Source organism: Melopsittacus undulatus, chromosome 8 (assembly GCF_012275295.1).
Source record: "Melopsittacus undulatus isolate bMelUnd1 chromosome 8, bMelUnd1.mat.Z, whole genome shotgun sequence".
Lineage (NCBI taxonomy): Eukaryota > Metazoa > Chordata > Aves > Psittaciformes > Psittaculidae > Melopsittacus > Melopsittacus undulatus.
Window position 1 is genome coordinate 15,198,046 of NC_047534.1, and position 220,067 is coordinate 15,418,112.

Consider the following 220,067-nt stretch of genomic DNA (forward strand, 5'->3'; position numbering starts at 1 on the left):
AGTGCTAAGTATTCTGTCTTCTCTGAGTATTAGTGAGAAAGTGCATGTCTACTGGCTAGGATGAAAAGCTGTGGGGTTTGGAAGTAGATTAAGCTTATCTATATGCTAAAACTGAGTAAAAGTTGAGCCTCTCCCTCCCCTGAAGTGCCTTTCATTAGTCAACATTGTTTGAAATATATCTCTGTAAGATATACAAACTCTTGTACTTCAAATAAGTAATAAAATAACTGTGAGGAAGGTTTCTTTCTAAGCTGACTATTCTGGAATTGTTTATTCTTCTGTGACAGGCAATTCTGGTTTCCTTGAGCCCAGACTAAATGTACCCTGCTTGGTGTTCAGTGGAAGTTCTTTTCTTGATATTACCTAAATCAAATCAAGATTCACATTAGTCTCATTAATTCAAATGCTGAACAGTTAAGAATATAAAATGTGGTTTGGGTTTTCTACATTTCACTAGTTTAGACATCCTTCTTGGCAATTAGTTGAGTGAAAAGAAACAAAAAAGGAAAGCATGAAATTGTTGGTAAAAGCATTGTGAAAGAGCAGCCTGCTTTCATACGAATGAGGAGTCTGTGTTGCTTGGGTAGGGGGATGAGTATGTGTGTGTGCATACTCTACAACTGATGGAGGAAATTTTGGATCCCTAAGAATAATGTTGGTGTTAATTACAGAGATAGCTGGCTGCCATTCATACAGGGGAACTGCTGCTATAAATACTGAACTGGATATTTTAAAGCAGAACTATATAAAGGTAGTTTGGCGTCTAGATACACTTACTGCACCACAGAGGTTTCAGTCCTGGCTGGATGAACCTTGAATTTCAGAACCAGCTGCTAATTTTACTTCAGTCTGGCTATCGCAGTATCAGAGTGATCCTTTCCAAACTCACCTAGGAGAGATCTCTGGTCCCTTTCTAATTGCCTCCATCACTGCCCCAGTGGCTTTTTTCCTTGGTGTTGAAGTCACATTCTCTGTTTCTCCAGTTTGTTGTTCTCATGTCTCCAAGCCCATGAAGAAGCATAGTAACACTGCACAGGGAAAATCATAGAATACTTAGGGTTGGAAAGGACCTTAAGATCATCTAGTTCCAACCCCCCTGCCATGGGCAGGGACACCTCACACTAAACCATATCACCCAAGGCTTCATCCAACCTGACCTTGAACACTGCCAGGGATGGAGCATTCACAACTTCCTTGGGCAACCCATTCCAGTGCCTCACCACCCTCACAGTAAAGAATTTCTTCCTTATATCCAATTTAAACCTCTGCTGTTTAAGTTTCAACCCGTTACCCCTTGTCCTATTACTACAGTCCCTCACCAGCAACCCTTCAAATACTGGAAGGCTGCTATGAGGTCTCCACGGAGCCTTCTCTTCTCCAGACTGAACAGCCCCAACTCTCTCAGCCTGTCTTCATACGGGCACTGAACTGTGCTGTGGGTTTTGGAGCTGAGCTTATTGCTTGTACATGCAGCTAGAGTCCTGAGGCAGTTATATATTCATATAATATGGGAAACAGATGCTGGCTATAAAAAGAGAACAAGAGAGTTCATAAGCTTTGGGGAGCAAAACATAAATTCATAATCCCGAAAGACCTCCAGTGCATCTGTGTTACTATTTTAATGGTATCTTTACCCTCTGCTTTTATGGTTTCCCATTCTTACAGGCATTTTTTACCACTTCTCTTTGTTTTCAATGCCTGTTTAGATTGTGTCCTGCATGGTTTACAAGACTACAAATCTGCATTTGCTGCTGCAGGTTTTGATGCCCCTACTGATGCTCCCACAATCCCATCTATTCAAACCACATGCAGATGCTGAACTTCTGCTGAAGTAATTCAAAGATGGTGAAATCAGTTTCTGATGAATTTCATTCATGGGCATAATCAGCACAAGAGGAGATTGTTATGGTTGGGGTGACTCAAATATTCCCTTGCCTTTGGGTTTTTGGTCTACAGAAATGGATTAAAATTAATTCTTAATATGGTCAAACTTACCCAAATCTCAGTTGTGTTTCCTTGAATGTAGAAATACTCAATGGTCCAAGCTAAAGCTTTTCATCCAGATGGACAATAGTATTTCTTTCACAATGCACTGAGACACTTTGAGATGTCTTGGTTGGATTTTTAACACTTGAACTTCCAGAGCCCGGACCTGAGTAAACTACTATTAATACTAAGCCTTGAGAAAATATCTTTTGTGGACACTCCTTCCGCATGATATGCTGACCTCCGTATTCCAACTGCGATTGTAATCTATGTTAATTGACAGATCCTTCTTAACAGCTGCTGTCAAATCTCAAAATCATAAACCACCCAAACTCTTATGATGATGGATATTAGGGTCTTTCAGTATCTAATAACTCCTATAGCCAACAAATAGAAACTAGTGAATGTGCATATCTTGCTCCACTGTACGAATAGATTCTATATAGATTTTATTATTCTCTTATGTCCTTGGCTATTTATGTAAAATATGTCTGCAAAGATCTAGGCAAGAAATGGCTAATATGAATGTTAATTTCTCTGTTTTCTAAGCAGTGAGAAATTAGCCAGACTTCTGTTCCTCCCCTGTCCCTGGAGGAAGGATAGGTCCTGATAGGTGGCCCAACAGTCTACTTCTGAATGCAGATATTAATTCCCCTTTTGCCAAGAAAAGGAAAGCAAAAAAACCCCAACCTACCCACCATAATTGCTTTTGTGGAAAAAGAATTGGATTTTTTCCTTCAGACATTCTCCCTCTCCAGATTTATTGCCAACCTCAGCCAATTTTACATGTGAACTCAACAAGTTGTGCTCAGAATAGATTAACTTCACCATATACCAGCTCCAGCAGAATTTCTAGGAATCAGGAGAATAAACTCACAATTTCTGACAAAAGATAGAAGTCCTTTAGATGTAGAATTTTTGGCATCTATTGTTAAAGTGGTAAATTAGAAACATCATCCGATGATATTAATGAAGCATTCTCTAATTTTAGAAAGATCTATATTAGTTAGATAAAGACCTCACCACACATGCTTTAAATTAATTAAGAAGAAATATTACATTATGTAAAATCAGTGCAGCTTAGCATGCAGGCCTTGATATCCCCTATCAGTAAATTAGGTAATTGAGAATATGAAAGTGGGAAGAGTGCCCAGCCTGAAGGATTTCCTTCTAGAGTTCTGGAGACATCTGACTGAATTGCTCTTGTTGGAAGCTTTGAGGTCTGTGGTGACTCACTTTTTAAGGGTAGCTTTGTCTGCTGCCACTGTGAGAAGTCTTGTTATCAGTTGTCTTAAATTGAAAAGAAATGCCATGCTATATTTCAAGTGCAGATCTATTTCAGTTCATAATAATGTCAAAATACTGTCAAAGTGTCTGATAATGAGTCTAGTGGAAGCATTAGACTTAGTCACATACGCTAATTGAATTGAGCCTTCCAAGGTGACCTTCAAAACCCTCTTGAATTTGACACGCAATGACCTCAAACCACATGATATTCTAATGCAAGTTTACTCACAAAAAACACCTTTTAGTAAGGTGGCTGGAGCTATTTGTATATGTAAACAATTTAAATTTGTAGATCTCTTTAGTTCTTTGCTCTCCTGTTTGGCTTTTTCTTATTCCATGATTTGGAGCATGGCCTGAGTAACCTCTCAGTTTCTGCAGCAGTACCAGAACTGTCCATGATTTTCTCAGTTTGCTTCTAAACAGAAAGATCTATATATTCCTGATATTACAGCCCATCCAACATAAATCAATGTAGCCTTGAGGTGATTGCTATTTTAGTATGTATTTAAACTGAAGTTCCATAATTAGATTTCTCTAATCACCAGTTAAAAAATTCAGATTAGTTGGGTGATAACTTGTCAAGAAAAAGTAGCTATAATTCTTCAAGTGTCAAGTGTTGGGGCTTTTTCCCTCAAGAACTTTTATAGACAAACAGTACTACCAAGAAATACCAATAAACTGCTGACTCTGAATTTGAATACTGTGCCTCTCACATGATTTCCAATATAAAGAGGTTTACATCTCCTCTCCCTGAGTCTATAGGGATGAGTTAAAATACTAACAGGGAGTATGGATTTTCCAGTTAGTACATTTCTAGTGTTCCTATGGTGCTGTGACTTTACACATGGCAAAGTGAAGCACTTACAGACAAGGTCCTGCACATCCTGAGAGGTTTGCTTGGCTTCAGAGGTCTGCCAAAGACTCATAATTTCTGGATACATTAAAAATGCTCCAGTAGCTTCTCAAGTCCATGCTTACAGTACATGCTTTAGACAGGAGGAAATCTTTTGTGAGTTTAGATTTTTTTTGCTAAAAGTTTGGCAGAAGCTTCATCAGAGCCCTTAGTAAGTTTTCCAGTTATAGTAGTATACAAACACAGTAACAATAGTACTATGTCTGTAATCTTAGGAGGTTTATCAGGAATTTTGTTCTTTGCTGAGCAAAGTGAACATATTGTTCTGCAGTATATGCTGATTCTTTAATATGATGCATATGATACAAGGAATTTGGAGTGAGACTTCTTACAAGTGCATGTAGTGATAGGAACAGGAAGGATGGTTTTAACTGACAATTAGTAAATTTAGGTTGGATATAAGTTCTTCCCTGTGAGGGTGGTGAGGAGCTGGCACAGATTGCTCAGAGAAGCTGTGGCTGCCCCATCCCTGGCAGTGTTCAAGGCCAGGCTGGACGAGGCTTGGAGCAACCTGCTCTAGTGGAAGGTGTCCCTGTGCATGGCAGGGGGTTGGAACTGGATGAGCTTTAAGGTCCCTTCCAACCCAAACCATTCTATGATTCTATAACATGCTGTGGCTGTAGAAGGATGCAAATAGGACTTCATTTTAGACTTGATTTCTGCATCCAAAATGCTGCTAGTGGCAGTTGGGCTAAGATCTCCAAGAAGATATTTTTATCAAGATGGAAAAGTAGATTTGCACCCAGCATAGAGTGGTGAGCTTTAGACCTCATCTTTGCTGCTAAAAACAGCTTATTTTTGAAGAAATTAAAACCAAAGACATTAAAAGCTCACTTCTAGATACATTTGTGTTACAAAGTTTGAATTAGCTGAAAGGATGCCCCGTAAGTCCATCCATCTTCCTCCCTTCATTCTGGCTTGTTATTCCTGTTATATTTTATTCCTGCTTTCCTAGTGTCCTGTTTTCCCCAGCACAGTCATTGACCACTGGGCCACAGACTGGGAAGCCCAGGGCAGGCTTGTGCACTGTGCCTGTGGAGTAATGCCGAGGATCCCTGCACTGAGGCCTTCCAGGTAAAACAGCTTGCCCGCTTCAAGCACTGGAGAAGCCCCCATGTTCTCACTTCTTGCTTGCTCATGGGCCATAGTAAAAATAGCTCACTACTGAGAAGTGTGCAGTGTGGTATTCCAGCAGTAAGGTTTGTAGTGTTCTACACCTTTCTTCCTGTGTTTCTGTATGAAACTAAAGGAAAAGCTTAGTCCAACACACACGCAAGAGAATACATTTACTCTCAGTGGCTGCATTTTACCATCAAAGTCGGTAGTGTTTCCTGAAATTGGTTTCTGATCCCCCTGAAAGACTGTGGGGTTTTCTTTTCTTTTTTTTTCTTTTTTTTTTCAAAAAAAGGTTAGTTTCAGGGAAACTGAACAACATACATGGAAACTAAATATCAACTGTGCAAATTCAATGTGGTATCAAAAGTTTAATGCATGTGATCTGCCTCCAGTTCCCTGAATTCCAGTGAATTCCCAGTTTCCACTAGCAGGTGGCAGGCATATCTGAGTGTGGTTATTTTCTGTTCATTTTTTGCCAACATGTGGTTGTGGTGGTGGTAGAAGGGGTGTGACCTGGGGGGCAGAGGGAAACACTGGACTTCAGTGTGGGGAGGTAAACTCATTAGTGTTTACGGTGCTGTGCTCACCGAGTTGTTTCAGATCACATATGAATCCTTTTCATGTGACAGACGCACTGCATGAAATACCAAGAATGGTACATCCTGCAAAGCTGTGGTAAACAGATCATCTCTTGTGATTCATTCAGCATCCTTTCTATGCTCTGCATCTAATGATCTTTCAAACGTGTACTTGAAAGGCATGAATAAAGCTGAATCTGCTTTAAAAGAATGAGCCACAAACAGTGTTTTGTGCAGCAAAAAACCTGAAAAGTGATCTGGAGTGTTCAAAGCTGCCAACATGGATTGCTGAAGCAAGAATTAGCATCCTTGCAATTGCTGCTGGATGGAACTGGATGTATTTACTGGCTATTTAGAAAAAGCTTTAAGAACCTTCCCTCTATTTCATTCACACCTTACCTTGAGACACAGTGTCACTGACAGCTTCCCAGAAGTCCTGTGGGTGATTCTAATTTGCATAAAGTTTTCTGTGTACTTGTATATGCAGAGAGAAATGAGTCCAACTGAAGTATTGTCTTCTCTTGATGTCTCTTCCCTTATCTCCTCTCAGCCTCCTTTTCCAGGGCTGGGAAAATATGATGGCATGTTTGTGCAGGAAGAAGCACATTGGGAAGGTCTGTGTTGTGGCATTTACTGGGTTTACTGTGCCCAGGAGCACTCCATGAATGGAGCAAGTCCTCATCACTGGGGACACAGCAGCCATTTCTCTCTGCAAATGGAATTTTCGTGCAGTCATGGGGCTGTGCAGAAGCCCCATCACTGTTCCAGAGAATCCTTACCCTATTTCCTCTTCTGTTCTCCTAAGCAGCAGTGTGCACTTCAGTACAGCACATACCACAGCCTTCCTCCTGTCTTGCACACTGCCATGCACATTGCACTGATGTTACGTGGTTTACAAAGCCCAGAACTGAAAAACTGAGCAATATCAGGTTTACATTAGCACATGTAACTTGAAATCTGCCCACTCCCACATTTGTGCACTGAGTGACACAGGAGTGCTGGTGCATGATCTTAACTCTTACACAAAACTAGGGCAGAAATCGCAGGAAAAGATAAGGAATGCTCTGCCTGAATTTTTAGGGCTGGAAATTGCAATTACAATTTTTAACACAGTTTTCTGTAGATAATTCTGTATTTTGCAAAGGAGGAAAGTATAAAAAGAAACTTTGTTATCATTATGGAATGGGTTTTTTTTATACAAACATTATTGTTTTAATTAAGTTAATTGGCAGAAAGATAATGTGCTGTATGTGGGAGAGCAGTACCTGTGTCCAGGTGCTGAATGTAGAGCTCACTGAGTTGAGGCAGGATAGGCTGATAGAACTGTGGTTTTCCACACCTTTTCTGCATCTCTGAGCTCCTGCCTTACTTAAGACTAATGATGAGACATCAGAATTTCCCAGATTTTGAAGACAAGTGCTTTTGTGCTACTGTAAGTGTACATATTTGTATATTTTTTTTTTGTAAGGTGTACAGTGGTGGCATGCTAGTTTCTAAACAGATACAGTACAGCAACATAAAGCATGCATGCAGATTCAGGTATGTCACAGATCAGAGTGGATGGAGAAAAGGTACTTTTGTACTGGAGGTGGAAGGATAGATGGAACAGTATTTCTTCGATCTAAAGTGAAGATATAGACACCTTGTGAAAAGCCATCGCTAAACATATGTGGCCTTTTGGAAAGTGTCTCTGTGCAAATGCATCCACAACATCTACAGTGATAAAAATCATCTACTGAGCTGAGTCGAGTGGCATAGTTGAAGTGGAGCTGTAAATAAAAACGTAGGCGGTTTCCTGCTAAAACTCCCCTGCATGTCCAAGAACCTGCTGTGACTCAGCCGCCACAGTCACTGGGAACTCAGCTCAGACACCCTTTACTACTTGGGTATTTTTACTTCTATTTTTGCACTTAGCAAGAGAGCTCCATTCATCTCTGGGGGAACCAGACTGACCATATGAGCCATCATTTTTTGTTGTCTCAAGGTAATGATCTCATAGTAGACCAACAAGACTGGATTTCTTGTTAAACTGTCTGATTATCAGTGATCCATGCCTGTTAAACAGTCTGCTTGGATCTTAGTTAGACCTTCATGTGAAAGTTTTTGAGACTTACATTAACATACTTTAACTGGGCTCTCACCTGCATCTCTTGGTGGCCTAAAAATTGACTTTTCCTTGTTTTCATTTTGTGTGCAAGAAGATTCAGGAGTGACTAGGGAGTTTATTTTAAAGAGTGTACATGTGAATATGCAATTCTGTATTTGCTTATAGTTTTCTACATTTTCTACTGTACTACTGTTCCTTCAAAGAATTAGCATTTTTGCAAAGATGAACTGAGCTTGAAGAAACTATGGTTTTGTTAAAATAACAGAAATAGAAATCATAGAATCAATCTCAGAATGGTTTGGGTTGGAAGGAACCTTAAAGCTCATCCAATTCAACCCCCCTGCCACACTCAGGGACACCTTCCACTAGAGCATGTTGCTCCAAGCCTCATCTAACCTGGCCTTGACCACTGCCAGGGATGGGGCAGCCACAGCTTCTCTGGGCATCCTGTGCCAGCGCCTCAGCACCTGCATACGAAGAAATGTTAGTATGTCTAGTGGTTTTTGGTCAGCAGCATCTAGAGTCTTACCTGCCCTAGAATATGTTATGTTCAAAGCTGTCAGATGTCATCTTACTCCACTGGGCTAATAATTTTGGTACATTATTATTGTTATTACAATAATGTGTTCCCTAGTCCATTTTGAACCTGCCTCTCCATGTGAAAAGTTCTGTGCCCACATGGCTTTGAACTTGGCATTGTTAGTTAATAAAGCAGATTTGGGAGATTTGCAGTTTCCCGTGAGCTGTGGTACAATGGGCTATTCTTTATCCTATGTGACATTTATTCTGTTGCTCCTTTCTTTCCTCTTTCCTCATCTTGTGTGTCTCATCTCTTCCAGTTCACAGTCCTTTTGCTTATTTTTTCCAACTGCTTGTGCTCCCTTTGTGCTAGTCCTTGCTAACTCCTTATTGGCTTCTTCTATTATATTGCTGGCGTTTGTCTGCACCTGACCTTTCTCTGTGTGAAGAAATCCCAATGTCCCAGGTTTAAAATTTACTCTGCTCTTTGCTTTTTTTTGCCTGATAATTTCTAAATGCTTCCTGTAATTTCTGTTGAATACCTCTTTTAGTTTCAAGATGCTCTCTATCATTTGCATTCTTTCTCTCTCTGATATTAAGTATCCTTTGTACAGATTTTATTCTGAGAATTAAAGTCTATCTTCTCCTCCAGAGTTTTCAGTTTAGCATCTGAAAGTTATCTGGGGTTTCTTGTTAGTGAACTTCCTTTCCGGGAAGTTCAGCCTCCTTCTATTTTGACTCAGGTCATAACATCAAAGTAGAAGCTTTTTTTTTTTTTTCTTGCAAATTCCCATAACTGCCCACCTTTCTTCTCTTTTCTCTTCCTCAATCCTCTCCAGTGCTACATAGGGCAGTTCTATGTGGTGCATCAGCTTTATGAAAGCTGACACCAAGTTGCTTTGCTTTAGGCCAGTCCTGGTCTTTTGCTGCTCTTACAGCTGTGAATGCTGGAAGATTTGTTAGGCTTTGAAATCCTCCATTTGAAAAGCAGGAGGCAGAGTTTTTACAAGTGCACCCGAGGAGGGGATACCCAAGCAGCTGGTGCCAGGAAGGAGCTCAGATTATTGCAGAAGCCAAAGGAACCCAGTGGCTGGCACTGGGGGACCTGACACTAGGAAGTGAGCTAAAAGGCAGGGACAGTGCAGGGGGTATACCTAAGTGTTATGAGACAGCAGCTCTGGTGTGATTCCAAGCAGGCAGAAAGGGAAGGTCTAGATAGGATATGTAGCCCAGGGTTGTTGGGTCACAGAAGGGATGCTCTAGTGTGGAAGGCTGGATGGTTTTATTTTGTGAGCAGAAAGGCAGTTCTATAGAGAAGGCAGAGGTTTGGAAATGGGTTTGGAGAAGTGGGGTAAAGAATGTGGAGGACTCCAGGTCCCAGGAGTGGAGGAACTGGGAGCGATGGGTGGAAGTGTTGCAGGTGTGCTATGGATAAGGGGAATCAAAGGCAGGAGGGGCTGGGGATCACCATCTAGCAGAGCTGGTGCACTGGGATCTTGGTTTGGGGACTGAGAACACACAGTGACCTGCCACATCCCTCTCCTCCCAGTGGACTGCTGTAACCCTCCCAGCCCATCTTCTCTATCAGAAATTTGATGGCATATAGTATGCCAGTACAGTTCCAGGGAGAAGGCTTAATTTTAGATGTTAACTTTTAGGTCTGGTACCCACACTAAATGATAGTTTTATTTCACTAGATGTCTGGAATTCTCCTCCTCCTCCTCACCCACGTTTTTAGAAGCATATTAGTACTTCAGGAAAATGACTGGGCTACGTGGGAGGTGACTCCTGTATGCCACGGGCAGGGAGCAGCTGCTGAGATCTGGCCTTCTGAGAAGAGCTCACCAGACTGACCAACAATGCAGGCTAAGAGCACCTACCAGCATCCCTGCAAGGAGACACTGCTGCATGTCTAACAGCACAACCCTGCTCATGTCAGCCAGGGAAAGTGTTACAGCCTCATTGGTCATGGTGAGTCATTTGCACCTTCTGCTTCATCTGGCATGAACTTCATTTTAAGTTACTCTGAAGCAACATTATTTTCAATATCTCCTTCACCAGAAGCTGGAGCCACAGAGGTGAAAATAATTACATTTACCAGAACCTGCCATTAAAATTGGCAGCTAGTTTTATTTCTCACTAGAAATAAAAAATCAGATTTTGAACAGGACCGAAAAGTGCCATTCAAGTACTCACATTAGTAAAACACTATTCATCAAAACTAATAAACGAATATAATTTCCAGGTATTCAAATGCATCTACCTGCACTTTTCTTCTACGTGAACAAATTGAGCAAGGAAACAGTATCTGGGGGACAAATTCAATTAACCATGTAAAACAGGAATTTACCAGAAGACTAGCCAGCCAGTTTTGATTTCAAGAGAAATTTGTGTCATTCTTTTGTCTTAAAGTAACACAGTGTGCAACTTAACACTGAGCATTAGCTTTAAATGTGCTTCTGTACACCACCACCTTGGATTACATCCATGGGTTTGGTCTCACCCATATTGTGAGTTTGCCAGTGGCTCTTGTGGCCATCCAGATTGAATGATTTAATTTAATAATTAGATAACTGTGCTGTAAACTCCTTGACCAGTCAGATGAATGTCCTGCCTTCAAATACACACCTTTGTGGTGCCTTGGAAAACTTTCCACCAGGAGTTTACCTCAGTGTCTTCCCTGTTTTTTTCTTGTACATGTATTACAGGGACAGGTTTAATAGGAACTTGGACTCAGCTATTCAAAGGAATTAGGAGCAAAAGCTTCTTCACTTGCACACTGTGCTTGTAAGGTATAACTGCAAGAGCTTTCTGCCAAAACAGAAAAGCCACACTCAGAAATAAGGGAAACAATGCTAGCCAGGACAACACTCAGTTTGAATCGTATCTATTTATATTTCTATCTTCTGTTTGTAGGAAGTTCTGGTTTTATCTATAATACTATGCAAGTTCCTATAAAAGTAATTTTAATTGTAATATTACTCAATTTCCAAAGAAACCGTTTGGGTTTGTGTTTAGAAAACTTAACTGCCAAGCCCCCTCTGCTGGACGGCAAAATCGTGGTTTCATCCCTGCATGTGAAGACTTCTCGTAAAAGCATTCCAACATACTGCTCAAGTAATTACAGGCTCAGAGTTCTCAACATCATTCTATCTTTCTGTTATTGTTATTTGTCACGAGCTGATCTTTAGAAAAGAGTCAGCATGATCACTGCAAATGTGAGAGTGTCAATCTATTGAAAATTCTTCCTGTCATTGAAAATTCTTCCTTGTGAGCTGTTCAAAAATTGGTCTTTGAAGAATGGCAGTACTTTAAAAATGGCTAGCAAGCCAAGAGAGCGTTGCTGGGGCAGCTGATAGTGCATAGAAGACCTCTTCAGTATGTGGACAAGTGAGCTTTGTGTCCCTGCTCAGCAAGAGGGCAGGCAAAGGTTGGTTCCTTGTTTTCTGGAAGGTGTCTTGACTACTAAGTAGAGGTCTCTCCTTTTTGAAAATGAAGGAGGAGTATTTGTTAGCCAAGAGAGGCTTGGAGATTAACAGCTAGAGCACTCACCTGTGAGTGGGAAACACTGGATTCTGGTGCCTTCTCTGAGTGCAGTTACATATTGTACGCTAAGCAATTATTAGACAAAGTACATAAGTGGTATGTGAAGCTGACCCAGAATTCTGTGGCCCAACCTCAAGGCTTAAAGGCAAGTCCTGTTCTTTTTGTAAGTGAATGGCTCTTCAGTGCCTCTCTGTGAACTGGAGCAAGTTCATGAGAAGACCAGAGAATGTTTCCTTCTATAAGCTTATGGTGAGATCATCTTTTCAAAATGAGCTTGACAAGCATGTCCTTGAGTTCCTTTATGCCAGGAGGGAAACTGAGCCTGAATTTCTCTCATTTAAACCTGAAATGCCCACATTCCCACAAATACCCTCACTGCTAAACTGTTGGAGAAAATTGATGAGATTGAAAAGGTGATGGTACCCCTTTAAAGAAAATGTCTCTAATGAAGTCCCTGAAGGGCTGAGAACTATTTCAAAGCCCTATTATTTAATTTATCTTAAAAAAAATAGGGACAGTTTTCCCATAAAACTCCAACTCTTGCAAAACTGAGAAAAGGAAAAACATACTGAATTCGTGTTTTCTGTTAAAAAATAATTTTTAATGTAATTATATTTCAGATGAAAATGTGAACTAATTAAAGTTTCCTAGAATATACTGTAATATAGCATGTACCCTGATGAGGTTAAATGAGTATTCCCCATGTTTGGAATGGGTTTTGCGCATGCAACATTTTGTGACTGTGCAACATTTCCTGTCTGCTTTGCTGAAAAAATGCCTCCCACGTTTAAGTAATCTGTTGCTTTAGAATTGAAGCACAATAGAGTTCCCTTTCCTTCTGAATTAGAAGGTTTTAATGCGGGGCCTGTGCACACTGAAGGAAAAAGAAAGGAAAGAGTAAGTACTTAAGTCCCAAGCAGTGGGTAATCAGAGACAGCTCTGCAACCAGGGGAGCACTCCTTCCTCCTGAGGCATTTGGCCAAATTAGATAAATCTCAGAATTTTCTAGATCTGCAATCTAGACGTCTCATCCCACCTTCACAGGAATCTTGTGCTTCTATGATTAGAGCTAACCTGCTTCCACAGAGGTAAAACAGTAGCCAGCCAAGCTGTAGCCAGGGAAGGGGGAAGAGAGGCAGAAGCTCCTTTCTCCCTGAGTGGGACGGAAGACCAGGGCTGACCCAGGGTACAACTTGCCACTTTTCAGAAGCCTTTTTGTTCAAATCCTGTTCATTTCTTACCTTTTGAAATGCACAGTCTGCCCATTTATGCAGAGCTGCAACACAAAGATACAACTTCAGAGCTATTAAATTGAGGTGCTATATAGTCAGGCTTTTACAGATAATGTGTGAATGAAAACCAGTGAAATGAAAGCAGTAATGGAAACTTGTTCTTCAGTATGTGCCTGCATGAGAAATAGCTACCAGGAAAGATAAAAGCATTGCTCCTAAATGTTCTGCCTGTAACTTTACTGGTGAAACAACAAAGCAACAGTACACTCTTTCCTACTCACATACCAGGAATTTCATGAGGCTTAATGCAAGATCACAGACCAGAAACTGCAGTTAGAGATCATTGCAAAACTGCAAACTGCTTTGAACTCAAGAACAGAAACTTAAACTTTCCCCACAGTTTAGGAGGGAGAACTTCATGGCAGTGCTGCTTTTATGACAAGTACTCTTTACAAACGTTATCAGTTTGCACTACTCCACAGCTGTGTGAGAAAGATTCCTGAAGTACTGGTGGAAGAAGCTCTATTGTTGTAGAGCTGGGAAATGCAACCTTTAGAATAAATGTATCTATCTATCTTACAGATCAGAGGATGACTGAAAAAGTTTATCTAAGTACTTTCAGTTGTGTTTCTTTGTCTGGAATTTCTGCTCTCCCCAGCCAATCATGTGTGCAGCCATTATCCAAAGTAGTACATTTATAAGAAACAGAAGGGAAAGTAGCCAGAAGCAAAAGGCACATTCACTGAATACTGCCAGCTTTGAGTAAATGGTGGCACTATTTAAATGAGCACTCCTGTAACTGAATTTTCGAGATTTTCTTAATAAGGACTGTTCCTCCCAGCCTTTATTTTGCAAGTCCATTTACAACCATTACTCAGGCTGATACAAAAGAATGTTTAAAGTCTGTAGCATGTCTCAGAAGGCACTGTGTACCATTAGAACAGGACCTAAGTCAGAAGAATCAGTAGCGTGATACCAAGCAGTGCTGGTTTTATAGGTATATACTGTAATTTAATGGGGCCAGCCACAGTATTTCATGAGCTCTATCCACATTATATATGCTGAATCTAACCTATATACCTGAATGTTTAATTTTACCAGGAACTGAGCAGTGACTGGGGCCAACCCGGCTGCATTTGAAAAACATCTGCCATAAGTTATTAATTCCTTCATCCTTGCCATCACCCAGATATTCACCCAAGTACTTGATTTAGCAGAAATGAGTATAAAAGGGGTTGCATCAAATGCCAGTGTGAACACAATACTGAGTGCTTCAGCCCTGTTTGCTCTACTGGTGATTGTTGAAGGCTCTTGTGGTCTGAAGTGGACTGAAACACTGTTGAGTTCCCAGCAATGAAAGAGCCAGAGGTACCAGAATGCAAATAAATCAGTGGTCTGTGTCAGACAATAGGTTCAGCTATTCAATTCTCACTCTGCCTTAAAATCTATGAAAACAATGAAAATGAAAATACTTTACCCACATCCGTTAGGAGTATTTGTTAGTAATCACACTATTCTCTTTTAAGAATTTAGATTAAGTAGTCAGACTAGAGATCTGTAGATGAGAAAAGGGAACTGCTTTATGCCTTTCACTTTCGCTGCAGTTTCTCATAAATGAAGCTGTAACCAGCAACTAAGCTGGAGTACTCTGATGAACTTTACCTTGTAAATTGAGGTTGCATGCCATTAGCAGAGCAACATGTCTTCAAATGCTCCTGTACAAAATCTGAACCTATTTGATTATAAGTGCTTGATGTTTGGAATGTCCGAACTCTAAAATTAGTGTAGGCAAACATTGCACATGTCATACTAGCTCTGCACAGCCACTTCATGCTCTGTGACATTTGCATGAATCTTAGACACTTTCTACACTGAACTGATGTCTCCTACTCAGCTCTTAAAGTATTGACAGTTTCTATTTTGAATAAATGGGCTCTGTTGGCTTTTGCAGTAGAGTGCACTACAGCGAGTCTGGTTTTGTGGGCTTGTCAGGTTTTGAAAATACAGCACACTGCTTTTGCATGTATCATTTATTGCTGCTTTTCATGATAAGCTGAAAGCTTGCTAAAACTTTTGGCTTTAATATTTTCGAATCTCCAAAGAGTTGCTTTTTGGTTGTATTTGAAGAACAAGTTGTTGTTTGGTTTGGAGGGCTGCCCTATATAGAGCAACATTTAGAAACAACCATTGTGTTCTACAATTACTTTTTAGCCATATATATATATTTTTTAATATCACTCAATAATTTTTTAAATTTATTCAGATAAATAAATATTTGTATAGTTGCCTCATTGCAGTCTCCATCACAACCACTAGTGGGTCCTTTTCACAGTTTCTTTGTATGTTCTTCTGGTTCATTTTGTTTTCCTGTTTTAGTTCCTAACAAAAAGGTCTGGAGTCTCACTGGAAGGAGCTGATGCAAAAGTTTTAGCACCAGTAGGTTTACTTGCCTTAGCAGAAACTAAGTACTTGTGGGTCAGTTGTCAGTGATGGTTATTCAACACTTCAGATGTCAGCAATAAAAGTCTGATCTTCATTCCAGAAAGTTCATATTTAACCCTGCATGGGGTCAGATGGGCTTAGTGGAAAGAGATGGGTCTTAATTAGAGAGTTTCAATATAGTGTTTAATATAGGGTTCTGTGCAGACTACAAACTAGAACCTGTGATTAAAATCACTTAAGTCAAGAGGTGGAGGCAGTTTGTGACATTTCAGTGTCAAATTATATTTTAAAATGTGACATTTCCATATGAGTTGTAGAGGTCTTTCTAAGCTGGATTTATGAGATGTCTCCCAGTTGACTCATGCAATCTTGTGTCTTGATTTTTTAACAAAGAAGCCTAAGAATGTGAAAATGTATTTCAGCAATTATACATTGAATGTCCTGATTTAGGAAGAATTCCATGATTTTACTTACCATTTTATACCCTCTCTTAGACCTGTTAAGAGATTAAACAGGCCTTGTATAGCTCATAGACTTATGTGACTTTCATCCAAAATTGACATTATTGTACATGCCAACATCTGTTCATTCCTATCGATTGCTGGGGGAGCAAGTTGCTATTTGTAGGTGGTATAGCAATAAATGTCATGTCTGGGCTTGTAACTACTGCCAGTTTTGAACCTTGCTCTACCAAATGCATGTAATAATGTAAGAGATTGAAAACCAAACTTATTTAGGCCCAAGTCCCTCTAAGTACATAATAGCATGTGAGTGCTATTATTGAGCAGCTTTAAACAAAAGTTTCACTGCTGCTGATTTCCTCTTCATATGTTTTTTTGCATTTTCAGTCATTCAGCTGTTTGTTCTGACTTCATGCTCCACCTCCCTGCTGCAGAGCAGCACAAGGCCTGTGTTCCTTTGGCTACAATTTTAGCTCATGCTTTCTGAAATACCAAGGCCAGTGCCTTCCCTCTCAGCACTTAGCAGCATTCTTCCCATTTAAGACCATTTCTGCTTTTCATCCCAGTATTACTGCCAGCACCAGGTGAGTGTGGAGATCAGTTTTTCAGCATCCCAGAAAATAAATGCAGCCATTTTACATGGAGATTCTTTGACCTCTGAGCAAAATTTAGCTAAGGACAGCCACCACATCTGTGTCTCTGGTGATGCTCCATGGGATTACAAGTAAAAAAGCATCAGTTAAAACATGGGGAATAGTGAGAAATATTCACTTTTCACATGAGTTTTCAGTTGCTAGAAAACAGCTGACTGGTCTGCTTGGCTGTGTGCCCTGCAGCTGCAACCAAACTGCTATCAAATGTCTGTCTGCTGGAGACTCTACAGAACACTCCCTCACACAGCGAGGTGTGTGCTGAGTGTGAGATTGGTACAAAATTCTCAAGTCCTTGTATGGAAGCTTTGAACTGCTTTCAATCCTGTTCTAACCTTTTATTAATTTCAAATTACCTTGACTGGTAGTGATGTAGCTGTGATGGTTTCAGTTTAAACAAGATAAGGCAGGTAGAGAAGGATGATCTCTTTGATCAGACCTAAAAAAGATCTTGCCTTCTTGAAATTTTGACTATTAGTAAAAGTCTCTCCCTTCTAAGCAGCAGAAATTCTTTCATAAATCTTCAAACAGGCCTTGAATATTGCAGAACCCTGCCAGTGGATTCTCTGCAGCAGCTGGAACATCTCAGCCTTACTGGCCTCTATTTATATTTCTAATGTTTGATTTCAAGTTTCAAAAAATAAAATGCCAGCCTTCTGGTTACTTTTCTTTAGGAAAATTAGTCTGCTGTCACTCCACTGGACAAACTGGATGCTGACAGTGCTGATCAGAGCTATATTTATGCAAAGCCAGCAGCTGTCAAGGGAGGATACTGTAATCCGTATTCCTCTACACTGGTTATAGGGTCTCTCCAGTCCTGTTAAGTTTCTCCTAAACATCCAGTTCTTTTATGAAGTGAAATGAAGTCAGAAAGGCTGAATGACTGAAGTCTCCTAGCTACTGGCTTCACTTCAGTCAGGACAAAGATATAGTGCTTTGGATGACATTCATACTTCCTGTTTAAAAGATGTTATGTTTTTCTTGAACAGGAGTTTGAATAAGCTCATCTGGAAGCCAGCTGTACATCCTATTTCCAGAGCAGCAAGCAATACCAGTAAAGACTATGATTATCCTTTTTGTTTTTTTCTGTCATCATGTGATAGTCCTATTCCATAGAATGCTGATCTTTTTTCTGGTTACTTGCCAGCATAGTTATAGCATGGAAAGAAATAAACAGGTGACACCCACTTCTGTACAATGTGCCTAGAGCTCTCTAAGTATTCTTTGTAAAGGAGATGAGTCAGCTAAGCTGGAGAGCACTGCTGTTTTCACAGCCTGTAGGTTACTGTCAGTAGGGACGTGTGGTGAGTGACAGGAACTGGTTAAGTTTGCGTGATGGTGAGAGCAATGAAATAATTTCTCATGTTAGGGCTGGCTGTACAAGCTGTTTCCACTGAGGAAGTGCCTGAGCCAGATGATGTTTTTCCTCTCTTTTTCCAAGAGATACTGGGTGCAACTGGCATCTCTGGCAGCTGCAGGAAGATTCTGACTGTAATCCTCTACTGACTCCCCTGAGCATATGCTAACATGTAACGTATAGCACCTGTATTAGGTTCTCATAAAAGAAGAGCGCGAGAGGGTGCTTGTGAAGGCTTTACTTGATAGCATTTACCACATTCATCTTATTTTAGAGTGAGTCATCTGCAGTTTTGGCAGGATGACACTACAGGAGAGGCCAGATTCTTGTTGTTAGTAGTCATATTATGATGGCTGTCACTCACATTTATCTGCCTTGTCCAAGTTACTTCTAAAGCTTACCTGCTAACTAAAGCTTTGGCAGGTTGCACCTAGAGTTTTCCTATTTCAGCAGTTGACTTGCCTGGCTCCAGGTCTTTTGAAATTGCTGCTCAAACATAATTTAGTATCCATATGCCAGACTGATCAGTCCCAAGGCATAAATTACAAGCAGGTGAAGTTCAGGTTAGGGATGCAAATATGACCAACTTCTGACCCATTAATTTTATCCCATTGATGCATTAATTTCAAACCATTAATTAAATTCAATGATTATAAGGTAGACTAAACAAAAAGATAAACGAAGGATGAGGATGGTTTTCCAGACTTCATCCAGCATGTCAACTTAGAATCATAGAATAGTTAAGAGTTAGAAAGGACCTTAAGATCATATAGTTCCAATCCCCCTGCCATGGGCAGGGACACCTCACACTAAACTATGTCATCCACGGCTCTGTCCAACCTGGCCTTGAACACCATCAGGGATGGAGCATTCACAAACTCCCTGAGCAATCCATTCCAGTGCCTCACCACCCTCACAGTAAAGAATTTCTTCCTTATATCTAACCTGAACTTCCCCTATTTAAGTTTTTACCCATTACCACTTGTAGAGATAGCACTACAGACCCTGATGAAGAGTCCCTCCCCAGCACCCTGTAGGCCCCCTTCAGATACTGGAAGGCTGCTAAAAAAATAAAATAAATAAAAACATGTCCACATTGCATCTATTATGCAGTACAAAACACCAGGAAACAAGTGAATTGTATATTCCTGTGATTGCTTCGTGTAGTTCTGTGTTCAATACAAGAAAATAAGCATAAACTAGGGTGGTCTCCCAGAGGTGAAACTTAAAGTTCTTCTCTGTGCTAAAATTAGTCCTTGAGTGAAGTTTCATATGAATACCAGGGAAAGGAAGACCGTTTGTCTCAGATCCCTCTTCTTACTTATGGAGTTTTTACAAAGTATTGTCTTCTTCTTCCTGTCATGCTTAGCTCCTTAGCTGCTTCCTCTTACTGAAGGAGGAAATAAAAGACACAATCATATCACTTTGCAGTTTACTCTGTGACTGTGGGCAGCCAGTGTCTGCAGCAGATACTAACACAGAGCAGCAGGTTGCAGCAGGTGAGGAGCTGCCCCATCCCACTCAAGTCCCTTAGCTTCTGGGCTACCACAAACAAGATTTTCTATAGGATGTGTTTTATGGGCATCTGTGGGCCATTCTGACATTGCCATTATGATCCATGTATTTATCAGCTACACACTTTGTGACTTTTCTTCCATTCATCTGTGGAGCTTCCAGGTACCCTTGTTTCTAAAGCAAGTATGTAGAAAACATTAAAATTATTTTAACTATAAATATCGATTGGATTCCAATTCTTAAAAAAAAACAAACAAACAAAAAAACCCCAAAAAACAAAAACCCAAACTCAAACAAAAAAAAAAACCCACCAAAACCAACAACCAACTTTTTTTGAAACCCAGTTAGTGACTTCTCAGTACTAGGAAAGAGAAACTGAGAAATAAAACTGAAGAAGGGGGCCTACAAGGATGCTGGAGAGGGACTTTTCATCAGGGACTGTAGTGATAGGACAAGGGGCAACAGGTTCGAACTAAAACAGCAGAAGTTCAGGATACATAAAAGGAAGGAATTCTTTACTGTGAGGGTGGTGAGGCACTGGAACAGGATGTCCAAAGAAGTGGTAAATGCTCCATCCCTGGCAGTGTTTATGGCCAGGCTGGATAGAGCCTTGGGCAAGATGGTCTAGTGTGAGGCATCCCTGCACAGGTCAAAGGCTGGAACTAGATGATCTTGGGGTCTCTTCCAACCCAAACCATTCTGTGATTCTATAAGAACCTTTTCTGTAAACACTGACCAATGGACTGGGAGGGTGATCTTTTTTAAAACTCTTCAGGGTAGAATGAAAGATTGTAAAATATCAGAATTTCTGGCCAAGAGAGAGAAGAATTTTTCTGCTTGTGTATCAGCCTTTTACCAAAACTAGAGAGGGGGGCAGCGAATTGGTTCCATTTTAAGTAGTAATGTCAGTGAGAGGGTGAAACGGTCTGAGTTGGAAAGAAAATTTCAAGTTGCTGATTCTTTGAAAATCTCTGTTCATGGGTCAGATTTCTAAGTTCTCTTGACACCATACCAGCAAAACAGTGCCAGAGTAATTGAGGAAGATCTGGCTTCTGCTGCAGTCTGGACACAGTCTGGACTGTGTGTAGTCTGACCTTTTTTACCTGTACTGTGACAGCATCTCGTGCATGTCAGTGTGAGGAATAATGTCCTTGAAGACTGCTTTGAAGAAAGGCACATATTGTAGCAGCGGGCAGAAGAAGATTCCTTCTTTTTAATCTATGCAAACCAAAACTCTGTCTCACCCAGCATGCTCTCAGAAAATGTGCTCAAGTTTAATCCAGTGTGATTTACAGCCTGCCAGCCACCTACTCATTGCCTTTTCTGAGTGCTGAGGTTCCTCTGCTATCCTTAAATCAGGATGAACGCTGTGGGATCATCTCCAGAAAACAGTCTGCTGAGGCATCAGACATTTTCCTTGCAGTTGCACAATGTGTCTCTATGCTGAGCTGAGCCAGTTCTTTGATAAGACCTTTGCGGATAATTCAGTATAACTTCACATTTTACTAAAAGATAAGGATTTTCTGGTTTAGGAACACAAATCCGTTTCTTGGTGCAGATCACCAGTGCTTTTGCTCTTCTTATAACAGTTTCTTCAAGGAAAATCTTTTAAAAGGGACGTTTTAGCCTCTCCTGGAGATTACACCCTTGTAGGGGTCCTGCCTTCATCTGTACATTTAATGGCTTAATAATCATTAGACCCTCCTATTATACAGTAACAAATAGGAATACAATACTTTTATCAATATTTGGCACAATTAATTTTTTTTTATGTGAAACTAAATATTGATGCTGTCAAGTGACTACAGCTTAGGGGCATAAATTACAAATACTCCCGCGAGCCTTGCTCAAATTTGCATTCATATACAGTAACCATCTAATGTCTTTCTATTCCTGTAAGCCATATGATTTGATTGCCAGATTACATGATTCTGTATTGTGCTTAGATGTTTTTACTGTTATTACCAATACTATCCTTTATTCTTACTGTAAATGGTAACAAAGTTAACTGCTTCCTTACCCTATAAAAGGAATAAAGTCCTATTTACAGAATGTCTCTAAAAAGAAAATATCTCTGTAAAAAAGATATACTGAATAAATAATTCATAACATGATGGGTAACTAAAAAAAAAAAGGCCTTTCAATGTATTTTGCTACTCAAAACACAACCGGAGATTTAAAATAAAGTAACTGACTATTTTAATGGAGAACAAAGTCTGCTTTAAAGAACTATTGCAGGGGAGTCAAGTCTCTGTGCATTTTTACCCATTTTGCACTTTTGTAGGTAACAACTTGTGAAACTGAGGAATCTGTCCCCTTGATTTTCCTAATTGGTTTCTTTTTCTTCGTTCTGCCCTCCTGTTCTTTCATTAGCTTATTTCTTGGCCTATTTTCTAAATGAAATGTCAATCCACCCACCCAAAGGAAACCGTAACATTTCAAGGATTTCAGATTACAGCAAAGCCCGTCTGCAATTTAAACAGCAAATAAATTCTTAAAGGCCTTGGAATTAGTCTCCCAGCTTAAAGCTTTCATTAAAAACTTAAAATTTTCACTGCATTATGCTTCAGATAATATACAATAAAAATATATCCTGAAAGCATCCCTGAGGAAATCAACATGTGCATTTTCTTTTTCCCCATGAAACTGGAGGATCTTCATCAATTGAACAGTAAATGTGAAGTCATCATTTCTTGCTAGGCACTGAAGAAATGCTGCATGAAACCACCTGGGAGGGCTCGGACAGCCTGTGTGGAGGTGCAGGCCGGTAACCGTGTGTCCCTCTGGCCCCTGCTGCAGGCGGCCTGGCCTCACACAGGTGGTGTTGGGACGCAGCAGAAGTTCTGCTCAAACCAAACCGCTGGGTCAGCTGTTCGCTGTTTTTTTGCGGAGTCCATCTCGGGCTGATCTGAGGTGAAATGATTTAGGTGGGGCTCTTGCTACGTCCCCCGGTGGAAGGGGCTGCTGGCCGCGGGCAAGCCCTGGAGCAGCCGTGGGCTTGTCGGGAGGAGGCGAAGCCCCTGGGAGCGGACTGCCTTGACCGCAGTTTGGACCGAACGCAGCACACCCCGACAAGTACTTTATTTCCCATACAAGCCTTTTATTTGTTTCTAACGCACAAGTGCTGGCTGCTCGTGTCCAGTGTTGAAGGAGGGGTGCTCGTGCTCTCTCTGCCCTCATCGGCGACTGGTTTACCGCACCCGTGCAGCTGCGGGCCAGGAGCACCATCTCGATCACAGCGCCGCTCCTCTGAATGCCGCCCTCTGTGTGGCGGTGAAACGCGGGGTGCAGCTCAGCCCCCACGTAAGCGGGACCTTACCCCCATCTTTATGTCTAAGTTCTGGGGCCGGTCTCGCCTCCCCACCGGAGGCCAGGCCCCCCCCTCGCTCCCCTCCGCCGCCGGTGCCCCGCTCGCCAACCTCCCGCCGGCCGTTACGGCGCCGACGTCGTCTGCCGCTGGGGCGGGGCGTGCGCCGCTTCCCGCCTTTCACGTCTCCTCCCTCAGCGGCCGCGAGCGGCAGCGTCCTCCCGGTGCACAGCATGGCCGGCGGTGCCCCGGGCCCGCCGGTGAAGGTGCTGGCCGCCCAGCTGCGGGGCGCGGTGCGGGGTGCCGGTGGGACGTGGCAGTTGGTGCGGGCGGAGGCGGGCCGCGCACCGCTGTGCCTGCGGAACGTGTGGATGCAGGGCACCGTGCTGGAGGTGGAGCGCGGCGGCGGCCGCGGCGGCTCGGCCCGGCTGCATGATGACAGCGGCCCCTTCACCGTGCTCGGGGTGGAGGAGGTGCCCAAGGGGCGGCCCTGCCTCAGCGCAGGTACCGGGAGGCGGGCGCGGTACACAGCCCCTGCGGGGCTCTTTCCCTTGCATCTTGGGCCATCACTTGCGGCTTTCCTGGCTCGTGTGCACGGGGGTGCAGCTGCTCCCCTTGTCCGAAAGCGGGAGGCTTGCAGGCAGCGGGTGTGTGTCGAATACGTGCCTGGGCACGCAAAGCAAGCGCAGCTACACAGGCATCATTTCACATACACCGGCCTTCCTACAAGAGGCATCCTGAAAAAGCTGTGCTGCTATGGCAGTCAGAAGCAGCAGCGTGCGCTGCCGCAGGGGAGCATGTTTGTGTCTGTCAGTACAAAGACGTGGCCTTCCCCTACGAGTTCCAGTAAAGATCGGGCCTGTTTTCAGTTCTTCACAGTTAAAGCCAAAGGTCAAAGTGGGATGTTGCAGAGAGGAGCTGCAAGTGTAGGAGCAAGGATAGTATTCATTTGTTTGTTTATTTACTTTTTTCTTCACCAGCACTGCTAATTCAAGTGAACAAGTGCTGGACAGCAGCATTGCAGGAGTTGTGGTACAAAACAGTCTTGTCGCTTAATGTTCAGTCTTCTGAATTGCCCTCTCTCGTGGAAGGAGGAATTTTGACTCTTAGTGGATGTGAAAATCTAGCAAAATACTGTAAAACAGCTGTACAGATCATGAAGCCTTTTTCAGAATTCAGAAGCAATCTTAGTTCCTTGAGTTTTCTTGCAAGCTTTCATTCAAACTGTTTAACTACTTGGTTTAAAATACTTAGCTTTCTGAATTAAAATAGAGACTAATTAGATTTCACACTTTCTTGGGTTTTTAGGGAAGTACGTAATGGTGATGGGTGTGGTGCGGTCCTGCAGTCCTGAGCCTGTGCTTCGAGCAATAAAGATGACAGATCTTTCTGAAAACCCAGTGCACAAGGATATGTGGAGCCTCGAAGTGGAAGATTTGCACAGAGTCATCCCTTAGATATTTTTTCTTCTGCCAAAAATAACTGGAAATGTACTTTTTTATTATTCCCCCCCCCCATCTGCTGCAGAGCATTGAGCCATTCTGTGTATTTGCAGCTTCAAACAAGCACCAGTCACTCTCCTGGAGTAAACCAAGGTGAGAAGTCAGGCTCAGAGTTAAGTGGAGGGATCAGTCATATCTGATAATAATCACAGTGTACATCTCTTTCACAGTCTCTTTTTATACCAACAGCTTTGAGAAACACTTGATGTACTAAGATGCCTGTGCTATTAAAATTACTACATTTCTACATATATTAGTTGCTGTTTCTAGGCCCATGTTTAGATAGCCGTTCCTGTAGTGGTGTATTCTTGGCAGCAAGGGCTGAACAGAACTCGTGTTGCCAGGTGAATTCAATACATGGAATGAAGGCAAAATGCATTTCAGTCTGTTGAGGTTGGGGTTGGAAAGAGCATCTTCACCTGTTTTCTCTTTCAGTAATAACCATAGCAGCAAACTCTTTCTAAGACAGATGTCTCTTTCTAACTGTAAAAGCAGAGTCTTGTACTTAAACACCTCTCTGGTTTCTGTGTTTCTGAAAGTGGCACAGTGATAACCCCTGTGTTCCAGCGAAGTGAGAATAGCTGAAAAGACGTGATGCAGGATTCCTTGGAATAGGTTCTCTGGCTTCAAGATGCAAATACTTTTACTACCTCATGAAACAAGCTTGCTACGCCTAAGTGTATTTTTCTCTTTAGAGATTTCCTTTCTTGTTCCAAGCTATGCTATTTTTAGTTGTTTACATCATTCTTACATATATTTAAATCTTTCTTTCCTCCTGTAGAGAAAAACCTCAAACTCAAACAAACCAAACCCCATATAAATGATGAAATCTGATAAAGAAAAACCTTTCAAAATCAAGAGTTGTTGCTACTCTTTTATCTTCCCTCTTGTCTATAGAGAATTTGAGTCCTAAAGATAGCATTCCATTATCCATGTGATACAGCTTCGTAGTTTGGGACTCTATTGTCCAGCAGTAGTTACGTTAATTAGGAATGCATACAGGAAGGGAAGATGTGCTCTAATTGTACTCTGAACATTTGAAGATGAGAATCCAGTGGGAGCAACTAAATTTCAAAACTGGGGGATTATGTTTTCAAAGTGCACGGAAATGAAATGCTGTTTTCAGTAGATCTTTAAATGAGACCTTTACAGATGAAGGGCTGGCTTTCAGAGTGCAATCCCAGTCTTGAGATCAGTATTCCAAAGCAGGCCACATTAGAGGCACTCACATAATGGACATCTTGTGCTCCAAGACCTTGCTGACAAAATGCCAAAACATACATACATACATAATTTTGGCAGTCTGGGTTTATTTATTGTTTTTAATGCTGGGAAAAAAACACAACAAAACCAAGCAACAAACAAAACACTTGTGGAATGTTGTAGCCTTGCAGGAATGATCCACATGGTCAGGATATTGGCTGGCAACTTTTTACCTAGCAATAGATACTTTTCCATTTGCCAGGAACCTGAAGCTCATTGCATGTAAATTCACCTTGCCATGCTTTCTAACTAGGCAGTGAAACCCTGAAAATAAAGAGCTGAAAGGTCTGCTGCATCCTTGCTGGTGTCAATAAATCTGTGGCAAAATTAAATATGGCTTGTAGCCCTGTTGGTGAATGCAGAGTATAGTGGTTGTCATGAGTAAAACTACTGTCAATCCATCTGGCAGTGATGCATATTCACTGCATGCATCCAAAAACTTGCTTTTCTGTATAAGTGGGTTGTATGTACAGCAGGCTGGAATGGATCTGTAAAGGATTTTTTTGCATCTTTCACCACTCTGCCATTCAGAAGCTCATGAGTCCAAAGCACCTGGGGTTTCTTTGCTTGCCAACAGTCAGTACCAAACACAATAAGATCTAGATCCCTTCACTGCTTGACTTATGGTGTTTTGGTATCTTGTCTGGATCTGTACTGTGCACTTTACCTCCCTAAACACATGAACTGGCTCTACTCCGCCTGGCAAGTTTTTCATGTTTCATCAGCACAAAGCTATACGTGTTCGCTTGACAGTTAATGGGAAGGAGAAATGTTGTTGAACTGAAGTACTACTTCAGAAAGGCCTGCAATTACATTAGTGAATATAAAGGGTTGACATTAGTTTAAAAGTTTTAAAGGGTTTTAAAGCCAACACTGGATGCTTTTGTGACAGTTCTCAGTAAAAGTGCTTTCCTAGGAATTCAAAGCAAAAGGCAGTCTTAAGAAAGTCGAATGCTGAGTTTCTAAACAAAAGACTTCTAGTGATTGCTCATGAGTGGCTGATGCTTCTTATGGCTGTTGGTAGCTTCAAGTACCACCCAAGACTGAGTGCCTCATCTCTGGGTTTCCAGAGTTTGGCACTGTAGTGCTCTATTGAGCAGTGTGAATTCTCCCTTTTCCACATCTTAACTGCAGCAGGTGGAGTGTGTTTGTGGGTATTAGTATGAGGACTTACACTGTCTTCCCCTGTAAGTCCCAGTGAGGATCAGTTACAGCCTGTTAGTCCTGCTCTGTATAACAGTGCTTTGCCCAGACTTCTGTTGCTGGTATAATGCACTGTTCATGGTTGATGTGGTAGGTGTGTGTCAGGGATCACATTTAGAACCCCAGGGCACAAAGGGCTGTGGTTTCTGTTGCCTGAAGTGCTGGCTCTATTGCTGCTCAGTGTGCACCAACCTGCACCCCATGCTGACAAGTCTGCTGCTGCCCTTCATGGGCATCAGGTGTGGGTTGGAGGGCCAGTGTGAGTGCTTGCCTTGCTCATCAGTATCTGTACACAAACCATGCAGTTGCATGACCTGGGAACAGCTCAGAGACATCTATCAATGTGCTGAACACCATGGCTGTAGCTCAGTATGTTCACTGGTGGTTAAATGGCTTCTCTGTATGCAGCTTCTAGGGGATCCCTTATCTACACCTACCCCAGTGTTGCAGTCAACAGCTAATACAGTTTAAACACTTTCTTTTCTGTATTGCTGTATCCCTGACTGCACTGCCCTTAGTTGAAAAGTAAAGCTCTTCTAGATCTTTTGCTCTACTTGTTGACATTGTATTTTGTTCCTGTAGCTGTCATCTCAGTATTTTTTCAAAGGTGTTTGGTGTGCTCAGCATGCATTAAGTGACTGGGGAAAAGATGATGAGGTTTTTAATTAACTGGTGTAAATACTTTTTAACTTTCAGAAATACTGCATACAATTTTGGCTTCATTATAAAACATCTCTCTAAGTAAGCAGTTATAAAATCGTTACACAGGAGGGCCTCATTTCCACCATGTTTTTACAGCAGCATCTCCTACCTCTTGTAGGAATTCTTCCTGATCTGTGTTAGAATCATGTTTTACTTGCATTTGTGTAAAACTAGTGTCATTGTTGAGGAAGCAAGTGCAGTTGAAAGCAGCACACAAAGGGTACCTGAGGGCATCTGCTACTTTGTCTATGTGAACTACGGGAGGTGTTTAAACCCAGCTGGTTGCAACTCTGTAGAACAGTACAACTTGCTCTGAATAATCAGTAAAAACAAATTCCAGCATAAAAATAAGCAAGTCAAAAGTTTATTAACAATTATTTCAATGGTTGCATATTATGCAAAATTGCCTGAAGGATTCTGAAGCATTACAATTTACTAAGGAATAATTGTGTTTCTGGTATTGTGTGGAGAAAATGTAATGCTTTTTTTTATCAACAGGACCTACACTATAGAAAGTAATTTAACAGGTAAAACATTTTCACACATCGATCAGTAGCACCTTAACACTACTCTGTAGACAGGATAGGTATTGTTCACCCCTTCCAACATGTAAACTAGTTTCTGAGAAGGGGGTTAGTTCACAAGACACAAAGGGAGACTGTGAAGCTGATGAACAGATACCAAGAAGGCTGGTTCTCATTTAACAATGTACATGGTAATAAGGGAAAAATCAACCAGAACAGAAATGAGAAAATGATTTAAAACTTTCAGTTATTTAACCATCTTACTTCTTGCTTAGCCTTCTTGGGTGCTGGGGCACTTCCCTGGAAAAAGGGCACTTCCTCCAGAATTTACTGGGTAGCTCAGTTACAGTTCTGGAGAAAAAGGAAGTCAGCATCTCTGCCCAGCTCAAAGCTTACATGCTGCCTTCACAGAGGAGCCCACTTGTACCAGTCTTCACTGGCAGAGACCTTTTGTCATCTTTACACATATTCCTGCTGCGGTTCAAGGCTTGTCAAGAAACACCTTTGCCACTGAATGGGAGGTTTATTTTTTTATTCAAGTAACTGATAATCTTATGTCCAATTTCTTTCCATCACTGTACTGAAATCATTCCTCTTACCCCAGGTGTTTCTGGGTGAAAAGCTTTATTTCTAGACTATATATGATTCATTACACTCATAGTGCTAACACAAATTCATTCCCACTTTTACTGGTCTCCCTGCTATTGCTTCTAGCTTGTCTACCTTAATCAGTTGTTTTATTTTGGGTGCTAAAAGGGTTCTTAAATCTTCAGGGCTGGTATCTGCCATTCAGAAGTGGCTCAAGCTGAAATGAAAAGGAGATGAAATCCAGTTAAAGAGTTAGTGGTTACTTGAAAGATGGAAAGAAACAAGTGACATGTAATACAAGCTGTTACTATGCTGAATTACAAGAAATCTATGAAGGGGGAAAAAAGCATCAAATATATTCATGACACTATAAAGAAGCTGTGGGGCAAAGTACCTTAGCAGTTTAGATACTGGTTTAGCTACACTAAACTGAAATAAAGATGTATGGTTCTTTATGTTTGATGATAAATTCACCTTTAGGAGGAAAAGAGCAACATTACTGCTAAGGTTTATGGGCTTTGGCTAGTTCAGCTAAGCAGATCCTTGACAAGAAATGCAATGGTAGCTGTTTGTGTCCAAAATGTTCTCTTCTGCTCTCCTGACCTTGGCCAGCTGTCAGTTACAATGCATAACCGGCCTGGCCATTGCAAATGCTTCCACAGTATCAGACCTAATGCTCCGCTGCTGCAGTCTGTGCTGTGGCACTTCCTTCTCTTTACTGTGTTTACATATTTGAAGACTTAAATCATGTCCTTCTTCAGCCCTTCATTTTGCTCCCACAGAGAGACCTCTGGACTTCTATCAACTATTTTACAACTAAATCATGGTGTTCAAAACTGGACACATAAAACAAGCTAAATAGAGAAGAAGTATTTCTTTGGTATGTTTATGCATGTGTACATCCCCAGTGCACACTGCTTGTTTAATAGTATGTTCTTCTTGTTATCTGAGCTTGTTATTACTGCAGTTTCAATCCCTTTTCTCAGAAAACCAGAGGACTTCAAGTCTTTTGGCTACTGAGCCATTCTAAACCTCTGGTTCCAATTGAATATTCAGGCTCAGATTTAACAGAATTTATATTTCAATTTCTGTGTTGAAGAGTTTATATAAACAACTGGAGCTAAAACCACTTATTGCCTATAAGATACCACCCAGAAATTTTATGGTCACCTACTGCTTACACACTGGCTGACCTGAATACATAAGGCAGATAAGGACAAGTGGAATTACTACTGCATAGGTAAGTCTATGCCTGTGAGACACTAATGAACATACTGGCTGTTCTTATTCTAGGTTTTTATTTTATGGCTAACACAATAATCTACAACTATGGGATAGTTGTTCCTATATTTACTGGGTAACAATTCAACAAATACTTGTAAATATATATATATTTTTTAAGCATATCACAACTGTTTGTAGTCAAGGAACTCTTTTGAGGTAGTAGTGAGTTTACAAAGGCAAATGAGTAACATTTTATTGCATATATTAAAAACTCCACCCTGTCTCTCATAATAAGCCACACCAGGAGATGCAGCATGGAAGTTAGTGTTTCCTTTCAACCAAAAGTATAACTCCTATTCTGCATGTTTCAGTTATTAGAGTAAACGTTTCCATTGCAGTCCTGCAAAAATGTGATTACATCTGAAGTTATTACTTGGGCAGGTGAATCAGTAATTAGTATGACAGTAATATGTAAGTGTGTTTCCTTTCATGTGCTCATTCACTGAAAAAATACAAGCATGTAGCAAATTTCAGAGAAGCTCTGTCCTTTTTTTTGATCTAAACTAAGGAGTAACAGAATGCAGATGAATAAAAAAGTAAGTTTCAACTGTCTCAAGACAGCAAGATGTGAATAGCCTGTATCACTTAAGGGGTACAAGTTATCATAGTTTAGTTATCATTATTTATATAGCAATTTGTAGTCAGTAAGTAGCAGAATTCAAAGAAGGTAGTGTATGCAGAATAGCCAGTGCAGAAAGCACTTAATAAAAAAAAAGTGTAGGCAAGATGTAGAGTGCAAATTAGTGACTATATGTAATACATGAAACACCCAACACACGTCCATCCTGAAGCCATAAGGTGTCTCACACAGGTTACTGTGGTGCTCTAGCAAAGACAGGGGTTTGTCCCTTGGGGACTGACACTCCACAGCAGCCAAGCTGGACTGGAGTACAGTAACACATACTGGAAATGGCAACTATCCAGCTGCAGTGTGTAGCAGCTGTGGTATCTCTGAGGAAAATTAGGGGAATAAATTTTACTACTAGTGGGTATGTTGGGGCTGGAGACTTACACAGGACTTTTCTTTACACAAGAAGAATAATTGTCTTAAAATGCTGTACTTCCCAAGTAATACGGGTGCATTCAGCAGCACACATTTCCTTTAGAGAGTAAGTTTCCTAGTCTGGTTTCTGCAACAATGTAAGGATCCATAACTAACTCAGACAGTAACACCAGAAATGGGCAAGGTTAGTAATGGCAAAAATTTCAAGCCAGTACTAATGCTCTTTTCAGCCTTCTGTGTATTTTCAGATTCCTGGAAGATGTTACCCAGGTGACAGCTGCATTAAATACAAGTACTGATAATCTTGAAATCCTAGGTTAAGTTTAAAAGGTAGATCAATTTCATTGAAAAGTACAAAACCAGGTCACTGGTTCAGGGTCTCTATATAATATGTATTATTGTTAATGGGGATCCAAATGCATTATTCAGACAGAAAATTGAAACAAAAACAGTATCTGAGCAGTGGAACACCTGGGGACAGTCACACCATACTCTGCCAGTGTCCTGCCTCCTGCATGGAGTGAGGAGGCAATAAGCAAGGCAGTGGGAGCAAGCATTGATGGCTGTGGTGCACTTCTGAGAGAGCAGTGAGAAGGAGGAGGTAAAGAAGAAGCAAGAGGAATAATTCCAGGAATAGGTTCATTTTTGCTTGAACCCACAGTCAGATTCACTGATGGCTTTTTTCCTCTCATGTGCTCTTGAATAACAGACGTGTAAGTATTGGAGCAATGCAGACAGCATGTTCTGGATGAAAGGAAATGAAACTTACCACTGAGGAGGAATTTCTACAGGGACAAAGTTTTGGTTGCACAAGTGAACAAAAGCTGCTGCTAAACTGCAGGCAGCCTTCACCTCATGTGATCCACAGGAGTCATAAGTGCACATGCTGTAGAATGGTGCAGGGTCCACCTTTAACACAAAGCAGTTGTTAGAGGAAGTGCTGTGCAGGACATACACGCATCTCTTCTGGAGATGGTACTCTGGCCACACACCTCCAGGGAAACTGAAATGGAAGTTTGATTTGTGTCATCCCTCCCCCTACTCTGATAGGGACTATCGCAAACTTTTAGTCCCTTCCCAATATCAAGTGGTTGACCTGTACTGCCAAATCCAGACCTGTATACTAGAGCACTGCAAAGCCATGCCACTACCTCATGGATGTCAATGTATGTTATGGTGTGTTTCTGTCTGAACTGTTCTGATTATTTCTAAAAGTTATCTGTAACTAAATTCCTGTATCCTTGCAACAATTACGTGTACCCCTTGGAAGTGTGGCATCTGGTGTGCGGGTAGTCTTTGATGGCCGGAGTTATACTTACAACTTTGAAGCAGTTCCGAAGAAGGGAATGTGGTTCCTCAAAAAACACTTTACAGACTTTTTGCTTATTTGGACATGGCTCCGCTTTCTTCTGTACAAGCCTGCAAGTGTTCACCTAGAGAAACGGAATCACTCAAGTTGTTTGGTTGGTTGGTTTTTAAACATCGGTGTGCTGTGATTTCTTCACATTTCCAATGGGAGATGGTTTGGAGGAAGACAGGGGCAGCTCAGTTCTCTGGTTAACATTTACTGTTCATTAACATTGAGAAGTAACCTTGCACTCTTGCTAAACAAAACGGTCTCAAATATTACATACTATGGACACTAGTTCATTTTCTGTTGATTTTGTTATTCACTGAAGGATTTTGGTGTGGCTGCTGACACAGTTATTTGACCAGTTGTCTTTTATTATGTATGGCAGGTCAGAGTTGTGCTTTTACTAGACTTTTTGTTGAATGAAAAAATTATCAGGTGCTTGCTGGATTATTCACAGGTAGTAACAAGGTAGCTTAAAACCCACTCCCAAACCAAACCCAAATGGGACTTCCCTACAATTACAAGCATTTTTGGACAATAAAAATGTGAATGCATTTTTATAGTATGTGATTCAGATAAGGCCCCTTAGCACACTACTCAACAGCTGATGATACCAAATATTAACAGAACTAGTCATGAACAGCATTTGCTTACATTTCTTAGGTTTTATTTTGACTGAACACTGGGTTTAGTACTCTGTATGGATCAGCAACTTACTGTTTGTTTTTAATCAGTAATTTCCCAGCAAATCTTATTTTAGAAGTTTTTTCAGCAGGTGTGAACTAAAGTAATTTTAGTTACTAAGAAAAATTAACTACCAGTTTAATCTCTCAGATAACTCTCATCCTGCAGGAGTCAGACACTTGCAGTCTCCTTATTAACCTCACTTTGTACAGTGGCTGCTCTGGTAGCACTGGTGTTAACATGCAAGGTCAGCAGGTGCAAAAGGCATGTTACAAAGCCCCTGGGAGTGAGCTGACAGTCTGCTCAGAGCTGGGTGCTGGGTGGCTCCAGCAGTGTGGGGTGACTGCTGCTATTCCAGGCTTTCATGCCTAGCCAAATGTAACTTGACTGTTTCACTTTCTGTATTGTGTATAGTTGTGCTAAAGCTTCTGGTCAGGATGGGTTTTTGCAAGCTCCATTTTACCAGCACAGCTGAATACACTGCCCATTTGGACTGGATATTTCCACAGTGTCATCTCATCCTCCTGCTTCAGAAAAGTTCCTGAGACTTTGCAGGAACTCCTGACTTGGCACGTTTGTATTTCTGGCCATTGCTTTGATGCTGTATGACAGCAGTATAGTATTGGCAAGTCAGTCCATTTAGGGTTTTTTTCTGAGCAGGATATGACTACAGACAGCCCAGAGGTCAGCCAGAGACATCTGCAAATCCTTCTGGGCAGTACACAGAAACGTCCAAATCAATAGTGTGAGCACAGCCATTATACCACTTAGAAAAGGACATACGTGACTTCCCAGCTTGTTTATGACAGTGTCTTATGTGTTGCTATTAATTGATTATTGGGTTTAGTTCAGTGTCTCTGGTAGTTTTGCATTAGATGGTTGCATTTTCATTAATATATTAAAGTTAATATTTGTAGCAATTAAGAAAATTATGCCAGGTCTGTCATGTCATGATTCCACCCCATCATTAACAAACTCATGAGCAGTATCTCAGCATGGAAAAGTACATACACTTGAAGCAAAACTCTTCTTTACAGTAAAGTCCTAACAGAAAGCTGAAAACAGTAGTTTCTGCACCCAGAGCCCAGACATCTGGTGAGAGATGGTACAGGGAAGTGCCACAGAATTGTAGTAGTAATAAGATGCTCGTTTTGGTTTTGGGTTTTGTTTTTGTTTTTTTTTGTAATACATTCTAAAAATGAGGCTTGAAGGATTTAGAGGATCCTGTCAATGTGGCCTGAGAGCACACAAAGGCTACTTTGTTAGGTCAGTGGTATTCACAAATGGCCATGCACACCTGAATATCAGTGTCTTCTAGTAACAGAAACAGCTTCTATTTTTACCTTACTACTTAAACCAAAAATGCTCAGTGCCCATCTACAAGGAATCTGTGCACTGTTTTTGCAACTATGTGCAATTGTTACCCTGGTTAAACTCAGGAAAACGAATTACACACAGTATGCTGCTGTTTTCACTATCTAGCTTTTGTTCATCTAAGCAAAACTAGCATGTGGGTTGTTGGCATTTGTGCTCCAGCTCTGCTGGTAAGCTGCAGTGGGAGCAGCCCTTCCCTCATTACCTGCCAGCTCTGTGTGAACTCCTGCACATTGTCAGTGATGGAACCATTAGGAAGGATCCATTCATTTCCAGCTTCATTGTCATTGGTACCAAAAAGCCCAGCTGAGATGCCTGGAATGAAATTGGAGTCAATCAGTAGTTGTCACAAGAAGATGTAGGAACAATTTAGAAGCTGTCCCAGGGATCTGATTATTCTGCAGTAGAGCTTAGCTGTAATGCGGAGCATGCCCAGGCATCCCTTATGGATTTTGCTCCAACTGCACTGCCATCTTGTTTGTTAGCTCATATTTTGCTTCTTATGACCAGATCAAGGCATCGTATGCATTCTCTGCTAATCTCAGGGGTCTGAATTCTAGAATAGTGTGAGGCAATGGGATAGAAATGTATTCCAAGTATACTGAAAACCCTGGAAGCTTTCAAACCTCCCTTTTTCATGCTCTTGCAGGTTTGATTCTCAGACAGGGCCTGGGCCTGCGCTGGCTGCATTCCAACTTCCCCCTAGTTCTGTCTGCTTTAGTGCACCAAAATAACAGAATCCTCCATAAGCAATTTCTGTTCTTAGTGGCATGATACATACTGTGCTTTACTTGGCAATAACTGGGAATGCTTAGGGCCATTTCCAGGGTATGTATACACAAGGAGGTGGAAAAAGAAGTGAAAGACAACCCATGTGCTGGTACTACAGGTGGTTATGTTCAGAGGGAGAGAAAAAATGACTAACAGCTGGCAAAGCTCTGGGTTTGATACTCACCATGATGCCAGCCAGCCAGAGTGACAGTGCAGAGATCATACTGGAAGTCACAAGAGACAGAAACTCCTTTCTGATTGGACACTTCTATTTTGTTGGTTTCTCTCCTTGAATTAATGGTATTCTTTTCAAGGGACTGATCCAGTGCTTGGCAGTTCTCTTCCATAAAGGAGAAGTTGTACATCTTGGATACCTGTTTCAACACAAAAACACAATTTCCAGTTCATCACAGGGCAGGGTCAGTGCCTGCCAAGCTCAGCCTGGTTTTGCAGATGGGGTGGGGTCAGCTTTGCTCAGCCCAGAGCTGGGGAATAAGAATGGGGTTGAGTTAAACTTTTCAAGAGTAGGAAAGCACAACTCCTGCCAGGTACACTGAAGTCAGGGGCCCAGCCTGCTCTCCAGCCCTTTGTAACACACTGAAGTAAGAAGAAAGCTAAAAAGTTCAGTGACCCTCTCGTATTTAAGTGCCCAGAAAGCAAAGAGGCAACCCAGGAGTTAAAACTGGTTTTGTCTGGGGGAATTATTTCCTGATTAAAAGCGGTTGCTATCTAGCACTTACATCTGCCAGCTGTTCAGATCTGTGTCTTGAGCATTAATATTTTGAAAACTTTTTTTTTGTTGGTTGGTTTATGATAATTTCTGGACTAGAATGCTTGACTTCCCCCTCCTACCTTCAGTCTTGGGGAGATGTTGATCACGGTCTTGTTCATCTCCACATACAGGGATCTTGAGTTACTAGTTTCCTCATTTAGTATTACAGTGAAAGTATTGTGAACAAAATCCTTGGCAAGAAGTACACTGCACTTTGATGCCAAATCATAAATTTTGCCATCAAAAGTCATAAGATGCTTGGTCCCCATTAACATAGCATGATCTAGAGAACGACATTTCAGAAGCAGCATCAATGAGTTTTCCACAGAACAGTAAGTACTGCGCTACTACCTGCATACTCCAATACAAAGAGCTTCTGGCTGGCCACCACTTAAGATAATTTCTCAAGCTATGATTACATTTTCATTAGTTACAAGTTACTCTGCAACAAAAATTTCTCCTGAAAGGAACCAATCTAATAACTTCTTTTTCATTCTGGATCCACCCAAGTGTCCTAAAACTTTGAGAAACATGAATTAGGATTCAAAGCTCATCTTGATCTACAGTCATATTACTTGATAGCTGTATCTGTGAGTCTGTCCCTGTTCCTCTCCCCATACCCATTATACATTCCTATGCAGAAAACAGCAAGAATATTTTAACTGTCTCAAAACAAGTACCCAACCAGAGCATCAGAGTAGCAGCCCAGGAAACCCTGGCTGATATATCACTCAGACAATGTGGTAACTAGGACCTATTTTCAGTGCCCTCCATTGAGTCTGCCTGCTGGAAGGAAGCCAATAAGAAGTGGCTCTTTCTGGAAAAGCCATTATCTGAGGGACAGCTGAGACTGTTAATGCAGTCTTTCAGCATTTAGCAATGCTTTTTCAGGTAATGCTATCTCTGAAGTTTTGGTAGCGCTGTTTTCCATATTAGGGTCAACAGAAGTGATGTCAAGTCCGGACAAAGCCTCCGTGGCAAGACCCAGGGCCAGCTGGTATGGCAGGCACTGAACGATAATGTCAGCTCACAAGAGGATATTGATAAGGCCGATAAATGCCACCTGCTGACTGCTGGTCTCAAGAGGAAGAAGTGTAAAGAGTTGCAAAATTAGCATGAATATTAAGTAAAGGAGTGTTTACCGCATGTCAGCTTTACCCAGAGTTGCTGTTACAATTACTGGTTTACAAGAAAGTCTATAAATCAAGTTCATAGGAAAATTAATAATTAGCAGCCATATCTATGTAAACTGCTATTCCAAATATGTTTTGTAGGATATGGAACTACATGGACATAGATTCAATTACAAACCAAAGCAGCACTTTGAAAGGGCTTACATTCAAAGGGACTCTCCAGCATCCTCCGTTTGAATCTATAATACTCTGCAACTATGTTGACATTGTAGAGATCTCGGAGAGGCCTCATTAGCTTTTCTTCAATGAGATAATGAGTGATATTTCCCAGATCCAGGGATCCTACTTTAGGAAGTACTGGCAGTTTTATTGCCACTGAACAGTTCCTGCAGAAAACAAACAAAACAGTGTATGCTCTTAGCTGCTAAGCTGATGAAATGCAGTTGCTTTATTATTAGAAATGTGGAAGTGAGATATTCGTAAGAACTGCAGTCTGGTTAGAATGGCAAAACCAAAGATACATCGTGCCAGATAAGGCAGTTATCATAGCTACTGCCATTCTGTTTACTGCCAAGTCACTTCTTCTGAAGTACAGCCCATCCTGGTAGCCAACAAAAAAATCATTATGCTGTGATGCCACGTGCCCAAAGAAGAGTCAGATAGTCCCCAGCCCCCAGCATACACGCTGCTATGAAGACCACCTGTGCACACAGCCATTTACAATGGTACCCAGCAGCAGAGATCCTGCAAAACCACCACTTACCTGGCTGAGAAACTGTACAGGTTGAGTAAGGGCTTCCGGATCTTGCTCACAGCTCTAGAAAACATGGCCTCTGCCCACCTGAGCATCTGCTGTGTAGTCTATTGGAGAGCCAGAAAGGGGGATTACAAAACCAGCTTCAGGGTAGGGTCAGTACCAGATAATGAGTTTTAAATCAGTGGTCAGTGAAATAGCACTTTAGCCTCTCTTGCATTTGTCACCTGCCTGGCATCTTGTTATTTAGAGGCTAATATCCAGAGGACAGATACTAGTCATTACTGCAACAAATAATGGGCAGAAATAAAAAAATCCTAAAATAACATTATTTAACGTATACCAATACTTCACTAAGTTAATGTGCTTCAGTAGTGGGTTGGTATTTTTGTTAATATAAATATAATCCTTCATGCTCTTCAACTAGACAAGCCCAAACCTTTTTGTAAATTACTTGTTGGAATCACAATCCCTTCCTTCTATGGCAGAACAGCAAAAGCTACATGCATGAAAGATTGCCAGTGCTGTGATTTCAACCAAAACTAGTACAACACCCTCTCCTCTAGCTGGAAAAGTACTGTTTTTCAAAGCTGGACAAGTATTTCAGGATCAAGCACAAGTCTGTTATGTAGCAAGATAACCACACTATTAGCATAGGAGGTTCCACGTTAACATCAGGAAGAACTTCTTTACTGTAAGAGTGACAGAGCACTGGAACAGGTTGCCCAGGGAGGTTGTGGAGTCTCCTGCGTTGGAGATATTCAAGGCCTGCCTGGACAAGTTCCTGGGTGATGTACTCTAGGTTACCCTGCTCTTGCAGGAGGGTTGGACTAGATGATCTTTCGAGGTCCCTTCCAACCCTCAGGATTCTGTGATTCTGTGATTCTGTGATTATATTTCAGGAATAAGCACAAGTCTGTTATGTAGCATGATAACCACACTATTTCTATAAATAAAAACATGTAACTATTTTTGTATATTCAAAATTCAAAGCTGAAACTTGAATTTGTAGGCCTTGTCTTTCAAGCCATTAAAAATGGAGAATGTCTTGTACCAACCATGTCCAAGCCCGCTTTCACAGCCTTCAGTGCCACCTGAATTGGTTTCATTAGCCACACATCTTTTACTATCTTGGGTAAAAAAGCCTGGATTTTCTTCATGTACTCCTCTGTCTTCTCTTGCCAAACTTCATCCAGTGGTTTCAGGGTTACATCGTAGTAGGCATCCTTCAAAGTTGCTAGTGGGTCTGTAGCAAACGCATGAGATGAAGCATTACTTAGTATGTTACAAAGTAGCTATTTGTTTCAGAGTGTGTTTGTTTCCCCACAGCTTCCGCATAGTGAAAGAGGGACACAGCAGAAAGGCACAGACAGTTTGGGTTTCATGGCAAGCACATTTCACAGCTGTGTGTGTGGACACAGTGTTAAAAAAACCCTGAAACGTGCATTCAGCTGTAACCCTGATCCACTCGTACGCCCTACAAATACACAGCTGCTTTCCAAAATTAATGTAACGCATACTTTGCAATATGCCACCATCAGAATCATACAGATCAACTGCATCTGCTGGAGGAAAAACTGAACAGTTTGGTCACAACTGATTCCACATATGGTGTATCAGTTAAACCTCACTTTGGAGTGGGAAGCATCTAGAGGTAAGTGGAGTGAGGTTTTATTCTTGGGAGAACTGGGGGTCCTCTCTGCCCATTACAGCTGACTGTATTTCTTCATAGTGAGAAGTGTCGGGCTATAGACCAGCCCAACAGTGAATTAGCGGCTGCTGGATAGACTTAGAAAAAAACAGTTCAGGTGAAATCAGATTAATACAAGCATCCAAAACTGAAGGATGGATATGACCAGCCCTTTAGGAGAAAATGCTTGCAGGGAACTGTTAGCAGAAAGGCTTCAGATTAGGAATAGGGGCTCTGTTCTCATTTGACTGACCCAGACTCCTGTGTCCAAGAGAATGCTTTTTCAATTATTTCATTACAACAGTGCTCACAGTGAACTTACTTACAGCTTATTGCATCAAGGCTCCCACTCTGTAAACTAAAAGCCAAGCCTGGCACTTTTTGTTACATTAAAATAGAAACATTTGTACTGTTCAGCATCTTTTACACTCGCACTTGTTTTGCCCTGCACTGACATTGTCCTTATTCTCCTTGCTTTGCATGGTTTTGCTTACTTTGCAATTCATTCTGCATTTGCTGGACAATGTCTTGAATTTTATCCAGGTAAAGTGGGAGTTTACTTCTCAGTATATGCCCAATTCCACTTTGTTTCCACACCTGGGCGACAGCGCTACCCACACTGTGGAGTAATCCCGCTACCTTTTGCAAGGCTATGGAGGGCCAGAAGGCTGCTTCCGACAGAAAATCAACTTGCTGCACCTAAGAAAGAAGAAATACCACATTACATTGTGATCACAAGCAAAGTTTTGACTCCATTCCAAGGCAATTCTGAAGCACATGGTAGTGGCACAGAGATACAGGATCTTCAGCATGAAAAACACTTTTAGTCTATGTGTGAAATGCACAGGAAGAACCATTTAAATGTTTGAGCAAAACAAAACAACTGCAGATGGTATAATTTTTAATAATAATGCAGGGACATTTCATGGTGCTTTCCCAGATGATGTACAGACACTTACTGAGCTCCTGAATCTCCACATATATCCCTCAAACTTCTTTATCTTCTCCACCAGTTTGGCTTTCAGAAGGCTCCCAATTTCATTAAGTTTGTACTGTGAAAATATGAATAAACACCTTGAATTTATGATTTAGAATTACTTATGCTGAGTCCAAATCAAAGTTTGTACTAGTTTAAATGTCAGCAAAGATCCACAGTGGCCTTCCATTTCTCAGGGGAAACAGCTTCTGGTTACAATGGATTAGAAATCAGAACGGAAGAGTGTAAGGATGAAAAGCCAATAAGCCTCTTCCAAGCAGAGTATGTGAAACCCTATTAGGAGTAAAAGCACATTCAGGAATTGTAATCTTAGTTTTGTAACCCACCTGCTGAAGGGGCCTCTAAGGATGCTGGGAGGTACTCTTCATTAGGGACTGTAGTGATAGGACAAGGGGTAACAGGTTAAAACCTAAACAGGGGAAGTTTTGACTGGATATAATGAACAAGTTCTTTACTGTGAGGGTGGTGAGGCACTGGAATGGGTTGCCCAGGGAGGCTGTGAATGCTCCATCCCTGGCAGTGTTCAAGGCCAGGCTGGACAGAGCCTTGGGTGGCATGGTTTCGTGTGAGGTGTCCCTGCCCATGGCAGAGGGGTTGGAAGTGGATGATCTTAAGGTCCTTTCCAACCTAACTATTCTATTGTTAGAAAAAGGGTGAAATTTTATGTTAAAAATAATTATATTTGAATGTTTGAAAATCAATTGTAGGCCTTTGATTTTGCTGTTCCGTACCTTAGTTAATCGTTTTGTACCTCAGTTATAACTTTGCTGTTCTGTACCTTAGTTGTAACTTAGGCATGGGTGGATTTAAGAAAGTATTGTAAAACCTTATCCAAGCAGAACATGCAGGCTGACCAGAGGCAGCCAAATGAAAACAAGAGAATGCTGGCATCCACATAATGGTTGGGGCCTGTCCAAAGAACAGACAGGTCAAAAAGGACAAAGCGAGGAAGACTTCTTACTTCATCTGAGGAAGACTCCTTACTTCATCAGGACGACCACCAGAGGGGGGCTACGCAAGCGCAGAAGAGGCTGATGTCGTAATAGACTGATGAGGCAATCCCTGATGCATATGTATCAGTCAAGGTAGCAATTTAGGTTTAATATGCATTGATTGCGAAACTTTTGATGTATAAATTGCGAGCGCAATGTGATGGGGTCGAAGCCAGATTTGGGTGAGTGCCCCTGGTTTCCCAGCGCTGCAATAAAGCACCTCATATAACCATTCTGGTGGTTATGTGTACATTCTTACGCTATGTCATGGGTTCAGCCGTAGCAGTCATTTTTCTCCTTCTTGTAGCTGGTGCAGTGCTGTGTTTTGACTTCTGGGCTGGGAGTGGTTGCTTGGTGGTGGGCATGTTTTGGGGGTGTTTTTGTTCAGGGCTTTTTCTGAGCATGTGCTCCAGCCAGGTGGAGGAGGGGAGGCCAGGAGGAAGGAGAGACAGGACACCTGACCCAGGCTAGCCAAAGAGGTATTCCATACCATAGCACGTGATGCCCAGGATGCATACTGGGGGAGAGAGAGCTGGAGGGGGGGAGCTCTGGAGGAAAATGGAGGAGGGAGCACGCGGTGCTCGGCCGGGCAGGATGGAGTGAGTTATGGGTCAGTGGCTGGTGGGATGTTGTATTTTTTTCGCTTGTTATTGGCTGTATCATTATCACTGTGTTATGCCTTAGCTATTAAACCGTTCTTGTCTCAATCCGTGGGGGCTACATTCTTTGGATTTTCCTTCCTAACTCTCCGGGAGTTGGGGGACTTGGTTTAAACCACGACACGCTAACACTATGATTCTATGCTGCGCAGCCCTGGCACATTACTACTGCTCTTGCTTTACTTACTTACCCTCTTCTAAGGATAGATACACCCTTTAGGAGAGGGTCTCATATTTTCTCTGCTTTCTAGGTATGGCTGAGCTTTTTAATTCTCACCATGGTATGTTTTCACGCCAAAGTGAAAAATGTTACTATGAGATTAAAAATCACATAATTCCCCAATTTTCCTGGTTACTCACCAAAACTTACACCTGAAATCTACCTGGATGATGCTCCAACAAAGTGAAAGATGAAACAATATTCCGGACAAACCACACTGCAGTTAACTGCCATTGAAGGGTCTCACCTCAGCCTTAAGAACTGGATCCCCACAACCATGAGCCAGAAAACTCAGGCTTCCATTAACAGCTGATAGAGTCATCTGTCCCATGTTTTCTTGCCTTTCACCATTAATGTTGAGATAGGTATTAACAGTAGCCATCTGTTGCCCATCGGTACAAGCGCTGACTTCCATTCCTTCTTCTAAATCCCCTTAGAGAATGAAAAGCAAGAGCTTAATTTACAGGAACAACACTGACAGATACTGTTTCAAAGGCAGCTTTTTAATTAATTAGGTGATCAATCAGTGTCTGAGAGTGTTATGTGTTTATGAAAAAAAACAAACAAGAGGAGATAAACAGGAAAAATTGTCAGCATTGAATTTTTCTCTTCTGTGGGGTTTGTGAATGATTTACAAATACAGATTTGTCACTCCAAATAAAGCACTGGATAAATATAATCTAAATAAATACAAACAGTTCTCTCAGTCACAGTGATTTACAGGCTTTTTTCTACTTCGGTCTTATGCCATCCCTTGTTGATGATGTTTCAGAATAGCTCAGACTATAAATGAAAGTGTGTCAGTCACTTATCCACCCATCACACACAGAAGTTCTTTCTGCCCAAGTACTGATGAGCACAAACAGAAGTGGTTGGCAAAGCACACACAAAATCTGGGTTGGGAGGGTTGACTTGAATAATTTCTACAAAATTTTTACTTCAGTGATTCACAGACTAATAGTGTTAATCTCAAATGCATCACAGCACTTACAAGTGAGGCCATAAACCTGAGATAAATTCTACTGCAGAAGTGGAGAAGGGCAAGTCCATACTGAAACTAGGACTGGGATTATCAGCAACAGGAGTTCAAGACAACTGTCATACCACCATATTGACTGGTTTGCACAGAGATCTAATGTACTTGAAAGGTGGATAAGTCACAACAGAAAGCACGTGCAGTAGATCTCACTTTACTCATTTACACTTAGGCACAGTCTGAGCCAATAGCCCTGTTTCCTCTCTGTTGTCAGTCAAAACTGGGTGCTGCTGACAGAATCAGCTGCAGAGGGTGACTGCACACACCCTGTTGCATGCCTCTGGAGGTGCCTTCCTTTGTCCTTTAATTGAAACTGGAATGCAATAATTATCTTAAACGATACACAACTGTAAGATGGCTAAATCAAGAAGAAATTAATCCTATATTTGATGACCATCAATTACAATCCTTCCCTGGCTAACAGTCATAAAAATGTTTCCCAAACTGACCCTTGTATAACTACTCTGAAGCTTCAGCTTTTCAATATCTGATAGAACACAGATTGAATTGTCACGAAACTGATTGAGCTTGATGCTAGAGACATGGCCTTTCTTCCTGCTTCTTCACATTAGTGAGAGCTGTGAATCAGAGAATATCTCAAGTTGAAACAGACCCATAAGGATCAAGAGCAACTACCTGCCTAAAACTAAATCTTATGACTACAAGTATCATCCATGCAGGTACGTACCTTTCAAATACCCCACGTAGCACTGGAAACATTCCTTTCCTTTAGAAGCAGCTATTTTTACTTTCTCTTTCTGATCAACAATCCCCTCCACCAGGATTTGGCTCTGCACAGATGAGGAAGTAGCAGTTCCTGTCAGGCCTAGCCAAGTATCTTCAAAGGCTCTTAACTGTAGTCATAAAGGAAAAACATGTATTCAAAGCCACCACACAGAATTAATGCATGTTCAGGGATGATGCTCAAATGTCAATGCTGCCCACAGAAGGGTAAGTGGTGAGGGAAATATTTCCCAACAGGAAACAAACAGGAGTTATACTCTTAAGTGAGGCACAAGTACTAGGATGATGGGCTCAAGAGCTGAATGACCAGATTCCACAAGACTTGTGGACAATATTTTAATGGTACAATGAAACATACTGTAATAGTTAACTCCCTAACGTGGGCCATTTAATCTAAAACAGAGAATACAGAAAGCCCAAGCAGAGCAGCTTATACTTGTTTCATCTCCTGTCTAAACAGATAGGGAAAAACAACTGAGTATTTGTCTTAGTCTGCTACTGATTAAATCACCATTTTGTTAAGGGATGGTCTATTGTCTCAGTTAATTATGACTAACTGCCTACATTCCTTCTTATGAAGAGTTGGGATGTGGCTGACCACATTACTCTTCTGCTTCACTCTGCTGCCATCATCAGCTTCTCCACCTTATTCCCTACACAGCAAATTGAAGGCAAATACAAAATAGAGGGGAGAGAAAAAGGAGATTTGCCTCAGAATGAGCATCATATTAGTTGTTCTGTGCCTTTCTTAAGGCCAGTTCTTTTTTCTGGCAAATGATGCTTAGTGCCTTACCAAATGAGTCAGTCATGCTGTAGTAACATACAGCCTCTTAAAACTTTTATATACCTTATATACTACAGTTGATAACACTTACTGTATTTGTCACTGAGCTCTGCAGATAATTAATGCTGGTGCTTTCCCTTCTCTCTTGATCATACTGCATGCACATTGCATAATTGATCCTTTGACAATAGAACTAAGGAAACCAGGAGTATTTTATGTTGCCTGTACTTGTCTGCTGTTTTATAGTCACTGCCTACACCTGATCACTTTGGAAGCTAGATGGCAGTAGGCCTTTAAAAAACAAAACTCAAATCCCAGTGGCACTGTACTAAAATAAAAACTCACTTCAATTTCCAAAGAATAGTTCTTCACATCAGCTGTACTCCGATTTTTTAAGGATATTCCAATCAACCCCTCATCTCTGCCATGATCAGCAAGGTGCAACCTGCTCTCTGACTGCAAAATGATGTCATCTTTGTTGAGCTGGTGTTTTCCAGAGAAAACAATTACCTAGGTACAAACAAAAAAGTGTTAAAGCTTACTTCTTCCAACGAAATGGGCTCTGCATAGAGTAGTAAGAAGCTGCACAATGTCAGCATTCTCATAAAATTAAACAGTGTAGTGATGAACAAGATTTGTCCTTTCAGAAACCAGCACATCCTCCTCATGGCATTGTCTTACTTCAATACCCCTTCAGTTTCTGTGGTGTAACAAAACCTGGTCAGTGATTACAGCCTAGGACAAGATGAACAGCTATAACTATCTTTAATTAAAACAAGTTTATTGGGTGGTTTTTTTTTTTGTTTTATGCTTCTCAGCTACTCTATCTGGCATTTTGCTGCATGCCTTTGAAGGGGAGGATCCATAAGAACACAGAGGCTTTTGTCGTGAAATGCATACACATATTTGGCATTATAAACAGGCTCTAACAGAGTTCTGGAAAAAGCTTTCACTGGCATCAAAATCTGTCTGCTGATTCCTGCTGCTAACAGGCTGTGACCTTCTCTTATTTATAGTGAATGAGGAAACAACTGGGATGCATTTCAGCATCTGGGAACTGCAAAGAGACCACATTCATTACAAAGTCCAAGTTTTGTGTTTGCTGTGATTATTTCTCACAACTCTGGGGTTCAATGTGCACCTAAGGAAGATCATGGGTGTGTCTTTGGTTTATGTGTGCAATATAAAAATAAATGACAACTACAGGGTTACAATAAGGTTCAAAAAATCCATCACTGCCAGCAGAGCAGCCATAAAAAACAGTAACCTTTTACCTTCAGGGGAAGTAAAGCACTTTTACTCTGCTCTAGTTTTCTATTTTAGAGCAAGTTTTGATATTCTTCAGAAACATGAAATTAAAAGACCTTTGAGAGAGGAAGGAGAAAGAAAGAACATAGAGGAAGTGGGAATATTTACAGTGGGAGCTGTAACAGGACCTAAAGAATATACTACAGTGGCAATCAGAACCTTTCTGCCTCAGCCCATCAAAAGATACTTTCTATTTGTGGCTTGTTAAATTACAGAAGTATGGCAATTTTCATGTAAAGTTACAGGTGAGGAAAATGGAGTCTCCAAATGAGTAATTACATTTAAAGTGAAGTATGTTCAGTAAGTTTACGTGAGACTTACATGTGGAAGGTCACAGAATTCAAAGCACATATCATAGTCCAGGCTAGACAAGTAGTTTGTTTCCACTTTACCCAGAATCTTCTGTTTGGTGCATGAGGTCAGGAATATATTCTCCAAAACAGCTTCTAACTGAAACTTATTAGGATATAAGAATTGATTTCTCTGCAATGAACCAAGAAAACAAAGTTAGAAAATGACAAAAGAATCTTAAAAGAATCAAAAAGAATCTCTGTGCCCACTCACCCCAGCTCTCAACCTCATCCTGTCCCTGTGCTGGCTTTTTTTATTCTAGTAGCTTCAGGGTTTTAACCTAACATTTCCAAAAAGTCACATTTCAACTTGATAGCGTTTTGGTCAATCATCACAGTTACTGGCTCCCATCCTACAGAATTAACTCAACAGTTTTGCAGCCCTAAGTGGGCCTCTACATTTTAGGTCTCAAGTTTGCAAGAACTCATTCTTTCTTATTTATGCTACATTCACCTTTCTTCCTATACAGAAATATATGTAAAAGGTAAAATGAAACAATTGTATGGCACAGAAAGTGGTACCCTACAGGTGCTTTCCTAAAATCCACTCAAAATTAGACATAAAAACTAAATAAATTCCCATCTATTACAAACAGCTTCCCTAAAAATGGTGAGTTAACAGATACAACTGCCTTCTCTTACCTCAAAAGTTAAGTTGTGTTTGAATCTTTTGTTATCCCAGCTCAGATCTAGATATTCATTAAACAATGCTGGTCTTCGCTCTAGAGACCCACATGCATGCAGGTGTTTTATATGTAATAGTCTCTGAAGCTGGAAGAGGGGAAAAATGAAGACATGTATAGCAGTAATATCCAAAAAATGTGTTCAGTATATCCCAGATGAGTGTGTTTTCTGGGCAAAAGTACATTCCTGTGAGAACTCCATAGTGGTCTATATCCATAAAAGACTTCTCAGTCTTTACCAAGAAACCCAAGGGGATGATAATTGTGTCCTGAGGGAAGGCTGTCTCCCAAATAAAAACATACCTGGTGACATGAAACAGAATTATTCAGAGGTTTTGGTTTTCTTCCTCTGAGACAGGAAAAGGCTGACTTCAAGTACAAGGTTTTTCATATGATAACAAGTGCAAAAAAATCAGATACTGTGGGATTCAAACCCAGAAATTCAGCTACAGCCATTCCTTCTTAGACTCAGATTCCTACCTGACCTGAAGAGAGCATCATACAGCCACCCCAGGCAGTGCTGTCCATCACTGATTTATCCTCCAGGGTCAGCTGGATGTTAGCAGGCTGCCCACCATTCCCTGTCAGCTGCAGCTGAAACCAGAAGAGAAGGACTGTCCAGAGAAGCAAGACTAGAACTAGTAGAAGAGCCTGCAGGGTGATCTACCAGAATGATCTTTACCCAGTGGAGAAGAAAAGAAACACAATTAAAACTGTAACTCCAGATGGCCTGGAAGCTCAGGGCCTTAGACAAACACACAGGAAAACTGGTTTTATAACTGAGGAAACAACAGTCTTTTTGTTATTTTCTCTGGAAGCTGTTTGGTCTACCATGCATAGCAATTAATGACACCAGTAGAATAATGACACTGCAAGAGAATTTATTCCTCTGAATACCATGCTTGAGCCCTGTTGACAGAAAACAACCAGAGACTACTCTGTGGCACCACTATTGAGTACTAAAGATGAACCAACAGAACACTACACAGTTTGCACAAATTATCGAGCAGATAGTATTCAGCCTCAGCAACAGGAGCGTCCTGTCCCACACAGAGCATTTTCAGACAGAAAATATTCTGTAGCCTTTGATTCTGTAGGATGATTTGAGTTGTTGTTCTTTTTCCCCACAAATGCTTTGCAAGCACACCTCAAAAATGTGTTTTAAAGCCTTTCTAGTCACACACAGCCCTTTCTCCTGATCTCACCTGCTGATTGTACTTTCTGCCTCTTCTGTCTGACAGGGAATGGATCTCCAGTTGCTTCAGAGTGTAATTAAATGGGTGGGCAATACTAGCTCTGCAGTTCATACGGTGTCTTCCAAACTTCAGAGAAGATGACACTGATATCTGATCCAGATCAACAGATATAAAAGGAACTTGTGAAATAAAATACCTCTCACATACTGTGAGACATAAACATCTGCAGAACCAGGAACTAAATTCTGTAATGTTGCTTGGAAGCAAAATATTTTGTAGCAATTTAAATAGCGGTGGCATTTAAATAGTTGTGGTAATATAAGCACTAGTCCAAAAATACATTCTATACAACTTCTAAAGTAAATTTTGGAATTTTAGCACTTTTAAAGGAAATTAAGAAATTATAATTCTTTTTACAGGCAAATGTATGTTTCTGTAGAGTAACATCTTTTACACACTGTCTTTTATCTGTCATTTATTCAGAAAACAATGTAACACTCAGGAAAGATGCCATTTCAGGTGCACAAATAAAGATAGCATAGTTAGTTCAAGTCAGTGAGCTTCACTGTCTAACCACATTTGGAAATCAACCAAAATTCTCCTAGTTTTCTTTTTTTTGCTATTTATGTTTTTTAGAAAACAATGCTGACTTTAATATATAGCATTTAATATAGCATGGCCTGAAAATGCTTTCAACAAGAGTATCAATCAGCTGCTCATCTTTCATAGTCATAGCTTTTTATATATCCAAGAAAGATAGTTTGCCTCCTACTGAAATACCCTTCGCTTGTTTAATGCCTATTAAAAAAAAAAAAAAAGAAAAGAAAAATAGAAACATCTGATATTGCTGTAATTCTCCTGACATTTATTTGCTCTGGGCTGTTGTACCTGGTCCTTCTCATTCCAGATGACTGTAAGATCATCCTGGTGACTACGTGCTGAATGTTTCACATATAAGTTGACCCTGGTATGCCATGGGAAAGGGATGGAGAGGGGATGGAAAAGTTCCACTACAAGGGAAAAAAACAAGTAAGTTTTCGCCACCACAAATCATGACCATTCATTTTCTGATAAAGGGATAGGACATACTCTCCCACAGGTAGCAGGGCAACAGTTGGTTCCCAGAGAAAGCATGGTCTTTGCTCATACACACATGCACACATCCAACAGCCCCAGTGTAGTGTGCTGGTTTCTGCTGAATATGAAGAAACTTAAGGGAAAACAGGAGTCTTCTATTTAGCAAAACAGTAATTACCTGCAATAATCCACAAATTATTGCAAAGATACCTACTATTTACAGTAAGAACAGCCAGGAAAGTAATCTTTATGAATCTGAGATGATCTTACACAGCAAGAGGAACAGCTTACAACTCAAACACTGACTACAGTTATTTTCTCTATTTTCAGGTAACACAGCCTCAACATAAGGGTTTAGCCAGCATGAGCCAGCAGTACCAAGTGCAGCAGAGTAACAGAATTCACTAGCTTCTGAAAAAAGCCTCAGAAATAGGTGACAAGTAATAACAAAACACAAAATTGTATTCAGAATCTACAAAAACATACAAAGGAAAAAGAAAACAGAAAACCAAACAGAAGTGCCTTGGCTAGAATAAAAGTAGCTGCAATACTTTAACTCCCTTCCCCGTTTACAAATGATATCTAGTCCAAAACTAGTTCCTAGGTTTCCTTTGCTTTTTATTAAATACTTAAAGTATTCAAAATATAAAAATTCAAATATAAAAATAAAGCAAGATGTGTCATTTAATCCCAAACACATCTTAAATTTGTTGTAAAATAATAACATTTTAATTTGTTGATGACTTTTGACTCTGCCCAGACTTTTCCCTGGCACTGCTGAAGTTAATTTAAGCTTTACATTCCATATCCACAAAGCAGAAACAGTGTTCAGAAGTGGATGTTTCTAACAGCCAGACTTACAATGAATTTAAAGTAAATAAGATCTTACAAGATCTGGATTGAAACAATTTAAATAGGCATTTTGAAATGAGATTCATATGGTCTAGTTTATTTTATAGTCTATCAACACTGATGAAAGACTTCAAAAACCTACCCTGAACATGATGACCTCCAGGCAACTTTGGGAAGAGTCCAGTGTAAGTTCCTGTTACCTTTAACTCCTTGCCATCCCACAGAGCAATGTGCCTCAGCATATGTGTTCTGTTGCCTTTTTCATAATCCATCATAACCACAAGCTGCCTTGGAAGAATTTTTAACTAAAAATTAAGGAAGGGAAACATATTAAATCCCAATTCTCTGAAAAGTTAAAAACCTAAGTGTGTAACTCTGATACTGTAAAGCCCTGTGGAATCAAGCTTCAGAAATGTGTTTATAAAAGGTCTACTACAATAATACCCTAAAGCCTACTGCTTTTGTACAAGCAGCTATTAAATTCTACTTAACTTTGATTCTACATTAAATCATGTTCTCACACAATGGAACATACATAAACAATAGAGTATCCCCTTTACAATAGTCCTGGCTTGTTACATATTTTCATCTTCTATCAGTCTTTTACCTCAATGAATAGTTCTTACAACATCAAGAGGCCCGTTGTTACAGAATGAATCCAGCAGACAGCATAAACAACAATATCTATATAGGAAAAGAAATGTGAAGTACCTGCATAATAAAAATTGGCAATTGGTCAGTTTGTAATGTTATTTTTCTTATTTGCTATATATCCTATATATGTGCTTTTGTCTACAGAAGGAAACAAATATAAAATCAAACAACGGTTTATACCATTGGACACTCAACTAACCTACAGTTGAATGTTTGCTCATGCTACTGCAGAAATCAAGGGCAAAACACCTCACAGCAGCTGAGCTGTATTTTATCTTCACTGTTTGGCAGCCAACATCCTGAACACCATACTCTAGGAACAGGCCAGTCACAGCTTGCCTTTTGCCTTCTGAGTTGATAGTACCAACCTGCGACATTGTCTGTATTACTTCAATGACATTAGTGTAGCTGGTTCTAGTGACAGCTAGCTTAGCTGTAACATTGAAATCCCTTTCTTCCATCCTGAGGTAGAGTTTACCTTTCGCTTCACTCATATCATAATTTACCTTTTCAAGTTCCCATAAAATAATAAAAAAAAAGAGAGAGAGAAAGATAAAATAAATATTGTGCTCACATTCTTTACACAGTAAGTTTGTTACATTATGGTACTCAGGATCTGAGAGATCCGATTGTATGTACATTCCCATTATACAAGACACAATTGCAAAATAGCATAAATTGAATAAAACAAATAAGAAAGTACTTTTTTATGTGAGGAGTAACTGTGCCCTATTTGACTGACAAATACCCCATTCAACTTCCTTGCTTATACTGCTGTTGAGCATTCCTGCACTGCAGATAGCCAACATCCAGCACTGCTCTCTATCCAGTCTCCCTTTTCTTAGAGGCCAGAATAATTAAAATCATTCCTGGGAAGAGTCATCATGAAGGCAGATGCATGGAAGCAGAGTCAAATGGAATAAGTCTTTTCCAATAGGTTTTTTAGTCCTTTTTCAATAGGGACTGTTAGCATCTTTGAAAACACAAACCACCTCAACAATAAAAAGGTCAGAGATAATAGTACTAGAAATAATGCAGCATGAGTACTAAAATATCAGACAAGTCTAATTTGTAGTGATGTATGTGACAGATAACCTGCAGACAGTTACCTTAGAAGACAGTTCTGCTGCACTGGGGAAGTACTGGAGAAAGTAGGGATGAGTCTGGAGTGCTTTTATAGTCAACTCTTCACTAAAAGGAAGAAATGTACTTTTGTTGAACAGTATTTCGGAAAGCCCACTCTCACTGACAGCCCAAGTTCATCTGAGTCTGCCACAGCTTTAGAGTTACAAATTTCAGTACATCCCACTGAATGCTTGTCCAGCTCTCATGTTTTGATGCATTTATACAAAGGCAAAGGAGACCAAACAGCAGCACCACTGTTTCTCTCTGATCCCAGTGAAAAATCTATGTATGCATCCCAATGACAGAATGTGGCTCCCTGGATCAGAAATTACTTTGGCTAGTAATTTATTAACTATAGTAAATGCATCAGCCTTTTAAGAAATAGATAGGCATTTTGCAATCTGACTTTGCAGGTATTGTCATGGTTTCCAGACATAGAATTTACACTTATTAGAGAGTTTGACAGAACTTAGAAGACTTTTCAGCGCAAAGGTCTTTTGCTGGAAATTTAAGAAATATTGAAATACCCTAAGGCTGAAAATACTACACCTCTTGAACACCCTCAAAAGCCTACAGTTTTGTTCACATGCTATACCAAACATTTCTGTTTAGATGCTGACTAGCAGACACTTTCAAAGTAAAGAATTATTCTAGTAATTCTTCATTTCTTTTAAAGAACTTTGAAAGTTTTATAAGATAGAAAAGAAACAGAGGAATTAGTACAGCAGCTATAGCCATACTGATAGCAACTTAGAAAAAACGGAGTCATCATAATTTTGCAAGGTTCAACTGTGCCAAAATGTTTTACTAAGATTTAATCAGTTATGCCACATTAAGGTCTATTTTTAAGTAGTTGTCTGGCTCAGACCTAGAGCTTTCTGAATTATTTCACTGCCCATTAACTTCAACACTGTGGGGACATGCAAAAAGACAAAGCACACTCCTGTGAGGATGGGAATCTCTCTGTAGCCCTTCATAAACTTCTTGAGAAATACAGACTGTATGGTGTGACTATTCACTTTATCAAAGATTTGTTATCCATTTCACCAGTGCTTTGGTGACTAAACCAGTAACTTTTTCCATAGAAAAATAATAGCCTCATGACACTTTTACAGTTCTCAGAATGATACTTTTACCCTTGTTGGTCTTTTTTCCTACTGATGATAAATGAGAAGTTTGTGTTTTGTTCATAGGTCAGCCTCAGACCTCCTTTGATTTCATTTTCCGTCAGGACTTCCTGAACTGTCATCTGTTGGAGGAAGGGAGAAACAAATCACACACCATAGCTTCTACCCAGCATTTCACCTCAAGTGAGCACAATCTCTTGACTGACTTAAAGCCACCATCATGTGAACATCAGGAAGAACTTCTTTACTGTGAGAGTGACAGGGCGCTGGAATGGGTTGCCCAGGGGGGTTGTGGAGTCTCCTACATTGGAGATATTCAAGGCCCGCCTGGACAAGTTCCTGTGTGATGTACTCTAGGTTACCCTGCTCTTGCAGGAGGGTTGGACTAGATGATCTTTCGAGGTCCCTTCCAATCCTTGGGATTCTGTGATTCTGTGCCCTTTTCTAGACTCAACCCAAAAGCATCAAGAGATGCCTACCTCTTTTCCTGTGTTTTTCAATAGCTATTCATTTGCATTATTAACAAATACTAGCTTTACTATCAAGGTACCTTTATCCAGTTTAAGTCTAGACCCACTGGTTCTTGTTTATGTCTCCTCCACCCTTCTTTTTATAGACTGTAAAAAAAGAACGTTTTCCTTTTTTTTTTCTTTGATTAAACAGATGGTACTCTACAAATCTTTTTACTCAGGGTATTTTCTTCCTCCCACAGCTGCTAACTCATCTACAGCTTTACACTGAAACTGCTAAAGAATCCCTTTGGGGAAGATGAGTGCTTTCTCCTACATTTCAATTTCAACATATTTTGTGTTTACTGAAGTTTGTGGGAACAATAATTTCTGAAGTCCCATGGTTACATTCATACTTTATACATGAATGAGGCATCTAAAGAATTACTATCTCTGTTTTTCTTTATTTCACCTAAACATTTAGAGAATAAAAGACATTTTGCTCAACAGTAAGGGGGAAGAAGGGGAATACGTCTAATACCTTTTAATAGACTGTTGGTATTCCCTTGAAACACACTTAATATGCAGGATTAATATTTATCTAACATCTATTTTCAGAAAATTCTAATCTTGAATTCTAGCTATACATCCTCTTACTTGAAGACAAAGTGATGGATTACTTGGACATGCTGTTCTGTATACCACTCTTCAAAAGGGAAGGAGACATTTTCACTAACACTGCTTTCTCCCAAGGGATGAACAGGTACAGCCTTTGTTGATCCTACCAAGTGGTTTGGAATAGAAATCTATCTCTGTTTATTCAACACAAACATTTGGGGTATCTATGCTACAAATGGTTTAACCAAGTCAAGGAATTCTCTGGTTATAGAGGTGTCATGGATTAAGCCCAGCCAGGACAGAAGGACAGGGGATTTCAGATACCTGCTGAGTTTCCTTAGAAACAGACCATTAACTGTGTACTTAAGATAAACAAGGATTCAGATAAACTGGACCAAGTCACCTCTCACCTACACTTGTATAAATCTGGAATAATTTTACTGAGGTCACTGGGAAGTGCTCTGGACTCATGCTAATATAACTCAGATGAGAGCCTTAATCAAAGCACAACAAAAGATCCATGGTTTATTACCTTAAGAAAGAAGGGAAGTCCTAGATGATGGAAAAGTGATACTGAATGCTTCACCTCTGCCATGAATTCAAATATACCATAAGGCTGAAAGTCTGTGTCAATATCCACAGACAAGCACATATCTTTGCCATCATACTGGATTTCACAGATAGTCTTGGCTTTGTTTTCTAAATAGCAAGAAAAAAAATAGTGCCATTTTGAAAGGCTCATTCTCAAGAAGTTTCAGTACCACCTGCATACAATCCGTCCAGCTAGCTTTTGGGTTAAGATATTCGTCATTGAAATGTCATCCTTTCAGGATGAAAAGAGCTTTGGCCTGTGATTGGAGGAGTGCAGAGTTCTCTGGCTGTCCCTGCACATACAAAGTCTAGAGTTAACAAAGTTGTGCACCCACATACAAGTGTTAAGTGACAAGTCAGCTCCCAACAGTAGTGTGTTTTTGCAGCTAGAGCTGCGTAGCTTATAGAGCCAACTATAGCAGTTGGCAGTTAGTAGTGGCTTTTTGTAGAGAGTTTCTGAGCTGTTTTGACCTCTTCTGACTTCTTCAGTTCCAGCTACAGCAGACCAACCGTGCTCAAGCAACACAACTTGAAGACCTTTCCCCAACCTTCCTACCAGTTTTTCATATTTGAAGATGAAAATATAGACTACTAAGAGATAAAAATGAGAGATATGAAACCCTAAATTTCTTTACAGAGAAGATAAAATCACAGACATGTAAACAATCATATAGTGACCACTCTGGTGGGTGTCCTGAAAGCCACTTGTTGTCCTGTTGCTTTTTTCAGAATGGACAAAAGGAGACCGTGACACTAACATTAGTATTGATTCAATCTCTGCTAACCTCAATAACTCCTACTCTTTGGTGCTCTCACAGTTGTTGGAGTTTTTTTCAACACAAATATACTCCCATGTGGGCATTGAAGGTACTTGACCATGTGAATCAGCAGTTGAGGGATATGCAGATAGGGTTTATGCCAGAGCAAGTTTTGAGGACAGATCGGCTTATTCAGACTGGGTCTGTCTCTCCTCAAGTTCAAACAACAAAAGTAATTCAGAATTACTTTCAAAACCCTTTTTAAACTACACCGGAATTCACACTTCTTGTGCTCTGTAACAAGGGATTTTTTTTGTGATACTGGAAATTTAATTTATGCAGCAAAGTTTTTTGGGGATCACCTGTTTCAGCAGGTGCTGTAGCTCATGAGATCTTTCCTGGAATTAAAAACCCCAAGCAGATGTAATACAGCTAATAACAGATCCAGTTAAAGAATGACAGTTTCACTTACATACAAGAAAAATCCCTTTTCCAGGCACTACCAGCAAATATTAGTTTGTAGCTGTTGAAGGAATAGGTGAAACACCCTTAAAGAGCTATTATCTAACAAAGAATTTGCAAGGAATGGTAGGTTCTTACCTGATTTCTGTAAACTGAGAATAAAGTTGATTGCCTTAGGGTAGCCAGATGCCTGTAGTTCCTCACTATTATGTACACTTTGGCATAAGATAGTCACATGATGACCAACATAATAGGAGTTTATTATGTACGTGACTGACTTTCCTTCAGTTGCAATGTGCACATAACTTTCTTGAGTTGTGTTTCCGCCTTGAAAAACTACATCCACCTAAAAAATTACATGTAGATGTAAGTTCTTGAAACATTTATATACTATTTAATTTTAAAACAGAAAACAAATGGAAGTGAAACAAAGTTCTCTCTAGTAAAAAAATTATCCATTAACAAAAAATCTTAGCCTTTTATTAATCATCTATGACTTTCCAGTATTAACCCACTTGAATGAATTACAAACCACACCAGCCTCACTGGTTTGTATTGAATTCTCATTAGGTTCTCTTCCATCCCACAAAAACACAACTCCCTTTATATAAAGGATCCTTGATTGACGCACGCTTTCAATATCAACCAGACAGTAGGTACTCCAATACATCCCTGACAACAGCACTTGAAAACAGTACTTCTTTAAATATAAAACTCCCATTAAAGAACATAGGAGCAATATTGCAGTTCCTGATGCAACATGCTGAAACTATTTTCCTATAATTACAGTATCAATACACACTGTGCTAGCACTGATCAGAATGGCATAATCTGGTCCAGAAAGCAGCCAAAAAGAAATTTTCTATTTCAGTAGTTCACATTTTTAATCGTTCAGAGTTTTTAAATATCAGAAAATATCAGCTTCCATCCTCTACATTACAAAATGGTAGCTCTCATTCAAGCGAGGGGCTATTACATTATAATAAAGGACAATAATTTGTATTAGAAAAAAAACCAAAAAAAAACCAACCCCCAAGAAACTACCTGTAAAGATGATGGGACTCTGGCATGCAGTAGCCATGGCCAAGTATGGTGAAAATTCCCAGTTATGTTGGTACCTGTTCCAAAATCTTGGATTTGTCCCTCAAGAGCTGCTAGGTGAGCACCATAATGTGCTTTCATACTAAAGCTCTTGATCACGTTCAGGTTCAGGGTAGCCTGTGTTCAACAAAGGTAAATTGTGAAAAGGCAGCTTGGTAAATGTAAAGCTCCTGTCAGTCAGGGTTCTTTCTTCGGTTCAGGCAGTATCATCTCAAAGATGTGTCAAAAAACCTAATCTCATATAATTTTATAATGCAACATAGTTACAGATGTCCTTTGTATTTTTAAATCAATCATTTTAACACACATTCTCCAGAATGGCCATACCTGAACCCTGTTCAAGGAGTAAGTGATAAATAAAGAGTAAGTATTGTGCTGTAGGCTTGGGTATCAGATAAAAAAAATATGCCAGGCAATCAGAGTCTGTGAGGAAACTACCGTTTGGAATGCTAACCATGAAATCATCTCAGTACTCACCTCTGTCTAGTCTACACAAGGTACACTACAGACAGACCAAGCATATGAGTTAAAGTGCATTTCCCTCCTGATGCACTGCATGCTGTAAGCTTAGCTGTGGCTTGGTCATTAGGAACCAACGTCCTATTCCTATGAAAATTTCTGGTCCAGCCAATTCTTCTCCCAACCCCTCGAGAGCAAAGTGAGCACAAGGACTCCCCTAGAGAACAAAGGGAGCTTGTGGACTCCCCTGCATCCTGAAGTTTAGGGGGAAAAAGAAAGAGAGAAAGCAAGTAGGAAGTACAAAGTCACATCTACACCCTCCGGTCTTTGCCATCTGACTTCTACAGCTACAGCTTCCATCTTGGCATGATTCCAGGCTGGATCATGTCTCTCCTGTCACTGTTCAATAACTTACCTGCAACTCAACCCTGTCTTTTATTTGCAAAGTCTTCAGTGCTTCTATGTTATGAGTAAGTTTGTAGTTAAGAGACAGGATATCCAGCTTCTGGACAAAGCTCAGTTCTTCTGTAATCTGTTCAGTCCAAATAAGACAGAAGTTAACTGTGGCATATCTCTGATACTGAGACTTCTCTGATTAATTGTAATGATTGTACTAATTACACATTGGAGTAAAATTATTAATTCTATCAAAAATTTACGGTGAAGAATTGTCTAATTTTTTTTGCAAGTCACAACTTTGTACTGTAACAGGGAATATGCTGTACCACGTGAAGATGCTTGGCAAGAAAGGTTTGATACAGTTTGCAAATGGGATCTGGGATCACTGCTCATGTCAAATTTGTTGCTAGAAGTGACAGGGACTTGAGGGCCTCCAAGGTCAGGTGTCCCAGAGACAGGGCTTTGATTCCTTTGTTTTGTATAGAAATGAGACCATACTGCACACGAGCTGTTGACAGATACTGCTTTCATTCAGTTTAAGCCTTTACAACCAAACCAGCCCCTGCAAAGTATTACTGTAAAGGCCTTAGCTATTTCAAATGGAGAAACAATATTTACCCAAATTAATTCATTAGTTCATTTCAACCTTTATTCCACATCTTAATCATATGGAGAAAACACTTACTTGCTTGTTGTTCACACAGAAGTGAATAAGTCTTTTATAGAAGTCACTGTTTTTTTCTGATACCACATCAACTAACATCCTCATAGGAATGCCAATGTCAGCAGCTCCTTGAATGTTATGGGTTAGCACTGCATCCAGCTCTTGTCTTTCCTGTTAATATTTCTCAACATAAACAGCAAAGAATGTGTAGAACCCAAAAGCTTGCTGCAATATACAGCTTGAAATAGAATTTTAGCAAATCTGTCTGTTCTACACCTAATACTAATCAAAACCAATTGCACTGAACTTAGGGAAGTTAAGGTGGGAAAGAGGAAAAGATCAAGCCTAACAGGACTAAAAAACCCACGTATTTGGGCTAAGAGGGAAAAAGGTGTAAATGTTTCTCTCTGGTGGCAAAGAACTCCCACTAGCTATCAGTTTACACCTCAGAAATATGCAGAAATTACAAGTTATGGCAAGAAAGCAAATGATCACAAGGAAGAAGATACTTCTCTCTGTGTGTACTCTACTCTCCTGCACTGATTACAAGAAAAGCCAAACTTATAATTGTCAAAAGGAAAGCAAGGTGTGCTTTTATTTTACTGAAGAAACAGACAGCAGTATCTTAATCATTTGCTGCCTATTATTCTGCATAATCACAGTGATTGCTCTATAAATCACCACCTCTTTTTATTCTTGTGCATTGTTGTATGCTTTCATGATGAATGAATAGTGTTGTCATGGAACACCTGTAATATATCTGGAGCAAGATCAGCATAAGTGGGTTTGGAAGTCTTATATTTGTCACATAATATAAGGAACATAAAATAGCACAATTATAAAAAAGTACATACAGAGAGCATAACAAGGAAATTATTTAGGGAAGTGCTACAGCATGTATGCTATTATCTTATACATCTGTTTTACTGCACATTATAGGTGACAGATTTTCAAAGATTTTATTTTTATTCTCACATTTATGACTAAAGCTTGATTATTTGTTCCTAATAAAATAGTTCGTAGAGTACGTTATCAGTACTGTGTACATGCAGCCCATCAGCCTGCAGGATACTTACATTAGTGACTTTAAGTATAACGAGTCCTTGTAATTTATTTTCATCGACAGTGATCCAAGTCTGTGAATCTAGGTGCATTTTATCCATCAAAACATAGCCTGAACCATCAATTGTTACTGGTGCTCCAAGATCCTGTACAAGCAAAATAAAATCAGAAATTCACCACTATTACACTTATCCACAATACACTATACACCTGAAATTTTTTAGTCCTAACAAGTAGCTCTAATAGATGTAAATCAAGTGTATGAGGCAGCATATCCATGCGATGCTTCAGAAATCTTGACAGCTTTTTATTACATTTTACACATTTTGTCTTTTTTATTTTGAATAGGTCTGACATTTCTGATGAGTGAGCCAGCATAAGCAGAATACAGGACAATATGCCAAGCTCTTCCTGCCTAAGTGAAAAGTCAATTGATTTTCCATGCTTGGCACCGCTCCAGTGGCCCAAGACATCCATAAATCCAGTGAAACCAGATTGTATGCATAGGTTTATTATGGCAGCTCCTTTTTTTGTAAGAGGGGAGGTGAATCTTGTCTTTTTATAGTCAGATTTACCCTGATTTGCATGTTGACTCCACAGATCTTTCTGTGTAACTGCTCTCAAACTTTCTGTACACTTCTGTCCTTTACATTCCTTGCCATATAAAACTGACTGGTGAGATCTGTGAGAGACCAAGTGCCATGATATCAGGATTTCCAATAGTAAACACAAATTTTCAGTAGAAAAAATCTGCACAATCCAGCTAAATTCAGAACTGTTACCTCAGGAAATCCTGCTATAGAATTTCTCCCCCTCCAGTCACCTGCAACAGTCTGGCCTGGGAAAACAAACTATTGGACAAGATTTGAGGGGAAAAAATGCCATTTTTCACTCCATCATAAGGCAAAAGGAGCTCAGTGTGTCATGCTACATAGCTGAAAGAGGTCATGGCACACTGACTTTCTTTACTTGGGAAGGACTGAAGGGATCAGCAAGGGACCCCTTCAGAGATGGAGACCTCCAAGGTCAGTTGTCCCAGAGACAGGGCTTCAATTCATTTGTTTTGTATAGAAATGAAACCATACTGCAAATTATGGCACGTTTGTATGATGTAGAGTGATATCCTTCCACAGAACTCCAGTTTTTGCTGTATTTTTCTACTGGCATCTTTCCAACAAAGACACTACTCTTTTTCTTATCCTGCTAGCTGCTGTTCACTCAGCATCTATAGTAACATTTCCACCAAACCCAAAGTTAGATCTCATTAATGAAGCAGAAGGTGTGATTTGGTGGTGCTCAGTTAGACACTGTCATGGGTAAGGTTCAGCTCAAGGGGAATTATATGGCCAGCATCTGCAAGAATTACCACAGAGAAATGGTTCACCAGGGCAGTCCAAAACAGCTTGTTCAAAATGCCACTGTTAGTTTTTCAGCTAAACTCCCCAGAATATTTCTCAACGGAGGTCTTACAGGAAATCGGTTTATTGCTGGCATTTTCACTCTGTGTCCTCCACAGTGTTTTTCATACATTGCATATCAGTTTGTTAGCAATCTGAATTTTCTGTAAAGCTGAGTGAAAATATTCTGACCTGAAATTCCCTATTTACTTACATATTTTAAACCATTTCAGAGTTCGGTTGTCAAACTGTAATCACTGACAAAGCCAAAGACAACTTTGAATGCTTTTTATTTCTAAAGATTAGAAATTCCCTGCGGATTTCTCAACCATGCTTTTTAAAAAATACATCAGAGTTAGTACAAGCAAGTCCACTAACTGTAGGCAGATTACAGAAATTTGCCTTATGCCATAGAAAGCTATAGTTTTCAGACTTTTTAGACGTGCTCCAAAGGTAATGTGAAGAAAAGAAAGCTGAAAGAAGCAAATTTGTTTCTTCACAAAACTGAAGAAACTGAAGGAAGAGAGTGTTTTTCTTGTTTCTCTGCTACCACTGAAATCATGAGACTTTTTTCTTTTCTTTTGACTTTAGTAGGAGCAAAGATCCTGGTTTACATGTATAAATTCAAGAGTGAAGAAATTCCTTCCAATACCTGAATTGTTTGGCATTTGTTTTCTATAACCATTTTCCACTGAAGCTTCTTTTCAGGGTCAAAGTCTCCATTCATTTGCAGTTCACAGTCACCTGATTTCATTCCTATTCCCATATGATACTTTAACTGTTTTCGTGCAGTGATAGACAGCTTATTTTCCCTTGGGATTTCTTTCAGTTGAGGGAGGTCATGCCTGAACTGAATTTCCAGTGTAACCTTTGGCTTGCACTCTGCTCTCACTTTAAGATGGGCAGTCTTGCCTGCTGTTTCAAGGACAAAGGAAAGTTCTGCTTGGCCCTTGTCTTTCTGAATAGATCCTGTGAGCCATGACTGAGTTGGAATATGGAGATCCTGTAAGGATTTAAAAAAATACAAATCGTTTGGATTAGATGTACACTTTCAGATAAGTCAGCATTGAGACTTTTTATTCCTCCCTTTAGTACATGGAAAAGGACATTTTACGTTGTAAGATCACAGACAAAACCTACAATCTCTGCACTGCCATTTTCCTCCCAACACTAAGATGGCAATTTTGCCTGAATAAGGGCTGAGGGAAGATTTTAGGATTGCCCTGAAGAATTTACAGCTTCTGTATCTATATGAAGTTTTACATTTACAAAAATACAAAATGCCTGTTTCTTTAGAATGGCAAAGTTTACTGAACATCCTCTGTTTCATTCAGACCAGACCAATCTGTTTTCAAACAACTAACCCACAAAAACTAACAGGCGTAACAGACATTCTTGCATCTGGTGTTACAAGGATTATTTTTTTTTTATACTAAAACTTAAGCTTGTCTTGTGCAACATCCCAATGAAATGTTTCCTTTTATTCTTTCAGAGTATTTGTAAACAACCTGAAAATTCTACTATTTTTAATATTTGTAGTGGTTTTCACATTCGCTCTTCACTATGGTTGACACACACTTTCCTGTAGTTTTGGGGTTTATATTGTTACTTTGTAGTTGAAGAAATTAAAACTGACAAGTTAAAAGCAGAACATAAATGCCTCTGAACATCTGGAAGTAACCCCTAAATTTGCAATACTAGTTCTTTCTGATGTCTTCAGTGAGGCTAAATGGAAAAAAAAAAACCAAACAAGGAAATTTCACAACTTTGATAAAAAAGACAGACTAGAGAAAGTTTTTTTTGATGAATAGTTCAAACTAAAACTGCTGTTCAACCTTAGATGGCAGTCTTGGTCTGCAAAGGTAACAAGCAGCAAAGACTGAATTTGTCTCAGTCTACAGAGAACACCTATGAACAGGACACATTCAATATCTTTTTTGCCTAATGCTGTAAGACAGGTGTGTCTTTAGAGTGGCTTTCAAGCACTCAAACACTGTAGTTTTAGCTAAAACCCTATATGACCTGCACTTGATCCCAAATCTCTCTTTAATACCCTCCAAGAGCTACCTGCAGAAGCTGACATTCTGTTTCCGCTTCCAGCGTCCATTCAGTTTTATTCTGAATAGAGAGATCTCCTCTAGCCTTAAGTTTGCACTTGCCAGCCTGCAGCAACAAAATGCCCTCTGTGGTGGAGTCTGTGGCTGCAGATAACATGACAGAGTTTTCAGAAGGCAGCCCAAGCTGACTCAGCCAGTGAACTGAATGCCTGAGCACTCCTTGCAGTGTATATTCCCGTTCGCAGGAAGTGTCTATCTGCACATTAACTGTTCTGCCATCACACTGGAGGTTCATTAACAAGCCCACATTGCAGATGTTCTGATGAAATGAGCTCCTAAAGGCTAGAGCATGAGGCAATCCCATTCTCTGCAACAGAAAAGATAATACTATTTAAAGCACGCAAGGTAAAACAACTGTCTTCTTAATTTGGTTTTAACTAATGAGAAAGTATTTCTTCTTTCCAAACCAATATGCTTTTGGAAAGAAGCATACAAGAGTGCTTGTTTTAAAGAGAAATCAGAAATTTCTCAGTGAAACAAGAGAAAAAGAAACGAAAAATAAATTGTATGGGAAAAAAAATAATCCTACAACAATCCTTTCACAAGCACTGTAGAAGAAAAAGTTCATAACCATAAAGAAAGTTTTCAAAATTTCCAACTGAAAGGGCATGCATTTCGTTATATTCTAGGAGAATAATTTATTTTAATTAAAAAGCTATTACTAAGCAACTATTTTATGGTAACAGCAGTAACCATTGTATATTTCCAAATTTTCATCTTCAAATACACTCCCTCTGCAAGTGCTCTGACTCACTGCTCTATCAAAACAACTTAATTGTCCAAACCTGTCCTCTCCATAAATAATTGTGTCAGGAGATAGTTCTCTGTAACTCATAATGATATGAAACACACAGACTACAACGCCATGCACAAAACAATCCAGGCTTACCTCTAGACTGACACACTTGTTTCTAAAAGTAAGCACCCATTCTGTATCTGTTTCATTGTTTCCCAGGCTCATTTCTCCATCAGCTTTCAAACTGCAAGGCCCAAGGACAACATCAAACATGCCCTTATATTTGTCACTTTTCACAGCTGACACCTTCACTTGGTTTTCTCCAGCAATTCCCAGAGACTGGAGCAAAGGCAAAGAATGCTGGAAGTCAATACTTAAATGAGGCTGGATGTTAGTGGTGGCATGGAGGTGCAGGCAGGCAAACATGTTGTGAAAAGAAACATGTCCAAAGAAGATGACAGTAAAGTTGCTGGTAAATACTGACCCATTCAGCGAAACTCTTGCTGGAGTCTGGAAAATTACAAGAAAAACTGTTGTCAAGTCTGTTTTCCTGTCAGGCCGTATACTGTTTTTATATGATCATGTTACTAAAAGAGAGCTATTTGCCTACTACCCTGACACCATTTTGGTTTAATGCCACGTATCCATAAATGTCTAAACAAATGGAGAGATGGCCTAAAATCTTTTGAGTTTCATAGTAAAATTAACAGAGAAGAAACCCCAACTTTGCAACTCCATTAAAACAATTACTAATACAACTGCTATTGCTTTTACTATTATCACTCTTTTTTTTACTATGAGTAAATAGGGCTCTAGCACTGTGGGAATATGTTCTATTCCCCTCAGACCTCAGGACTGACACGTGTCATGCATATCGTACCCATGTTATATTAGGGAAAAACTGAAATGCATTTGTCTTTTTTGTCATTAGAACATACATAGGAATCATAGTCCCTGTGACCTTTTTAGACACAAATGCAACCTTTTGTACTATCACTCACAGAAGATGTTTTTAACACATTCTTAAGAATATGTCAGATTATAAGGTATATCTTTCTTGAACAGTTCAAGAGCCATAGGACTTTCACAAACAACTGGTTAGCTAGAAAGAGCAGAAAATAGAGTAAGTAGAAGGAAACTGACATTCTCAGCTTGTGCTTTCTATGCTCCTTTGTCCAGTTCATATGAGGTTGGATGCCCAATAACAGGACAAGATGATTTACACTGAGTTCAGTTCTGCCTGGCAGAAGAAACAGTCTGGAGACTTCAGCTAGAAGCATTAATGTGATTCTTGCCTTTTGCCTGGTGCATACCTCTTATCTCCTGATACTAGTTTTCTGCTAGGTGCAAACTCTTGCAATGAGCTCTGAAGCAGCACAACTCAATTTTTTGCTGTAGGACACAGGAATATCACCTTTAAAATTGCACTTGTTGCACCCATACACCTTTCCTCACAGCTGTGCACTAAAGACACAAATCTGTAGTGCCTGAAGCCAAGCTTGCTGACAATTCCGATTCAGAATAAACAAGCCATTGCATAAAACTGAGTGCAGCCTACCTCACTGATCAGAAATATTCTGATCTGTTTGTGAATATTAAGGACATGAAAATACCTGACAATGTGTGCAAAACTTTCAGCTAACTCAAGTCCACTTCCACATCCCTGACACCTTCCAGTACTTAGATTTCACCAGTAGTAGTTAAAACAGTATGTTGTTGACAGCAAAGTTTACAAATTAAGCCAGTACCTCAAAATGATGAAGTGTAATTGCTCCATTGCAAAGGCCAGAAAGTTGCTCATTAGCATATTCTCCACTGCAAGCAACCTGTTGGCATTTTCAACAAAGCACATTCAGAACATGAAGAAAAGCAGAGGGAACTAAAATAGAAATTAGTAAGCTAGTAGACTTCTTTCAAGATAAAAAGCATGAAGATACTAAAACACAGCTTTAAGATTAACTTCTAGAAATCAGTTTTGAAAAGATAAATAGTTTAGTGAATATGAGACTAAATTATGTCTTTAATCTTGCATTATGCCAAAATATTATCAGTATAGATAAGGGCAGAAAAATATCTTCAAACAGCAGGAAACAGTTACATGCTAAACAGGATTATTTTTGAAACTCTGGCTTTTGATTTTGACAAAAGATAGTTGCATTTCTTATGTTTGGCACAGAAAATATCACCATCACAAGCAGACATTCTGTGTTTCCAATGGCATCAGCTGTGTCCGCTGTCACAGAAAGGGAAGTCTTTGTGGATAATTGTTGGCTGCATGAAAACTACTGCCATTAGTATTCACTCTGCTCTCTATTACCCACCTACAAACAGCCATGTCATTCACCTGCAAATATTTAGCAATATTGTCAAGCTGGGACTGCATGTTACTGTGTATGGGCAACACCCACTGCAGCTTCATGATGTGAATATTTTGTCACCCACCACATCCTGAAAACCTGCTCTTTATTGCTAAGAAACAATGTTTAGGCTTTCTGCACTGGCCTTGTTTGACAAAAATCTCTCTCCCTTTGACCTGCTAGCTTGCTCTCAAGCAGTAAATCTTAAGAGTTGAGAATGCACAGCAGAAAACTCCATCAAATACACTATATAGCAGGATTTCTGCCAACCTCTAGTACGCGTGGAACAATGTAAATCAGTCCTTCCACATCATGGTGAAGTGAAAGAGAAATTTCCACAGCACTGCCAGTGGTTTTCTTCTCTATTTCAACTTTGAGCTGTTTCATCTCCACTGTGGCTGTTATCCCTGCAGCAGTCTTTCTGGTGAAATTCTGGGCACAAGAGAAACAAAACAATAGGAAGAAACAAACAACATCCCAACAGTAACTGGCAAAGGCAGAGTATGTTTCACTATGCTTAAACATCACAGCCTGCTGTGCAGCAGCATTAGTAAAATAAAAGTGCAAAGTCAAAGTGGCTTCACTTCAAATAGAGATTTTCCTGTTAGGCTAGACCTTCTGAGCGCTGTGCACCAATAATTTCTTCTGGCTCCAAAACATATTGAGAGCATTTAGTGCCCTGGAGGATCTGAGTCCTAAGGCATACGTGATTAAACAGTGAAATTACTAGAAAGCAGGGCAAAGGGAACTGTACAGAGTTCTTCCTCTGCACACCTGTGTTTCCCTGTACCACAGTAGCTGGATCCACCACAAATATTAGTCTGTTAGTGACTTCAGCCTTCCAGCATGTGGTAGAGCAAGTCAAATGTTTGAACCCTTCTTTTATGGAAGGGTATTTTGAGATACAAAATAGCTATATACTATTCACAGACCTATAGCAGAGATGCTGATGGAAGAGTGGCCAAGCAGCATTGTATCAGGCAATATGATCTGTGATGCTTTTTTGAGTAGAGGTTTCCAAATGGAAAGCCATGGTATACAGTCTTTTGCTCTTTACCAAAGGACGCCATCACAACTAGTTAAATCCAGTACTAGATGCAATGCAGTACCTAGGATCACTGACACCTAATGGCTACACATATAAGGTCTGCCAGTCCACTTCCCATTTACAGAGGGAAAAGAAAACTGGAAAAGACTCCTGATCCTATGCAGCAAAGCACTTAACTTAAATGAGAACTGAATGTAGCATCTTGTTTAGTCTAGATTCAGCTCTAAGACTTCAGATGACAGGTACATAGTATGACAAGAAGCAGGGAAACATCTTTCTCTGGTACCCCTCAAAAAAAGCAGATGCTTTTGGAGTAAAGTGCAAAGGAGTAAGTTACATTATTATAAATGGTTCTGCCAGAATTAAATAATCACAGGCAGAACTCACCTCATAATAGCCAGCAGCTTCCACAATAAAAGGGATCCCATGTTCCTTTATCTTTGAGATGTTGTGCTTTAAACTCACAGATATCTCAGATTTAGGATGCTCTGTGGACAGTCTGTGACTTCCAAACACAGTGGTAATCCTTTCAGTACCATTCTGCAGGACTACCGTAATCGTGTGATTGCTTGTGTCATGATCACACATGGCAGTAACAATAACATCCAAAGGCAATCCTATTGACAGGGAAGGAAGCAAAATCAAAACAATACTTCTGGGTTGTCCCTGTAAAATACAGAGCAGATGCATTAATAAAAGATTAATAAAAGCCATCTATAGTTTTTCATAAGAAAAGACAGACTTTTTAAACTGCAATAATCCAATTAGCTGCACTTACTGCTATTTATAGTAAGACAGTACATTACCTACCATATGAAAATCATATTAAAAAGGGACTGTTAAATTAAAATGTGGCATGGACTTTAGAAGTCAAGGATTTTTCTTTTCTCAATAAAGGATATCTACCAATGGGTATTGTGCCCAACTCCAGTATTCAGCTGTTAGAAAGTTTCAAAACAGATTTCTTCAGTCCAAAAAAGACAAAGGCAATTTACCCATTCAAAATTCTTGATAACTTCATGTTATGAAAACCCTCAGTTTTCTTAGGAAACAACACTTGGCATATTTTAGTCCTCAATGTTTCAATTCTGGCTCAAATTAAAGCAGACATAAAATAAGCTCAGAGGAACCAATAAGCATACAGGAATAAAGATGTAGAAGAGAGAAATAATTTACTCTGGAATAGTTCAAAGAGTTTGTAAGTAGCTTTGTACCATTTTGTTGCATTTTCTCAACAATATTAAAAAGAATATTGCTAAAACTGCATTACATTTTTCTCTTATGTGAGCAAATGCAACCCATGTATTTCCACTGGTTTCCACTCAGATGAATTCATCTTGTTACACTACACCATCAAATCAGTTATCTTCTTACCTGCATTTTTTAAAAAGCTGATATTATGTGCAAAGGTCCCACTGAGGCTGCTGTGCCCATGACTCATGATATTGGAAAAATCTACAAAAAGGGCTTTCTCATCCACCTGGAAGTTAGCTAGCCCCCTTTTCAGTTCTTTGCTCAGCTCCAGGCGTCCTTTCAGTTTTGCCTCCACAGGGATTGCCTGACTGCCATTCTGAAACATAGCAAAAGTGATACTGTGTACGGTGGTATTCCCAAATACATTTCTGTTCCTGAGATGGAGCCCATACACTGTTTTGTTGACCATCACATTGATGTTACCTGTAACAGGCAGAAATGGTTACTGTGGGGAGAGTTCTTTGGGACAGAAATAACCAGATTTTTATAAGCAACTTGTAAAATAGCCCTTAATTTAATAGCAGGAGGAAATAAAAGAATTTCCATTTATTATAATAGATCATTTAGCCTAATCTAGAGAGCAAATCAGTTTATTGTTGAGAATTTCTCCACTACTATAAGCATCTGTGCTTAAAACAAATTATGTATTATTAATTCTAGCAGCTGTTTCTTTTTGTTCACCAAGCTGTTTGTGCCTTTAGGCGATGGACTGCACTGCACTGCCTTCTGAAGGAAAATTTACACTGCAACTATGACCTAATACTCACATAACTCAAGGTTAAACAATCCCTTTAGAGCTCTGCAGTGACCTACTCCACCTATGGAGCCATTCAGAAGACAAAGGGCCTGAAGTCAGCTTCCTCTGCCCCCTACCCTTAATTTCAGAAGAGCTGTGTAGGAAAGATGCCACTCACCACTTTCTTCAATCAGTGAAAAAATAAAAATTATAGATCTATGTTAGTTCACTGAAAAGTAGTATCAACACACAGACTAAGATTTCATTTTTCATGCTAATTATTCTCTTCTGTATTACATATAGAATCATAGAATGGTTTGGGTTGAAAGGAACCTTAAAGCTCAGCCAGTTCCAACCCTCTGCCACAGGCAGGGACATAATTCCACTAGACCAGGTTGCTCCAAGCCATGTCCAACCTGGCCTTGAACACTGCCAGGGATGGGGCAGCCACAGCTTCTGTGGGCAATCTGTGCCAGCACCTCACCACCCTAACAAGGAAGAACTTCTGCCTTATATCCAATAAAAATCTCCCCTGTCAGTTTAAAGCCATTCCCCCTTGTCTTGTCCCTACATGTTCCTATCCATAGCCCTTCTCCAGCTTTCTTAACCCTGTTAGGCACTAGCAGCTTCTCTAAGGTCTTCCTGGAGCCTTCTCTTTTCCAGGCTGAACAAGTCCAGTTCTCTTAGCCTATCTCCAGAGCAGAGGTGCTCCAGCCCTCACAGCATCTCTGTAGCCTACTCTGGACTCACTCCAACAGGTCGATGTTCTTCTTATGTTGGGGGCCCCGGAGCTGAATGCAGTATGCAGTTCAGTAAGGAAATATATTGAAGTTAAGAAGCTTCCTCAGACAGCTGCAGACTCAATAGCAAAAGATAAAGTAAAAAAGTACCATCATGAATGTTGTTTTTGCACATCAGTAATCCATTCAGAGAAAGATGATGAGGTACAGCCTTTAATCCAGCAAATGTGTGTTGAACTTTTCCATATAAGGACAAAACAAGACCGACTTTCTGCTCCCTGGCTCCCATGAAATTTATGTGAAGCCTATTTTCATTAAGCTTCATCTCAGAAGATATCAAAAGTCTAAAAAGACAGAGATAAAAATATTAACATCTTATTATTATGGTCAATTCATTATTGTCAAATCAACCTCTGTCTCGCTCAAAGCAGGATCAATGAAAGCAGGGTACTCAGGAGCATGTGTGGCCAAGTTTTGAGTATCTCCAAGTATGGAGACTCCACAGACTTTCTGGGCACTTGTTCTGGTGTTGGGAATCGGTGAATCATATGCCTTGCAATAAATATATGTTATTCATGAGGTGTTTATAAAACTACTCAGTAAAGCCTCACTTGTTGGCAGACCGATTTTTCTTCAAATTTCTTGGAGGCTTTTCTCATCCCTAACAAAAGAAAAAAATGAGTTGGAAAGCGTTAGAGTTGGAAAGGAACTCATCTCTGTCACAATATCAAAACTCTCTTCACTGCTGATTTAAAAGCAGCACTGAGAATTCAGCTCAAACAATAATTTTAAATGCCACCACCATCTGAGTATGACCAATGAACCAACAATTATTTCTTTGTATCTTGGCCCTGAGTTGAACAATGCTGGAGAAACACAGTACAGTTTTTTTAGGGAAACCTGATGGAGCAACAAGAAACTCAATTTTCAGTGTTTCAAGAGTAAGACTGACACGATTTTTACATTGCCTTCAACAAACTGTACACTGAAATGTCTGACTTTCTAGACTCAAGTATACCACACAAAATACCTACAAGTGAAGGAACCATATTTTCATACTGTTAGACATCCCTTCTAGAAACTGGAACACTCTTGAAAGACTGATGACAAGTAAAACCTCAGTGAGAAGCCACTTGACAGGAAGAACTGAACTACAAAATTCAGGGAAGTAAGATTCATTTCATCAGTCAGTGACTGAAGTTTGTATAGACTGTATGTTTATAGCAATTCCCTAGAAATATTCAATCTTTTATTCTTCTCTCTTCTTTCCCTGTAAAATAAATCCAAGTAAATAATTCCAGAAATTTTAAGTTTTCTATTTTACTTTCTGAAGTAAGCTGTTATAAATCGCTCTATTACAGCCTACTCTGGTATTTAAATAAATTAATTTACTATTGGAAGCTCAGAACTGCAAGTAAGCTGCAGAAACACATGAAATATCTTTCTTGGGTCTTTTTTATTTTGCTAATCTAATTTTAATATTTTACTAAATCTAATTGCAATAGGATGAGGGGTTGGGGTTTTAAATTAAAAGAGGGAAGATTTAGGCTGAATGTGAGGAAAAAAATCTTTACAATGAGGATGGTAACACACTGACACAGGTTGCACAGAGAGATGGTGGATGTGCCATTCCTGGAGACATTCAAGGCCAGGCTGAATGTGGTTGAACTAGATGACCTTTGAAGTTTCCTTTCAACCCAAACTATTCTATGATTCTAATGAGCTTCTTCAAAATTGTAATAACTTCTTAATTCTTTGTCTCCTCATTCTCTTTATCCCATCCAACACCTAAACTGCTAAACACTGAGACCTCCACAAAAACATCAGCTCCTTCATTGCACACTTTCATATTCATGAAATCTGAAAAATAGCTGAAAGACAGCTGAAACTTGGGAGGGCCAAATTTCTATTTCCCACCCCTACCACCTCAGAGCTTTCCACAATACTTAGTAAAACTTTGTAATAAACACTGGCATAGCTTGTAAATATTAGTTCCTTACTTCTGAGAGGACAAACCACTGGGGGTGGGGAGAAGAGAGAAACAACTGTTGATCTAAAACGAGTATTACAGTACCAACTGTTAATTCAAGTTATCTCCATACAAAGTCCTAGGAAAGCAACTAGAAAACATGAGCACAACTTATTATAGCAGTTTATGAAACAAAGAGCAGAAGTATTTCTGTAACATGGATAACACATGAAATAGCATTTCCTCAGTGGTTTCTGCTGCAGCTATATGAAAGTAGCTACTTCTAAATACATATTACAGAAAACACTAGCTCCTCTATTGAATAAGATTATGATATCTCTACCTTGAAGGAAATACTTTGCCTAGGAGCCGGAATTGTATTGATTCTGGATTTGTCAGAATTGCCTGATGGAGGAAAGCCCTCAATTCAACAGCTCTGTTTTTTCTCCTGTTTTCCTTGCTCATATCAACCTCCAGCATCAGCATGTCCCTTCCATTGTAATGAAGGCAAAAAGAGCTATTGAAACTGCTCTCACCATAACTCTTTAGGGATGCCTGGGCCTACACAGAAAAAAGAACAGGACATTAAGTTTGACAAGTAAGACTGCAGACAAGTTGGGCTTGGGAAAAAGCAGGGAGTAGCAGAGGGGAAAAGGTGCTTTTATTTCTTGTCTTTGTTTCTCACATTGAACATCATTATTATTTGGAAATAAATTAATTTTTCCAAGTTGAGTCTGTTTTGTCTGTGAAGGTAACAGGTAAGTGATGTCCCTGTCTTTACCTCAGCCCACCAGACAGTATAAAGTTAATCCTAGAGAAAGAACCTTCTGAATTGACAACAAAAGCTAGAGATGGCAGCTGATTTTGCATCAGCCTGACACCATGCTAGAACTTTCAAGAAGATATTACAAACTAAGCTGAATTTTAAGTACGTTTTAATTTGACTTTCTGAGTTTTCTGAATTTCAGCCAGAACACAAGCCACCTACTCCAGCTGGATGTAGCCATCTAGCCAGAACAAACTCCAACCATAAAATGTTAACTGTTTCCCTAACAATTTACACCTTTCTGCTATGCTCACTCAACTCCATATGAGTTGACCAGCTCTGTAGTATACAGGTACATTTGTGTTCCCATGCTTGAAAGTAATTGCAGAGCAATTTATAGCACAAAGTTAAACAGCTGCCAGGTTGACAGGCATTCCTAATGCATGCTACTCAAGATTCAAAACAGGTCTGAGTGTATGAACCGCAAAAGCCACAACTTCAAGCAACAAAACTGTAATAATCAGGTAACTAACCTGTGAAGACACGTTCTTGTTGATGATGGCTTTTACACTCACACTGTAGTCAAAGTGTTCCAGCTTGGTCTGCCTGGAAAACAGCTCCCCACTTAGGCCCATTGCTCGTGGCAACTCAAGCTATTTGACAAAGCAAAATGTAAACATGATCACTGCATTCCCATCAACTGCCTCTTGTGATTTGATTTTTTAACTTTTAGTATTAAGTGAAGGATGCGTATAAGCAAATATGCGAACACAATTTCACCAATTTTACTCAAAGACACTGAAAACCAAATAAACTATGGTAAAAAAGTAAGAAAATGAAAGGTCAGTGTCTTTCTTACAAGACAGATTGATACAAATTATGATTTGATCTGCTGAAATACTTTGTGAGGGCCAGGACTTTCTTGAACTAGGAAAGTTAAAAGCATAAAACAATTACTATTCTAAGGACAATGCAGTAAACCAACCACCAATAAAATGCCATAAATGAAAAGCACCAATACCTGGAATGAATGTGTCACATCCATGTATAAAAGATGTCTAAGACCTGCCTCACTGGATTTGTCCTCATATCTCCCCAGAAAGCTGAGAACACCTTCCTTATTGACCTTCAAGGCAGTCTCAAGCTCATGCTTCAACTATGTGTTAAGAATAAGCAAATTACATTGAATAGTAACCTTAGATATCATGAAAGATGAGAGAAGTCATCCCTACATATTATGAAAAATTAAAGTGTTGCAAGCTATTATATTGTGGGTTGTCAGAACGAAAAATGAGCAAAGCAGGGAAAAAAACCTTGTGTTTGGTAAAGAAGATAAATAGATACACCTATATAAGGATGAAAATCCTGAATCCATTCCTTTCTCATATTTAATAATATTAATCCATGACAGTATTTAATACATTAAATATTCTTACGATATATTAGCACACAATGTGTGTTTATATATTACTAAACAAAACATTGTCTTAGGGAGGCACCAACCAAATCTGCTCTTTTGACCTTTTGGGTGCAGCATTTACATGGTGAGAAGCTAAAGAGAAGGAAAATAGGTCTGAAAAGGCAGTACACTGTAAATTAATATGTAATGAATGTCTCCTACTAACTGAATTTAATGAGAAATTTACTTACGTTTTGGTGATTTCGAGTCAAAATGCATATTTCAACTTCTTTGGGCAACAACTTGTAGTTATATGGATGAACTAACCTAGCACAAATCTAAAAAAATGTTTGAGAGGAAATGCAAGGAATATAAGATATATACAGTAAATCACTCATTTGCTGACTTTTTAATATGCCACATTAATTGAAATTGTTGTATAACTCACATAGGGTTTTTCAGGTTGGTAACCAAGTGTAAGAGTTTGAACTGTTTCCTCCAGCCCATTTATCAGAACTTTTGTTTCCATTAAATAGTGCTTTTGCTCTTTGTCAACAGTAAACGTCTCCTGCAGAAGGAAGCTCTGCAAAATGGGCACTTTGAAAGGGTGTCTGGAACAGAACAAGGATTAAGTATAAAAGATCTTGATAGACAACTACAGAAATACAGAGTTCAACCTGAACTGCTAAATTTCAGCTGCAGATACCATCAGGGTGTTACATACAGAAAAGAAACACACAGGACTAGAACTTCTAAGAAATTACTAGAGCATAATTGCAACTTCATACAAGCCATATGCACTTTCCAGAATTTCTGATAAAGAATTTCCATCCTGGATTCAGGAAAGGCTTGGAAGGGCATGGAAGAGGGTGATGTTCTAAAATTCTGACATGTATTACCAGTATATACGCTTTATATACCTGCATTGCCAACACTTATTTCTGACAGGGATAGTGTCCAAAAGCTTATGGAAGCTTTGAAAAATCTCACTATCAACCACACTTCATACTCTTTGTGGAAACAGTATCTGCATGCCAAGAATCCTATGCAACAGATGTTCAGCCACTACATAGTTCTTGGAGTAGTTTAATGTAATGTTTTATGGACTTTATTAAAAATTTCTGCACATATAACTTACGTTGGGTTTCTTGAAAAAATGTATTAACTTTTATAAGCAGGCCTTTATACATGTTAGGATATCTGGTACAGCTCTTTGTTCTTTATTTAGGTATTTTTTCCACTACTGAAAAGGCATCTCACATTATTTTTTAGCTATCTCCAAGATGTACAGTGGCTCCTGAGGGAACCCATGCACTCTTCTTGACCCTACTACAACTTAAGAAAGCTGAGATGTCCTCAGAGAGGATCCAGACGTCTCAAGTCTGATCATACGTTTTCACCAAGGCCTTCAAGCTGTATTTTGGTAACGGTAATGAAGACAGAAATTTCAGAACCAGTCAATATCCAGAAGCAGTGTATTCATTCTCATTAGGAAATGGAAATGTTCCAAAATCTAAACAAGAGCATTTGTTGTGTTTTAAGAGGGATACCTTTGCCTTTAGCATTACCTATTCCTAAGAACTAGAAAAAGGGTATCTGGATGGCACAAAGGATCAGATCTGAATTTTGCAACTTCTCACCATTTTAAAGTTTGAATACACCATTAAGTCTTGCTGTTTTCATGAAAGGAGGCTAGATGCCTGACAGAGTTGCCAACATACACATTGCCACAGCATACATGGCCTGTTGCCTTTGACAACTTTATTCACTATTCTTTCAGTAAAGAGGGAAAAAAATAATGGATGCAAATAATTAGCCCATGAAGTCCCTGTGCTCAAGCAAGCCTTGACAGACAGATGGGAGGAAGCACAGGCTTTGTATATGTGGCATCTCCACTTTGTAAAACCCAGAACATTTCCCAAGGGCATCACAATGAACATAAAATTTAGGCCAAAACAATCTTCAGAGATAAAAGTAATTCAATTACTGAACCTAAAATAGAGGGTTCCACGTTTTTGATAGAGCATCTTCTCCTTCAGTTCTTCTATCTGGCCTTCAAACTGTAGCACAACAGGCAACCTTTTATAATCTCTCCATACAGTCTTTACTGAGAAGTTTGTCTTCTTAGGCTGCACTCAGGAGACCAGAAGGAGAAAGGATAATTGCATCAGATTTACTTCATTCATACTCAGGAACATCAACATACAAGTCACACCATTCAACAGGCTGCAGCAAGGCTATCAGTTCACAGATCAACCCCTTTCTGCTTCAGTTTAAATGCTGATCTGCATTTATACAGAATTAGATTATGTAGAAAACTGACTTCAGCAGAAGAGAAATGCCCTATAATGTATCACTTAAGTGCAACCTGTCTGCAATATGAGCAAGCTTTAGCTCTGGTACCAGTACATTTACATATAAAAAGTAATTGGATTTGCAAAGCATGGAACCTTACGACTTGAAAAATGCTTTTTGTTTTAATATGTCCTGCAAGGAACTGACCAAAGTAACTATCTTTTTGAAGGGCAAATTGCTGATTACCCTTCCTGTGCTGCAGACGTCAAGCAAGCAAAAATGATTTTAAGATTGAAAAGGATGTAAAGGCTAAAACTGCATATAAACCAAGGCTGGTGCTATGCTCACTAGCAGGCAAGATATTTTGATTCTCCAGAACAACAGAATTTTCCATACCTGCCATACATCTGCATCAGTGTTAAGTAACTGCATCTATATATCACTCTCTCTAGCAATGTGGTCTCTCGTTGTCCTCTCCTCCCTTTCTGTCTATAATTGGCCTCCCAAACAAGTGAGTACTTAAAAATATATCACACAAGTTTCTGTCCATTTTCTTTTTGAACCTAGTTTTACACAGCCCATTGCCAAAACAGAGAGAAACAGAAACAACACTAGAAGCGTTTAAGTTTCAACACCAGCAATAATATCTCCAGAAAGGAGGCAGGCCTGAAAAACACGATGCTGAGTCAAAGAAATAGCATTTGTATTTCTGCCTTACCACTGCCAGATTCTGATAGCTGGCTGTGAAGTTAAATTCCTGTTTTGCACTCTTTATCTTAAAGCAGAGAAACTTGGCTCGTTCATTATTCTCCAAATGAATCTCATTCTTCACAAGCTGATTCCACAGAGACACCATTTCACTATAGCTATGCAGAACATTCTTCCCAAGATGATGAAATGTAGATGCCTGAAAAACAATGGCAAACAAAAGGCAAACAAGAAAGTCTAGCTGAGTTAAGACAGAAAGCAGCACAGCACAGAGGTGAAATTAATGCATTTTCTTGGCAATGATTATTACAAGAACTATTAGAAATAGAGTGCAGCTCTTCAATTACCAAAATACTCTGAACTGCCATAAAGACCTCAAAGTTTATTTTATCCCCTCTAAGCAAGGGAGAGAGGAAAATTTAGTTTAAAAGAAAACAGTTGATGAGCACTTTTTCTCATTCAAGAATGTTTCTCACAGTCTTTCACACTGTGCCTGAACCAGCAGTGATACAAGAGGAAAAGCTGCAGTTCAGAATAAAGGAACACCTTAAACACAAACCTAAGTTAAAGACTTAGACAACTGCATTGGATTCTAAGGAAACGCAAAATTTCCAAGCTCTCATGCCATTTATACAGAAGCACATAAGAAATTTCTTCAAGACAAATCTACACTTTGCATAGTGACAGGTTTATCATATTGCTTAATGCACAGCAACCATGATGAAATCGGTTTTAAACCTCTGTTGCATAGAACAGTCTAAAATAAATTAGGAGGAAGCTTAGAATCACAGGTTGGTTTAGGTTGGAAGGAACCTTGTAGCTCATCTAATTCCAACCCCCTGCCATGGGCAGGGACACCTTCCACTAGATCAAGATGTTCCAAGCCCTGTCCAACTTGCCTTGGAACAATACCAGGGATTGGGAAACCATAGCTTCTCTGTGCCAGGGCCTCACCACCCTCACAGGGAAGAACTTCTGCCTAAATTATCATCTCAGTCTCCCCCTCTGACAGTGTAAAGTTATCCCCTCTTGTCCTGCCACTACATGCCCTTGTCCAAAGCTCCTCTCCAGCTTTCTTGTTGGCCCCCTAAAGCACTTGAAGCTGCTCTAAGGTCTCCCCGGAGCCTTCTCTTCTCCAGGCTGAAAAAAACAGCTCTCAGCCTGTCTCCAGAGCAGAGGTGCTCCAGCCCTTGCAGCACCTACGTGGCCTCCTCTGGTCTCACTCCAACAGGTCCACATTCCTCTTGTGTTGTTGTACTGGAGCCGGAGGCAGGACTGGGGGGGGGGGGGGGGGGGGTCTCCACAGCCCCAGTAGAGGGGAGAATCCCTTCACCTGTCCTGCTGCTCATGCTCTGGGGCCACAGTTTCTAGGGTCAGACTCTCAGAGCTCGGTCATGGGAAAACTTCTTGCTAACCAATGCCTCTAAGTCCTTCTCCTCAGGGTTTTTTTCAAAGCTAATAAAAAGACCCTGGCTGTGCTGATTTACCTGCCCCAGAGCAAGCTGCTCATAATTCAAGCACAGAGAACAGATGGCCATAAACATTTCAAGATCCTTTCATATGAGATGGCACATAACGCATGAGTTTCTCAAACAAGCTACTTCACACAGCATGCCAAACAGGCATTAGTTCAGCACGATGACAGTTCTGGGTTGTATCTTTCACAAAGCTCTATCATAAAAGCCATATACTATAAGAAGCATCATGTTCTTTACCTGTAGGTACGTGGTAGCTGGTGTGTAAATGTGAACTTTCCCTTCCTTTTCATTGCCTTGATCTTTATACAGTAGTTCCACTACAAGATTCTTAATGGAGAGAGATTTTCCAGCTGTCAGCTCCATAGTCAACAAATAAGCAGAATGCTGAGACTGATGTAGTTTGAGAGCTGCATGCAGATATAGCCATGGGGTGTCTATATTTAATACACCTGGAAGGAACACATATTAAAGCTGGCAGAAAAGTGCGATTTCAGGCTTCCTGGATTCTAACTCTGTCTGGTAAGACACTGGGGTTTTGAAATAAGGATAAAATGCTCCTCTCAACCTATTCGCTTCCTGGATGGTATATAATGAAATGTATGTCCTTCACTAGCATAACATGCCTCATAGCGTAACACATAGGGAGGTTTGTTAATAAATGGAAATTTATGAAGTCCAGTCTCTAACTGGCACCAGGAACAGGTTCTGCTGCATGATCTGCAACAAAATGTGAATCTTTACCTGAACTGTAAGTCTGTAACCATTATGTGCATAATTACAATGGCCTTAATCAAAACTGTTCTGACACGGGCAAACACTGAAATTCAATCCTGCAATACATACATTTTTAACAAGATTTCATGCTGCAGTAAGTTCAGTAAGATCTTTCTGTATGCATATTTTTTAGTGCTTTCCTGTATCTTTGGCCATAAGCTTTTTAATTGCCATTTGAAGAAATGTGAAATGAAATTCAATAAGAAATAATACTTTTGTCATTTGGGTTCATGTGATGCAGTGTTTTTCAGATAATGGAGTCAATGTTGGTTGCATGTTTTGAGAATAAAGATTTTTTTTAAAACATGGTTCACTTCTTGGTCAGGTGTCTCAGTCAAAAGCTAACAGGACATTACTGGTCTACATTAGGAGTACAGCTATCAGACAAAGTTATCCCACTCTGCACAGCGTAAGAGAGGTTGTGTCCGCAGCACTGGATCTGGTCTGGGAGCACGCAGATCAAGGCAGATGGTGAGAAACTAGAAAAGCTACAGCAGAAGGCTGCTGTGATGGGAAAGGGGCTAAACAAGACCTGTGACAAGAAGAGAGGGAGCAGACTGTTTAGTCTGCCAAAAGACCAGGGGAATCTGTAGCTGCCTACAGCTAACTTAAAAGTAAATGGCAAAAATGAGGAATGCAAACTCTTTGAAAGAGGCAGCAATATAATGGACAATGGCTACAAACTGCACTTTGAGAGGCTAAGGCTCTTGCTGAAAGAGGCTAGCCAGCTAGGCTGTGGAAAGTTGAAGGTTCCAAAACCTCTGCTAGGCAAACCCACAGGAGATGTGATCTAATTTTAGGAAGTCGTGATGGAGCAAGAGGCTGGTCTTGATAGCTTTCAGGGTTTGTCTCTTCCAACATTATTTCTATGACTGTTACACCCACACAAAATTTGCTCACAAAATCCCAGCAGCAACTTTCAATGCCTGCTTTTCTAATCACAGTCTTGAAATGGTTTGTGGTACTTCACCTTCCCACTTCTTCAGGCCATTTCCGGATGCATCTTTCCACAGCAGCCCAGCCACAAATGGCATGTGGTCATTGTACTGCACCTCAAAGTTGGTGCTACTCTGCAAATAAACCTGAGAGGCGTGCGAGTGCTGGAGCTGGGTTCTATAATTCACCTGTTTTTCCAGGACTTGCATGGTAAACTGGAAAACAAGTTCAGCACATTTAAATAAAAGCAGTATTCTATCTTCGGGGCTGTCTAAGCTAGGAAACACACACAGAGTAGCAGAAATGTCACAAATAGCATTTCTGCTCTGCATATTTGCTATTCACCCTACAGCTTTTCATGAATGCTGAGCAATTACAGATAGGGGTTTCTTTAATATGTATTTGTTACACCTATTTGGGATTCAAAATGGAAAATTCCCATTAATTTTTAGATAATTTACTTTGTTGAAAAGAACAAACCAAAATCTAGGTCAGTCTATGCTGGAATCACGGATAAATTCTATGCTTACAAGTGCTCCATATAGAAAGAGAATAATGACTCAGAAAACTATTACTTAATCTAAGAAAGTAACAGAGAAGACCTGCAACTTCTAATACCACAGAAATTTACAGGAACAGTTTCTGGAATTTCTGTAAGAACTTTTTACAAATAAAACAAAAGATAAGGGCGCATGCCAATGTAAGTATTTTCTTTCTGTAGCCCACAGAATGTGCCTCCAAAAGAAGGCATAAACTCCCTCTGAGGTTTTTAATTATACCTTACTACATGGAAAAAAATTTACTGATCCAGAATAGAAATCAATTTATTAAAAAACCTAAAAAAGCAACAAAACCCAGGTCCATATCAACTTCCAGCTAAATGCTGTAATATTCAGAGCTATTATAACCTGTATGCTCCTTCTACATTGTGTGAGAAAAGCAACCTTCATGGATCTCTGCAAAACCTACAAAAACCTCAGACTACATTATACCCAACCACTTTTAGTATTTGAAAAATCCATCTACCAGATTTCTCTTGCTCATTCTAAACATCAAGGATTTCTACAAGCCTGGGTTAAGGCTACCTAATTCAAACTTAGCAGATTTGGGTATTTGATTTATTAATACATAAAACAAAAGTTTTAATAACTAAACTCATCCCAAATTTTCTCTTACTTTGTCTGTCAAACATTTGAAGTGATGGTCTTACTCCTCAATACATGATTACCTCCATGAAATAGTTGACTAGAGATGAACTGGAACTGTTCTTAAATGCTTGGGTAATCAGCACTTTCTTCCTGTTGCTTATTTCATCCCAGTGTTTCCCATAGCTAATTTCCATCTGGGAGGAAAGCCAAGATGCACTTGTTTCATGTTTCAGGTGAACCTAAAGAACAGAAAACCACCTTTTTCCTGTAAACCAGGCTCTTTTATTCACTGCTGTTAAGTGCCTGTAGAAATAGTCTGAAGTAGCAAGCAAGACTAAAGCAGAAAGGGTTGCAAACTTTCCAAAGAAAAATCAGATTCCATCAGAAGAAAGAAATTCAGTGTACAAAACCCCAAACTAGGGGCTTCCAGTCAAATTGCTTTTCTCAAAAGCTAAGGAAACTGGACTCAGGTACTGGATGGAATGGCCCACAAGGATTCACTGGGCAGCTGCAAAGTCTGGCAAGATCCTGCTTATGGGAAACCCTAACACTTTTTGCCTTCAATCCAGCTTGGACCAGAAGCAAATTTGAAAGGGTACAAAATTTCCCTTTAATTCAGAAGCTTATTCTTCAACCAGCTCTCTGTTCTGAAGTAAATATCCAGTATTCATGGTGCTTTGCCTTTAAATTAACCTTTGTCTTTGTGCCGTCTGTAAAGGATGAAACTTTAAACATATCTGCTTTTCTGCATGAAAGGGTCACACACACTGAAATTTGTGAGAAAACACACAAATCTCAATGAGAAAATTAATACAGAACATGCTAAAACGTCTTATTTTCCAGACATATAACTTCTGAAGAATAAGCAAACTGACTTTTAGTTACAAGGGTAGAAAGAAGATAAATCATAAACTTTTCACAAATTTTTCACACATTCTGCATTAATTGCAAATTAATACACTAACATCACTGGAGAGTTCCACCACTTACAGCTGTAATAGGCTGCATAAATTATCATCAAGTTACTGGACTGGCCATCTTTGTCTACATAGAAAGCAAAGAGAAACACGATGAGTAGAAAAAGACTGACCCAAAAAAGGCATCTTGGGCATTGCTCTGCTTAAGCCCCTCAGTATGTGAGTTACATCAGGATACTCAGCACACAAGTACTAAATGCTTCAGTCAGTATCTCTACCTTGTGATTATAGGTCGGAGTCTGCATACAGTGAAATTCATGCCCAATATCAAGTTTGTACATGCCATGTGAATCCGTCTCCGCTTTCATCTTTTGCCGCATACTGCATTCATGATGAAGATTCTTTGCCTCTCCTGTTCAAGTTAAATCACAAATTTACCTATTTAAATAAATCAGAAGTAAACTTTCAAAATGTTAATAGCATAAATCTAGTGCTGGTGTCAAGGTTTCTGTTTTTTTCAAAAACATTAAAGTGAGATGTGTCAATTTTTACAGGTATCTTTTCATTGATTTATCCTATGAATCCAAAAGAAAGAACGCATTTAAAAAATCTGCATTTAAGAACAGTTAGTTTGTATTTGCTAAATAAGTGATTTACATTCATGAAAATTAAAACATTATTAGAGTAAAAAGTATAAGACAAGTAGATATTTAATTTATATAAAAGGTCTGGCAGTCTAAAGGTACTGACCAAAGTTTGTGCAGTTTGGTACCAATAATGGCGTAACTGCATTACCATGAAGCTCAGCTCAAGAATTATTTCCACTAACGGCTCAAGATGTAGACACATTTTTCTACTGTTGTTGTCAAAACACTGTTTCTTAACACCTGAATTTATTACTACCTAAACCAAAGAGTAGAATTACTTCTACAAGGGATCACTTGCTGACCATTTCAGGCAGAAGAGATACCAAACTGGATTTATATATAAATATATATATGGCTTAGGATCTAAGTATGCAATTCATACTTATATAGCTATAGCTAGACATCATCCAATACTGTTATATGTGTTCAGGTATGTTTCTGTTTATGTGTATAAAAAACTCTGATCAGCATGTCATTTTTTGCAGAATTATGGGCTCATACTGGTGTAGGTTTAAGAAAGCTCTACTACATATATTGCTATAGGCTTTCTGAATGTGCAACATATTTTACATATACAACTACCCTACAATGTTTATCATGACTTTATTTTTATAAAAATAACATGACTTTATTTACCATGACAAGTATTCAATACCTTGATATAAGTATACTGATATTCACCTGCTTTGTCCAACAAAATTAATGCACAGTTCATACACTGCAGCCAGGAGGGCACAGCCAACTCTTTCCTGCAAAGAGTGCCTCATTTTTTTGTGTATGTATGCAACAATTCATTTTGTATTAACACTTGAGAACACAAATTAATTAGGAGCAATTTCCATTAAAAAAGCCAAGTATTGGACATGCTTGTGAAAAGCACATTAGAAAAATCAATTCTCTTTTTTATATGCAGAATCAAAAAGAGTTTATCCAAGTGAAAAGAGAATCTCACCCTCAATCTCAAATCGCAGTTTAAAAATCAAGTAAAATCTTTCTTGTTAAGAGTGTCCCAATCATACAGCCAAATAAATTGCAGAAAAATGAGAAAAACAGAATGCTTTTACTTTCTCTCTTTTTCACTGTACCTAGGAGTCCATATTTTATCCTCAAACCATGAGACCACAAGCCTTCAGTTTGCTTGAGAAGACTGATGACACGAACTCCAACAACACCTGGAAGGTAAGTCTCCCCTTCCAATGAGTATTGTCTCAGCTTATCATCAGCCTTCTTCTCCAGAAACACTACAAAAAGAGTAGAAGTGATTAAGCAGTGGCAGAACACAGAGTTAACTTTAACCAGAAAAGTAATACTGCAGTGAAAAAAACCGAATGTATTCAGTCTCACCCTGTCTAATCCATGCTATACTCCTTGTGTAGTAAAAAGATAGAGCTGAATGTCCGGTGTCTTCCTCTGACTACATATACAGCCTGTAAACCATATTTCTCAGCTACTGCTTAAAGTTTGGTGAAATGAATGTAGTCAAAGCTTCTTCTAAAAGAAATAAACTCTAACAGACTGATCTTCTAATTAATTAAGACCTAATAAATGAACATGTATTTTCTTCTATATAAGTCAGAGCGAGGTTGTGGCTTTGTAACAGAATTGATGCATTCTAGGTGTCAAGGGACAAGAGTTTAAAATCAGACCAGAACTGGTTTTTAAGATATAGTCACTGGCAATTCATGTGAAAGCTAAAGATGAAAATTTCACCTGAAGTTGATCTCCCATAAACCAAACTGGCATTTTGAATTCCTTAAAAGCTAGTTTTACTTGGAAACATTGCATAATCCTATGATATTTCAATGTCTTTGCCACATGGAGACTAGAGTAAGAAATGCCATGGAAAAAATGAGAGCCTTACATTAAATTATTGGTTTACTCCATTGTATTAACTTATCTTTAAAAAAACTTACTTCATGCAAACAGTAAAGCCCTCTTTCTGTTACTTTCATTTTCCTCTTAGTATATTTGTGAGAAAAAAAAAATAAAGATTTTTAAAACAGCTTTAAGAGACATTTAGCTACATGTATGCCTCTGCAGTTTTATACTAACAAAAGTGAAAATGAGAAAATATTTTAAGAGCCGTCATTGTTTTGACATTTTTTGTTAGGTAGGATTCCTTACATCTTATTTCCTCTACCCTCTTCCACTGTAATTAAAAACAGACTTAAACAACAAGTTGTTTTATAATTCCTATTATTCTGAAATACGTATTCATACAAATTCATGAAAGATGGTAATCTTAAAAGGCAGTCTTACCGATTTGAAAGGAGCTTTAGAAATGCATGTCCAAAAACAGGGAAACATAATATATAAGGACTCTAGAACTTACATTTACATGGCAAATACTTATTGTCCTCTAACCTGAAAGAAATGCAGCATCCTTCAATAAATTATTCAGAGATACTGAAAAAGTTATCTTCTTGCCAAGTTGTTTAGTGATGTTTCCTGACAGAATTATAGGACTGCTTTCCTTTATCAGCTTTACCTCCAGCTGGGTCACATACCTCTGCTCTCCACCCAACATCTGCAAATCTGCCATTCCCTACAATAAACAAACAAATAAAATACAAAGCCAAAACCCAAGCCACTCAACAGTACAAACTGATTTGAGAAAACAATAGTATACACTTGGGCATTTCAGAAATGAGAGAGTTTTTTTCTATACACTCAATAACCCCCTTTTCTACCTCCCAAACCATAGAACTTGTTGTAGGTAAATAATGGGGAGGAAGGATGGATTTCTTTTTCCAGTTACACAAAAATCACAGTGGTGTGAGATGCTATTTCCTTCACCTCTTGCTAGCTTCAGTAGTAACTGAAGTCATCAAGAATGTTACAATACTGGGACAAAAAGTAATACGGTGTTACTGAAAATACTGGCAGTCTCACAGAGGTAACTAGATTTAGGTAGGACTAGATGCAAACAATCTGCAATGCTAATTACTGTTTGGGTTAATGAGAAACATCCAAAAGGTCCTTGCTGAGATATTACTCTAGAAGAAAAAATAAATATGTTAAATAACGTGTTCAGTGTAGGAAAATGCAGAGTGTTTGAAACTGACTGGCTTAGGAGGCCCACATAAGACATGGCATCCTGCTACGGGTATCAACTGCATAATTAAAAAATTGTTCAAGTCCCGGAATAGAAACAAAATTTTCAGTAGAGTTTCAGTGACAAACTCCCACCTGCATTTTTATTTGCTTTTTAATTTCAGAGTTCAAATACTGGCATTCTCATGCTTAATACCCAGTGCTTTAAAAAGAAAATAAATTTCTGTGATATAAACAATAGTATCTTAGAGGTTCCTACAATTATAGAGTCCACACAAGTGAAGAAATAGGCCTAGGCTTACTCAGAGTGTCTTTATGCATGGTCAGAACGTGGCTCTGAAAAACTATGACACCATATACACATAATGAGACCAATGTGATCTCCTCTACTGATGTAACACTGGAAGCAACCCAAGGGCTTTGAGAACATCTGAATGTGAAAAAATTGCTTTAGATTACTTGTAGAAGCCATGCCTTAAAAGCTTTTGAAACACAATTTAGCACCAAGTGTATATAAAAAAATATATAATAAAGATTTCTCTGATAGACTGCTGGCAGAACTATTTTTCAGTATGTGTATTTTTCGTTGCCTTTCTTTTCTGTGCTTTAATTTAATTATTCATCCTAGTATAAGAGTTCATGACCTGAAAACATACCTTAATGTAATATACATCTTGATCATCCACTATCAGCTCCAGGTGTCCAACTCGTAAACTTTTAGAAAACTCAATTCTCCCTTGGAGAAAAAAAGAAGTGTTTACTTTTTCTGGACATGTATTGTTCAATGATGCTTCGTAAAATTGCACCCAAGATGATAGCTGCCATGGTTGTGAACAATACGTTTACAGAGTGAAAATATAAATATCAGAGCAAAGGAAAAAAGTTAGGAACAGTTTGCAAAAATGTCCTCAGAGTACACATTTTGTTTTGAAAGGATATTTTCAGAACACCAATTGAAAAGAGCAACGAAGCTGTGTCCAACAAACCAGCTGAGCTCTCAAACAGATTTATACACTTCCTTTATGACTGTGCTAAACTGTTATGAGCTTGGAACACTGCATGCAAAGCTTTGCACCATACAGGTAAATCCTCCATGCAATCCATTTGAAAATAACCAAGGTAAAAAAAAAATATAAAATCTGTAAGGACAAATTCTATCTATGTGATACGGTAGAATACATCAAAACCAAACAGCACTTGACCAGCATGTCAGGGAAGTTGAGAGGTGTAATTATGTTGTCATACCATTACCACATATTTATCAGTTTATATTTCATTGATGTATTTGCTTTTGTTTTCTATGTTACACTGTGATTGAAACGGTTTTTATTATAATGCATAAAAATATAATGGTCAGTACTTAATTGATTTGGCAGCAAGTAATTTCATACCATAACTGACAGTATACAGTAAACTAAAATTCAGCAATAGTAAAGCCAGTTCAGCTTATGTAAAAATTTACAGAACAATCCACTATGCTCCTTAGCCTTAACTTCATCTATACTAGTATCAACTTTCCTCTTTAACCTGAGCTTGTGAACCGGGCACTGAACCTCTGACTTCACAGAATAGTCTTAACCAAGATGCAAATACCACTGGGAATGGGGTATTTCCTAAAGCAGTAAACTGACTGGCTATTACACAGTAATGTAGTTTTAGCATCAGATTATTGACTGAAACATATTGGCATTTCTCTGCTAATTCTAATGAAGTCCTAATTGACATTAACTGATGATCTGGGTCTCAGTTGAAAAACCTACCATCAATCACAATTTTTTTCTTAGGTTGCATAAATTGGATTCTGAATTTCTTCTGTGGGACACTAAAATTTAGGTCAATGCCAACATCCCTTTTCAAGTCTGACTTTGGTGTCCCAATGAAGAAGTGAAGGACAGCTTCATTTGGGATCCATGAATTCTCCTGGAAGAAAAAAAAGGATAACCACATTTGCAATTAGCACAGCATTCACAAACCCATACACTGTGTTACATCATATGATCACAGTCGCCTTCACTGCTACAATTCTTCACCTATCTGCTTTTCAAAATTTTCACAAAAAGATGTTTTTTCCATTCCCTTTCCAATTCTTGTCTCAGAAAATCTTATCTAAACACCTTGCATTTCACAGCATACTGACCTTTTCTTGAAATCGTGCTGAATCCTGCCAAACAGAAAATCAGATCACCCTTCCAGTTACAAATTCAAGCTGTATCACTCAGGCCTAAGTGACTACAGTTTGGCAGAGTTGCCTTAAGCCCTTACATTCTGGGGTCAGCAATGGGATACCGTGCACAGTGCCATGACCCTGCAGTGGGTGCCTTAGCTGACAGTTTGCAGCTTGCCCTGCCTACAGATGTCAGATTCTCTGGCAGAGGAAAATACTTGTTCCCTTTCCTGCTTTTATTAGAGATAGTCAGGAAAACAAAATCACAAAGGAAAACTTATTCTGCTTATTGCTGTTATATCGCTGTCTTACAGATACTGAGCAGTGTTTGAATATAGCCAAAGCCCTAACTATCTCCCAGTAAAAAGACTTAGCTTAAGCTTAGCAGCATACTTGGTCTGTGACAGAAGGTGAGACTCCACCCACCACCCATCTTAAACACCTATACTATCATTTTAGAAAAAGCCATAAATTCTTATTGTCCCCTGCAGAAACTGAAAGCCATTCCTTCCCCAGGCTTGCCCAAACAAACATATTAAGAAAACTGACAGCCTTCTGGAGTGGATTTACTGGAGCCTAACTTCTGCTTTTAAATAATGTGCTTAATGTAAATGAACAATTTGGGGTTTGAGGGGTTTTTGTCATAAACAGAAACAAGTCATTGAAGTGAGGCCAGGTTGTCTAGTACTGGGCACCAAGTCAGAAATCCTGGTCTCTAATTCCAGCACTATCACTCTTACCTAAAAAAATGATTTAATATTCATGTGTGCAGTTTTGTGTATGGAAATACACACCCATATATGTATTCACATGTGTGATTTCATGTATATTTTCCCATTATAATGGGAATAGAAATAATAATAATGTAGACCCTGAAAGCCAGTTAAGATGAATATGTGGTACTGGGAGACATCATTCTTTGATCAGCATAATAAACTAAACCAAAATAAAGCATGCCATAATGGTACCTGAGCAATATAGTTATATGCAGCTTCCACAATGTACTGCTGCAGGCCTCTGTCTTGCTTTGTTAATGTGACAGCCACTCTCAAAGGTCCAGTAAGAGGAAAAACCAAATCACTGACTGAGGCAGGATATGACATTTCAGAACACAGCTGCCAGCCAATAATCTTAGACACTGGTGGAAGACAACAGTTGATTCAGTTAGAACAACAAAGAAAACATGCAAACAAACTTTGCACTGACGACCTTAGAATTAGTATGTAAACAGAACTTTTACTAAATAAAATGATCTGTTATGAACATTTCAGAATGATCAAGCTTTCTAAGACAAACATAGTATCTATCTAGACTCACCTTCCTCCCTAGTGCAAGATCTGGCTTCTGTGTGGTGTTGGAAAACATCTGTACCTTCCATCTCATCCACCATTGTGAAGTATAGCTTAGAGCTACAACCAAGAATTTCAGTCAGTCACCTTAAAACAATTATGCTAAAGTTACTGCAATATTTAAACAAAATTCTCAGTTATATGCCACCTTCTCCCAAATAGGAAAAAAAATAAAGTTCTGTTAAGATCAGTCTAAATTTCTACTAATTAGCACTGATTTTTACCCACAGTTTTCCATGCTTAATCTGTCACTATCTTGAGATTCCTCTGCAGTTCTTTGCAGTCAATACTAGATTTCTCTGTTCTGTGCAATTTGGTACGGTCACCTTACTGCAACTCCACTCACTTCCTGGTTTCTAGACTTTATTCCCTTCCCCCCACCCCATCCCACCTTAGGGTATGTATGGACATCAGTTTTGTCCTAGTCTCGAAGTCCTTCCAGAACATCACTAAACTGCTTGTACAACAACCATGGTCTCTGCACTTGATGGGAGCAAGAGAGTTAATGCAGTATCTCATAGAGCCTACAGTCAGTCTTTTGTTCAAATAATACACAATACTGGTTTGTAATTACTTGGACTATCACTTTGGTCTGTCATCCATCCTGGCTGACAGAAATAGAACTACATTAGTACTTTCCCAGACTGCTATGGGAATGGATGGTTAAAATGGTGAAGTCCAGAGCATTTTAGCTCTTTTCTGAGCTGCATATCCTACGGTACCACAATGTCCAAAATTAAGGAATGACAATCCACATACTGTAAATACTTTGCTCACCTGTTGTCATGTCTAAAAGGCATGTAGTTGACTTATCATTTACAATATGTGCCTTCTACCTAGACTTCTATCAAGTCTAAGAGTCCAAAGAAAAGAGAAAGCCAGCAGAAAAAAAATAAGCCAAAAAGCATCACTTGCACTAACACAATTAATCTGCTTAACATCTGACAACTGTTGAGATGGTATTTTACAATGTAAATATTGTAATATTAACTATTAACATTTAATATTAAAGAACCTAACTAAAAATTCACCAGAAGGATATGAACATACCTTGTTAGCACTATATTCCAAATAACTCGTGTCTTGCTAAATACCATTTTGTACCCATTTTCACTAAATACCATCAGCTTTTCCGCCACAATTTTAATACACTGAACTAGATTCTTTGGACACTAAAGTTCCAGAAACAGCACTGACATTAGGTAGGAAAAAACAGGGGAATATGAAAACTTCATTTACATATTTTATTATCAGGCTCTGATTCAAAAATATGTTTTTATGGTAAAACAATATAAAATGCACAGAATAATTTCCCCTTCCTTTTCTTCTGAATGGCAGATTTGGACTGTAAGTCAAACTGAAACAGTTAGTTTTCTGACAAAATATATTTCCATTCTACTAATAAGCCTGCCAGTTACATTCTGATTCAAGGAAGTTATCATGGTTACTATTTTAGGAAGATGTACTTGCTTAATCTTACCTGAAATTAATTATCTCCATAGATTCTTCTGGAGTGTTCAAAAAAACTTTGAGCTCTTGCCCTTTTTTTACCTGGATTCCCCCATCAAGACTAGAAGATGTCCTCATTCCTATTACCCAGTTTAGGCCAGCTTGTCCCAGAGTCCCCACAGTTCCCATTTGAGCAGAAAGCTGGACAAATGCACTGTTAAAAGATTCAGACACGTATTCTTCTATGAAAAGCAGTTTCTTTTAAAAAAAATTAATTTAAATCATAGGCTGTTCATTCTCCACTATAAATACAGAGCACTTGATGCTGTAACACAGTATATTCTAACATTAAAATCATGACTATTTTGTTTCAGGAAATAACTGAAAAAATTGTAGGTACGCAGATATACACTTTCTAAGATGACTTAAAGTATAGTTTTACTGTATCTCCTAAGGGATTTGAATCCAGACTTCAGCATGAAATATCAGGAAAGGGAAATTGATGGAGATTGAGTGCAAGTTTATTTCTGTCTTTATCATGGTGTAAGTTTATTTCTGTCTATACAGCACCTAGTGAAGTTTAGCAAATGTATTCAGTATGTATAAAAAGCTAAAATAGAAAGGTAAGGGTTAAATCATCCATTGGTTTGTAGATAACCTGTAACTACATGTCTGGTCCTGAGAAAAATCCAAAATGCTATCCCTGGAACAGGTAAAATATTCAAAACATTATCTGCATGCACACATTTAGGAATCTGATTTATAGATAATGAGGAATGGTCAGCTCAAAACAGTACTGGAAAAGCACAACAATAGAGTTCAAAATCAAACAGGCAGGATAAGAAACCACTGCTGTCCTTATAGTATAGCAGCAATTCAATAATGTAATGCTGACGACTGCTTGAGTTCTTCAGGAATCTCCTAGTCAATCACTACAGACATTCACACAAAATTTTCACATCAGGAACTGCTACTTGACAGACATCAGGAGTATGTGAAAGTGGCATATTTGAAGCAGATATTACCTTGGCTTGATATACCCATTTAGAAAGAAATTTGACTGTTGTTTGAAATCCGCATTCCCTTTGATTTTTATGTTAACTGCTGCTGAGGCATTGACTGCCAGCTGAACAGGAAAGCCTGAAATTGCTGGGAACTGCAATTCTTCAGTGGCCAAACTCATCCTTCTATTAAACTGGACCTCTTGGCCCTATAGTGAAAAAACCCAAACAAACAAATGCCAGAATTTTACTTTGCATAGGAAAGTCAGCATTCAAGCATTTTTTCCAGATAAAACTCTCCACTGCATTTGCTTGCTGTGAAAGTGGTTTTTTTTTGATTGAGCTGTTTTGGGAAATAAGGTAGAAAGCAACCCAGAGCTTGCATCTGGTCAGGGCACGAGTTAGACATTAGTCTTAACCCAGTTAAAGAAAAATTTATTTGAATGAGAAGGATTTGAATGAGAAGTAAGAACCATCAGACAACAGAACAAGCTCTTGCCTAATGTATTGTATAAACATTATCTAAACAACAATGTTTAAAACAAATATATACTGGTGTCTTTTAGAGTTCAATTTAGGGAAACAGTAACTGATATTTTGTATCTTTACATATCTGTAAGAAAGTAGTTTCTCAAGGCATTTATTTTCAATGGAAGAAAAGGTTCATATTACCTTCAGAAGTTTGACAGCCAACTCAGCCAGACTTAAAGAATAATGTTTCATTTGTTTTCTTAAATCTTCACAATTCCAGAAGCTAAGTTCATTTCCAAAGATTTTCATGCTTAGCTCACATTTCAGTGCCTCCTTTCCCACCCTTGTCTCAGTAAACTGACGTGTCATGAAGAAATAAATCAGGAAGAGAATTATGTTTATATTAATTTCCTTTCAAAGGCATAATAAATAGTTCCTCAGTGCAGGTTATGTTCTTAGTAAACAGTCATCAGGCTCCCTTTTATAAAGATTTCAAGACCACTTAAGACCCTGGATTAGTACTTGCTCTTCCCAGCTAAACTTCACCTCCATACCACACAAGCTGACTTTCACTGTGAACACAGGTAATGTCTAGCCCTAAGGTGAATGAGCAAAAGAAGTATTGCAATACATACCCAAAACCAGATGAGGCTTTGAAAAATACAATCTCAAATAATACAGCATTATGGGTGCCATAATTGCTAAATAAACTGCTAAGAAGTAAAAAAGTTTACATTTTCCCCTTTTATGAACGAATAAAAGAGCAACAAAACATAAACATGAGCTTACACAGTAGTAAGACACTCCTACAGAGTCCCAAGAAGAGAGGTGGTTTAAGACAAACTAAATAAATCACAGTCCCCAAGTTTTCCAGGTAATATATCAACAATTGAAGTCAATTCACAAAGCTTTCCTGCTACATACATAGAACATAACTCTCTCCAGACAAATTCACAAAGGCTCAAGGTGACATCTGACATCAAACTGAGAAGTCAGACTGCAAACACCATGACTCAAGAACTTAACATTAGCAGCTGTTCATAGTGCTACAGAAGTCAACAGACAAAAGCTCATCAGTACAAAGAGAATCAGAGCTCAAACAACAAGAGGAAACCCAAAGTACAGGCAACACACTCCCCTGAGCTAGAGTCATTGTTTTGAGACAATACATCTCAAACAAAACTGAAGATCTGACTCTGTTGATCTGTAGGGGTTAAGTTCTATGCAACAAGTTACATACACTTTCTGCACAGAGTCAGTACCGCAGAACAGCTGTCCAATCCTAGATGGGGCCGTAAGTTTAACTGGGGAAAATCATTAATTTTTCTAAGATCTAGTGTCAGTTACCTTTTTGACTAACTCACTCATTTTACTGTACTTTCTACTAGGACAATTCTGGTTAGCTTTCCTCAACTTTGGTTTGCCAGACTTCGTCACAAGATGATCAGTGGAGCCATACTGCTTCAAAGTCAGCTTCCTCTGCTTGAATTTTCCTGTTGTTTTCACTGGATTTTCTGACTTGTGGTTTCTTTCATTAGTGTTTGCAAAAAAGTAGTCACTGAAAGGCGCAGATTTCTGCCCAAAGGTCTTCTGCACAAGAGCTTCAGCATTCTCTAATCGTACACCAACCTAGGGGAAAGTATATGGCAGTGAAAACCCTGACAGTGCAATGCATAAGCCACATTCAGTTCTACAGGCAAAAAAATAACAAAATATATCCATATGCAACCTTTAGGTTTTTGTACAAAGGAAGATTTGCCATACAAGCTTGAGCTACTGCTATTTTCGCATGTTGCAAACAGTATTTCGGTTGGAAAACAGTAACATACCCTTTCAATGCTTCTGAAATAAGATTCTGTTTGGAAGTTTGACTAAAATAGTATTACTGACATATAAATCCAGGGTATATGGTACTGAAAAAATATTTTGTTCCTTTGATAGTGTACCCAAACCAATCCATCTTCCAATGTAAGTGTTAAAACAGAAACTGTAATACTGTTAACAGAACTGTTTTCCCACTGTAAATGGAAAATTTTTCTTTTTACTTTAATACACCAAGTATCCCTTGAGGAGGTAGATTAAAAACAAAACCAAACCAAAACCAAACCAAAAATCCATAAACTTGCCTCCAGCAGATTTACAGCCTGCCCCATAAGGTGAACAGTCAAATTTGTCATGACTGATCGTGGTAGAAAAGATGCAGGAGAAAAGACCACTGATGCTTCCATATTTGCACCTGCACCAGCTGCAACAGAAAATATCAGATGCCTGTCATTTGGAGATCAGCTATTCTCATGTACTTTGCGAATCTCATCATTCTCTGGCAAACTGCAACTCTGCTCATTAAGAAGATAGTGAATAAAACATTAAGTCAACAGGTGAGGTGGTTTAACTTTTTAGTATAATAAAGACTTTAATGGACATTACTGAAAGGCTATTGTTTTGCAAACACTAAAGGAGCATTTACAATATGTACATTACACAATTGCACTGGAAGAGATGGACAGAAAATCAAAATGTTACTCTGAAAAATATTATCTAGCATTTTTGCTAAAAAAAATGAGGAACAGATAGCAAGACTGGCAGGAATTAGTCTGTATCATTTCATATACCAAGGAAACAGCATAAATCAAAAGTAAAAAATACATCCCAATCCCCTGTTGCGGCAAAGGAAGCTCACTAAGGAAAGAGTCAAAGTTGATATTCAGAAAAATAATCTAAAAAGTTCACTGGTTCTTACTCTCCTTTCTCACTAAAGGCAAGTTGCATGGTATCTGGCTTGCTGGAATTACACTGGATATACTTCAACTAACGTCAGACCAGAATCAGCCTATGTTGGGTACTATTAAGCCATAAAAAAGAAAATTCTCTGGAACAAGTTGTAAAGGACCAGAAAAACCATGTGGGGTTTTAACAATCCATATGCTATTAAGCATTACCTGAGTGGAATGTGGCATCAGAATATGAGGAGTATTTCCATGTCTCCCGGTCAAAATCTCTGCTCAGGATTTCATCAGGAATAGAATCTCGAAGGTACTTCTTCAGTGGGTCATCTGTCTCCAGGAGCTGAGAGAGATGACTCCAAACAAAGGAGCCCACTTAAATCAAATGAAGAAAAGCATTTTAAACTAGAGAAAAACTAAAACAGTTTTAAGAACTGACACAGGGGACATTTTTATTTATTGATAGCAAAATTAATCCTGGCCACAACAAAATTCATTCATTTTCAGCACCATTCAAATCAGTCTAATGCACCTCTCTTTACCACGGTCAACTTACTGAAATACTGTCTCATTCTTTCCAATATAGCATGTGAGAGGCCATTCACTGCCCAGTTTCATTTATGCTTCTCAGCTAACATAAGCAGGCAAGAAGGTTAAGGTTAACCTACTGACTCAGTGTTTGCAAAGGAACTTCTATACTAAATTCAAAGGAATGTTGCAGAAAAGAGATACAACTCTAATACAGACATGAAGAATCAAGCTGTGCAGCTCAAATAATACTGATCTTTTCCTGTTCCTTCTTCAAAGAACAGATGCAACAAAATTATTAGAAGATGGTTTTAAACTTTAACTTTGGCAGAATCACTCAATTTGTTCTTGAAAAACATACTGACCTAGCACACTGAAACATTAAAAAAAAGTATTTAAGTCTGGGATTGACTGCAAGCATATGAAAACCTTAAAATACAAAAATACTAACCTTAAAAACTATAAGCAGGAATAAACAAAGCCCTTTAAAGGCAAGCATTAAGCAACTTTAAATACAGGGATAGCTACTAACCAGACACCCTGCACAAACACTGGCAACAACACTGGTGAACTTGTAAGGGAAAACTGTCAGGTTTCTTCACATACAGCAAACAAACCACTCCTATACAAAGAATCTTTCTACGCTGTGCAATGTATAAAGCAGTTAAACAGCTGTGATTCAAAATCAGTATTTCTGCATGACACTGTACTGATTCACGGTCTGGCCATATATGTGCTGCATTGTGGGGGGCAAATAGGTTCCATGTGTTTTGGAGTCTGGTTCTTAAACAGAGGCACTTTTTTCTCCTGCAGACAAAAAGAGACAGTGCTAGTGCAATGTACTGAACACTGACAGAACTACATTTTTCACAATATAACTTCTTTTCTTCACATTGCTTTTTCTGAAGGTGGCAACTAAAAACTAGTATGTGCTCTATGCCTTCAAAGCACTTGTTAATCAAAAGCCTGTTACATGAATTATTTAGGTGTTACATCAACCAAAATCAAAGGAAGGAAATTGATGAAATTCAGAAGTACTGCATTAAATTGTTTAAAACATAAAACCTTTTGGGTGGACTTGCAGAGCTCCTTCATAAACCAGACAAATCATTTTTTCTGCATGGAGCCATGGGCAGAAGGGTCACTGATGGTACACCTTGACAGTATTTTAGAGGCTGATGCAATTTGTCTCTGTCTGAACTCTAAACACAGCTGAACAAGTCAACTCCCAACCACTAGACACATCATCATGCAAAGAAAAAATATTTGGCCTGAACTCAATCACTGCAGGATACACCTGCCTGGATATAACATCCTGATAAAACGGATAGGATACACTGCTTCAAGTTCAGAGCAGGCTGTGATCCAAATGTAGAGTGCAGACAAGAGCCTGTTTTCATCTGTCTGCAAGCAACTTTATATACCCCTTTCATGTTTGCTCCTTTCTGACAGATTTAAAAGCAAAGAATTAGTCTAGAGGTATTCTTTGTTGAATGTGGCAAAACCATTTAGAAAAAAAAATCCCTTCTTCATCCAAATTATGGGATCAGCTTAAAATTCTATGTGCTTTGGTAATGAGCTGATAGGATTCTGTGCTCTTATAGACATTACAGTTTCATTTTCTACAAGCCATAACAGCTTCTCCTTTGGGTAAGCTACCTCATAAAATATATTTTTATACATAGAAGATTTTCTACTCAGCTTCAGTTCCCAGTTCAGTAAACAATAATTCAGATAAAACAATAATTGATCATGGAACCACAGAAGCAGGAAGCATAAATCAGAATAAACTATCAATAATTAAGACATTACACTCACACTAACCTTTTCCTCAGATGATTGCTAGACTGTTGGCCAGCTATCATATATTTGGATACATGATTAACACTCCTATAAGTCCTACACAACATTCCTAACACAGCATGTCCTAGTACCCAAGTTTTGCTTTTTCCCTGTGTTATAAACAGTTTTTTGATGCCATTTGTTTGCCATTAGATACACAGTGCTCCAACTGTGATCCTTAGAGGACTCTCAATTGACCCAAAGAACCGATTCTAGCTCAGTGACAAAGCACCTCCCACCTAACTTTGATGCTAACAGCAGGAAGCCTGAAAGTTCTTAAATGTCTTAAATAATCTAAACGAAAAACAACAGGCCTTCCTTTGCAGTCTTCAGATCTACTCAGTTTTTGTCTCATGCTATTTTTAAAATACTGTGCTCAATATTAAAATTATATCAAAATTGAAGTAAAATAACTGCAAAAGAGGACAGTATCAAAGAAAGACCACAGCAGTTAGTAATTATAATTAGTATTTGTATTATATTAAGTAAACAAGTAGTAAATGTGGAATTTAGGAGCACTTAGAAGGTAAATGAAAAACAGCTTACTTTATACCTGCAGCTTGCAATATTCCTTTTTGCTACTTGCTTCTTTTTCAACTTAACCAAATGTAATTTGCAGTTACCCATTTGTATTTTCAACGCACTAAACATCAAAGACATTCCATACATCTGTTTGACAAGACTTTTCAGCTAATTCAGTGCTGCCACTAGAGGGGACTAATTCCATGAAGAGTCACTCCTTACTGACTATTGCTAAAATAACAATTATCAAGATTGCAAAACAAACTGTGGCAGTGATACAAACAATCTTTTACAAATAATCTGCAAGGTATTAACACTAAATAAAAATTTACATAGATTGGTACCATTACACCTGTAAGGTAAATGTTACATTAAAGTATCCTTTAGGAATGTGCAAGACTTCAGTAGCTGTTTAGCTAACCTTGACTGGACGTTTCTTTCAGCAAAGTCTTTTGTACTTGTTTAAATAACTCTCCATGTGGACATTTCATTGCTATATAGTAAGCAGCAATCCTTATTTCCACATCTTCACTGGTTTCTTGATACAGATGGACTAATACAGTACTCTAAGAGAGAAAGATTAAAAAAAAAAGAAAAAAGAAAATTATGATTTACTCTCCTAAAACGCTTCATGTATGCACATTCAAGTACAGGTGGGTTTTCTTTCTGCAACACATACGTATTGCTTTATATCTGAAAAAGTCATTTAAAATAACATATATACAAACGTGCACACATATTCTCTATACTATCTTACCTACAAATCTCCAGAACAGTGTCATTATGACCTGAATCCTACACCTAATTTATAATATAACAATTTATAATATTTTATAATATATAACTGTATAATATATACAGGACTATGCAATACAGAGGCTCACTCACTAGCACTACTGTTAATGATGGTTTTATAGACCACAGGGGACATCTGCTCTATTGTATTTAACACATGTACCACAGCTAATACAGACAACAGCACTAGCTACATTTTTGTCACCAGGCTACTAGATTACTTCTGGTCTCAGTCAAAGGGTAGGACAAGTTGTTTTGTGAACTGACAGGAATCAAGACATTGGTGACTGATGTTACTAACATTTAACGCTCCCTGTTCTCCCACAATGTGTCAGTTTAGCAGTTAATTTGCTAGACAATGATGGGGTATATGACAACATATAGACTTCATAATTTAACAGGTCTAAGAAACAACATTGAGTTTCATAACTACAGAGCAAGCAGGTTACACCAGTCCATGCTGTGATTAAATTTTAAAAAGCCATAGAAAATGCTTCTCCAAGTAAAGTCCATGTGGAACCTCTTGTTCTTCTGGAGCAGGACTGCCAACTTTGCCCAGGTTAGCACTCCTGGCTTTGCATTTAATAAAAGAAAACACAAAAACCTCCAAAGTTTTGTGGTTTCTTCCATGAAACCATTAACAAAATGTACCAACTATGAGTGTATTGCCAATCACAAGCTTCTCACATTAACACTTAGCATTTCAGAGAATGATACAGTGGAACAGACTACGGGAAAAATCAAGTACTGTGGGTTTTCAGCCATAACCCAGACAACTGAAGTAACTTCTTAAGTCATGAACATTATTTGTCACTCAATGTGTTACCTCAACTATAGTAAAGCATATTATACATCTGTTCACCAGGGCGGTCCTACCAACCTCTCCAAAAGCAGAGGAAGTCTGCTGGAAGACACATTTATGACTGTTCCTTATTTGCTTGCATGTTTTGTAAGTATTCCAGAAAGTTAAAACTCTAGGGCAGTGCCAGGAAACCATCAGTCACCTGCTGGAAATAAATCACTTACCCTGTCAGAACAGGGAATGCGCCTGAAGGCCTGGATAGCAGCTAAACGAATGTGGATTGGATTGTTTTTCAGGGAAGCACACAAGCTCAGAGCAGGAGCTAGTGAAGCTGCTGCCAGGCCTGCATTTCCAATGGCTTTTAACACCAGTTGCATCTGTCAATACAAAGCAAGTTGGAATAAGAAGTTCTTTAAATGCTGTTAGCTATATGTGAGATTTTATTGCATTAACATTTCTGTGCAAATTCTCTGTTTAAAATTATCACTGATCATTGGTGTTACTGCAGCCCCTATTGAACCAGCTATTCTCCAGCTGTAGCATGAGGACAAGACTTATATGAATAAGGACAGCTGTTTTAAAGCCATGTAGCACTTTTAAGTAAAATCTGGCTTAGACCTGGAGGAAAAAAAAAACATTTAAAAAAAGCTTCACTGAAATGGAAAAGCATAAGTCATGGATTTGATGTACAGTAAAAGTTTTTCAAGTACTTTAATGCTTTGTCCCTTTTGATCGCAGACATTTTGGCATTTAGTTATTCAATACGGAGTTCTGAACACAATAACCAGATTTTAAAAGTAATTTGTTAGTAGATGCCATAGTTTTCTTTGCTAAGCACACAGCAAACTTGTGCAGCCTTAGAAGCCATAAAACATGTTACTGCTGGCAGTCAATGAATTTTTAATTAAAAGCTCTGTATTAACATTTAGAACTCAGAGACTTCCAATGCAATATGCTGGCTGATTTCCCTTGTACTGACAGTCCCATAGAATCAACGACAACTTCACTAAAGGCAGTACAGTTAAAATGTCCAAAAAACTTTCCACAACTCCAATTCATAGCTGGTTTGAGACATCAGGTGGGAAGTCTGTCCTCTTCTGCTCTGCATATTCAGTAAAGTTGTCATAGCCATCTGGTACACTGCCACTGTTTTCTAAGCATGATAGTAAGAAGTGGTTCTTTAAGCAGATCATCAGACAGAAGATATAGATATTTCTTCAGCAGCAAATATCAATTAAAGTCTCCCGGTATCATGACTAACTTACATCAGTAACACTAAATCAACAGAATTACTGGCCAGCAATATCATCCAACATTAAGTGTACATGAATTTGAGACAATAAAGGAATAGTTGATCAGCAGTATGAAGTTTCCTTCATCAGAAGACCCAAACTTTTCCTTACATTAATATAGAAGAACACACGCACTGCTAGGTTATACTTGTTAGCTTACAAAATTTTATCTGCCTATTCGACCAAAGAATATTCATTTACAAAGCTTGCATTCATGGCTTTCTGGAAATCCACTGAATGTCTTTTTCATCAAACAAGTTCTAGGTCATAAAGGGAAGAGGAAAGTGAAGCACTGTATCACGCTTCGGGCTGATACCTTGCTGAGTTGTTCTGTATCTTGCACGGTACAATTTCCTCCCAAAAATTTCCCAAGAGTCCTCATCACACTCTGCACAGCAGGTACACCATCACAGGAGTTGTAAGCTGAACAAAATCTGTGTAAGAGAGCAGTTACTCCTAAGAAACAGCTCTGGCTTGCTCCTGGTAACTTCAGCAATGGCTGGAAACAAGCACAAAAAGAACAGGGTGTTTTAGCAAAGTCATTTTCGTGATTACTGTAACACACGATAGAAAACAAATGTACCAAAATATTTACATACTACCTCAATCTCAACAACGTGTATTTTCAAACAGCTCTTAAAAGATTTAAACAGGTATACGATGTGAAGTTCTTCTACCTTCCTATGTAAACACATGGGCTATTTTAGTGCCAACACGATACAGACCTCAGTTCTTTTCAACAAGAAATTATGCCCTGCGTGCTTAGGATATAGAGTAAACAAATCTAAACCATATTCCAGGACCCTCAAAAGAGTAAAACCCTCATCAGCACAGAGTTTCCCTAAGTCCTATCTCATTACTTATCAAAAAGCACTGACAGCTCAGTAAGTTACAGGCAGTTTACCCATTTTTAGAACGAAAATTAGTTTTTCTGTCCCATAAATCTGCAAATTCCATATTTCTGCATCCTCTGAAGCAAGCCTGTTACTGCTGAAAAACCACTTCAAAAAGCATCTGCAAACCTATGGAAAGACTGCTAACACTGAGAGCTGGTATTCGTAATCCTGAGCAGACCCTGTATGATTGGGAACAGGAGCTGTGATATACTCTGCAAGATTGTTCATGCTCATTCATTAGAATATAAAACAAGCAGGCATAACATTTGACTTAATTAAAAAATATTCTTAATGGCTTAACCTACAAGACTATCTCTGATTTTGCCACCCAGAACATAGCAAGTCCAACTTGAGCCTCTAAGAGCATGATAGATTGCCCTGTACAAACCCAGCAGAACCACAGATTTTTAAAGGAAAATAAACTGTAAAATGGAGCCAGTATTAACTCTCCATACAATAAACTTAGTTAAGGAAAAATTTCAAAAGCTGCAATACACTACATATACAAAAGACTGAAATGTGTTCAGGTACTAAATACAAAGCAACATACCAAATTGGAGAATAAAGCTCTATCAAAAGCAGGGAGAAGATGCAACAGCATCATTCTCCTCACACTGACCTGACTTTGACGCTCACAACCAATTAGCCCAAACCAGTCTTTGGAATCCACAGGGTAGAGTTTTTTTCTGAGGCCTTTTTTCTTAAATGCAAAGCAAACTCCAGCTGCCAAACATGACTACATCCTCTTTTGGAATCAAGATTAAAATAGACAGTAGTTTCACCATCAAAATTACCTGGACATTTTGGTAAAGTTTTGGATAAATCTGTGAAAAAGACTATTAATGTAAAACACAAAAATTACAAGCCTGCTAGACCAATGATAAAAAAGAAAAAGCAATATCTGCTCACAGCAAGAGATTCAATCATGCCTGAGGTGGGTTTAGGAATGAATGACAATGACCAGAAGAAATACTCCTTTTTGTCTTCTTCAATTTCTCCAGAAGCTATGATTTCTTTCATTAGGATAACACATGCCTCTGTAGCACAAGATGGGAGAGCATCTATTAGTGGCTGCCTGTAACACAAGAAAAAAGTACAGCAATGACCATAATACTCAGGAATCAAATAACAGACACTCTGAGACCGGGCTTATTTCAAAGTTAATACAAATCCACCAGTTTAGCAAATGCCAGATTCTGCAGAAATCAGTATTATCCTTTGGTTTAGTGACAGTAAGTATATATGCCTCATCCAAGATGTGAAGAAGTGTATTAGTGTTTCAAGAACTGCAGGTAGCCAGGCTTTCAAGAAAATTTTCAGTTGCCTTCTCTGAAAATGAAGCCACAACATATCCCAAGTTTGACATCTAAAGACTGAGGTACCTTAAAGCACTAATTTTTTATTTAGGTATTTTTTTCATTTCACCAATAACAAATTAAAATACTAAAACTGAATTGAGTAGCTTTTACTTCCTCTGTTTTTCTAGACCTTATTTAAGCAGAAAGGTTACATCAGCATGACAAACAATACACATTTCAGCTCTTAAGAGTCCCTCTGTAAACATTCTGTACCTACCTCTGATACTGGTGAATGGACATTTTTGCATTAACTAGAAAGCAGTTAAAACTAAACTGGATAAAAGCACCTGCATCAAAATAGGAGAGTAGTCTGCATGGGATTCTTTTTAGCTCCTAAAGTAAATAACCTTGTCCTGAGTAAAATTAGCCTTAAGGTATTACATAAAGAGGAAGGGTAGTTAGATTACTTTCTAATATTGAAGAATGTTAGCATGACTAATTGTCAACAGGTGAGAATCAACAAAAGCCAACAAAATTTGCACTTTTTACATTAAGTTTAAGATACTGTTTCAGACATAAAACCTGGCATTAAATTAACTTCAAAGAGGCTGATGACATTTTGTAATGAAACCAAGTAAAAAATTGTTTCTTTGTTTACACTTTTCAGACTATTGATTTCAGAGGGAGAAATAAACTGTATAGATTTTAATAATGCTGGATTAGTATTTCTGACAGTCTTAAACTGCTGGATCAGAGCTACTCCTGACTGCAGAGGAGTGGGGCCCTTGATCTTTAAAGCTGCTGTTCAGTGATTTGTATAAACCACCCTGAGATCAGGCTGCTACTGAAAGGTGTGGCTCCACCACGTCTATATTCCCAGCCTAACATTTGTCTCCTCTTATGGTACTCAATGGCACTGAAGGTACGGACCTAGGTAAGCTTTTTCACAACAAATGGAGTAGGAGCATTTTTTTCCATCTAAGCCATGACTCAAGTTTCCTTTTCACATTGTTTCTTAAAGAGGAATTCTGTCTATAGGAACAAGCATGGGACAAGAAAGTCTATTTTGTACACAGCAGACATTCAGTAAGGAGAGAATATCATCCTTCTGTCACATAAACACGATCTGCAATACATATTCTTCCTTTACAGTGCTCCAAATTCAAAGCCAACATTTGGGCATGGATTTAAAACATTAATCCATTTTAAATATTTACAAAAAAATCTTTTCTATTTTTTTTTAAATATAGTTACTGACAGGGCCTTACCAGTTGTCTCTGCATTTAAACGAAGATCTTTGCCATAGTGCTTTTAAGGCTTCAAGAGAAAGATGTCGAAGCTCAAACACAAGAGTCATGAAAAGGTCTGCAGTCTGTACAAGAGCACAACAAATGTAATATTACTGTATCTTTTGTCTTTTTTTCAGATTATTTTCATTTGCCTATACATTATTAATCACATTCTTATTTTGGCCTCAGTACAAGCTTTCTGGAAAATCGTACTTCAAAGGCTATATAGTAGATGTGTTCCTCTGTGACCTGATACAAAGTTCAAGGGAGATAGGTCTCATTACTTGAAAAATTAACAGAATGTTAAAAACAGCTTGTATGTTCTTTTTAACCTAACTCTGTGGTGTACAAGTTTTAATTATGGTCTATGCCATACAGATTAACTTCAATTCTTTATTCACTTCAGATGTGAAAAGCTTACGCACAGGACTACTGCTCTGCTTCCAAATAAAACATTTTTTGTCGTGTAAAAATCATGCAAATACTGTATAATTCCACTAAGTCACATTTCCAAAGATCTGGAGAGAGACTTAGTTTGACTTCCTGACCTTCCAGGAGCTGCTTCCAAAAGCAATGAAAAATTGGAACAACTCAGTGCCAGCATTTGATATTAATTCAAGACAGCCAAGATGTTTTCAAGAAAAAGGAGCCGTCTTTCAGTAAGAGGACGGAGTAATTTCTTACCATGTTGTTTGACAGGCTGAGGGAATAACTTGTCAGATCCAATATAAGCATAGTTTATGTTTTTGGGTTTTAGGACTTCTCTCCTTTCTTCATCAAATTGAAATTTATTCTTGTACATGATCCCTACCTAGGTATTAATTCCAGTAAAATTTATAACTGCATAGCTAAAATTTAGTTAGATCCACATGTATTCCACCCCATCCCATCATTACTTTCAAGGTCTATTCTAAAAAGAAATTATCAAACCCTGAACACTACAGAATTAGTGAAACACATTATATTTCAAGGTTTATAAAATATTCGAAGAACTGTATTTAATGAAGTTTTTTAAGAGTATTTGTAAAACATAGGCCTTATTTTTACACATGCAAATACGCTCTGGGCAGCATGATTAGGTGAGCTGAGGAGGATCACAGATGCCATCACAAGGAGCTGCATGTGAGCTGCAGCTGAGCTCAGGTGGCTCATCAGTGCAAGACCACAGCACAGTTCAAGATAAAACTGCCAGACTGATCTATTTCCAGGTGATATAATTTTAGACTGTAGATTGACTGACTTCATTGTGTTTTACTCCTTTGACCAGACAAGCTCCTGTCTAACAACTCAGTGCAAAATGTTGTAGAAAACCAGCTAGTTTCACTTCCTAATAAAAAAACTTTTGAATAAACTGTCTAGTTAGAAGGGCTGTTGCACTGAAATTGAGCTGTCAGATAAACAATAACCTCATTGTAAATTCCTCCATTTGTAGCCTCATAACAACAAACCATATGCAAATGTGGTTCCCATTCCAACCACTAAATGAAACATAAGGAAGCCTGGCTTTTATTCTACACAGAAGCCTGTTTTTCCTTCTACCTGCATAGAAGGTACCTACCATAGCTCTGTTTAAAAACAAACAAACAAACAAAACCTCTGAAAGCATAAACATGGTATAGTTTAGATTGGGGAAGGTAAAACAGTGAAATGCTTCCCAAAAGAAATGTTTCTATTTATGATACATTTAAACACCCTTTGAAAGTTTGACATTTTATTTGCTGCCCAGCATAACCCAATGTAATTGTAAGAGAGGTTGCTTTGAAAATGTGTTCAAATGTACATCTTTGGTTTTGCCTATTGTTTTATGTTCTCAATGAAAGTGTGAGACCCCCTCTCTTGTAAAGTTATTATATCTTTTTGGAATTACATAGCCACCTCTTCTGTACAGAACTTCTGGTTGCTGTTTGATTTCTTTTTTCAATTATACATATAATAAAGAACAAGTGACTTCCTTGAATTGAAGACCAAGTATGAAATCAGATGGAGGTGACACACTCTTCTCCCTGAAGTCTACTGGTTTAACGGCTATGGTTATTTTCTCCCTCCCATGGCATAACTTTCCCTCTTCCTGATCCTCATTGGTTCTTTCTTATTTGGTGTCTTACTTTGTCAGTCAACCTTATTTCACTCACAATTTCAGGAAGGATGTAATTGTGCCTGGTTATTGACCAGGTTTAAGTGACCTAAGAGGGCACTCCTAACATTATCTTCTAAGGCTTTCCAGTTCAAGGCAGACAAAGACCTCTGTTCCTGGTAAAGTTATTATACAGAAAAAGAAGAGTTGAATTTCAAAAAGCAAAATCATCATGTAACTACAGTATCTTAATTCATCTTGATAATCAGAACATCTTTCTTATGTGGGAAATTCTGATACATACTTCCTATACAACAAGTTAGAAACGCAGAAGCCCTAACACCCACCTAGGTAGTACCTAGCAATTAGAATGATTTGTGAGTGACAGTACTGGAACAGGTTGCCCAGGGGGGTTGTGGAGATATTCAAGGCCTGCCTGGACAAGTTCCTGTGTGATGTACTCTAGCTTACCCTGCTCTTGCAAGGGGGGTTGGACTAGATGGTCTTTTGAGGTCCCTTCCAACCTTTGGGATTCTATGATTCTTTGAGAAAACAACTGGTGAGACCATGCCCTAAAGGTAAACTCTTTCGGGTCTGACTGTGGCACAGGAGTGGGGCAGAGTGAATCTGACATACTCTTGCCCACTTAAGGCATCACACACAGCCACATTCACCAGAACTACCAATACAGCATCAAAATCCAGAGACACAAATGTAAATTCAGGCCCCAACAGAAGCTGTGTGACAGGCTTCCTTCAAGCTTCTCCCCATCCCTTTGACCATTCTTTGTCAGAATGCAGCTTGTTCACTTAATGGTCCATTAGCTAATCTACATTCACATTGAAATTCAATCTTGTCTCATAATAGCATTAAAAAATTAAACAACAACTTTGCTTCCTTGGAAATGACACAGTCTCCACCTCCATTTTCTCATCCCTTCACTGTTTTTCCTGGAGTTGGGGATTTTCCCTTCCATTTATTCTTGGTTTTGTGTCCTGAAAGAAATGCATAATCTCGCCTCATTCAGAGGCAAACAATAAAAGGACAAACAAGCTATACATGCATAACAGTGGAGCTGTCTCCCAAGCAACGCTGTGGGCATTCCCACAACTCTTTTCCTGGCCCAAAGGGCATTTTATTGGTTGAAATGAGGGATACTAAAGATCCCCTTTGAAATGTCTCATCACAGAAGGAACACCCTGAAACAGTGAAAATGGCTCACTATCAATTGAACTCTGTGCTGGGACCCACATATGATGAATAATTCACCTCTGGTTTAGGCAGTGGCGTGGAGAGCAGCCACTTGTGCTAATCTTAGTAATTTACAAAACAAATTTCCCACACATGAAGCCAGTGGGCCTCTGGCGGCAGAAGTGACATCCCACTGTTACTGGGAAAAATTATCTACCACTCTTTCAAAGAAGTGTTCAAAAGAAAGCAGGATTTGGAAAAGTTTCCCAGGTCCACTACAGTAATTAACTTTTTTCAACATCTTCCAAGCAGTATGTATCCCTCCAGTCTGCTGCTAAATGCCAGCATGTATTGCTGTTACAATGACAGCCACACAGAATTAAGCACTATCACACCCAAAGAGTCTGTTTTTATTCGACATTAGCAAGAACCATTGTGTTCATGGCTCTGTTAGCTCTCTATAGCTCAAATCTCCCTAGCATGCACCTAGAGAAAACGGCACACATGCTTATAAATCAGAGAAACCTATCCCATATACTACCATCCAGAAAGGCAACCTGCTTTGTCCTAAGCCCTGTGCTGAGGTCTTTGTCAGGCTGTGATACCAGGTCAGTCTGACGATCACAATTTAATCGGTTGGGAGTAACTGCTAACGGTTGTGATTTACCACAGCTCACTGAAGTTGCCCACTTCAGCTTTTGTGACTATGATCCTCTTCCACCCTGTGCCTTTGCCTTAAGTCTCACACCACATTACACAAACACTTCCTTGTGCTTACTAATCCCAGCTAACATTAGGAGAAAGGTGAATATCCATAGTATTTTAATTTCTAAATAGGCAACACTGGCCTGAAGAGCTGTAACCCAGCAGTATACTCTTCTTTAGTCCCATAAAGCCTGTACTCCATCTCCCTGTATCTATGTACCCCCTAAAGAACAGACAAGACAAAGCTTTTAATTTTTTCATGGGACTTAACCTAGACAAAGGAAGGTGATGTGTCTGAAGCTTTTTGTTAACATCACTTGTACGTAAGTGGGTTTACAGGAGAGATCACAGCCCTGCTGCACATGAAATGACCTTGCCTGAAAGTATGAGCAATCTAACAAGACAAGAACATCAGAGGACAGGGAATAGATCAGGAATGAGTTGACTAAACTAATCAGTGGCAAATTCATGGAGGCACCAGTTCAGTGTCTTCCCCATTAGACCATACTTATTTTCTTGTAATATCCAGACCATGACTGACTTAAATACAAAGTGGGTTCTTCTATTTGCAAATTTACTTTTTTTTTGTTCTATACAGGAACTTCACTACTAGCAAGAACCACTCCATCTGAAGGATAATAGAATATGAAGCACCCTCTCTTTTAGGTCAGTGCCCTCGGTTCAACTTGGGCCAGCAATGATTAAGTACCACCATCTTTTGATCCTTCTGGACTGTATACAATAGGCGTCCTTGATAATCTCCAAACTTCACAGAAGATAGGGATGTTCATTGCAAAGGCAGTGATAAATTCTAACTGATCCAGATGCTGTCAGTTATCAAGAGGAATTACAAGACCTAAGTGAGCTAAGGAGACAGGCAGACCCTCATCTAGAATTATGGTCATTACAGAAAAAAGTTAAGCCACTGGTCAGCTCCATATGATCAGAATATTCCACCCTATCTTAATAGCATTCACCCATGAAAATTATTTAGATGAGAAAAGATTATTTTGGATCCAATCAGCATCCCAAAAAAACACAGTGGTTATTTCTAGAATTCATCAGAAATGCATGGAATGAACCAGCTAAGATCCAGAGGCAGGGGTTTCATGTGCAAAGTGGAGGGGATAAGGCAACAGCAGGACTTCAGAACTCAAATAAATATGGAAAAAACAGCACTACCAAGGGTAGTATCCCACATTAAAGCTGTAGAAAAGGGTTTTTATAATTAAGCATCAGCGATAAGCCACAATAAGACACTTTTTTGTTTGTTTTTCCAGAGCAAAACAAAAAAAAATCCAAACATTTTTTTTCAGGTTAATTTAGAATACAGTTCAAAATTGCTTTTGCACAGTATTCCAGGGCCATGTGACATTTTGACTCTTCAGTTTATTTTTATATAGGAAATAAAAGTATATTCAATATATTTTTATATAAGACACTTCAAAGCATTCTATCTTCCTATAATACCACATCAAAAAATGCCCCAAACAATGGAAGGCTTCAGTATTTACAGCTTGCTGCCCTCTTAGTCACGTCTTACCTGTGTAAGAGAACCCTCAGGCCACAAAGGGCCTGATAAGGAAATGGAGGTTATGTGTAAAAGCTTACCTCAAAACTCGTACTATGTGCTAAGCAAAGCTTCCACACTAGTTCAGTCACTTCCCCTCCGGTGACTTCTCTCTCAGTTTCTTCTCTTTCATAGAGCATGTTGGTCACATACAGATCCCCAGAGTCCACTGGAAAGATATAATGAAAAATGGTGGTTTCTGGATATTAAGGTTAACCCTAAATGCTAGGAGAAAGTTTCTCTCTGAGCCTTTATTTCTACATGTAAAAGTCTCGCTTGTCTCTGTAAAACCAAGGGATGAATATGAATGCCTGCAGTCAGGATGAACAGGCCTAAGGATAAGTGTGACCTGAAAGAAGGAGAGACAAGACAGAGATGCCTGAAAAAAGTGTCACTTTACATCAGTATCCCTTACTACTTCATATTCATCACCTTTTCCAGTTTTATCTCCTCTCTTGCTCCCTTCCACGCTTCAACCTCCCCAAAAATCAACAGGAGATTTAGGTGCCAAGGAAAATAAATGGCTTAGCTCTTAACCTCTTCCTGACAAAGATTTCTGTCATCTTATGCCAACATAACTTTAAAGAAGAAGTCCTGAAAATTTGGATTTTCCTTGTAAGAAACCACTATCTGGAAGCAGACAAGAAAACAAAACAAAACAAACAAACAAGCCAACCAACCAATGCAACAGAACAAACCAAACCAACCCCACAAACCCCGAAATGTTTCTAAACATCTAGAGTTCAACTTTAACATTTTTCATCAGAGAAGCATCCACTGACTTCAGTAAGATCACTCTCCCATGATATTTCTAGGGAGTAAATTTATTTTAGCAGAAAAATCATGTTACCTTTTCTATACAATGTCTCTGTTTCCACTTGAAAGAGTGTCAATGAAGACTGTGTCTGTGTCTTTGCCCCACTGCCCTTCTGAGAGAACAGCGTAAGCAGGTTGTACTCGGTACATTTGGCCTCTACCAGGACTCCATCCTTAATGCTCTGAATACACTCCAGTTTGGAGGACAGCATCTTCTGCTCAGACTGTGAAGAACAGATACTTCAGATAAAGTCCTGATGATCTATTTCAGCCTACCCAGTTCTTTCTCTTCTAATTTCACAGAGGATTCCAGTTCTGTCATACAGTCTCTTGCCTAGACCTTTGGCAGCACCCACCCTGTGAAGGTTAATACATTATTTTCAGTCTAGTTTCTCTATCACTAAAATGTAATTGCTGCTAACTTCCAGCATCAAATGGTCCCAATTCAGTTCACAAAGCATCAGGGTTAAGCAAATCTTTTTGGTCAGCAGAGCTAAGAAAAGCAAAAGGCTGGTAATTTGTAACTAGCTAGTACAATGCAAGAAACTGGTAATAATCACCTAAGAAGAATGACACAAGATAGAAACATTGACTGTGTTTGCTGTGGACAGTGGAAAGCTGTAAGTTTGACTTTTAGATAAGCTTTATCTTTTCCAAAGTTTTCTGCAAACAACAACTTTATCTGTTGTATTTTTCCTATGTACATCTCTCTATTTCTCTGTCATGATCTACTTTCAGTTTACAACTGTAAGTACAATATATTTTAATGACAGAGTTTAACCCAGGCACGTAACAACTTCTTGCATTTCTACTATGATGTTCATCAACTACAATGCAAATTTGCAATAAAAAACAAATTTTATGAATAATAGGCATTAAAGGGACAATGATATTCATCGTTTCTTTGATGGAAATCCATGTTTGGGCACACACAAATGTAATTTGAGCATAAATGACTATTCAATAAATGTTTTCATTTACATTTTGACTCTTCAGAGAAATTAAAAGTCCCTGTGGAAGAATCAGTGTCATTCCCCAACACTTACATGAGGAAGAACCACAGACTGCACAGAAGTAAAGCCAGAATACCGATGAGAGCAGAGGTTTAAGTCCCTTGTCTTGACAAAAACAGAACCTTTCCGCTGATACCTGGTTGGGCATATTCCCAGAACATCCACCTAGTAACAAATGTACAGTGTTGAATCACACATACTGCACACACACAATAGAAGTAGGAACTATGGCCTATTAGAATTGATTTTAATAATTGCTTTTTTTTGGTAATAACAATACAACAGAGACCTAAATTCTCCCTTGCAGGGCACTGGCTCTGCCACAAAATACATGGAAAGGCAAAATAATTTTAGAGACCTAGGTCAGACTTTATAATAGCCAGGGTTTGTGGATTTGTTTAACTTCACTGTGTTATCTTGCATCGGATAATTTATAGACATGAGCTTTTTTCATTTAAGATTTTGTTGGTTTGCAGGGAAGCATTACTTCAGAAATTTCTACTCAGAAAAGAAGTACATATGGGTGTCCCAAACCTGACTGCATAACATCCATTTAAGCACTGATATGTAGCCATAGCCTGAGAATGAGAAGGTGCACATCACACTGAAAGTCAATCTAGAGACTGCTCTTCATAACAGAAGTAGTGCAGGCACTGAGCTATCTCAGCTGCACTCATGCCAACACAAGGGCAGCAGTGGTGTACTCTGGACTATTACTTCAGTGTAACACAGCAGAATTTGAGCTTCAGTTTGCAAAAAATGCAAAGAGCTCTTGAGAAGCCTGCTCTTAAAACCTCCTAAAATTAACGAAAAAAATCAGAATGAATCATTATAAACAATGAAAGCCGTATCTTCCCCAGAGAACAGGTAAGGCTCTGATGTTACTGCTCCTCAGAGAACTGTGCAATACACAGGTTTTCCTCAGGTAATGAAGTAGTGGATTCCAACCCTCAACATAAATGCAAATTGTAGATCATTTCATAACATTCACTACAAAAAGCCATAAGACTACCACCACTGGTTGCTGACCGATCACTGAGTGGCAAGAACCTTTAGTTATTTGCAAAGAGAATATACTTAACATGTCCAAAGGCTAATAACCACCCTAGAGCATGACCTCTACGAGTGGTCTCACCTCTTCAACAACTGTACTAGCAGTGGATGCTTGTGATGTCTGCAGGACACTGAGAATGCCTCGCTTTATGTTCAGAGCCCAGGTCTGTTCACTCCTCACAGGACAAAGCTTCATAACTTTCCCATCATGGAAAGAAAAATGAAGAGGATGCTGTTCTAGTACTTCCCTGCAATAAAATAGTTTTTAGTTTCTTGCTTCAAACAGTGGCTGCAAGTCAGTTCATGACATTAGATTCAGATTTTCTGAACAGAGCTGTTCTTCCAGAATTGATCTGTCTTATTCTCTACCTCCATTCTTTATAACAAGCAGCTCATCCTGACACCAGGAGCCTTTAAAAACCCACAGACAGAAAAAAGCAAACCCAACCCTGTCGAGACAATCACTGCATCTTAGAGCCAACTCCTTATAAGTAATTATACTTAATGGCAATGATTCTTGTTTAATATAAGAGAGAAATTGCATTTTATGATTTAGCATTGGTAAGCACGTGTCAGTTGCAAAGCAACTGCATGTAACCTTTATCATTACTCTTCAGCTGTGGTACACACAAGAACAATTACTTTCCAATCAACCCATATCTTCCTGCTCTGCTAGGTGTACGTACTTGGGCTCTATCCCAAAGTTATTTGTTGTAAGTACACTCCCTGATTGCTTTTGCTATCCCAGATTAAGAGTACAGTCTTTTCTACTTCTGCAAGAGGTGATTTTAAAAACAGATTTTCACTCCTAATATAACGTACTTTAATCATATATTTCCCATCCAAATGGGGAAAAACAAACCATCCAAAGGAAGAATTCTACAGTAGCCCAAAGGTCAGCTCCCATACAGCCAGAAACAGAGTTCATATGAACACTAACCGTGGAACTAACTGTTCATCTAATCAACTGGTGCACAAGGACAACGTAAGAGAAAAATGTGTAATGAACCAACACCTGGATAAAGTCTTTCTAGGAGAAGAGGCCATGCACATGGGATAACAGTTTCTGAAACCCTAGGCAACTGTGGTTGCTTTTGCTACTATTTGTGGAAATTACATGCATGTTTAGAGGACAAGCTAGACCACCGTATATTCACAATAGGCTGAGGCAAATGCTAATAAGGTTCACTCATCTGAATAATTATTTTCAACAACCAAGCTTCACTGGATGCTTTCTTTGCTACCTCCAATTGGCTTCTCTGCAGAGAACAAGACACAACTGCTATTACATCTGTGAAAATCCTGCAAAGAACTTCACAGATGTGCCTTTCCTCTGATTTGAACCCTAATACCACTACCCATACTGTGGAATGCAAAGCTCTTCCTGTTTAATATAAAAAGCAATGCATTTACTCCAAATTTGCTCTTTCAACCCTTCAAGTTGAGTCAATTACCGCAGCTCTCAGTGTCTTTAAATGTTGAGAATCCAAGTGACAGGACAAAGAAGAAGATTACAAGGGTTAGCTTAATCAGACAACAGAATTCCCTTTTTCTGATGACACAAGAGGCATCAACTGTTTGGGAAAATACCAAAGCTCCACAGTTTGAAGAGACCTTTTTGTGCAGGCATCTTCACCAGAGTCTATACCTTTGAAAGTCAGAAGAAAACATCGTGGTATATGTTGTGAATGAGCAACTAAACCCAGAAACAACAAAAAAAACCCCCAAAAACACAACAAAAAAATAACCCCATAATATTTTGCATTATGAGAATCCTCCAAAACAAGGACTTCTGAAATGTACTTCAAAACTCAATAGCCTGTATAAGTAACAATTGCAATTCAGAACTGGAGAGTTATTCATGCCCACGGCAGGGGGGTTGGAATTAGCTGATCTTCATGTCATTTCCAACCCTAACTATTCTATGATTCTATGATTTATACAAGCTCCTGACCAGCTAGAGGCCTGATAATTTGTACCCAGAACAATTATAATTGTTTACTCACCAAATCTTTTTTACATAAAAAAGGATCAAAATTAAGTTAAAAAAAAACTTTTTGGACCAAATGCTGCTAAGCCATATAGCTTAAAAAAATCCAAGAACTAGACCAGATTAGACATTTTTCTACCTTAGACTGTCCATTTCCTTCAGAGGCTCTTCTCTGTCTGCAAGATTTTTCTTAATCTGTACATCTTGCACCTAGGAATCAAGATTATAGAGCAACAAATACCATTGTCAATAGGAACTTGTGGACTTTGTCACATTAGGATATCTACACAGAGCATCACAGACTATGAAAAACCATTCAGTGTTGCAAGCAGCACAACTGAAACAGCCACATCTTCAGGTTGCATATCCAAGGTAGTTTCCGGAAATTTCTTCTACAAAGAAATTTCACTCACTATTAGATACATTTTATACAGCACTATTGTATCCTTTTTATTTTCAATACAGAAGCAATCATCTGCTATGGGGTAAAGCAGCTAGACATAAGTCCTTTCTACTCCAAATGAGAAGCAAAATGACTAGCCATGTCAGTGGAGGCTATGGCTGGTGGTCAGTAGCCATGTCACAGCTTGCTTTCACTGAATTCAGAGGAGAAAGTGCATACCTAAGTACATTACAGGATTTCCTAATGCACTTCCAGTTTGACTGGTTGTGGTAAGGAAGAACTGTTCTCAAATGGTAGATTAGAAATGGTGGCTATCTGCCCCATTTTAAGTACAGCACAGACTGCAACTATTAGCACTTTTTTTTTCTTAATATTTTCTACTTTTATTTATAAAGACAAGCATTCAACTACACACCATCTTGCACATCTTAGGAGGCCTCAAGTTAAGATAACAAGTTAGAAGTTGGGGAATCTTGACACTGACATTTCACGGCAGAAGAAAGTGATTCAATCTGAAGACAGTATACTCAAATTCTCATTTTTCATGTAAAGTCACAAGACCACAGACCAGTTAATTTTATCCATGTGGCCACATTAGGACAGGGATAACTATCCTATTCTTTGTTGGCCTCGTGTGTATGTGTATATAGTACACACGTCAATATCCTGCAGAACCTATGCATTATCCTCTCTGTTAACCTGAAGGAAAAGCAAAGTAGATGTGAAAAGTTTATTTTTCATGCTCCCCCTGATAAACCACCACAGTTCTCAAAGTGGCCTACCGCAGGGCTCACCCCAGTAAAGGCCTGTAATCAGAAACTGCTCTGATCTCCTGTTGAGATCAACAGAGTGTTACAAGACTGGATTTGACACCAGGGTAGGAATGGCACCAATCCAGCACATCACACAAGTTTCTCAAGTTTTTTTTTTTAAATGCCTGCTATTTTTAAATTACTGCCACAGATCTGAAAGTGCTTAAAAATAAACAAAGTTCCTTTCAAAGGGCTTAGTTTCATCTCCAGTTCTGCCTTCATGAAACAGTGAAACTGCCATGCCACTTAGGAAATAAAAGAACAATTTACTTAATCTGCCCTTTAAAACTGGCAAATATTTAATTTGTAGCCATATCACGTTAAAGCAATTCTGCAACTCTAATTAGAAGATCCAGAATTGACCTGGCTTTTAATTACAAGAAAAAAAAAATGTTGGTAATGTAGCAGTCAGTAGTTGCAACAAACAATACAGCTCCACGTCAGTTCAGCCCCATCACTCAGATGATTATGACAATACTCACTTTCAAAACCAGCTGGCAATTCCCCAGTACCTCAATGATCACTGTGCTCTCCAGAGAGATGCCACTGCTTCTGTAAATATTTCCCTGCAAGAATGTGTTGGTGACTGCTGTGTACCTGTAGCTGTATCTAGCCCTTCTGGGGAAGTAAGATGTACTGTGTCCTAGGAAATAAATTAATGGAGTTTTAGTCTATTAGGCTTCCTCCTGCTCCCCCACTCCCATCTTTTTTTTTTCTACTTTTAAATCTTTTGGACACAGAAATCACCTAAATAAGGGACTGGATATTCAGAACATTCCCTTCCCACTTGGACTTACACCTGAAAGAATTAGGTTTCCAAAAGCACCCTGCATGCTACAATTAGCTCCTGTATGGGATAAGAAGAGAATTTCTAAGAGCAGAAAAACAATGCAATGCATTTACAGCATGATGCTCGTTTGACACCTTTCGGCAGCAAAGCAGGACTTTTGCAACAGCACGATGAAAAAGATCTGCTGATGCATTCAGTGCTTTTCATGCCCATGCTCTGGGCTATAAGTAGGCAGACAAACTACAATGTGGGGTTTAAAAAGCTTTGTTTTTTTAAAGCTTGCCCAGTAAGATCTGGGTTGAGCAAAAGAAAGCATGAGAAGACAAGGATTATTTGTATGCATATGAACACACTGATAGTGACCTGGCAAATGTTCATGGGTAACGCTGTCATCTAGTAAACATAGCACCAGATACCCTTATATGTCGCTGTATTCCTCTAATAAAAGGATATTCTCTTTCAGACCAGGTGATAAGAATTAACCTTGAAAGGATGAGAAGTCATAATATCTTCAACACCATATGGGCAAGATTTTAACACAGTGTCCCTAAAAATAAGACATCATGGTATAACCCTAAGTGGGACCACTGAAGTGCAGAAGAGGGGAAATGTTAAGGGAAATACGCTCCCTTCCCTCAGTTGCAGAGGGCAACCCCTAGGAAAAGTGACCACTGTGGCTCGTATAATGCAGAGTTTTTTCTCTGCCTCACAGCAGCAGTGCAACACCTAAGCACTTTCACTGACACCGTAGAGATGAAGTAGTGTTGAATAAATTAAGAGTCTCTGAGCCACACTGTCTGTGTATGTAGCTACAAGGCCAGGGCAAGATCTCCTTGGAGGCACAACATCCATGTGCTCCCTTTGCTGTTACATTGAAAACCACTTTGCACATTCAAGTACCTGCTGGCAATGTAAATGAGAAACATTAGTCATAAACAACACCTCAAGATGTTCAACCAAACCTTTCCAAGTCAGTTCAATATCCTGTTTTCCCATTTGTTCCTCCTTTCCAGAATATAAGTTTTGTGCCCACTTACTGAAGGAGAAGGTTTTCTTCATGCCTCTTTCAGTATGAAAGGAGCCAACACTGGGTACTAGTAACAAAAACACTCATACAGGGCTGGGGTTTGTCCTGCACTTGTTTAGTAGTGCGCATTTGTTTAGTAGCTCCAATGTCTGTGACTTTTCTGAACTCACAGAATGTGAACTTTGAGCAGGTCTGTGCCTGGCAAAGCTTCCACTACTTCCATGAGTGCTAATCACTCAGATTTAAGTATCGTTCTTCTAAGAACACAACAACCCTCATGAAGAAGAGTTTTCAAATCCTTCCTTCCTTATCACATACATTGTCTTGTTTTACTCACCTACACACTCCACAAAACAGGAAGCTCCATCACTTAAACTCTCCAAGGACCCTGCAATGACAAGTAAGATACTAGAAAAACACTGAAAATTTGTGTGCAGCTCAGGACAGACCTTCTGCTTTTCAATGACAATGAAATTAACTGAAACCAAAGCATGGCCCTCAAAATCAAAAGCCCAGGAGAGTTTTGCTACTGAGTATCCAGGAATAAGAATTTGCTCTCACCCCTTTCCACATGCCTATACCAAACAAGCACATACATAAAGGAATGACATGCGTTAGTGTATTTATTGAGGTAGGTATGGAAATGCAACAATACCACAGATTACCAAGCAAATATAAAAAAGGGGGTCTTAATCCAATTAAAAAAGGTTTGATCCTGTACTGAAAGCACTCCCTGGCACTCAACTCTGCAAGTTACCTGAAGTCTAGATATTGATAGGAACATGCACAATGGCAAGATCAGTCAGATCCCAGGTACTCATATGCACTGCAGTGATGTGAGAACAGCCAGTATCAAGTATGTGATCCTGCTGCATTTCAGCACATAGCACTTGTATCATTGCAAAAGAAATGCTACTTTATCAAAAATCATATATTGCATAATTTAACTAGTACTAGAACCATTCACTCCTAAACTTGCCAGTATTAATAAATTTCTTAAAAAGAAATTCCACAGGAAGTCCAACAACAGTACAACTGCCCTCAACCTCTGTGCTGTCTACATGCTAATGTACCTCCCTGTTAAGCAGTAACTGACATCCCTGTGTTGCTCAGCTTCATCTCCCACTGGAGATAGATGCTGAAAGAGCCTCTTTATTCTGGTCCATGCTTCTGGATGTTTTATATATGCTCTATGCCTGAAGAAAATGCTCTTGCTAAACTGCAATATTTAAAATCCACATTTGTATTATTTATTGGAACCATATTTTGGCAGGAGAAAAGAATTGAAATCACTGGTTTTGGAACAAAAAAAAGGGAAGGGTCTGTTTCTTCAGTTCAAGCTTATCTGCACTTTTATTCCCAAGTTAAAATTTAAGTTTCTGGAGAGCAGAATTACATCTTCCTTTAAAAGGCCTTACCCCCACATTCATATTTTCCTCCCAACAAATGCTCCTTTTTACTTTGCAGAATTAATTATCTGTATGGAAAAACAGACTTTACCTTTATAAAGTACACACAAAAATAACACGATATTTTCAAGCAAACTACTGCTACGGCTATCTGCAAAAGTATCAAACTTTCTAGCATAAAGAGACCAGATCCTGTTACACATGAGAATTATCAGTCAACTATTAATTTTTATAAATATACCTATCTATACAAAGAACATATGCATTAACTTTAAAATTCCAAACACATTGCATGTGGGGAGAAAGAAATACACTAATCTCTTTCCTTGGAGAGAAAAAAATCATCCCTAAGTATCTTGTGGATCAGGAAAGAAAAAGAGCTATTCTTTCAAACAGTGAGAAAAGGCAGTCTTCAATTAATGGTTTTTAACAAAGAAATGAATACAACTTATTCAAGAGCCTTAACATAAATATGGTAAGACAAACCTGGAAAATTCATCTCTGTTTCGTAGCATCAGATTTTCAAGAGGTTGAACTCTGCAGGACCAGATTTAAGAGCTCTCTCAGATCCTGCATGGATACCTAAAATCCATGCTCAGGATTTTTTTACATGTGTTTATCACAGTCAGACAGTGTGTCAGGCTGAACACTCTGCACAATCAGGCACCTTGTTAACTTTGTTAAGGTGCCCAAGTCCAGAGTTTCTGCTGTTCGCTTTGCTCTTTTAAAATTCTACATTTCCCTCCGTAATTTATTTCAGTTTTAGAAACAGCATGCATTTAGGTCTTTTCAGTTGACAAGAGGAACCACATCATTGACATTTCATGCTCTAAGCACACTTTTTAGAATCCTTCATCTGCCAAGTACCAAAGTGAGCACAGTTTCAGATTATGATACTAACACGCTATTTTCAGGAGAGATACTGAACTGACTGACACAATCTCGCTGTTCCTGTTGCTTTCCCTAGTAATGTCGAAGGAAGAGACACAATTTAACTACACTCCTTTGCAGGCAGGGTGCCCTCCCACCTGTCCTGTACCACCCAGTGAGCTCAGTACAGTGAATTGCTACACCACACTGAAAAGCAAGACAAAGCTTCTGCAACAATTACTGCAAACCCACAAGTCGTAACATTACTTACAGGACCTCCAAGTTTTGACAGTAAGATCATTCCTACACAGAAGTATTTTGCATTGAGAGAGATCAATCTTAGCAGAGGGAAAAGTTTGTTCTACTTACTGCCTGAAGCTCCTGCCACCACAGCACAGAGTAAAATGATGGCATGCAGCCCCATGGCCTTTGAAATCACCTCCTCAGTCCAGAAGCTAACAAAACAACATCAGTTTTCCTCTCAAAGGCACCTCTGAGCAAGGCAGTGAAAGAAAATTTCCTTTACAAAGCAGGAGCTCACTATTTCAACTCCCCTCTTCCAACCAGAGGAGGGGCTCTGGCAGAGCAGTCTGCAAAGGGGAGGGTGAGTGTGTGTAGTAGGAGGGAGAGACAGACAAACGTAAGCATTTACCCAACCTCATTTTAGCCTTTTTGCTAAAAAGGGAAAGAAATTCACCTACTAGAAATCCCACTGAAGTGCAAGGAAAAGGAGCTAAGCATATAGCATCACAATACAGCAAGTGCTCAGAATGATCCTACACAGTAAGTTTAAAATAAATCAATACATTTAAAAAATCACCTAGCAATTGTCCCCTGATGATTAATCAACCAAAAAGGACACAGGGTGAAAGCAAAAGCTTTGGGGCTTAAGGCAAGGTATTTTCATTGTGAGCAAGCAAGTTCATGGGAGACAGCACATCCCTTCAACCAAAGTCCCAAACCCAAAGTGGATGAAATGATGCATAAATAATACACAAACCCCAAGAACTAAAGTCCTACTAGTAGTAATTAGGGTTTTATTATTTGTCAGAGAGAGTCTTCCAGGGTTCACTGAAATTTTGATAAAGATGTGCCACTCCCGCTTGAGAGAGATTCACCATCTACCTCCTGTCCTACTGACTCATTCTGGAACCAGGTTCTCATCACATGCCTTCCATGGTAGCCTGTGGCTGTGTTTGCGCGACACTGTTAACTCACAGGACAGAGGCATTGTCAAAACTCTGTTATGCTTTCACACCAACACTTGAAGGAAGCTGCTGTGGGCAGGAAAGGATTTATTCTCTCCTGCTCCCATGTCTCAACACACTGCAAGGCTCTCTGGTTTAATCTGAACTATTGCTTATTTCAAACCAGATTCACAAGTAGAAATCATAGATAACAATCCCAGTCACAGTCACCATGTTCCTCCAATAAGCTTGTGTTGTCACAGCCTCATGCCTGAACTTAATTCCTCCATCAGGTAACATCTGCTCAGTGAAAAATGCTTACAAATTTTACTTAAAGGGGAAGCAACTTCTTGAATGTGATCAATGGCCAAAGAAGACCAGAAAGAACAAGTCAAGTCTAAACAGTTAATAAAATATTTCATGACAAAAGCTGGGCCACTCTATCAGAATCCCAGATCTCTCAAATGCCAAACCTGGGGACAGCTCAGGTCTGAAACTAAATTAAAAAAGCAAACATCTTGCAGATTTCATACAGCAGCTCAGCTTTCCTTTGATCAACCCAAAGTTGTAACTGAGAAAGCACTTTTCTGTCCACAGGGATTTTTCAGAATATTCTAATTCTGAAACAGCTTCAAAAGATTTAATTGTGGAAAACTTGCAGCTTGCTGGGTTTGACATTTTTAATCAGTCCTGTATTAATTCTAACTTTCAATAGAGCTTATCTGGGCATTGTACATGCTCTGTACGTTATTCTGCAGTCATTCAGCTCTTGAATAGCTACTACCGCCTGCTCTCCACAGCAGTCTTTTAACTATTTATATAGTAACATTTTTCTATATATTTCACACAGCTATTGCAAAATAACCTAAAAGCATTAAACTTATACTGAAGTCAGTGGGAATATCAAAATTGAAATTAGAAGGACTTTCTGCCTTATCATAACTCTCTGGCATAACGCAAGAGCAACAAGCTACAAGCAGTGTTTGTGTGCTGAGTATTTGTAGCTCTACCCTCTTACTAATAAATCTGACACTTCACAGTAAGTTTTCCACTTAGTTTATGTTAGCCTCATGTATGGCACCAATGTCTGGAGTTAGCAGAGTACATGAATAGGTCCTTAAGTTTAAGCATAAGCACACCCCAAAAAATAAGTATGTGCTCAAATCTACATGCTTTCTTGGAACAAGACTGGTTTTAGTAATTTCTTCCCCTACTCAAACACCAAAAACTCTTTGAGAAACCTTTTGGCCTCTAAGATAGCCAGACTTCCCTTCGAGAGCTGTGAGCAGGTTTCTCAAAAAAAAAAAATCAAAAACAAAAAACCAAAAACTTTCTCAGTTACATTTTTAATTTTCACCCAGAATAATTCCTGCAGCTTACAGGCAACTCTTTTTTCACAAATAAGGAGCTTTAGGAAAGAGGTGGGCAGGAAGGATTGTATAAACTATGCCAAGAATCAGCCTGTATCCAAAGTCCCTGAAACAAAGCTGAGCCTAACCACATGGAGCAAAAATGTCAGACCTGTTCACAAAACTGCAGCACATCAGATTCTGAGACACCTCAAAGCTGCTGCACATGTGGAGACAAATAGCACTGCATGTATGTCTTACCATGTGGCAAAACAGCATGTTCCTAGAAGGTTACACAACAGGCATCGCACTGAAAAAACTGGTTTCTTCTGACAAGCTTTTTGATAAGGTGCTGTAGTGCTTAGTGAGAGGCATGTTTTACAGCTTCAAGACAAATACTTAGCTACAGATATCAGCATTTCGATCACAATTTCTAGAGTAACATCTTCATGAAAAATAGCTGGTGTGACATAGAAGAAGGGTTCTCTTTAAGGATTAACAAACAAACTTTCTCAAAAAATTCAAAAAGGGAGCTACAGTTTTCATTTGTAAACAGTAGACATTAACGCAGTTATATATACTTCATTTTAAGCACAAGCACTCTTGTTAAATGTGAAGGGTCAAATAAATACAGACACATAACACATGCTTGAGCAGAGTTAAGAGAAATTCAAATATCTGTAAGAACAGAGGAGCAACTACTCATAAATCTCCATCAGAAGTCCCCAGTGATCCTGGTGTCTGAAAACTGAACAAATCCAGCTTCAGACACCAGCACGATCAGTAAGTAGGTGAGTCTCTCCCTTTCCTATACCAAACTGAAGATCAACAGCCAGCAATAGCACTGTGAGCCAAAGACTGAATATTAACATATCATAGAATCATAAAATAGTTAGGGTTGGAGAGGACCTTAAGATCATCTAGTTCCAACCCCCCTGCCATGGGCAGGGACACCTCACACTAAACCATGCCACCCAAGGCTCTGTCCAGCCTAGCCTTGAACACCTCCAGGGATGGAGTATTCACAACCTCCCTGGGCAATCCATTCCAGTGCCTCACCACCCTCACAGTAAAGAATTTCTTCCTTATATCCAATCTAATCTTCCCCTGTTTAAGTTTTAACCCATTACCCCATGTCCTATCACTACAGTCCCTAATGAATAGTCCATCCCCATCATCCTTACAGCCCCCTTTCAGATACCAGAAGGCTGCTATGACATCTCCACACCTTCTCTTCTCCAGGCTGAACAGCCCCAACTTTCTCAGTCTATCTTCATACAGGAGGTGCTCCAGTCCCTTGATCATCCTCATGGCCCTCCTCTGGACTTGTTCTAACAGTTCCATGTCCTTTTTATGTTGAGGACACCAGAACTGCACACAATACTCCAAGTGAGGTCTCACGAGAGCAGAGTAGAGGGGCAGGATCACCTCCTTTGACCTGCTGGTCACACTCCTTTTGATGCAGCCCAGGACACAGTTGGCTTTCTGGGCTATGAGCACACACTGTAGCTGGCTCATGCTCATTTTCTCATTGACTAACACCCCTAAGTCCTCCTCCACAGGACTACCATGAATTTCCTTTTTGCCCAACCTGTAGCTGTGCCTGGGATTGCTCCGACCCAGGTGTAGGACCTTGCACTTGGCATGGTTAAACTTCATGAGGTTGGCATCAGCCCACCTCACAAGTGTCAAGGTCCCTCTGAATGGCATTCCTTCCCTCTAGAGTATCAACGAACCACACAGGTTGGTGTCATCGGCAAACTTGCTGAGGGCACACTCAATCCCACTGTCCATGTCACCAGCAAAGATGTTCAACAAGACCTGTCCCAACACTGATCCCTGAGGAACACCATTCGTTACTGGTCTCCAGCTGGACATTGAGCCATTGACCACAACTCTTTGCATGCAGCCATCCAGTCAGTTCTTTATCCACCAAGTGGTCCACCTATCAAATTGATGTCTCTCCAACTCAGAGACAAGGATGTCATACGGGACAGTGTCGAACGCTTTGCACAAGTCCAGGCAGATGATATCAACTGCTCTCTCTGCCCCTGTCCATCAGTTCCATAGCCTCATCATAGAAGGCCACCAAATTGGTCAGGCAGGATTTCCCCCTAGTGAAGCCATGCTGGCTGTCACCAAGCACCTTGATGTTTTTCATGTGCCCTAGCATGCCTTCCAGGAGAATCTGCTCCCAGATTTTGCCAGGCACAGAGGTGAGACTGACTGGTCTGTAATTCCCTGGGTCATCCATTTTCCCCTTCTTGAAAATGGGGGTTCTATTTCCCTTTTTCCAGTCATCAGGAACTTCACCTGACTGCCATGATTTTTCAAATATGATGGCCAGTGGCTTTGCAACTTCTTTCGCCAGCTCCTTCAGGACCCACGGATGGATTTCATCACGTCCCATGGACTTGTGTACATTCAGGTTCTTAAGATGGTCTCGAACCAGATCCTCCCCTACAGTGGGCCAAAGGTCTTCATTCTCACAATCCCTGCATCTGCCTTCCAAGACTTGGGTGGTGCGGTCAGAGCCTTTGCCAGTGAAGACCGAGGCGAAGAAGTCATTAAGAACCTCAGCCTTCTTCAAATCCAGGGTAGCCAGTTCTCCTGACAGCTTCTGGAGAGCGCCCCTATTGTCCCTAGTCTGTCTTTTGTTTGCAATGCACCTATATAATCCCTTCCTGTTATCTTTCACATCCCTAGTCAAGTTTAATTCTAACTGAGCCTTAGCTTTCCTAACCTAGCTTCCCAGACAACATCCCTGTATTCTTCCCAGGCCACCTGTCCTTGCTTGCACCATTTATAAGCCTCTTTTTTCCTTCAAATTTTCCTCAGCAGCTCCTTATGCATCCAAGGAGGTCTCCTGGCCCTCCTGCTGCACTTCCTTCTAGGTGGGATGCAACACTCCTGAGCTTGTAGCAGGTGATCCTTGAATACCAGCCAACAGTCTTTGCCCCCCCTGCCCTCTAGGGCTATATCCCATGGAACCTTACGAAGCAGGTTCCTGAAGAGGCCAAAGTCTGCTCCCTTGAAGTCCAGGACAGTGAGCTTACTGCCTGCTCTTCTCACTGTCCTGAGGATTTCAAACTTGACCATCTCGTGATCGCTACAATGAAGGCTGCCCTGGAGCATCACATTTCTAACCAGCCCTTCCCTGATGGTGAGCACGAGGTCAAGCAGGGCACCTCTCCATGTCCACTCCTCTATTACTTGCAGAAGGAAATTGTCTTCCACACAATCAAGGAACCTCCTGGATTGCTTGTGCCAGGCCGTACCATCCCTCCAAAAGATATCAGGGTGGTTGAAGTCCCCCATGAGAAAACGGTCCTGCAAGTGCGAGGCTGTTCCTATCTGTCTATAGAGCGCTTCATCCACAGAGTCCTTTTGGTCAGGTGGTCAGTAACAGAACCCCACAGTAATGTCTCCCATCACTGTTCTCCCTTTAACCCTGACCCACAAACTCTCTGTTGACTGCTCACCTGTCCCCAGAGAGAGTTCCATACTCTCCAGCCTATCCCTAACATAAATAGCAACTCCACCTCCCCATCTGCCAGGCCTGTATTTTCTAAAGAGCCTGTAACCTTCCATTCCAACATTCCAGTCATAGGAGCCATCCCACCATGTTTCTGTGATGCCTACTGTATCGTACTCCCTAGACATGCACACACCTCTTATTCCTCTTGATGATGCCCCCTCCTCCAACACATCTAGTTTAAAGCTCTCTTGACCAGCCTGGCAAGCCTCCTACCAAAATCACTCTTCCTCTTCTTTGTCAGACCAGCTCCACCAGCCCCCAGTAGACCTGACCTACTAAATTGAGTCTCGTGTTCTGGATACCCTAACCCCTGACTATGGCACTACCCTTCCAAACATTTATTATCCTAGCAAGTCCTCCTAGCCTTTTTAAGGTCCACCTCTTTATCCTGAAGAACTGACAAAAAGACAATCTGAGCTCCAGAGCCCCTAACCACCTCTCTGAGGGCTCTGTAATCCTTTATGTTCTCTGAGCTACTACTATCTATATCCTTAGCACCCACATGTATCACTAGAAGCGGGTAATAGTCAATGGGACTTGCTAGACCAGGCAGCCTCTCTGCAACATCCCTGATCCGTGCGCCTGATAGGCAACACACTCCTTGAGACTGGGTCAGGCCGACAGATGGGTGCCTTTGTGCCTTTCAAAGTAGAGTCCCCTACCACTGTGACCCGCCGCTTTTTCCTAGCGGCACCAGTAGTGATCTTCTTTACCAGTGCATCAGCCGGTTGTTTCTGGTGCGAGTGTGTTTCTTCATCAGCCCCCTCCAGGACAGCCCCCTGCAGGACAGCCTCCTCCTAATTCTGTCAGATTTAGAGGAAGCCCCTTGCTTTTAATTGTCCTCTTCCTCTTTTTTGTTGTTTTTTTTTTTCTTGTTACTAATTCCCAGCCTCCTGGGTTAACAGCCTCCTTCTTTCCTCCATGAGCTACAGTGGATGCTTGAGGCCCTTGCACTATTTGGGCCTGAAGCAAGCAGTCCTGCTTCCTCTCAGCCTCCCTGACATCTTTCAGCCTACTGACAGCATCCTGCAGCTCAGCCACCTGCTGCAGGAGGACCTCCACCAGGGTGCACAGAGTGGAGCCCTGCCCTGGACCCTGGTCATGAGGCGAATGCTCACCATCCCACTCACCTGCCCACACACAAACTGTCTCGACCTACACTGTGCACCGCGCTCCTGGTCACTCATGCTCCCTGGGGCAGGTTTTTAAACAGTCAATATCATGCAAAATAAGAGCTACAGAGAATTTCTATGTAAAAAATATTAATTTCAGAAGGGGTTACATGTCAGTTTATGAAGAGACTCACAGGTCAGCCTCACATTCAAACTCAGATTCAGGCTGCAATCCTGAGGTATTTTACAGATGGAAAGGGCTCCTGGGACATAGAAGCTTGAAGATTTGGGCCTTGGCTTGGAGAAAGAAAACAGAATTCAGTGTTACCTGGTAAAGGTATTTGATTTTCTATTTTGCTCAGATTATCTTGCTCTGCTTTTTCAGTTGCAGCTGTAAATCACACTTTCCAGAATAATCAAATTTGCATTTTAATTTCATGTTTTAGCTTTGTGGTTTCCCACTTCTTCAGAAAGAAGTTATATTAAGAAAAAAAGAAAAAAAAAAGAAAAGAAAAACAAAAGAAAAACATCTTATTGCAAGTATTTGAACACACTCATATAAATCTGAGCTTGCCTGAATCTCATACACCAAAGAACAATGAAATTCACAAGCAACACTCAAGGGTTTTTTTGTTGAAAATATTTCAAATAGCTTTTTTCAGTGTATCACAGATTTTAGGCCCTTTGTACTGAAACTTATAAGTTACAAACTAAATGCCTGATTTGTGGCTGACTCTTAAACACATGCTAAAGACAAATCTTTAAGCTAATGCGTAACACTAGCGTCCTATGTACTTGACAATTTACTTCGGTCATTTGAGTGGGTTGCTAATACAAAAAACCTCCCCAAGAGAAATGCCTACCATCCTAGATCTTAAAATACTGAAGAAAATCAGGCACATGTGCTGCAAACACACTAGTTTAATGACTCACAGGAGACCAGCACTGGCAATAAATCTGAGGAAAGCATCCATCCGTTTTAACATATATTGTACTCAAGTTTGCAAAGTGAACCTAATCAAAACTTCCTCAAAAATACCACTTAACACACAACACAGTGAAGACATCTGTGGACACCTGTATTGCCCAGGAAATCTGAACTTTAATAGCAGTCTGTTCAGTAAAGGACCCAACAGTTCTTTTAGATGAAGAGACTGGATTGAGAGCAGCCCTGAGGAGGAGCTGGGGAGCGGTGGTTGACAAGAAGCTCCCCATGACCGGGCAGCGTCCGGTGCGCTAGGCTGCATCCCCAGCAGCATGAGCAGCAAGGTGAGGAAGGAGATTCTCCCCTTCTACTGCAGCTCTGGGGCAACAACACAAACAGGACATGAGGCTGCTGTAGCAAATCCAGAGGAGGCCACAGAGTTGCTCCAAGGGCTGGAGCAGCTCTGCTCTGGACAGGCTGAGGGTGCTGAGCGTGTTCAGCCTGGAAAGGCTTAGAACAGCTTCCACTGCCTAAAAGGGGCTGACAAGAAAACTGGAGAGGGATAATTTACAAGGACATGAAGTGACAGACAAGAGTGAATTTAAACTGACAGAAGGGAGACAGAAATGAGATCCTGGGAAGAAGTTCTTCCATGTGAGGGTGGTGAGGTGTTTGCCCAGAGAAGCTGTGGCTGCCCCATTCCTGGCAGTGGTCAAGGCCAGGCTGGACAGGGCTTGGAGCAACCTGCTCTAGTGGAAGGTGTCCCTGCCTGTGGCAGGGGGTTGGAACTAGATGAGCTTTAAGGTCCCTTCAACACAAACCAGTCCATGATTCTATGAATAAACTCATGTCTAACAGCCAAAACCAGGAGGAAAATGGCCTCATTCTTGCCCCTCTATGCACAAACCCTGGCATGGCCCAGAGGTCAAGTCACACCTGCTCCCACCTACTTGTCCTTACAACCACCTTGCGTCTTCACAGGTTTTCCAAGCCCTGGACCCTGCAGTGAGGCTGAGAGAAGCACACCACATGCTGCTGCTGCCGCTGCCGCACAGGGGTGACCACAAGAAGCAGCGGGACCTGGGCCGCGGGAGCCCTTACAGCTGGAACGCTTCCCAGGGCAGAGCTTCGGGAATAGTGCTCCCAATACGTTATTCCCTTGGTGGCGGGGGGGAATAAAAAAAGCGCCCCCAAACCAAGCAGCTCTTTGAGACACATACGAACTACAAGGATTTAAAGCGACGGAGGGCGCCGCCGCCCTGCCCAGTGCTGTAGTGACGCTCCGCGGCCGCCGCACACCACGCAACCTTCCCCAAGGACAGACCCGGACTGTGCCCCTCACCCAGAGCCGGCCACTGGCCCCGGGAGAAGAGGGGAAGCCGAGTAAGCCGCGGAACGGCGGAAACAAGGAAGAACCGCATCAAGGAGATGAAGTGGAGGGAAGGAGGAGAGCCGGGACGTGGGACCGGGACCTGCCCGAGGCATCAGCGCGTTTGGAGGCCCCGACGGCCCCGAGCGCCCCCTGGCGTCGAATAGGGCAAAGCTCTGGCTGTGGAACGGTGAGGGCTTGCTCTGGGACACGTGGTTATCATCGCAGCGCCATGCTGTGAGCATCGACAGCGTGTTGTGCGGCTCTCCGCGCAGGCACTGGCGTCGCCTTCCTTCCTCCAGAGCCGCTCAGGGTAGTGTGCCCAGAAAAAGGGCCTCAGGGACCTTCTGGATAGGAAGGCGAAACGGCTTCAGGTCTTCCTCCCCACAAACACTACTGTCACCTTCAGGTGCATCATGGGTTTAAAGCAGTGTCTGTCACACACACCCTTAATAATCCTCTAGTGTTCAGTGAAGCTGCCATCCCCCCCCTCCCCTCACAAATTCAGGAGATGGGACATGAAAATGAAACAGCTAACCCCAAATGGGCTTTTGAAAACTCACCCTCTTGCTCTTGGGTTATTCTAGACTTGGCCACAACTACTATCAGCATCGCCAAACCACACAGCCACCTGTGCAAACAGATGCTAGACTTTCAGATACTCAAAACCCCCAAGGTAATAATATTAACAACAAAAAAGCAAGCACTTCCTTTAAACTTGGGAAGTTTCACCACACACTTGGTTCAAAAACATAGTAAGACACTTGGAGAATTTATTTCTATACTGAATCAGATCCAGCACATCATACACATCACCTCACAAAAACACAGTAAAAGTCATCCTAAACATAATGAACTTGAATCGTGTTGCAGGACCTTTACAAAGGTTAATTTGCTATAAAATACAATTCACAGTAATGATAGACAACAATTTAAACCAGAAATCTAATAGAAAGAACACTGTTAAAGTGTAACAGAAAGCAATGTCATCCTCAAAGTGAATGAAGGTGGGATAAGGGAAGGCTTCACTGAACTTTGTCATGTGAGGCCAGAAGATTTCAGATGCCTCATGTCCCTTCCTTATTTGTAGACATAACATGAGCACATGAAGTCAGTGTGCCACTTCATTTTCTATCAACAGGGGAAAAACTATTTGTTCACAACTTGCTTTATAACAGTGTTGCTTAATAAAAACATCCATGCACTAGAACTCAAAGAAAAAAGTGCTTCAGACATTCGAAGAAGTAGGGCATTCTCACATGAGTAACAGGGATTCTTTCAGACTGAATATGATGATATTTCAGATCTATTTTCTCCCTACCAGTTACTGGTACATAGAAGCTTATCTATATGTGTGTTTAGTTATATTGTAAGCAAAAAAGTTTTACCCAGAGGAATTTTCACTGGGGGGGGGGGGGGGGGGGGGTGTGTTGAAGAATGGTGGTGGTAAAAAGAAAAAAATAAAGGGCCAAAATTGCAGGAAAATGGTTTTTCAAGTGTGGTTCTGTGTGTAAACAGTTGGTCTGCAGGCCAGAGACCACCAATTATCAGAGACCTGGCCCAAATGAGACTGAAAAATTTCACCCTGTAATTACATTTCTTGACTTAATTTTAAGTATTTCAGCCATTTGTGTGTTTGGAAGCATTGCAAATATTACAATTTTCTGATTAGAAGCACTAGATATGAAATACAAAAGATTTATTTAAATATAGTGAGGTTTAAAAACAAAGAGCAACTTTCACACAAAGCAAGTTATATCCTGCATTTGTCCATCTAAAGTAAGTTTAACAAAGCAAGTTACTTTGGCACATTCTGTGGGTAATTCCATACACAAAGGAACTTTATATTTAAGGAAATTTAAGTACAGAAGGAACAGCAGAAAATTTTGCAGAATACTTAATTAGATGGAATAGCTGCCAGCATTACATGTCCTCTTCTCAATCGGTATAAGGAATTCAAAGAGATGAAGTGGACTGTGCCCATAGAAGAAAACAAGTATTTTTTTGTCAGTATTCCTTCTGCATTCTGGTGTCACAACCTCAGACTTGCTGGCCATCACTCTGTAGAGAAAAGGGGAGCTAAGAGAATAGCAATTTAAAGACTTACCAAATGAATATACAGGAGGACTATCCAGACCAGACTGACATGAGTCCTGAAAGAACTAAAAAATCCTCCCCACCATGCAAGTAAGCATAAAGTTTAGAAGCACTGCATGCTTCATTGCTTCTTCCGGTCTTGCTCTGATTATAAACTGACAAGAAGTACATTTTCTGTAGAATCCAGAGGGGTGGGAATACTGGTTTACAGCAGCACATGCCATCTGCTTGAGTTAGAACTGTTACCTGTGCCATCAGAACAGAAAATTTAGTGGAGCATCACTCAGGCTATTAAAGAGCATGGAAAGCATTGCAGTGGTGCAGCAGCAGACGAACAAACAAAACCCAACCACACACACACAAAAAAAAAACAACCCACAAGATAATTCTGCATCACGCAGCAAAAGCTACAAAATTGCCACCTTTTTATCTCCATGGCTCTTGTAAGGTAGTAGCTACTGGTGGAAATTCCTGTGGCAAAGGGCACCATATGATCAGAAACCATTTTCAAATGCACCAGAGAGCTATTAAGCCACCTGCAAATGATCCACAAACAACAGCACTTTACAAAACCTAATTAACACAAGGCCTAAAAGTTGTATTTGTGATCCACAAAACTCCTGAATTTCAAAAGTGAAGTGTTGAAAGACTTTTCAAAAGTTAACTTCTAGCAAATATTTACAGAAGGCACATTTGGCAAAAGCAGTATTTTTTAATCTTTATTTTAGCTTTTACAGAGATTAATACAGTGCATCACAGCCTTGTATAAACACCCATCTCTTCTAGACAGATATCATTCAAATGGATCAAAATTTTATTCAGACCAAGTCCACTGCTTATGACAGAGTAAAATACTTCAACCTTAAGATCAACATTCCCTAACTTATTTGTGATCACTGTCTTAAATAAGCATATCCAGCTTAAGCCTCTGAAAATAGAACTTATTTCATGTAGAAAAATCACAGTACACACCTAAATAATCAGAGAAACTCCTTAACAATCATGTTACCTTCTTAATGAAGAAACAGTAATTAACAAACAGATCAACAATTAAAACCTCAGGTCCTGAATCTGTGTCTTGCAGGTGGGATTTAAGCCTTAAGATAAGGCTGAGGTTTGTTTATGCTTATCAGTTGACTTGTGTAAATGTATAAGGAAGTCTTCCAAGGCTATAACTATGGCAGTATGGGCACTTTCACTGGGGTGGAGCAAAGAGAACACTTGACAGACATCAAGATCAGCAGTAAAAAAATCCCAACCAATCGAAAAACCACAAGTACCTATTAATAATTCCTGCATGAACATCTTTAACTGTAGAGGTATGACTAGAATTGAAACTGGAAAGGAAATACAGGTAATAGGTTGAATCACCATTAACACATGATAACCTGAGTTGTCCCATTTGGTAAAGTAGCCTCCAAAAAGCATGAAGTCTCTAGGTTTGGTTCTCTTTCAACTAAGAAAGTTTTAAAGCAAATTTTAGTGCTCATGAACAGATGCCAACAAATCGCTTCTTTTGTCAAAGAGGGGCACTTGTTCTAGAGGCAAACGGCTCCCTGACAGTTTGCAAAAGGTGCTGTTACAAAAGCATCAGCACCAAGCATTAGACTATCTAGTTCTCCATAGATGTTCTCCTCCCTGTCTGAGCTGACCATAAGCAAGCACACCAGTTTGCAGCATAGTTGAAGTGAGATTGATTAACTGAAGAACATCATGAACCTGTTCTACATAAAGCAGAAGAGAAAACATAGTTGCCATCAACTGCTTCTGCACTGAGTGGCCCTTAAAGATTAAATATAGTTTTTATAGACTTAAGTCGGAATCCCCTCAAGCAAATTCTTACTCAAACAATCTAGCAATAAACATTACTTTTGATTGGTTTCCAGTGACAGGATGCACAGAAACAACCAGAAGTCTCTAAGAAGCTTCAAAAAGGGCTTGTAGAGGTCCTAACCAACTTCAATCAATTATCAATGTTTAAACACTGCCTATAAACGTTTATAAGATCCAAGAAGAGTACTGCAGTTTGGACAGGTATGATCCACATCCTTTAGGGCATCAATGCAGAAGGGAATTAAGCAGCAGCCAGCTACACACCTGCAAAGCAAAACAGAAACAAAAAAATCAATCTCTTTTACCACTTGTTACATACATAGGAAGATAAAATTTATTTCCTGCAAAAGCCATCAGGAAAACTGGTGCCTTGAAGCTGTAAGAAGAGTACACTTGGTTATGGAATCCATCCTGTCCTGGTTTGAGCAGTAGCAGTCATTTTTCTCCTTCTTGGTAGCTGGTGCAGTGCTGTGTTTTGACTTTCAGGCTGGGAGTGGTTGCTGATAGCAAGTATGTTTTGAGTTACTGCTCAAATGTTTGGTTTGTCCAAGGCCTTTTCTGAGCCTCATGCTCTGCCAGGGAAGGAGGGAGGCCGGGAGGAGGGAGAGACAGGACACCTGACCCAGGCCAGCCAAAGAGGTATTCCATACCATAGCACGTCATGCCCAGGATGTAACCGGGTGTTACCCGGAAGGGCTGGAGCTCTGAGGGGGATGGTGGAGGTATCGGTTGGTGCTCAGGCAGGATGGGGTGAGTTATGGGTCGGTGGCTGGTGAGGTGTTGTATTCTCTTCACTTGTTAATGGCTTTGACATTATTATTTGTAGTAGTAATGGCAGTAGTGATTTGTGTTGTGCCTTAGCTATTAAACCGTTCCTATCTCAACCCGTGGGGGCTACATTCTTTGGATTCTCCTTCCTAACTCTCCGGGAGTCGGAGTGAGTGAACAAGCTGTGTGGACGTGGTTTTAAACCACGACACATCCCTAGTGTTCTTGAGCTACCTTAAGATCATGTAGGACTTCATGCAGATGTAGGCTATTCAGACCTTCAGGGTCAGGTACAAGACAGAAGGAGACTGCAACAAAGCTGAGAGCTTTGTCACTCCTTAGAGTTATAAAAGGACATGTAAGAAGAGAAAAATGAAGTGCAAATTGGAATCAACCTACCCCAACAGGAAGAGGCCACCACATGACAGCCAAGTCAAAGCTCCTGAGTCATACGAGAGACGTGTCACTATCATCTGGTTGCAGGAAGGGCAGCACATCTGAACTGGGCGGTCACAAAATGCTACTGGTTGCTGCACATACACTGTCTGAACTGTAACTGAGCAGAAAAATACGCTATACCCAACGGGTAAATAAGGAAAAAAAGTTAATCAACTTCCTCTGAACTAGAACCAGCTGTTAACTCAAGTATTTTGAGGCTTAGAGTAATGAAATGCACAGTCACAAGGAGAAATCACCATGGTATTTACTAACACAGAAACACACTGTCCTAAGAATAAAGCTGCATTAAAGAAACTGCAGAGTGCCAAATGATGTTATTGATACTAGGGCACACTGAAGGATTCACAAGAACTTATTCCCTTCAAAAATATTTCTGGAAGGTGGAGAACAACTCTGAACCATAATCTTTCATGTTCTGCACAACACTCATTACACAGCCACTCAGCATCTCCTTAACATGAAGGACAGTACAGTTTAAGGCTTACTGGGGTTATGCATTGGTGAAGGCTGTCCCGTGTATGGGGAAGGGTTCATTCTTTTCCCATCTGGTTTCTGGCCATGTTCTGGGGTAGGATAGGGCTGAGGATAGTTCACATTGAGTCCCGTTGTTTCCTCATAAGAAGGTGGTGCAGATGGGACAGGGATGCCACTTGGCGCAGACATTGTATCTAAAACATAAGTTATAACAGAAGATGTTATTTATTGAGGGCAAATGACAAGTAATTAGGCTGTATTCAGGCAGAAAGCGAGGAGATAGCTAGAATAAAATGTACCTTCACTAGCATAAAATGTATTGACTGTTAATTCTGACAGTGTTAAATGTTAATTTTGATATCATTGTCACTTCCTTCCCTTTTCCTTTTCACAGAGTAGTTTTTATACTCTCCCCACCACTACTTCTTCCTTCATAAATTAAAAATGCTACAGCAAGGACATGGGGAATCTTCAGTGGTATACTAAGCTATCTAGCAGTTTCTCCTAATTCTCCAAGAACAGTATTTCAGATCCCTCTTGTTCTACTGGAAAAAATAAAAATAAAATAATCAAGCAGTATGATAGGCCACATGGTAGCTAACTAATGTGAGCCTGGTTTGTGGTGAAGTTCAGATATTTAGAGAATATTTATCTCTCATGTAATTTGAAGTAATAATAATAGTAATAATAATAATAATAAAGTTATACTGAAGAAAAAAGAAACCCCATAGCACTAGTGTGAATGAGTAAGAGAAATTGCAAATATGAGGGGGAAGAAGGAAAACAAAGCACATTAAGAAATAAAAATACCCACAACAATATAACATTACTTTCAAAGCAACAAACTTTGTAAACAGCAGCTTACTGGATACATGCAATGTCTTGTAGTACGAGACATCAGGCATTCTAAACAATCATTCTCCCCACTGTTTCTATCACATCTTGGGACACCACTGCACTGTAGGGTTATAACAGGACCTAAACATACACAGCATAGCTTTCTAAGTTGGTCGTCACACACTTCAGTTATCTGCAAGGTTCACAGCCCAACTTCCTTTTCTGCCTCACAAGATAATGATGCCTCCTCCCAGAGAGGAACCAAAGACGAATGAGGTTGAGTGCAGGCACAAGCCAATTCAAAGCTGGACATTAAAGATCAAAGTTCAGACCCAGTTAAACTCTCAAGGCCAATCAGTGAACAATCCTTCCCTCACAAGCTACGCTGCTGATTTTTACAATCCAGGAAGTATGCTGTAACTTGGCTGCCCAGTATGCAGAGTCACTATAGAGAAGGATATGGAACAGAGTAGTGAAGAATCAAGAGAATAACATTGCGCATGAAGATCTTGCTGCTCTTCTGGCCCAGAAGATAAGGGGGGAAGGGGATAAAATCTCAGCATAAAACCTGGTTAATCCTTAAGATTTTTAAATGGCCTCTGGGGACTTTAGTTCCTGAGTAACTAGAAGATCACAGTTTCTTTCACACTGAAATCAATACACACTCACAGAAAACAATGGAGGAACAATAGCTAGTGGAGAAACGACTTATGTTATTCAATGATCTAGTACCCAACAGTTTCCCCACAGAGTGGCCTGAATAATCCTTTAAAGCTAGAATGATCATTTTAACAGAGACATTATTATTTCAAAGCAGAAAATACTCTTGTGAAACTATGCACCTACAACCACCTTCTCCCAGACTACCCCGTTCCATTCTGTTTACATGTGAGGATCATGTCCAGAATTCAGTTGCTGTTTTCAGTATATTGTAATGCTTAAAAGCACCAGTCTACCAACCAATTGATTCAATAAGATTCACCACAGAAATAAACATAGCTATTTTACCACATACCTGTAACTTTTTCACTGAGTACTCTAAAAAACAATCTCTCATCACCCTTTTAAGATATTTGTGTAACAGCCACCCTGAGGTCAAAGCATCCTAGACTTCTAAATTAACACATTCTTTTGCAGTCTTAAAATCTGGCTCTTTGTAGTGTTTAAAATGTACTTCTTTTCACTTATCACCCAATACATACATCACATTCTTCATTCAGAAGAACCGATTTCTTTGGCAGCTAGACTTCTAAGAAGGATCCCTCACCTGAATATAAGCTGACAGTGTCATAAAAGTGGCAAGCACCATGCAGGGGTACATAAGCAAAACCAGTATCCACAGGGAGCTGAAAATGTTCTGCTGCTCTGAGAAAACCCCCATGGGAGCACAGTATTTAAGAGACAAAAGGTGAACAGATTCCAAAGAAAAGCACCAAAAACAATCACAAAGGCTAGAAAAGGAATTCTGAAAAAAAAAAAACCAAACCAAAAGAAACTGGGTTTCTTTAATTACAAAAAGCCAGAGAGAATAATTAAGATAGACAGGTAGCAATAAAAAACAAACTCCTGAGAGTAAACTTTAAGAAAAACTGCAAGAGAAACTTTAATAAGCTTTTCTCAATGTCTATTAATAAGACTGTTTAAGCACTAAATGAATAGGCAAGAGAATTATGAAGCTTTCCCTCCTGAAAGTTTTAAGAACAGATACAGATGACAAATTACAGATCGTTCAGCATTAAATGCATTAGAGACTCAGTTCATATCTCTTCCAGCTGTATTTTCCATTGTTTCAACACTTGCTTTTGAAAATATATGCAATGCCTTTTAATTTTAAAACATCTACTTTTACATATGCTGTTTCAGAAGTGAGATGCTACATATTCAGAAGAGGCAAGGCCAAACCCTGAACAACTGCTTGCAAAACAGACCCCTACCCCTCGAGCACATTGCAAGACAGGGTCTAGAACTGAAAACCAGCTTCCTCTACTTACAAAACAAACACACACCCCCAAAAGCCAACTAACCAGCCAACAAACCCCACAACTACACACAAACACAACCAACAACCCCAACAACCAACAAACCCCACAACCACAAACAACCCATCCAATGCAACTATAAAAAGTTTCTCAGTATCCAATGTATTCAAATTTCAGATAAGATACAGCAGTAAATTGATCTGGCAATAAGCATTAGCTCAAGGATTAGATAGTAGTGAGAACAAAGGTGAGAGGGACATTCTAGAAACCATTCTACTTTTTATTAGGTAAGACAGCCTGGCTTAGTAAGTAAACTGCATGTTGTACCTCCCCATGCAATTTCTCAAGGCACTAATAGACTTTCTATGGTTTCCATTTGTACTTTGCTCCTTGCAAGTAAGTACAGAGCAACTTATAAAAATATCACCGATAGAGACATATCTCGGAAGATCACCTAACAAGTGAAAGCTGTTTAAAAGGAGAACAAAAGATTAATATTACAAACCAGTCCCAGATCATATAAGAAGTGATACAAGATCTTAAGCATCCATAGGGAAGTCTTGAACTTTTAACACCTTAAGAAACTGTACCCACCTACTTACAAACCAGCAATTTATGAACTGAGAGATAGATGGGCATAAAAACAAGCTGACAGCAGAAGGAGAAACTGATCCCACAAGTTTTGTATTCTTAAAGCAAACTCTCAAAAGCTGCTTACAAGTAATCCAAAGGGAAGACTGTTTAGTGACAGGTACCTGACTGCAAGACAAGACAAAGGATAAGACAGGTGAGAGAGAAGTCAAATACACTAAAAAGTTACCTGGATGTAGCATGTATTAAAACCATTAGGTACCATTAAAACCATTGCAAAGATTGTAAGACCAACAAGCACACTAGTTGCAAGACCAGGGCTTTAACACTGATATACAAGAAGTTTCCACTTAGATCTGGAGGCTTCAGATCTAAACATTATTAAGCAGATAACTGAGCAGTTCTAGATTCTATTCCCAGATTCTCACTACTCTCTTGCTTCGGATCTTTGGAAATGCATGTGGTAAGACAAAGACCAATAGCTTCAGCTACCCCTCCCACATCATTCTGCTCTTCAGAAGAAACCCTCTTGTATTCCTAGTGCACAATGGTAAGGTGGACAGTGACTCATGGTGCCCATGCCCAGCTGCACCCCATCTCTGGGCAGAAGAGTCACTAGACTCAATTCATAAACCAGCAAAAGCACCAGCTCCCTCCTCCAGATTTTTATTGCTTGTTCATTTGCTCAAGAGGAAGAATCACAAGCACTTAAAGCTGCAAGCACTTCTCAGCTAAATAATTTCCTTCATCAGCACACACTGGAAAACATTGCCACAGGACAAAGCACCCTTCCAGTTCATTCCTTTCTGGAGAGGTCTATTGCTCTACACACAGAGGAAAATTGGCCTGGAGAGAAAAGGCTGGTAAAAGCCATAGCATTCACAGACCACTCTATTCAAATGAAACCAGATTAGTTACTTATGCTAGCTGGAGACACCAGGAAGATAAGCAACAAATTCTACAGACAGAACAATGCATGGATACCCTTCTCTCCAGTGGGGAGTGCAGCACAGCTCTGTGCCACTTCTACAGCTGCACTAAAGCCACATGAATTTTGGGGCATGGAAGCCTTCTAAAACCATTGAACAGTCATTAAAACTCTGTGTGCGCAGCAGTTTTTGCAGGGTTTTGCATTTTCCAAGACTGTATTTCAGTGAATTTAAACACTGCTCCCACTTTAATTCCTAAATTCTAACTCTATACAGTAATCTGAAACCAGAAGTAGGGTCTGCATTTGCTCCTCACCCAGAACTGGCAGTTTTAACATGGCAAAAGAAGTTGCAGCCTGTACCTGAAAACAAATATATATATATATATATATATATCTGTAAAAAAGGCACAGCACCTGACTAAACTGTGCTTCTATCTTGCTATTGGAAAAATTTAATTCGGTGAATCAGAATTTCTAACATAACTTATCTGAAGAACTTACCAACCAAGCTTTCATTATAAAGGCAAAATTCTTGTCGCCTTCTATCATCATGGGCTTCAGGGTTTACATCTGACTACAGTCATCTGAGATAAAACTGACTTGAAACTAGCAGCATGCTCAGCAGCAGCTACAAACTCAGAAGAACTCAGCAGGGTTTAATCTCAGACAAGATGACTACCCAATAATGTTTGTGTAATTAATTAAAATATAGACTATAACCTACATAGTTTTTTTTAATAGCTGCATAGCATTCCTCAGGACACCCTCCCACATGGGTTTGCAAAAAGCTGGGCAGTTTCTTCAGAATGCTAACTGAAATATCAAACTGAAAAACCTACTATAAATGAGCAAGACTCTTACACTGACCTTCATCAAGATACGTACAGGCATTACAGGGAAATTATTATTATTATTATGTTGTTATTATTTTGTTACTATATTATGTTATTATAGTCCAGAAGCTACTCAGGTCTTACTTAACATGCTCAATACAACAGGCTGCCCTATAGGGCAGGCAACCTATACCTGCTACATCTGCCAGGTAAGACACATTCACATGTTAACTTAATGCTACCATCAGCTCTAGGAAGGGAAATGTATTCAAGATTCCCTTCCTCCCAAGGGGCAATTTTACTGTCAGAAGACTAGGGTACCATGATCTGTGTCATGCTCCCAAGTACAGAGACAGAGAAAGCTACAGGGCTGCAGTCATCTCCCCCCTTCTTCCTCACACTCCACTCCTGATGCAGACCAGTTAGGGGCAGAGGCTGGCTCACATGCCTTTCAGGCATCTTCACATTGTGATAACCTCAACTTGTTCACTCCACACCCAAAATCCAACACGTTTATTACTGTTTTCTCACCATAGGATGCATCCCCCATCTTACAAAAAATGGTATTGCCCAGGTGGGCATGTTAATGTTATGCAGTTTAAAACTGCAGCCTTCTTCTGAAGACAGGATGCAAATATGTATTCTTCAGAACACAGAAGAATACCTTTTGCTCAAGGACAAATAGAAAAAAGAAAAAAGAGAAGGAACAAGTCAGAAGTGGAAATGTAAGTCAAGTCATTTGTGCCTTACCCAACAATTACACATGAATCATTCATTAAGCAATAATTTTTTTTAATCCCAGCTGGTTTCCTGACCTGCCCAAGAGTCTACGAGAAATGGATTTCTCAGCAGCACAGAGGTAGCAGCAACAGCACCTCAAGGATACCTGTGGGTAGATAATCTCTACACCTTATCAGGAGGCAAAAAGAAAGCGGTCTGTACAGTCCCCCCACTAACTCATCATATGAGGAGAAACTTACACACAGATGAGTTGCTCCTGGGAGGCTGGAGAAAAGTACAGTCATCCCTCTCCCTCTCCAGCTAAATCTGAGCCTGGCACCTTCTTTTAGTGCAATAGTGAGTACTGCTCTTCCACAAACAGAAGAGCAAGTACACTTACTACCTTACAAAACAATTTTCCTTATCTGAATTCTTTGTTAGTCACTCAAGTACAGACCAAAAATACTCTGCTTGCTTGTAAATGGGCTCCCCTTCAGCTAAATAATTACATCCCTATTCCCTGAAATTCTTCCAAAACAACCTTTAGTATAACGAAAATATAAATATTAGCTTAAATCAGAATGTATGTCTGTCATGAGATATTTTTATAAAATATAAGCATAGTTAGCTATATGAAAATTTGAACTAGGCACATTTTCATTATTTGGCATGGATTTGCAACCTGTTTTTGATCAAAATAAATTTGTAGCCATAAAACAGTGCAATAGAAAATGTCCTAAATAAATCTAACACTATTTTTACCAAAAGAAAGATCCCACTTGCAACTTCAGCTGCCTGTCACCACTACAGAACAAGTTTTATTCAGCTCCTTAGTCTCCCTGGCCACACAATAGCATAAACACGAGTTTACGTTACAAGAGAAGACAGCAACATTCTTGCAAAGGAATGTAAGCAGATCATGAAACCAGACTGAACATCTCAGACCATATGGTTTTATTTTCATAGAGCATCATTCCAAACCTCAGAATCAATACATACCCACTCTCAGCATGAAAAAGGACATTACACATATTTACTCGGAGGACTTAGAAAAATAAGTACACAGTTTATTTTTATCTTTCACTATAAGGAATGTTGTTGAATGTCAGTTTATGTGAACACATTACATTGACTTCTAGAGATTTGTTACTGAGATGTACAATACGCTAGCAAAGGTGCTGGGCAAGACAAGAACAAGTAAGCCTGCATCTTGCTACTCAAATGATGAACAATATCATCAAGAAAGCAAACTTTTTACAAGATCACAAGGAGAGATTATTTCCTCAAGGTTTCTTAGCAGTTTTAATTTTTTTCAGGACTTGTATTGAATGGTATGTATCTTGGATGAAAAGAAACAAGACATATGTAAATTCAATCATTCACATTTGGGTACAAGACAGCAGATCTCAAGCAGGGACATAGTAGCTTCTACAAAGACAGTGCTGGGCACCACCTGCTTGAAGCACAGCACAGGAGCTGGCAGGAGAGACGGGGCTGGAAGAAGGCTGCAAGACTGTGGCATGTGAGGGGCTTCAGCTGAGCAAGGAAGCTAGCACCGAGGGCAAAACCTAAAGATGTGCATGGCACAAGAGCCAAGCCACTGTCTTCCTGCCATTGCCATCCAGCCCTGAAAATCTGAAGCTCATCTAAAACTTCTGCCAGATTCTTGACCTCTACACTCCTCTGTTCCCAGCCCAGACACCTTCTGGATATAACATCATTCACATGCCCCCATTGCCCACGCTTATTCCATGCACCTCTGCATCTCAATTTGAAAGACATTACCTTAGCAGCCTCAAAGCACAGAGTGCAGCACAGCTGCTCTGGGTAGGGAGAGAAACATGGGGAAACAAAAGTCTCAGGCACCAAGAAAACTTTTAAAAAGTCTGACTTACCTGGATTGCAGCACACTCGTTTCACACAGCAGAAAGTTGCTGGCTATAGACTGTGGATCTGGTCTTTTCAGTCCAGAAAAACACACACTAGAAATAGCAGCAGAATCTGTAACCAACACACACAAGGACAAACAACAGATTAGTTGTAAGGAAACAGAAGCTACAACTGGACAGTTTTTAATAGAAGCAAACAAAAGGAACAATAAACAAGCCAGATAATAATGCAGAATTTCCCTACTGGGACCGTAGCTGCTTTTAATAATTCCATAACAAAACCACAAGTAGGAGACACACTTTGGAATAGAAAGCAGTAACAGATACAAAGGCAAAGGGCCTCAAACAACCTCATCTAAGTATGTCTTAAGCAGGTGGCTGATCCAAATGACCTCCAGAAATACCCCATCCAACCTAAATTCTCTATTAGTAACCCAGAAAACAGAAGTTACTGTACTAGAAAAAAGATGCCAAAAGTTCAGTTTCGGTTTTAAACATATACCAAACACCAAGTTATGAAAAAAACAATGCAAAAGATACCAGTCATGCTCCCAGTTTGGTTCAGGTCAGAAGCACTAATTCATCCCAAGTACAGACACCACTGACAGCAGCAATAGGAACTGCATGGCTATTAAATACTCTTGCCCTAATTACTGTTGGACCCATAGTGGAATACAGACTTTGGATCAACGTCTTGATATCAAAAGAAAGCTGGGTTTTACCAGTGCACCTGACTTCACAAGACAACTTAAATATGTCTATTTGAGAACACAGGAATTTCAGACTATTTTAAGACAAGCTTGATTTTCTCATTTTTTGTGAGATGCTCTAGAAATTCAACATGGTTCCAAACTTGACAATAAGTTTTAGCCTTAACACATAACCAGTTTCTCTTCTGTCTACATCATCCTTTAAGCAATCCTATACCCCAACGTTTATCTCACATGCTGCTACTACCATTGTTTATCAACTTGAGTTGTCAACCACTGCCTCCTGCCTGGTGAGCTTCTGCTGGACTTACAAACATCCATGTTGGTCCTCATCACTCATATCTAGATCTGTCCATGTCAACACTGCTGCTCTCCAGGGTTTCCCATCTTTTCATTCCAATGACATCCCTAGAAATAATCAATTTCCATCACACACCAGGTGAGCCAGTACAGAGCTCAGTTATGCATCCACTCACCCCCCCAAGTGCTTCTGTAACCATGCTGGACAATTCCTCTAATGGGTCAGTAGCCAGGACTTACCTGCCTTACTGTATATGTCACCTATATACTTATCTGCTTACCAAAAGTAATCTTAAATTGCTGTTGGTGCCTGCTCTGATACACTCTTGATTCAGCGTTTCCCTCATTTACCATCCAGAAAAAAAAATTTCCCTTAAACCTCCAGCTACAAGGACAAGGCTCTGCAGACAGACATCTCCAGACTGCAAACCTCAGAGAAGTGTTATTTCTAAGTAACATAAACAAGTTGATTTGTAATCTATGACTGCTCTCTCCAAGCAAGGCAATTCCTGTATATGCCATTGTCATTCTTAAAAGTTTTAAATAAGCCTCAGGTAGCATCTCCTGATTTTACCCTTTCTCTGACCATATCTCTCAAGTCAAAGAGCCCTTTCAACACCTGAAAATCCCTACAGACACCACCACAATTACAAAGACAAAAAGAAAAGAATTCCAGGCTTAAGTATCCAACTAGGGGTGGAATCACTCTGTCCACCCAAAGTATGGCTAAGACTCAATTCACAAGTCTTACAACACAAGCCTCTTCACTTTTCTGGACTGCAGAAAAGTCTCTGGAATACCGCCAATAGCCTTCCTTAAATGACACAGCTTTTATCATGAGTTCAGTGACATCTATAAATATTTCTATATAGAACTTGTCACAAGTCTGTTCATTCCTGTGTAACCTGGAAGTGTGATCTGCTACACTGGAAGTGTGGCAATACATCAGTAAACATCGCTAATGTTTATATATTTCAGTAGATCCATGGTCTTTCCAGTAGACCAAGCGGAAATGCAGAAAGGTTTATTAGAGAGGGAATTGTGTACATAGTCCAGTGTGGGTTTTACAGTAGCCATGTAGCTAGGGCAAACACAGGAGCTGGTATGGAAGGGCAGCCATGACTGCAGGTGCAGTGTGTACACAGGAACAGTAGTTGTGGTAACCCCACTTCCTTGAAGACAGGCATTGTTCTTGCACACTGTTCTCATGCTCACAACTCAGCTTTGGCAGACTGAAGAGGGAACAAGACAGCAGCCGAAGATGACTAAACTCAGTAAGTTTTCATAACTGTATTTGTAGTATCCAGTATTCCACAGCTTTATTTTTAAGAACCACTGACCTCCTGTTTTCTTTAGAAAAATAATCAGTTTCCCCTTGTGGCTAAACTCAGAGCTGAATGCTGATACTGCCCCCGGTCCCACTATGCTGGTTCTGCCTGGGGGAGCACAAGTTGTTAGGAAAGGACAGTGCTGGGACACCTGACACCAACTGCCCAAAGGGATATTCCAGACCATATGATATCATGCTCACCAATCAAACTAGAGGAAGCCCCAGGCACTGCTCAGGGACTGGCTGGGCATCAGTTCTTTGGTGGTAAGCAGTTGTTTTCATTTGCATCGCTTGCCTTTCATAGGTCTTATTTCTGTTATTTTTCTTTACAATTGTTTTTATTATTTTGATTTACTTCAATTATTAACCTGTTTTTATCTCAGCCTATGAGTTTTCTTACTTTTACCCTTCAAATTCTCTTCCCCACCCCACCTGGAGGGAGCAGGTGAGCAGCTATGCAGTACTTAGCTGCCAGCTGGTGTTAAACCACCACACACAGCTGCTTCTGCTGCACAGACACCACTTAACCAAAGACCATCCTCAGCACTGCTTCACTGAGGAGCAAGCTCTAAGAAGTCAGCACCTCCTCATAGATTTAAAAATGTTTGCGATCACAACTTTGCACATAAACAGGTCTAGTCATATTTCACATTCAATCCTTACTTTTAAATGATGTTGCATTTAAAAACACCACTTGCACCACTGACTAGTTTTGGACAGCTGGTTCAATTTTAAAATGACTGTTATGTTTTTTCACCTTTCCCTACTACCCTTCCTGAAAGCAGATACAAGCATGTCTCCGGTCTTCACAGCACTTGCCAGTATCCCTGGGCTTGGCAAGCACCTCCCCTGTGCCTTCCTTCTCATCTTTTAACATTTAAATCTGAAGCACAGATAATATTTACCAAGTACTGCAGCGAATGGTATAAAACTAAAACCATGTATCAACCCCTTTAAGTTACCTATTAAAACAGAAATGAAAGTACAAGTTGACATCAGAACTACAACACAATCTCTTTAAAATACTGAGTACTGTGGAGGTAACCACATCTTCTGAACTTAATTTTGCTAGCATTCCTCGTGCTTTAAATGTCACCTCTGAAAAGGTATTTGAACTATTCTTTCATACAGCCAGTGCAAACACACATCTCAATCCTGAGCACTACTTGAAGATTAGCCTGGGGACAGGAGAAAGAAGGTAGTGACCCACCTCTGCTTGGTACGAATTAAAAAAGAAAAAAACCCTCACAAAACAAACCACACAACAAAAAACCATCCTGGGCAAAACAAACACGTTGTTGCTTTTTCCTTAATCTCTTACTAAAGTCTGGCATTCGATTTAATCCATTAAAATTCCTACTCTTGTGTTCTTCACTAGAAATCCGAAGCTGCTCTCTAACACCAGAGATAATTACAGGGGCTCCCTGCAAGGCAGGGTTTGAGGCAGCTGCCGGCCAGCAGCACCTGGAATCAAACACAGGGTGAAGGCTAATTGTTTTTAACCGTCAGGCAGGATATACAGGTTCATCGGAGCACTTGGAACTTTTGCGGCAAGAGTTAACACTTGGTTAGGCCACTATCCCGGTTGTCTGAGCTCCAGACGGTAAATTCCTAGTTTAAAATACTATTTCTCAGCAGGTTTGTAAAGTTGTGTAAATTCACCAGGCGTTCATGAGAGAATAAAGTTCAGTAATAATAACTCAAAAGACTTCGACATACTCCTATTTTAGGACAGCAAACGGTGCTACATGGGTCACACTGCCTTTTACACTAACAAAATCGAAATAATCCTGTGAGCGGCTTCAACCCGGGTCCCAATAACCCCCTCCCCGGACCAGGGCAGGGCCGTTTTCCTAGGTCGGCGCCTCAGCGCAATCCCTGCCCACCGGACGGCTCTCCTCCCGGCTGCCGCCCGCGACGCTGGGGTTTCGTTTCCCTCAACTCCGGCTCTGGCCCCTTAGCCCACAGCCTCTCCCAGTCCGATTCCCTACCAGCACCGCTGGCTCCCGCAAAACCCCAGCTGTCCCCATCGCCCCGGGAGTGCCCCCGCCACCCGAGGCACGGGCAGAACGTGGGTCCGGGAGCGGTGGCCGGCGCTGCGCCCCCCGGAAAGCCGCACCGCCGCCTTCCCTTCCACCCCGCGGGTCCCATTCGGCAGTATTGCTCTTAGCAGCCGCGCGGCCCTCACCGGTCCCAGCGGGTTCCTGCCTTTCCCCCTCGACGTTCGGGTGAAGCTACCGTCCCGCAGAGATTGTCACGTCCCTTCCTGTCCGCACCTTGCCTTCTCCTCCCCTTCCCTCGAGGCCGGGGCAGGTGCCGCTGGACCTGCCCCGGGGAACAGCCCTCCTCCCTCCGCTCCCGCGGACCTACCGGCACCGCCTCGGCACCGCTCCCGAGCGCCGGCGGCAGGTAAAAGGAAGAGTAGAAAGGGCCGAGAGAAGTACAGCTGTGACCGACGCCCACAGCCGAAACTGGCGTCAGTGCCACAGGCTTCGCAGTTCCTGATAGAGGGTCATTCGGGTAATGCAAGCGGTCTTCAACTTCCCCTAATCAACGTTGCCAGATACCACATTTTGTAGGACAGGAGGAAAAACCTTCCCCTAACTCTGCCATATCCCTTATGTTAACAGGATCGGTTATTTCAGACATGCAAAAAACACATAAAGATTAAAGGAACAGTGATTTTAACTAGTGCCTTTACAGGCAATTAGACTGCATTCAGTCTTTGGAAGATACAGAGTACATCACACCTTTCTCTAGCCAGGCCAACAGCTCAAAGATCAAACAGAAAATTAATTACTGGCCAGCCCCCTGGAAAGGATTCAGCAAGGACTGCATCACCTGCTAGAGTTTAGGTGCACCCGTTGGCAAGACCTGGTATTTAAGTTCTTTAGTCTACTTTAGCCTGAAGGAGTCAATAACCACTGAGGACTCAGCAGGGATTGTGCGTTAGACCTTTTGGCTGAAAGCATCTAAAATCCGTTAAAATCCTATTTTTGTGGTTAAATTCTTTCTCAGATGTCACCCTAAGTAACATGTATAAAGCTTCAATTCAAACCCATCCCAGAGCCAGGATTCAGGTTTCATAGGACAAAAGGGGCTCTGTCCACAAGTGACAATAAGCTCAACAGTGAGCTCTGCAGTCAGTGACCTACTGAATTGCCTGATAGGCACTTGGGGGGGTTCATCACTTGGAATATGAGGGCTCTTGGCATCATTAACATTCCCAGTCCCATGATTGGAAAGTCTGGGGGGGTGGAGGGGTGGAGAGGGGAAAGGGAAGTGGAGTGAGGGAGGAAAGGGGTCGATTCAGCAGCATTCAGTCCTTCCTATGAGTTACCATTTATTTGAACCTGAGAGTGGGAAAAGACTTAGAGGTAAGTTTTCTTTCCATAATCAAGAAGCCTGTGTATTTTGTCATCATACTAATTGCAGAGCACCAGTAGATGCCAGTTTAGCCCCAAAAATGCATGAAGACTGGGTTTGTTAGCTTTTGCTCTTACAACAGTAAGTTTCCACCAAAGACACTAAATGAAATTTCAAAGCTTACACACATTTAAAAGCCTTTAGCTACATTTTACATAATGCAATATGCCCTCAATACGTAAAATCAGTGATCTGTAATGTCAGCTTGTTTTTCTCCTGCGTGGAAGTTGTAGACTTTGCACATGTACAAAGCAAGGGAGGGTGTCACTTGGCATAAACTGATTTCTTGAGGCTAGAAAAGAATTTTTATGAGGTTTGATAGTTTCAGTACTGGAATCTTAAGGAGAGTTGTGCCAGCATGCAGTTTCAGACCACTGATCAATGTACACATACACATTCAGAGAAAGCAACCCAGATAAAGTCAAATAATATGAAAGAATGTTTGTTACACACACAGTTGCAATGTTTGATGGGGGGAAGGGAAGGGGACCCAAACAGCAGTACCACCTAGAAGACTAACACTTCCAAATATTTTGGAAGATTTATGTTTAATGAGCCAAATCATACCAAAAATCCAAATTTACCATTTCTACATAATTCACTGCTGCAAGCATCAATTGGTTAAAGAAAATCTACTTCAAAGTCCCAAGGGCATGAACTTCCAGATGGAATCAATACTGATGAAGAAAAAAAAATCATTTACATTTACAGAGTCAGGTGGTGCTCCATCAAAATTCAGCTGCTGCCCATGGGAACGCTGACTTCCTGAGAAAGCAGATCTTGAAGTTTGATTTAAATGGTATAGCTTAGCACAGATTTAGCTAATCCTACATTTTATAATGTGTCTGACTGGAGAGCTAATAATCCCATCTGATGTAGGAAATAATGCATCAATTAAAAACAAAACAAAAACCCTATACCACCACAAACCAGTTGTACCACTTTCTATTATGTCATTTGATTTCTAGTGACTTGGGTCAAACTTTTTAACCAATAACAAAATACACAACTGCCAGTACAAGTGTAAACCAATATTATATTCTACAGGTCCATATGAAGATGTTCTGTGGCCTCTCCATCTAACAGCAGCTAATCTTCAAAGGAGATTTTTTCCGCTCTGACTAGCCAAGCAGCCATGTGACACAACCTGTGAGGTTCACACTCCAAGCCTCAAGGCTGAAAACAAGATACATGTTCCACATTTCAGTATAAAGTGTGTGTTCACATTGCTGAGATGCCCTAAAAACATTGGTAATACTTGGATGTCATGAGCTGGGCACACCATTTGCCCAGATGAGATTCAGTTACTGAAGTAGCTCCTTTGTAATAGATGGAGCATAAAACTGGGAATTTTGGCTCTTTGAGAAAAGCCTCCCTGTTGGGGTGTTAGCTGCACTTGGACACCAGACCACTGAAGGGAGGGAAGATATGAACCTCTGAGACTGCGTGCTGACAAACAGGAAAATCACATGCTAGCCACAGCAGCAAACACACTCTTTGAGAGGCACAAGGACTTGACAAAGGTGGTGTTTGCATACATACATGTATGTAGCCAAAAAATTCAATTTGAATATCTCTACTAAAGTACCAGCAGCACCTTATTAGCACCCAATAATTATAAGTTAATTTTAGTGCAGGGAAAACCAATTTCCACTTCTGCGTGTTCCTCTCAAAGTCTGTTGGGCTGGGGAGCAATAGCTAAAGGAACCTAAACAAAAAAAAGGAACTTAAACAAAAGCCTCAAGCTTTTGTTGAGCTCAGGGTTAAGGGTTTCAGCAGCTTCCAAATCCACACTATAGTAACTTCAGCACTTCGGTTGTATTATGCAGACAGCTTCAGTTTTATTCACTAAGTTACTTTTAACAGTGAGTGCACATAAAAATATCTGCAGTAATTAAGACTAAGTACTGCCATAATATACTTCCTCTCATGTACCACTACGGAAATACCAATAGCAAAATACTTCAGAGCTATAGCAATTCAATTATTAACAGCTTGTAGAAACAGACATAGGTAATACTGCTGTGTTGCTTCTGCTTGGGTGAGCACTGGCCCTATTCAGCATAAACAATTATATTGACACATCTAGTTTTTCAATAATTTGATATTATAAGGGCCAAATTCATTTGAAAGTACACTCTAGTTTGGGTGAGCTAGAGCAGAGCTTGGGTTTTCATGCTGCCAGGACATGATTTACCTTGACTGCTGGTTTCCAAACACTTGGGCTTTGAAAAAAAAGATGAGATGGGGGCTGTGTAATGTTGATCTGAGGGTTAATAACTTCCACTTAAATTCTCTCCAAATAAATTCTGTGTGTGATGGGGGGGGGGGGGAGGGGGTGAAAGAGAGAGAGAGAGAGAGAGACAGAGAAGTTACTTTGTGAAGTTTTTGGAAGTTACTTTGTGAAGATAGATACCCATGACTTACAGCATCATTGCTCACATTCATGTATCAAAGCAAAACTATTGCTCCACATCAATACGGAACCGGTAGAGAAAAAAAACAAATCCCCTCATGACAAATAAATGACTGTCAGTTCCCACGCACATGTTATTTTACATAAAACCATCTTCTTTCTCAGTTCCCACTTTCTTTCAGTGTCTTTTACTCTTTCCCTGGTGATCTCCCCCCCACCCCAGTGTTGGAAACCAATGGATTGAAAAGGGTAAATTCTGAAAAAGTTTTGAGCTTTCCAATTGCTCTCAGGTCTCCTCACCCTACACCTCCCTTCACGCAAGCCACTTGGACACTTCTGCTGATGCTGTCTGGTGAGGCTGAGCTTTACCTGGCTGCAGCTGCCCATTTACTGACACCTTGGCAGGTCAGGAGCTCCTTACCCTAGAAGCTGTCTCTGTGCTGGGTGAATGCATGGAGGTGGGCTTCCCTGCCTCCACAGAGCAGGGACAGAGACCAAACCCCTTCCCAGGGAGGCCAACTCTTAGTTCAAGGTACTGCAACAACTCTTCCAGGCACTAAACATTTTTCATCATCTTTCCCAAGCATGCTTCCTCCTCACTGTACACGCCTTGCTTAGGATGCCCATTAAAGAACAATACTTATTTCTTTCATCTGAAATTTGGTAATGTGTGGTAGTGTGTTTGTGGTAGAATATGCATAGATTTATTACATGAAACAGAAGTAGCATATCGAGTCTGAAACTGCAAATGGTCCCCTAGGATTGCAGTTTGTTGACAGAACTGCTAAATGAATCCAAACCCAAATATTAACACTTTACTGCTTTTCTTTTACTATTCCTTCCTTCTCAATTGCCAATTCCCGCTGCCAAATTGCAAAACACTGTTCGGCACTATAGCAAAACATTTAAGTATGTAAATCATATCATCTCCCCTAGAGAACAACACAGCAGTGTGGTGTCAAAAGAGGTAATGATAGATTTATTTTTACCCAGAACACTTGGCATTACATATAAAGAATTACAAGAATAGCCATTCATTGCCAATAATGGTTCTCCTAGTATTAACAAACAAAAAGAAATAGCTATAATAGAAAAGTTTCCCCTTTTAAAAAGGCAGATCTATCCTGATTAAGTGGTCATTATTTGATGGATTCTCTAATGCAATCAGAAAGCAGAGAAGAAAATTATGATTCTCCAACCATTTACCCTTCAAATTCATCTTCCTACTGCCATGACAGGGTGCAGGAAGAAGAAAATTTTAAAACTGAAGCTGTCTGATTATTTTTCGCATAGACAGAACTGAAGCAGGATTTGAACTGCTGTGAAATTGCTGAACAAAGCAGTGCAAAAATCCCATCCTCTCACCCTTCCTCCAGAGTAATACCTGACCTACTGCTCAGTCAGGCTGCGGCATAGTCTTCGCTGTGTATCAGCTTTGCTGGCTCATGTTGTATTGGGCCACTGAAGCTACTCACCTAAACCTCACATTTAAGCTTTCTGTTGCTCAGGGCAGCTGCCATACTTATCTTAATAAGCTGCTACAGTCCAAATTTGTTGATCTAAACAAGCAAGGCATGATACAATAGTCTCCAGTACATAATTCTGACATAATGATCTTTCATACAGCTGCCATCTGGACACAAGAATTCTTGCAACCTCACTGGGATACAGGCAATACAGAAACAGAGAAAAAGATTAAGATGTTATTGCAAAAAAAAAAAAAAATCAGTTATCCAATAAGGGTTTTGTTAAGGCCTCAAATATCTGCTTCTCCAAAATTGTTCTCAGTATCTCTTACACACATTATGGGCAAAGCTGGGTGCCAGTAAGTACTTGTTGTCTTATGCTCCACTCACTTCATGCACATTTTAACTTAGCAGTAGTAATACTTGCTGCAGTTTTGGCAGTTGCAGTTATTGCCATTGAATTCTGCCTCAGTTTATAATCTCTAGTTGCTATAACTTACATTACATGATTCAAGAATAGCTTTGACATAATATTTAATATTTCAGTTCCCCACCTCTGGCAGGACTACCTTTATTAAAGGCACTTCAGTCCACATATAAATTAAATGGCCAGTCTTAGCTGGAAAGGCATCAGTTTCTGTTCCAGAAATTCAGATATCTTATCACTTTAAACTGCTTGTCTGCAGGAAGCAGTGAACCAGGAAACTTGTCATCTGGAGACCAAATCAGCCCAAGAACTGAAGAGTTAGAACAGTGATAACAATGTGAAGATTAATATCCATTTACCAAAAAGATAACCAAATATGGTGAAATGTTAAGAAAGCACTTCACCAAATCTGCTGGCAGCCTTGAGTGGTTTGGTACGTATGGACACCAAATGTTCAGGATACTCTTCAGCTGAAATGAAATCTCTGTCTTTCCAGACTAATCCTTTGTGACAAGCAACTCAGTAAACAATTGACCATCCATACAGACAAGCACTAGTAATAAAAGTGAACAAAAAACCTCACGTGAGGGTTGAAAGCCCTTTGGGGTGTTAAGAGCTGACTGATCTGCTGTATGCATTGATTCTGTACATCTCAGTTGTGTGGGCAGCTCCTCCTGATCCTGCCCTGCAGCAAAATCATGTGATCTGTGCCATAACCAGCACAGAATTTATAGTCACTAAAAATAAACTGTTTCTCTGCAAATTCATGGCTCAGCTCTTAAATAACTTTCCAGCATTGCTCACCAAACTGAGATCCTTATGATTATTATAATGTGCGTGACCTCATTAATTGTCACATGGTGGGAGATGTCAGCATCTTCAGATACTTGCAACACTTGGTTTTGGTCCCACATGTTTGTTTAGCAAGTCATGAGTTCTCTTATCAGCTTACATTGCCCACATTTGTGTATCTCAACCATAGAGCCATCTGACCCAGCTTGCTTGTTAGCTTTTAGTACTTCAGAGGAACCTGGCAATGTTGGGTTACCAATCTGTTATTATCAGAAGCTGCTTTCACCTCTGTAGCACTAGTTCTGTTATACATGAATGGTGGGAAAGCTTGCTCATCAGCCACCTTTCCAGCATCTCTGCATGAACAGTTAGCAAGAACATCTATGCTAAAGCTGGAAATGACTCTGCCTACCTGCAGGACAGGCAAAGCTATCAGCACATTGAGCGTCAAAAGTTTCTTTAATCAGCATGTGATTGACACTACTTTATTTGCCCAGCAATTCATTAAATCAAATTTAAATTATTTTTGGCTGTACTTGTTTTTACAAACATTTACCACAAGCTTGCCTTATTTTAAGTTTCAGAGGAACCAGGTACTGAGCTATTTCTTAAGGACTTTTATGGGACAGGATCTGTTGATCTCCAATCTCTGCATGAAAAGGGAAATGAACTCATTCAGCAAACATAGTATTTTGACAAATATTAGAGCCTTCCCTACAAGAAAAATGCTTATTGTTTTTGGAGAGGACTTCTCAGCCAGTGAGGAATGCCTCAAGAGTTTCACTTGCTTTCTACGAAGAAAGAATCATACTAGTATGATTAAATAAAGTGTATAGATATCTTAATTTCAAATACATATTTGTACAAGTTGTTTATGTCTCTAATAAGAATATATTTGCCTTCATTCTCGAAGCAAGGAAATTCCTGATTTTTTTTTTTTTTTGCTATTATTGGCATGTAGCAATTGTAGTGCTTTGAGAGATGCTTCTCAGAATTATTTCCCAGATAGACATAATTCTAATTTCTAATTCATTGCTTTAAAATTAAGGATAAAATGGCAAACAATTTTACCTTGATAGTTTTACAAGTAGTACCAAGTGATTCATATCCTAGCAAAAGAAAGTCAGCTTCCTCAAAAGCAAGGCAACCAAGCAAATTGAAATAACTTTGACTACAGAATCAGCATCCAAGCGAAGTGATTATGTGCACTGAGCTACAAATATGTGCTGTTTTACATATTGCACAGCGAGGCAGCATTATAACACACACACACAAAATATCCTCAAGTATTTATCTCAAGGATTCAGACCTAATGAGATTGTCCACAAGATGGCACACATTGTGCCCAAAAGGAACTGACACAGGAAAATACTTTACGACCTCTACCAGGCAAAAAAGCTTCAATGTAATTATTTTTCTTCATTTTCCTTCTAGACAAGCGCAGAAGAAAATCTGTCTGTAATTATTTTCATGTTATGATTACAGAATCTAAATCTCTGCTTGCCTCAGAGGTGGGCAGAGACTTCAGTCTGCACAGAAAACTGGGAAGATTCATCATCCAGGGGAACCAGTTTTTCTCTTTGAAATTCCAGATGGCTGTAACCAAGCTGAGTCATACAGAAAAGGAAAAGGCATTGCAGGGAGAAGGATTATAGCCTTACCAAACATCTACTTTGGCCAGTGCCTATCTCATTGCCTAGGAGATGCAGGCAAGAGTGGGAATCGAAAGAACCTAGGGTTTTGAAAGGACTGACCAACCCTAAAAACATCAGAATGTAGGCAACAATGCTTCATAGGAAGATAAAACAAAGAACAGTCTAGAATAATTTATCCCTATATACCCAAAACCAAAAAGCATCAAATTCTCAGAGCTCTCCACAGGTTTGTTCAGATCAAAAAAAAAAAAAAAAGAAAACAAAATATACCCTACTCACCCCACTGCCACTGATGCTGCTGGAAATAAAAGCAGTAAATAAATACAAGTGACCTCTTGGATCTCACAGTTATGTTGGGCTATACTTTCTGAGATAAAGTTTGCACAGTGAGGTAATATTCTTCTGTTAGACTCACCAGTGAAGCTCACTTTCAGGTCTACATGCTTGTCTTCAGATGAGGTCCTACGTACCTGAAGTCACTTTATGTCAATCAGCCTAATAGAAGGATTTACCACACTGCAAACTTGACCTTGCTTCCATCTGTCATAACTACAGCACTACTATTAAAGACAGCATTGCACTTTATTTTTTTTAATTATTTAAATGGAACCACTAGCATTTAGGACAGTTTCAAAGCCACAGCTAAGGGTGACAATCATATGACTGTGTCCTCCTGAGCCAGGTTGGACAGCAAAAAGGACCTGTAGCTATCTAGGCTCTTGTGTAGAGTAGTGCTTCGCAGCTAAACTCGGCAACACTGGCACCAAGTGGCTGAAGCATAAATATTCTGACAGATACACTCACCAAGTATTTTCCACTTTTTTTCTTGCAGTGATTGAATAATAGTCAGCCCACACTTAGTCACCCTCCAGCCTTCCTCAGCTGGCTGATATTTAGATACATCTTCAACAAAATTTAAAGCAATAAATTACTTGAACATACGCAACTAGTTTGAGGCCGAATCCCCCTAAAACACATTAAATGCTAATCTGAAGAGTGGGATTAATTTTAAAACAGTCAAGTCCTGATATCCAAGTTGATCCAAATCCCATTTTTACTTTTACTGGTAGAAATGAAGAACCTTCTAGTAGCACATTCAATATGAAACATTCTCCCTGTGAATTATGCAAAAGTAACAAGCACCCATCCTTTACTCTGCCTCCCACAGTAAATTCCACCACTCACAGCTGTTCAGTGCAACTATTCAAGTCCTACAGTGAAGCACAGCACTACCCAGCCATGCTTTTTTGCCTGAAAAGCCAGATGTGGATCCCAGCCCTGGTGATTCCAGCCTAACAGAAGTCTTACAATGTCTTTTTTCTTTTCTCTCCAGATTGATACTGCTGTCACTGGAAATTGGCATTAGCCCAAATCAAGACCATTGGACAGGTTTTCTTAACTTTCAAGCAGCATGAAGAGAATTAGTCTAATTAATTAGCATTGATGGCTCTTCAGAAACTGAACTAAGTGGTTTCTGTCCTGTAGGCAAACTTTCAAGGGAGTAAGAAATTGCTGCTAGAACAGGCCATTCTATTAAAAGTCTCAGAGGCCAACAATGGATTTGATGTGCCACTCACAAGATTTCCAACCATGTATACCTGAAGTGACTAAACTCTTCAGAATTGTAAAAACAGTGATAATAACAAGTGTGATAAGTACACCTCCACTCCCACAGGACAAGATCCTTTTCCAATACTGACATCACGTTGCTGTTCGATCCTAATCGCTCACAGAAGAGACTGAAGAATTGCTGATGTGTTGATGGACATCCAGATTGGAAGTCAAGGGTTATTCTGTGCCAGCACTGCTTCCTGAAGCAGAAGACTTGAGAAGAAACTGACTGGGCAACAAGACCGTTCAGAGTCAAAGGGTAAGTTTCCAGTAACACCAACAAGGGTGGCTCTCAACTCAGAAGTTACAATGGCCGGATATATAGTCAGAGCTCTGAGCTAGCCGACAGTGAGTGTGAGGCAAAAAAGACACTTGGAAGACATTTATTTTAAGGTTAACAGTTCTACAGAACTTGTGAAAGTGCCCATCAGTGCTATAGGAGAAACAGATATCCACTAAAGGCACTTTTCTGACATTTAATCTAAAAAGACTGTGGAAGCCTGGAGCTAAATTTCATCTCACAGAAGGTTAGGGCTCTTTGTAAGAGTGAAACAATATTATTGCTTATGACTATCACTCATTCCAACCCCTACTTTGCATCCCTATGCTTTATTCTGACTAGAAAGTTCTCTTAAGCATACATCAGGTCTGCTTATCAGCCTGGGGAAAAAAGGAACAACTGAAAACTCCCAACACCAAGTACTTGAAAATAAGAAAACTACTTGAAGGGACAGTTGATAGGCAGAATAAAACACCGTTAGTATATCCACATTTAGCTTTCTGCTTCCTTTACTGACGGCTCAATAACAGAGCAAGTAATTCCACTGCACAGTACTATCACTGACAAAGCAAGATAAACTGCCTTTACTTGAAGAGCCCAGAAAGCTGACCTCCAGCTCCAGCAAATTATATGGAGAAGCCAAGTCCACAGCTGCAAGTCAAAGTGAATCAATAAGAGAAGAACATGGAAGTTCTTCTGTTGCAGATTATTATTAGGGGACTGTGTTTTCAGCAAGTGTAATGGACAGTCAATTATTTAATAATGTGTTTCATGACAAACAAGAGGGAAAAAAGATCAACCTAAAAGATCACCCAGGTGCAGAGGTGGAAGTTACACAAATCATTCTTTGAAAGATAAAAAACCCCAAACCACTCCACCCTCAAGCCTCCCAATGACTTTAGAGCACACACAAACACATATATAAAAATGTTATAACCTGCATTAATTACTCCAGTTCTAAAGTGGGAATTACATGTCTGTAATGTCTCTTCTCTGTTTCAAACAGATTTACACAGTGTGCAATGGAAAACCCCATCAGAAAAATCTTTTACTTAGGCACACAGTTCTCTTTGGCATTCCATCTTATTTGAAGTTTTTCTATTTCTGAGACTATTGCTGCCAAAAGTATTGATATGCTGCCTTTCAAGAGCATAACGAGAACTTGAAAAATCAGATTAATAGTTTCTCTAACAAACCAAGTATTTAGTTTCTCTTCTATAAATCAGTATGTGTGGATGTATATCTGTCTACAATACTTTTAACATGTGTCTGCTTTTTAGATAAGAAAATTGAGTGGTAGCAAGTCACTTGTTTCTCTCTTACAGAAAGAGAAACTAAAAAGGATGTTAATACAACCCTCAACCAGAATGTCTTAAGTAAAACAGAACCCTGCTACTTACCTCCGTATTCCCTCTGAGCTCTCATGAAACAGAACAGCCTCTATTAAGGAAATGCACAGAAACAGCTTTCTAGATGTTTGCTGTATTCCTGGTTGTTTCTTCTATGCTGTTACATAGACTGCACACCTTTTGTTGTCTTTTATGGCATAGGACAGAGCACATGTCTGCTTTGACATACTGTAGTTAGCTACTGTAGTGCCAGACCACTGGATAAGTAACAGAAGGAGCTGCGTTAGTCAAAAAGCCAAGTGACCACATTGCCGCCAGAATGCACGTCAGGTGGGAAGCTGCCTGCCTGTTTCACACAAAAAACAAACTCGCTCAACACCAGAGGCCAGATTGCTCATTCCTCTGTCCTCTCATTACACTGTAGCCTGTGTGCCAGTGAACAAGCATACTGTGGCCCAAACTACCAGCTATTCAGGAACTGTCAAGTCCTACAAGGCTACAAGGTCACGCAGCACAGAGGGACTGGTTTGCCTGGTCCTTGTCCATGCAGCAATAAGTATTTTTAAACTCTGCAAGACTGTAAACAACACAGATGCACCTGCAGCCTGGGCTGGAAAGCTAACCCAGCACTTTTACCTTCCTTGCCAAAAGAAAAAACACAAAACAAACCCCAACACCTTCAATCTGTTACATTCAATGTATTTATAAGGTGCTACAATAGCAACAGATTTCTTGTCTTTGTTGGAAAGCAGTCACTACATGATTAAAGACCAAAAGCACATATAAAGCTGTAGCTTCTCTTGCCTATTTTATTTTGTACTGTTTGCCAAATAACAGCAGTGCTGCACTCAGTAAACAAAACTCCTTTATACCTTATTGCCCAGTTGTAAACTCAGCTCCACTTTCTAACACAGAGTTATCTTCGAACTGGATGTTTCTGCTTAGGTGAAAAATGAGATTCCTTTGCCCAAGATCCAGATTTTTTAGGCATTTTAATAAAAATAAAATTTAAAAAACAAAAAACACAACAAAAAAACTCCATTGTATAACATCAACTTGCTATCTTTACAAGTAACTCTGCAGTTATCTTTGTATTTTAGATGTAACTTCCCAAAGAAAAAACATGCAAAATGCTAACTATAGACAGCTACAAGAGCTCTTTGTAGCTACCCATATCTACTAACTTCCTACAGAACAGTGTTCTCCCCCATATCATCTCTCCTCCTTTTTTTACTTTTTAATTTTAAAACTTTTGCAAATAGATTATTTGCAGATGATAAATGCTATTTCCTATATGTGAACTCAGTTATCTTTTCCACCTCTAGCAGGATGGCAGAACTACCATCACCCTCTTTTCCTTTAGCTCTTTTAATAACTAGACACAAGTACATGGCAGCTACTAGTAATTGAAGTGTGACAGTAAGAAGTGATTTCTACTTTATCCTTTGCTTCTACCATGTTCTAGATATTATTGCCACTCCTGACAAGACCTTTAATCAACTCCTGATGCTTCAGTCATGTTTCCTCCTCCACCTTGTGCTCCATTCCGTCCAACTTCTGGAACCCCAGCAGCTTTTCTATGACCTCCATCCCAGGGCTTACAGCCTTTGCTGGCTGCAGGGTCCACAGCAGGAGAGCTGTGGGAGCCAAGGATGGGACAGACTTGTATAGACCCATTACATAGGGGCTGCCTGAAACTCCACAGGGGACTGTCATTTCTTCAAGCACATGTGTGTTCAGAGGTGATTTATAATTTCAGGGATCTCTGCTGACAACAGGATTTTTACAGCTTGTGAGTCAAAGAACCCATCTACAGAAAACGAATGTGCAGCTCTTGAACAGGAATTACTCTGAGAACGTCTCAGTCATCTCTCTCAAAAAGGCTCTAAATGAAACAAAGTTTAAACCTGTTGTAAAGTCATAAAAGAATATATGTAACCAAAAAAAAAGAAAAAAGGTAACCACATGGAGACATTCTAGATCATCAGTAGTACAGAACATTATCCTCCTAGGCAACGAAAGTGTCTGGAACTCATCAGCTGCCCCTAAAATTATTCAGAATGCTGTTTGACTACATCTAAGCTCACTGTCAACTTGTACTCTTGCTTTTCTCAAGTAAGATATAACTGAGCATTGATTAATTCAGTGATTAATTTTAAGTAGAAATAAACAGCTTGAAGGGGGATGTAACAGTCACAAGTAGGTTTAAGCATGATAGTATCCATTTACCAATGACATTCAATTTCAGTTCCTTAAACTTTTATTTATATTCATCCTAAACTGCGCACAAAAAACTTTCTCCATCTTTCTCTTTAGAAACCTACAGGGTAATCTGGACACTGTATCCACAGATACAACAATCTGGAGAAACTTTACTGTAAAGGGATACTACAAATGCATACTCTACTAAACTAAACTCTTCCTGAAGGAAAAAAAAAGAAGTTTCACCAGTATTTTGAACCTTAAAATTCCTCTGGATTTACCAAACAACAGTAGAAGATGAAAAAAAATTTACTCATTAAAGTGAGCATGATAAAAAATGTTCATCAAAAAGGCAAGTTTTAGCCAAGAAGGTACAAGAAAGCAGCAAGAAAATTCAGAACCAGAAATACTTAACTTTGCCTTTACAGTATACACATTATTTTGCAATTTAGAAGAGAATTTGTTTATCACACAGAGATGAATGCTTACTAAAGGCTTGTCACAGTAGACATAGTAGATGAAGCCCATGCATCAAAAGTAACAGAAGTAGCATTTCACCTCAGATCTTACTATGAGCAAGCTTTACAGTCCAGTGGCAAGTCCTCAAACAAATGACCACCAGAGATACATTCCAAGTCACAAAAAGAGAACACAGCATTCTGGCAGAATTTCATCATACTTCCACAAAGAATGGCAGCATAAAAATACCTTCTTAGATTCTTAAAGGATGGAACATAAATACTTTTTTCATAGCCTCCATCAACTTTACAATGTCACTGAGAAGCCTCCCCAACCACAATTTCTTCGTACATATAATACACATCCGCCAGTTCCTGCACGCATGTAACACTCACCCTGTATCCCAGCCTGGAACAGAACACTGGAGCCTGTTCAGCCAACCCCAAAATAAACCCCCTAAGTTCTCAGGAAGTTGCTGGGCTGGGCAGCTCTTTAGAGTGGATGACTTAATGGTTTGCAGCTGAAAGGATCCCTTTGGAACAAATTGTTTTTTTCAGAGCTGTATGCAGCCTATTTCTTCTGATCCAGCTCATCTGGAAGAGGAAATACAAAGTTTCCCTCTACTCTCCCATGAATTGCTTGAGTTACTGAAGTCCTGGGCAAGACAAAAAATGGACTGCATAATTTTAGGTGTTAGGATTGCTTATTTTAAAATGTTTTCATTTTAATCACAGGAAGAACTAGGGAGAAAAGTTGAGAGTTGAAAGCAGATGTCTTTATTAATTTTCTTTCTAGGACATGTAATTCCCCATCAATCATACCTGGATAACGCCTTGCAGGCAGTAGCACCAAGACACATACTGAGCTTTGTAGTTCAGGTAAGCAGAGAACAGGGTAGTTTATACCTAGACCTTAATTGCTTAGCAATGTTTCAAATAACATGCAAAAACCTTAAATAAAGAGAAAAGTAGGCTTTGATGTATTAAAGTCTGTTTAGACTTAGAACTTCCAGAAAGCTAGTGTACACTGACTAAAAATTAGACTAGAAAAGCAACATCTGGTACACAGGTTTGCTCAGTATTAGGAAAACTTGACAAAATAATTTAAAAGAGCTTCAAAGTCTTCAAGAATTGTCTCTTCTCATAATCATAGCATTCATCTGACACTTTCAAATACAAACCCAAACCACCACAGGTAAATCTCATATACCTCTGTTATGTTCCATACAACTAGGGTATATACAACCTGTCTGTATACAGGTAAATAGTTTGCTCTTTCCAGATTTTTAATCATAAAATGAAAGTTTTCACATGCAGTTTCTGAATACAAAAGTTAGTGAATAATACTACTCCATGAAACAGACCAACAAAACACCTGAAGACAAAAGGAAGAGCTACACTTCCAAAACCAGTGCCCAAGTGTAAGTAGCTAAAATATCCTCTCCCTATCATCTACCCTAAATGCCAGGTCACTGTAGGAAATTAACAGCATGACTTTTTCAGTGGTGCCCCTAACAAAACCAGAAGATAGCACTACAGGCTGGACCAGGGACGAGAGTCAATTTAAGTCTCACAGAAATTATTAAAAAAAAAAAAAATCAGGTTATTTGTATAAGTACATTTCATAGTTCTGGCCTAAAAGCATTTTTTATTCCACTCAAAACAGCTAGGCAGTATGGCATATGATAAAATCACCAAGTCACATTATGGGCTGTGTGCTTTTTTTTAGATTAGAGAAATTGCTTGAGCTTTTCATGAACCAGGCTGAAGCTTTTCTGGTTTCATTGTCAAGATTACAACAATTGGCACTTGTCATGGTTGAAGCCAGGACAGCACTGTATAACATTCTGCTATAAGTACAGGCACTTGTACAAAGTACTACTAGTACTTGGCTCCCAACAAGACTCTAATGGTAACAGCATGTCTCTGCTCCCCATTCTTGTCAGTTCAAGTACCTGTTCAATCAGAACTATTCCATTCTCCTTCGATGGAAATAAGTACTGCCAGTACAGAACTTGCTGCAGTGCTCATACAGCACCAGCACCTGTATCGCAGGCAATGATCCAGCACTGAGAACAGTAGTGACCATTGTTTGGCATAAACCTTAAATATTGCTGTACCTGTGTATTTCATTATTTGCAGGCTTTATCTTTGCTACAGTTATTTGAAGCACTATTAGGTGCAGAAGCCATAGCAAATCACATAATCAGCCTTAACTGGCTTAGACCTCTATTCATACTACCCAATTTCAGGCATCTGAAGTGTTAACAGAGTTACCTGCATTGCATGAAATAGGTGCCCAAAGACAAACTTAACCCAAGCACTTTTCTGCAAGTACTTGGCTTTGAAATTTACAACTTCTTTTAATACATTCTCTCTGTACTTATATGTTTTGTTTAATAAAGGCTGAAAGCTATTCTTTGCTACAGCAGCTCTATGATTTGCAGTTATAACTTACTGCATTACTGAAACTGGCATGTTTGGAAAGCACTTGAAGACTGTACTGCAACAAATACAGGTGCAAAGTGCCCTAAAGAGAGCACACCTATGCCATAAGCTCAGACCACAGTCTGCTTCACTCCTAAAAAGCTTCTGGGAAAAATGAGTGTGTCTGCAAAGAAACAAAAGGAGACAGATGACTTTTGCACTGACTCACCCAGTAGAATCACACTGCCACTTTCTGCCAGACTGTAGAGATGACTTAACTATGGGTCTCATGTTGTGACTTGGCACTTCTCTAGCACCTCCTCATCCTGTTAGGAAAAGAAATGCAATTCAAAAATGAGTGATATTGAATGTGCTGGGCTGAGGTAGGCTGCATTACAGTGTACGCTTAATTCTGAGGTCTTGCTCACACAGGAAAGTTACAGGTTTAAATGGCAGTAAAAATAAAATGAGTCATATCCAGTTTAGTAAAATCAGTGGAAATCACTTCACAGATGCTAATGTCATTACTACAGATTTTCTCACTGCAGCTCAGCAGCTACAGGTACTCATGGTTAAACAATAATAATTTATTTTCAGAAATCAATTTCAGTGTGATTTGGGCTGTTTGAAAATTCTACTTATTCTAGGCTATAGATGTCCATATACCTTCCTGTACTTTAAACGCTCAAAAATTACAAGCTAAACACGCGTGAACAGCTTGTACCTGGTAATAACCAAAATTGTTACTGATGCTTTTTCATTAAAAGGTCTTCCAGTCTTTATACACATCTAGTAAGGCTGTGTCACTTGACTTACATTCAGGGTTTCCACTTACTGTGAAAGTGGAACTTTGATCCTTTAAGTATGGATGACACAAGTACAGAGACCTATGTACAACATAAGTGACAGAAGAATCTTTGTTAAAATAGGAGAGTGTGATAAAAAGTATTACATAAATGGACATGGTAAAAATAAAGTTAATATCTACAGATAGGTCACAGAGGTATCTACAGGTGAAGAGTAGCGATTAAGCTTCATATCTGTCCCACTTCTGCCACACAGGAATGCAAAGCATTAGACCTCCAACCCACACAGATTCTTTCTTCTGAGGCCCCCCTCCCCCCCGCGTGAAAACTTCACAAATGCCTCCAGGCTCTGGCCACTGCAGTAGTGTGTTGCACAGCCAGCCACCTCTCCTTTCCACTCCTGTCTGTAGATTCCCCTCTTTCTGCAATTTTCTCCACAGTTGCTTGCCTCTTTCTCGGTAACATCACTTCATCTTTGTTAGTTTTTGCCATGATTCTTGGGTTTTATTTGTTTCTGATTTTTTTTCTTTTTATTATTTTCAAACTCACTGTACTGGATCCAACAGAGGCTCAAAGGAATAGTGAGTACATCCTTCCTCATGCTAGTGCCTTTGCAGTGGTCACTGTGTGCAGTGGTCACATACAGTGTATTGTGTTAGGTTTCTTTCTCCCCTCATTCCTTCATTTTGGGAATGAAGACACAAATTCTGCCTGATCACATCAGTGTAAATCACGCTATGCTAGTGTTAACAGTATTACTACAGATTTACATTGGCATCAAAGAACTTGGCTTTAGATATTTTCATACACTTCTTAGACTCCTCTTTTTGATGATAGCAACTATACCATTCACAGTTTTCCCTCAAGAGTACTACAAGTTATATCTAGACTAACAAAAGATTTAAAAGCTTTAGGTATATAGTGTATTGCCTACTCAGAATGCCTTAATCTTTTAAATTGCTCCTGCTTGCATGTTTGTCTTAGAGAAGTGGAGCACAAATCTACTTTTGATGTTTATGTAGGGCTCATACATATATTCAACTGAATTGTTTACAAAGGTGGGTCTCTCTGGAAGTAGTAAATGATGTTTAGAGGCTAATCATGTTTAGAGTTGTGCCAAAGTTCAAGACCAAAGTAATACTGGAAAGACCTGCCTCTGTTTCCCTTCATTGTGTAGTTGGATAATGCAGAGCAGCAGCTGCTTGTCCCCCACCACAGCCAGGAATTGTTAGAGAATGAGGAACAGAGCATTCTGGAACTCAGCACTGATTAAGGCAGGAAATGCATATGCTTGTACCATAAGAATCTTCTGCCATTAGCAAAGGGGTAAATAACTTACACAACTGCAGTCTTCTTAGACAGCATTCATAAAAAGAAGTACTACAGTGGAGCCAACAAAGCAGTTTCCCCAACTGCAGTATATGTACAGGGCATGTGTGCTTTACAGAAGATGACAAGAAAGAAGCATCACCCTAGCACATCTGCATAAAGCAATGGGTTTAACATCACACAGAGGTGTGACACAGGCCTAAAACTGAAACATGGAGTAATTCAAGATCTAAGGAACTCAACAGTAACACACTAGACAGGCGCATAGATCAGGAAGTGAGCAAATTGTGTCTTTCTCTAGTATGAGAGAGGATTGTGCACACTCCTTAAGCCTCAAGGAATTTCATCCCAGAATTGGCAGGAAGGGTGGAATCCTTTCTGTGGTCTCCAAAGCACCTGGAGACACTCTGGGAATTAAAGGGAAATACATAAATGTAAGTTTTTTTCCCCTGCCTGTTAAGAGAGTTGCCATTCAACTCTCACATCGTATCTGTTGGGCTCAATTTCATCAAGCACCTTTAGATTCTCTGGCAGAAAGATGGCATGGAGAAAGAGTATTATTTTGAATATGGTTTATGGAAAGCTTTTTATACCACATCATTTACAAGAGAGACAAATCAACCTGTGTCAGCATTACGTTATAGGTTGTGGTAGTATTGTAACTGCTGCTGGAAAATCTAATTCATGCAGTTCAGTTGCTAATCAGATCTTCAATTTAATAAAACTGTTTCCATTTAATGTTAATCACATTTGCAATTTTCTGCTGACAGAGTTTCTAATTGCTGTTAGTAAGGGCTTTCAGGACACTGGGGGACTGCACATTCAGTTCTTGATCTGATCCTAATTTGTGCTCCATCACAGAATGGGCTACTTAAATAAGTATTTTTAAATTACTATGACTATTCAGCTGGATTTCTATCTCACAGATTATAGGGAGATTGGACACCCTTTGAATACTGATGCAAGACCAAGAACACTATTTACTAGCAAAATATTTCTGGAAAGTGAATTTCAAAGCAATTGAATGCTCCATCCCTGGGAGTGTTCAAGGCCAGTTTGGATGAAGCCTTAGGTGATATGGTTTAGTGCGAGGTGTCTCTGCTCGTGGCAGGGGGGTTGGAACTGGATGATCTTAAGGTCCTTTCCAGCCCTAACTATTCTACGATTCTATGATTCTGACAATCTGTGTGGGATCATTTAAATCACTGAAGTGCCCACCACAAGATTCTCAATTAAGCACTAATAAGTAAATGCAGAGATTGTGATTTAAAAATTGAAGTTATAGGTTGAAGCTATTTCAAGGCTGCAGAAATTTTGAATAGATACAAATTCATACATGGAAATAAATAAACACCAATTCCATGCAAAAAGCCACTAAATTGGAAATAATTTCCTCAAATCTTAGCATTTGTAACTCCACAAAACTGTGGCATGACTTCTCTCCATATACAAGAATAGTGTGATGAGTAAAACAAGGACATCTCTCATCTAATAAGGGTGCACTTGAATTCTTACACCTTATGGTTGAGAATGTATGACAAAAGCAGTCTTGAATTTATGACATTCATGAATGTATGACAGAAATCAGTCATGAAATGATGCTAAGGGTTTGCTCAAATACTAAACTTATCTATGCCTGCCTGGTCATTCTTGATGTCCTTACAGAAAAATTATGTTCAGGCTTTGGATATGAAATTAGCCCTGTGTCAGTCAGCCTTCTATAGTGTTTCATCACAGACACATAACTGTACCTTTGAAATCAGTGAGAAGACTGAAGTTTTTACAGGACTGTTAGCTCAGCCTGTTTACTTCTGTCTTGCTTGCAAATTTCTGAACAAATTAGAGTTTATTTATAATACAGACTTAAATTTTGCAATTACAACATTACTGTCCTGTGACTAATTCAAAGTATTTTTTTGTTCCACATAATTGTAAATGTACCACTCCCTCTGACTCTCCAAATACTGGAATTAATGTTGCTCTCAGCTGTATCTATTCAGTTTCCACTTGCAGTTAGAACTTCAAGGGTCTTGTTTGCTCCACTGAAATCAATGCTAAAACAGCAATTTAGTTCAGTGATGATGTGCACTAAAATAGGCACTCAATCTTTGCTACCTAGTGAAGAGAAAGGCTAGGAAACAGGGTCATGCACCTCCTGGCTAGCTATCCATGTATGAGCTCTTGCATGACTGCTCAGGTCTTCAGTTTGATGCTATAATGGCAAGAGTATTAGCAAAGAGATGGTATTAGAGACAGCCTGCCTCAGAGTTTCTCCAAAATGCCTTGAAAACATCACTGAAGAACTCCTATTCCTTGCATTTTGCTGTTAAATGTACTTACATATCATCCTATCCTTAGGTTTGTGGAGCTGCTTTTTAATTTCTTGCCATGGAAGATGCTTTAGAAACCTTTTACTAAGTATAGGTAAAGTTGACAGATCTCCCCTCTCTCTCCTTCTCCTTTAATTCTGTTTTATTCTGTCAAAGTACTTCCAGTGCCTGCCAGGACAAAAATCCTCACACTGTGAAAACCACCAAAATAAGCAGAACAGAATGCTAATGGAATCTTAAAGAGATAAACAAAATCTTGGGACCACAGTATTACACTACACTAGCTGCTAGTTTCTCATGCTTCAGAAGTTACTTCATTGCCACAGAGTTACTCAGGATTCCTTTCCTTGAGAAATAACCAAATCTACAGTTACAGCCAGTATCAGACTTACCAATAGAAAGACGCAACTGAACACACCATCTTTCCTTCAACACCCCTGAGACAGTGAAGACCTAACTAGTGCATCAGGATGTATCCAGTGTGAATGTGCCACCTGAACTGATTGTGTTCCCCCAGTTTCACCACAGTGACTGCAAGCTATAACCTAGGGTCAAGGGAGGGCTATTGCTGTTCCTGAGGCACAGTCTACTGTGTTTCTGAATGACCACCATTTATTTAAAGAAACTTAAAGGAGAAGGAAATTAAATTAATTAATTTTGAGATTCATTGGAAGTCTACTGTGAAAAACTCCCAAGTCATTGGCATATGAATTCCCTTTTAATATGTGGGGTACAGAAAATGTTATCAGACAGGAAAACTATTGGATCAAGTTCCAATTGAGATGAGAGATAAGAAACATTAAGATCCCAGGACCAAACCAAACCACAAAAGTGGGAGCATTTAAAAAATTCTTCGAGCTCATTGCATAAGGTCCTGGGCCATACCACCAGTTATGTAGAGCTGACACTGTCTTTCACGGAGTTTCTGCTATATATTATTTTGGATGTGAGTTATTACAGAAGAATTTTCTGTGAAGTACTGAAATTGACAGGGACTGATCCATTGCAAGACCACTATTTTCATCTACCTGTATAGTATAAGGAGAATCCATTCTCTTATCTCCATTTTCCTTTCTCTATCATGAGTTAAAGAATGTGATCCCTTCAGGACACATTTGAAGAAAACACAAGAGCCTAGCAAGCAGCTTCATCATTTGCAAAGTCAAACTACCACACACAGCACTGTAAAAGCTCAAGGGAAAAAAGAATAAGGGAAAAAGATTAAAAGGAAAAAGAAAAATAATCTCCTCTTTGGACTTAGGCCATTTTCTTACACATTAGTATTGTGGCACACTGATAAGAGAAGGCAGAAAAAACTATAGCTGACATTGTGCTAGGAATTATGGTGTGTATCTCTGTAACTCCAGGCACTTCTCTCATGCTCAGCTGGCCATTAACTGTTCACATGGGAGACGTGCACCTGCTGAAGAGAATGTGTAGAGCCAGACTCCTGCAGAGCTTTTGGCAGGGTAGAATTCATTTGAGAGGAATATTTTTTCTTGGCTTCTTGTGTGCACAGGCCTTTACCTTTACAATAGTTAAGCTTCAGTTAGGAAAGTAGATAAAGGAAGTCACAGTTAAGAGCTCAGTTAACTCAAACCCTGCCACAAAAACCTCTGGAAAATCTCTGGTTTGGATTTCCATCTCTCCCTGCCTTACCACTGGCTGAAGGTACAAAAAGAGAAGAGTATCACCATCCGTGTACCACATGGATGCTGACTATGCAGCTCTGCTGTTCCCTTCCCTTCCTGTCAAGACAATTTATGATAGACCAATGAACACTTGGCCAATCTTTCTGCCTTCTGTCCCTTTCTCCACCTACTTGTACAGTATCTGCTTGCAAAGTAACCAGAAGCAGCAGACATTCTTATGCTCTCTTGTAATGAAAATTACGTTTTGGTTTATCCATCCAGCTATCACTAAGATATTTCCCTCAAGCATCTGTAGAGATTTCATCAGCACAGTGCATTTCTACTGCATTTTTAATCTACTCTTGTGCCTTTATTTTACCTACAGCTGTCTGATCACAACACAGATGGCACTGCATTCACTGAGTATTCAGAAAAGCTGCTTTCCTCTGGGATAGCAAAAGCCTCATTTCTAGTGTAAGTTTATTGCAGTCTGAGAAAGAGCTGTGGGAATTGCCTTCCATGCTCTCAATAAAGGCTGCAGCCAAGAGGCTGAACTTGAAATCAGAACATGACCAAGGAGGTTTGTCGCACAGTCTCTCACTTGGGTTCTGCACTTTAGAAATTAGCTATAACAGTACATAAATGGCATGTATTTGCTGTTTTTGTAGCCACCACTTGCTTTCTTGGAAGGTGAATAGTACCTTGTGTGCTTTTTCTGTATATGGCCCTTTGACTTATGTAATACTGCCATATTGACACAAAATGTTTCAAAATGGACCTAAAAGCACCGTATCAAAACGTTCTCTGCACTAATATTCCACAGGACAACAACTATTATCCACTCACTTTTCCACCATAAATGCACACAGATAGTACTGGACACATGCCAGAAACATTCATGAATCATAGGATCATTTAAGTTGAAAAAGACCCTTAAGATCATCAAGTTCAAATGAAAAAGCTTAGATGCCCTGTGCACATCTCTTAGTCTAAAATCTTTCCTTCATTCAAGCCATAAAACCATTGAAACTCAGGTAGGAGGAAGGCAAAAAGTGACGAATTTTCTCTGTACATGACGCTCCCAGAAATTCAGGGAGAGATAGACACAACATAATTTGCTTTAGTATTCTAGGAGGCACTAGTCACTAATCTATCATGTCTCTATATACATATATCTTTATCTGTAGAGAGAGAGAGAGAGAGACAGTGCAGGTGCCCCTCGCTTTTCTTATGCTAACACAACAAAACCAAGGGGCACCTCCACTGTCAGAGCACAGATATCCCAATTACATGTTAGTTCACTCCTGTTGCCAGTCCTAGGTCCCTCTATAGGAAACCCAGATGTGAAATACAAGACATTTCTCTCTTTACTTGGCTTTGATGTGTGGGCACTAAAGATATGAGTGGCTGACAGGGCTTACTGGGGACATGGGTCTCAAAGCACAGTTATCACAGTACACACTACAGCTCAGGACAGACACCTTGCAACTCACTCTGCATTGCAAAATCTCTGTCAACAATATCACTACAAATATCAGAAGTTGCTTTGTCAAAAAAAACCCAGGACACCAAAAGCAACAGAAAAACCCCACAGAAGTGCTAACATTATGTGCTCGCAGATGGACTTTGGTCTGTAGGTAAAGCAGCAAAATAGGCTCTGTTAATGCACAAATTTTAAGGACTCACAATTTCCACTACAGTTGTTTAGTTTCCACTATTTTCTTACTAGAGGAATGACATTTAATTGAGGCTTGGTGTGCTCACAGGGCAAATATTAGTTTGGATTCCCTGGCCCCACTGTCTCCAAATACATTGGCAATACCTGAATTTTCAAATAAAGAAAAATTAAAAAAAAAAAACCAAGCACTAAAATATGTCATGAAATATGTAAGATGTTTGCCTCACATTTTAAAGATATATACAGATTTTATTAGTCAACAAGTACATTAAGTCAATAAGTCCCTTAAATAATGTGGCATTCCAGCACTAAGTGTTACTATTGTTATTTCATTTTTATTCTGTCAAGATATCCAAGCCAAAACAGCTCATGGGAATACTTGTCACTTGCAGCATTAGTTATAGCCTTATTCATGGAAATCACATCTTTGATCTCCACATGTGAGATGACCATGCTGTGCATCTGGTTTTTATGATAACGTGGTGAGGAGTGGGTTTATAATAGCAAATGATCGCCTGAAATAGCATAATTGAAATAGGTCTATGAGTCTTTGATTCTCTGCTATTGGGTCACAAACTGGGTTTTGTTTTGATGCTTCTTACCACTTAGGGGATAATGGTTAAGGACTCCTTGAACTTTGTACATTAGAATAAGGCATGTGCATTGTTAAACTTGCAGTAAGATTTACCTCATACATAATTCTATGTATGAATAGAAGCAAGCACTGATTTGTGTTGGCAACCTCAGGTGGCAGCCTGAGCTATTTGCTTTCATATGAGAGAATGAGCAATGGTATTTGTAGGAATCCTGACTGCCTTTAGACCATAAAAGTTTAAACAACAGCAGGAATGAAGATGTGTTTGCATACTCTACTCATTGCTAATAACCTGCCATTAGGCAACATATTAGTATTAGTTCTTCGGCAAGCTGAGGGTCCATCAGGATTTGACGGGGCTCAGTAGCTGCCAATGGCACAGCAGTGCTATTGAAGTGGGAATCTCATTTTTTAGAGACTATCTCAAAGTTAGCATCAAAGTTTCAAAGAGTCTTGCTTTTAGTGTGGGACTACCGAAATTTTTACCCAGGGAACTAAAAATTTTTGAACATGAGTGTTTTCTACTCCAAAATCTTTTCTACTCCCAAATGCTTCTGGTGGGGAGAAAGAATGACTTCCCTAACACATCCACTGTGGAAGCACAACCAAACTGTCCAGCTCATTACTGTAAATATGAGAATGACTGGTGATCTCCATTTCTTAGGAAATCCATGTCTGCACAGGCATTTAGTGCTAACTGGCATGACTAGGAAGTGAATCAACCACATATTTTCCTGCTGCATATAAATTTCATACAAAATGCATGGGAATTCTAGATCTTCAGCAATCCTATTTAGACACTGTTTATTCAGGTATGAGTGAGTGCTGGGGTAAACTCAAACCAGAGAGAAAATCTGATTACTATCCTGGGGGCATGTCATGGTTTGAGCATGTTTTGAGGGTGTTTTTGTTCAAGGTTTTTTCCAGCCAGGGGGAGTCTGGGAGGAAGGAGAGACAGGACACCTGACCCAGGCTAGTCAATGAGGTATTCCATACCATAGCACGTGATGCCCAGGATGCATACTGGGAAAGAGAAGGCTGGAGGGGGAGAGCTCTGGAGAAAAATGGAGGAGGGAGCACATGGTGCTCGGCCGGGCAGGGTGGAGTGAGTTATGGGTCGGTGGCTGGTGGGGTGTTGTATTCTTTTCACTTGCTGTTTGCTGTATCATTATTATTTGTAGTAGTGAATGGCAGTAGGGGTTCTGTGTTATGCCTTAGCAATTAAACCGTTCTTATCTCAATCCGTGGGGGCTACATTCTTTGGATTCTCCTTCCTAACTCTCCGGGAGTTGGGGGACTTGGTTTAAACCACGACAGGGCATTCATTTGTAGCAGTAACCTCTCAGTAGTCTAACAGTGACACACCATCAAGATTAGGTTTTGGCTGGGGACTGACAATCAGTATCTGTTAAGACAGAGAGTATTTGCTATCCTCCACATGTGCTGTTCTGTTGCTAAGCTTCCCAGTAAGATATAAAAAGACTAACTGTAACTTCAAGGTGATTTCTGCAGTGCTGTGTGAATGCAATGCTTTTGAAGTCAGTACACCTAAGGGTATATAACAACTTTGAGTTCATTTGCTAAAGGAATTCAGGCTGGTTTTTTTATTTTATATTTGCTAATCACTGATTGTTCCTTTGGCAAACTTACCCATGATGGATGGTTAATTCGTTAATTAGAGTTAATTAGTTTTTTAGGAATAAGCGTTATATATAAAAGAATGCTAGGTTATTTTTGTATATCATTTGCAACTTCTCCATCTGCTCTATTCTTTTCTTTCCTCACATACAGTTGTTTGCTTTTTGGTTTGTATTTTGTTTTTTTTTTTAATATAGGAGTAAAGGAGTAAACAGCTGATCCTAGTTTACTTTAATTGCCATATAAATAAATATGTATTTTAGAGATCTCAGTCATTGTGAGGTGTGAGATGTGAATCACTGTGAGGGTGGTGAGGAGCTGGTGAGGCTCCCAAGAGAAGTGGTAAATGCTCCATTCCTGGCACTGTTCAAGGCCAGGTGGGATAGAGCCTTGGGGACATGGTCTAGTGTGAGGTGTCCCTGCCCATGGCAGAGGGGTTGGAACTAGATGATCTTAAGATCCTTTCCAACCCTAACTATTCTATGCATCTGTGCATCTACACAGCGCATAACTCAGAATGCCAAAGCCTAAATAACCTAAGTGTGCAAGTGATACAAATTATCTCCTTCCAGAAAACCTAACTCAAAGCAAACAGGGACAATTTTATGTGTTCTTACATACATTAACTTAAATCAAATGACTTTTTATTCCTTCCAGACATGACAGCTGCAGAATATAACTTTATTTTATAATTCAGCTCCATCAGTCAGTCTGTGCCCACTCTCCATTAAGGAACTATAATTAAAGACAGATATCAGAGCTAAGTGAGCTTTAGCATCTGTCTCACTGAGATGTCAGTAATTCATATCACAAGGGCTTAATATGTCTCCTTTATTAGAATCATAGAATAGTTAGGGTTGGAAGGGACTTTGAAGAACATCATCTAGTACCACACTTCCTCCCCCTTACTCCTGTGCCTCCTTTTGGTATGTAAGAAAAGTTTGTTTATTCCAAAATCTTAATTACACAATTTCCAACTTTGCTTGATAGAAGCAAAATTAACATAAAAGTAATACTAGGATGTACACAAGATTTTTTAAAAAATATCTTTTCATAATGATATTAAAAATTTAAAAAGCTCAGTGGTGTCAGTGTATCTTCAGGAAGCAAAGGTTCTGCAAACAAAATTCTGTCTTATGGGATAAAAATTTCAATCTTGCTAAATTATTCCAATTACATATTATTCATCTTTCTTTGAATAGTAGACCAGTGAGTGCTGCACTGTATTAAGCCATTCATGATTACAGATTGGTTTAAGATAAATAGGAAAAAAAAAATCAGCTACCATTAGACATTATTAGATTTTCTTATTGTAATACTGTGTCTTCTTCAGGTGAATGCCACAAACTCCATGTGCAATGCCCCAGTTTAATTCTCAAGCCAGAGAAGACAAACTAAGGAGTTATATTAATAGGTTTTTAGGCAAAACATCTTACAGACTAAGAGTATTTAGATGAAACCCTTAGAAGCCCTTAACATACAATGAGTCCCTCCCAGGATTTCCCTTCATCCTCCATAACTCAGTTTTTGCTTCAGTCAGACCAAAGCAATCTGGAAGGTGGCTTCCTAGTGAGAGAATAGAAGTCTAATTTCCACACTATTATACTATCAGATTTTTTCTCCCTCGTGCCAGCTGCCACCCCTGGTTCAGGCTTTGGCTTTGTCACACTGCTACAGCAGCCAGGAGCATTTTCAGAGCTGTATGGCTCTCGCTGCTGTTGTGAAGGTTCTTCCTGATGAAGGGAATAAATGAGTAATTCAAATCATACAGAGTCACCTGGATTTCTATCCCTCCTAATTGTACTAAGCAGGTACCAAAGCCACAAAGCTTATCTTAATTACAAGATGATTTTTTTTTCTTCTAAACCCATCCTTGATCCTTCTCCAGAAAACCAGCAGCAGGTGCCCTTTCCTAACAGCTTTTAAAGGTAAGATAAGAAAGCAGAAGATTAGTTTCAGATGATCTGTTTACCATGGCCATTTAAAAGAGAAATGCAACACTGGTCTCAAGGCACTCAATTCATGCATCTACATTAATAACCACTAATAATGCCCTGAGTAATGCATGCATTGTGCAATGCCAATATACAATCACCTGCAGTGAGCATGGAGGGCTATTAGACTGGTTTACACCCCTGCAATGATTTAATCCATTTTGCATCTTCTGAACAAGATTTTTCTGCTGAATTATAAACAACTGCAGTGAAAAAACACAGGTGCAGCAGTAAAAACTTAGACCATCTCTATCCTAGTTGTAAAGGTTTACCTGCTGAGTACCATCACTGTGTACTGGTGAGGCAGCCAGAGCCTGCAGGTTTGAAAGGTGACAATAAATTAAAAAACCCCAAAACCACTAATTCACCATTTTAACATTTATAAACCACAAGGTCTGACAACGCTTCTTTTTATCTTTGCCATTTAATCACTGCTTGCATAGCTGGAAGCTAGTATATTTTAATCTATAAAATCTTTCTTTTATATGCATACATACATTATATTAATGAGAGACAAGATAGGAAATTGAATTAAAAAATAGAAAATGCCAAATACATGATAATATCTCGCTGATGAGATTGCTGGATGTAAGTCAAGGCCATTCTTAGATTCTTTGCAGCATGACTTTTTTTTCCTTAAAAAACTCCTCAGGTTACTGCCGCGGAACAGACTCAGTCAGAGACCAATATGATCAGACAAAAAGCCATTTATTGCAAAGCATTAACTCCTTATATACTATTGCTTACACACACCTACAGCAATTTGGCATATCATGATTGGATACTTGTCTTGAACAGCCTTAGTGACTAACATATAATTGGTTAAGCACAGGTGTGAGAACTTGACCTCGAATGCTTGCCAACAGTCCACAGTCCTCATCACTCAGTGAATTCCAGCTTCTTCTTATCTTGCTTGCTTAGGCTTCCTCGGGCCTCCCACGGCCTTGCTGTATCCCTTGGTGTTATTCAGAACTCATGCACCAAATATCCATTCTCCTGTGAGAACACTGTCTCCGCAGGCTACCATCTACATTATTGACTCAACGAAACCACAAACTGCCATCTGTTAGGATTCCTATTACATTCCTGAGTATGACTGCATAACTGCGCCTGACAGAGGTGTAGATAGCACTGGAGAAAAGTATAGCTTGAGCTCTTTTTAGAATAGTTTATATTACTAGAGTTTCAGATTGTATCTCTGAAAGTGTGTTCTTCTGCAAAGGAACTTCTTCTAAAATCACGATTTTTATTTCTGGAGGATTTGGCATGGCTCAATTTCCTCCTGTGGTACACTCTGACAGTTATTTAGTGAAGGCTTTAGAGTATTTGATATTCACAATGCATCCTTCTGTATTTCATACATACACCAAAATATTTCTTCCTGAGGCACTGACAGAAAGGCTGAAAAATTCCCAAACACAAAGCACAAGAATTTCATTCAAAGGCAAATGCTAGATTTTTTTGTTTATTTTGCTGGTTTTCCATTTTTTTTCCCATGGAATAGTGGATTAAAGAAAACAAGTGGAATATGTTCTGATCCACAGTACAAGATGGCCAAAGTGGCATTGGCTATGCATGGACCCTGCTTAATACCGTTGTAACAAAGTTTAGCTCAGCTTATGGTAGAGGCTGAGAAAAGTGAAGAATATCCTTTGAGCAACTGCGCATTTACAATGTTACATGTAATTATACCATGAGAATGTGTGCACATAAACTTTGTATGAAGAATCAAACAGCAGCAGAGACATTACTAGTAACTACATATTCAACGTAGTAATGGAAAATGTCTAATATAGGGTCTTTCAGTATGATTTAATCTACTGCATTCCTACAAAGGTTTATTCACTGAAGTAAAGCAATGCCAAAAAGTTGTTAATTTTAAGCTGTGTGAATGTTACCCTGTTCTAAAGCATACTTTCATATCCTTTGCCCATCTCTTGTGATATCACTTTCTGCTTTACATAAACTGAAATAAGGTGCCACAGGCGACCCATAAAGAGCTATCAATTAGGGTTGTTTTCTCTTGTATTAAATAAGCTGTGATTCTTCATATTGCCTGAGAAGTAACTTCATATAGAATCATAGAATAGTTAGGATTGGAAAGGACCTCAAGATCATCTAGTTCCAACCCCCCTGCCATGGGCAGGGACACCTCACACTAAACCATATCACCCAAGGCTTCATCCAACCTGGTCTTGAACACTGCCAGGGACGGAGCATTCACTATCTCCCTGGGCAACCCATTCCAGTACCTCACCACCCTCACAGGAAAGAATTTCTTCCTTAGATCCAGTCTAAACCTCTGCTGTTTAAGTTTCAACCCATTACCCCCTGTCCTATCACTACAGTCCCTAATGAATTGTCCCTCCCCAGCATCCCTGTAGGCCCCCTTCAGATACTGGAAGGCTGCTATGAGGTCTCCACGCAGCCTTCTCTTCTCCAGGCTGAACAGCCCCAACTTTCTCAGCCTGTCTTCCTATGGGAGGTGCTCCAGTCCCCTGATCATCCTCGTGGCCCTCCTCTGGACTTGTTCCAACAGTTCCATGTCCTTTCTATGTTGAGGACACCAGAACTGCACACAGTACTCCCAAGTGAGGTCTCACGAGAGCAGAGTAGAGGGGCAGGATCACCTCCTTTGACCTGCTGGTCACACTCCTCTTGATGCAGCCCAGGATACGGTTGGCTTTCTGGGCTGCAAGCACACACTGAAGCTGGCTCGTGCTCATTTTCTCATTGACCAACACCCCCAAGTCCTTCTCCACAGGACTACCATGAATTTCCTTTTTGCCCAACCTGTAGCTGTGCCTGGGATTGCTCTGACCCAGGTGTAGGACCTTGCACTTGGCATGGTTAAACTTCATGAGGTTGGCATCAGCTCACCTCACAAGTGTGTCAAGGTCCCTCTGAATGGCATTCCTTCCCTCTAGCGTATCAACAGAACCACACAGCTTGGTGTCATCGGCAAACTTGCTGAGGGCACACTCAATTCCATTGTCCATGTCAGCGACAAAGATATTAAACAAGACGGGTCCCAGCACCGATCCCTGAGGGACACCACTCATTACTGGTCTCCAGCCAGACATTGAACCGTTGACCACAACTCTTTGAGTGCGACCATCCAGCCAGTTCTTTATCCACCGAGTGGTCCACCTATCAAATTGATGTCTCTCCAACTCAGAGACAAGGATGTCATGTGGGACAGTGTCGAACGCTTTGCACAAGTCCAGGCAGATGACGTCAACTGCTCCACCCCTGTCCATCACTTCTGTAGCCCCATCATAGAAGGCCACCAAATTGGTCAGGTGGGATTTTCCCCTAGTAAAGCCATGCTGGCTGTCACCAAGCACCTTGTTGTTTTTCATGTGCCCTAGCATGCCTTCCAGGAGAATCTGCTCCCAGGTTTTGCTAGGCACAGAGGTGAGACTGACTGGTCTGTAATTCCCCGGGTCATCCATTTTCCCCTTCTTGAAAATGGGGGTTCTATTTCCCTTTTTCCAGTCATCAGGAGCTTCACCTGTCTGCCATGATTTTTCAAATATGATGGCCAGTGGCTTTGCAACTTCATTCTCCAGCTCCTTCAGGACCCGCAGATGGATTTCATCAGGTCCCATGGACGTGTGTACATTCAGGTTCTTAAGATGGTCTCGAACCAGATCCTCTCCTACAGTGGTTCCAAGGTCTAGGTTTTCACAGTCCCTGTGTCCGCCTTCCAAGACTTGGGTGCTGCGGTCAGAGCCTTTGCCAGTGAAGACTGAGGCAAAGAAGCCATTCAGAACCTCAGCCTTCTCCAAGTCCTGTGTAGCCAGTTCTCCCGAAAGTTTCCGGAGGGGGCCTACATTGTCCTTAGTCTTTTAGCTGCTACATACCTATAAAATCCCTTCCTATTATCTTTAACATCCCTTGCCAAGTTTAGCTCCAATTGGGCCTTAGCTTTCCTAACTTGGTCCCTAACATCCATGACAACAATTAATTTTTAATTTGCCTTCCACATCTTGAAAAATTAGACCTCCTAGATGAAGCTCTAATAAGCTGAATAGATCTTTTGCGACCTTTGGAAACAAATTGGCAAGTTGTTTAAAAGCATTAATTATCCTTGGTCGTGCCATAAATAGAAAGGAACAAATGAAGATTGAACATTGTCCCTTTGGGCACTGACTGGAAAACAAAGCGCAGGGCTGATGTAATTTTCCACAGAAGGGAAACAACACACTGATAATACCAAAATATATTTTAAACTTTCTCTTTGGTTTAAAAGACTCTTGTCTTCTTTGGAGCATGGCAAAAATAGAACAAATATATTGAGTGTAAAGCCTCTCTGGTGCTAAACTTCAGGTTCTTGTGCAAAGCAGAGCTGGGCAATTTCTGGGAACCTTTTGCACACTGAACACTCTCTTATCAAGTTATGTGGAGCAGAAAACACAAATGTATTCTGCTAGTTGGGATATTTTAAGCAGTGGATATGGGGAGGGGAGCAAATAAGCAAAAAAGCTTTACTATCATAGCCCTTGAAAGGCTCAAGGGACATACAGCAGGCTGAAAGATGTTCTGTAGATAAATTAAGAAAATTAAATCTTTTACTCTCCTACATGTGTATTTTACATGGTTTCCTTTGGTTTTGCTGCATATTTTAAGGTTAGTCTGGCAAGTAATCCATTTCACAGGTAAGCTAAATTTACACTGGCGGAGCCCAAATTCACATTAGTCCAGGGGCTTTTTCAGGAATTCCATGGAAAAGGAAGACTTCTTTATGTGTCACACAGACAATGTCTGCAGTAGACTCCATGTTCTTTTGCCCTCCTTTCTGCCACCCTCCTCTCCCCTCCATCAAGTTTAAATTAGTGATGACTGTCTTCAGTCACAGACTGATGAATAACATTTCAGATCTCCTCTTGTTTCTAATGCAGATTGTATTTACAGTTCTGACCTGACGTGAATGACTGAGAGCTATACTTTGCTAATAATTTGTCAGTTTCAGTACAGTATTTTAGATACTTATCATCAAGTTTTCCTTCTGAATGTGTAAACTTAGGTATTAAACCTGGATATAGATGTTCCCTGAAACTGCAAATGAAAGTTTTTTATTTGAAATTAAAATCAAATATTAGCATCTGTTGAGACTGCGAAATTAAGGTTTAGTTTGGAACTAGTCCAGGCAAAATAAATCTTTACAAGTGAAAGATAATATGACAGCAGAGGTAAATCTAAGCATTAGGAACCAAGTGGGTCCATTTCTGGAACTGACAGATTTGCAGATCTCATACAAGTTCTTACTGGTCTGGACTTCTCAGTACAGTATCTGTGTTTGGAATTAAACATTGTACGGAAAAGAGAGGAAAGGGAAAAATAGCTAATCTTTGATATATGATGTTCAAAAAGGGAAAGTCATTATTACATAATCTAAAAGGCAGAATTAAAAGACATCCTTGACAAAAAAAACCCACAACACAACTATCAGAAATACAAAGCTATGTTTGAAATTTGTGTTTTATTTCACTAGTTTACCTTATATTATGTATGGACTTCCAGAGGTCAGAGAATCATTATAGAGTGTTTTAATTAAAATTCTCGGCACTGATGGAGTGCACGAAGTTCTGTGTAACACAATAGCTATATTGGTACAGCCAATACAGTTTGACCTACCATCCCTGGATAGGGTAGATGGAACACAACCAAAAAGCACATTAGGACAACACAACTCAATAAATATTGGATTTCAAGTCCAATCTAGTTCCCTTCTTGCACCAAGTAGTTTAACAAAACTGAAATCTAATTGACTTAAAAACAAATAAAATTATGCATTCTAAAGGAGACTATTTTACAAATATAAATCTACTCCAGTGAGGACTGAGCTACTCTCTTCACAACTATTCGGATGATGTTTTTTCCTCTAATCACCCTGGGTTTTAATTCCCACAGGCAGGATGATAGTAACAAAGAGCTGTTCAACACAATGCATTTATTCAGATCTTCTGGCCATAGAGAAATAAGAGTGTTTTGAATAAATAATAATTTAAATTATTCACATTTTAAATTACATGGTCATAAAAACACGTGTGCTCATGATGTCCATGAAGTCAGCATTTCAGTTTCAAGACATTCTTAATGTTCAGAAGGAGCATCAGGTACATGTTTACTGACATTGCTGTTAAAGAAGTAGGAATACACCTTTCGCATTTCATGTTTCTGTTATGTCAACCGATAGACAAGACAAAACCAGTAAACCTATACTTTGAACTTTTCATCTGAAGGTTTGAAAATAAACGTATTTTTAATGGAGCACTTTGCACATCTCTAATTGGTATGTAAATAAATACACTGGTTTATTAACAACTCTTGACAACTCAGGAAAGGGGAACACTGATGGACGACATGATTTAAACTAAACCCATGGATGGCAGCATTCAAGGCCAACTTGGAGAGAGTCTTGGGCAACATAGACAGGGTGAGGCATCCCTATCCATGGCAGCAGGGTTGGAACTAGATGGTCTTAAGGTCCTTTCCAATCCTAACCGTTCTATGATTCTATGGTCACATACTGATTATTCTAGGGACAGAATAGGAAAACTCATTGTGCCCAAGTCTTAGCCAAGAACCAAGAGCTATGCCTCCAACAAAAGAGAACTGGGTTTCCTTGCCATTTGCCACAACTGTAAGAGAGTCAAGTTAAAACATCTCATGGATGCATCAAGTAAATTTTTAACAGTTATTTGTGAACAAGCCCCGTTTAGGCCACACTTTCTGGAAATATTTAATAAGAGTTCTGGGCCCCTCAGTTCAAGAAGGACAGGGAATTGCTTGAAAGAGTCCAGCGCAGAGCCACAAAGATGATTAAGGGAGTGGAACACCTCCCTTATGAGGAGAGGCTGTGGGAGTTGGGTCTCTTTAGCTTGGAGAAGAGGAGACTGAGGGGTGACCTCATCAGTGTTTACAAATATGTAAAGGGTGGGTGTCAGGATGATGGAGCTAGGCTTTTTTCAGTGATATCCAGTGGTAGGACAAGGGGCAATGGGTGTAAACTGGAGCATAGGAGGTTCCACGTTAACATCAGGAAGAACTTCTTTACTGTAAGAGTGACAGAGCACTGGAACAGGTTGCCCAGGGGGGTTGTGGAGTCTCCTACGTTGGAGATATTCAAGGCCCGCCTGGACAAGTTCCTGTGTGATGTACTCTAGCTTACCCTGCTCTTGGGGGGGGGGGTTGGACTAGATGATCTTTTGAGGTCCCTTCCAACCCTTGGGATTCTGTGATTCTGCGAAGAGGATAATTTGATTGGATAATGTGAAAACTAGCACTCATCCAAATGAAGTGACCTACTTTCATTTTTATTTCCGGCTCCAAGGAAGGATTAAAGTGCTCTAGAAATATGCTATATATCCTTCCCCCTACTAATAGTCATAGAATCATAGAATAGTTAGGGTTGGAAAGGACCTTAAGTTCATCTAGTTCCAACCCCTCTGCCATGGGCAGGGACACCTCACACTAAAAGTCCTGCATTTTTTAGTTGGATTGAATACTTTCAAAGGTCATGGCTTAGATTCCAGCAGTAAATTTTGTAACCTCTTACTTTTTAATTCCTAAGGAAATCTACTACTCTCCAAATCATCTCCCTTCTCTCTCACCAGCATACTTAAGTCATAGTATATACTTCATCAAATAAACACAGAAATTATCTTAGGGCTTTTTCAGCCTGGAGAAGAGAAGGCTCCAGGGAGACCTTAGAGCAGTCTTCCAGTACCTAAAGGGTGCCTGAAAGAAATCTGGAAACAGGCTTTTTACAAAGTTATGTAGTGACAGGACAAGGGTTTGAAGGTGAAAGAGGGGAGATATAGATTAGATATCAGGAAGAGGTTTATGCCTGTGAGGCCTGTAAGGCCCTGGCACAGGAAGCCCAGAGAAGCTGTGGCTGCCCCATCCCTGGCAGTGTTCAAGGCCAGGTTGAAAAGGGCTTGGAACTTTGAGATCCCTTCCAACTCAAATCAGTCTGTGATTCTATGATTACCTGTCTTGCCACTTTTATTTTCATTGTTACATAGATGCAATTGTAGAAATAAAGGAGTAAATCATAGAATCATAGAATAGTTATGATTGGAAAGGACCTCAAGATCATCTAGTTCCAACCCCCCTGCCATGGGCAGGGACACCTCACACTAAACCATATCACCCAAGGCTTCATCCATCCTGACCTTGAACACTGCCAGGGATGGAGCATTCACTATCTCCCTGGGCAACCCATTCCAGTACCTCACCACCCTCACAGGAAAGAATTTCTTCCTTAGATCCAGTCTAAACCTCTGCTGTTTAAGTTTCAACCCATTACCCCCTGTCCTATCACTACAGTCCCTAATGAATTGTCCCTCCCCAGCATCCCTGTAGGCCCCCTTCAGATACTGGAAGGCTGCTATGAGGTCTCCATGCAGCTTTCTCTTCTCCAGGCTGAACAGCCCCAACTCTCTCAGCCTATCTTCATACGGGAGGTGCTGCAGTCCCCTGATCGTCCTTGTGGCCCTCCTCTGGACTTGTTCCAACAGTTCCATGTCCTTTCTATATTGAGGACACCGGAACTGCACACAGTACTCCCAAGTGAGTTGGTGTACGAGAGCAGAGTAGAGGGGCAGGATCACCTCCTTTGACCTGCTAGTCACGCTCCTTTTGATGCAGCCCAGGATACGGTTGGCTTTCTGGGCTGCAAGCACACACTGAAGCTGGCTCATGCTCATTTTCTCATTGACCAACACCCCCAAGTCCTTCTCCACAGGACTACCATGAATTTCCTTTTTGCCCAACCTGTAGCTGTGCCTGGGATTGCTCCCACCCAGGTGTAGGACCTTGCACTTGGCATGGTTAAACTTCATGAGGTTGGCATCAGCCCACCTCACAAGTGTGTCAAGGTCCCTCTGAATGGCATTCCTTCCCTCCAGCGTATCAACAGAACCACACAGCTTGGTGTCATCGGCAAACTTGCTGAGGGCACACTCAATTCCATTGTCCATGTCACCGACAAAGATATTAAACAAGACTTGTCCCAACACTGATCCCTGAGGGACACCACTCATTACTGGTCTCCAGCCAGACATTGAACCGTTGACCACAACTCTTTGAGTGCGACCATCCAGCCAGTTCTTTATCCACCAAGTGGTCCATCTATCAAATTGATGACACTCCAATTTAGAGACAAGGATGTCATGTGGGACAGTGTCGAACGCTTTGCACAAGTCCAGGTAGATGACGTCAACTGCTCCATCCCTGTCCATCACTTCTGTAGCCCCATCATAGAAGGCCACCAAATTGGTCAGGCAGGATTTTCCCCTAGTAAAACCATGCTGGCTGTCACCAAGCACCTTGTTGTTTTTCATGTGCCCTGGCATGCCTTCCAGGAGAATCTGCTCCCAGATTTTGCCAGGCACAGAGGTGAGACTGACTGGTCTGTAATTCCCCGGGTCATCCATTTTCCCCTTCTTGAAAATGGGGGTTCTATTTCCCTTTTTCCAGTCATCAGGAACTTCACCTGACTGCCATGATTTTTCAAATATGATGGCCAGTGGCTTTGCAACTTCATTCGCCAGCTCCTTCAGGACCCGCGGATGGATTTCATCAGGTCCCATGGACTTGTGTACGTTCAGGTTCTTAAGATGGTCTCGAACCAGATCCTCCCCTACAGTGGGCCCAAGGTCTAGGTTTTCACAGTCCCTGTGTCCGCCTTCCAAGACTTGGGTGCTGCGGTCAGAGCCTTTGCCAGTGAAGACTGAGGCAAAGAAGCCATTCAGAACCTCAGCCTTCTCCAAGTCCTGTGTAGCCAGTTCTCCCGAAAGTTTCCGGAGGGGGCCTACATTGTCCTTTGTCTGTTTTTTAGACCTTGAATTCAACCATCTCATGATCACTGCATCCAAGACTTTCCTGGAGAGTCACATTTCCAACGAGCCCTTCCCTGTTGGTGAGCACGAGGTCAAGCAGGGCACCTCTCCTCATCCGCTCCTCTATTGCTTGCAGAAGGAAGCTGTCTTCCACACAATCGAGAAACCTCCTGGATTGCTTGTGCCGGGCGGTACCGTTGCCCCAACAGATGTCAGGGTGGTTGAAGTCCCCCTTGAGAACAAGGGCCTGCGAGTGTGAGGCTTTTCCTATTTGTCTGTAGAGTTCATCCACAGGTTCCTCTTGATCAGGCAGTCTGTAATATATCCCCACAGTAATGTGTCCCATCACCAATTTCCCCTTAACCCTGACCCACAAACTTTCTGTTAACTGATCACCTGTCCCCAGACAGAGTTCCATACTCTCCAGCCTATCCCTAACATAAAGGGCAACTCCCCCTCCTCTCCTACCGGGCCTGTCTTTTCTAAAAAGCCTATAACCTTCCATTCCAACACTCCAGTCACAGGAGCCATCCCATCATGTTTCAGTGATGCCTATTATATCATAGCCCCGTAGATGTGCCCACATCTCTAATTCCTCTTGTGTATTCCCCATGCTACGGGCATTTGTATAGAGGCATCTGATCCGAGCTCCAAATGAAGCCGGCTCAATGGCTGGAGCGGCTAGAATATTACTACATTGCTCAGAGTATTTATTATAGGTGCTGGCAACTGACTGGGTGTGTTGGGATGGAATGATGCTCCCCTCCCCCAACACATCCAGTTTAAAGCATCCTTGACAAGTCTGGCAAGCCTCCCAGCAAAGCCACTCTTCCCTTTCCTTATCAGAGCAGTTCCACCAGCCCCCAGTAGGCCTGGCCTACAAATGTGGGCCCCATGTCCAAGACACCCAAACCCTTGACTATGACTCCACCCTTTTAACCATTTATTAACCTGTCCAATCCTCCTTGCCTTTGCAAGGTCCTCCCCTATGTCTTGGAGAATTGTCGAAAAGACTATCTGAGCTCCAGAGCCTCTAACCACCTCTCCCAGGGCTCTGTAGTCCTTCTTTATACGCCTCAGGCTACTACTATCTATATCCCTAGCACCCACATGTATCACTAGAAGCGGGTAATAGTCCTTGGGACTTACTAGAGCAGGCAGCCTCTCCGCAACATCCCTGATCCGTGCCCCAGGTAGGCAACACACCTCCCTTGTGACCGGGTCAGGCCGACAGATGAGCGCTTCTGTCCCTTTCAAGGCAGAGTCCCCTACTACTACAACCCGCTGCTTTTTCCTGGTGGCACCAGTAGAGATCTTCTGTACCAGTGCACCAGCCGACTGTTTCTGATGCAAGTGCATTTCCTCATCAGCCCCCTGCAGAACAGCAAAACAGTTCTGGGTGGGTACAGCAGATTTAGGAGGAAGCCCCTTGCTTTTAATTGCTCTCTTCCTCCTTTTGTTGTTTATTTTTATTACTAATTCCCAGCTTCCCTGATCAACAGCCTCCTTCTTTCCTCCATGAGTTAGAGGGGAAGCTTGAGGCCCCTGTGCTGTTTGGGCCTGGAGCAAGCAGTCCTACTTCCTCTCAGCTTCCCTGACATCCTGCAGCTTACTGACAGCATCCCGTAGCTCAGCCACCTGCTGCAGGAGGACCTCCATCAGGGAGCAGTGAGCGCAGCCCTGTCCATTGTGCACCTTTCCCTCACAAGACCAGTGCAGGCACTCTGTTAATTAAACTTTTGAACTTCCTGAATACTTATGCTTAGCAACAAGTTTTCAAGTGGATTTAAATAGTCTCTAACCTGGTTAATCTAGACTCACATCTTCTTGATAATGTTTTGGGGTTTTGTGGAATTTTGTGAACAGATTTAATTTAGGTAATGCAGCATTAAAATTCTCATTACCATACTTTGGTATAGAAGAAGTGTCCAGAGAAATCCTAAGTTCTTAGAAGACTCAGATCAGAAATAGCACCCAGGCATACTGAGACCTAGTGTATATTTCTAGCCAAGGCTGTCCTGCTATTAATTTCATACTTCCATAATTTCTGCCTTTCTGATGGTGGTGGACACATTGCAAAGCTCCTGCTTTTCCTATGGCAAATCAGCTCTACCTGATGACTTTCCTTGTTATTTATAACATCTGTTGTTATTTTAAAAGGACAGAAAAATCTTTCACTATAAAAAGTCTACAGAGGGGAATGAAAAGAAAGTACACAAACATTTTGGAAAGACACATTAAACAAAAGAGACACATAGAGCAGTTTTGTGGAAAGAAAAGTGTTTGTTTGCTTTTTATATTCATTTTTCATTCTCTCTTACACCAGAGAGCTTTGATCATGATAAACTGAACCCAGCTGGCTAGGCAAAAAGAAATAAGGCATTAATGGCTATCAAATCCAGAGGAAATTCTTCTGGTTTTAAGAGAATATTATAGTTGTTGGCAGTAAATGCTTTTGTATTGTAACAAAAAATATCTTTTTGTTAATGGTAACTAATTTGAATAAATGTTAAATCAATCATATAGCTGGCTATTATCCAGCAGAAAACAGTCAAGGCACTCCCACCCTGTGGTGGACTGGCTGGCACTAGCCACTGAGCAGAATGGTCAAGTATAAACTGACGCACCTCCTGGGGGAAAAAAAGATATGGAAAGGGAGATGAAATGTTGGTAAACAAGCTTTCCTTGATACTCCCTATACACCACCACTGCTGCTCAGACATTCAAGCCCAGATGCTGCCTTTACACCCTTCAGCAAGCACTGTTACAGCCCCAGAAGAAACTGCAGAGTATTTTATGTGTATCGATAAAAGAATGAAACTGATTTATGAGGTCGAGAGGAATGTGTAGATTTTTCTCTCTAAAAACTCACTCCTTTTCTGGACTGACTTATGCGCATTGATTTTTTTTTCTGTGTAATTGATATAATTTTAAATGGCTTCCAGCAGTTATTTTGTTGCTGTAGGAGCTTCCAGTGTCTCTGAGCTATACTGACATGCAGTTCATCTGGCTATTTATTCAGCTCCTCCTATTAAGTCCACGACATTGAAATTACCTCAGTCCAAACGTTTTAATTCTCCTACTTTCTTTGCTTGGCCCCTTGCATGCAAGCACTATAAAAACCTCCCATGCACAGTGGCCTTACTACATTATGGACTTTTCTTGGCTTATTTGCCAATTTTTTTTTCTTACTTTTGTTTTGCCTTAGTACATTAAGGCTATAACTAAAACAGCTACTTCAGTCTCTTCATACTTGTTGACTTACTTTGACAATAATTTTTACTCTATTAGTTTTTAATCTATTCAATCAAAAACTGCCTCAAATATAATTTTCTGGTTCTCCTATATGCACTGGATCTTCGTTCTCCAAAACCTTTTCTAACCTACCCCTACCTCATTTTCAACTCATGCTTTCAAATTGTGTGCTCCTACCTCTGATCTGCCAATTGTTCATATCCAGATATCCAGCAAGCTTCACTGTTCACTTCTGCAGCCTCCTGTTCTCCTTTCTTTTGTTCATCATGAACAGGAAGGATTCCTACAGAATTCTGCAATGGAATATCATCAAACATCCTACTGTGTGTCTTTTAAAAAGCAGCCAATAGATCTAGATAGTTTTAGTTGCATTCAGATCACTGCCTAAATCTTGAGCTTTCTTTCCTCATTATCCTCTGCTGTCTTCTGCCTTCAAGAATTTTGGGGCATCCATGAATTTGTCTGTACAGCACCCAGGATTCATGTCTGAACCTTCTGAAGCCACCAGAAAACCAGTAAATCACAAGTGCTGGTACTATTTGTTGGTAGTGTGTACCAGCTGAGGACAGACATATTCTCTTTTTTCCTTCTTCATTTTCAGAAGCAGTTGCCTGATACACACTGCCTGTTTTTTAAAATAATCTTTTTTTCCATCTACACTAAATCTGCCTTTTCAATTCAAAACACAATATTTTTATTCAACATCTTTGCAGAAACAGTTCAACCACTTCCAATAATCCCATACATAATTAAAGCCTTAAGTCTATAATATAATTATGAAAGAAGATTGTGCTGTAATAAGACCAGCTGAAGTACTTGTCAAGTGCAAATAAAAGCATGAAATCCATTTCATGCGCCTAAAGCTTCTGCAGCCTTCATAACACTAGGACTGTTTTCTCATTATTTTTCCTAAGATCTTTCTCTAAGCTAAGAAAATTAGTAAACCTCAGACTGCTGGGGAAGAGTATAATGAAAAAAGCCATGTGTGCAGCTTTTGATACGCTATTTAGTGGGACAGAATAACATTGTTATTATCTCTTCGTACAAGAGAAATCAATATTAGATTTAAAAAGGCCTCATTTTGAACAGAATCTCAAACCAGTTTGTCCTTCTTGCCTTTATGTCTAGAAACAGTTGGTGATGTTTGAGCTCTTGTTCAAACCTGAAAATTATGCACATAAATATATATTTCAGTTCCAAAGAGGGAGCTAAATCAGTTAAATGTTTGGTAATACATTCAGAGTTACTGGCAACATTAGTGTTTGTACACATGCGGGTTTCTGGGGCCTTTTACACATTCATGCAGGGGAGACAGAGTAATAAGCAGCAATATTTACACACAGAACATGTGCCATATTAAACTGCCTATATTTCAACCCTGACTTATTTCCTCTACAAAGGAAAAGAAAGCATGATTCTTGATTCCTCCCTTGAGCTTGTCAGCACACTATTAACTTGAGAATCTTTTCAAATCAGCAATCAAATGGTTAGTCAAGGACAAAACAAACAACTATCGAAAATAAGAACTGCAATACCCACTCTTTGGAATTAGCTAGCAGACTGCTGGAAACCTTTGAGTCCATTATTCCTCTGCATTCTAAAGGATCATAGTAAACACAATTAATCAGAATTTAAGGGTTTGTAGTGGATATACTAACTGGAGATAGGCTGGTTGCTTGCACAGAGCGCGTAAGGAGCTCTAACATGCCACTGACATAAAATATTTCATGCAACTGTGATAGTTGCCTTAAAAAATGCCCAGATGCACAAGAATCAACAGTTGCAAGATGCAGCAAGGAAAATTCTGGTTAAATCATTAAAAAGGATTCCTCACAGTGAGGATGAAACACTGGTATATATTGCTAATTGAGGCTGTGCAGTCTTCAGCCTGGAAGATATTCAAAACTCATCTGGACAAGGCCTTGAGCACTCTGTTCTAACCTTGAAATAATCCCTGCTTTCAGAGGTGGGTTGGACTAGAAACCTTCCGAGCTGTCTTATATGACTATACTAATCTGGTGGTGTGTCTGTTATTGAGTAAATGAACCACCTTAACTATTTGATTTATGATACTCTTTTATATGCTCCAGAATGAAACTTGTCTATATAACCAGTTCTTACTGTCTGTTCTCTCAGCCAATGATAGACTGTGCACTATAGACCTATCTTCCTTTTTTTGCAGCTCTGTTGCCTCTTAGATGCTTCCCATTACATGTATTTATAAGCAAAGGTTTTTAACTACTGTCACAGGTGTCTTGATTTCTCTATTTATACAAGTGAACAGAAGCTGAATTCATTTTACTGGAATAAGAGAGATTATCACAAGAAAGGTGAACATACAAAATCTGCATGTTTGAAAGCCTATGCACAAAAATAAACATGCATGAAACCTTGTCTAATGGAAGGTGTCCCTGCCTATGGCAGGGGCGTAGAACTGGATGAGCTTTGAGGTCCCTTCCAACCCAAACCATTCTGCCATTCTATGAATATGTATTGACAGTCCTAGGGGCTATCCCCACCCTGAACAGGAACACAAGGATTACAAACCCTGCATTTGCACTGTTGCAGATATCTCCAGTAAGATCAGCCTCAGGACTGTGTTCAGTCTCTTTGTCTATTTAGTCTATACATTCTTTGCTGACATTGACAAGTATGGGGATTAATGCCAATCGTAATGCTGTGTTTCTTTTCTGATTATACTTTAGCAACTGAAGAAGTGAGAGCTGAGATGCTCTGTTCCTGTCCTTCTGTACTAAGTACTGTCAAATTGCTCAGAATTCCACCACAAAACATAAAACAGCCAAGGTTTCAGCCCCGCAAAGCTCTGCTTAGGCCAACACTCCAGCATGCCTGTAGAAGACTCCTGCAGGGCAGAGGGCACTAGCAATCAGCTCTTTGTGAGGCAGGACATTGAACCATCACTAGACATAGTGCTGAGATTCCAAAGCTCATACTGACTAAAAGGGAGGGCAGCAGAGCCATGATTGCTGCTGACATCCCACAAAGCAAGTATAACTTGACTGGGGAGCCAGCAGGATTGCTTGTCAACAGCCTGCAGTGAAAAATGTATGTCATTATCCCAGCTGGTAAGCAGTCACTGGATGTCTGTTTCACTGTTTAATATGGTGAGCTTTCTCACCCTGTGCTAGCAAGAGCCCATTCTTCTTATCACGTAGCTTCTTTTATTTTTTAAGAAAAAAGGTAAAAGTGGTTTCAGCCTTGACAAGTTATTAAAACATATAAAGGATGAAAATGCCTCTCCTTGAACAGTCCCTTCCATTGACTGTCAGTCTAGTCATTTGAAAGTCTTGCAGCTTACATTACCTTAGTGAGCTTAATCGTTTTGGCATAGTTAATTTTCCTATTAATACAAAATAGGACCTGAAAGCCATCAAAACCACCAGCATACTTGCGTTACCAATAAAGGACTGAAAAAACATCTCTGCTCACTGTGCGAGGCTCTGATATTCTAAGCTATCATACAGTTCTGCCACAGTACATTCGCATAGGCCCCTGTCTGCTTGAATTGTGCAGCCATTCACTGAATTATCATTCTTCATCTGCCGTATCCCATTTCAGAGCCTTGGGAAGAATTTAATCACTGTTTCTGCCCACTCAGGCCTTAATATCAATGAGGACACAAAAGCAAATACTGAAGAATAAAAGGGCAAGCCAGCTAAAGCTGACTCACAAATACAGGAAAGGGAATGCTAATCCTTCCTTAGGAATTGTCAGTTTATCTCCCTTTCTGCCAGCAGCAATATTCTAGGCCCTTCTTCAAAAGGATGCTCTGAGTATGAAAATCCTCATGCTATTATAAATTTTTTTGACATTAACTGAATGCCTGTAAGCAGTTTCTTGTAAGCACAGGATCAGACATTGGACTGTAATCACTGGGGCATGAGATCATCTGGCTCACTGCACACTGCAGATCCAACACAGAGCCTTAAAGGTTTCTGGAAACATTGTAACACAACTATTATTTTTTAACCTATTTACTTCTGCTACTCTGTGTTCTTACCACAGGTAGTAAGAGTATCAGATGAGGGCCTTTGTATTGCCTTAAAATAAATAGTCTACTTAAATGTATTATAAATTGGATTTGTGAAGCATACAACCAGCTTGCAGACAGCCTTGGGATAAAAAGTAATACCAGTTTGTTTGAGTGCTGAAATACAGAGATGAATGGTTAGAGCTGCCATGCCATGATCAAAAGATACCAGCTGCAGAAATACACAGGGATAGATTGATGGGTGCCTTCTCTCTTTAGAGAAGCTGGAAGACACCAGTTTTTCTGCTCTTACATGTAAATTTCTTCACTTAATAGATAATAGGACTGCTTCCTTTAATTTAAGAAGTAGCAGCCTGCGTGCTATTTAACACTGCACAGTCTCTCCCCAGTGCCCATTTAGGTAGTTGGTTATCCAGGGCAGCCCTGGGTCATTGCAAGCAGTCTAGGGGTAAGAGACTTAGCACAGTTGAATACAGAACAGTCTAGAGAAAATCAAGTAAATACAGCTTCTATATTTAAATCAAGTAAATACAACTTCTAATATATAAAATTAAAATACCAGTATTGTGCTACTGTAGCACAACATAAACTCCTTATTATTTTCAGAGAAATTTAAGTTCAGGTCCTTTCAGTTGGGTCATTCCAGTAACACTTATGTCAGCATTTCTGTTCTAATAGCCTCCTATTATTGAGGTTTTATAACTCACCTACATAGAAAAATATATTTCAGACTCAGGGAGTACAGACTCCTTTTCTTGGTATTACTTATGAATACAGACCAAATTTAATTTTAACCCAATTCCCCACTAGTTCACAGGTGAGTTACAAAAGAGGGCATTGAAACAATATCAGTTGAATAAACAGGGGAAAACAAGTCAGACAAGAGGAATGAAAAGGAAAGTAATGTCAAATTAGGGTGGAAAAGACATAAAAAAATAAGCGGAAAGGAAAAAGTTAGTAAATGAAATATTGGTCTCTACATGTTGAAAGTGTTTGTTTTCCAACCATTAACCAGTATCCCCATGCAACAGATCATTATTCCCTAAGGCAGAAGAGAAAGAGGACCTCCCGTGTCTTAGACACTGTGAAACATTCACGGTATTGGCAAAGTGGCTGGCTCCTAAGCCCTTACCGTACATTAAGTGAGGTCTACACTGAGCTCAGGGCAAACTGCAAGTGAAAGAGGCTTTCCAGAAAAAGCCAACATTGTATCCTTCTGCCTGAAGGGCAATGAGTGTTCGAACTTCAGCTTTCTATCTGGCAAAGATTTAAACCCACTGATTGTCTGTTACATTTACAGGTGACTTAAGATGCCCTAGTAACAACAAATCATTTTATGGAACTGAAATGACATAGAGAAAGTCTGTCCATCAATTTGCTGAAACATAGTAAAGACCTTGCAAAATCCAGAAATTATGGAAACTTGAATAAATGAGGGTGCTTGAGGCTTCCAGATGCACTTCCCTGATACTGAGAAACCCTGTTGTTTTGGCTGTATAGCTGTTTGTACCTTAAGCTGCCAATCTGGCTTCTTACAATAAGTTTCCTTCAGCATCAGATGGAGTTGAAATGCCTTAAGTAAATAAGACAGTGACAACAAAATCTACTCTTACTTCCAAAGAAATTTGTTGAGATCTTGTAAAGCAAAAGAAACCTGGGCCTAGCACCAAGGCTGCAAAAAATCTGGAAGCCACACCTGAAGTTAAAATAAATTAAGAAAGTATTATTCCACACATTGGGTTTTGGGTTGTTGGGGTTTTTTTTGTTGGTTTTTTTTTTGGTTGGTTGGTTTTGTTTTTGTTTTTTTATTCTGAGCTATTCAGAAGGAAAAGCATAATTTTATGCTGCTACAGGGAAATGTACACCTTCTAGGAACCGATGTTTTAAAAGGCGCAAAATGCATCAGCACAGATTCTCCCCCATTGTTTCTGGCCATTTGTGTCCTCTATGACACAGACCCTGCTAATTGCATCTAGAGGGAGGGTCCATAGAAAAGTCTCCTCTCTATCAGCTTTGGCTATACTCCAAATATCATCTGGAATGCAGAATTTCTATCCCCATTCTGTTCTACTCTAACTGCCATTTTCCTGTTGCTCTATTTTTCATTCCAAGGTCTAGCTTAGCCAGGCAAAACTGTGCAGCAAAGTACAAGTTTAAAATATAAACCCCCTACTCCTCACAAACACAGCAGAAACAAACTATGTTGTCAGCCCTTGCTCTACTTTTCACATATATTTCTTCTTCAGAAAAGAAGTTCATCATCCCTTGACACACTTGTGAGGTGGGCTGATGCCAACCTCATGAAGTTCAACCATGCCAAGTGCAAGGTCCTACACCTGGGTCGGAGCAATCCCAGGCACAGCTACAGGTTAGGCAAAAAGGAAATTCATGGTAGTCCTGCGGAGAAGGACTTGGGGGTGCTAGTCAATGAGAAAATGAACATGTGCCAGCAGTGTGCACTCACAGCCCAGAAAGCCAACCGTATCCTGGGCTGCATCAAAAGGAGCATGACCAGCAAGTCAAAGGAGGTGATCCTGCTCCTCTACTCTGCTCTTGTGAGACCTCACTTGGAGTATTGTGTGCAGTTCTGGTGTCCTCAACATAGAAAGGACATGGAACTGTTGGAACAAGTCCAGAGGAGGGCCACGAGGATGATCAGGGGACTGGAGCACCTCCCGTATGAAGACAGGCTGAGAGAGTTGGGGCTGTTCAGCCTGGAGAAGAGAAGGCTGCGTGGAGACCTCATAGCAGCCTTCCAGTACCTGAAGGGGGCCTGCAGGGATGCTGGGGAGGGACAATTCATTAGGGACTGCAGTGATAGGACAAGGGGTAACGGGTTGAAACTTAAACAGCAGAGGTTTAGACTGGATCTAAGGAAGAAATTCTTTCCTGTGAGGGTAGTGAGGTACTGGAATGGGTTGCCCAGAGAGGTAGTGAATGTTCCATCCCTGGCAGTGTTCAAGACCAGGTTGGGTGAAGCCTTAGGTGATATGGTTTAGTGTGAGGTGTCCCTGCCCATGGCAGGGGGGTTGGAACTAGATGATCTTGAGGTCCTTTCCAATCCTAACTATTCTATGATTTTATGATTCTATGAAAAAGACAATTATTATCTTATTTAATGGCATCTTGAAACATGGCAAAAAGTAGGTTTTATTTAAAAGCCTTTAAAATATTTTTCTTCTAGCTAAAGAAAAACATTGTTAAAATAGGACATTATGAGATCATTAAGAGATATGTTGCTAAAATGATAGCCTCCCATCATGCCCCCCAGTTCAAATTTCTCACCCAGTGTTCCCTTCTCTGTATTTTTTGTACAAGGTTTCAAATATTTGTGACAGTGAGGTTTTAACTTTAAACCAAATAGACAGAAATTTCTATACTAGAAGAAATGAATGAAGTTTACAGCAGCTTGATAATGACAATCTCTCTCTGACGTGTCACCAAAATTAACATAAACTGTTTTTGGACTTTCAATTAGTCTGCTGTGGTGCCAGGAACATGTATTCTTCTTGAGGCCTGGGGCCCTGGGACATCTCTGCCAGGCAGGCTGCCTGCTGGCTCCCTGTGCCATCCTGCAAGCCAGCTGACTCAACAAACTGCTGCCTATAGTCCCTTGGCTACAACAGACTGAGCACTGCTGTCCCTCTTGCTTCATGGCCTGGGAAACTGGAAATTAATAGCATTTTAACTGACATTAGAAGCTGCCCTAGTGTTCTACTGCTTTCATCGGTAAATACATTTAATCTAAACCAAGTCCAAATATGACAAATTTTCTAAATTCTGTCCTTTTGTTATGTAGCAGACATCAAACGGTGAGAAAAAAAAAAAATCATCATTTTGCTTGTCATCACATGGAAGATAGTGACCGCATTGTTCCACTATCTGGACTAGGTTATTCAAAAATGTTGTCCTGAAAAGGAAGCCTCAGATTGCAAAACAAGAAAAGCCTCACAGAGAAGCAAGATCCTGAGTCTGATGTACCTAACACGATGCATTTAGACACATTTCAGAACCAGGTATGTTCTCATTAATGACACAGACGGCCTACTTAGGCAACAGTTGTATGGATCTTAAAAAAAACAGCTCTGCCCCTCGTTTGTTTTTTGTTTCTCAAAGAAGCTTGGAAAGGTGAGTGGGCAGGTTGACAAGGAATAAACCTCTATTTTAAATAAGGATGCCTTTTATTTCAGTTCCGCAAATACTACCAGCTACTGATATCAAGAGCAAACTTTAGTTCCTGACCCCGGTTCTTTTCTTGTGTAACAAGTACAAGTGAAATTTCTTCAAGCCTTTAAAGAATTCCCTTCTCTCCTTTTAAAGTGTTTTTTTCAGTTAATGGGAATTTGACCGTTAGTCAACAGTTCACGCTGGAAAAGTCCTCATATAAAATAATACAGTTCCACAGAAAGCTACAGCATTAACACTAGCTAGCTTTTGCTCCTTTTCAGGTGATTATGATAGTATCAGTGTAGCTTTATTTCTTTTAGTTCCTTCACAAAAGCAACAGAGAGAAACCTCCTGGATTTTGCTACAGGAGTTTGGAAATAAACATGGTTATAGATCAAAATGAGGGATTTTATAAAAGGAAACAGAAGTGTAAAATGAATGTCATGGTCTGAAATAATCTCTCTCTTCAAGAGTGTCATACTGAAAGCAGATCCCCATTTGTTTGTGATACTGTTTGGTAGATATATGTGAAGTATTGGTGTGTGACTCTCTGTAATTACTCTTTCAGTGTGCAGCAACAGTGAGGAAAAGCAAATTCACTGCATATGCAAAACATATCGAGGTCTTACCAAGACTTCCTCAGGGGAACTGCCTGTAAATTTTAGGCCCTGCTAACGTATGTTACAATTTAAACATTTATTTCATAGCAGTACCCAAAGAAGAAATCACACAGTACCTTTCTTGTAGGAAGCATAAATTCTGAGAACGTTATATCTTTCCTGTTAAATTTCCATAATTCAAGTTGTAGATGGAAAAAAATATAAATGCCGACTTTTTTAAAAAAATTACATCTAATTATTTTCAACTTAAAACATAACATTTAAAGAATAGGAATGTCCTTGATCGTGTATATTAACTACGAAATTCAGCACAACTACTCTGAAGAGTTACTGCTAGTGAAACTAATCTGCCACTTATCTAGAGCCAAACTTAGACGGCCCCAGGTTTCCCTAAAAATAGCATAAAATTAAAATTAGCAAAGGCAGTCACAAATGAACGGTTTGAAAAGTAGAAACATATATTTACAAAAGTCCCTAGAGGAGAATGCAAAATACAGAGAAATTCATTGGTCTTTATGGAAGTTATATGCAAGTTTTAAGTAAAATGCTTCAGAAGTTTCAATTTCAACAAGTAATTTTGGCAATTTAAGTGAAAAAAGAATACTTGTGATTATAACAGAGTTAAATTTGTACTATGTATAGTGTGTGAAAAAATTAATGTGAAGTGACACTGATCAGATCAGTACTCCAGCATGCTAAGCAACAAACATAATTCCTACTCCAAAGAATTTATATACTACAGAGTTGCTACAGCTAAGAAAAGAAGGTGCTTAAGAAAAATACACCGAATTTGGTCTGCAGACTAGTGTGCAGCAATAAAAAGAAACAATTATTCACATGAATAGAGGGATAGACAGAAAAGTTTGAATTTAAGGGCCCTGAACTGGCTTTTCTTCTTGGGCATGTCAGGATGAAAAGGTTGCAGAACTGTCTGAAGCGGCCTTTGGCGCTTCGCTAGTGGGTACAGATGCTTTAGAACAGTTTCACTTCTCTTTGCCCTCAGCAAGTTTGCCAATGACACCAAGCTGTGTGGTTCTGTTGATATGCTAGAGGGAAGGAATTCCATTCAGAGGGACCTTGACACACTTGTGAGGTGGGCTGATGCCAACCTCATGAAGTTTAACCATGCCAAGTGCAAGGTCCTACACCTGGGTGGGAGCAATCCCAGGCACAGCTACAGGTTGGGAAAAAAGGAAATTCATGGTAGTCCTGCGGAGAAGGACTTGGGGGTGTTAGTCAATGAGAAACCGAACATGAGCCAGCTTCAGTGTGTGCTTACAGCCCAGAAAGCCAACCGTATCCTGGGCTGCATCAAGAGGAGCGTGACCAGCAGGTCGAAGGAGGTGATCCTGCTCCTCTACTCTGCTCTCGTACACCAACTCACTTGGAGTATTGTGTGCAGTTCTGGTGTCCTCAACATAGAAAGGACATGGAACTGTTGAAACAAGTCCAGAGGAGGGCCATGAGGATGATCAGGGGACTGGAGCACCTCCCGTATGAAGATAGGCTGAGAGAGTTGGGGCTGTTCAGCCTGGAGAAGAGAAGGCTGCGTGGAGACCTCATAGCAGCCTTCCAGTACCTGAAGGGGGCCTACAGGGATGCTGGGGCGGGACAATTCATTAGGGACTGTAGTGATAGGACAAGGGGTAACGGGTTGAAACTTAAACAGCAGAGGTTTAGACTGGATCTAAGGAAGAAATTCTTTCCTGTTAGGGTGGTGAGGTACTGGAATGGGTTGCCCAGGGAGGTAGTGAATGCTCCATCCCTGGCAGTGTTCAAGACCAGGTTGGATGAAGCGAAGCCTTGGGTGATATGGTTTAGTGTGAGGTGTCCCTGCCCATGGCAGGGGGGTTGGAACTAGATGATCTTGAGGTCCTTTCCAATCCTAACTATTCTATGATTCTATGATTCTTTTGTCCCCACACCTCCCATCAGACAAGTGTTCCAGAGAAAAGTCAAGGCACTTCTAGTCTCAGTCCTCAGTGCAGAGAGAACAGACTAAATGAAAGCAGCACTCTGGAAAGCATTTTGAAAACTGAGAACTCAAAGAGAGTCAGGAAGTTCAAAGCTGCAGAGTCGTAAATTAGTAATTTTTCATCCAGCACATAATGTTTTTACTGTGCTGCTTCTTTTGATGTCAGCAGTCTACCATCTCTGTGAAGCACAGCAGCACACAATTTCATTCCCCATGACAATAATCTGACACTATTCATTTTGCACTCTATAGTCCATTTTAGAAATACATAAATGTCACGGCTGCTTTGTGTTGCCATTTTGTTTGAGCAACTGCGATGAAAATAAAATAATGAGCTGCTATTTCCCTCCCCTCCACAAAATATTGAACTTAATTTTGCATTTCTTTCATGTTTATTTTAGCATTTGCTTTCCTAATTCATCAAGCTTTCAAGCCTGTCATGTTGCAAAAGTAAAGGCATTTTCTATTTCCATAAATTTAATTCCTCTCAGTCATTTTAGTAGCATGTGAGAAGGTTCAGTGTTATTTCTGTGCTGTGTTAGAAACAGAGGAGGAAAATAATTTGCTTTCAAGTAGCAAAAAGTGACAATGGCTGGGATGATTTTATCTGTATTCTTCTAATTGAGGTCAAAGTAACTGGAATCCGTGTCTGCTGTCACGCAGAACAGGGATGTGCTGTAGGTTAGAGTTATATTGCAGTGGGCTGGATTTCTAGATCTGAGCACCTGGAGGTCTCAGTGGCTGCCTGGGGAGATGAGAGTGCTCAACAACTCCAGAAATCAAGATGGTTGGGTTCTCTAGGATCACATCAGCAAGCCATTTCATTCATATGAATGTGTGCAATAATACTGTACTGAGTGTGGTATACTACCACCCAAATCTGAATCTTCAGTTAGTATATCTGTGTTTGAAGTCTCCATTAGATTGTTGGTTTTTTTTACGGAGTCAGTGAACAGAAACCTAGCTGGCATGTGACATATCAAACAGAAGCACTAGAAAATAGTGTTTATCTATTAATTCATACAAAGAATTATTTATGTGCTTGACAATTCTGACCGTAAAAGTCTGGCTTCCTCTCTCCATAGTTAGAATTCACTCTTCATACATCAGACGATAGCATCAGTTTCATTCCAAACACAACAAATACATATTTTTCTTGTGATTTAAGCTACTGCTTTTGAACCTATCCATGTTTAGTCACATATAGCAGTCATTAGCTTATTTGCTTAATTTAGAAGTATAAAAGTCTGAACAAACTAGCACATAGTATATAAAGGTATATTCCTCCTTTCATAATGCATTTGAGCACTTTCTATAGCAAGGAATGTTGGAGTTACAGCCACATTTCCCAGAAAAATCAGCTTAATGATCCTGTAGTAATTATCTCTTCCATGTAGATAAGAGGGATTTACTCTTATTAAAACTCTCATTAAAAAGCCAAGTTTCTAACTAGCTAAAACTACTTCAAGTTTTCTTTTTTAGAAAAACATGTCATCCAACAATTTGCTTTGTATTTATTATCTGAGTTTCAAAGATATGCTAAATGTTGTAAGAATCACAGAATCCTAACGGTTGGAATGGACCTCAAAAGATCATCTAGTCCAATCCCCCTGCAAGAGCTATGTGAACACAATGAGCATGGGATTGGCATGGCTGTTTCTTTGTACATCCAAATGGAGTCTAACTAATTTTGATAAAAATACAAACACATTTCTAAACCATGGATGCAGTACACAAAAATTCAGGTATTTTTCTGGTGACACACAGAGAAATGAACTGTTAAATGCATTCAAATAGTAAAAACAGAAGCAAGATTCCCCTCTAATTCCAGTCATACCAAACAAGTAACAAAAGTGCCTGCAGGGCAAATCCTTTACCTGGCTTTACTTCATTGTCCTTTTCACTGGAGTTTGAACCTCCTACTACCTGTCAGCCATTCGCATTCTAATCTTTTCCCCATATTAGTTTTCTGAAAAGGGATCCAAGCAAATGCCACTTCCAAGCAAGTATGGGCAATAGTCAGAGTGAAAGGCTGGAAAGGAAGCCAAAACAGAATTTATGCCATCGATAAGGACAGCAACCAATTGGTAGTTGCCCAGTGTACATGAAGGATCACAGAGTGCTCACATAGCCTGTAGCTTAATTTCACCTAATGATTACCCGAAATGAATTGCATTTCTTTTTTTGTGTATAAAATCTTAATAAAATAAACAGTTATTCTGGGGGAGCTTATATTTTAATGAGACATGAATTACAAAACCAGCAGACATATCACAGATCTGATAAGCAATCTAGGTCTTACAGTTCCCATATCATAGTACCACTGGATCCCAAAGGGAGCTCCACTACTCTTTGTCCTGTGTATGATAGGTTCTGCTCTCTAATCAGTTTGTTCCTGGATGTGTCACCACTCCAAACACTAGTGAAACGCAGAGGTAGCTGGAAATAGCGGAGTTATTTCAAGTTCCTGTAGCAGCATAGAGCTAAAGCTTCCCACATTGAAGCTTGGATACCTCTAGCACTAAGGACAAAGTAGAGGCAAGTTCATTCTTATGGGAGGTGGCAGGCGGGAATGTAGTGTTAAGGTATATTATGTAAAAAAAACAGTCATCACCTGTATTTGCATAGGTCACATCGTAGTCTTTCATGCTGTGAAGAGAAACTATCAGTTTCATTTCTCAGATTAAGGTACAGAAACTAATGTCCCTGTGGGACTTACTGTCACGCACCTAAATCTATTTGTGGCAGTGAAATACTTCAGTGACTGTGTGCAAGGTCACACTGAGGCAAAATGGAGAAACAAGTGTCCATGCCCTGACCCCAGTTTCTGAAATTAATGGCACACTCTGTATTTCTCCAGGTTCATGTTCCGGTGAAGTCCTCTTCATAAAAGACTCATTGATAGCAAAGATAATTACAATAATTTGAAATGGTAATTCAGGATATGTCTTCTGTTATGTAACACACACAGAACTTCTGTTCATATTTGTAATTTATCCCCCCTCAACCTTTCTGAATTACAAATGGAACCACTTATAAAATGGGACTTTCAGATATGAAAACCTGTAATTCAGTAAATCCAAGTAAGGACTGTAACCTTATTGCCGTAAGGACACTGCAGACTCTGTCCATATCTGTAGCTAAACACAATCTGTCTCAATACCGTCCTACACCATGCCCACAGTTTTCAGGACTCTTACTCCAACTTCAAGGCCATTTTATAATTGTGTTATACCATGAGCAGTTCTCTGCCTTCAGAGGTTTGTGTATGCATATAATTCTATTCTTACACACATAATGGAACATTTTGTACGAAGAATCCTTCTCTAGTCACACACAAAGGAAAAGCATCTTTACAGATATATAGTTGATTAATTGCATTATGCTTTCACCTAGGTTAATTAAAGCATTTAGTGCACTTACATTTGATAGTAAATTCTGTGTTTCTGCTTCAAAACCTAAAGTGAAAAGCCACAGCAGCTGAATTTTTTAACAGAAATTACAAAGATTTATTAATTGTACAGTCTCAGACAGGCTTCTAATGCACTTTTTGGTGTTCTTCTGCATCCCTCTGTAAATTTAAAAGCCAGTATTCATTCCTCTTCAGTATATTAACATATGGCAACTCCATTTCTGTGAGTGCTCATGCATAAGTAACTCATCTGGCATTAAAATATAAGCTCTCCCAGGAGAACTGTGTATTTTATTAAGACTTTATACACAAAAAAAGAAATGTTGCACTAGAGAAAGACATCTCATTCTAACTCAAAGATTAGAAAAACATCTATAATCACAAGACATGTCTGGTCAGGTATTGTTTGGCTGACCAGATGTGCTATATTGAAGAAGGTTTTTCTCAGTGACAGTAAATTATTACAGAGACAGCACTTGATCTAAACTGTTAAATGTTATGAACATCTCACATAGAAAAGGTTAATTAATATAAATGTGAATTTTCCTAATCAAGGCACAAACCCCATCCCTGAACAAAATCTGAAGAGAATGAGTAAAGGAACAGGTAAGTATTCTTACACTCACAATTTCATGTATCAGAAAAAGTTTCATTTATCTTCATTAGCACAATATCCACACAAGGTGAAGAGCTGTTTACCACAACTGCAAATTGGTTTGTCCAGTAAGGGTTATGCTATGGAGAGGAGTAAAGGAATAGGGCAGAAAAAAACCTCTAGAATTAGGCATGCAGTAACACCAGTCTTTTCAGAACAGATCCCACACTTTGCAAGTACTGAATGTGAAGTATAGGAAACAGAAGGAAATTTTATAGCTATATAGGTAATATTGCCTTATTAGCTTGCATAGTAGTGACTAGTTCAAAAAATAGCACTCTAGTGCTATAGTGTAAAAAATTCCATTATTTTGCCAAACAGGTTTTCTTGCTGTTTATTGCAGGGTCTGTTCTGTCCAAAAATGCCTCTCTGGTCATATTAACCTTCCTCACATTTATTTTTTACTTCATGGAGTAGACTGCATTTAGAAGCTTCCTAAATATGCCCCATTTCCAGACCTATGTTCTCTGGTCTGCCTTGAAAATACCACGAAAAGGATATGGTTTGGGAAGCTTAAACTTTTGTGTGTCTATTTTACTGAGTAATTTGGACTGCTAGAAAAATTCACTGTGCAGTTTGTCCTGATGTCAGGAACTGCAGGTGGAACACAAGAAATGAATGCAGTCTTAGCTGGCAAATTTCTCTTCTTCCAAAGATCATTTAACATGAATTGCACTAAAACAGTTGATGTGTTCCTTATGAACAGTTTAGTATATGAGCTAAAGGAATCACAGGAATCACATCAATGACTGCAACCACAGCTTTCCAAAGCAATGCTGGCAAAACTCTTCAAATGCTAAGTATAGTTTTGAAGAGAAATATTTTCAAACAATAGGTAGTGTACTGCTGGTACAATTTCTGTCAATGCATCAGTTCTAATATTCACTCAAAAGAACAGAATTATCTTGTGCAAAAACTGTAAAGTTCCCAAACTAGCCTAGCAAGCATTCCTTGACTTTGCCATTCAAAAAGGACAAGCTATTTTTATTCATTCTAAATAACAGTATTTTCAATAGTACTTAAATATTTTGGACTTCCAGGCCAATTAATTTCTCAGTTAGATACTCACCTGCATACATAATGTGGTTAAGGGCTAGATATTTTCTTCTCCATATCTATCACATCCTGAATAATAGGGCAAGATTTTTGCAGGGTGAGAGCTTAAGAGCTCACTCCATGAGCCTTGCTCTGGAAGCCAGTCCAATGCACAGACTTGAGCCAGCAGATGCCAGACTTGTCAGCAAACTATGAAGCCCCTTCAAACAACACAATGTTGCAATAGTGTTTCTACACTTTCACTATTTGAGGTTGTGTTGTCACCTCTTCATAGCTTCATTTTGCACTGATTCTTTGTCCTTGATTCATTCATTGTGTATGCATAGTAATCTGCATTGGCATGGTTCATGTGATTCCTTTAGTTCATAACGAGCTAAAGGAATGTGCAGAAAATTGAGGTACCATATAAAATATTTTCCAGAAGAGAAGAGATCTTTGTGAGGGCACATCAATTGAAGAACCCAAGGAAAGTTTCCATTTATAATAACTGGGCTGCTCATCTAATTTGAATACTGCGCCCTAAACTGATTCAGCAACAACCAAAAAGCTGAGCCAAGATGGATTTAAGGTGTCACATTCTTGAGCTCTGATTCTGCTGTTAAGTGTATCTAGTAATTTGGTGTCCTAATTGCAGCTCTTTCTTTATAGGTTGTTCTCTGCTTATTAAAAGGGGAAGATGAAACAAACACTGGAAGAAGGGAGAAATATAGGAACTATGAAAAATGGAAACTGCTTAGGTTCACTGGCATGATTGAATTACTTCAGAACTTACTGGGATATTAAAGTGGAACAGGGCAGGATTTGAGACTTCTACAAAAGAGCTCACTTGCGCCAGAAAAGCTCAATTGCACCATTTGATAAATGTGCTATAAAGAAATAGAAGAAAGGGGCAATTATCACTGGAATCATGTAGCATCTATTTTATGACTGCAAGCTGTAATAGTATAGAATTACATAATCTATGATCCTCACTTTTTTTCCCTCCTGTTGTCCACTATGAAACACAAGTGACAGCACTTATTGGAGAATATAATGTGTGGTGAAACTACCTATTATCTCAAATACAACAGTCTCAAAAAACAGTGGTGCTCCCAACAAGCTTTCCTCCAGGTCCCATGTGCCCCAGGCATTGCTCCACAACCAGGTGCAGTCAAAGGCACAGCAGCTCTTCTCATAGCCAGTTCTGACTATGCTGGCCTGACAGCCTGTGTCACTGTGTGTATACAGTTTCCTGAACAGAAGTCTGTCACACTCCACATGCTCAGAACCTAGGTAAATCTAATATGTGGCTATCTCTGCTTGACACTATAAACATGTCTTCTGCCATCTTTGCTTCTCATGTCCTGAAAGGTTTAAACAGATTAATTGCATAAAAGTTCCTACATACAACAGGGTAGAATGGCTTGCTGCATAGCAGGGAGAGGTTAGTGTTTAAAGTTGACTCTTCCATGGTGCTAAGGAATCTGTTTGCTGTACCTTTAATTAAACATACCTCAAAGCTTTCAATATGCAGTTTGGATTTGCAGAGCACAGCACATGCCATCTTGAAGAAGCATCATGTCATAGTATCTGAACAAAATCATGCTACAGGCAGTGATTTGGAAGATGCAAAACTGAGCAAGTAAAAACCCCACTGCTCCTTAGTTAAATAAGCATTAAATCCTTTCTACTGTTTGCATGGGCACTGTCACCTTATTTTCATGAACTCAACAACAAAGGTTTTGACTAAGGAAAAAGAAAAAAAAGCAACAAAAAAAGGGGGGGAGGGGAAGGGAAAGAAAAAACAGGTCAATACTAGTTAACTTTAAATGTGGTCTTCACTGGAAGACCCTCTCGCGACTTGCATTTACCAATTTGCCTTTTCAGTACAGTGAAGTAGCTAACATAAGAGTGGGGCCACAGGTTCTGTTACCAGCTGCCGCTATGTAGACAGAGGCAAGTGGTGGTTTTATTTTTACTAGGTTGTGTATTGTGTAATCAGAACACAAATGTAATTTGGTTTTGTTCACATGTAAGGATAGGTTTGGAGGAAAGGAGAATTAAAAAATCAAATCTCTAAAACTACATACACAATCGATAGTCATCTAATACAGTATGAAAGAGGATTCTAAAAAAAAAAAAAACCCACCCATAGGTTCTAGTCCATCAATCTGGCTGCAAAACCAGGATTCTGTCTAATTCTACAGTTGACTAAATATAGTACAACTGCAAACTGATGCACATGGGAAAGGAAGCTTGAATGCAAAGTCCAAGTATTGTCCAGCTGGTGCCAAAAGCTACTGCTCTGCTAATTTTTATTGCACACACAGGGCGTGTTTGGCTCAACACAGTCCAGGCTAAGAAGGTGTAAGGGGTTGCTTTTAACACAGCCTGAGCATGAGTGTGAACTGTTGTATCTTGTGGCAACAATATAACACTGTGTGGCTGCTGGGCACAAACTGCACCAAGCACTGCAATGCACAGCTAATGTCCAGCAGGAGGTGCTATTTCCACTGTAAATCCCTCTGTATTCACATGCTTTAAAAAACAGACTATCAAATTTAATCTTGACAACTACCACAATGTGTGAAGAGCTTTTGCAACCTTGCTGTTAAGCTTCTGAAAGTGTGACAATCACTTTTTTTTATTTAAAAACAGTGCAGGCAAGGATTCCATTCTTTTCACCTTTCTGACACACACAAAATTGTTCGCAAGGAAAAAAGTCAATTTATTCCAGGGAACACAACCAGTCTGCACTGGAGTAAAAATGTTTCTGCCAAGGACAGGTCTGCAGAGAGAAGAGCTAACACAAAGAGAAGGAACAGCCTAAGGAGCAAATAAATTGTCTTTCTGAAGTAACCAGACAATGCCAACAGATCTCTACATAGATTTGAGTAAGACTTTTGAGTACAATCCATGGATATGTGACTGAAACAAATCAGCAATGGAACCAATTTCATCACTTATTATTAGCCTAGCAGTGACAGAGCTGCTAGCTCATCCACGGTCACTTGGTTCAAACACCTTCAAAGACCAAGGCCTTTATCACCAGACTGGGTTCTTCACTCCCTCTCAATAAAAAGGGCAAAGCATTAGCTATTGATTTGTTGCAATTCTATTTTTTCTTCAGAAGGGTTATCCTCCAACTAAGGTTTGGGCCTGAATTTCTCTGAAGTTAACTATTAATCTTATTTCACAGAATGAGCAGCCTGTACATACTACTGCCAGATCCAAGTAGGAATAAGAAGGGTTAAGTATGAGTCTATTTTGCTGTTGTGCTGTTTCCCCAACTCTGTTTTTGACAGTTTGTGCATTAACTCCTAATATAGGATTGTTCTCTAAGCAGGAAAAAATCTTAAAGTTGACTGAGGCATTACTCAAGGGGTTTTAGGCACTGCTACAAAACGTTTCCTGAACAGAAATTCTCTGAGCCTTGAAACTTCTTACAGTAGTTGGACACCAGTGCCTGAATCTGAAATTGAGAACAGCTTAGTCACATTAGATCTTTGGGAAAATTTAGTTAGCAGCTCTATTTAGAACTGTGGTCTCGTGCTGTTGTCTCAAGCTTTCTGTCTTTTCAAGCCCTTGGAAAGACAAGAATCTCAGTATCCATTATTTTCAATGTATCCTTCCAATCTTCCAGATTACAAAAGAAATTTTGGACATCTATTCAAGATAATGCTTTAAATGGAAGGAGATAACCCCCTTTTTTCTGGCATTTAAATCCCCTCTTTAGGGGCATATTGACTCATGGGTTTCTGAGTTTAGCAGTATGGACTGAAGTTGATTTCTTTCCTGTAAGTTGATTTCTTACAAATTCTTGTAGGAGAGCTGGAGAGGATTGTCTAGTTCCTGGCAACTTTTGAAGTTAATTGGAGCAAGTCATTAGCTTTCTACAAAATAAACTAGAGAGGGTAAAGAGCCTAGATACACTCAGTAGTAGTGAAAGAAAAAGTTGAAGGTTGTGAGCAAGCTTTTTAACTGTTACATGCTGCAACTTAACAGCCAAAACAGTTACATACATGCTTTTTTGTCACCTTTGAAGCTAAGAATAGTTCACAGAATCTTGGATCATTTTGACTTTGTGATTCCAGCTTCTTCCAACCTACAAGTATCACTGTAGGCCTCTCAGCAGAGCCTGCAGTGCAGGAAAGGTGTGTCTTACAACACTGAGCAGCCAGGCAATCTTCTTGTTTGTTGCTTGGTTTTGTTTTATCTGTGGGTTTCAGCTAATCAAAGATGCCAAGGTAATCAGATAGACAGTAAATGTATGGGACAAACATACACCACCAAGAAAAGTAAGACTCAAATAGCTGTGTCTGCAGCTTATTCTGGAAATTCTGTTCTGCTTAGTACTACTCATGCTAGAGGTACCAGAGTTTGTAAGACTGGCTGCTTTGTTACAAGCCCTAAAACGTTTACTAATTCAGAAAGTGAGACTAAGTTTCCAAAATGGGAATCAGTAGATTTGGATTCTGTTGCTAGATCTGGCAAGGATTTCCTGTCTGTAGTAGAAAAATTTGCTTCTATAAAAATACCTAAGTGTTGCCAGGGGACTTGGAAACCTGCAATAGGACTGGCTTCTAGAACCAAACCCCTTAGTACCATATACTTTTTTCAGAAGTACTGAATATCCACAACTTCTCTATGTTTCTGCTGTTGCATTCATCATCTTTGGCACACAGTCCTACACACCAAGTTGGGCCCACAGTTGATGAAACTTCAAAACTGGGAGCTCATACTTATCTGGGGCTTATCATCCATACCAACTTTGCCTCATCCAACACAGAGAGAGCACTATTAATTTATTTAACATTGGTAGCAGAAGACTAACTATTAATAATTACAAGTATTGATAACCTTGAATAGTTCTATAGAAATACAGTGGTAGAGCAACTCAAGACCAAGTAACTGCCAAACACACTCTGCACATGTGCCTGGGTAATTTATTTAACCATACTTTTATAAATGGATTTTTAAAGCAAATAAGTACAGGAAACAGTAACTACCAGGAAAGCAATGCATAAAGAGGCTGAGGCTTTGTATGTTCATATAGTTTACAGGATCATCAACTAAAACCAAACTAGCTATGGTAAATAAATATACAGCTTAGTGGTGAATACTGCAAGAAATTGACATCTTATTCAAATATTCCCATTCAGCATGCAAAAGAAGCAAGTTATCCAGAAGCCTGACTTGCATGTTAATATTACTAAGGTCTGCAGTAACATGTTGGGAGATGATTATTTCTTCAATTTATCATGGAAAATCTGTTGAAAGACACAGAGAAAAGCTGGTGACTTAGGACTTTTGACTATAAAGTTACTTCAGACCACGTGCTCATTTGACATACAATGTAATCTCCTTGCATTTTAAGCAATAAAATGTAATATGGCTGAATGTGACATGAGATGCAGGAGAGGTTGTAGTGCATATGTACTGGTTACTGCTCAAGAGCAATGAGTGCAATTTTTGCAAGGTTAAGAAGGAGTTATCAGGGTTAGGAACTTAGAACAGGAAAAGGCTGTGAACATTTTGTACCTCTGAGAAAATATGACGAGGTCAGAGAACTTAATTTTCCTGTCGGTACAACTGAATAATTCTTCCTCTTCAAGTCAGGCAATGGAAAGTTCTCTCTCACTTGCCACTTTGCTCCCTCTTTTCTTTCACAGGACAAAGAGGAACAGGTACTTTCTGCTTAACCCTTTGAGACAGTTAAATTGTATGACTCTACTGCACAGACTCTAGATTTCGGCAAGGTGTGTTTTACCTAAGGATATACCTTTGACCAAAGACTGAGCTGAAACAAATCAATGCCCCTTAAGTTAGCATATTTACTTTTCCTGAGCAGCCTCTCCTAGACAAGCTTATTTCAACTACAAGAGGCAGGACTTGGAAGCACTCGATGTGGCCTGACCATACATTACAGGACTAGGGCTGGTACTGCAGCACTCCTAAACCCCCATCAGCACAACAGATGAGACGATACAGCTAACTACAGAAGATAAGGAACCCTGAGGAGTCTGAGCATAAGGGAGAATAATAGAAAATGGAGGTTCAGCAGATCTGCGTGTCTGGTAGGTCTCACTAACTGCCTAGTCTGGAATCTTCCTATCACAGAACAAACACCTTCATATTCTTGGCACATCTACACTGCAGATGTCTGTAAGTGACACTCCAGATGTCAGATTCCCATTTACAAGGCTTTTTTGTATTAACTCAGTAAGAAACAGGTCTTTCTAGAATGATCTCTTTAGATTTCTGACTAGCATTGTAAAAAGAAGGATATCAGTTGTGTCTAGGAGGCTTTCCAAGTGTCTTGAAATTAGCTGTAAACCTGGTCTAAGTGCTGTGTTGGGTCTGTGATAATCTTCATGTCACTTCCAGTTCGATCCGTTAGAGAACTGGCTGTTGGAGCCTTCTCTGCCACATGCTAAAGGTAAAACCACTGGATTCTCTATGTCTACAGATAATACACTGACTTCTATTCCAAACAGTTTTCAGTTTTGTTTGTTTTAAATAAAGCCAAGTAACATTTGAAATGCTGAAGTGCTGTATAATAGACTTCCCCAACAGCTTCTTTTAAGCTTTTCAGCCCTCTGAACTGTAGTACCGGCTAGTCCAGAGCTAACACTCATATTCTTAGTGTTTTGACCCACTATGTACACTTCATTTCTATCAGCCATTAGAGCACATTGTACCTTCTCCCAGCCACAGCTGTTGATCTGTATTTCATAAGTCAGAAAATACATGACTTGGTCATATACCAGAGGAACCACAGAAAGAGCATTTCAGGCATGACTGCATCCTAAGAGGCTGGAATAGCAGCTCTGTCAAAGCTGTTAGTTTAAATTTTATCTCTATCTTATTCAAGATTCATAGCCAGGTTAAATGTATCTTTGAAACTTACATATGAACACCAGTGGGCTAGAGATGCTCTACACTACTATACAGGCTTGAGTAATGACTAGAAACCTGAATAGAACACTAAAAAGCAGTTTAGGCTATTAATACAATCTAAGCCATATATGTAGACATGCAGATTATTTGTCTACACATTGACACTCCAGCAAACAGAAGTAACCTATTACTACTTAAAATGAAAAAATGAAAATAATCACACTGGTCACAGACCTACTCAGACATCTGATAAGAAATAAGCTCCAAGGGGAACTTATATATACTACATAAAGCAAAACTGTTATAACTGTTCACAGATGTAAATTGCACCTTACTAACACCTTTCATGTTTTCATGCTACAACTTTTGGTGATTTTTCTGTTAAAAAATTATGTACCTAATGCCAGAAGACTATTTCCAGAGACATCCTATATCCCACCTGAACTATATAGAATCTTTCTATAGTTGCAATGCTCCACCAAGAAATCTAATGAAAAGGGGCTGCCATGGTCAGGATAATCTGCACAAGCTGCTGGGGGTGGCATTGTCACTGTCTCCCAGTGCTCTATATTCCCCTTCAGCTTTTAAAGTGTTTTTCTTGTCCTTCAAATTGCCTCTTCCCTGTTTTCCTGTTAATATTCTCATCACAGAGTTCTTTACTCTTGACAAGCTTAAAGGAATTAGGGGGATTGCCCTGTATTCATAAATAACTGCTCTCTCCAGCAGCACCACCCACCGTATGTTCTGCTATTCAGTTTCCAATATCCTACAAGCCCAAGTACAGCGTGTTGTCTTTCCTAGCACTCAGCCAGAGCCATAGGCCAGCTCCTAGCATGGGAGCAACTACAGTGTCTGACTCTGGAGAGGTCTAATTCTATCCAGACTATTCATTGTTAGTGCAGCTGAAATAATGAATAATAGCAGAGAAACTCCACAGGAAAATCTAGTAGGCAAGAGAGTTTTAAGAGACACAGAGGTCTCCAAAACAGGGAGCAGGTATTCAGTCAGGCTGTAAGAGCACCCAGGGAATACACAGGAATATGAGAAATGTCTTCACTGTATTTAAATGATGACAGACTCTTCGATGTAGTAAAGTGATCTGATTTTTTTATGGCAATTAATACTGGCTTCAATGAAGTTTTGAATTCTGAAATACAGTGAAAGAAAAAAGTTCAGATATTTCCTACAAATATTGCCTTCCAGGGAATAACTGCTGATTGGAGGCCTCACCATATGGAACGCTGTGTAGGTTTTCTTTTACAGCAAAATGCAGTGCCGCTTTGAAGCCTTGTACGTGCACCTTGGGGAATCTGCAGGGTACTTTGCATTGTAAGAAGGATACCTTGTCAGTAACAACTAATGACTGGTGGGTAATGCTTCTGCACAGCCCCTTTATCTGACAGGACTGCACAGGTGGATGACTTGCAGCAATATTACCCTAGCATGGTTGCTAGGCAGTGAATGTGCTGCCTAGAAAACATTCGATGCTGACAGCTACTGTAAACTGTTTTGTCAGGAGCAGCTTTACCAGTGCATTAATTCTGCTGCAATAAACGACTTTCCAACCAAAGGTATTCCAAACACAAACATCATAAAAATCAAATTTACATTGAACTTTTGACATATACAATGTAATCTGCATTTCTCAAAAGGAAAATTTATAAAAGCAGAATTCTCTAAAAGCTGAGTCAACAAGACTGCTGGGTCACTATTGAAAACGCTGTTCTGCTTCCTGCCCGCAGATGAGAGGCCTGGATCACAGGCACTCACAGCTCTGCTCTCCCTGAACTTTGGAGGGAATTGGCACTGCTCAAATAAGCATATTTGCTGATGAAAGAAGGATGTAGAATTTTACTTGCAAAACAGTTAAGCAAAAATGCATGCTTCCTATACACTGCTCACCAAGCAGGGTTAACACCTTGAATTTCTTTGTCTTCAAACTGCCTCTCCCCTGAGAATTTGTGGATGTCGGTAACTACAGTACTTTCCCTAGATTCACCCTGGACTCTGGTATCCTTGTAGCTTTTTGGCCTTCTTCAGGAGATGTGGTCTTCCACACAGTAACTGGTGCACCAACTTCCATTTAACATCCTCTAAGGCCCTGCTACCCCTGTCTAAACTGGCCACAGAATACTACCAATAATTGTAATGTAACAAAAGCCACATAATCTGACATTCAGGATTCAACACAGCATAATGCAGTTAATGCAAAGCAGTATCAGTTCAAATCATGTCCAGCTGCAGATTTTCAGAGGAAGAGTACACCTTAATCTAAAAATGACATAAAAATGTTTTGAATTGAGACTTGAAACAATGGAAGTAAAAGGAAGAGGGGAGAGTTACAGATAGATTAAGCTGCAGGAATGCAAAGGAGAATGAAAGCCTTGGCACAAATAGCATCAGAGTAACTTACAGCTCACAGCTTCTAGTATAGTGAGTAATTCCTGGTATTCAGGAAATTAATCTGAAGATCTTAATTGCAACTAAACCAATTACTCATGATCAGACTACTGCATGTAATAGTCTTTACTACTAATAGATAGAATAGGTACTTCATGTATTAAATATTGACTATGTTAAATGTTCTGATTGTTCTGATGTAATATTCCCATCCCGGTTTTCGTAGGCTGTCAGTTGCCTTCTAGGATCCCAGAGGAGTAAACAACAATGTCCAGCCAAAATTTACCAAGAAACTTGAAGAAAAACTTGGCCATCAGAATTATCAAGGGACTAGATGGAGCCGTCTGAATTGATGTGTCAAATTGGGTTTAGGTTTCCAGATGGTTTCCACCTTCCCTGTTTACATCACTCAAAAAGTATTTTGTCTGTAAATCACCTCTAGCTTTTCTGCTAACAGCAGGGAGATAAGATCGTTAAGTGCAGTAGCAAATGTTTTCATTAGATTTCTGTTCTTTGTAGGTATCAGCATATAGTGTTTCCTGGTTTTCTGTAATGGCTAACACTTCCAGTTTGAACTATTTACTGTGATTTCATTTCAGGAGTTCTCCTAAAATTCAAAGCAAAATAAGGCAAGGTGACACAAATGTTGAGATAACAAGGGATTTATTTTTCTCTTGGCTACAGTAGGGATGGCTCAAACTAGGCTTCATTTGGAGAGATGTTCCTCTGCAAGGGAATCCGCCACAATGAATGCAATACACTGGGTTAAACTATGATGTACATTAATGCATTTACACTGTTTCAGGAAGTGCTCACTGAAAAAAGCAGAACTCTGGTAATAACATGCAGTAAGACTGTTCAAGAAGTTACTAAATATTTTACTACCCAGCTTCAAAACAATATCACTCCAATATGAATTTATATATTAATGTAGATCAAGAACACCATGAAGCATATGAACCAAATAACTTATTGTACTCTGTACGCTGAGAAGGTAAAAAATGTGTTTTAAACATGCAAATTAGCAATCTAACCAGATTTTCTTTGGATTTCCCCAACTAACACATTCAATACAAGCCTTGAAGACTAGATAAAAAATAGAGCCCAACTAGGGGAAGCAGTAAACAGTGGGAGGGCTAAACACCTGGTAGATGTTCAAAATCACCTTTCGTTTATTTGATCAAATGCATGTATAATAGTGGTAAACTTGAGAGAAAAAAGCTTCAGTTCCAGTGTACAGGATGGGCTGTTTACCTGTCCATACCTTCAAAACTGGCCTCCCTCTTGCAAGAGGGGATGTCACATTTACTAATTTTACAATCCTGATAAATCCACCATGATATTAATATTATCTAGTAAAAGGAGGATAACATGCTTTCTCTTTACATATTTCCTAGTATGGAAACATACTAGTGCAGTAGCTTATGTGGCCAGCTCTTCCAGAAATTAGCTCAAGCACCCCATTTATCAGGAAACGTTTCTTCATAAAAAATGTAAAAGAAAAAGGCCCAAACCAGCAACCACACTTAACAGCATTGTCATTTTTTAAGACAATCTGTTAAGTTTTGGTTCCTGCCTTCTAGAGTATCTGCAGGCTATGAAGGAGTCTAAGATCTTGCTGATCTAATCACATCCATTTCTGCAGTCCCTCAGTTTCATACTAAGAAACTAGTCAGGATCTGACTGCAGACTCTGTCCTACAAAAAAGAGACTGCTTTGCCAAAGTAAAAGCATATTCTAGGCCACACTGCTCATGACAGAAGGAAATAGGAGTGTGCTAGGGTCATTAGGAAGGGGAAAAGGCTGCTACAGACAGGAACATAAAAAATGTGGTCTTTTTCCATGGATGAGAGAAACAACAAAAATAAAAACTTCTTGAGTCTGCCTCCAGTCTTGGAACAGGGTCCAGCTTTGTTGCGTATGTCTTTGTGGTAAAGTTAAATCAAAGGAAATGCTGAAGAACTCTACCAAACGTGCTTTCCAAAGGTATATCAAGGAATCTGTTTTTCAGCATAACACAGTTACCTATAGTGACAAGCAAACACTGCTCCTGCAAAGCAAAGTTTATTAACTGTCAGAGCTTCCAACTAGGAAACTGTCACCTCTCCTGTCTACTACAGACAGTTCCTGCAGCCTAATTACAAAGCAATATGTGATTTTGCTCAAACCTGTATGGTGCTATGTTTAAAAGAATGCGTTAAAATAACTGTTGAATTCAAAGTAATAACCTGGCAGGATGAGAAACTGTCAGTATACACCTTAATACACTGAGTGAGCCTGAGATGACAACTCTCTCATCAGATGCTTCTTTTCAGTAAGGTTTGTGACTCTTGTATAAAGTTTCATAAAGAACTGCTGCAGAAAGAAAATTACTTATACCTTGCTCATCAGCCTTCAGATACAAAACCAGCCTCCAAAACATGGGATGAAGCACACAGCAAAAGACGAGAAATTTCCCTTTTGAAGCAGTAGAACTGGAGTTAGCTGAGTTGGCAGCAAAATAAAGATGAGACTTTTCTGTGTCAATATGATGTATAACACTGTTTTCACCTTTCTAATGGTGATTTGTGTAATTACATATAAAAGCTGCTCTTTCAAGACAGAAGGCAAGGTATGCAAGCAGAAACACCTCTTGTCCCAGGCTGGGTGTCAGCCTTCAGAAGCCTGAAGTTAACCTTATACTCAAATGGGTTTTAAAAAACCCAGGCCAATTCCTGGATTGTTTAAAATGGATTCAGTGGCCTGGATTCACAGTCTGTCACCACTTTCAGCACTAATCAGAATAAGAGAATTCATCATTGTCATTTCTGCTGTCACATAAGAACTATCTTTTAAGAGTTTTCTTTTCAACAGATAAGTTGGATATTCCTGAAGGTGGCATTAATGCTGAAGTGAATTGATTCTACTACTCAGATCTACAGTGAGTCTATTCTCATACTAATCTTTAAAGTGCTTTTATACTTCGTAACAGCAAAATGAGAGTAAGGTGGAGCATGGACACAGGAATGTACATGTATAATTACAAACGGATATTCAGAGGTGCACAGGATAACCAGTGATATTACTTTGTAATGACTGCCTAACACTAACACTTCAAAATAAAACTACATGCTCATTTCCTTATTCCCAGGAGTATCAATTGCCTTCATCCTCTCATCACTGAAGATAAAATACACCACATTTTCAGAAAGTGATTGAAAATCAAAATAGTGGCATTAGTGGAACCTGTCTGATAATTCCATTACCCTTCTTTCTTTCCTAGAAAACTGGAAATTAGTTTCCTTCACTATGGACCAGCCACAAGCCTTAAAGTTTATCCATTTGCTATCTAATACATTAGAGCTGCAATGACGTTATGTCACTCAGTAGCTTTAGCTTTGCAGGCATGAAAAAACTCCCAAGTTTAGTGGACATGCTACAGCAAGCAAACATAAGCATACAACTTTCTGATATACTATAGGGATCAACCAATATGTTGGGGGTGAAACAACTAAAATGTAAAAAACAACCTCAAGCCTTCAACCAACAGTTGGAGCTGTGGAGATCTCAGCTGCATCCACAATCACAAACTGACAGGTGTTCACTTAAGCACAAGGCTATGGGAAACTGGTAGGGCTCCATAGCAGAAGAATGCAAGAAAAGCTTCTGGAATTTGTACAGCACATCCTGGCAGAGGGAGCAAGTCTTGCTTTAGTATTACCCTGTGGAGTTTATAAAACTTACAAAAATTAAACTTTGACCCGCACAGACTCTTCCTATACTTTCATTCCCCTTCCTGCATAGAGCTGGATGTATAATTTTTCATTCCCTTCTTTCAAGTGAAATAAAAAGAGATAAACCTTACCTGGCCAACCTGCTGGAGATTCAGCTTGGTCTGCCTTTCTTTGATACATGCTCTCCAGTGGACCTGTAAGTAAAGGTGCAAGTTGTTAATTACACCTCCTTGAACAGACAGTGGCATTTTGTTCACTTTAACAATCACTCTACAGTCTTGCAGAACAGCCATTTCTAAGGAACAGTTAAAACACATGTAAGAAAATGTCCTGTGTGTACCACTCTTTTTCCCTGATGCACTTTCTAGGGTGTAAAGATGGTTAATAAATAAAGATGATTATGTTTTGCTGCAAAGACTGCTACAAATGATCAGAAAATTGAATAGGAATTATAGGTGTAATACATCTGTTGCAGATTTATTGCCTTACCAAGCGGGAGCGGAAGAAGCATGTTTTATTTTACTAGTTACCATTTCAGAAGTAACACAACATATGCCCCTAATTAAAGGAATAAATATTGACAGTAACCATTCAAAAACTAAAGTTAATGGATACAGAAAGAATGTATTTGAGGACACAGGATGTAACTGACAGAAAGAAACTCCAAACACAGGTACATTTAAAGTAGCCACATTAGCTATCTGAAAGCTGTTGAAACACAAGGAGCGAGTGATGTGAATTTGCAACAATGGAAAAAAAAATTGCCTCTAACAAAATAAAACGTACACAAGTCTTAATCTGATCCTTCATTTATTCGGCAGTGGTAAGCTCCTTAAAAGAAACCAATGAATCTCTACAATTAGTAACACTTAAAATCAACACTGCTGGAAACCTTGCTTTGGGTCAAAGTAGCTTCAGCAGAGATCAAGATGACTGTGACAGTGATTATAACTGACCCCAGAAAACTTCTGCAGACAATTCCCAGTAAAGTGAATAAGCATATTTAATGGTTTAACATATTGAGTGTTGGGATATGAAAACATTGAAGCAAGAGGGTATACTTTAAATGATGCTATAAAATTCAGAGTTTAGAAAAGTCATAAATATTGGGAGAAAAAAAAATCTTACTGATAAACATATTATCTTTTCCAGGAAGAAAAACATGTACTAGCGCATTGTGTGTTCACAGTTGAACATTATGAGTGCACAGCTGAGGAGCAATAGAGAAATTAAAAGAAACTTGATTTTTCATCCCTAGCACACCTGAAGAGCATTTACTTGATTGCATTAACTGAATTTGCCAGTATGCTTCGCAAGCTCCTGGTGAAATATAAAGTGGGTTCCTTCTGCTCCCCAGATGTGAGGATCAGAGGTCACTAGAGCCTTGCCCTTGCTATAAGCCCTAAACATTCGCTGGGGACAGGTGAAAGTGACAAAGCAAGAGAAGCTTGTAAGCAATTCTGGTGGATCAACAGCCCTGTATGCTCTTCACAGCAGACTGGAAATTTCCCATGCTATGAACCTGCACAGAGCAAGTGGCCCAATTGCAAAGATAAGAAACTGATGCAAACAAACATGCTTTGTTCTCTGTGCAATTTTCTAAATATGAGTTTCAAAATCACTATTTAAAGTTTCTCAAAGGCAAAAAGTTTTCAAATTATGCCAAAAGAGATTGCTGGTCTTCTCTTAAGGCTGTGCTATTATTGGATAGCTTTTACCAGTCAGCT

The 220,067-nt window shown here is 39.8% G+C and overlaps 3 protein-coding genes across 7 annotated transcripts; 1 reads left to right on the forward strand and 2 right to left on the reverse strand.

Moving 5' to 3' along the window:
- The first annotated feature begins 23,214 nt into the window (after positions 1-23,214).
- RMI2 (RecQ mediated genome instability 2) lies at positions 23,215-24,769 on the forward strand. The gene is made up of 2 exons (XM_005150693.3): positions 23,215-23,520; positions 24,325-24,769. Exons 1-2 carry the CDS (start codon positions 23,250-23,252, stop codon positions 24,471-24,473), a joined length of 420 nt encoding a protein of 139 aa, XP_005150750.2. The 5' UTR covers positions 23,215-23,249; the 3' UTR covers positions 24,474-24,769.
- A 3,259-nt stretch (positions 24,770-28,028) lies between these two features.
- On the reverse strand, positions 28,029-127,865 carry LOC115946768 (uncharacterized). Its single transcript, XM_034065378.1, has 68 exons — positions 127,809-127,865; positions 115,433-115,503; positions 113,386-113,551; positions 112,284-112,415; positions 111,272-111,461; positions 110,463-110,590; positions 104,861-104,964; positions 103,204-103,369; positions 101,715-101,897; positions 100,331-100,483; positions 98,931-99,075; positions 95,834-95,992; positions 95,021-95,139; positions 94,242-94,523; positions 93,096-93,251; positions 92,448-92,632; positions 91,454-91,636; positions 89,942-90,033; positions 89,593-89,762; positions 88,221-88,380; positions 87,117-87,196; positions 85,771-85,951; positions 84,492-84,647; positions 83,038-83,171; positions 81,923-82,081; positions 80,729-80,909; positions 79,222-79,433; positions 77,517-77,705; positions 76,496-76,563; positions 74,952-75,114; positions 74,755-74,841; positions 74,126-74,260; positions 73,638-73,757; positions 72,682-72,899; positions 70,520-70,713; positions 69,014-69,316; positions 68,027-68,256; positions 66,871-67,023; positions 64,388-64,744; positions 63,449-63,805; positions 62,034-62,384; positions 59,999-60,130; positions 58,944-59,093; positions 58,275-58,391; positions 57,418-57,517; positions 55,021-55,187; positions 53,431-53,543; positions 51,538-51,631; positions 50,658-50,820; positions 49,475-49,596; positions 48,596-48,736; positions 47,871-47,984; positions 47,350-47,478; positions 46,679-46,840; positions 45,395-45,559; positions 44,210-44,375; positions 42,733-42,917; positions 40,577-40,669; positions 40,112-40,316; positions 38,986-39,173; positions 37,937-38,034; positions 37,378-37,559; positions 36,121-36,323; positions 35,453-35,642; positions 34,703-34,812; positions 32,405-32,518; positions 31,855-31,994; positions 28,029-29,015 (listed from the first exon to the last, which is right to left on the reverse strand). The coding sequence occupies exons 1-68, from the start codon at positions 127,863-127,865 to the stop codon at positions 29,000-29,002; spliced, it is 10,788 nt and encodes a 3,595-aa protein (XP_033921269.1). The 3' UTR covers positions 28,029-28,999.
- A 5,008-nt stretch (positions 127,866-132,873) lies between these two features.
- Positions 132,874-162,453, reverse strand: LITAF (lipopolysaccharide induced TNF factor). Of its 5 annotated transcripts, none has more exons than XM_031050474.2 (5): positions 162,314-162,453; positions 143,502-143,607; positions 135,727-135,909; positions 135,182-135,338; positions 132,874-134,278 (listed from the first exon to the last, which is right to left on the reverse strand). In XM_031050474.2, the coding sequence occupies exons 3-5, from the start codon at positions 135,902-135,904 to the stop codon at positions 134,170-134,172; spliced, it is 444 nt and encodes a 147-aa protein (XP_030906334.1). In that variant the 5' UTR covers positions 135,905-135,909; positions 143,502-143,607; positions 162,314-162,453; the 3' UTR covers positions 132,874-134,169. The 5 variants fall into 5 exon arrangements, with proteins under 5 accessions (XP_030906334.1, XP_030906331.1, XP_030906335.1 ...); XM_031050471.2 differs by lacking the exon at positions 162,314-162,453 and adding an exon at positions 159,309-159,573; XM_031050475.2 differs by lacking the exon at positions 162,314-162,453 and adding an exon at positions 156,433-156,474.
- Positions 162,454-220,067: the final 57,614 nt, after the last annotated feature.

Bases quoted from the DNA above. Each gene is read 5' to 3' on its own strand.
- LITAF (XM_031050474.2), bottom strand. From the start codon at position 135,904: ATGTCTGCGCCAAGTGGCATCCCTGTCCCATCTGCACCACCTTCTTAT. The intron at 135,339-135,726 runs GTAAGCCTTAAA...TTTTCTGCTCAG, and splicing joins TTCACCAATGCATAACCCCA to TTACAGTTCAGACAGTGTAT. The intron at 134,279-135,181 runs GTAGGTTGATTC...TTTGCTTTGCAG, and splicing joins GGTGGCCTCTTCCTGTTGGG to GTGTGTAGCTGGCTGCTGCT.
- LOC115946768 (XM_034065378.1), bottom strand. From the start codon at position 127,865: ATGAGTGACCAGGAGCGCGGTGCACAGTGTAGGTCGAGACAGTTTGTG. The intron at 113,552-115,432 runs GTAGAAAAATGT...ATTTTATTGCAG, and splicing joins AAGGAAATGGACAGTCTAAG to GGAAGTACTAGAACAGCATC. The intron at 91,637-92,447 runs GTAATATCTGCT...ATCTTTTAACAG, and splicing joins AATGGGTATATCAAGCCAAG to TGCATTTGTCCAGCTTTCTG.
- RMI2 (XM_005150693.3), top strand. From the start codon at position 23,250: ATGGCCGGCGGTGCCCCGGGCCCGCCGGTGAAGGTGCTGGCCGCCCAG. The intron at 23,521-24,324 runs GTACCGGGAGGC...TTGGGTTTTTAG, and splicing joins GCGGCCCTGCCTCAGCGCAG to GGAAGTACGTAATGGTGATG.